Source organism: Marmota flaviventris, chromosome 2, assembly GCF_047511675.1.
Source record: "Marmota flaviventris isolate mMarFla1 chromosome 2, mMarFla1.hap1, whole genome shotgun sequence".
Classification (NCBI taxonomy): Eukaryota; Metazoa; Chordata; class Mammalia; order Rodentia; family Sciuridae; genus Marmota; species Marmota flaviventris.
The window spans coordinates 14,096,450-14,343,973 of record NC_092499.1 but is presented as its reverse complement, the minus strand read 5'-3'; the positions used below and the strand labels follow the sequence as shown (position 1 = coordinate 14,343,973).

Below are 247,524 nucleotides of genomic sequence, written 5' to 3'. Positions count from 1 at the left end.
AATAAATGGAAATAAGCAAAAGGTTAATAAATGGTATCCAGCGGAGGATACAGAGTGAGTGGGTGGGAGCTGTGATTTTTAAATGGGATGGTCAGAGATGGCCTCATCACACTGATAGTTGGCAAAGTCTTGATAGAGCCATGAGGATATATATGGCCATGAGGACATGTGTGGGGGAAGGGAGTTACAGGCAGGGTGGACAGCAAGTGCAGAGGCCGTGGGGTTGGAGAATGTTTGGTGGGCTGGAGAAACAGCAGAGGCCAGAGAGGCTGGAGTAGAGAGAAGAGGAGGAGAGGGAGGGAAGCTGCTGATGAGCTCAGAGGTGGGGGTAGGAGTTGCAGTTCATCTGTGCCCTATGGGCTTTGTTGTAGAGATTGTGGCTTTTACCCTGGTGAAAAGGTGGGGCATCCAGACAGGGCATTTAACAGAAGAGCATTGTGACCTGCCTTACAGGAGCAGTACTGTGGTTGCAGTATTGAGAATACTGCTAGCAGGTCAGGAGACAGATGGTGCTGGTTGGACGGGGGAAGTGAAGGTATTGGACTCTGAACACTGTATCTGAGGATGAAGCTGTCACCTCCATGCCTGAGGAGGCCTGAGGTCATCATCACCATCCCCTCCAACTATGGGTTCCTTTCTCAGGCCCTCCATAGACCCGGGGCTCATGAAGAACAGATTCTGAGGAAGCTTGTTAGAAAAGGGATGGGAGGAGAGAGGATCAGAAGATGTTTTCTGATGTGACCAGCACAACTTTCAGTTCCTCTGAGATGATGAAAGTTGAACTGATGGCCTCAGACACTAAGGACAGCCCAGGGTACAGGGAAATGGAATGGCTGAGTTTCCACAGGAGACCGATTGGTGCCCTCTCCCTTTGCTTCCACCAAGAGAGCACCGGAAGGAAAGGAAGGGCAGGGCATCTCCATGGGAAGTACTCCCCTCCCGACTCCAGCTTAGAAGTGCATCTCACCAGATGTTGTCCTGGAATGTTCTCCGTCTCTGGCCCAGGAGAGAAGTTCCTGTGCAGTCTTCTTGGGTCAGGGGTCACCGAGAGGCCTTGCTCACCATCTGACATCTGCTGTTAACCCACAGCATTGCCTGTTTCCCTCTGTAGTGGCACTCCTAAGGACAGGCAGCAGGGGCCAAAGCCTACACAGCCTCAGTTGCCACAGTGCAAGGTAGATCATCAGTGTCCCCCTCTCCTCCGTCGCTAAGTTGTCCCCATGAGGGCACGTGCTGCCTGGGCAGTGACTCCCCGTTCCTCTGTCTCAGCTACAGCAGCAGAAGCATGCTAAGACACTGACAGAGTGCAATAAATGTGAGTGGCCATTCTGCAGCTGTGTCCCCTGCACCTGGTGCAGAGCCTGGCATGATGAGTGAATGAGGCCAAGAGTGCCAAGGTCTAGACTCAGTCTCCAAGTGCCTTTCTTTAGTATTTAAGACAACAAATACATGTGACTTGCTGTGGTTCAGATGTGGTTTAAATGTACCTGCCTCAGGTTCATGTGTCGGGTACTTGGTCCCTGGTGTGGCATGCTGAGAGGGGAGGAGGCCTTTAAGAGGTGGAGACTGGTGGGAGTCCTTAGATCATTGCTCGGTGGCCTCCTGCAGGGATTAAGGTAGTTCTCTGGGACCCTGAGCTTTTGTGAGTGTGAGAAAATTGTTTTCAGAACTATCCCACCCCTGAAGCTCTCTGGCTTCCTGTCTAGCCATCTTTCCCTCTCACACATGCTCATGTCGTATACCACGAGGTTCTCATCACAGCCGGGCTGATGTGGGTGTCATGCTTTTGAATCTTCAGAACTGTAAGCTAAATAAACCTCTTTTCTTTATAAAGGTAGCCTGCCTCTGGTTTTTCATTATAGTTATGAAAAATGCACTAAGCTATGACCACATTCCAGGCTTCCACCTCACTTCCACCCATTTGCTTGAGTGCCCAGGTTGTTGGGTATAGGCTTGGAGGCAGAAGCTGACAAACATTGTCAGTCTGACCCAACATAGACCTCATGCCTCCTCAGACATGGAGGTGACAGCTTCATCCTCAGATACAGTGTTCAGAGTCCAATACCTTCACTTCCCCGGTCCAACCAGCACCATCTGTCTCCTGACCTGCGGGCAGTATTCTCAATACTGCAACCACAGTACTGCTCCTGTAAGGCAGGTCACAATGCTCTTCTGTTAAATGTCCTGTCTGGATGCCCCACCTTCTGGACCTTTGCTATGTGGAGCCTAAGAGGTGGACCCTGTGATCTCTGGGTTGATTTCCACCTCTGCAATGTTTTGGTCCTTGCCCACCACCAGTGCTACTCTGACAGTTGCCACAACAACCTTAGAGAGAGACTAGTGATCTGTGAAGAGAAATCTCAGAATGGTTTTTCAGGTAATAATTTCCTGCAGGTGGCACTCAGGTAAATTCGGGAGTAGGAAGCCATTCATATTAATAATAGTAATTAAGCCAGCATCTTATTCTCCAGGAATTCAGGTATTACAGGTTTGACAAGGAAGCAAAAATCCCAGCCTAGAGGCCAAATCCACTGCTGAGGCCCAGCAGCTCCTGGCAGGAAAGAGGCCAAATAGAGGAGACTTCAGGAGAGATCCGTGGGGAAGGATGGGTTGCCAGCAGCAGTGGAGATGGGCTGTAGGTCCAGGCCAAAGGTCAGTGCTAATGGCTAGTCGATGTGTTCTAGAAACCTCCCAACCCCCTAAGCCTCATCTTTCCAGAGCCTGGACACAGCGAGAATAGGAAGTAAGCAGAGGGCAGAGGGCAGAGGGCTAGACAGAAAGAGGAAGACTGTGGGTGGGGTGGAGTGGAGGGAGCTCATAGGGAGGAGACACTGGCCTCTGCCCTTCTCTGGGCCTGGTCTGGTCTGGAAGACTCTTCCCCCAGATACCCACACGGTCCCTCCTCCCTTCCTTGAGGTTGCTCCCCAAAGTCATGTCCTCAGACCTCCCCTGTCCATCCTATCTAAACTCCTTCCACACTGTACCCTGACAACATGCCCCTACTCTGTCATGGGTTTCTTGTCACCACCTGTGCTGTATGGATTCACACACACACACACACACACACACACGAACAGACTCTCCCTGAGGGCAGGGGTTTTGTGTGGTCTTGTTCACTGCTGCATCCCCAGCCGGGAGGACAGTGCCTGGCACACAGTAAGTGCTCAGTAAACATTTGGAGAGTGACTGAGTAGAGGCAGGCAGTGGGCCAGCGGGACAGGCGCTCAGGTCTGAGCATCCCAGGGGACACCCCCACAGGGAAGTGGGAATCCACTCACTGCTTTGGGCTTAAGGGGGAGTTGAAAACCTGGAAATGGGAAGAGACGAGGGGCTTCAGTATGCTGCAGAGAAAGCAGCTACTTTTCATCCTCCACGGTGCCCTGCTGGGGCCACAGCCCTGTCAACTGACTGCCGAAGCCAGGGAGACGCTTTGTTGCCCTGAGAAGTGTGACCCCTCAGCAGCTGGTACTGTGGGCCTGCTGCAGCATCCCTGCAGGGAGCCTGGAAACCGTACCAGAGCTTGCAGGCCTGGGGTGTGAGTAATGAGGCCACCTTGCTTTGGCTGGGTTTTAATTATGTAATATTTGATGCATACAGAAATATATATAATTAATTATTAAAACAATAAGGTGAGCACCAATACACTTCTGATTACCCCAGAATCGGCTACTTGTTACTGTACCCTTGCTTTGTTTTTAAACCAGTTATATCATTAACCGTGCTTACAGCCTCTTGTAATACGCATGTCACATGGAACCCCATGCAAGGCACTGCTTGGTTTCGCTTGCTTTTGAGCTTCCTGAAATGGTGTCAGGTTCTGTCGCTTGCTTTTTCGCTCATTCTGTTCCTGAGTGTGTCCTGTTGGTGCACACAGCCGCTCCTCCTGTCCTCTGGTGTGTAATACTCCCTGCCATGGCAATGTCCCGCCGGGTGGCCCATCCTGCGGCTTTATCAAACCCCAATGCCTGGTGTGCTTCCATGAACAAGGCTGCTGTTCATAAAAGCCACATGGTTGCCACTGTTTTGAGCAAGGTTTCTGAGGATGAATTCAAGATGGTTCTGTGTCCCTCCCCTTACAATACCCCAGGGTTTCCCTGACTTTCTTCACAAGGGCCACCGAAAGCTGCCTGGAAGCCTGGTTTCCACTGTAGGGACAAACCAGTGGGGAACTTGCAGGGTGATGTCATTGCAGGCACCAGAGCTGGTATTCTGAATTCACCACCTATTGTCAACTGCCAGGGGTAGCTAGATGCAGAAAGCTGTGGCCACTCAGGAAGGACCCCAGCATGGCATGACCCACATGTGGGAACCCTGATTGGAGGGTGGCTTTTAGCTTTGAAAGTCTAGAAGTGTGTTGGTGCTCCAGGGTACTATGTCTACACCGCTTGAAACCCATGCCAACCCCCTTGTACACTGAAAACCACCCCCAGTTTTCAGATCCAGGAGACCCTGCTTCCAGCATCATGATACATGCAAAGCCCAAATCATTTGTGCTTAGTGGGTACGAACTTGTAACCAGAGAGGAGAAAGCATCAAGAAGGTTGCCATCCTGTCTCTTGCTAAGCCCAGCTCTCCAGTGGGGAGAGTGTCCAAGTGTTGCAGTCTGTGTCCCCTCCCAGGATGAAGCTGGACCAGCTCTGTGAGGTTTTCTCTCTCTTCTCCATTCAGGCCAATCTTCCTTTGGCTTTGGATTCCATAGCAATCAAATTGATTCTGGAAGCTTTGTGAGTGTTTTTCTCATACTCAGCATTCTGAGGACACTTTCCTGGTCTATCTGCTCCCAGAAAGCAGAGAGTGAGCTTATGACAAAACACCTACCTATGTGTGTAAAGGAACATCAAAGTAGAGGTCAAAAACTACTCAGATGTGGGGGAGAAGGTTGTACTGCCAAAAAGGAGGAGACTGCTCCTAAGAGGGACCCCAGACTGATCTCTGAGTTTCCTAGCAGCCCAGACATGGAAGAAAATACATGGAGTGTTTGATTGAAATGATTCAGCTGGGCTGGGGGTATGGCTCAGTGGTGGAGTGTGTGCTTGGCACGCACGAAGCCCTGGGTTTGATCCCCAGTATGAGTGCGCACACACACACACATATGATGTTGGTTCACACATCAGGAGTTTTAAAGCGAACTCAGGAACCAGGGAAACACAGGGGCCATGTTGTCCCTTGGGAGTTGTATTAGCAAACAGTTTTGAAGTTTTCACTCCAAACACTTTACCTACCACTAAAAGGAGTCTCACTGACACGGAAGCTGCTTCTGTTAGGAATTTCAAGATCTCCCCCTGCTCACGGCCACTAGCATGCAAGGTTTCCACAGTTCAGTGGAACATTTCTTGATCATCTACTATGTGCCAGATACAGGCTCTGTAGACCAAGACTGTATGGAGTATGCCTCCATCCCTCAAGCCACTCCCTGCCTGTAGGGGAAAGGGACCAAGTGAGCAACAGCTCTGCAGTTACCCAAGAGGAGCACTAAGACAGAAGTCTTCCTAGAAGAGGCAACCCCTAAGTCTTGAAAAAGGACTTCAGGTCTGGTCTCACCAGTTCTCACCATTTAACAGAGTGGTCCTGAGTTCTTAAAAAACAAAACAACAACAAAAAACCCTGGACTTTAAAAATAGAGTCTCACTGTTCAGTCACATCCAGCCCCAGCTCACCCTATCAGATGAGAATAACTCCACAGCTTGGTCAGTTTTTCTGCAAACTGTTGTTCAAAACAGTTGCAATGGAGATATATATATATATATGACCTCACAAAGCACAGAGCTTTGGATTGTTTAATTACCCCACACACATACACACACACATCAAATACTTGAAACACTAAAAAACAATGCTGATTACGCAGACCTTTTCCTGGAGACTAGGAAGGTGTCTCATTCCGTGTGTGTGTGTGTGTGTGTGTGTGTGTGTGTTTGGGGGGGGTCATCATTTGATAAGGAAGTTTAGGTCAAGCACTGCTCACCAATGAGGTATCTGCCAGTCTCCTCATTGGTACAATGAGGGTGCTAGTCTAGATTGCCCTGGGCTCCTGCCCTAGTTTCTCTCCTATCAGGGTGAGAGCTGATAGGATGTGAGGAGACTGAGGTTATCCATTATTGTTATGTGGGTTCTCCCACCAAGCACCATTCCTCGTCTGAGCTCTGGGCAGCACACTGTGTGTACGTGTGTCTGAGACCTGGATTTGATTTTTATCTCTGTAACCGACTTGCTGTGTGACCTTGTGAAAGTCATAATCCTTCTCTGGAGTCAATTAGTTCCCAGGTTAAAAGTGAGGAGTTGGCGATTATCAGCCCACAGTAAGGTCCAGCGTGAAAAATTCGCCCACTGAGAAGCAGGAGAAAAGTCGTTGAAATACAACATTAAAGTAAGTGGGTAGTTAAGTGTGATCTGCCAGATATTAAAGAAAGAAAAGGGGGGGAATGAAGGCGCCGGCTATTTCCCAGCAGCACAACAGTCACAGGTCAGCGGAGGAAACCAGCACTTTTGCCGCAGCTGGCTGAAAGGCAGTCTCCGTTCTTTGTCAGAAACCAAATTTCCCCCTACGGGGCCCGTTGATGAAGAGAGATGCCTTCAAGACCTGCAGACCTGCTCCAGGTGCCCATCTGCCTCCAGCCCCCGTGCCCGCTCTGCAGCTTCCCAGCTTCAAGGGAGTGGGCGGACCCAGCGCACAGCCAATGGGAGAGCCTGCTGATGAGGTCATGGAGTTCCTCGGCACACCATTGGCGGCTCCTCCGCGGGACTCGGCGCCGGGGCGGAGTGGCGGCGCTGGTGGCGGCCCGAGAGGACAGCCCGGGCCAGGAGCGGGTCTTCGCTTTCTCCCAGCGGTTTTTTTTTTTTTTTTCACCCTGGGAACAGCAAGCGACGCGATGAATCAGACCCGGTCTCTTCCTTCAGAGAGAAATGAAAATGTCCAGAACAAGGAGCTCTCACCCACCGGAGAGGCAGGGTGGATGATCTGGGGCAGCCCTCATTGGGTGAAAGCGGAGGATAGGTTTATTTTGCTTTGTTTTAATCCAAACATTGATTAAGGACACTGAGTCAACCTCTACTGGTTGATCAATCACCTTTGACTTCCCCATGGAGACCCTCGCCCCCATAATGGGAACACCCAACCCCAGCTTTGTTTTACAGAGGCCCAAGTGACTTGACCAGGTTGTGTGGCCAGGCAGTGGGGCAAGGGGAACAACAGAACTGAGCTCAGGCCTCTCTGCAACCTCTGGGGACTCACACTCATGACTTTGGATCACAGCCCCAGACTCCCCACAGCATAGCAGTAGTCAACATGGGGCCCTGTTGTCTCCTGTGATGGGCTTTTAATAAATCAGTTTCATTTTCAAAAACTGTCCAGAATAGTCTGTGGTCAGCAGAAAGAAGCTGACAGCACTGTCTATTCTGGGACATTGTTTTCTGATGAGTTCCAGGGGAAGGAGTGGTTTGAATGTTTCTTGCTGAGGGCATGACATCGGCCCTCACCCCACCCAAATGTCTTTTGAAAGGCGTGTCTACCTGCGACAGCCTCTCTTTTGCTGCAGTCCAAGGCCCAGAGGAAATACAGTCCTAAGTACTGTGTGCAGACTGGGTGACTGGCTGGCCAGGGAAAGCAGGTAGCAGAAGGCGCAGCGTGAGATGGCCCTATTACAGGAAGCTGAGTGGCCATTTGTTATGCTTTATAGCCTCCTGGGATCTCGATCTTTCCTGCGTGTGAGAGTCCCCCACCTCATGAGACAGAAGCCTCCTCCTGCAGAAACTGAAAGTGCCAGGTGCTTGCTGTGTCCGACTCCCCGAAAACACATAGCCTCAGTGTGGCCAGGCCCACGCCCTCAGAGACCAGGTGTAGGAGTGGGGCAGCCATTCTACTCTAGAGACGTCCCAGGTCTCAGCTGTTTTGGAAGCTGCATGGGGGGCAGGCCGTGCACCTGCGTGTTCCTGCCCAGCTGGGGTGGCAGCACTTTGTCTCCTTGCCAGTCCTGAAGGCAAGTCCTGCCTCTGTTGCCTGCCACTGGGCCTCTCAGTATGGGCCCCTCCTTCCAGAGACTGTGAGCCCCTGTGTCTTTTCACCTGAATCAGCTGGGGGTAAAGTTTTGTGGCTTGTAGCAGACTGGACTGATGGAGGAGGATTCCTATAGTAGAAACAAGGACCAGTTGGGCAGAAGAGGGTACAGGCGCCCCTGTAGAGGGATGGCATCAGGCTAAGGCATGGGCCGAGGGTGGAGAAGAGCAGGCGAGGTTCGGCCACTGCAGCAAGGTTTTCCTTCAGACCAAGTCACAAGTTGGCAGCGGGAAGTGAGTCACACCACTGGGTCAGGCGGGGGCATCCTGCCGCTTAGCTACTTGCAGGAGTTAGAGGGTCATGGGAACTGTGAACAGCTGCAGGCTTCCTTGCAAGTCAGACTTCTTTCCTTTTGCTACTTTCTGAGCATTTTACTCAAGAAACTCGGGGGTTTCTATCCTGTCAGTGGAAAAGGGAGGTTACTTTAGGGAAGACAGAAGTCAGGTTTTTCTGGTTTGATTACAAAGCCTCAGGGTGCTTCTCTCACTTAGAAAACTGTCCTTCATCTCTCAGTGTTTTAACTAGGGCTAAAAACCTTCTTTCAATGAAAGATGGAGCTTAAAGTACCCCTGCCCCCCCCAACATAGCTCTTACATTCAGGCCTCCAGTGGCCATGAGGAACTGCAGAGGGACTGGCCCTCCCATCTCTGCGACCTTGGAATGGACTCTCCGGAAGCTGCTGTTTTCCCATGGGGGGAAGCTCTGCCTGGGGATCAGGATTCCTGGGAGCCCTAGGGACGGAGGAAGAGGCCACGAGATGGTGGGAAGCAAGCTGGGGCAGGGCGGGCCCAACAGTCCACTGTCCCCCGCACAGTGCCAGCAGCCCAGGGATGGCCACCTTTCTGCCGGGGGTCGTACAGGCTCCTACACCTCAGCCTTGTCAGGCCTGCCTCGTGTGAACCTGAGGACAGGAGTAAGCCAGCTCGGGAGACTGGGCTGCAGCTCTGTCACCTCCTCCTTAGCCATCGACCTCACATAGTGCTGTGTGGACACCTGTGCATGTGGACAAGCCCAGGAGGCATCTGCCCGCACACAGAGCCTGAGAGCACCATCTGGAAAGACAGGGAAGCAGGACGAAGCTCTCCTATAGCACTTTCCATCCTGGGTGCACAGACCAGGCCTGTCCCTCGAACATCCTACAGGGCATCCCCTTTGTCCATAACCCCCTCATTCACCCCAGCCGTGGACCCCGGGACCCCATGGGGCTGCCTTCATCTCCCTGCCACCCCAGGATGCCAGTGACCAGGGGCTAGGCCTTAGCTCCAGTCCCTAGAGCTGCTCAGTGGGCTTGTCTTCTGAGAGCCCCCAGGGAAGGAGCAAGGTGAGGTTTCTAGCTTTTTCCTTTAGTCATTTTTCTTATCCTTTGTGTTTTTCCTGGAACAAGTGCCCACGATCCCTCCCCTGCTGGAGGCTTTGGGGATACGTTTACTTCTCCAGACAGACTGGGTCTTGGTCCCTTTAACTTCCTCATGTCACAGGCACGTGGTTGGCACGCCATCCAGCTTTTGAATGAAGGAGCATTTACTGAATGGAAGGTCTTGCTGAGAGGTCACCCGCCTCCTACAACGTTTGGGTACTAGGCTTGAATTGTGTGACTGAAAAAAGTTTATTGAGATATAAATCAGCTCACAGTTCCCCGTGTGGAGTGGACAATTCAAAAGTTGTCAGTATACAGGACCAAAAAACAAACAAAAAAGTTGTCAGTATGTTCACAGAGTTGTGCAACCATCACCAGAGTCAAAGTTAGAGCATTCAGTCACCCCCATAGTCATTAACAGTTGCTCCCTTCCCCCCAACCCCCTAGGCCTAGGAATTTTTGTTACTATGGATTTGCCTATTCCAAACATATAAAATGGATTTTTTTCCCACCGGCTTCTTTGACTTAATGTTTTCAAGGTTCCTCCATGTTGTAGCATGCATCAGAACTTGATTCTATTTTATGGCCAAATAATAAAATATTCCATTGTATGGATACCGCATGGGCTCCTCCATTCCTCAGTTGATAGATACTGGGTTATTTCCATTTTTTTTCGGTGATACTGATGCTGGGCATGGAGGGGGCTTTTGACCAGATGGCAATGGAAATGCAGTTGAGTCAGGGAAGACTTTTACCAGGGCTTGCATTTAGGAAGGGAGGGACAGCTCTGACCTGGTTGGGAAAAGTATAAACGGCAGCCATACCCCAGAGAAAAACCCCAACATGGTGCCTAAGGACCTCTTCTTCCTACCTTCTTCTTTTCTGCAGTGGCGCGCAAAGTTCCCGCCCGTGTGAACTCTCCCGCCGGCGCCAATTTCAAATCTCGCTGGCGGGGAACCTTAGCCCCAATGAGAACTAATTCCTGGGCTCCGGAGCTGATATCTGAAAGAACTTGTCAATAAACGGGTTGCCTGCCATTTATCTAAGCCCTACCATCTCCCCCTTAGTTCTATATAAGCACACAGCTTTCTGCAATAAAATTGGAATTCTCCCGGCGAAGTGTCTTTGCGTGGGGAATTCTTTCATGACCAGACTCAGGCTGGCATCCCGGGTGAAATAAGGAAGCGCGTTGCATTGGTGACTTGCAGGAGTGGGATTGTCGGTGGCTTTAGGTGTACTCGCCTCCAGCATTTCGCCCTGTGCTAAAGATAAGCTCCTGCAGCTGTTCAGGGGGAACACATACAGGGCACCCTGACCTCACTGATGCAAATCCCGCACTGGCTGAGGGTGGCACACACCAAGTCTCCTGGTGGCTACTCTCAGGCAAGAGTCCAGGCACACAGGTACACTGCCCTCTGTCCCTATGCAGTCCCTGTCTCCACGTTGCCCTGTACATTTGTATACAAGTTTTTGTGTAAACATCAGCATCATGTTGGTTAGGCACATACTCAGGAGTAGGCTAGCAGGGTCTCACGGTGACTCTACGTTTAACCTTTGGAGGACTTAGCAAACAGTCTTCCCCAACAGCAGCACCATTTCACATTCTCCCCAGCACTATATGAGAGAGGCTTCCCGTTCCCCGCTTTGTAGGAAAAGCAGTTCTTCCTCCTCTGCTGTCACAGCACAACAGCCCACACCAGAGACTTCTGGGACCTCAGAGTGGGTGGGATTCCCCCCAGCAAAAAGCACATGATTAATTCCGAGGTGGCCTCCAGCCGGGTCTCCTCTATTACAGTTCAGTTTGGACACTACTCACCTGGACATAGTATCAGATCCCACATGTTGTGGGCTCAGTCCCCAAGACCGCCTCCCACCCAGACACCAGTGCCAAGTCCCAAGTAATTTGACCTGTGTTTCAAACAACCAGCTACAAATCAGGGTTCCACAAGGCTGCCTCAGATTCCATTCATTTGTAGACTGGCTCTTAGAACTCGGGGAAACACATTTACTGGTTCATTTTAGGGGTATGACCAAGGACTTAGATGAAGAGGTGCACAGGACCAGGTATGTCACAGCCTCCATGAGGAAGCTCCAAGTTCAGCTGTCCGCAAGTTCCAGGAAGAACATCTTTTTGGCACTTCAGCCATCAATCAACTCATCAGCATACAAAAAGACACTTAACACTTGGAGGAGTTCAAGAATTTTCGGTGTTGTTTGCCAGGAAACTGGGATGAAGATCAAATATATATTTCGTAATATCACACTCCCATCTTCTATGTTCGCTATGTGAAGTGGTATTTCATTGTGGGTTTGGTTTTCAATTTCTTTTTTTTTTTAAAGCTTTCTTATTAAGCTTTATTAAAATATAGTTAGAGTTGTTACCACATGCTATTATTGTAGTTGTACACATTGTTGGAGTATTCAAATTGCTCTTGAAAAAAACTTTTTTTTAACTGAGCTAGGCTTGATTTTCATTTTCTTGATGACTAATGATTTGGAGCAATTTTTCATGTGTCTGTTGGCCATTTGCCTGTCTTTGGATAATTCTGACTCTTTTGCTCATTTTTTATTTTTATTTATTTGTACCAGAGATTAAACTCAGGGGCGCTTTACCACTGAGCCACATCCCCAACCCTTTTTTATATTTTATTTAGAGACAGGGTCTCACTGAGTTGTTGGAGCCTTGCTAAATTGCTGAGGCTGGCTTTGAATTCATGATCCTCCTGCCTTAGGCTTCTGGGCTGATGGGATTACAGATGTGCGTCACCACACCTGCTCTCTGCACATTTTTAAATTGGGTTATTTATTATTATTATTATTGAGTTATAAGAGTTCTTTGTATTTTCTAAATACAAATCCCTTATTGGATATGTTATTTGCAAATATCCCCTCCCCATTCTGTGGAATATCTTTTTACCTTTTTGATAGTGTCTTGAAGTGAAGATGTTAATCTTTCTTTTAAGAGAGAGAGAGAGAATTTTTTTAATATTTATTTTTTAGTTTTCAGTGGACACAACATCTTTATTTTATTTTTATGTGGTGCTGAGGATCGAACCTAGCGCCCCGCGCATGCCAGGTGAGCGCGCTACCGCTTGAGCCACATCCCCAGCCCCAGATGTTAATTTTAATGGAGTTCAATTTATCTAATATTTTTCTTATGTCACCTATGCTTTTGGGTCTGACTTAAGAAACCACTACCTAATCCAAGGTCATGAAGATTCATGCCTATGTGTTCTAAGAAATCTGTAGTCTGGATTTTTATGATTAGGTCTGTGGTCCATTTGGAAATAATTTTCTGTGATTGGTGTGAGGTAAGGATCCAAATTCTTTTTTTTTTTTTTTTTTTTGCATGTCGATATCCAGTTCTTCCAGCACATTTATTAAAAAGACTACTCATTCCCTTATTGCATAATCTCAATGTCTTTGTCAAAAATCAACAGATGTGCTCTTCTCTGAGTTTCTCCATGATGTGTAGAACGGCTGTTTCTCAGGCTGTACCTACACCTTTGTTTCTCCTGTTTTGTAGCTTGCCATAAGCTAATCCATTTTGAGTTTAAGAGCTGAGGTGGAATGACTCCATACCTTGTTTTGCATAAGTAAGCAACTACCATCTTCCTGGCATAACCATAAGGCACAAACGGATAAACTAATGGTGCAATTGAGAATGGCCACTGGATATGTGTGAATTCATGAGATTTAATCAGAAGCACCTGGATGCAGAGGTGTATCAAACTCATATCAGAGTTGACAAGCTTATCAAGCACACCAGACTACCCAGTGATGCACCCCCTCACTCGAGACTTATAAAAGGAGGGGCACCCAGAGACTGGATATGGTAGCACCCCAACCCTAACACCTGGTCACTCCTCATGAGCCTTGCCTGGGAAAATCAGCCCAGTGATGAACCTCTGGATCTCCGGCCTCAGACTTCAGTAGACTGCCGATTTTCCCGACTGTGAAACCGTGCAAGTCCCACTCCAAGCTGACACTGTGCTTTCTGGACTTTGGCCTAGAATAAGCTGCTGCACTTTGACAGCTCTGAGCCCTGAACAAATTCCTGGGCCTGTTCTAATCTTATCTGACCACCTTTAGGGACCCTCTGCTTAGGCGTCTGCTCTCAGCCCAGTCTCTCAACCCCTGTGGCTGCCTTAACTCTTTCTTAGCCTTTCATTGACACGATAAATAATTGTGTCAAATGTGATGTGTGACTTCAGCATTTTAAATATTAGAAATTAAGACTGGAATAAAAAATTCTGACATTGTCAAAAGACACAACATATTTTGTCTGTTAACAACAGAGCTTGCTCATGACAGTTGATCATAACTTTTGGATTATTTCTAAACTCTGGATCTGTATAGCTATGCTTATGTCAGTATCACATTGTCATGATGGTTGTAGCTTTGGAAAAACTTTTGAAGTTGGGAAAGTGAGTTCTTAATATAGTTTTTCTCCTCCTCCTCCGTCTTTTTTTTTTTTTTTTTTTTTTTGGTACTAGGGATTGAACCCAGGGGTGCTGAGTCACATCTCTAGCCCTTTTAATTAAAAAAAAATTGGAGGGGGGGGCAGGGCATGGACAGGGTTTCGATAAGTTTCTTAGGGTCTTGCTAAGTTGCTGAGGCTGTCTTTGAACTGGCAATCCTCCTGCCCCAACCTCCCGAGTTTTGGGGATTACAGGAGTGTACCATATTTTTCTTCTTTTATATGATTATTTTGACTATTTGGGGTCCCTTACATTTCTGAATAAAACTTTGGATTGGTGTTTTAATTTTTGCAAACCTTGGAAGCTGTAATTTTGATTGGGACTGAGATGAGTCTGTCAATCAGTTTGAGAACTGTTGCCATTTTAGGAATATTAGGTCTCATTCTGCCTGCTTCTCTTTGTTCCTTAGCTGCAGAGCCATGTTTGAAAGAGGCCAGAAGCCAGATTTATTGGGTCCCAGAGGCTCCTGAGGCATTTGGTTTCTGCAGTCAGAGATCTTTGATTCTTCTCTCAGAGACTCTTGGGAATCAGGGCTCAGCTTCCTGCAGGATCATCTCCTGCATGAAAGCCAGAATTCCTGGACCACAGTCTGGCTCCAGTTTCCCAGCACCACCCTGAAAGACTTGACCAGAAACTGCTCCAGTGGAGGGCTCAAAAACTTTACCACATTAACTAAGCCTGTAAGACGGGTCTGCTTTTACACTTACAGGCGCCCATGCCAGAGCCTCACCCTTCCTTCCCCAAAACATCCCCTTTGTCCTTAAAGAACTGCCTTTTAACACGACAAAATGTCTGAAGATAATACCTGAAGTCATTATGTGAGTGGGATTGTAGTAAATGATTTTTATGTCCATTAGAGTTGGAAATTTTAAAGAACATGACCAGCACTCAGGGATACTGAGGAAACTGTCCAGAACCCAGACCAGGAGAGAGATGCTGGCCTTGGGGCTGCGTGTACTGCGAATAGAAGCAAGGGTGCCGTGAACACCCACAGTGGGGAGACCTCTCTCTGCTTTCTTGGTCAGATTAACAGAGATCTTAGAATCTCCTTCTCTTCATATTTAGAATAGGGCACAGGGGGACCTGCTCAGGAGCACCTGTGGACGGATTCAGTTCCACAAGGCCTGTGTGCCTCTAAAGGCCTGAGAGCCTGCACACAGCACTCCAACTGAACTTGGCACAGTCCACCAAAGCACCCTGTGGGGCATCTGGGTTAAAATGCTAATCCTGGGCCATCTTGTCTAACCATTTAGTGGGCTCAGTGTGGACTCCAGTACCAGTTGTTCAGGAATGTTCTACATGTGTTTAATGAAAAAAATGATGTGCAGATCTGTTCTCTCACATAGCTGTTCCTCCTCTCCAGGTTGTGTAACCAAGAACTGGCTGCTATTTGCTGGTGGAACTCAGCTCATGTTGTCTTTCAAAAAGTCATTAGGAAATATTCCAGTCATGTGGAAAGGTATTAGGAATACTGTGATAAACACCTGCGTGTTTTCACTAAGCTCAAGAAATAAGACACCAGGAAAATAGTTGGGGCTTCCAGTGTAAATCCCTCCTTAAAGAGCCCCAAACTCTAAATCAGAGTTTTGCAATTTGCTCATGTGAATCACTGGCAATTCAAGGTGATACAAAATTAAACACAGATTTCTGTGTTTGATCTGGTAAGATATTGAATAGTTGTTATAACATCACTAATAATTATTATCACTCTGACTATATTTGTTGCACCCAAAATGGGTCACCATGAGTAATTTGGGAAGCCCTGCATATTGAGCTGAGGACTATTTTTTTTTCCCTTTTTATTTTTGGTACCGGGGATTAAATCCAGGGGTGGTCTACCACTGAGCTACATCCCCAGTCCTTTTCATTTTTTACTTTGAGGCAGGGTCTTGCTAAGTCACCCAGACTGGCCTTGAACTTGTGATCCTCTTGCCACAGCCTCTGGAGAAGCTGGGATCACAGGTGTGTGCCATTGCTCCAGGCTGAGCTGAGGCCCCCTGCACCCCTTCCTCATCCTAGTGAACCACACTGGAGCGGGAAGGAGGTGCAGCTGTGAGGTTGGCTGAGGTCAACTGCATCCGTTCTGCATGTCATGCTGGTTCTTCCAGCTCAGGCCCTGCCTCTAAGCTGCTTCTATTAGTGACCTCAGACTGTCCCTCAATTATCACAATCTATTCATAGCTACTATAATTTTAGAGTACTCAAATATATTATGTAAACTTCACACCATAGAGACTTACCCCAAGCCATTTTTCCAGTCTCTTGGAGTCTGAGGGCCTGCAGAAAGTGACCAAAGGGCAGCCATAATATTATCCTTACTTTACAGATAAGGAAATGGGCCCGAAGATTTGACTTCCAGTGGCCTGAACTCATGTAATATTGGGTGGGGCGGGGTGGGGGGCGGGAATTGAACTTGCTGAAAAGGTGAAATTTTAAGACAGAGTTTCCCCCAGACCTTCCTCCACAGGCTGATTGCTACTTCTTGCCAGGCTGGCCCAGACATTGTTTCTTAGTCACTCGTGGCTTAGCCAAACTGACCAGTGGGGGGACTGGGGGTGGCCCCAGGCTGTGTCCTGTGATTTCTTAACGTTCACATCAGTACCAGCTGCAGCCTCAGAATATCACTGGGCACAATTTGGAAAGTACTGATTGGTGGTTTTGCTCAGCTGTATCACCTGTGACTATGCACGTTTGATAGGATAAATGGTCAGTATTTTCTAGAAACATCCATGGATGCTCGGCATACATTATCTTGACTCAATCTGAGTACATGGCTCAGCGTCTTTTGTGACCTAACATTTTAAAGTAGATGAGTAATAAGGGTAGCAGCAAGTCAGAGCCACCCCTCTGTGGTGACCAGTGGCCCGAGCTTAGCTCCTTCTCCCCACACCTCTACTTGGCAATTCGGTCCATGGCCTGGGGTATTGCCCGGTTTAACCCTGCGGATTACTTCTTTATAAATAGCCAAGCACATGTCTGGGTTAGCTGTAAACCTGTGGGGCTGGCTCTGAGACTTCTGAATCACATCTGCCTCAGTCAGAGCCGAAGCACACTCAGGAGTCCTCGCCACGTCATCCTGGGTATGACAATTGCCCCTTCCTCTGGGCCATGGCCCCTTGAGTTGTGCAAGAGCCCACAGTTCCCTGGCAATCCTTTGTGGTGAAAGAAACTTCACCTGGGGCAGGAGATTTGAGGGCCCACAAAGAGACAGGAGAATGTGAACAGAGTGCAGAGCAAGGACTCCGGAGGCAGGAGGGTGGCTATGATCTATAAGAAGTCAGAGCCTGGTGAGGTGACCCCAGCTACTCGGGAGGCTGAGGCAGGAGGATCACAAGTTCAAGGCCAGCCTCTGCCACGTAGTGAGACCCTGTTACTAAATAAAAAATAGAAAGGGTTGGGGATATAGCTCAGTGGTACTCCATCCCCACTGAGAAAAGAAACCCAGAGCTGAGTGCCAGCAGGATGGCAGGAAGTTGAGAGTGGGCCCCGGATGCTACTGAGAAAACATGCCCTTGCTCTTTTCTATTCATGCAGTTTAAACAGAGCTCTAGAGAAACATCCTGCAGTTTCAAACCTGATGCAAAACATAAACAAATAAGTACAGGTCCCGCTGCAGGGAGCCCAGACTCACCCAGAAAGCAGGCAGAGCCTTACACCTGGCCACCTGGGGCCTCCAGTTTTGCTGCAGGACGCATTTCTTTCATTTCCCAAATCTTCTTTTAGTTGATGGAGCTCAGGATGAAATGTCTCCAGAAAAGATCCCGGCACTGGCCCTGAGTGTGCCACTCAGATGGGAAGGAGAAGCAGCTGCCCTGGGGAGAACTGGGAGATGGCCCTGTATTGTCCCTGGCTGTTGAGAGCTGTCCCTGTGTTGCATTCATTTGCATGTGATGTAAAGCTGTATCCCCAAGAGAAGTAAAAAATACATCTTTGACAAATGTGATGCATTGCCAAGGAGAAAAACAGCAAAGAGAGTGTGGTGGAGGGGACACCCAGCAATGGGGTCAGGGTCCCTCAAGGCCCAAGTCAGGGCTGGAGAGAGATGGGGACGGGGTGCATACATTTCCCTGCAGTTGCTGCAACAAGTTACCACGAACCTAGTGGCTAAAAACAACATCATTTATGCCTTTTGATTTTAAAATCTATTTTAAAAATAGATTTATTGGAGATATCATTTATATACCATTCAATTCACCGGTTCTTAGTATATTCACAGACATGTACAATTATCATCACAGCTAATGTATAATGTTTTTGTCACCAAAACAACAAAAACCCCCTGTATTCTGTAGTCATCACCCCCATTCTCCCAAACCCCCAATCCTAAGCAACCATGAAATCTGGTTTCTGAGGGGACTGAGGACAGTGGCATGCTTCCCTCTGAGTGACAGACAACTCTGCCCTAGGAGCTGAGTGCTTGGAGGGGTGAAGGGGCAGTACCTTGGGTCTCCTTGGCCTGTCTCTGGCACATGCATGGAACTTGGCCCTAGGGGTCGGGGCGAGGCAATCAGGGCCCAGTGTTCTCAGTGCCCTGTGCCATCCCTGGAGGGGTGCTGGGGGTAAGAAGGGAGCTTCTAACTCCTATCTGTACTGGCCCAGAAGCTTCGGCAATAGGTACGGGTCCTTGGGGTGGTGGTGGTGGCTACACCTGTGTCCCGCCTCTCCTGGAGGACAGTCCTCTGACTATGTGCCGGGCAGAGGGAGCCTAGGTTCCACCCAGGCTGTGTCATCTGGGGCGGAGTCTTCTGAACTGGGGAGTCAGAGTCCAGTCAGCCTCACTGGTCCAAGTCAGGTGGCAGCAGGTCTTCTTCCTGAGGGTCCTTGGGGGAGGATTCATTTCCTTGCCCCTTCCAACTTGCAGACACCATATTGTCCTTAGGCTTGGGGTCCCTTCCACCATCTTCACAGCTAGGAGTGTCTGCTCTGAGCTCCTGCCTCCCTCTTGTAAGGACCCATGTGACTACGTCAGTCCACCTGGATAATCAATCGCGCATGGCCTTCTGCCTTGACAGCCTTTCCTTAATCCCAGCTGCAATGTCCTCTCTCCGAACAAAGTGGAATGTCCACAGGTTCTGGGATTTCAATGTGGACATCTTTGGGGACATTATTCCATCTGGGACAGGAAGCAGAGAGACAGTGGTGGCCTCTAGCCGAAAGGCAGGCACTTCATACTGACGCCCTGTTGCACATTCCCAGGCCCAGCCAGGAGCAGCACAGGACGTGGTGACAGGTGAGGCTCCCTGAGCTGACTGTCCCGCCCCAACACTCACCCTGTCCTGCCTGAGCACATCCTCATGGCACTGCCAGCAGACTCTGGCCCAGGTCCTCTCTCTGGGCCAATGGAAAAACCACCATTGCTCATTAAACACTGGCAGATATGGTTGTGCTAGGAGGGTCACACATCATCTGGAATCCATGTAACTACTCATGAAGGAATCGTGTTTGCATTTTAGAGATGAAGAAACTACATCACACAGTTGGAGGAGTAAGGACCTGTGGGGCTTTTAAGATGTATCTATAAATTCTTTCATACTCCTCTCTTCAAAAAATGGAACCTTGCCAGGTGCAGTGGTGCACACCTATAATCCCAGAGACTCAGGAGGCTGAGGCAGGAGGATCAAACGTTGGAGGTCAGCCCGAGCAACCTAGCCAACTCTGTCTCAAAATAAAATGAAAAGGGCTGGGAATGCAGCTCAGTGGTAGAGCATTCCTGGGTTTAATACCCAGTACCAAAAAATAAATGGTTAAGTAAAAATAAAAGATGGAGCCTAAGTTTCCTCCCCTTAAGTGTGGTTATAATTGGTCGGTGGCTTCTAGATGATGTAATGGGTACAGGTTATGGTCTCTGAGGTCTAAGATTCAGATGAGCATTCAAAGGATGGCAGCCCTGGCCAACATCTCCATCTCGACAGCAGGCCGTGAGACTCTGGGCTGGAAATGCCACAGGAAAGCAGGGAGCTGGCACTCCAAACCTCAATTCTTGTGTTCTGACCAAAGAAGATTTAAAGTCTGACACCAAAAGTCATGCAAGAGAACTTTGTTAGGAGTGAAAGTGAGGTGAAAATAAATAAAGTGAGGCTTAAGCAAAAAGCACTCTCAAGGGAGAGAGTGGGCCTTCTCCAAACAGAGAATGACAAAGGAGAAAATGCTGTCCCCAAGTTTATTACTGTTTGATGTTGACCAGGAGACCTGGGGACCACCTTCTCTACTCTTTGCCATTCAGATGGTCAACTCTTCCTTCACATCAGGCGGTGGTTTTTGACCTTAGTAGGTCCTCTCTGGAACTGTCATGGTGGCTGTCCTATTTAGGGGAGGGGGGATTCATTCAAGTCAGTCTCATGTTAATGGGGGCACTGGGGTCAATCGCTGGTCAGAAGTTACCTTAGTGCGCCTGCGCCACTAAAAGAACCTTCCTTCCCAGACAATTGGAGACACTTCTAGCCATAACTCGTAGCTTTATGTCAACATCAAGGGACCCTGTCAAGAGCTAGTCCCATTAATCGTTTTCTCTTGACATATTTCCCATTTAGCTCCTTTAGCTTCTATTTATTTTCTAAATTAACTACCACCCTTTGTTTTCTCGCCTATTTTGAAAGTAGTTTAAAGAAGGACCCTAAATTGAGTTAAAGAACACTTGTGACCTTGCCGGCATCTCACTGCTCATTGCTCGCTACCACCTAACAGAACCACCTGGGTAAGCTGCTCCCGAATCCATGACCCACAGGAATTGTGAAATAATAAATGCCTCTCATTTTAAATCACCAAGTTTTGGGGGGGGGGGGGTTATGCAGCAATACATTACTAACACAGTCTCTGAGTCTGTGCTATTCCATCAACTAATGAGGCCTCCAGAATAAATTAGTGACTGTTTCTTAGGGAGCCTGAGAGAGGCTGGCCTTGAGGGATCTGTGGCAAGCTTCAGAGGACAACGTGTGAGGGCTACGTGGCCATTGGGGGAAAGAAGGAGGGTGGCCTGAGGAATGAAGATCAGGTGGGTGGGATTCACCACAGAGCCCGGGAGCAGGCCACCAAGAGCTGTGGCAATGAAGGCCCAGTGTTCCCTCTCGTCTGCTCCGCTCAGGACCTTTTCTCCAGGGATGCAGGGAGAGTGATGGGGGAAAACTAGAGGAGCCCATCAGAGCATGCCCTAAGGGGTGGCTTCCCTCTCCTCTGAGGTGCTCTCCAGAGCATAGCAGACAAGCGTCCTCCTCGAGCCCCACCTTCAGTCAGCCACCGCCATCTTGATTCAAGCACAATGAACTCCAGTCTTCTAAGATGTAAAATGACTGATGTGTATTTTTTTTATTTTAACCAACTTAATTCCAAAACAACAACAACAACATACTTCCCCAAGAAATCCCCCACAAATCCAGGTCAGATATCAGGTGTTTGTACGTGGACAAGTTTATTCTTTCCTTAAAGCTCAAACAGTACATCTTTACACACACAGAAGTTGGTAAAAAGTAAGCCCTTACTGCTTTGTTAAGAATAAAGCCCATATATAAAGCTCTCTGGCCAAATTCTCCAAAGAAGAAAATATCACATTTCTAAAATACATTCACTTTTTTTAATATTTATTTTTTTGGTGTAGATGGACACAACACAATGCCTTTATTTTTATGTGGTGCTGAGGATCAAACCTGGGTCCTGTCCATGCTAGGTGAGTGCTCTATCGCTGAGCCACAATCCCAGCCCCCTACATTTACTTTTTCATTCATGGGTGTTTTAAAGCCCACATGAAACTCATGCGGACTTGCTTGAACCAGAAGTAAACTAACTTCAAGTCCACAAAGGGAAAAAGTACATGCCTCTTTATAACGGTTGAAGCCAAGTAGCTGTGGAATTCTGGACATTTTCAATAAATAGAATATAAAAATTTATTATTTATCAGGGATAGTTTACTTTTAAACAAAGGCCATATCAATTATCATTATAATAAAGCATTTCAAGGACATTAAAATAAGTGCATATCTACAGCAACAAAAGAAACATATTACACGTAGTTCTCCTAAATAACCTCAGAAGAGGGGAAAAGTTCGTTATAATTTAATACTTCATGATTCTAGCCCTGTTAGAATCAATCTACTTTAAAAATCTTTCATAAAGCATATAAATATGGAATTCAGGAAAGCAGGTAAAGGAAAGCTACTACTTACTAAATGTTGGAGGTATCAAGCAAAACATGTCATTGCCTTGGGGAGGGGGGAGTTAATAGAGATAATGGCAGATGGCACATAAGAGGAAGATACAAAATAGACCGATCCTTGATGTGAGAACAATTTTATTCCTTATATTGTAAGAATGTCTCATATTCTTCTAGAAAGGATTCGAAAAAAAGCCCATGCAAATAAAAATAAGATTCATGACCATGGAGTGACTTTGTCAAGGTTGGCCCTGAAGGGCTTTCAAAGGGGTCAAAGACCTGTTCTAACTGCCATCTAAAATAATGGAGCCCTGTCAATGGACTCACAGAAATGCACTTTGTAACACTGCTTTTAAAAATAAAAACTGGGGGAGGGTGGAGAGAGGAAGGGGGGAGGCGGGTAAGAACCTCACCACACCAGGCAGAGAGCTGGGACATCAATGAAAGGCCAATGCAAGCGACTTCTGCCAACAGGAGCATCTACCCCACTGACGAGCAGAGGCACATTCTAACAGGAGAACCTGCGCCAGAGGCGGCCCTGTGTCCCAGTACGTAGAGGCTCCTTTCATATTTTGGGAACCTTTAATTAGCTCCTGCTTATCAGGCAACTAACAGAACCAGCAACCAAAAGGCTATAAAAACACCTTCAGCTCTAGCCCTTGGAAATCAGAAACAAAGTTTTGGTTAGAAATAAACATGCACCCACACGATTGAAGATTTTACAAAGGGCGCTGGGTACAGATCTTTTCTCTATAAATACATTCATTCTGGGTGGAATTCTTCAGCTGACAAGTCACTTGGACCGCTATGAGGGTGATGTAACTGGTCAGAAAATGGTTTAAAGTAGGTAATTTGGTGGGTACACATGGGCAATTGCTGCTGAGGGTTTAGGGGCTCTGGCGACTCATCTCAATACTGTTACCTGGTAACATGGAAAGCTGCAAGGTCAGCACAGCTTCTCTTCAGTGGGAGGCAGGGTTATCAGTGTGTGTTACATTATTGTAATTTACTTGTTGATGCTGATGGCGGTCAGTTGGCAAAACCAGGTACAATCATTTCCCAACAATGGGTGGAGTTTGAACACCAACGCTAGGTGATGTCCCAATACCTGTTCCTCTAAAGGACAATCGAAACATTGTTTCCCAGCCTTCTCACCTAGCATTTGATGTACACTAGAACCCCAGTCTCCCTGAACTAAGTGCTGTAGGAGGAGCTACGCATGCTGGTCATTTTGGCACCTTCGTGTGCTCTGGGAACAGATTTGCTCCCTTCTCCAAGGGCGCTCCCAACCTGGATTCCTTCCCCACAGGTGCTAGCATTGCTTCTCAGGCATTGACCTGAATGAAATGCTTCTGCCCATGTTGGAGGACCATTAAGTGAGTGACAGTAACCAATCTAGTTGCCTTAGTAAGGGAGAGCCAAAGTCATGACTGTTCCATTTAAAAAGCAAACGCCCCTCCCCCTTTGCCATCATAAACACAAAAAGAAAATATTTTCAGATTAAGACAATGGGAAAAACAACTTATGCATTGGGGAGAACTATGAGAGAAACCAAACCAAACCAGACAATGTTACATTTACGAAGCCTTTTAAGTAAGGTTGACATTGAAAACCAAATTTAAAATGTTTATGTCTTCTAAAATAACACATGGTTAATTCCAAGTTTTAGGAAGTTCTAGAACAAACGGTGCCCTTCAAAGTGGTGAGACAGCAGCCCCGGCTTTCCCAAAAGTCTTCAGGAAGAGGCTGCACAGCACCTGCTGGTGAGGTCACCAGGAAGGAGCCCTGCTTCGCAGGAAACGGCTCTAGGCCAGTGCTGAGGCCCCTCAACTCTAAGACTCAGATGTGCTAAAACACTGCTGGCTGTGATTTAATCTGGCTTTCCGGGTAGCCCCCCCAAATAAATGGATCTGACTCAAATAACAAGCTGTGTGCAATGGAGTATTTCAAACCCACACCTAGACCTACAATATACACTATTAATTTTTACTAATACCATTTGATTATAATAAATATGAAAGATCACTCTCATTTTAGACCTACTTTAGTCTCAGTTTCTACTTTCAAATGCTAGCCAATATTTGCTTACAGAACCAGGGAAAAATACTTACTAAATTAAATTGCTATATAATAGAAAGTCTGCAACCTTAAGTATCAACTCTATGTTCTGTTCATGCTTGAGATCAATGCACATGATTGAGTTTTTTCCTTTTTTTTTTTTTGAGAGAGAGACACACAGAGAGAATTTTTTAAAAAAAATATTTATTTTTTAGTTTTCAGCGGACACAACTTCTTTGTTTGTATGTGGTGCTGAGGATCGAACCCGGGCTGCTCGCATGCCAGGCGAGCGCGCTACCGCTTGAGCCACATCCCCAGCCCCTCCTCTTCTTTAATTGGTCCTTCAGTATGCTGGTGAGGTAGGGAAGCTCAGGTATAATTCTCTCCATTTTGCAGATGAAAAAAGAGAGGCACAGAGAGGCTGAGTGATTTGCTGAGTCAGCAGATCTGCAGTCATTCCAGAAATATAGTGTAAACTGCCTTTCAACCTCCTTTTTGCAATATCATGTTTTTGAAAAATGGAAATTTCATCTAAAATGGTTCCTGGAATCTATAGCTCATAAACAAACCACTAATTTCCAATGTTTAAATACCTATAATGTTAGCGGACACCTATGTCTTACTCCTATTGTGTGAAACCCACCTATGTAAGATATGGTTTGAGCCAGGTGTGGTGGCACATGCCTGTAATCCCAGAAACATGGGAGGCAGAGGCAGGAGGAGTGCATGCTTGAGGTCAGCCTCAGCAACTTAACAATCCCCTGTCTCAAAGATATAAAATAAGTGCTGAGGATGTGGCTCAGCTGTAAAGCACCCCTGGGTTCAATCCCTGGTACCAAAAAAAAAAAAAAAAGATACGATGTGAAAATACTTTCAATGTGGAGTACTAAATTTAAGGGAAAAACAGCCTATTACATTTGCATACTGCTAATATGGTAGGTGTCTCATGCAGCATGGAGTACTGTTCATTTAGAGTTTGTGACGTGAGAGGCAGACATGAGAGTTTTATTTTCTCCATTGTTAAAAAATATTTATCTTTAGGCCTGGGGTTGTGGCTCAGCGGTAGAGCGCTTGCCTAGCATGTGCGAGGCACTGGGTTTGATCCTCAGCACCACATAAAAATAAATAAATAAAATAAAGGTATCGTGTCCAATACTAAAAGAATATTTAAAAAATATTTATTCTTTAAACAAAAGTACATTTCAGTAAGCCTCTGTTGGGAGGAAAATTATCAAGCCTGCAAAGCAAGTCCAATCAATGAAAGGAAGCCCAGAATGTCAGCACAGGACTAAATATGCTTGTCATTCTGTAATCCTGGAACTCTGGAACGTCATCACCTGTTACAGCTAGACCAGGTCTGTAGGAAACCAAGGTGATATTATGAGACTGAATTATTATCTCTTTTTTTTTTCTTTCTTTTTCTTTTAGACAAAGCCTCACAAACTCGATTCTCCTGTTCCAACCTCCCCAGTCACTGGGATTACAGTCATGCGTCACCATGTCTGACTACCCCATTTCTTTTGTTTAAAAACAAACTAATGTGGATTTCTCATACCGTTTGGTTGACTGCTCATTTGTACCAGAGAGCACTTCAGCACAGGTGGGGCTCACTGGGAGGGCAGACGGTAAATTTAAGGAATGGGTTTTGTTAATTAGACGTTGTGAGGTCCCAAATTTGTGTCTACACTCCAGCTCATGGATATGCACGTTTCACAAAACTGAACTACTACTTATGTAACTAGAACCAGAATAATATTTTTCCTCCAAATTAAGGTATGTATTTAGATAGACTATTAATGTAACTTAATTTTAAGTAATTATAGTGCAAGGAGCCTGATTTGAAGCTTGAAGACTTGACATTATAATTTATAACTTAATAATTTCTAAATAAACTCTTACTACAACTGCTATAACCAAACATTCAAAATATTTAATGTGAAACCAGCACAAAAACTAATTTTTTAAATGCCTAAATAATAAAGATTACATGTTAACTCCAATAGTCCCCAATATTTGTTCCTTTTAGGTTTCATAATATACATATGACTCAAATAATGACAATTTAAAATTTAATTAGAACTTTTAATAATTAAAGTTTTTTTGCTCAATGTATTCACCATTAGAAAAAATGCTTTCTGGGTTTTTAGGTGAGCAGGGTTTGGTTATCCTGACATCAGATTTAGAAGCAAGGATAATGAAATTAAAAAAAAAAATCTGGACTAGTTTTACAGTATAGACTTTACTCAAATACCAAAAAGATATATCAAAATCAAAGATATACATATACTGACTTAACTACAATGCATCTTTAACTTCCCAGCCCCCAAAAGATCTATGACTAACAGTGCAACAAAATACTTATCTGAGTTCCTACAATTTTAGGTGCACTTTGTTTAAACATATTAAGGAAAAAATTTCAACCACTAGCTACTATTAAAAAATGCCTTTAAAACGTGGTATTCAAAAATTATAAAAAGTACTGATTTTATTGTACTGTAGTATACATCCTCCAGATTAAGGTTTTATGTAAAGCAATTTGCAGTTTGAAACAATTCTATTTACATTTGCTATAAAAGCAGTCTGAAGTTTTCAAAGCCTAATTATTTTTCTCCAGGATAATTCTTCTTTGCTTTTGCCAGGAATAAAGGCAGTTATTTGAGATAGAGCTATCCATCAATCACTGAATAAAAAGATTTATTCTTGTGTTGATAAAACTTATGTGTTCAATGCATATGCATAAAAACTATTCAGGAAAAAAGATACTTTAAATCTATCTTGAAGAGACAATATAGCCTCTGACTTAAGTAAAATGGAGAAATCATGAGTAGGATTAATTCTATGGTATTTCAAAGGTACTGTTTGATTAAAAGATAACTGCTACAAACGACTTCATGAATAAATAAAATATTTCAGTTAGCTGAGCAGAGGGGCCTGCTCCTGAGAGGATGTTAATCTAAGTGGGATAAGAGAGATTTTAGAAAAGCCTCACCAAAGAAAAGTGTGTCTAAAACAAGCCCCAGTGGTCCTGTTAGGACAATGCAACCAAAAGGAAGGGATTAACCTTTAGATCACAGCCGAAAAAAGAAGCTGGATGTGGGCACCATCAGAACACACCCTCAACATTGGGGAAAAAAATGGCCCAAAGGAGGTTCCTTCTGTGAAGCTGGAACCTCGGTGTTATTTGCAAGAAACAAAATTATTTTGTACCCAAGAACTTCATTCCTGCTTGAAACAGACTTTCCATCATGATATCAAGCATGCTTCACATGCAATTGCTGCCAAAGAATGGGGGCTGGAACAGCAGGACGATAGAAATGACTTCCTCAGAAGAACCGCATTCTTTCTAGCTAGTGGTTCTTTTTCGTGCATACGGTTTTTAGAAAGTTAAGATGACATTCATGTACCATGAAGTTTATCATCTCACTCTGGGTATGGTGGAAAGCACAGTGGTCCCAGCTACTTGGGGGGCTGAGGCAGGAGGATCACTTGGGCCCAGGAACTCAAGGACAGCCTGGGCAACACAGCACCACCCCATGTCAAACAAACAAACACACATTTTAAGTGTACTAGTGGTTTTTCAGTATGTAATTCCAGACATTTGAATCACCCCCAAACCCTGTCACCTGTATTCAGTAAGCAGTCATTCCCCATTTCCCTCTCCTAGCAGCCTGTAGAAACCACAAGTCTTTTCTTTCTCTATGGGTTCACCTGTTCTGGACACTTCATATGAATGGGATGATGCCTTCTGTGTCCAGCTTCTTTCAGTTTAGCTAGAGTTCTTGAGCCCTTCCCAAAGGGCCGTAATTCCAAGGACTCCAAACAAAGGTGCTCGGGTGGTTGATCTGGTGCATTCTAGTATCATGCAGTTTCCAGGTATGATGGCTGTCTCTAGTTCTATCCCTGTCTTTGATCATATGAAAACAGACTGTAATCAGAAGAAAAGACTCTCTGGAATCTGTCTTTGGAGTACAAAAACGATCCACTGGACAAAGTTTTTGAAGTGGGAAAGAATATCAAAGAGGAGGAATAAAATTCTTGATTTGACTATGTGTTTTCATAGTGATATGTATCTAGGTTGTATTTTCTCTTGGTAACTGTGATGTTATTCTGGAAGACTGTGGACATTGATGGAAAACCAGAAGTATGCTGATTCTTCACTAGATCTCCACATTAGCACTCACAGAAAGACCTGATTTCCCATAACTTAGTTCCTAGAGTTTTAACTCAAATTGTACAATAACTGTGCTTCAAAGAGAGTTTTTCATGTGTTTCTCTTGTCTATATGATGCTGTGACTCACAGATATGGATTAGCATGTTTTAGATTTCAAAAGGTCAGACAAGGATAGATGTATTGTGGGTAATCTGTGAACTGGGTGAATCTATCACATTTTTAAAAAGAATAAAAATGCTGATATGAAGTTTGAAGACAGAATCATGTAGAAGGTCTCTGTCCTTCTCACAACCCCACAGGAAAAGTCTGTGTTTAGTTACTACAAAGTACAACTCAGAAATTATTAGTCTTTCTATAAACAGTTGGCAATAAGTTCCAAGGAGACAGAGATCTGACCTTACCTTATTGCCTGTGTCTAGAACAAAATCTGGCATGAAGCAGGTGTGCAAAACTGTTCAATGAAGGAACAAATGTATGGCATGGGAGAGGGGCTTGGGGGCCTCTGATATGACTTGTGACAACCAGGCTATTTCTGCCAGAAGCCACCCTGGGGAAATGAAAATGATGACCGAAAGAGACTGCTTTGTGCTTTGGTACAATTAGAGTAGCCTGTGACTGGGCCAGCCGTCCCCCTGGAAACAACTGAAAGCAAAATCAAACAGAAAACATCTTTCACAGGCAAGGAGCAAACCAATGCAGGCAGAAGCGCTGGGAAGCTCCCCGAGGGCAGCCCAGCCCAGACTTCTACTTCTCTGAAGGCACTGCTAGCTCCCAGCACGAGAAGGACACCTGGCAGACAGCAGCAACCCTGCTTGGTAAAGAGAGAAAAGTTGGAGCGTGGCTGTGAAAGTAGCTAGGATGTGACAGGCCAAGACCCACAGAGGAAAAGACCTCGAGGAAGTCAACTTTAAAGCCCTGCTCCGATATCCAATCCGAAACCTATGTGCCCAAGGTGGGACCCCGAGAAACCCAGCAAAAACAGCAGCTGGGAGGCTGAAGAGCTGGGCAGAGGGATTAGCAGCTCTTGGCACTCAGGAGACCAAGGGGAGAATTCAGGGCCACTAAGGTGAAGTGGCTCTGATAAAATAATGCAGATCTTCAGTTGGGAACCCAAAGAGGCCACATGCTAGGTAGGAACAAGGAAACTAAAATATGCAAAAGCCCTGATAAAGTCAGAGTCTTCAAGAGGATGCGGTGATCGGCCTGAATTTTGTCTGCCTGATGGAGAAAACAACCTTCCAGGGAAGATATGACCATGCACGGCCTCTGCCATCTTCAATGCAAGACACGTGGTGGGCAGCCAGACTTGGCCAGCATGCCGAGGAATCAGGGAGAGACTAAAACCAAGAGAAACTGGAGGGAACAGAAACGAGCCACTGGCTGTAGTTCAGACTTTGGGCTTTTCAGAAAAACATATTTGATCATATTTTATAATATGTTCAAGAAACTAGAGGAAAAAACTGCAAATTCAGTAGAGACTTGGAGTGTATGAAAGTATCAATAAATACAGAGAACAAGTGAGACAGGTCAGTCAGATTTATTGGATTTTTTTTTTGAGGCATAGAGGGAAATAATGATGGAAAACACAGGAAATGCTAAGATAATCTGAAACATGGTGAAAAGGTTTGGGGTAATCTTAAGAAAGAGAACAGAAAACAGATTGAAAAAAATATTTAAGAACTACTAATTAAGAATTTCCATTTATGTCCATCAACAGTAGAATAGATAAGTAAATGTGATGAACTCATCTGATGGAGTATTACACAGCAATAAAAGAATAGACTACTGTTGCTAGTAGGTGCAACACAGATATATTTCATGAACATCATGTGGATCTGATAAAACCAGAAACAGACCTTATAGGAAAGTCAAGAACATAGCCGGAATCAGAAGAGTTTAAGTACCGACCGGGAGCCTCCTCTGGAACTTCATGATGGTGACATGAATGCATATACATGTGAAAACTCATTGAGCCGGACACTTACGACCTGTGAACTTCACGTTATGTGCATTGAAAACTTAAAAAGCATGATCACTACCTACATGTAGTCTTAGTATTCCACTTGGACAGGTCCTGTTGACCATGTCAATAGAGAAACAGAAAAGAGAAATTAGCCCGTAGGCTACTTGGAAGAAAAGGACCACCTTATAAAACCTAAAGAGACATGTTAAATAACTTCCTTCTCTGTCTCAATCCAGTCTTTATTTAAGTGATCTTAACTATAACCTAGAAATCTTAGGCAGTACATGGACACAGTAAGAAGCAGTGAGTAAAATATCAGGGCAGGGATACAGGAATGAAGATGGACTTAGAGTTGGAAAAGAGAAAAACAACAAGAGAAACAGCACACACACCGAGCAAGGAACCAACAGGCAGAGAAGTCAGCCGGAGGCTGTGGGGAGGAACGGGCTCCTTCCTCTGAGGCTGGGCTATATTTTTAATAACCACCCACACAGAACAGAAGGAAAACAACGTTTTCATCTTATCTTCCACTGGTCTTCTAGTAAGACAAATGCTTGTCTTTATGTACAGCTGTGGAAGAAGAGCTATATAGATCATTGAAGTTTAGATTATTTTCAACAAGTTTCAATTTCATATCGTATGGACACGTAAGATTTTTGACAGAAGTACACCAGCTGTACATTTAAATGCCAATCTTAGAAATTCCTCTACTTATATGTTTATGTAGTTGAGTCTCTTTAAATAAAAATTCATGCCAGTGCATGAATTTTAGAGATATTTTTCAAAACTTTAATACTAAAGCACTTTTTGTGAGATACAGTGTTTTTTTATTTCCCTTATTATTCAATAAAAGATTGGGCATTTCTGTACATTTAATTATTCCTTTTACACACACTTATAATCTTAGCAAGTCAGATAGTAGTGGAGTCCCTTCAATAAACTATTATGAATAATCCAGTACCCACCACAGCCATAGGTCCTTAATGAGAATAACTGTCACATATTCATTCCAGAATAGCACAGCACATTTTACATCACCAGCCCCTTATGAAGTTAAAAATAAAACTGTAGTTAAAATGTCAAGTGCCTCAACCTAACTGGATTTTAAAACAAACAAGAGGAACACTGATTTTTCCAATCTATCTACAAGGAGAAGTGTCAGAAAATAAAGCCACAGTATTCCACTCATACAACTTCAGTTTTCTTACTCAGTCATGGAATTTCTTTCTTTGTTCTTTGTTTTCATCATCATCATCATCTTCTCTCTCATTTTTAATATAGGAAGACTTCAAAACAACTAAAAAGATAAAAATTGCTTACTGTGCGAATGGACAATAATAACTGGATTTTTTAAAGCAAAGACGTTTTATAAAATCAGACAAAATATACAAAGGAAAAGAACAATGGAAACAAAAGTGTCACACAATGGGAAAGAATAATGGAATAATGGTCAATATCCCCCAGACTCCTGTGCTGTGGAGACTAGCTGCTGTATTAAATACAAATTTTACTCATTTGAAATAATTAATGCTTTACAATTGGCCAAGCAGCATTCTAACTAGGAAAATATTACAAAATGTTCTTCCCCCTCTCCCAGCAGAAATGTACTAAGAATATTAAGTCGGATGAAGAACTGCCAAGAATCTTGTTTTTTAACTTAAGTCTCCTGAATGCAAAGTGTTAGCTTGGTGCGCATGGTCAGAAGTGATGGAGGACAGGAAATGGCCTGCAATCAACAGCACCTATTGTGCCTTAGTGCAGAGACTTTGACACATCTGGGAGTTTCTTAACTCTTTCAGTCTCATAGGAGAGTGTGAAAATAGTGGCACCTTACTTCACAAATTCATGAAGCAGGATGACAGCAGCCTTGGGTAGGAGAAGCAGCATTTGGAGGGAGAGCTGGGCAGACAAAGAAGAGGGCTCAGAAGTGCCGCAGTCTGGCTGGGCACAATCAGGAGCCACTTGTCAAAAGAAACTAACTTTATTTTTAGAACCACACACGCCAAACAAAACAGCCTCTCAGGAAAAACCCTCAGAGCCTCAACTGCCACCACCGGCTTTCCACAAGCCTCTCTCTCCCCCACAAGCTTCTCTCCACCTCCCACAATCCTCCTGCTCTTGAAGCCGATTGGCTGGGTCACGTGGGTGGAGCCAAAAAAGTCCCCCAATGAGCAGCTCTGTGGTCTTAAAGGGCAGGGAAACAGCCCAATGAGCATCACTGCAGAGGAGCCAATCAGCTAGATGTTGCTGGGGCCGCTGTGAGCCAATCATCAGCCGGCAGCTGGAAGTTTGCTGGGGCCCCTTCGGCTGTGGCTCTCAACACAGAAGAACTATCCAGAAAGCCCCAAGGTAAGTGATCTGAAGGTAGGAATGAAATGAGACTCATCAGAAGTTCTTAAGACAATGCTCCCTTGAAAACACGCTTTTCTCCCTGCAGAAACAAGATTTAAAGAACAACTCAGAAGGAAAATATTCTCTCTAAAGAATGTCTCGGTTTAGAGAGAAGTTACTTCACAAGACAGTGAATAAAACCTTTATGATGCTGTAGCTGCTATTTTCTTTGGGCCCATTATTCTTAAAACTATTTGACACATACTTCCTCTGTTTATCTTGTCTTTTCCGTTTCATTCTTGAGTTTTACAATGACTCATTTAAATTCCAAATTTCATTAGAGCTTACCACATTCATTTTTGTGCCAGACCAAGTGACAATGGATATTCTAGTGAAAGCTTTGTGAATTTTAAAGTATGATTCATTTTACTTTGTACATGTGGGGTGTAATTAAGTAAAGGCCAGAAAAATTGGGGTGTGAAGGTGTAAGAGACCAAATATCATCATTTTAAGATCTTTCATTGTTGGGCTGGGCTGTGGCTCAGTGGTAGTGCTTGCCTAGCATGTGTGATCCTCAGCACCTCATATAAATAAATAAAAATAAGGGTCCATTGACAACTAAAAAATATTTTAAAAACTCTGTTGTTAAAATGATATTTCATTGTTGTGATAATTCATCTATAAGACAATTATTTTGACATAATGTAAGTGGTACATGAAAATTTAACTTGCTTAGATTTTAAGGAATATGAGAAGTGTTCCCACATACATCTGTCTACTCATGCTATTGGTCACTGAGAGAACATGTAAAGTCATCAGGTGGTCTAAGAGAGAGAGCCAATAATTTGGAATAATTTAGCAATTTTCAACATTGTAAGGTACTTTGTTCTTAGTAAGTATGATAATAGCAAGTTGGAGGCCTGGTGAATAAGTAAATAATAAATTGTATACTTTTAATAATGTATCTGAGTACATACTTCAAAAAACAAAGTGAGTATAGAGTGAGTAACCAAGAGAATTTCCTCATTTGAAAAGGAAAACAACAACAACAAACCAATCATCTATCCTGGTAGGATTCTTTAAAATAATTTATAATTAAAATATAGTCGTTTACATACTTATTCAAGAAATTAGCAGTAATCTAAAAGAAAAAATTAAAAGGCAGTTTTTTTTTTAAATAAATGAACAGCAATTCCCAATCAGGTTGAAATTAATTTGGAAGACTGATGTTCTATCCCAGTAGATCAGTGGGTTTCTTATTTCTTATCAGTGGGTTTCTTATTATATATTCTATCCCAGTAGATCAGAGGGCTTGGGAGAATTAGTGAATTTCAAAATAGCCAATTTAACTCATTTAGCCACAGGTCTGGCATGATAATTACAAGGAACTGATCTTAATTTCTTTCCTCCATTACCTACCTTCCTTTCCTTACTTGCCTCCCAATGAATTAGACGTATAGTTACAAAATATCTGACTTAGGATGTATGCTGGCCTAAGTCATATACAACACAACAGTAGTGAAGAAGGCAAGAGATGACTGGTTCTATCCTCCCAGTTAATGTCATAAAGAAAATTTAATATATATTTGGTTTTTTTAGATCTTCTGCTTAACTCCTAGTATCACAAAAGAGTCCTTCACTGTATACTTTTATATAAAATATTTTTTACCTTTGAATTTTGATGTTACCAAAGGAGAGCTTAGTGACTTGTGCTTCTTGGAATGCCATATTTTGGGTACTGATAAGTCAGGGGAGGATGTCACTACCTGATGAGAGCACACGCTGTGTGTTTTCCAAGGTCTTTTCCAAAGCCCTTCTGGATGATTGAGGAAAGCTCTTCAGCTAATGGAGAGCCACATCCTTTCTCCCTCCTCCTACTCTGCCCACCTTTGCTGGTCTCAGGGTCAGTCAAGTCCTCCAGGAGAAGTTGTAGAGAGAAGAAATGAGAGGAAAATGTGTCCATTCCAACATTTGCAGGGAGTCAACCACATCATCAGTCTTGGGGTGTGCTGTTGAACCATTTTTCTGGATCATTTTCTTTTGTAAACATAGTCCCTTTAGTTTCTGTTTCAACTCATATTTTCTACCAGGATTCATAGTTTAAAAGATGACTTGAAGAGCTAACTTACACATTTCCAAATATAAGTATACCCAAGGTCAAAATAAACAAACATTTAAAAAAATTATAAATATGTACTGATGGCATCACATTTTATAAATTAGCTATAGTTTGTTAATAATTCACACAAAATTTCCCATCATTACTAGGAATGACTGAAAGAAGTACAAAGACTTTCATTGACTCCTTGAGAATTATGAAGTCATTTGCGCCAGTGTAAAGTATAATAAAGTTATTCCCCAAAACCATCATGGACAAAAATGTGAACAGGATAATACAATTTTTTGAAAATATTTTAATATTTGCCATTTTTGTTGCCTGTGCTATTAGTATACACATTGATTCAGTAATAAATATGCTACCAATACAGAGAGTGCAATATTTTTAGTATTTATAACTGGTTGAAATTAATGCTGCTATTACCTCAGGAAAGGGATAAATAAATATCATGCCCAAATTCCAAACCCATGATCAAGAGATTATCATTAACAAAAACTATAAAATAAACATGTTGGGCATTATCTTTTTAAGCATGATTTCTGTAAACATAGCAAAGATCACTTTTCTCAGTCCTGGCATTTTATGTGATGGCTTTAAAAGAAAACATAATGTACAAATCCTGTCACTTAATTTTTTTTGCATAGGGAATGAATTAATTCTATTTTAAAATGCAGCAATCTTAATGAAATGTCTTCATCGCATAGCACTTGTTTTCTGTATGAATTCAGAACTTTTGAGCAATAAAAGTGCTCTGCATAAGTTTATAAAATGCTTTCTGGATTTAAAATTCAACAGAAAAATTTCAAAACAAGTCATAGGTATGATTCTAAAATATTATGTACATAATATTTGACTACAGGAGGGAATACCTCACTGTAGCACAACACAGTGTACACATACGAAGCACAGTGTTGAGTAAAATTTCCCTTTAGTTTTCCCTCAGATTGGTGCATAAGTGGCTAATGACACATTATACAAAGCACCCCATTCTACTTGTTGCATACAAAGCAGAAGAGGGATGTGAGGACAAATTTAAAGTAGATAATGGAAAAAAACCCAGCAAACATACAGTACATATGCTTTCAACAGTGCACTTTATAAAACAGATTGATTTATTCACACTCTTCTATAAAGTGCAATATTACTTAAAACAAAGGGACATGTACCTTAATATTTTGCAATGATCTTTCAAATTAATTACCAGGAAAAGGCAGTGCAAAATTAAAAACATACACAGCTTAGCATGCATCTCATGTGCTCCCAAACACAAGGCTTGGGACCTTGAGTTCTAATAACTTCTTTTTTTTTTAACTTTTTAGAAAAAGATGAATAGCAAGTTATTATCATATATAACCATAAAATAAAAACAATAAGTTAAAATTCTCTCTCAAGAAATAAGTATATGCCACACACAAAATTCATTACAGAATCTTTTTCTGAAAACAGACCTCTTGCTCTGCTAAATCACTATCCAAAGGGTACAAATCTCTTAAAAACCCACCTTGTCCATCAGGCCTAGTGAAAGGCGTAAAGTCTTGCTGGCAGACATCAGAGAACCTGTGACTGACGTTGTAGGCAGCGTCATCTAACAAGGACCTAATAAAGGTACAGAAACCTTTGCCCTTTCAAGAATCATCCTGCTGGTATCATGCTAGGTTGTTAAGGGTATCACAAATGCTCCATTCACAGTGACATTCCCTGTTCAGTGCTCTTGTTCAAGGATAACCAAACAGTTTTCCTGAAAAAATTCACTAGGAGCAGATTCCAATGAGACCAACGGGACAAATTCTTTAAAGCACAGACCACCACCTCAGGATCATGCTGAGGGACAGCAAGGTGCCACGGCCACGGAGGACATTCCTACCATGCACATGTCGGTCTCTCAGTCCGAGAACTGGAAGAGGCTCTCTGGGTTAGTGCTATCAGCAGGGTTGCTGGGCTGCAGGGTCTTGGTGGGTGTGGTTTTGCCATGGGAATGGGAGGAGGAAGAATGGCAGCTCTCGCTGGAGCTGCTGCGGGTCTCTGTACTGGTGCTGGTCTTTTTCATTTTCCTTCTCTTAGCCAATGGGGCCTTATCGACATTCTGAAGGCAAAATCCTTCTCTCTTGTATTTGTTAAAGGCCTAGGGGAGAAAAACAGGGAAGGTAAAAATATTGACATTTTTGAAATGGATGGAACTAGAGCATAGCATACTAAGTGAAATACGCCAATCCTCCCAAAACCCAAGGCCAGTTGTCCTCTCTGATAAATGGAGGCTAACCCCAAACAAGGGAGGGTGGGAAGGGGAAGAATAGAAGTCCTTTGGATTAGACAAAGGGGATGAAGGGAAGGGAGGAGGGAGGAGAATAGGAAGGACAGTAAGGAAGGAATCGGACATAACTTTCCCAGCCTCCTATCTGAATACACGACCTGGGTAACTCCACATCATGACAGCCATGATAGGATCCTCATTAGAATAAGTGACACTCTGTGTATGTATAATATGCCAGAATACATTCTACTGTCAGGTATAACTAAAAAGAACAAAAGAAAAAAGTATTGACATTTTTGCAGTAAATACAACTTATAGCAGAGGACAACTTCCTGTGGCAACCATAGCTCTAAGGCTGTTCTGGGAACAAAACTTTTATACCCAAACCTGCTGCAGGGAAGAGAAGCTCATGGGAAAAGAATTCTGAGTTTGCATCACACCAGCCAGGCTGTCCAGGAGTCAGGATTTCATTTGTTTGTTTATTTTGTGGCACTGGGGTTCGAACCCAGGACCTTGTGCATGCCAGGCAAGGCGCTCTATCCCTGAGCTACACCTCCGCTCATTTAATAAATCTTTTTAAGAAGTTAGTGTTACATCTCAGTGAGAAACCGCTGACTAACTGGAAAGTCTTGAAGAACATCAGTCATCTGAAGCAACAATCCTTTCTGTTACTTTTACTGGTTTCATGTCTAAGATTGAAAATTCCAGCCACAAAATTCCAACATAGAGCAGATTCAATCCATTGTAGGTCCTTGCTCTGTACACCCAGTGCAACGTCTCTTGGGCTTATTTTGGTCACTTAATATACACAGAGAATCGTAGCTCTGCAAATCCCACCCCAGCTTCTTCCTCACAGCAGCCTGTCTTGATCCTTCTTAGCTCAAGTGTGGGCAGTGGTGCAGGCACCTTGACAAACTCACATCATGGTCATCACTGAGAAGACCTGGATCACATGGCCTAAATTCCTTTTTTTAAAAAATATTTATTTATTTTTAGTTGTAGTTGGACACAATACCTTTATTCCATTCATTTATTTTTATGTGGGCTGAGGATTGAACCCAAGGCCCCATGCATGCTAGGCGAGTGCTCTACTGCTGAGCCTCAATCCCAGTCCAGATGGCCTAAATTCTTGCAGCTACTTTCCAACATTTTCTGGTTTGTTACTTTTTAAATTTTATTATTATTATTTTCAGTGCCAGGGATTGAACCCAAGGCCTCACACATGTTAAGCAAGTGCTCTACCACTGAGGTACATACCCAGCCCCTATTTTTCTTTTCTTTTTTTTGGTAGTACTAGGGATTGAACCCAGGGCTCTCACAGCTAGGCAGGTGCTCTACCACTAAGCTACATCCCCAGCCCTTTTTATTTTGAGATAGGGTTTTGCTAATTTATGCAGGCTGGCTCTGAACTTTTGGTTTTCTTGCCTTAGACTCTCAAATAGCTAGGCTTACAGGTGTACACTACCATGTCCAGCTATGACTTTTAAAATCAAATCCTGGTGCTGATGGCTCAACATAATTCTGTTAGAGAAAAATTTTAAATCTCTCTACCCCATTATTTCTTAGGCTAATTATCTTGATATAATTGTATTTGCTTGACACAAGGGTACATAATGTGGTTATCATCATGTAGTGTCAGCTTTTTAAGGATACAGTCTATATTTATGCAATTAACTCACTTCAAATCCCTCAGTCCTAGACTATGACATGCACTAATGGGTGGGTTGTTGAATGAATAGACTTTTCTTATGTCTTAGTTCCTAACATTTAGTTATGGTTTAAAAACATGATTTTGTTTTGGGGAAAAACTTTTTTATTATGTATGCTTGTTTAAGTTGTTTTCATTACTTATTAAAATCTTTCAACTATTCAAACATCAGATTACTGTCTCCTCTTACAAACTCATTCTAAACACCAAATAAGTACTTTGTATACTTTTTTTTTAATAAAATATTTTTTAGATGTTAATGGACCTTTATTTAATTAATTTATTTATATGTGGTGCTGAGAATTGAACCCAGTGCCTCACACATTCTAGGAGAGTGAAGCAGTTTATAAAAATTAAAAGGTGAATATATTGTAAATGTGTTAACAGACAGCATGTCTCTGAGACTACCAAATAAGAACATGTGGTTATGGGTCAGGGGTTTTGGCTCAGTGGCAGAGCACTTGCCTAACATGTGTGAGGCACTGGGCTCACTCCTCAGTATCACATAAAAAATAAATAAATAAAGTTATTGTGTCCATCTGCAACTAAAAATGTTAAAAAAAAGAAATGTGGTTACAATCCCTTTTCAAACCGCCTGCCACGTGCATAGTGCAGAGCCTCACATGGAAGGTTGCTTTCACACAGGTGTGCACGGCAGCTCCCGAAGATCCCAGAATGTCTGGAGTCATCAGAGGATTCGAGGACAGCTGACTGCCATCTTGAAGCCATTCATTGTATCTCAAGCCAGACATTTTAAGTCTTTTATTTGGATCAACGGTGAGAAGTCCTGTGGGAATAAATAATGTATTTTAAGGTTTGCCATTTTAAACCTGGTTTAAAAATCTATCTCAGACATAAATTTCAATTATGTTCACATGACATGAAGATTTCAATGAGGCTTCAACTTCCTACAAAGATAATTACTTCTTTTAAAAAATATCTTTATTTTTATTTTATTTATATGTGGTGCTGAGGATCGAACCCAGGGCTTCACACATGGTAGGCGAGCACTCTACCTCTGAGCCACAACCACAGCCCATACTTTTTTTTTTTGTACTGAAGGTTGAATCCAGGGGTGCTTAACCACTGAACCACATCCGCAGTCATTTTTATTTATTTTGAGACAGGTCTCATGAAGTTACTTAGGGCTTTGCTTAGTTGCTGAGGCTGGCTTTGAACTTGTGATCCTCCTGCCTCAGCCATTCGAGTCACTGGGATTGCAAGCATTCACCACTGTACCCAGCAGATAATTATATATTTTATACACACACACACACACACACACACACACACATATATATATATATATATATATACACACACACATATATATATACAAATATATTTAGATCTTCTAGTGGACACTGGATGATAATGCCACAGTCGCCTATTTCTAGGAGGCTGTAGGCTAATGAGCTTTTCAATCAGAAAATAAACCCCCCAAACAAAGACTCCCACTGGTGACTTGGTAAGCTCCAATGAGAACAGAACACCTAGATCTACTTCACTCATGTCCAGACCTTTACCAGCATCTGCTACAAGTCAGGGAGGGAGGAAGGCTCTCCTGAGACATGGACTGGAGACTCAAGGGTGACTAAAGACAGGGACAGGAGGGAGCCAGTCTAACAGGAGGGTACTAGTAGCAAAACACACCGGGATAGGGCTGGCAGGCCCGGGAGAAGGGCTCATCTGTGGAGAGCAGGTATCCTGGAAGGATCCCAGGAGTCGAGTCCTGTGGAATGAGAGTGGGCAGGAGGAAGAGGGTGCTCTATATGGAAAGAAATGGAGAAATCTGAGTTTCCCACAGTGGCAGAGCTGTGGTAACCGGGAAACAGGGGAAGCAGGGCCAGGTGATGGAGGCCTTGAGGTCTCAACGCCAGGCTAAGGAGTGAGACCTGCAGCTGATGGAGAGTCCCTGATCACATTTGTCACTCAGTCAACAGATGGACAGGTCAAACGAGAGGAAGTGAGTCCAAATGAAGGGATGCTGCTGGACTCTAAGTCACTTGGCTGGGAGTGGGAAGGATGGCAGCCCAGAGGTGGCTGAACCTGAGCACCAGGGGACAGGCTGCAGAAGGCAAGGAAGGTGCAGGCAGCCAGGTGACAGGTTTCTGTTTCAGTGACTTGGCTCCTGGGTGGAGCCACTGTCCTGAAGGAGGAAAATGGGAGAAGAAATATGTTTGGGGAAAGGACAGTGGAAAAGTACATCTAAGTTCTTCGACTGAGATGCAGTGGGAGCCATATATTAGTCCATGCTGGAAATGTCGAGATCATTGAGGGACAGTGTCTGGGAAGAAGATGACAGGCTGAAAGGTGCAGCCTGGTAAACCCCAGAGAACACCTATGGGCTCCGTGAGTAATTAACAAACATGTTATGTGTGTGTAAGGGGCACAACTCCGCTTCAGTCACTATGCACCCTGCAGAACACCAAGCGTCATGAGATTCTTACCTTGGATCAAATCTTTAGCCTCTTGGGATACATTCTTCCAGGCTTCTCCTTCAAAGGAGAAATCTCCCTTTTTAATTTTCTTCATGATTTCGACTGCGCTGGTGCACGTCAAACTTCTGTCATGAGACTGGAATGGAACCTGCCCTGACAACATTGTATACTATCATGGAAGAAAAGTAACAAAGCAGAATGACTGTCGCAGCCCCTCCAGTAATCCTACTGCCAACTTAATTAGCACAACTCACCAGCTTTTACAACTAGCATTATTTGGTTTAAAAGACCACATGACTTCCATCACTGAGGTTACCCCACATTCCAAAGACTTGTAAACAAAGTGGCATGAATTTTTATGATATTCAAATATAAAACCACTTTATTACTTCAAAGTACCCCTTTATCCAAGGGGCATAGACTTATAATTTTAGTTGATTATCCAGTAATCGATTTCTGTTAAGATTAATTTTCTGTCTACAAATGATGTGGTGCAAAACAGAGACATAACTATACAGAAATACATATCAAGAATTGCATGTGTATGCAGAAATAATCTCTGTGTCTGTATACATGTATTATGTATGTCCATAAACATATGCATACACATAAATACATTGTAAGAGCACACACACAAGGAAGAATCAGAGAAAAAAAAAGCAAATGCAGTGAAATCCTAGATGTTCATAGTATTTTTCTCTCACGTCCTCTACTTTTGAAATTTTCAAAATAAAATTTTTTGGGAACAAAGTAAAAAAACAAAAAAACAAAAACTAACGTCTCCAGAATAAAATATTTAGGGGAAATATGTTTTAAATGGAATTATGTGCTATATCACTGGTTTGTTATATATCCTGTCCTATATCTCCTAAATACTTTGTGTTAAAGAACTAAATTCATATGTTGAAGTCCCAACCCTCAATGCCACTGTACTTGGAGAGGGAGTTTTTTGGAGGTAGTTAAAGTGAAATTAAATTATATGATAGTGTCCTGATCAAACAGGATTAGTGTCTTTAAAAGAACAGATACCAGAGAGAGCTCTGTGGAACCGTGTACCAGCCAAAGGCTTTGATGAGCACATGGTGAGCAGGTAGCTGTTTGTGACCCAAAGGGGGGTCCTTACCAGACGCCAACTCTACTGGTACCTCAATCTTAGATTACCCAGGCTCTAGAACCATAGAAAATAAATCTGCTGTTTAAGTCATCCAGTTTGTGGTATTCTGTGATAGCACAAACATTAATATGCTGTGTAACCTCTATTTTAATTAAGCCCTACACATTCAGACTGGGATTATACTTCCACAGCATATACTGGGTTGTAATCAAAGCCAGATGAGGGCTGGGGTGTGGCTCAGCGGTAGAGCGCTCACCTAGCATGTGTGAGGCCCTGGGTTTGATCCTCAATACCACATAAAAACAAGTAAATATAAATAAAATAAAGGCATTGTGTCCAATTACACCTAAAAAATAATTTAAAAAAAGCCAGATGATACTATAGGATATATTTTCTTGGAGTACTTATTTTACTCAGGGTAAAATAGTTTCTTTTCTTAACAAAATACCCACATTTACATCTATTAGATGGAAAATGCAAAAGGGCCATACATTTCTAAGGTACATCAGAAGACTTCAAATAAATTTTGTGCTTGCTGTGGGATAATTCAGGCTTTGTATTCTAGATGTCTGGAGATATTCATTTATGCAAAGCTTTCTCTCTTTTTTTGACAGTTTAAAGAAGGTGTTAATTTTTTTCACTTTCATCTTGTATCTTTAAAAAGCAAGACTTTTTAAAATTATAACCACAGTGCCGTTATCACACTTAAAAAAATTAGCAGTCATTTCTTTGTGTGTTCAAAATCTCATTGTGTTATACATATTGTGGGTATATATATATATATATATTTTAATAACATCTGTATGAATTACTTTTAGAATTTGAATTCAATACACAGAATTTTGATTTTGCTTGAATCAGGATTCAAGTAAAATGTAAACATTATTGCTCAAGTGTCTTTTAATCTGTAGGTTCCCAAGTTATCTTTTCTTATAATTTACTTGCTTGAGATGTGGGCTGCTGAATGTTCTCATATGCAGATGTTAACACACAATAAGCGGGGAGGGAACAACAGAAGCTCATTGGATTAGACAAAGGGGAATGAAGGGAATGGAAGGGGAATAGGAATAGGAAAGTCAGTAGAATGAGTCTGACATAACTTTCCTATGCTCGTATATGAATACATAACTAGTGAAATTCCATATCATGTACAACTGCAGAATGGGATCCTGATTAGAATTTGAGTAATTAACAAACAAAAGTATTGAGAATACTTTTTTTAGGTTATACTCCATGTATGTATGTCAAAATATACTCTGTCATGTATATCTAAAAAGAACAAATAAAAAAAGATTGTAACACCTCAAAACTAATAAATAAAAATCAAGCAAGTTGGATATGACTAAAAGTACAACCCTATAATCTCATTTCTGAGACATTAACACCCCCAATCCAAAGACTATGAAAATTATATGAATAAACATATCCACTCAAGATTATTTATAACAGCTCATCAGAGTCAATCGGTACCAACAATATTCCCTCATGAGAACATCAGTAAGCCTTCCCAGGAAAATAAAGATCAAGATCAAATTTAGTATCATGTTAGATGTAGGCATGATACACACTGTAGTTACACTCAATTATAACTGAAAAACACGGATATTATAAGAAATGGAAACTACAAAAAAAAGGTGGTTTCTAAATTGCCCACAGTCTGGACATTTTGACTGTCCTCTGCTATCACTTACCCTGTTTTATATCCTATTTTTCTTAAAATTTGATAATCCCATCTAGGGGGGCAGCACTGCTTCCATCCATGCCCTATGGAAAGTTGCTTTCATAGAAATAACACTTGGGCTCTAAGATACCTCTCTGCACATCTAAGACTCTTAAACCTTAAGAGTTTGCTGGTCACAACTGGCCTAGATTTAATGGAAGTCTCTTTTTCCAATGGAAAAGAAAAGTGATACTAGAAATCAAAAGCTCTTTTTTATTTTCATCAATTTTTTAAAGACATTGCTGCTAATGAACATGCCATCAATTTAAGTCCATAAAACTCTTCAAACCTATAGTAGATTTGTTTTTACAATTGTTTATAGTTGTTTATTTGAAAACTTTTTTAGTTGTAGATGGACATAATACCTTTATTTATTTTTATGTGGTGCTGAGGATTGAATCCAGTGCCTCCCACGTGCCAGGCAAGTGCTCTACCACTGAGCCATAACCTCAGCCCTAGAGTTACTTATTTTTACTAAAAATAACCTTATTCATAAGTACATTAGTTTGACAATGATAAATGATGATTTAAAAGTGCTCAGATGAAAACCAAATAAAGCTTAAAATAAAGAAGAACCATCCTGTAGGGACAAGTGGCTGCCATTGGGGGAGAACAACTGACACCAAAATAAACCCCAGATGGAGGACAGATTGAGGCATAAAAATAAAACAGAGTAATGCTGGAGGAAATTTAGGAGACTACTTTTAAAATCTTGGGATGAGGGCAGGGATGGAGTGACAGCCTGACATCAAAGCCACACACCACATAGGGAAAGGCTGACACATCAGGAAAAAACTTCTCTATTTATAAACTTCTCTAAAAACAAAATCAGAATTCCATATTACTATAAACAAAGTTTTCTTTTAAAAAATATTTCTAGTTGTAGATGGACACAATACCTTTATTTATTTTTTTTATGTGGTGCTGAGGATTAAACCTGGTGCCTCATATGTGCTAGGTAAGAGCTCTACCACTGAGCTGCAGCCCCAGCGTATAAACAAAGATTTCAAACAAAGGGTAAACTAGAAAAATATATCCAATATTGATGGCAGACAAAGGATTAAAATCCTTAACAGACCTTTAAGATTAAGTAGAAAAAAATCTCCCCATAGACCAATGGGCAAAGCTCATAAGGAACAATTTATAACTGAGAAAATACAAATGTCCAAAAACATGAAAATATGCTGAGAGTGAATATTCATCAAAGAAATACATGCTAATTATAAGAACAGTAGGGACTAATTTAAGATTGATATGGACAGCATTCAATGTTCTCTCATACAGTTGATGGGAACATAACTTGGTGAATCTTCTAACAGGGAATCTAGGCATCCATGTTGAAATAAAGATGCACCTACCGTCCCCTAGGAATCTGTCCTAAGGAAATAATGAGAAAAATGCAAACATAATGTGCAAAATATTTACTTGTGTAGTTTATAATTAGTGAAAAAATGGAAAATGCTAACAGATAATTATTAAAGAAATATTTAAAAGAAATTTCACAGACTCGAACTACATGTATAATATAATCCCATTTGTTAAAAAGTCCATACACAGGGATTGTAGCTCAGGGGTAGAGTGCTTGGCTTGACATGTGTGAGGCACTGGGTTTGAGTCTCAGTGCCACATAAAAATAAATGAATAAAATAAAGGTCTAACAATAACTAAAAAAATATTTTAAAAATTCCATACACATACACATATAAAAACATACAAGATACACTGCAGCTGGGGGACATGTGCAGCGGGGGACTGAGGGCGAAGGAAGCTTGCTCAACATCATCTTTGAGTGGAAAGGTTATGAGCAACTTTCACTTTGTTTCTTGCATCTTTCTGTAATATCTCAAAATTTCCCTCTAAGATCATGTACTATGCACTACATGCAGAAAAAGTAAAGCTATTTTGAGGCAAAAAAAATTCTGAGATTTTTTTTCCCGCTTAATGTTTATTTTCTGATTACATCTTCTAGGCACATTTGGTGAAAAGCATGCTCACCACAATTGCTATAAATTACCACAAATATTTCTAGTTTGATCTATTAATTTGTTAACTTATCCTAAATGATTTTCTTTAATTACATTTTTAGTCTGAAGTCTCACATAAGCTCTTGAAGTGTTTTTGTATTAAAGAGTCACTCTGCTACTTTCACATTATATCCAATATGTCTTATAAAAATACATTCATGCTTCTTTTAAAAAATAACATAACTCATTCATATGAAATAGGTAACTTAAATATTTTAAAATAAACCCAGTTCCAACATTTTCTCTAGTGTAAGTTTTAAGAAAGGGACATATTCTTTGATAGGCCTTCTAATTGGCCATTTTTCTTTTTTATGAATTCAAGAAAAACAACAGAGAGAGAAAATTACAGAGGACACCTAAGAATTGACCAGGTTTAGTGGCTCTTCTATGACACTCACCAAGATGACACCCAAGCTCCACAGGTCACAGGACTCATCGTAGCCATTGTGATTCAAGAGCTCCGGGGCTGCGTAATGAAGGGTGAAGCACGGGGTCTTCAGGGGCTGATTGTCAGGCGGCTTGAGGCGAGCAAACCCGAAATCGATAACTTTAATTTCCAAATTATCATTTTCATCAGTGAACAATAAATTCTGTAAGATACCAATACTTCAGTTGGTTTCTTATTGAAATGTCAGAGGATCTGTGATCCCATTCATGGAGCACATCATGCACAAGGAGAGGGCTCACAGGGAGGGTTTTGGGGCTGCATATCAATGTATATTTTATACTTTTCCATTTTACAATGTTGGGTGAGGCATTTTTCGACTGCACATGTCTCTTTTCCTTTGGCTTGAGTCTGCCTGCCACTTCCTCTACAACCCCCCTTCCAGCCCACCTACGAACCCCCTCCTCCTCCTCTAGAGACACCACCCTAGCCCTTTACCCAACCGAAGTTAGAGCTTTTCATGTTTTCTCCCAGCCTGGCTTGCTTTCCCTTCCTGGCACTTATCATCTCTGTATTTTTAGTTTAATATTCTGATATACTAGACCATACTTTCATAACGGTGGGGACTCTGTCCACTTCTATGACTGTGTCCCTAGTTTTAGTGTAGGTGCTTTGGTAAGTACAGGCATTCCTCATTTGATTGTGCATCATGTTATTGCTCTTTGCAGATAACACATTTGTGTGTGTATATGTGTGTGTCTGTGTTTTGGGGATTTTTTTTTTTTTTTTTTTTTTGCACAGTACTGGGGATTGAACCCAGGTGCCCTCTACCACAGAGCTATGTCCCTGGCCCTTTAAAAATTTTTAAATTTTGAGACAGGATCTTACCAAGGTGTCTAGGCTGGCCTGGCACTTGCAATCCTCCTGCCTCAGCCTCCTGAGTAGGTGGGATTACAGGTGTGCACTTCTGTGCCTAACTCAGATAAGGCATTTTAAACAAATTAAAGATCTGTGGCAGCCCTGGGTTGAGCAAGTCTCCCGGCACTGTTTTCCCAACAATGTGTGCTCACTCTGTGTCGGGACAAGGAGGAGATTTTGACTTTCAAGTCTTGTTATTTAAGAAATAGATTTTATAAGGCTACAGCTGTCATAGGTGTGATTCTTATGATTGACCTGGGCAAGGCAGACTGAAAACCTTCTGGAAAGGATTCACCATTCCAGATTCCACTAGGAGCATGCATGATTCCTGGGGGGAGGACAAAATGTGAACAGAACAGGAGTTGGAAGAAGTTGATTCCAAATACTTGTACTCTGAGGGGCTCAAGACTTTATGTGGAGGAAGTAACTGAAGATGAGGTGGAAATGTCAAGGAACCAGAATAGGAAGTGGAGCCTGCAGATGTGATTAAACCACTGCCCTCTCACGACACAACTTGGACACATAAGGAGTTGCTTCCTATGGGTGAGCGAAAAAGGTTTTTTTGAGATGGAATTTACTCCTGGAAAGACACTGTGAACACTGTTGAAATGACAACAAAGGGTTTAGAATAAGAAATAAACTTGGTTGATAAAGAGTGGAAAGGTTTGAGAAGATTGACTCCAATTTCAAAATTAGTTCTATTGTGGGTAAAATGCTGCCAAGCAGATCCCACACTACCAAGAAATATTTCATGAGAGGAAGAGTTAATCAAGACATCTAACTTCATTGTTGACTTATTCAAGAAACGGCCACAGAGAGCCCAACCTGATCAGCAGCAGTTATCAGCATCCAGGGAAGACCCTCCACCAGCAAAACTTTAGGATTCACTGAAGTCTTAGAAGGTAGTTAGAATCTTTTAGCAATAAAATATTTTAAAATCAAGGTATGAACCATGTTTTTTCAGACACAGTGCTATTGTACACTTTATATAGTGTAGAATAAAAATAATATGCACTGGGGAAAAAAAACCCTGTGATATGCTTTACTGCAATATTCACTTTATTGGGGTAGCCTGCAACCCAAACTGCAGTATCTCTGAGGTATGCCTATATTTTTCACTGAATAAAGGCATAAATAAAACAGTTATATAATATCTAGTATAGTCTATTAAAGAAAACATGGTAGAGGTAGGTATTATGCTTCAGAAACATTTTCTCCAAAACTGTTAATATTTAAACATATTTGAATGTTCAGATATGCCTCAAATATTCAGAAAACATGGTTATTTTGATCATTAATTTACCAAGGACATCTAGATTGTTACTTTACTACTTTGGTGCTTGCTACATGCTTAATAAACGTTAGCTGTTCTAATGTGCAATCATTTAAATCAGCACATCAGGCTAAGTGAGTGAATCGGACTATCCTGTCTTTAGATATCCTAACAAAATCTGCTACGCCTTTATACTGGTTCAATTCTTCCCAGTGCTAGAATATCATTTGCTCTGTTAATGCTATTCCAGCTGAAATAAAAGACACGACAGAAAGTTTCATTGATACAAAGAAGAAAAACCTTTTAAGCCTTTCACTTAGAAGCTGAAAATGAGCCAAGTGGGAGGAAACAAAAAACCATTAAAAGTTCTCCTAAATTTTCTATCATACAATGCTTGACCTTTAGTTTGTGACAAGTGAAGCCACAGCTGGGTGTGTGAATGTCTGCTTGGAGAAGTCTCCCGGTAAATCAAACTGGAGCCCCCTTGTAGTGCCAGGCATGTGCTGCCCAGAGCAGTGAGTGCACTGGCCCTCTGAACTATGCCTGCTTGCCAAGCCTTTGGAAACGACTTAGGTTTATTTCGTATTAAGACTGACAAAGGACCCCCTCCATTTTAGTTTTAGAAGTGGAGAAAATGAGGGCATGTGGCGTTCACTTTAATTTGGTGACTCTGAACCATTCCTCCTATTCCTGAGCTTGTAGAAATGGAGCACTCTGCTCACCTCCCCCACAGCACAAAACAGAGGCTTTGAGACAGCTCTGCGTGGGGTGTGTGCAGGTGAGCGTGTGTGTGTGTGTGTGTGTGTGTGTGTGTGTGCGTGTGCATGATCAGGAAGCCGCCAATGCCCTTTCAGCCTCATTTCAAGTTCTGCCTGAAACTATGTGACAGATACAACTTTTTTTTAATCTAAGAAGATGGGGCCAGTTTGAAAAACACAAAGCAGCCTACTAAGAATGTCAGCCAGCTTCTAAATTTATCTGATTATCTCTCACCCAGAACTTAGGATTTTGCCTAGGCAGAAACGGATGCTCCATCACCATCGACCAAAAGCTATATAATCAGATCTTCAAATGCCAAAAACATTGGAAAGGGATTACACTTTTGGTTTGGAAATAATATATTTTGCCATTTAAGAGTCCAAGTGAAAGCTATATGATTGTGAAGATGTTAGTTCAAAGGTACATTTTCATTTCTTAAAAATCTAGTTATGGTTTAAGACTATAACTGTTATAGAATGTCCTCAATAATCTGACAATTTTTTTTCATTCCAAATGAAAAAAAAAGGCTTATCACAAATAAGAAAATTAAGTATCTTTTTATCAAGGAAGTAGGAAGGCAACTTTAAATTGTGCTGCAGAGGACAGTTGCCTCATTTCAGACTCATGAGATGACAGATGGCCAGTTATCAAAGAATAAAACATGTGAAAATGAATTCTATACAGTCATGGAACAGATCTTCTTTTCCATTAAAAAAACTACATGCTTGTTCCTTGTCTATCAAGAAAACATTTAAGTGGTGTGCTTTCACATTTAAAAATAGACAGCTAATCTCCAATGTACAGAGCACCATATTTTCTGTGGGCGTTGTGTAAGGAAAGAGGGAGCCAGGAGGAGGGAAGCAGAGGGGAGCAGAGTGGCAAGTTCATCAAACACCGTGCACTTCGGATTAATTACTAGTAATGGGGATAACTAATAGGAAGTACACAGAAGTTAAACACTTTACAGGCATGATCAATTACAGTCATCCCTCCAGGTTACTGAGTTTTATAACTTCAGGCTCAATCATCCATGGATTAAAAACTTAAAACTGCAGCTGTACTGAGCATGGACAGCCTTTTCTTGTCATGATCCCCTAAACAATTTCATATAACTATTTAAATTGTACTTACATTGCATTGGTGTTATAAACCTTCTAGAGGGGAATTAAGGTACAGGGAGGCTGTGTGTAGGTTATATGTAGATAATACACAAGGGACATTCTTACAAGGGACTTGAGCGTCCCTGGGAGTTCTGGGACTGACCAGTCCTCCACAGAACTAGAAGGATGACTGGATATTTGAATATACAGATTCCCATTTTTAAAATATCCTCTTTCTCTAATGATGAAAGATACTTAAATAAAAAGCAAAAACTGTGTCTTTAGAGAAATATTCTTTTGTTAACAAAAAAGAAACATCAAATACACTAATATCTTAAATATACTTAAAAATGCATTATAATCACATGGGATCTAAAATAAAGTTCTATTTTAGAGAAGCAATATGTATAATTGTGCACACGGCAAGGGATGATTCACTGTTATCTTTTTATAAATTACTGGGTTTTGTTTTTCAATTTTCATTATTATTTTGTTGATTTTCAAAAATGAGTTTTATATACTAAAAAGGGATTACTCTGAGTAAGAACCTTGTTTATTAACCTTTCAAAAGAAGAAATATATTAAAAGCTGCTTCTTGTGCATTGCTACACAGTTCTATAAATATTATAGTCTGAGGACAAAAAGCCCATACAAAGATGGCAAAACTTATTAAACCAATATAATGCTTTATGTTTAAGTATGTTGAATAAGATTATGTACATTCTTATTCAGGAACTAATCAGTTTGATTACAAACATGAGAAATAAGTTTTCAAAATACGTCATTAAAAAAACTCTCCAAAATGGAATACATATATGAAGGGATATTATTTTCTGCTACAAAAATTTTCCACTGCTATTTTTAGCCTACAACTGTTGCAAAAAGCATTTTTTCCATAAAAGGTTCTCACACTTACAAATATAACCTCAAGATGATCAGCTGGCCTCAAACGAAACAAACAACCCAAAAAATCCCATAAAACCAAAACATCAAAAAGGACAAATTTATTTTAGACTGACATAGAAAAGAGCCACCCACACCCTGTGATATTTTCAAGTATCTACTTAGCACCTCTGGGGAAACAAATAAATCCCCCAAATTCCACAACCACTTGGGGGGTTTTAATAGTGATGTCAGGTGGATTGTAAAAGAGATCACACTGTTTTATACCTCGGGCTTCAGATCCCGGTGCACCACCCCGACGTCGTGCATGTGGCTGACAGCCGACACAAGCTTCCGCATGATGTAGCTGGCTTCCGTCTCACTAAAGTGCTTCTTCTTCTTTATGCGTTCAAACAGTTCTCCCCCATTCAGAAGTTCCATCACCAGAAAAGTATGAAGCTACAAAAGAAAACAGAATAATGTGGGGTGACTTAATGGAAAGGAGAAGTCTATCATTGTATAAAACATTTATTGATTATTATCCATTATCAGTAAGTATAAAGAATCCCTTATTTAAACAATCACCAGCAAGCAATCTTTGAATTTTAAGGAAAAGAGCTGAGGGGTAATGTGGCTTTTTTAGAATTTTATTTTGGTAATGGAAAATTTCAAGTACTGCAGGGAAATCTTCATATATCCTCTCCTTGACTAATTCTTTCATTTGAATTCCATTCCAACCCAAGTAATGACAGTAATCTGAAGTGATCTGTTAAAAATAATCTAGAAGATTATCAACTAGGTGTGGGCAACTGTGCACATGAAGCCTGGCACGCCCATGTAATGACAAATCTACCTCTTAAAAAAGGTATTGTTTGATAATGTTAGGACACAAAAGATTAGTTTCAAGGTTCCTAGTTATACTTGTATTACAAGTATCCATCCCCATTGTGTATGTTTTTTAAAGTAATTGCTTTTGATCCCCATAGCAACATCTTAATTAACTACTTTATAAGTTATACATTTACTATGCTCTGCATATATTTCAATAAGAAGAGAGGAAGGACTTATATCAGCTCTCAAATGAACACAAATGGTTTAGAAAAAAAAAGGTCAAAATTAAGATTCAGGTGGTTTGCATAATAGCACTAATATCACTCAATTAATGCTGCTGGAATTAGAAACTCATAAAAATTGCTCCATAAAAGTTATATTATCCTGAGCATAATAGAAAACTTAGAGTATGTAAAGCACAGATCATAAAATGAACTGTACTGTCACAGTCAAAGGTTGAAGACCCAACCTCACTGCCACCCATCAATTAAAAAGAAGACCATCTGGGTATGGGGGTGGTCTAGGCACTCATGTCATCATCATGGGGAAATCCAAGGTATAGTTCTACAACTACACATTAGAATGATAATGTATTTATGCTAGTACATACAGGATTATGAAATGATTTATATTCTAATAATTCTTGAATATAAAAACAGCAAATAATCAACTTCTGACATAAATAATTAGGGATATTCCTGAGATCCAACATCAGTCTGAAGTCAGAGAGCAAATGACTGGGATATAGTTTGGGCACAGAAGCAAAACCACAGAGGGAGATTTCTAGGTCATCCATATATCCGTTCATTGACATATCTACATCAGCAGGTTGTCCAATCTGTAGACTCTCCTCTTTGTGGTACTGGGGACTAAACCCAAGGCTATGCCCTTGCCCAGGCACTCTAGCCCTGAGCTGCATTCCCAGCCCTTTTATAAATTTTATTTTGAGACAGGGTCTCACTAACCTGCTCAGGTGACCTTGAACTTATGACCTCCTACTCAGTATCCTCAGTGGCTGAGATTACGGTGTGCCCTCATGCCTGACTCATAGTCTCTTCTTGAACAGCTCTAGTGGACAGGGGACTCACTACCTTCACTAGAAATGCATAGCTCAATGATGTGGGAGGCAGTGGAGATGCAGGGAGAGCAGTTCCTCGAGGCCTTGCTTCCAAGGGCTGCCTTTTCTGATTATGAGTACCAAAAAGGAGTAGAGGATAATGCCACCTTTGGGTGCTCATTGCCTAATGTAAACAACAGCCTGTTTCTGCCTTCCCTCCGGCAGCAGAGCGGAATAACTGCTTGCTGGCCTCAGACCCAGCCTTGCCGCTTACAGACTATGAGGCCTGTTAGTGAACTGGGAGTCTCTGTGTGCTCACCTCATGGAGTATGGTGACGACTGACTCAGATGACATACGTAGAACACCTCGTGTGGTACCTGGACCACATGAAATATGTGATTATAAATGGCAGCAATTATTACAGTTTGATAATACAGCTGCTGCTGCCCGAGCTCATTGGGAGGTATCATTCTTTCCCAGGTTCCTGTGGTAGAAACCTGGGTTCCCCCTATTCTAGTCATGATGTCACAGAATCACATCAAGGAGAGCCCAGAACTGGTGATCAGGTTCTGCCTTCTGGATTTTCGCCGACCTGTCATAGGATTTTGGCACAAGTCTCATGACCTTAGAACCTCAGTTCCTTCATTTGTAAAATTAGGGCAAACCACATTTGCAACTGATTTCAGCTGCTGTGCCTCCATGTTGTCCTGAGCAGGACTGTGTCATTTCACCTGGTATCAGGGGGAAAGAATACTGAAATGGGGCAATTTCCAGTCGTGAATTGGCAGTGGGAAGGCTGAGAGGTGACATGAACCCAATTCAGTGGTCCCATTTCCCAGCTTCCTGTTGGACAGCAAGACTGGGAGTGAAAAACAGGGCAGCATGATCTAGGCTGGGGCAAGCAGAATTTGCCCCCTGGAGCAGCGAGCTGAGGGGAGCAGCTTTGCCCTTCTGCTCGTGTGCCCTTTAGCTTGCAGAACGTGTGCTCAAGACTCTATGCTGTGCTATAGAAGTGACAAGAGGGCTGAAGGCTCAAAACTCCTGAGTACTGAGAAGTGTGCATGATGGTGTGCCTGCGACAGTGCCCTGAGCTGCTGCCCTGTCCTCCTTCCCCAGCACAGGTGGTGCTGGCAGAGTGAGGAAAGCAACACAGCAGGATGAAGTGCTTTGGGGTGAGTAAGAGCGTGTGTGGGGCGGTTTCTCTGCCCTTCCTAGTGCCCAGGTGATGTTCCACACCAATAAAACTGGTGAGAAATGGAGCACTGTATATAAACAAGGACACAGAGGAAGAAAAAGCCACATAAATACCTGATCATGAAAAACCTCATGCAGCTTCACAATATTGGGGTGTCCTTCACAGAGCTTCAGAGCGGTTATTTCTTTCTGAGTGTTGGCTTCCATTCTGCAAGATGAAATAGTTAGCATCTATATAATTCTTCAAGAAAGTTTTTATGTCCGTATTGCTCCAGCCCCAATTTTTGTTTTTATTTACAGTGCACTCAGAATACACATGTCCAAGAATGAGATTTAATAAAGTTTCCATGAAAGTAATGAATCATACCTCCCACCAGAAAAGTATGACATTTTTCTGGAGAAAATTATGCTCTTTGAGTCAGAAAAGAGCTAGTCATACAAATAAATAGATGCCCTACTTGCCTAACAATTTAGTAATAAGAATAGACAGTCCTGAGGGTAATAATCAGTGACTGAAACAACTAGCTGGCTGTTGAAACTACCAGTACCATACAATTTCAGAGAAAAGTACTTTAAACATACAACTAATAGAAATAGCAATAGCTGCTGAGATCATTAAGCACGACTGATTAAATGTATCACTGTCATAGAAAAGTTTCCCTATATGAATCTCAAAAGCATATCAGATAATGACTCATGTTTAAAATGAATTATTTATCAGAAAATATCTATTAGAACTATAAGTATAATGGGTCAACCAATGAGCCACATAGTTAAGACTGTGGGTATAGAAAGTTAATATATCATTGATTCCTTTTCTATAAAAACCTCTTAATTTTCAGAATCCCCTGACGAGGATCAACACACATGAAAGACAGCTAGAAACGGTCATACCTTTTGCTGATTATTTTGACTGCAAATGCTTGGTTACTTTTTTTGTGCACGCACTTTCTACAAATGGAAAAACTTCCTTCTCCCAATGGTTTGTCCTTCAGATCTAGGTCATAGTGTTGATAGAATGGAGAGTCCTGATGAGAAACCAACATCATTTAACTTAAGAAAAGGTTAAACATACACAAGGGAAAAGTAAAACCGTAGAGCCATATAAAATCATTAACATTCATAGATCTGAATGGAACACTTTTATAATCTAAAATTCATTTTACTTTAGCTTGTTTCTACTTTTATCTATTGCATTTACTTAATATCCATAATTTTCTAGGGCAAATATTGCTTTCTATTGATTCATTCATTTTCTCAATTGTCCTCAGTTGATTAGAAAATCTATTACAATGACTGCACTTGAGAACACTGAACAATGTTGACATCTGAGCAGTCACAGAAGCAAGCACCCTGGAGCAGCCACACGCACCTTCACCATGGCACTTCTGGCGACATTCGCCACGCCAGGACGCTCGACTCCCAGGTGAAACTGAAGAGGATCTATGACAGCTGCATTGCGCTTGAACAGGATAGAAGGAGCGACAAAGGAATAGCCCTAGAAAAGGGAAGGGGAGGTCAAGGAGAAGGACTTACAATTTGCAGGTTAGTGGAGAATAGCTCACTATGTTTTCCTTTAAAAATACTCAAATATTGAGATGAATCTAATTTTATTGCAATCCTAAATGCAGGGTTTTTTCAATTCACTAGGAAAATGCTTTTCAGAAGGAGACAATGCCATCTTCTGGTAAAATTAAGCCAATTCAAAAAAGGTAGAAAAAGACTTCCTCACTATCCCACCCCCAAATCTGACTCAGATCTGTAATTTTTTTGCATTTGCTGATAAAAGTTTGCTAACGCAACTAACTTCTCAAGAAAGATACATCAAGGCATTAAACAATAGTACCAGTACTACGGTGTTTCAAACTAGAAAAATAACAAGATTCCTTAAAATTGGTTTCTAATTCAGCAATTATTTGACTCCTGTTTACTCAGAATAACTAAGTTTAAAATTGAATTTTGGAAGAGACCAAATCCAATGTCAGAATGATGTGATGAGTTAGAAGTGATGTAATGATGGGCAATTAACCTGCTCTTTTCAGGTTAATTGCTGTAACACTGACTAGTTCATCAACAAATGTCTACTAAGGGCTCGGTCAACTGGTGGACAGTGACAGGGAATGAGCAGGACACATTCTGGATGTCCACAAGCATGAGCATGAACAGAAGTCAGAGGAGGAAGCTATGGTGCCGATTAACAGGCCGAGAATTTTATCCTAAGTCTGATTCAGAACATTTTCTAAACACAAAGTCTCTTCAAAGAGTTGGAAAGTAGTTCAGATCATTCACTGAAAATGAAGAATCAAACAACACTGTGAACCAAAGACTATTTTATACAAATAGAGGGATAGATAAGGTATTATGATTTTTATAAAAAAGTCTGAACAAAAATCTCATTTCAGGTAAAAAAAATAACCTTTACTTATATAAAAAACAAACACATAAGCAATATCTGCTCTTGAGCAAACCATAATATTCAGTTAGTAATGTGAAATATCTCTGTTCTTAATAATTCTGACTAGATTAGAGAGCCCTGATTTTTAGATGTCAACAAAAGTACTTTAATATGGGGAAACAGGTCTTTTCCTCCAAAGCACCCAGGGCCAGCGTACAGGTGCACACCGTGAGATTACCTGGAACAGCCGCTCAGAGCTCTGGGGCAGGGCTGCCGGGGAATAGGTTGGGTCCATTTCTGTGAACTCTTCGGCAAAGTTACTCACATCTAATTCATCTCGGATGACTGGCTTAAATGGTGCGGGCACTTTTTTGGCAGCTAAGTCATCCCAGTTGATTTTCTAAAGAAGAGAAAAAAAATTGGTACAAAGTAGAAATCAACAGAGTCAAAATAGATTTTTCTATGAATAATAAAAATTTTAGGATTTTAATTAATAGGGAGAGGCTTAAAGTTAGAGGTTTCAAATCAGTAATTTTTAAAAAATTGTTTTTTTTTCAAGGAAGAGGCCATTTTCTGACTGTTGCTGCTTGTGGTCCCGGGCAAGGCGGTGTCTGCGTGAGCATGCTGCCCTCATCTGGAGCCCCACAGTGTCCTCGCAGGCCACCAAGACACCCTGCTTTGCCCTGGGAGACACCAGAAAAATAACTTGTCTTGAGCCTTCTGAGAAAGGAATTAAGCCCCAAGAAACAAAAAAAATGAACAGAAAACAATGCATTAAAGGGCTTTAAAATGTTCTGTTTATATTAACTCTAAAGGAATACTCCTGTCCCCTAGGCTTCTTTTCCTCCAGATTAAAAATAAGTTATTTTTTAAAGGCATGGACAGAAGTTTATTTAGGAAGTACATATCAAACGTGTGCTTATAAGTTTAAGTGATGCTATAATATTTGTGGAACCACTCTGTTCTCCTTTGACTGGTATTCAAGCATTTTGGATACTGCCTCTCATCTGAGTTCCCTTTCTACCCATGTCACACACTGGCTAGATGATGTGGGTTTTTTAAAAAATATTTTTATTTTGTTTAATTGTAGGTGGGCACAATATCTTTATTTTATCTACTTATTTTTATGTGGTGCTGAGGATCGAACCCAGGGCCTCCCAAGCCCGTGCAAGGCAAGCACTCTGCCGCCGAGCCACAACCCTAGCCCCTAAATGATGTGTTTTATATTATTCAAATTCAAATCCCTGCTCTGTTTCTTTATGCTCCTTCTGTCACTTAAAACACCTCAGATAATATGTACTGAATTCTATAGATTCTCCTTTTACCATATTTTTTTTCAAATCTCAGATGTCACTATTGATATTAAGGTAAACCATTATTTTAAGTAATTAAGAAAAAAGCATTATAGATTAGAATAGTAAGATGATGTTTACTACAAGATGCATACTGACTTTATGATGATAAAATGTGAAACCTGCACTTCCTGGTTGTAAAACTCATTAGGTTTAATCAACCACATAAAATGTCTTTTTGTTATGCTTCCTAAAGAGGCAGTGAAAATGAAATCATTAAATTACAGATCTTCTGGTGTTCAGCTAGAACAGGTTTTAGAGCTTGATTAGTTCATCCTTCTTATATAATCCGGAAGGAAACCGAGGCCCAGAAATAAGAACTAACCCTTTCATATTTCAACAGTTGGTGGAAGAGTCAGGATCTGAAAGCAGCCTCTTGGCCTTCTGGTTCATATTCTTTCTTCTATGGCTGTAATGTTTCCCACTATAAGCATGCAATTTGTGCTGGCTATTATACATACATTAAGAAACACTTCTAAAGTAAAGGTATAATTTAAAGAAATACATTGTTAGCAGGAGAATGCTTAACATGTATAAAACTGAATGATATCATGAGCCACTCCTGTTCCATTTCTGGAAAAAAGACCATTTAGATGATTACACGTAGAGTTCTGGTCTTTCCAAAAGCATTCCTACCATTTAAAAAGTCAAAGCAATTAAGTAATCTAAAATTACTATTCCAAGCTATCAAAAAAAAGAGAGAGAAATTCTTCTAATATGAAAGATAATTGCAATATTCACAAATATAGAAACAATGGTGAAAAAGATCCTAGGAAAATATGATTAGGAATATTTTGTTTGAGTAGTTTCTTGAATTTTATTTTATTGTTAATTCCGAGCCAAATTTATGAACACGATATTTGAAATAGCTTTTCAAAGAGTAATCTTTCCCAGTCTTGTGAATTCATGTGAACTTATGAAATGCATATAATGAGAAGTTCACTTCATTCTAAATGTATTTCTCACTATGCTACTGAACTTCTGTAAGGTGTACAATAAATGATTACAGTAAGAGATTGAAGTAATCATACTCTTTTCTGAGCACAGAAGTACAGAGATAGTGTAATTTTCAGTGAATATTTGTTTTTCTCCATTTAAAAAGCAATGAAGAACAATATGAAAGCTTACTTGACAGAATAGTTCTTTTCCTTGCTTTGGTATGCTCTTTTCATTTGTTTTGATGATAATAATATAAAAGCGCTTACAGAATAAAAATATCTTGAATGGTCCTTTTAGACTGTAAATATTTAGGTTATACGTGTTGATATAATGAAATTACTTAAAAGCCATAAACTCAGAGTTTTAGAAATCAGGGCATGTCATCCAGGTTTGACCACTTAGACTGAAATAACTAGCCAGCCCAGTCAATTTAACTTTTTTCCCCAGTTACTTAATATTTTGATGTTTTCCTGTAATCAACTGAACAAACTACACTGAGCAGATGTGTCCGTCCTCTGTAGAATGGCCTTGTTATGCTGTATTTTTTTTTTTTTTAAGAAAGTCACAGGGACAAAGAATATAAATGAGTAACTCTATATGTTGTAAATGTGTAAAGTTTTGGATTTTTTAAGATTTTTCCAATGAACAGAGGAAGAGAGAAAGTCATCACGTAAAGGTGAAAAAACACAGCGGCAGTAATAGCTCATGAACTGAGAAAGAAACAAGAAATATAACAAGTGTCCTTAGTACATATGCCAGAATCCCAAGGTCATAAATGGAAACCACTATTTAGAAATTCTAACCCATCAGTATGGAGAAAACTAATTGCTATTATAATCTGTCCCACTCCCATTGCCCCTGGGGAGGAAAAGACCATTTAGAGTTATTCAAGTAGTATTCTAGTCCTTTCTAAAGGGTCTTTGTCATCTTTTTATTTTTAAGGTACAATGTAGTGAGATTAGGCAGAAAGACCCCTCAAGAGGACTGAGTTCACTCCTTCCATCAAGAATGCCAAGCACCCTGAAAATAGTAGGGGCGTGAGTTCATCCATCTGCTCAGTAAACTTCACCTGAAAGAAGAGATGTTCCTTGATTTCATCTGCATCCCGAGGACCACATCCCAATCTCTTCTTGGGATCTTTCATCAGAAGACGCTGAATCAGGTCTTTAGCTAACGCGCTCATCTCCTGTGGATATGGAGGCTCACTTTTCAATATCCTCCTGTAGGCAAATGAAACTTGCTGTTAAACAACCAGAGGATGGAGTCACAGTGATGACTTTTTTTTAGCAAAAACAAGTATGGTGAAACACACTTTGAAACTCAACTACATGAGAGAGAAAGACATTTTGAGATGAATCAATAGTATCTCAGTAAAGCTGAAGAAATATTTCAAACTGAGATATCATAAAGTCAAATTTCTGAAACTCACAGATGTTTTTCAATATAAGTCAATCCTGAGGGAAGGCTACAAATCCAAATACATTACTGGGGAAGATAAAAAAGAGGGTGAGGGTGTGGACTAGAACAGAACACACACACACACACACACACACACACACACACACGTCGGGCTCTCTGAATAAGGACTTTACAATAGAAAGAACTCAACAAAGTCAGGCAAGTGAACACAGCAGCATCCAGATTCAAAAGGAAAAAAGATAACCGTCATTATCCCCACCTCCCTGAGTGCCAGTCACTGTGAGGGCCACTGGGAATCGAGAGGGCAGCTGAGCAAGATGGGTGAGGCAGAGCCACCCAGACATGGGTCAGTTCTGATATGTGAAAATGGGCCTGGGGTGGCAGCTTTTCATGGGGCGCGAGCGAGTGCATGCTTCAATATTTGCTGCTGTAAAGCAAACAGGGCCTTTAGGAAGGAGGAGCTCAGAGAGTGAAGTCTATTATGGAAAATTAAAAAAAAAAAGAGGAAACCAAGTTTCTTGATGAGAAATTTATTCTGGTCACAAAAGAAATCAATCCAATCCAAGTGTACCTTTTCCCCTCATAGAAGCAAGATCAATCATTTAATGAGAAAAATAAGGGAAGAGCTTGATTGAAATTAAAACCTCCACAGAGAATGCATGAAGATGTAGTTACTCCATTATCTACGCACACAGGATTCTCCTGTTGTGCATGTTAACAACTATCATGGGACAAAACCAGGTAACACACGAGAGTGGAAGAACACGGACTATGAGGCCAAACGGATCCACACTGGCTCTGTTCCTTACTGGTTGTGTGACCTTGAGAAAGGTAATTATCTGTGCAACTCAGTTTTCTAAACTGTAAAATGGGAAGAAACAACAGTACCTGCCTAAAATGGGTAGTATGAGTTGACATGCCTAACACCACCCGGCACACAGCAAATGCTTGAAACACGTGAGCTACTAACTGTTCCATTCCCCCACTCTAAGGCAACAATAAAGAAAAAAAGACACAGAAGCTGTATCGAGTAGCTACTGAGAATCATTAAATGATAACAGAACTACAATTTTGGTGGGGTGGGTACTAAGGATTGGATGCAGGGGCACTTTACCACTGAGCCACATCCCCAGTCCTTTTTATATTTTGAGATAGGGTCTTGCTAAATTGCTTAGGGCCTTGCTAAACTGGCCTTGAACTTGCAATCCTCCTGCCTCAGCCTCCCACGCTGCTGGGATTACAGTGTGCGTCACCATGCCAAGCCAGAACTATAATTTTGACAAAAACTTACAACAGAGTTGTTAATATCAATTAATTCTAGATAGGGAAGAGGGGTGGGAGGGAAAGGGAGGGGGAAGGGGATTAGTTAGGATGGTGGAATGGGATGGTCATCAATACAAAGTACATGTATAAAGACTTGAATTGGGTGTCAAAATACACAGAGATACGAAAAATTGTGGTATATACATGAATTAAGAATTATAATGCAAAAAAAGTACATGTATAATGGCATAAATTGACCTAAACATACTTTAATACAGAGATATGAAAAATTGTGCTCTATATGTATGATAAGGATTATAATGTTTTCCACTGTTATTGTGTATTTAAAAAAATAATAAAATCAACAACAACAACAAAAATAAGCTAATTCTACTTCTAGCCCTCCATTCTGAGAACACAAGGAAATGTTGGTAGAACAAGAAAGAAATAATTTCCTTTCCCCAATTCTTTCATACACTCCCACTGTACACTGGAGGGTTTTCAGCAGTAGCAGAGATGGTCCTCGCCTTAGATCAGGCTCGGGTGTATATGAAAAAGAAATTGGAAATTCTTTCACAGGGAAGAACAAAAAGAGCCTCTCCCATTTTCTCCTTCACTGTACTTTTTGAAGGACAGAATTCCTTGTGTAAAGGAGCAGCTATAGATAAATGTTCCATTGGTGATATTGGCTATTTCTGCATCTATTGCTTCTTAAACCTCAGGAAGGCTGCACTCCGCTCTGGGAGGCTATTCTGAACCTGGCACCAGAAAAAGCAAGAGCCAGTCCTGTGAAGGAAGATACAACAGAGAGATGTCCTTGGTGGACCCTTGGTGGGTCCTCTCTCAAGAGGAGGTGCACCTGAAAACAGGGATGGCTCTGCTGAGATGCCAGGCCTGGAAAGAGGAGCATACCGAGACCACGGCTCGGGTCAGGAGCTTGTTCTGGGCACAGGAACAGTAGTAGTGGACAGCCTGTGCTGGGTGCAGAGGCTGATATGGTATGATATGAGCTAGCCTCATCAGTCAACCTTGGCCTACCAGAAGGCAGGAAGTAAGGTCGAGCCGCTCCCTCCCGGCCTGTCCAGCACACGTGAACTCAATCTGCATATGTACTTTGAGCCTCTCTTGCTGTCTCTTCTCCTTTAAAATCCTTGCTTGCCCTCAGAGATGTTGAAGACAGAATTTTTGCAAACAATAAGTTCCTTCTATCTTCCTTCAAAACTGGCTTCAAATAAAATCTATTTTACTAGCAATTTGACTCCAAATATTTCTGGAGTGCCAAGTGTTGTAGTCTGGCCTCTACATGAGGCTGACATTGGTGCTACCTGGTAACAAAAACGTGCTTCTGTGTGTTGCTCTTCTATCCACAGTGGGCCTTGGAAGCCACGCACATGGGCAGCCAGTAGACAAGAGCTGCCGAGCCGAGCTTCCCATGCTGGGTTGGTCCTCGCCCACCACATGGTCCCATCACTACTGGCTTAGAGGGTCCTGTGGTCTGGGAAGCATTGCCAAGGTGTCTGGAAGGGCATACACTGATTCCTGCCCTGTGTCCTTCTACAAAGCTGAGTTACACTGGTGTCAGATTCCAGTCTATTGTGACATGCGATTGAGCATGCTGATCTGAGCCCCAGGCTGCTGATGGCTGTGCAGAGTGGGCATGCAGGGGCGGGCTGACCGTGCAGGGTCTTGTGGGACATGTGTCCCTCAACACTGGAGTATCTGCAGCAAGGAGGCATTTCTTGGCCATTGCTGCCACTTCACTTCCTTCAATGGGGCTTGATTTCCAACTTGGTAATAACCCCAAATTATTCATTTTCTTGCTTCCAGATGAATCTGGGAAACTCCAGAAATGAACTGCAATTATGTAGGCCTAAATAAATCTTAGAGCCTCCTGTAAAATTAGAACAGGCTCTGAGTTGATGGATAACACTCAACATTTTATGTTATCATTTAATACAACGATCTCATTAAAAGCTGCTACTATTATTCCTGTTTATAGAGGAGAAAATATTCCTTTCTAAAAAGCAGTAAATATAAATATTGCAGGAAGGTATTTTAGAACATGCATGACTTTAATATTGATTTGCAGAAATAAGCATGTGACACAGCTAAGAAAATTCTGAAAAAGAAAACTGGGGCTGATGTGCCTAACTACTTATTAAAATGCATTGTAAAGCAAAATTGTGAAAGTGAGGTGGCAAAGTAAGTCAACAGCCAAATAAGTGAACAGAAGAGACTTCTTGAAAGCACCGAGGCATTTATGAAGACAGCATTGTTCATAAAAAGTGACCAGCCCCATAGGAAAGGCTGCGTGATTCAACAAACTCTTTGAGGATAGAGCTACATGGGAAATAAACACACCAGGGCAAGACCCCTGCCTTGCACCATGATCCCAAATAAACTCCAAATAGACTGACAAATTACAAGAAAAATTCAAAATTAAATAAAATTATAAAGTCCATAAGAATATAAAAATGAATATAAAATTCCTTCCTATTTGTGAGAGTTCTTTTATCTGAAAACCGCTGTGATAAAAGAAATTTACAACTGACTAGCAAGAAGAACTTATGAGATGTGGGTTAAGAACACCAAGGTTAAAAATCAACTCTGTGATGAGAGAGAGAGAGAGACGGGCAGACGGACAATGAGCCAGGATGGTAAAATATTCATGGTTCCACCTCGCAGGGAGTGTGTGGGCCTCCACTGTTAACAAAAGTCCAAAACTTTTCATAATAAATGTTTTAGAAAAAGAGAACCTATGGAACTCTGTATGTAGGTTTCATTAAAATAGACCACAAAGAACGGCCTCTGGAAGACAGCACCACTGGCTGTGGGCACAGCTGTCACCTGCTAAGCTCTTCGCCCAAGGGTTGCGCTTTTGGAGAGGCGATCCTAGCCATTCTGCCTAAGTTAACCGTCCCCCCACCTTCTTTTGCTCCATTTTCTTTTTCTTCGTGGCATTTATAGCACATTATCTACTTGGGTGCCTCTTGTCACTCCCGACTAAAATGCAAGCTCCCGGGGAGTAAGGATTCCCGGTGTTTATTCCCTGCTTCATTCACAGGGCCTAGAACGCGGCTTAGCCTAGAGCACGTCTGTTTTCCATTCGCTACACCTTGTTCCCTCTGGCCCTTCCTTCCTCAGTTCAATAAGATGCCTGCAAACAACTCTATCATTTATTAGCAGAGAGCACGGGTTCTTGGGGTGGGTTCTTTCTCTTTTCCTCCATTTAGAAGTTTGCCAGGGTGGCTGGGGAGGTAGCTCAGTGGAGAGCGCATGTGTGAGGCCCATTCACCAACCTTCCTATTGCACAACTTGATGCTGCTGGCTCTCCCTTTCTGGTTCCCATGTGGTCCAAGATTTACAGAATTACTTATACGCCAGTCTGGATAAGCAAGAGCTTTCAGCAAACTTCACTTACTTTAAAGTTTTTGCCCAATACTAGAGAAATACGTGTGGGGTGTTCACTCAGTAGTATGTTACACAGGCACTGGAAACTCATGTTTACAAAGAGTCTGTAACTATAGAGGGCTTATGAGATAATTCAAGCAAAAACTGAGAAACACAAAACCATGTTTCCAGTATGAACACATCACACCAGTGAAAGAAGGACTCTACAAAACATGAGCAGTAGGTTGTCTCTGGGTACTATTGTCAGTTTTCCCTTTACTCATGTTTTGAGTTGTTATGAACATTACTTTTAGAATAGGAACAATAAAATAAAGCTTCATTTGTAAGATCACAGATCCAGAACAGAACACAGCAAGGCAGGGAGACAAGGGAGTCTAGAACCTTCTACTGGAGCACCCCCCACCCCAGTGCCGCTGTGTGCTCCTGCCACCATCTGAAAGCCATCCTGTTCCCCCCGCAGCTTCAGCCCACACTGCTCCTCCATTATGATGCCTCCCTGACAACCCGGTCCCCAAGGAACCACACTCCTTCAAACTTTGCGACATCCTTACCACTCACACTTTTCAAAGCTCCCTGCTATCATGAATTTTCATGTATTTCTTTCATATCTTCCCACATACTATATAAGTTTGCTTAGAACAAGGAGTAAGTCCTTATGTTTTTCTTCCTCCTTAGGAGTAAAAATCTACTTAAATACTCCACTGATTAGAGCAATCACGCCCCTTGTGTGGGCCATTATTTAACAGCCCTTTATCTAAAATAACATCTGCTGGACTAGGGAAAAAACAGCAGCAGGAAGCAAGTGTTCCCGGTGGGACAGCACCAAGCAACCTTCCAGTCACCTTGCACTTGACCCTGGTCCAGTCTCACAGCAGCTGCCCCCCATTTCCGCCTCTGTACAACAGCAGGTGCTGCTCCTGTTCATCCGGGTGTAAGGACTCCAGGCTGTAATGTGGTGGCTCTCAGCACAGAGACTGGTACGTAGTGGACTCTGGTGATGGTGCTATGGGTGCAGTTCCACAGGAGTGGGCCTTCCTCAAGTCACCGGATGGCCTGCCCCAAGGGACTGGGTCCCAGGTCATCACTTCTCTTGGGGTCTTAGGAGTTCTTCCTTGGTCCCCATAACCTGTTTCCCCTGGCCACACCAGCTGGGTCATTAGAACAGTAAAATTAGATTCTGCGGCCAGTTCCTTTATGTTGCTTTTGTGGAATTTGTGACTGTGATTAAAAGTCTCGCCCAGCAACTCCAGGGAGAGCCCAGGGCATGTCTATATGAGCTAGAAATATAGACACACACTGCATGGTGATGTTTCTATCAACCAGGCCACGCACATACAACAGTGATGCCGCAGACTACACTGCCCAGTGCTGGGGAGCCGTCTTGGTTTGTCTTGAGCACTCTGATGCTCACGCAGTGACCGCTGAAAGATGCGCTTCTCAGAACATGATGCCATCATTAAGTGTGCGTGGCTGTGCTCCCCGTCACTCTCCTGCCCAGCACACTGCCCAGATCTCCTACCCCCACCATGTAGGAAGCCACGGGACAGGCACCCACTCCTGCCACTGCCCAAGGAGAAAACTGCTGCTCCTTACAGGGCCAAAGACACATGTATGATCTGGAAGACTGTACTTAAAGGCTTCCTTTTCCTTTCATCTTATAGCATCTTCTTCCTAGAAGTGGTAGATACCACCCAGAATTGCGCTTCCTCCCAGTGGCCAAGGCTTCCTTAGGACGCCATGCTGGTGTGCCTGGGTTCCTCTCAGATTCTCAAACAGGCAGGTTATGGGTAACTTATTGAGAATCAAGGTGACCTTAAAAAAATCCTGATAAAATGGCTGGGGCTGTAGCTCAGTGGTAGAGCACTTGCCTCACATGTGTGTGGCCCTGGGTTCCATCCTCAGTACCACATAAAAATAAATCAATAAAAATAAAGATAATGTGTCCATCTACTACTCAAAAAAAAATTTTTAAAAATGCTGATAAAAGATTTTATCATAAATCTTCAGAAAATAAAAGGCCAAGGAAATAAATTTGATCTCATCTTAAAACAGGACAGAAAACAATGATACCTGTAATTATTCTAAACTGTAACTCCAAATCCAGATATCTATGAACAGGAAAATACATAAAAATGGAAATGAGTAAATTTAAGGTGATAACTGACAAATCAACATGCATAAAATATAAAAAAACAACAGAATTACTGTCTTAATTTTATGTCCTAAAGAAGTTAGAAACTCATATGAAATCAATATATTAATTAACTAAAAAAAAAAGACTACTTAGGAGAACAATAATAAAATTACCCTAACCTGGTTTGGCACTCCTTTTCATAAAAGAGCCAATGGTAGATAAGACTTCAAAGATGGCCTTAATGACCACTTTGTTCTTGTATTCATAGCCCCCTCAGTGTGTGCTGGCCTCAGGGTCTTTATTATACAGTAAAGAGGACAGAATGTCTTGTTCATGATCAGGTTATAAAACAGTCTATCATTCAGCAGATTCGTCTCTATCTTCCCAACATGCATGGTTTGATGCTGCCATGGAGAGAGGCCCACAGGGTAGGGAACAGAGGGTGTTCTCCAGCCAACAGTCAGCAAAGAACTGAGGCCCTCAGGCCAAACACTCACAGTGAAATGAATGTTGCCAACACCCACAGGAACTTGGAAGGAGATCATTTCTCAGGTGAGCCTTGAGATAATCATAGCCCAGCCAAGACTCTGCAGCCTGGGAGACATTTAAGTAGAGGACCTAGCTCAGGCGTGCTCAGATTTCTGGTCACAGACACTCTAAGAAATATATGTTATAATTTTTTTTTTTAAACAGCTTTCATTTCAGTTTCTCAGAAACAGCTTTTTTTTTTTAAACAGCAACTCCTTAATTTTTTTTTTTTTTGAGAGAGAGAGAGAGAATTTTAATATTTATTTTTTAGTTCTTGGCAGACACAACATCTTTGTTCGTATGTGGTGCTGAGGATCGAACCCGGGCCGCACGCATGCCAGGTGAGCGCGCTACCGCTTGAGCCACATCCCCGGCCCGTATGTTATAATTTTTAAGTCACTAAGTTTTAGAGTAACTGGTTACTTGGCAATGGATAATGGAAAACTAACAGGAAGCCATGCAGCAGATATTTTATTTGATGCAAGCTGTACGGTTTCTATGGCAGTTATGCAACACTACTACTGTAGCACAAAAGCTGCCAGAGCAAACACACAAATGAACGAACATGGCTCTGTTCTAATAAAACTTTATTGATGGTGAACACTGAATGAATTTCACATAATTTTCACGTGTCATAAAATACTATTTTTCTTTTGATTTTTTTCTATCATTTAAGAATGTAAAAATCATTCTTAGCTCAGAGGACACAAACAAAACAAAATAACTCCAGATAGGCAATAGAAGGAAGCTGGCCTGCAGGCTGTAGTCTGCTGACATTCACCCAGACAGTACTAACGAGAGCTCTTCTAATACTACTTTGATCATCCACCAGTATCAGCAGTGGATTGTCCCAGGACTCTCATGAACACCAAAATCTGAGGATGCTCAAGCTCCTATATAAAATCATAGAATTTGCATATAACCTATGCCATGCTCCCACACATTATAAATCACCTCTAGGTTACTGAAAATATCTAATAAAAAGTCGACGCTGTGAAGACAGTTGTCATACTGCACTGTTTAGGGAAAGACAAGAAAAAAATTCTGCATACAATCTGTACTGACACCACGACTGCAGGCCTAATTGCGTGGTAAGAGAACCAGATGTGAGATGGACAATGTTCAAACAATGAATGCCAGAGACAGACGAGAACTGTGAAGTGGCAGGAAGTGACAGCAGGGCAGGCCCACACATCACTTCATTTGCGTAGCACTTGATGTGCAGCCAATTCCCCTGACAAGGTAGGTGGGTCTTTCCCCTGCAGCTGCAGCCCATTCCTAGAACTTCTACCCAGAAAGGCAAGAAAAGCTAGCGGAAGACACCCAGGTAAGAAAAGCCCATGCTACACACACGAGTAAAACACGAAACACTGCACAGAAAAGCTGAGGAGCAACCATTCAAGTCCACAATACCGACAAGTTCATATCTGTCCAAAAGGGTACCAGAATGCAAGGAACCAGAAATTATTTCAAATGAACACTTAAAGGAACTGAAGAGTTCCATCCTAAATAATGATCTTCAAATACCTATAACAATGTGGAAAATGAGAATTCCTCACATCTTTGAGAGGACAGGACCAGGATTAACAAGCAGTGATTAGAGAAAGATAATTTCAGCTTATTGCAAAGGCGAAAAACTCCACCAGCTAGACTGCCCCACAGCACACAGGTTTCCTTAAAAACGTCTCAGAGCAGGGCTGTGCGAGCCAGGGGTCTCACGGAGGAAAAGGGTCTAACTGAAGGGAGAAAGCTGGACTCTCTTGAAGTTCTTACTATATTTTATAAACCAGCAAAACATTTTTATTCTGATTTTAGGCCACCTGTAGATAATAATGGCAAGTAGTTTACATAGATAATACATTTTTTGAAGCATCTCAAATAAAAAACATAGTAAGTATGCCGTGTTCAGGGAAAATGATAATAATTAAAGAATGGAAGAATTCAATAATGAAAAAGTCTTAGCTAAGCAAGATATCTGAAGACAAGATAATGATACATTTATCCAAATGATTCATATTTTAAGAAGACTATGAAAGAGTTTATGCCAGGAAAGATAATCAGAATGATTATCTCGAAAGGAAAAGGTAGTGTAGTATAATTCAGTTGCCACATTGTTTGTATATTCCAGTCACAAAAAAGTCCCCCATAGGATCACAGGTTAACAACCAAGCTTTAAACAAATTATTAACATGATAAAGCAGATAATTAACTGATTAAAAGGAAGAAATTCTATTTAAATGTTTGAAAAATCTATTTTTTAAAGGTTTAGATAATTTGATTCAGGTGTTCTTTCTTTTCTCCAAACCAGAATGTCAATCAGTTGATATGAAGGGAATAAAAGCCATCTAAATTCTAACATCACTTAGTTCAGAATATTACTGCCATTATGAGAAATATACTTCTCTCTAGGCCTACAGTGGAAAAGAAGATTATAAAAAAGAAGCTGTACTTGTATGTGACTCAGGAAGACAGGACTGGTCAGAGGAGCCTCTAATGTTCCCACGCTAAGGCCACCCTTTGCACCTGCCACGTGGTATGACTTTGCAATGGCATACAAATTCTTCAGGTCAATGGCCAAGGTTTTCTCTCATTTTGAGGTATTTTCAAACTGCCAAATTTCTTTTAAATTTTTTAAAAATTTTAAAGGTATTTCTGCTCACTTAACTTTGATGTTAAGTAATCTGAAATACTGAGAAATTATTTACCTCCTACCCTTTTCTAGAAAAGGCACACCTTAATTTTGAAAAATAGTTTCATTTAAGTACAACTGATAAATAGTAAACTTCCCCCACATAGTGTACCATTTGATAAGCTCTGACCTTTGTCTAGACCTGAGAAACCATTGTCACAATCAGGATAATGAACATGCCCATTACCTTCCAAAGTTTTCTCATGCTCCTCTGTGATCTTTCCTGCTCTCCTTCACCCCAGTTCACAGGTAACCTCTAATCTGCTTTCTGTTACTATAGACTATATTCTATATTTCTAGTTTCTTTCAATTAGCATAATTATTTTGAGATTCATCCATGTTGTGTGTTAACAGGTCATACGTTTTTATTGCCAAGTAATACTCCACTTGTATGGATAAACCACAACTTGTCTATTAACTGTGTACTTGCTGACAGACCTTTGGCTTATTTCCAATTTTTGGTTATTACAAATAAAGTTGCTGTAAACATCTATGTTCAAGTTTCTGTACAGACATTTTGTAGCAAAGGATAATTCCTTTGGTAATTACTTAATAGTAGAATGGATGGATCACTTAGTAGGTTGTGTTCAACTTTAAGAAACTGCCTGTTTTCCAAAGTCCTACCATTGTACATCTCTTGCAGTATGCGACAGTCCCAGTTCCTCCATTTCTTTACCAGCACCAGGAGTGGTCAGTCTCTCTATCTGTAATTGCTGGAGTGTGCAGTAGCGTTTCACTGTACTTTTAATTTACATTTCCCTAGAGACTAATGTTGATCAGTTTCTCCCGTGTTTACTTGCCACCCACAGATCTTCTTGGTGAAATGTCTGTTCACAGCCTTTGCCTATTTTATATAAGAAAGTGGTTGTTTGCTTCCTTGAGTTTTCATATTTCTTTCCGTATTCTGGATAGAAGTCCTTTATCAGATGTATGACTTAAAATTTTATCCCACTCGGTGGCTTGTCTTTTCATTCTCCTAACAGTTTTGAAGAAAAGTATTTAATTTTGATGAAGCAATCAATGTTTCTTTTATGGACCATTCTTTTGTGTCATACCAAAGAAATATTTACTTAATCCAAAGTCACAGAGATTTTTTCCTCCATGTTTTCTTCCAGAAGTTTTACAGTTGTGGGTCTTACATGTAGATCTACGATCTATTTGGAGTAAGTTTTTTTAATATGGTTTGGAGTATTTATTGAAGTTCATTCTTCTCCATCTGGGTAACCAATGGAAAGCACCATTTGTTGGAAAAACTATTTTTTTTTTCCTGTGCCGAAGTGACTAGGCACCTCTGTCAAAAGTCAGTTGGCTGTATGTGGATGGTTCTCTTCCTGGACTCTCTACTGAGTTCCATTTACCATTTGTCTATCCTGATACCAACATCACAGTGTCTTATATTTATGCTAAGTCTTGAAATCTATCTTGTTCTGTTTTTTTTTTTTTTCCCCAAGGGTGATTTGGCTACTTTAGGTCCTCTGTTTTAATGCGAATATTTAGAATCAGGCCGTCAATTTCTACCAAAAGGCGGGGGGGCACTGAGGTTGTAGCTCAGTGGTAGAGCACTTACCTAGTATGTGTGAAGCACTGGGTTCAATCCTCAGTACCACATATAAATAAATAAAAATAAAGGTCGATTGACAACCAAAAAATATAAAAGGACTGCTGGTCTTGTAATTTTGTAATTGTACTGAATCTACAAGTCCATTTGGAGAAAAATAACATTTTTACCTATACTGAGTAGTTCCCTCGTGTGTGTTCGTTAGTGCTTGACTGGATACTTCGTAAATCTCTGGACTTCTCTATGTGCAGTTTTTTTCTCCTCGGACACTATGGCCTGCAAACTCCAGCTGCGTCGGTCTCCCTGGACTCTCAATTCCATCTCGACTCTCCCGAGGGTTTCCTCTGCCTGCCTTGCAGCCTGGGAACTCTCTCAAGACAATTAGCTAGGGCACTCTTAGGGATCACCTCATTTTTTTTCCATCTCTCAGGGATCACTGTCCTTCATTGCCAGATGTGCAATGTCCTCAAAACTGTTGTTTCACATATTTTGCCCATTGTTAAAATTGTTTCAGGCAGGATGATAAACTGTTCCCTGTCATTCCATCTTCATTGGAAGTAGAATCTCAAGTGGAATCTCTTAATTTTTAATGTCAAATCTGTTCTCAATATTATAAAATTCAAGAAAAGCAGGACAAAAAAACACAACTAGTAATTAGCATAATGTTTATCACTTTTCATTCATTTGTTCATTATCCTGTTTAATTCCACAAATATTTACTGAATTCTATACATAAGTAATGAGGATAAAAATCAGATATGCCACTTGCTCTCAGTGTACTTTCTATGTAGTAGGTCAGACAGACACTAATCAAACAATTACAAACAAAAATACAACTGTAATATCGGCTGAGAATGAACAGAACAAAATGATGCTATCAGAACCTAAGAGAGGGCAGTTCTGTGGTATTCTTTCTACTGAGCAGATGTCCCTCAGCTGAAAAAATATCATCATTGTTTCTTTACATTAAAGTCACAGAGAAATTACATTTATACAGTGGAAAATAGACTCATCAACCCATTAAGTATAAAATTTCAATTCTGCAAATATTGCAATGAAATTGACAAAGACGCATTAAGATAGGTTATATTTGATATCTATAATCTACAGCTTATATATTACATTAATATTATATGACATTACATTATAATTACATGCTTCATGTCATATAATCATATTATATACTATACATGATATTTAAATCTTTATAGGTGTTCCATATCTGAGATTATGGGTTAAATTTCTCAAAGTATGATGTACCTAGAGGTATAAGACAATATGCTAAATATGATTTGAGGTCATAAAAATTATTACACTATCCTTATGAGACTTAAGATCCAACTCTGCATATTAGATATAAAGAAATAAGAAGGCTATATATCTATATCCTCATATTGAATATAAATGAAAATTTAGCACTTAAACATTATTTTGTTTATCCCTAGTAAAAATGTTTTTTCATTAGCCTAACTACAGAAATTTGATCAGCTCCTTTGAGAAAATAATAAATGTGTTCTATATGAAATCTTACCTAGATATTTCAGCCTGGGAATTTTTTTCTCCATCCACAGTGAAAGGAGATGCTCCAGTTAGTAATTCATACATTAGAACACCTAAACTCCACCAGTCAACTGCCTATAAAACAAAAAATTTTATAGAATTATCAACTACAATATATTTTCTATGAAAAAAAAACAAATAAAACAATGTATCTGAAAAATATTTTTAACAAAAAGATTTAGTACATAACTTTCTGGGCAAGAAATATTAAGTTTGCATGTGCAAAAAAACATTTAGAGAACAAATACTCAGGTATCCTCAATGCAGAAAATGTTTTAGTTATTTCCTAAACTAGTTACAGCTTTACTTTAACAATTAAAAAAATCTAATGTGAAATAAATTTTTAAAATTTTAAGTAGGTAAAATATTTGGACTTATGATAGGGAAAAAGCACTAATCTACATTTTTATTAAGAATTTTGTTACAAAGAGTCTCATGAAATTCCTTAGAACAGAGGATAAAAAATGTTTTAATCTCATCCAGTGGTGTTATTTTTTTAATGACCTCCTAAATCAAATTATCTTAGGATCTATCACATAAATGTGACAGTCTTCACTGATACAAAGATTTAAAATAATAAAAATAAAATGTATTCTAAATTGGAAACCTATTTATGAATGTATTTATCTGAATTGAGAGAAGAGTGAATTATACATGGCTTAAAGAATTTTGATATATTCAATCAGTTCTTTTATAATTAAGCAGATCAAAATTTTAGTTAACTGTTGAATATATGAGCTCACACCAATGAAAGATATTAACTGGATGTTAAAATTTTGAACTATCTGCTTCTAAATCCCAGGTCAAAGTTTCAGAGAAGTGACACAAAGATTATGAGCCTAGAGCTATTTTTAAAGAAAATACAGAATACTGACATAAAACAGGTCTGGGCGGCTGAAGTCATGAGAGGAAAAGTATTTCCTGAATGTTCCTTTTCTATATCAGACATGGTGATGAGCATTTTGCATATAACACCTCACTTAATTAACTCTAAGATGTCAGCATGTTCTATGTTTGAAGAAGAATATCTATTAAGTCGCTGTGTTCTGGACCTTAAGTATGCAGAAATTCTAAAAGTAATACAAGGTTTTCTTGTGTGCAAATTGGCTCTATTAGGTTTAGGTGATAATTTTCATTTTTAATTTCTACTAAATTCCCCAATGGCTTCCAAGAACACCATGAGCAAGGCACAGCAGCAACGAGCTCCTCTAGCCATACGAGTCACTCCCCAGCCACCTGAGCCAGGGCCCTGCGAAAGTTCTGCTGCTGGATGTGAAACCACACTCTTCTGCTGACACAGAAGGCAGTCCGACTTCCAGCCACGTTCCTAAAACCAATGCCACTCAAACCTGAAGGTGACTTTATGAATATGTGACCAGTCATTTTTCTAGAAAAGAAACCAAAGATTCCTGCTAGATTATTTGGATTGCACATGTGGCACTCTGACTGAGGGGGTGGGGAAGATACAGAACAAAAAAGACAGAATTTCTTATTTGGGTAGAGTTATTAATGAAGCAAAAGTGTTAAAAAAGACTGAACAACATTTTTACACATTAATACAGGAAGGATGAAAAATGACCTAGGCTTTATAACACAATTACTTAGAAAGCTTCTTCTATGATCTTCATTTTGTATATAAAAAAGTATGTGAAGTGAAGAGGCCAAAAAATTGAGCTTTTTAGAGTGTTAGGAAAACAAAGAGACTATAGTGAATGTAGGATTTTTCCTTCTTCCAAGAGTTGTTAAAATATTTATTTCTGTTGGAGAGAGAATCAACAAAGTCATCAGTATCTCTCTATAAAGTTAAAAGCAGAAATTGGGAAAATATGGTGATCCCTTTTTAATGACCTCAACAACCCATAGAGAGCAAATACTAACTAGCAATGGTACACACAACTAGTTTCTGTATGTTTTTCTAGAAGAAATTAATCATGCCAATAAAGCACTTCTCATATAAAGCAGCATGACTCTTAGGAAGCATGGACACAGTTTATGCATTCCATGACACTTCTTCATTGTACTGTGGTTCAGATGTGTCCTAAAAGATCGAGGTCCTACGCAACAGAAAAAGAATCATTTTTTTTAAAAAAACAGGAGTCATAGTTATTGCTTTGGTTAAGCTGTAGGCTCTTTTAATGGAATATGAAGAATTAGTTTCAAGGTCTCAACTTTTTAATAAGAGTGTTACTTAAAAACCAAAGAATTTTCACCAATAAAACCTTTAACAAGTAAAATCTAGAATGTTTTAACCTTTCTATTATCTTCTTCCTCTAAAGCACTAGAATTTATATTGTGTTTGGTATACAAAGCAAATTGGAAAAACAGGAGGAAGTAAGATAACACCAGAAAAAGGGCTCTGTTGAAAGGACAGCACTGAAGTTATTAACCGGGATTCTCACTGAACATTTTATGGAAATATAGAGAGAAGTATCAAAAACAGAACATACCTTGTCGTGTCCCGAATCGCCCCCTCTGACAATATCTGGTGCCATGTATTCAATAGTTCCGCAAAAGGAATATGCTCTTTCAGTCTTGAACAAATAAACAAACAAAAAAGGGATGTGATTTCAAGGCAGCATGATAAATATCCAAAGGAGAAAGATAATAATAGCGTCATGTTGATACACTGCAGCAGCAAAGCAGGGGTAGTGTCTGCCTGACAGGCCCCCTTCTCAGGACAAACCATCTCCCATATAGCGTGAGACCTGCATAGATGTCCTCTCAGACTTCTCTTGCTGAAACTCCACCATCAACCACCCATCCATCCACCCATCCACCCATTCATCCATGAATACATTCATTCACGCTGCTTCATTTTTTTTTTTTTTTTTTTGAGTGACTGTTTTGGCTTTGGTTTCTTTAACCCTCCTCTCTTTGGCACTGCAAACAGTCCCAGTAGGGGAACAGGAAATAGAGAGCTCTTTCCTAGAGTGACTAGCTCCACACAGGGAAGACCAAAAACACACTGGGAAACCTGAAGGAGGAAAGAAGACCAAATGCTCAGGAAGGGGAAGAGAGAACCCAAAGATGAAACTAGCGGGGAAAAAATAGTTTTTCTACCTGATCCTCTTGCACAGGTTTGGCACTGTGAACAATATGAATATATATCTCTAAGTGATGATAAACAAAATCATCTCTAAAATAAAGATTGTCTCTTAAAGGTAGTTGTTTCACTTTTATAGAAATTTAAAAATTCAAAAGAACTACTATATCAGGCCTGAAAGTTAATTATAATAACTTAAGTAATTTTGAAAGTAATAGAATAAATATTAATGTTGTTATGCATGCATAAAAGGAAATAATATACAATCATATGGCTGTATCTAAAAAGCTTTACTCTTCTTCAACCAGCAAGGTTTCAAAGCTCACATAGACAATGACTATGAGGCATTCACACACCATGATCAAAAAATTTATGTCAAATCAATTTTATTTAGCTTTAGTCTTTCCAGTGGTTTGCCACACAAACCTGAAGTGATGAGGCCGAGGGATAATACTGTGTGCTATGTGATTTATATGAACTATTCAATAACTATTCTCCCCCCCTCAAACTGTCTTATAAAAAGATGAGTTTTGAACTTCTCAGAAGGTGATATGCAATTAATCAACAAATATATGAAAAATGTTCATCATCTCTAGCAATTAGAAAAATGCAAATCAAAACTACTCTAAGATTTCATCTCATTCCAGTCAGAATGGCAGCTATTATGAAGACAAACAATAGTAAGTGTTGGCGAGGATGAGGGGGAAAAGGTACATTCATACACTGCTCGTGGGACTGCAAAATGGTGCAGCCAATATGGAAAGCAGTATAAAGATTCCTTGGAAAACTGGGAATGGAACCACTATTTGACCCAGCTATCCCACTCCTCAGTCTATACCCAAAGGACTTAAAAACAGCATACTACAGGGACACAGCCACAACAATGTATAGCAGCACAATTCACAATAGCTAAACTGTGGAACCAACCTAAATGCCCTTCAGTAGATGAATGGATAAAGAAAATGTGGAATATATATACATAATGGAATATTACTCAGCAATGAAAGAGAATAAAATCATGGCATTTGCAGGTAAATGGATGAAGTTGGAGAATAAAATGCTAAGTGAAGTTAGCCAATCCCAAAAAACCAAATGCTGAATGTTTTCTGTGATAATAAGGAGGGTGATTCATAGTGGGATTGGGAGGTGGTGCAGGGGAAGATTTGTCAAACTGTAGATAGGGCAAAGGGGAAGGAGGGGGAGAGAAGGGGCAAGGGGATAAAGAAAGATGGTGGAATAAGATGGATATCACTACCCTAAGTACATGTATGAAAAAGACACAAATGGTGTGAATGTACTTTGTATACAAGCAGATAGATGAAAGATTGTGCTCTACATATGTTATATGAATTATAATGCATTCTGCTGTCATATGTAACAAATTAGAATAAAAAATTTTTAAAAAGATGAGTTTTGAGGTGTTATCTTTCAAGATTTTTATTTATATAGAAGACTAATGTTTTTAGCAAATGTAAATTTTCAATTCCATTTATAGATAGCTTCAAAAATATTTAAAAAATTATGCATACTTCTTTCTTAGTATGAAGCAAGAATTAAATTTTTTAAGACTGAAGACTTGGGGCTGGGGATGTGGCTCAAGCGGTAGTGTGCTTGCCTGGCACGCGTGCGGCCCGGGTTCGATCCTCAGCACCACATACAAAACAAAGATGTTGTATCCGCCGATAACTAAAAAATAAATATTAAAATTCTCTCTCAAAAAAAAAAAAAAAAAAGACTGAAGACTTACTATAAAGTTACAAACTGTTTTGGTGGCTGACTCAGGGAGAGGCAAACAAATGGAATTCAAGGAAGAGCCAAGAAACAGACTTAGGGTGTGCCTGTGAACTTGGTGACGTGACCGCATTTCACATGGTCAGAGAAAGGGTTGACTGACCCCTCAATGAACAGTTAAAAAGAGACTGGGCTATCTCTATGAAAAATAAGATTTCCACCTATGTTATACCCTAAACATAAGACCTAGAAGTATAAAACTGCTAGAAGAAACTTCATAACATTAAATTTGGCAAAGATTTCTTGGATATGACACCCAAAGCACAGTCAACAAAAGCAAAAATAGACAAAAAAATCAAAGTTACGAAAACGAATGAAAAGGCAACCTAGAGAATGGGAGAAAATATTTCCACGTTATATGTATATATGAATATATGATAAGAAGAAATACCCAGGATAAATAAAGAACTCCTAAAAACAATCTGATTAAAAAAATGGGTTTCTCCAAAGATAATTATACAAATGGGTAACAGGATATGAAAAAATGCTCAACTTCATTAATCATTAAAGATACACAAATCAAAATACAATGTGATATTAGGATGACCACTGTGACAAAATAACAAGTGTTGGCAAGGAAATGGAAAACCTGGAAACCTTGTGCACTGTTGACGGAAATTCAAAATCCAAAACAGTTTGTAACTTTATGGAAAACAGCAGGAGGTGCCTCAAAAAATTAAAAAAGACCATCAATTCCACTTTGGGATATTTATCCAAAAGAATTCAAAGCAGGACTTTGCTGCTGCATTGTTTATTTGTTTGTTTTTGCTGCTGCATTATTTATAGCAACCCCAATGGGGTTGAACAAACAAAATGTGGTATATAAATACCATGGACTATTTAAAGGAAGCCCTCTCACATGCTACAACATGGATTAATCCTGAAGTCGTTATCCTAAGTGACATAAATCAGTCAAAAAAGATAAATACTGCATGATTCCACTTACACGAGGTCTCTAAAATCAAATCAAATCAGACTCACAGAAACGGAAAATAGAATGGTGGCTGCCAAAGGCTGGGGTAGGAGGAAGATGCTGAGTTGTGTTCTGGGCATGGAGTTTCAGTTGTGCATAATGAAACTGTTCTATGATTTGCTGCACAAAATGGACAGCATCAATACTACTGAACTGAACATATAAAAGAGGGTAAGATGGTAATCTTTGCTGTCTCTTTTGCCACAATTAAAAATTAAAAAGATCCAAAATATGTAAATTCTAACAGAAAAGATCAATAGACTTATTATGTCAAAATGTCAAATCTGATACTGGCAAATAAAAGCAACATTAAACAAAGATAAAGACAAGTGAAAGATTTGAAAAACAAATTTACAAAATATATAATTTTGAAGGATGAATGTCAAGAATATGTAAAGTACTCCAACAAATCAGTAACACGAGAAAAAAATACAAATCTGTAATGGAGAAGGACACAGAAACAATCTTAAGTGTACCTCAGTAGAAAAATGGATAAATAAACTGGATAACTCATATAAAAGAATATTATACAGCACCAAAATAAACTGTTTCAAATTGGATAAATTTGAAAAATAATTCAAATTAAAAAAACAACTTGTGGGGCTGGGGTTGTGGCTCAGTGGTAGAGCACTTTCCCAGCACATCTGAGGCACTGGGTTTCATCCTCAGTACTACATAAAAATAAATAAATAAAATAAAAATATTATGTCCATTTATAACTAAAAAAAAGAGTTAAAAAATCAACTTGCAATAGGATATGCCATTCACATGTGTTTTTCAAACAATATAATAGTATATATTATTTATGGACCCATACTTGTGAGGTAAGGGTACTAAAACAAGATCAAGTTCAATCTACCACTCTCTCTTCATCTGCTCCTCTGCAGCTAAACATGGTTGGACAAAAAACATAATTAGGTTGCCCAATCTCACTTTAAATTCACAATCAACCTCATGTCTTTAATGCTCCACCTCATGTCTTTAATGCTGAGCAGCAGAAATACTTATTTCCTGATTCCATTATTTTACATCTTCTCTCTCGTCAAACTTCCAATGTGTCCACCTCTTCCTTACTCTCCATGGGATAACAGAAGCGATCACTAATAAAGACTTTTCATCAGCTCCCTGACTACTTAGCCTTCACTCACAACTCTCCACTGGCTTCTTATTTTGCAGAGAAGCCGCAGTCCTTCGATGGTCTTCAATGCCCTCTATGCTCTGCACAAACCTTGTTTCATATAATCACCTCTGTGTCCTTATTCCCTGCTACTCTGACCCTCACTCAGCCTGCACACCCACACTGGCCTCCTCATTTTCCACACACACTCCAGACAAGATCCCACCCGAGGGCCTTAACACTGGCTGATTCTCCTACCTAGAAATCTCTTTCCTCAGGTGTCTACCTGGCTCACCCCTCACTTCCTTCATGCCCTTACTCAACTGGAACGTTCTTTTTTTTTTTTTGAGAGAGAGAGAGAGAGAGAGAGAGAGAGAGAGAGAGAGAGAGAGAGAGAGAGAATTTTTTAATATTTATTTTTTAGTTTTCGGCAGACATAATATTTTTATTTGACTGTGGTGCTGAGGATCGAACCCGGGCCACACGCATGCCAGGAGAGCGCGCTACCACTTGAGCCACATCTCCAGCCCAACTGGCACGTTCTTGATAAGGCACTTCCTAACCACCTGATTTCAAAGCGCAACCTACTGTGCTTGTCTCCTTGCAACTTATTACTAACATACTACATACATGTTTTACTTACTTACTCATTATTGTCTGCTTTCCTGTGTAGAAGGGGAATTTTTGTCAGTTTGGCTCATTATTAGATCCCAACACCACCCAGAACAGTGCCTGGATCACGGCAGACATCCACTCAATACATCCTAAGAAGTGGGAAAAACTATTTCCAAGAGTTCATAACTGAAAATGTGAATAATGAGTATACAGATTAAGTAATAAATTTTATTTATTCTTTTCTTTTTTGTGGCACTTGGGATTTAAACCAGGAATTACTGAGTTACGTACTCAGTCTGTTTTTTAAATTTCATTTTGAGACAGAGTCTTGTTAAGTTTCCAAGGCTGTCCTCAAACTTGTAATCCTTCTGCCTTGGCTTCTGGAGTCACTGGGATTATAGGGCATAGGTCGCTACGGTTAGCTATACTACTTTTTATTTTATTATACTTTAAATATTTTATAATACAAAAATGTAAAATTAATTTTAATATAAAAATATAAACATTTATTAATCATACGATCATGTTATTACAGAAAGTCCCTGACCCTCAGCACTGTTTTAAATCATTTTCCTTTTTCAGAAAACAAAAAATAATCTGACACACACCTGCCCTGGATGCAAGGGACCAATGGGCCCTCTAGTGGAGACTGGCAGTAACACACAGGCAGGCTCAGGCAGGCCCCCACTGCTGGTCAGCCACAAGGCAGTACTCTCACTGGGGTGCTTGGTTTGTATTCACCAGGATAAAAACCCAAAAAGAAAAAAGAAATAGAAAGAAACCACGCTACTAAATATAGTTTTCAAGTAAATAAAACATTCAACATTATTTAAACGAATGGGGTATATAATACTGAGAAGTTTCTGTGAAAAGAATCCCAATTCACAAATTGTCACTGTTTGCTCTGTGATGCTGGACACTGAATGTGCTCTAAAAATAGTAATATGTATATACCTTACCAGAACCAAGTCTCTGCCAGAAGAAAGTTACAAAGAGACCCGTGAAGCCACTTCAAACCTCCCCTCTCCCAGTCCTGTGGAGGGGAACAAAGGTCTGCTGATATCTAGGGGGAGAACTTCACAAACAATGGCTGAGGATAATGTGTAGGTATCTGAATATTTTGTGATACTGTTTTGAGCTGAAAAAAATTGGGGGCATAGGAAAATATTTTGGTTTCTAAGTCTCCTACTTTCCTAACACCTTCAACCCAATGTTCACCTTAAAATAAATTATGCTAGAGTCACTGACCTTGACAAGTGATTGACAGGGCTTACTAACAGAGACCTAACAGGTTTTCAGAAACACATGAGAGATAGAAGGTGGGGGGAAAAAGACTACATATACTGCAAGTTAATTAGGAAAGGAGAGGGAACCACAGGCTGCCTCAGAGAAGGGTCGCCTGGTTTCCAGCGCAGTCTTTCTCTATGAATCCCGGCTCTAACCTAGGTATCCTGAGACATGTACATCATGATAGCAGAAAGCCTGCCAACAGCATTATTAACCAGACAGTTAGTTAATCAGAGAAAACTAATTTAAAACTTTCTTATAAACAGGAAAATACAGGAAGAATAATTTAAGATTCTACATGGTACATTTTGATTTTGTTCAAAGTAATCTGAAATCATACTAGTATTTCTTACAAGTAGAATTAATATTTATATGGTATTTTACATTTAAAAAATACTTCCATAAGAATTAATTATAATGGTATAACAATTTCATAAATTAGATCAGTATTATTTTACAGATACAGAAATTAGACTCTGGGGTTAATGACCAAGTTGTCCAATGTCACACTGTTAGGAATGGAGAATGGAAAAAGACCCTTTGAGATTACTATGTTGTTCTTGCCATTAAATGTCCCTTACATAGAATTAATCAATAAGTAACAGTATCTAAACTGAGCAAGATTAGATTTTCTTCTATTTCTGGAAAGAGAATATTCATAAATCCGTAGGCCCTTTTCCCCATAAGTGTAGGTTCTAGGGAAATAGGCTATCAACAACTTAGCTACCGTGGTTTTAAATGCAGGGAACATTAGTTTCTTGACTAAAACTGGAGTTTTGTTTATCGACTTGGGGATTCATGTTAATGACCTGTTATAAAAATTTTCAAACATTCAATGCTAAATTATGAAAATGCAGAATGTATAAATCATATTTAAATATAGAGTAATAAACGCAAATGCCTCATTTTTGACATTTTTTCATTATTTTATTATAAATAAGAAATGACACAATTTTGCCAAAGCTATCTTCATCCTTTTTTTAACTGCCTTTTAAGTCTTCAATGTTAGAAACAGATATCCAACACCAAGCAAGTTGTCTGCCTGACAGTAAGAATTCAACAATGTTTGCTAAACAGTACTTTCAAAAAATATATACATACATACATATATATGGCTTGGTGTAGCACCGTGGTAGAGTGGTTGCCTAGGAGTCATAAGGCCCTGGGTTCGAAACCTAGTACCTTAAAAAATAATCCCTCAGAGGACATATGCATAGCTTCCCAATATTTAAAAGTGTCTTCTTTTATTCTCAGATTTTCAAAGGATTTATCAAATTTTATGATCAAGAAAAGAACATACCAGTAACAGTATCAAATTGTACAAAGTGTATATCATTATCATATTAAAGATATTTAAGGCTTCTAAAATAAATTTACTATATCCTGTATATAATAGGTTAGCAAAGTATTATCTAGAAATAATTATAAGAATATTTGACAAATACCTCTAGAATATAGGCTCACAAGGACAAGGAATTCGTTAGGTTTACCATTGTACTTCCAGGGTCTAGAACAGTCCTGGCACAAAACAATACTCCTAAATATCCTTCAGATTATTAAAATAATGAACATAGAGATGATTATTGTACCATGTGAAGAAATATGAGACACACAAAAAGTAAATTCCTAAAAACAAAAACAAACATATTCTCCAGAACAAATGAGGCCAGGATTTATATTCTCCAAAACTGTGACATACTGGAGGAGAAGAGAACCAAGCTGGGAAGGGCAGCCTGGGGAGGGGTGCTGAGTGAGGAGCCTGTGAGGAGTCCCTGCACACCCCAGAGGCCTGCGGGGGGGCCTGTGCCCAGAGCAGAGGTCAGGGTGGCCTTGTGTACTTGGGAATCGGCAGCACCAGGCAGAGAGCGCCGCTGAACAGGGAGAGTGGCTGGGACTGAGCTGTGAGAAAGGGCCTCAGAAGACAGCGACATGAATGCTAACCTAAGAGGGACGAGATTCAGGGCCTTGGCTCGCCAGGCAGAGGCGAGACACAATCTCCAGTTGGACACTATGAGGCAATCAAGAAAGATGAGGAAGAAAAATACTAAAATGGAGGTCACAGCAGCGCTGGCCAGGACAATTTCAGTCAACTAGTAGGGGCTGCAAGCCAAAGAGGGGTAGATTAAGGAGTGAGTGACATGTGTTAGCGGAGACAGTGTACAAATATCGACAGAGAACAACAGGACAATGGCTACAAGGGATTCTGAGATTCATCTTTTCTTTTTCTATCACTCCATTCATCCATCTCTCTCTCTCCACTTAAAATTTTTAAGATTGTGGAAGCAGCATAAAAGAAAGAACCTAAGTGGAAGAGTTAGAAAAGCCATTTTGAGAGAGAGATTCAAGTTGGAAATCTATGAGGCAGAGTAGGGAAAAAGGGAGGGAGAAACTCATTAAAAGTGAGTTGGGCTGACACTTGAAACCAGAAGGAATGTTAGCTAATCAAAACAGAAATGGTTTCATGGGAACTGGCTTAAGGTAGAAAGGGTCTAGGCAGGGAAAACTGCCCACCAGGTGCTAGGGGATTCAGAAGCAAAGGGTGATTAGATCAAGTTTGGGGAATGCAGAAAAGGAAAATCCCTGCTGATCCCTGATAGTTAAAGCTGAAGCCTAGAATGACAATGTGTCCTCTAGGCTCAGAAGAAGTATGAGCTGGAAGCTTTCAGCAGCTGGAAAACTTAATAGTTTCATAAAACAGAGCTAAGTTGTATTCAGTGAAGAAATGAACCTATCGATAACTTCTCTGTGTCAGCTTGAACCCCAATGGTTCATGTTAGCCCCAAACAATTAAGGTCTCAAATTACAGTATCTGATTGGAACTTTCTTCATTCTTTTGACAGGTGGCTGTTGACATGACCAGCAGAAAACACAAGAGCCTTCTCTCTTGAGGAATGACCTGGCTGTTTTCGTCACTATCATTTCTGACTAACTGCATTACTGTAGTAAGACCTAACAACTCTGATCAGCTTTGCTTTTTTCAGTCTTGTTTTGGGTTCTAATGTTTTAGAACATTTCTGAGTGATTAGCCACACAGGTCTATAAATATCGATGCCTTTCATTATTGTATTCTCAGTACCTGGCCTAACATATACCACATAGAAGACCCTCAATAAATATCGATGGAGTCAATGACCAAGTGAATGAAGGTTCCAGGGAGAGAAAAAAGTGACCACCCAGTGTCCCTGCGCAGAGGGAGTATCACACGCTACATGCCAAGGACCCTTTTGACAGGCACTGGAGCTGTAGATTCCTTCTGGGAATAATGTTCTGAAACATACACCTCTACAGAAAAAGCCAGTTATTCTGAAATACAAATGTAAGCTAGGAAAACATTGTGACATCATCATAGACATGCTGCTATGGTACAGTCCCCTCTAGCTAAGTCACAGAGTTCTGGTGGGACTGGTTCACTTTTGAAATTTCCATCTGAGAGAATCTGTGATTTTTTTGTTCTAGGAATCTTCTGTACCCCCATCTGGGAAACCACTGTGCTCAGAGACAAGAGGTAGAAAGAGGCCTGGGCTCTGCTCTGGGTGTGTCCCTTTTCATTTTCTCCATTATTTTCCTTAAGGTGTCTTCACCTCAGCTGGACATGTTGTCCCTGAACCCAGAGTCTGTCGGTCTGACCTTTTCAGTCTTCTCTGAGGTGAGGAAGTAAATGGGGTGGAGATGGAATCCGGGGTTACCTCTGTTTCATGCAGACTCCTGACGCATCCTCCTGGGCCCTACTTTACCTGCACTTCTAGTTTGAGGGGTATCTGGAGCCCCCAATTCCTAAGCATTTCTGGGGAGTCAGAAGTGCCAAGGAGCCTGCTCTTAGGCCTCTCACTTTAGTGGCTTAATCCAGATGTTCTGTGGATGTACCAAGATGTGGTTGCTAATATCTTCTCTCCCTTTTGAGTGTATTTATTCCTATCTTACCCTTTTTATTTTGCTTTAGTAGGGTTTATTGAGGGAGCAATAGCAAACATAATCTGGTATATTTTATGAGGCTACAACTAAAATTTTTATAAGAGTAAAAATGTTATAAAAATAAAACTTGAAAGTAAATTCCTCAAAATTTACCTAATTTATAACTATGATTTTTCTATCAAAGATAATTTATTGTTATTACCACAGCTTCATGAAGGCAGAGATCATCTGCATTTTATGTATCACTAAAATGTCTAATACAGTAGAGGTGATCAATAAATTGATTAAGTAAACTGAATAAATACAGATATAATACAAAAATTGGGATCTTTAGTTTTTATGATTTCACCACTTATCTCACTCACTCAGAGCTGCTATAGCAATATTTCAAAAAGCAATCAGAAATATATATACAGATTAATTATCCTTCATCTAAAATGCTCAGGACCAGAAGTATTTCAGGTTTCAGATTTCGTTTTTCCACATATTTATGCACATACATATGTATTTATGATACCTTGAGAAATTCATTTGTTTCATGTATATTATATATGTTTCATATATAATTACCTTCAGGCTATATGTATAGCTATATGTATATTACATACGATGTTTTAATAGTTTTGTGCATGAAACAAAGTTCATGCGCACTAAAGCTCAGAAAGCCAAGGTGTCTCTCTTGCGGCCATCCATGCATGTAGACCATTGGTGACTGTCTGGCACCATCACTGCTCCTAGGAATTTTCATGTGACCAACAAACAATCATGTTCTTATATTTGTTCACACATAAGTACTAAATAGTAAAAAATACAACATGGCTTTAATACTGTGGAAAACCACGAGTTCAGGGTTACTAAGCAGCAATGGCACTGTCGCCGGAACCTGTGTCATCCACTAAGCAGTGGCGGCTTCAGTGTCCACCTGTGATGCTGGGTTTTGGTTAAAAGATTACTGTGGACTTTATTTTATTTCTTGGTGAGAAGAAACATCAGAAGCAGGAAGCAGGTTGTCAGGGGAAGAGGAAGCATTTAAAAATGTTCCTGCAGGGTCTTCTGCCTCACTGGCAACGATCTGTCTTAGAAGCCTCGCTGCTGTTCGTGTTCTGCTGGGAATCCGTGCTGCTTGTCCCCCAGTAAGACCTCTGTGCTCTCTCACCATGCTGTCCAAAAGCACTTTTGCTGCAATGTTAACGTCGTCTCCATTGTCACTATTACCCTAATCATCTTTTTTTTTTTTGGGTACTTGTGATTGAACTCAGGGGTACTCAACCACTGAGCCACATCCCCAGCCCTGTTTTGTATTTTATTTGATGACAGGGTCTCACTGAGTTGCTTAGTGCCTCATCATTGCTGAGGCTGGCTTTGAACTTGTGATCCTCCTGCCTCAGCCTCCTGAGCCGTGGGACCATGATCATCTTGATTCAGACCTATTTAAACTATTTTACATCTGTCAATGAACAACTAGAGCTTTGTTACTGATGTTAAAAACTTATTTGATATTTCTTTCAGCTTACTGTCAGACTCTAAAGAAACTTTTTTTTTTTCAAGTGTAAGGAATTCAGAGAGCTTGTTTTTCTCACTTAACAGATGGAATCCTCAAAGTCGCCACCTTGTTCATCATCATCATTGAACCCAGTCACAGGCCAGGAGCTGTGCCAGGCATGCCCACCTATGTCTGCCGTCACCATGTTCCAAGTGTTGGCAACAGCACACACAGCGCCTTCATGCTCAGCTCCTGCTGAAAACTTCCACACTCACCAGCTGTTCCCTGCTGCCAGCATGCTGTTTACGAAAATGTTTTATATTTATTCTTTAGTCACTTAAGGAAGCTCTGGTCACATGGCTAAATTAATCAAGCCACATTTAAGGAAAGTACTTGGCATAAACATTATTTGTGAGCAGTTCAGCAGAAGATGAGCACACGAGATCTTGCAGTCTTCACCCGGTCCAGCTTCCCTGCAATGAGCACGAACAGCTGGCACAAAACAGGAAACCAACACAAAGAGGTCCCTCATGCCCAGGCCTTTCTGTTAGCATAATAACAGGCCAGCAAGACACTCCCTCTTTAAAACCTTGGTTCACCACACCATGTTGACACTATGTGTACCTGCTTCAGTAGAAGGTCCTGGCACAGTTATTATCTCCTCGGTCCTTAATTCCTTTGGGGCTGTCTCATCAGCTGTGCCAGTGACTCTCTGGGCAGTGACACCCAAACAGTGATGTTTCCTCAGGATTTCAGACTTGTTCTGGCATCAGATTTTCCTCTGCGATGACCTTGGCAAGCTTGTCTGTGAATTTCTCTGCTGCTTTGTGATAAGAAGATGCTTCATCACCACAAATCTTTAAAAATTTAATGCCGTATCTCAAATTTCTGCAACTAGCCTGTTGAAGTTCATGATAACCTCAGTTCTCAGTCCGTGGGGATAGGTCTTTGTTTCATGACCATTAAAGGGCACTTGATCACTGTGATGCTAAAGGAACCACTCAATACACAATCGAGACCTTCATATTTGCCTTCAGGTGGTGTGCAGCGGCCACTGCAACACCGTGTTCTTTGGTAAGACATTTTGCTCTTGCATTGCTCTGCAGTTTCTCTAACAGCTTGACTTTCTCTGCTAGAGATAAACAAATGCTTCCTCTTTTTCTTATCATTGTTACCCATACAAGTGTCCACAGACCTTTTTGACATTTTCAACAATATCTTTATATCACAGAGCACAGAATACAAAAAATAAAAATTAAAAAAAAAACAGTTGGATAATGCATGTAGGTATGGATGCCACGTGGGCATTGCGGGGCACCTGTCCTCAGCACATGGGGCCCGCACATGTGCCATGTTATCCTCTGTGGATGGTGGATATGTGTGAAAAGATATATCACACCTGAAGGAGGCTGAGATGGTCTTGTGTTCCTTGGGGACACTGAATAAACTGCACTGTGTGTCTGTGTTTTGACTGTGACCTATCACACCAGGTCAGGAATTTCTTCCCTTCTGGCATCAGTGGGTGCTCAGACAGTTTTGGATTTTGGATTTTCAGATTAGGGATGCTCAACCTGAACCTAATATAGGAGACAAGAATGGTGTATTGTATAAAACAAAGTCCTACATTACAAATATTTTATTATGATTTTGCATTCTATACAAATAATTTCCTGAATAGAAACACAATCAGCATTCAAATTCACTTAGTTATCCTGAGTGATCAGTAGTGTAAAAATAAAATTTTTATTATGACTGCTATCAAATAATATTTAATATCAATGAATAGGTATATATTAGCTACTACATATTGGTTCATTTTGAGCAAAAACCCATCAAGATTATCAAAGAATGAATTCTAGTACAACCTTGTCATTCTTATCAATTGAATTCAAAGGGACATCACAGCATGTCCCGCTTGGTAATCATAATGTAAGTAGTATGTGCTTTGTTTTGTGATTATTTGTTGGCCACCATCTAAGCCATAATTCTTCAAAACGCCAAATGGCTAATATTTTAGTTAGTTTACAGATTTTATGGGGAAAGGTATACATTGTTTTTCTTAAACTGAAGAATTCTGATGCATTCAACAAAGGTTTACAGCAAATCTAACAGGATGGTTTGACAGTAATTTTAAACGAAAAATCTTTATAGTCACTCATTCCTTTGAACAAAGCTGCATGGAGCCCTTAATCCATAGGGTACTGTCATATTAAATGTTTATTCTATAGCTAATTTTCATCCTTGTTTACATTCTGCTATTACTAACTTCAAATTAAAATATAATACTCACTTCATCAGCCACAAACTCCTTACTCAGACCAAAATCTGTCAGCACCACATGGCCATTAGAATCAAGTAGAATATTTTCAAGCTTAATGTCACGGTATATAATCCCCAACTGTAAAAACAAACAAACATGCATTTTAAAATAATTTCCAAAAAATTAATTAGGACAGTCTTTCTTATCTACATTAAAAAAAAAAAAGGCATTTCCCTCCTCAGATCCTGTGGCTCCTAATGACCATCAGGTCAAATGTAAATGCTCCTTGTCAGGGCCATCTGCTCAGTTCCCCAGGACTCTGCAACCCCATCTCCAGTCTCTTTGTAGAGAGGACCTCCTCCTGTTGGGCCAGCTTCTTAGGACCTCGCTGTAGACTCTTGCTTCTTCCTGTCCCTGAAGATGATCTTCAGGGGCCTTCTTAGCCAATCCTTGTTCATTATTTCCTAATGGCTTCAGAAAGCTTTCCCACTAGCCTGGTCCCTCACTGGTCATTTCCTTCTTTTTCATCATATACCACCTATGTTTATATTGTACTTACCTATAAGGGAATAATATTTTCTAGGCATTTCCTATTTGTCTTGATAAACTTATACTCTAACTCAACTTTTCACTTTTTTTGTTTATTTCTCCGGTATCCAGAACAATGCTATGTGTCAAATAGATAATTAATAAAGACTTGTTGAACAACAGACTCTTAAACATGAAGGTTAAAGATCATAGGTTAATTTTAGTTTATCTTTAGTTCTAAATGTGGAAAACAAATCAATTAAATAACATTTACAGAGTCATGCATTGCTTAATGACAGGGAGTTTCATTAGGAGGTCCTGGGATTGTGCAGACATTGTAGGGTACTTACATGAGGCTACACAGTAGAGCCTACTCTACACCTAGACTAAGGAACAGCCTGCTGCTCCTGGGCCACGATGCACAAAACAACACAAAATCAAAATGATCTTAAGAGAAAATGATTATATGGTAAACACAAGATGTATGAAGCTGATGCCAGTATAACACAGCATACTGTCTTACAGAAAAACCTTTTTTTAAACAAGCAAGACTACATTCTCAACAGTCATTTATTATCATTACCAAGTATTATTGTCCTATACTTAATTGTATGTCATACTTTTATGCAACTGGCATGCTGCCATTTGTTTCCACCAGCACCACTGTAGACACTTGAGTAACAAGGTGCATTATGACAGTGATGATGTCACCAAGTAATAGGGACTTTCAGCTCCACTAGGATCTTATGGAACCACTTTGCATGTATTGTCTGTTATTGAAATGTTATGTGGTGCATTCTCTATTCTGTTTTGCATGTAAGTTTTATAGTAAAACAATTCAAGTATTACATAGAAATATCTACCTAAGTTATGAAGAGGTGTTTGATCTACATGAATGTTGCATTTCATGTTTGTAGTTAGTCAGCCTGGATGAAATATTTTTAAACTTAGAAATCTTGCTTTTCTCAACACTAAGTATCTGAAAAAGCAGACTCTTCCTTAATAGCTCTCAAAAGTGAAATCAAAATTACACAAAGAAGAACACTAGGCAATTTTCCTCCAGTATCTTCAGTGTTTTATGTGAAAGATAGGAAGGAAAACATCTGGTGTCTATACTGAGCATATATTTAACTTAAGCATTATTCACATCTAACAACAGTAGTATGGTTTTTTTTAAACAACTTCTTTGGAAGAGAGTTTTAGGAACAAATAATTTACTATCTTTTTTACTTCATCACTTTCAAGTAAACTCCCATTTTTGTCTCTTTCTATGAAATCCAGGGTTAGTATCTATATCAAAATTAATTAGGGGCTGGGGTTGAGGCTCAGTGGTAGAGCGCTTGCTTAGCACACGTGAGGCACTGGGTTCAAACCTCAGCATCACATAAAAATGAAATAAAGATATTATGTCCACCTACAACTAAAAAATAAATATTAAAAAAATTAATTAATACTGTTAGCTTTGTGTTATATGAGTTTTCTTAAAGTATTAAGATAAAGATAAAATAAGCTGAGTTCTGATTTGCTTCATATTACTTCATCCCATGTCAACTATATTTAGATTCAATATTCATTATGTTTCTATTTCCATGTTTCTTGCTACTGCTAAATAGTAAAATGAATGTTTGTGGATTTTCCTTTAATAAACAGAATGAACAGAATTAAAGTTCTGCATAAATTAAAAACTGAATTTCCTATCTTATTCACTGGGGCTTGGTGCTATGTTTATGCTGGTATTTATAATAAATCTGCCATCACTTTTACATTATTAAATATGACATTTAAAAAATAAATCTCAAAGATCTTTGAAGCCTATTCCTGGGTTTGATTTGTTTCTTATGCAAAAATGTGTTAACTACTTTAAATCACACAAAAAATAATAAGCATAAAGCTTGTCACCATACTGAAAATCCTACCAAAGGAAGTGTCAATGTCTGTCCACAACCTCAGTGGACCCCCCTTCCCTGCTCTGCAGGCTGCCCCCTGCACGTTCCCATGTGTTCCCCACTCTTCTCATGATTCCTGCCTGGACTGCCTTCTTCCACCTGTCCGGTCTGGGTTCTCTTCTGGCCTGGGTGCTCCCTTCCTTGACCCTAGGCCTTCCAGAATCGCTTCTCTCAGCCTCTCCTCTATCCACGGCCTCTGTCTTGCTGCTTGGATGTGCCAACCCCTTTAAACTTCCTCCTCCTCCTCACCTTTTCCCTTCCGTTCTCTCTTCCTTCCACGCTCTATGATCAGTACTTCAGTCTCTGCTTATCCTATGCTAGGGCAGGGCTTGAATATGACAAGACAAAGAAGAGCAGCTTCATGATGTACCTGTACTGCCATAATTCAATGGCTCGAGTCACACTGTGTCTTGGGGTCTCCACAGCCTCAGGAAAAATTACTTCCTAGACCTGAGGAAAAACACACAAGCCCCGGCTACATAATGACTATTTGCTTCTACAATAATGCTTCCTTATAAAAAAAAAATTAAGTCAAAACTTCATGGATCAAGATGAATGGCATCTGTAGTAACATACAAAAAGTTCAAGTTGATTTGTGTAAGTTCAAACATGGTCATGGACACAAATTCCATTTAAAGGATTTAGTAACAGTTCATGCTACATGTAGGCAATGGAGGAGGAGAGCAGGGCGGGGCGGGAGAGTGGGTGTCAGGGACAAAACAAATGGAAAAGAAAGCAGCGTGAGGGGGGCGAGAGCTATTCTCCAACCCCTGCAGGAAATACACCCTGATAGGGACAGCAGAGACGCGATGGAGGAAGTCACAACTGAGGGAGTACAGATTATGACTTGTGGCTTCATTTCATTGGTCATTTTAAGAATTAAAAGCATTTTTCTAATGATACTTGTAATAAATAAAACATTAAGGTTTTATTCATGGGGAAAGTAAAGAAATCATTCAGGTTCTTCCTTCCTGATCTGCCTCCCAGCAACTATGATAGCAAAGGAGATTTTTTTAAAAAAGGGAACTATGAGAAAAGCGGTAACATTCTGGAAGTACGCTCTCAACAACCTCCATGACAGTGACATGTGAAAACACTAGCTGCATCAGGACCTCAATCAATAGGTTGTTCAAGAGGAAGCTCCGGAGATGAAGCATCTTACCTTATGCAGATGTTCGAGGGCAAGTACAATCTCTCCAACATAGATCTGCACCTCATGCTCTGTGAAACGCTCTCTTTGAGAAAGATGAGTAAAAAGTTCTCCACCATTTATATAATCTAAAAATGAAATATATTTTTTCTTTCTTTCACTTGTATTCATAAATGAAAGGAAGTATTTCCTTTTAATTACTCCGGATTAACCATAAGGCATTGATTTTAATAGACTAGTTTTTGTAAAACTCTTAAGTGTACAGTATACTGTTTTATTTAGATTATATTACTAAATTCATATAGTAATACCATTTCATAAAATAATGATAAATCAAATCAACTTGAAAAAAGCATTGCCATTAAAACTATTACATAAAATCATATATATTTCAATACGTTTCCCAAATACAGCATATCAGAAACCTCTTCCATCACTGTACAATGGATATATAACTTACTGTGAAGTGCCAAACACCAGCCCTACGGCAACCAAAGCAAAAAACAAAACACAAAATCCTAGCCTTGTCAGCTGTGATGGTTGCCAGCCAGCTGTGCACAGATTCCTACTTTCCAGAATTGCCAATGCACACTTTCAAAATGCGTATTAGGCAGCAGGTAGTCTTCCTATTGCTCCTTCCAGCCCCATAGTCAAAGTAATACAATGTGGCTGAATCAAAGCACCCAGAACCAGAAGATTCCATTTCCCTTTCAGTTTGCCCTACTCATCCCAAGGGGAATAATAAAAGATAAATGGTTACATTAAGAAATTAATAAGGGGACTAATTAAAAAAACTATGTTGGTAATTGGTTCTAATAAGACATTTGTTGAAAAACTGATAAATAAATGTTTATTATTTTAGGTAATAACTATGGGTTAATGCTAGAAATAATTCAAAATCATACAGGATAATAAACCTTCTGCAAAAAAACTTTAAACTATAGTTTCATCAGAGACTAACTATTGCTACATTAAGATACATTTGTGTGTGAGAAAAAACATTTAGAAAAGTCACTAATTAGCTTAAGCATTTCTCCTGAAAAATCTGAAAAGCTTGTATCCCAGTATATTCACTATCAAGTTTACAACAATTTGATAAAAGACAAAGCAAATTCTTCATAAACTCATATTTCTGAAAATCTTATCCATTCCAGAAAGCAGATGCAATAGAATTACAGAATGCTAACTGCTAATTGTTTTGCAATACTTTTTCAAAGCCCATGTCAGCATTTTCCATCTAAGGTGTCTGTATTTTGCCAAGGGGTTTTAATTATATCTGAACACAAAGCTAATTAATAAAAAGGTGTAAAAGAACATAACATTCCTGTAAACTAACAATGAATTTTGTTTCCTTTTAAGTACTTATTTACTTAAACCTGATACTGGTGTCGATGCATAAATGGTTTTCCTCCTCAGTCATGGCACCCATCTACCCACTACCAAACTCCTACGCAGCCTGAATGTTCAATCATTTTATCTTTTAGGACCATTCCAGCAGAGTTGATCACTTCCTCATAAGTTATCATCATACTTATTAAAGACTTTCACCACGTAATTATCTTGCTGGGACACAGAAAGTGCTTTCTATTCCATTTACTGGGGAAACTGAGAAAAAGTAACCATAAATGGAAACAGACCGATAGATAACAACATCAAGTACCGGACTTCTTACCTTTGGAAGATTAACCTTGGAGCCCAAAATAAAATCCTGAGGTAAGTAATGCTGTTTTCTAGGTATGTGCTATTTACTTTTACAAGCTGTTAGCAAACTCTACTCAGGGGTCCAGGCTGTAACAGTGGTGAAGTGGATGCCAAGGCTGCCAAAGAGGTGTAACAGCGGAAGCTATGGTACCTGGAGGGTCATCAGGGGTAAGTGCTATAATTAATGGCAGAAATGTGAGAAGCTAGTGGGAACCTCTTTAAGGTAAGCACTTGGTACTGTCTTCATAATTCTGTGGTGTATCTCATTATGGTTTTAATTTGCCACTTTCCTGAATAAAAAGATTACTTAGCATTTTTATATGCCTTATTGAACATTTCCATATCTTCTGTTGTGAAGTGCCTGTTTTGTTTGTTTGTTGGGGTGTGTGTATATGTGTGCGTGTGTATTTGTGTATGCATGTTTGCATGCATACTTCTGTGCCTATTTCAGTTTTCTTTTCTCTTTGAGATATAGTTCACATACCGTGAAATTCACCCACTTTAAGTGTAAAACTCCATGGTGTTTAATTTATTGAGTCGTGCTACCGTCACCATAATCAATGGTAGAACATTTTTATCACCCACTGCACCCCAGAAACTTCAATTCATCTATGTCTTCTTTACTTGTTTGTGATTTTGGTTTTATGTCTAAGAAATCATTGTCAAAACCAATGTTACAAAAAATTGCTGCAATGTTTTCTTCTAAGAATTTTATAGTTTTAGCTCTTTAGTCTTTGATCATTTTGAGTTAACTTGTTTATGTTGGGAGGTCTGGGTCTAATTTTCCATTTGCAAGAAGCTTTCCAGTTGTTCCAGCATCATTAATTGAAAAGACTGCTCTTTCCCATTGTCACTCTTGATGAAAAATCAATTAACTGTCAAAGTGAGGATTTCTGGACTCTTCTTTCTACCCCACTGTTCTATATTGATCTATACATCTGTTCTTACACCAGCACCACTTTCTCCATTACTACAGCTTTTCAGTGAACTTTGAAATAGGAAATAAGTTTTCCAACTTTATTCTCCTTTTTCAAAACTGTTTTTTCAAAACATCTACAAACATATAAACTGAATTTCTGAAGAAGGTTGCATTAAATCTATGAATTGATATAGGAAGTATTGCCATCCTAACAATAGTGTCTTTCAATGCATAAAGATGGGATGTCTTTCCATTTATTCAGATCTTCTTTCAACCTTCCAACAATGTGTTATGCTTTATAATTTTGTTATATTTATTCACAAACATTTTGTTCTTTTTGATTTTAAAGTAAATGGAAGTGTTTTCTTAATTTCGTTTTCAGATTGTTCAATGTAAGTATACAGAAATTCAATTTTTGTTTGTTGATCTTATGTATTCTGCAATGTAAGTTTTCTTCCTTCCCTTTTGTGACTTCTTCTAGCCTACAATGTAAGTGGTAAAAGTGAATATTCTATCTCTGTTCCTGATTTTAGGAGGGAAGCATTTGGTTTCTCATCATTAAGTATTATGTTAGCTGTGGATTTTTCATGGATGCCTTTACCAGATTGAGGAAGTTCACTTCTATTCTTACTTTGTTGAGTGTTTTTTATCATGAAGGAATGTTGAATTTTGTCAAGTGTTTTTTCTATGCCTACTGAGAGAATTATATGGTTTTGTTCTTTATTCTACTGATAGGTATATTAAACTGATTGATTTTTGTTTATTAAACCAACCTTGCATTCCTGGGATAAATTTTACTTGGCCATAATATATCATCTTTATTATACAAGTTGCAAGACTCAGTTTGACATAATTTTGTTGAGGATTTTTCCATTTATATTCTTAAGAGATTTTGGTGTGAAGTTTTCTTTTATTTTGTCTGGTTTGGGTATTGAGGTAATACTGTCTTCATAGGACAATCTGGGAAGTATTCTCTCCTTTTCTTTTTTTTGGAAGAGTTTGTGAAGAACTGGTATTGTTCTTTAAATGTTGGGTAACATTCACCAGTGAAGCTGTTTGGGCCCTGGCTTTTTTCTTTATTTTTATATATATATATATATATTTGTAATTGGACACAATACCTTTATTTTATTTTTATGTGGTACTGAGAATCAAATCCAGCACCCCGCAAGTGCAAGTACAGGCGAGCGCTGTACCTCTAAGCCACAACTCCAGCCCCCCTGGCTTTTCTTTGTATGTAGTTTTTATTATAAGAAGTAGTAGTAGTATTGGATTAGTAGTAGAGTAGTAGTAATAGTAATGATAATAATAGCAGTTCAACATCTTGTCATAGGCCTACTCAGAATTTATATTTCTTCTTGAGTTCATATCCTTATAGGAATTTCCTTATATCACATAATTTATCTAACATGAAATGCCACTGGGCTGGGGCTGGGGCTGGGGCTCAGCTGTAACGTGCTTGCCTGGCATGTGTGAAGCACTGGGTTTGGTTCTCAGCACCACATATAAATAAATAAAATAAAGGTTTATCAACAATTAAACAAAGAAAAAGAAAAAGAAATGCCATGATAAAAACAACTTAACTGAATGTTGTTAGAGTTGTTCATGGTATTCTCTTACAATCCTTTTTAATTCTATAAGGTCAGCAGGAATGTCCCTTCTTTCAAGATTTTACCAACTTGAATCTTTTTTTTCTTGGTCAGTCTGGCTAAAGGTTTGTGAATTTGCTGATCTCCCTGAAGAAATCACCTTTTGGTTTCACTGATTTTCTCTATTGTTTTCACAGTCTTTGACTTATTTTCTCCTAATTTTTATCATTTCCCTCCTTCTGTTTGATGTGGGCTTAGTTTGCTCTTCTTTTTGTAGTGTTTTAAAGTAAAATATTGGTTTACTGATTTGGGATCTTTCTTTTTAAAAATTGAGGCAACTGTAGATATAAATTTCCCAATAAGCACTTCTTTAACAGCATCCCAAAAGTTTGGGTATTTACTGTCTTCATTTTCTCTCATCAAAATATTTTATGATTTACTTCTTCTTTGGTACGTTGCTTATTTAGGGGTATGCTGTTTAAGTTGCACATAATTGTGGATATACCAAATTTCCTTTTGTTATTTATTTCTAATCCTATTATGTTTGGTCAGAGAATGTACTCTTTATGATTTTAGTCTTCTTGCATTTATTAACTTTTTAAAATGGTCTGGCATATGTCCCATCTTAGAGAACATCCCATGTGCACTTGAGAACAATATGTATTCTGCTGTTGTTGTTTACCAAGTTCTATAGATGTCTGTTATGTCTAGGTGGTTTTAGTATTGATCAACTCTTCTCTTTCCTTGTTGACCTTTCTCCTAATTGTACTTAAACATTATTGAAAATGGTATATTATTGTTAAATTATCCATTTCTTTCTCCATTCCTTTCATATTTTGGGGTTTATGTTGTTAGGTTAGCATACATTTACAATCTTCCTGATTTGTCCTTTTATCATTATGAAATGTCTCCTTTTAATGAATAATGGCATTTTTAAAAATATCTGTTAAGTCTGATGTTTCTTGTAGTTGCTGTTTAAAGATTTACGTTTTGCCATCCTTTTCCCTCTAAATAATTTGGGTATTTGAATCTATAGTTTGTCTCCTGTAAATAGTACATAGTTTAACCTTATTCTCCCCAGTCTGACAATTTGACTTTTGATTAGAATAGTTAGCCATTCACATTTTATGTTACTGTTAATCCAATAGCTGAATTTATGTTTACCATTTTATTTATTTTTTGTTTTTTTATATATCTTTTTGTTCCTCTATTCTTCCTTTCTTCCTTTTTTTAAAATTTGGTGACTGTTTTCTAATGTAACATTTTAATTCAAGTAGCAAATTTTCTTTTTTTAAATTCATTTTTGTGGTTGTAGATGAACAGCATGCCTTTATTTTGTTTATTTTTATGTGATGCTAAGGCTCGAACCTAGTGCCTCACCCATGCTAGGCAAGATCTCTGCCACTGAGCTATAGCCCCTGCCCTCATATAGTGAATTTTCACTTCATTTTCTTGAGTTATTTTTTAGCGGTTGCTCTATAGCTTACTATATAATATTAACTTAGAAACAGTATAACATTTATACTAACTTAATTCCAATAATATATGGGAAATTACTCCTATGTAGCTCTACTCTCTTTCTCCTTTTTGATCTATTAATGTTAGACACAGTACAGCTACAGTTGGTCTTCTTATCTGTGGATTCCATATCCATAGGTTTAACCAATTGCAAACTGAAAATGTTCAGAAAAAAATATGAATGATTTTATTTTTGTCACCATTCCCTAAACAATACAGCATAACAATTATTTTCCTAGCATTTGTCTTGTACAATCTAGAGACCATTAAAAGTATATAGGAGGGTGTGCATAGTTTACATGCAAATAGTATAAGAGGCTGCTCTTCTGCATGTTGTCCTTGGCAAATTACTTTTTCCTCCTTCCTTTGCTTTTCTGCAAGATTGTTGCCCTCCCCATTCCTTTTTTTATGTCCCTCTCTTTTGCCCTGCATTCTAAACTCTAGGATGTTAACTGCTAAATAACCTACAACCAAGAACCAAGAACATCTGGTGACCTTGGCGATGCCTCTCTGCAGCCTTGAGTTTAGTGCATCAACTAACACAAACCATATCAACTGCTGTGAAGTTTAACTTGCAGAAAATCTCTATAATGTTAGACACATCTCAACTGTAAACAGTTGGCCTTCTGTGTCTGTGGCTTCCACATCCACTAATTCAACCAACAGCATATTGAAAATAGTAAGCAAAAATGTATTTATTTGTAAATTACAGGAACTACCCCAGGAGGTTGAGGTCAAGGTAGGTTTCTGTGTTCCAGTCAGAAAAAAATAAAAGAGGAGACACAAGCTATAAATGATGAAGACCCCGCTCAGCACACAGCCTTCTTGCCCACTGTCTCAATGTATCTTCTCCCCCTCCCCATAAAAGCCCCTTTGCCTCTGAGTTCCCCAGGGTGAAGCTTTGAGGTTGACAGCGCCTCCATCTTCCAAGATGCTGGTCTTTGAATAAACCTGATTCCTTCAACTCCTCTCCCACATACTGGCCTTTAAATGGTGAGCAGCTGGGACCTTAATCCAGTAGCCAAATCACACCATTTTATACAGGGATGTGGACATTTTTTTGTTCTGGTCTGTGAAGGTAATAGAATCAACAACCCATGGATACCAAGGGTACATATGTTGAAAGCCCGGCGATACCGCTATCATTATTACTTTATGTAATTTTGTCTGTCAAAGAAGTTGAAAAAAGAGAGCAAGTACATATTTATAGTTTGCTATGTGGGTCTTCCTAGTTACCATTTTGATTCTCCTCTCTTTGGGGGGGATTCAGTTATGATCTGATTTAAACTTTCTACCCCAGCCTGTTTTTATTATTTTTTCCACATTTAATAACTTTGGCTATTTTGGTGAAGTCTATTTTATCTGCAGTGTGCCTCCAATACTGCTCCTCAGAAAGCAGAGTCCTGGGCTTTCCCTATCTTTTCTGACTGGTGAGGCCGTCTGCCTCTGCAGCACCACAGCCAGCTACTAGGCCCCACTGACTGCTGGCTGACTGCTCTGCTGTTTCCAATAACATTTGGAGGCATAAATTACTCCACACTCTGATCCTATAAATTCAGGGCCCTTTACAAGAAAAGTCAGAGGCCAGTGCTCCAGGTTTGTTCTGACCCTCGGAGGGTTCTCCCTAGGTGTCCACTTCTAATAACCTACCTTGTGCTTTAATAGAGCTACCCGCCTCCTCTCAGTTGCTCACCCGCCAGAATCTTTTTTTTCCCCCCAAAAGTACTTGTAGGTTTGGATTTTCCAGAAACTCTATTTTACATATAGTTAGTTCTTTTGGCGAGAGCTTCAGATCTCTGTTCTTCTGAACTGCTGTTCCCCTTATAGATTAAAAAAAAAAAAAATCTACAAGCCACCGCTCTGGAGTTAAGGGTGAGGACCGAGGCCCACTTCTTTTGGAGTGACAGTCCTGTTTTATTAGGAGACTACTGGGTGAGGACAGTTGCTTTTGGCCATCTCTACCAGCCTGCCCCACCACTATGGAGCCCCCATCCTGCGAGTGGAGTGGGCAGGGATGGGGAGCGCTCCACAACCTCGGCTCGCCAAGCCACAGACAGAGAGCCTGCCCTGGGGTGGGGAATGCGGGAGGGAGAGGCTCCCCCAACCTCCCAGCCTCACTTGTCAGAAAGATAGGCAGTATGACTAATGGTGGGTAAGAAATGCTGGTGGCCTGTCTCTTCTAAGAGATCCTGGATCCTGGACAGGGACCTGTGGGAAGGAGTCCCACTTCAGGCCACGGCACTTCATGCCTCAAGTGCCATCTACTGGATGCTCTTACTCAAATTTAGAGTTTATTAGATTTTTTTCTTTAATAAACATTTCTTTTTTGGCTGTATTCCTACCCTTAAACTTCTAGAGACACTTAATGGTTGGTTGTTCCAACAGCTTTCATTAGTTGAGGTTGTTTTCCTTCAGAGGTGTCTACAGAGCTCTTCATGCTGCCAATCTAGGAGTACAACCTCTGGTTTTCCTTTTTTCATTATTAATTTGAAGACATTCTTATATATTTTAAATACAAATCCTTTGTTGGGTATGTAAATGGCAAATATTATCTCTGACTTTGTGACTTACATTTTAATTTTCTTAAACATTTCTCTTGATGAGCAGAAATTGTTTAATTTTGATTAAAATTAATCCCTGACCCGTTAGTGTTTTGAGGAATTTCTGCTTATCCCAAAGTCAAAGATTTCCCCTGATTTATTCTAAAAGCTTTATACTGTTAGCCTGTATATATAAGGTCTTTCCATTTCAAATTATTTTTTGTGTTCAGGGTACAGTAAGGGATGGGATTCACTTTTTTCCATACTAGCCAGTGTTTACATATTTAGTTGTTCCAGAACAATCTAATGAAGAAATTTGTTTCACCTCTGAAATTGCTTTGGCCTATATGCCAAAAACCAACTGACCACATAAATGTGAGTCTGTACCTAGAGTTTCTGTTATACTCTATTGATCCATGTCATACCATACTGTACTACTGTCTTGATTTGTGCAACATGCAGTAGGTTTTGAAATCAGATTGTTTAAGTCTTCCCAATTCCATCATCTTTATTGTTTTATTGTAGAGTAAGCTCTTCAATCTCTATATTTAAAAAAGAATTGGATTTTGATTTGGACAATTTTACTTTTATAGTTCCTTAGGGGGAGAACTGACTGCTTTAGGCAGCTTTCTGTTACTGGAACAAATCTCTGAAATAACTGACTTATAAGGAGGAAAGGTTTATTTTGGCCCATGGTCATTTGACCCTGTTGCCCTTGGGCCTACAGTGAGGCAGCATATCATGGCAGGGGACATGCAATGGAGCAAGCTGTTCACTTAATGGTGGCAGAAAGTGAAAGAGAAGAAGAGGGGATGGTGGTGAATGTGCTAAGGGGTCCCAGTATCCCACTTTAAGCACACGCCCTAATGATCTATAACCTTCCCTAGGTCTCACTTCTTATTTTTACCACCTTCAGCTTTAATAACTAATATGGATATCATATTAGTTATTATCCATAAGCTGAGAACTAATTCTTTAACCCACAGGCTTTGGAGATATTTAAGAACCACACAATAGCACTAACACTTTAACAATATTGAGTTTTGTCTTTCTCCAATAAGCTGGTTTTCTTTAATTTCTCTCAGTAATGCATTCTAATATACAGAGTAAATTTATTCCTAAGTATTCTATGTTTTTTAAAAACTATACTGTAAAGAATACTTTAAAAGTTGACTTTCTAGTTATGTGATGTTAGATCAAAATACAATTGCACCTTTTTGGTTTTTATTTTGAAACAATTATAAGTTTACAGAAAAACTGTAAGTATAGTACATAGAATTTTTTTCATAAACCATTTAAGTCACCAGCTAGACAACCCATCATTCATATATACCTACAGTTGTATTTCAAACCACAATACAATCATTACAAAGTAAGAAATAAACATGAAAATAGCATTATCATCTAGGGCTGGGGTTGAGGCTCAGTAGTAGAGTGCCTGCCTTTCATGTATGAGGTGCTGGGTTCAATCTTTCATGTCACATAAAAATATAATAATAAAATAAAATTATTGTATCCATCTACAACTAAAAAATATTTTTTAAAATACAGCATTATCATCTAATCCTCAGTCCTAAATTCAAGTCTCTCAAGTTGTTCACTTATTTCCTTATAGAAAATGATCCAATTCAGAACTAAATGTTAACATTAGTTGACATATTTCTTTAAATGGTGAAATTTCTCCGTCTGTCTTTGACTTTCATGATCTTTACACTTTTGAAGACTTCTCACAATCTGAGTGTGTCTTCTTATGGCCACCATCGTATTCAGGTGTGCAACTCTGGGAGGAGAATTATGAAAGTATCACCGTGACCTTGGTGCAGCACTCTCTCAGGCAGTATGTGACTTCACTTCATCCTATTATCAATGATTGACTTGGGCCATTTGACGAAGGTGGTGTCTCCTTGGTTCTTCCACCATCAAGAGTACATATTTCACTTTGTGATTAAAAAGTAATTTGGGAGAGGCAGTTTGAAATTATGTAACCGTTCCAAGCATCATCAAACATTCAATTTATTTATTTATATCTAAATGAATTCATGGTTTCCTATTTTATTCAATTGGCTGAACTGTACTACCATCATTTATTTTTATCCTGGGTCTGTGCATTTACAGCTAAGGCATGGCCCTGCTGTAATTCTGATAAAAATCTTTTGGTATTTGCCGAGTCCATGTACCCTGGGAGGAATCTAACTCCAACCTCCATCTCCCTGGAGGTGAGGAGCTGCTGAATCTTCCAGCTGTTCCTTTGTGTGTCTACTGAGACTGTCCTTCCACACATTCATCAATTCCTTCCTTGGAGGTCCCCCTTCTCCACAATCTGCAACTACTCCGTCACCCCTTACTCCAACTTCTGACACTTCATCCAGTAGGACTGCCACTTCAGGACTATAATTTTTACTTATTTTGCCTATTCTTGGAGAGAAATATTTTCATCTTTAGAAAGGAAGGTAATGCAGTGGTTAAGAACACAGGTCTTGACAGCGGAAAACCTAGAGGGCAGTCCTCGCTATACCCTTCACCAACGGAGGACTGGGCGAGTTACTTAATCCCTCTGAATCTAAATCCATACTTAGGCAGAGAGATCAAGTCTCTGACCTCTTCAGCTGCGCGGGCATAGGGAGTAGTAAACTGTCTAAATGCTGTTTGCTCAGGATCACTAGGCAATGTTGAGCTGACGTGGATCTGGGGCAAACAGTCTGGGCCTCTCAGAACACACACCGAGCCCGGATCGGCTGAATTCAAGCTCCCATTCGCCTGCTTCTCGCAGACAAACTGCTGTGACTCAGCACTAAACGATCCCGCTGAAACAACTGGTCGGCTCTTCTGAACCTACGGAGGTTAATGCCAACCGAGCCTTCATAGGCAGTGGCCACAGGATTGAAACGGGGCTTGGGAGAGCCAGTCAGGACCCACCCATTGCATTGGTCACCCGGCAAAGGGAACGAACTGTCACCATTTGAATGGGATACCACCATAGTAGAGAACTGACGTCACCAGAATGCGGCGGAGGAGATAACTCCATTGAAACCGGCGGCGACAGGTGTGTAACCCCCTAGCCTTCCCTCTCCACACAGCGGGGAAACCTTAAGGGCCCCTCCCAGCTCTCCCGTAAGGGCCCCTCCCAGCTCTCCCGTAAGCGCGATAGCCAGACCAAGGGAATCAGGAGTGGCACGGGACCCGCGGCGCGGAACTCCCGGCTACCGCTCCCACCAGTGCTGACAACTGAGGTCTCTTGCACCAGCTACCGGGGACGTGGCTACCAGAGGGCAAGCAAAATTCGCTGAGGGTTCTCAGCCCCAAGCTCTACAAACTTAGGGTCTGAGGGAATGGCAAACAGGGAGAGTGTGCCCAGTCGTTCATGAAAATAGGGCTCCCGAGAGCAGCAGACCTGGCGTGTAGCCAGTATTGTGGTGAGCGTCACCGGTGACCGGGGCCTGGCTTGAGGAAAAGTGGGGAAGTGACTAGACACAAGAGAAGGCCCTAGGCACTCAGGATTGGAGACCCGCCCAGTCTGGGAGGAGGAGCTGCTGCACAGTGATTAGTTCCCGCGTATTGAGAGGAGAAGCTTGGCCCGGTGGGAACAGCTCCACCTACTGGAAGAGAAGTTAATCAAACTCTAAGACTGCATTTATTAATTTTTTAAATTTTTTTTTAATTTGGGTTTTTTTTTCATTTTCATTTTTTTGTTGTTTTTTAATTTTTTTTATTATTTTTTTAATTTTAAATTTTTTTCTTTTCTATTTTTTTTCTTTTGTCTTTTCATTTCTTTTCAATTTCCTTATTCCCCCTTCCTTGAATTCTACCTGCTTACTCTCATTCTCTTTAGTGACTTCTTCCCTTCCCTTCTAATACCTTTCCTCCCAAGCATCAAATAAATTTATAGGAGTAAACAGTAACTCAGCAAACAGAACAAGAAGTAACATGAGCAGCATGAAAAAGCAAGGAAGAAAAGGAGTACAAACAATGAAGGACAGCCTAAATATTCAGGAGGACCTAGAGGCATCAGAAAAATGGTCAAATAAAGAACTCAAGGAATACCTTAGACAGATGGAATGGAACCTTAAAGAGGATATGAGACAGAAAATTCAAACAGTGAAAGAACACATTAAAAATGAATTACATAAACAGATAAAAGAAGAAATTAAGCATCTTTATCAGGAGATAGAGATTATTAAAAAAATCAAACAATAATTCTAGAAATGAAGGAAACTATAAACCAAATTAAAAACTCAAATGAGAGTATCACTAACAGAGTGGAGCAAGTAGAAACCAGAACGTCAGATAATGAAGACAAAATATATAATCTTGAAAAGAGTCTAGCCAACTCAGAAAGGCTGGTAAAAAATCACGAGAAAAACATCCAAGAGATATGGGATAACATAAAAAAAACAAACTTAAGAGTCATCGGGATAGAGGAAGGTATAGAGGTTCAAACCAAGGGAATGAGCAACCTGCTGAATGAAATAATTATAGAAAACTTTCCAGAAATAAAAAAGGAAACGGATATACAAATTGTACATGCATACAGGACACCGAGCATACAAAATCACAGTAGACCAACGCCAAGACACATTGTTATGAAGATATCCAATATACAGAACAAAGAGAAAATATTAAAAGCTACAAGAGAAAGGAGGCAGATTACATTCAGGGGTAAACCAATAAGGTTAACAACGGATTTTTCATCACAGACGCTGAAAGCGAGAAGATCCTGGAACAACGTATTTCAAACACTGAAAGACAATGGATGCCAACCAAGAATTTTGTATCCAGCAAAATTAGCTTCAGGTACGACAACGAAATAAAAATCTTTCATTATAAACAAAAGTTAAAAGAATTTGCAGCCAGAAAATCAGCATTGCAAAGCATCTTGAGCAAAACACTACACGAGGAAGAAATGAAAAACAATAACCAAAACCATCAGTGGGAAGTGCCTCAGTAAAGACAGAGGGCGGGGGGAAAGCTAATCATGGAGAAACAAACTAAATTAAAAAAAAAAATCAAACATGGCTAGAAGTACAAACCATCTATCAATAGTAACTCTAATCGTTAATGGCCTAAACTCTCCAATAAAGCGACATAGGCTGGTAACGTGGATTAAAAAAACAAATCCAACAATATGCTGCCTCCAGGAGACACATCTGATTGGAAAAGACATACACAGGCTGAAGGTGAAAGGTTGGGAAAAAATATACCACGCACACGGTCCTTGTAAGCAAGCAGGGGTGGCCATCCTCATATCGAATAAAATCGACTTCAAGACTAAGTTAATCAAAAGGGATAAGGAAGGACATTATATACTGTTATACATTCACCAACAAGACATAACAATTATCAATATTTATGCACCAAATAATGGTGCTGCGACATTCATTAAACAAATTCTCCTCAAGTTCAAGAATCAAATAGACCACAACACAATAATTATGGGTGACTTCAACACACCTCTCTCACCATTGGACAGATCCTCCAAACAAAAGTTGAATAAAGAAACTATAGAACTCAATATCACAATCAATAACCTAGACTTAACTGACATATATAGAATATATCAACCATCATCAAGAGGATATACTTTTTTCTCAGCAGCACATGGATCCTTCTCAAAAATAGACCATATATTATGCCATAGGGCAACCCTCAGTAAATATAAAGGGGTGGAGATAATACCATGCATTTTATCTGATCATAATGGAATGAAACTGGAAATCAATGATAAAAGAAGGAAGGAAAAATCCTACATCACATGGAAAATGAACAATATGTTACTGAATGATCAATGGGTTACAGAAGACATAAAGGAGGAAATCAAAAAATTCTTAGAGATAAATGAAAATATAGACACAACATATCGGAATCTATGGGACACAATGAAAGCAGTTTTAAGAGGGAAATTCATCACCTGGAGGTCATTCCTCAAAAAAAGAAAAAACCAACAAATAAATGAGCTCACACTTCATCTCAAAGCCCTAGAAAAGGAAGAGCAAAACAACAGCAAATGTAGCAGAAGGCAAGAAATAATTAAAATCAGAGCGGAAATCAACGAAATGGAAACAAAAGAAACTATTGAAAAAATTGACAAAACTAAAAGTTGGTTCTTCGAAAAAATAAATAAGATCAACAGACCCTTAGCCATGCTAATGAAGAGAAGAAGAGAGAGAACTCAAATTACTAACATACAGGATGAAAAAGGCAACATCACAACAGATACTACAGAAATACAGAAGATAATTAGGAATTATTTTGAAAACCTATATTCCAATAAAATAGAAGATAGTGAAGACATTGATAAATTTCTTAAGTCATATGTTTTGCCCAGACTGAGTCACGAGGATACACACAATTTGAACAGACCAATATCAATGGATGAAATAGAAGAAGCAATCAAAAGACTACCAACCAAGAAAAGCCCAGGACCGGATGGGTATACAGCGGAGTTTTACAAAACCTTTAAAGAAGAATTAATACCAATACTTTTCAAGTTATTTCAGGAAATAGAAAAAGAGGGAGCTCTTCCAAATTCATTCTATGAGGCCAACATCACCCTGATTCCGAAACCAAAGACACCTCAAAGAAAGAAAACTATAGACCAATATCTCTAATGAACCTAGATGCAAAAATCCTCAATAAAATTCTGGCGAATCAGATACAAAAACACATCAAAAAAATTGTGCACCATGATCAAGTAGGATTCATCCCTGGGATGCAAGGATGGTTCAATATACGGAAATCAATAAATGTTATTCACCACATCAATAGACTTAAAAATAAGAACCATATGATCATCTCGATAGACGCAGAAAAAGCATTCGACAAAGTACAGCATCCCTTTATGTTCAAAACATTAGAAAAACTAGGGATAACAGGAACTTACCTCAACATTGTAAAAGCTATCTATGCTAAGCCTCAGGCTAGCATCATTCTGAAAGGAGAAAAATTGAAGGCATTCCCTCTAAAATCTGGAACAAGACAGGGATGCCCTCTATCACCACTTCTATTCAATATAGTTCTCGAAACACTGGCCAGAGCAATTAGACAGATGAAAGAAATTAAAGGCATAAAAATAGGGAAAGAAGAACTTAAATTATCACTATTTGCAGGTGACATGATTCTATACCTAGCAGACCCAAAAGGGTCTACAAAAAAACTACTAGAACTAATAAATGAATTCAGCAAAGTGGCAGGATATAAAATCAACATGCATAAATCAAAGACATTTCTGTATATCAGCGACAAAACTTCTGAAACGGAAATGAGGAAAAACACTCCATTCACAATATCCTCAAAAAAAATAAAATACTTGGGAATCAACCTAACAAAAGAGGTGAAAGATGTATACAATGAAAACTACAGAACCCTAAAGAGAGAAATAGAAGAAGATCTTAGAAGATGGAAAAATATACCCTGTTCATGGATAGGCAGAACTAACATCATCAAAATGGCGATATTACCAAAAGTTCTCTATAGGTTTAATGCAATGCCAATCAAAATCCCAACGGCATTTCTTGTAGAAATAGAGAAAGCAATCATGAAATTCATATGGAAAAATAAAAGACCCAGAATAGCAAAAGCAACTCTAAGCAGGAAGTGTGAATCAGGTGGTATAGCGATACCAGATTTCAAACTATATTACAGAGCAATAGTAACAAAAACAGCATGGTACCGGTACCAAAACAGGCGGGTGGACCAATGGTACAGAATAGAGGACACAGAGACTAATCCACAAAGTTACAACTATCTTATATTTGATAAAGGGGCTAAAAGCATGCAATGGAGGAAGTATAGCATCTTCAACAAATGGTGCTGGGAAAACTGGAAATCCATATGCAACAAAATGAAACTGAATCCCCTTCTCTCGCCATGCACAAAAGTTAACTCAAAATGGATCAAGGAGCTTGATATCAAATCAGAGACTCTGCATCTGATAGAAGAAAAAGTTGGCTCCAATCTACACATTGTGGGGTTGGGCTCCAAATTCCTTAATAGGACACCCATAGCACAAGAGTTAATAACAAGAATCAACAAATGGGACTTACTTAAACTAAAAAGGTTTTTCTCAGCAAGAGAAACAATAAGAGAGGTAAATAGGGAGCCTACATCATGGGAACAAATTTTTACTCCTCACACTTCAGATAGAGCCCTAATATCCAGAGTATACAAAGAACTCAAAAAATTAAACAATAAGATAACAAATAACCCAATCAACAAATGGGCCAAGGACCTGAACAGACACTTCTCAGAGGAGGACATACAATCAATCAACAAGTACATGAAAAAATGCTCACCATCTCTAGCAGCCAGAGAAATGCAAATAAAAACCACCCTAAGATACCATCTCACTCCAGTAAGATTGGCAGCCATTATGAAGCCAAACAACAACAAGTGCTGGCGAGGATGTGGGGAAAAGGGTACTCTTGTACATTGCTGGTGGGACTGCAAATTGGTGCGGCCAATTTGGAAAGCAGTATGGAGATTCCTGGGAAAGCTGGGAATGGAACCACCATTTGACCCAGCTATTGCCCTCCTCGGACTATTCCCTGAAGACCTTAAAAGAGCGTACTACAGGCATACTGCCACATCGATGTTCATAGCAGCACAATTCACAATAGCTAGACTGTGGAACCAACCCAGATGCCCTTCAATAGATGAATGGATAAAAAAAAGTGACATTTATACACAATGGAGTATTACGCAGCACTAAAAAATGACAAAATCATGGAATTTGCAGGGAAATGGATGGCATTAGAGCAGATTATGCTAAGTGAAGCTAGCCAATCCCTAAAAAACAAATGCCAAATCTCTTCTTTGATATAATGAGAGCAACTAAGAACAGAGCAGGGAGGAAGAGCAGGAGGAAAAGATTAACATTAAACAGAGACATGAGGTGGGAGGGAAAGTCAGAGAAAAGGGAAATTGCATGGAAATGGAAGGAGACCCTCATTGTTATACAAAATTACATATAAGAGGTTATGAGGGGAATGGAAAAAAAACAAGGAGAGAAATGAATTACAGTAGATGGGGTAGAGAGAGAAGATGGGAGGGGAGGGGAGGGGGGATAGTAGAGGATAGGAAAGGTAGTAGAATACAACAGTTACTAATATGGCATTATGTAAAAATGTGGATGTGTAACCGATGTGATTCTGCAATCTGTATTTGGGGTAAAAATGGGAGTTCATAACCCACTTGGAATTTAATGTATGAAATATGATATGTCAAGAGTTTTGTAATGTTTTGAACAACCAATAAAAAAAATCTAAAAAAAAAATAAAAAAATAAATCCATACTTAAAGAACAGTGCATCTTCCTAGGGTTTGTTCATCCCATTCAACAACCATCTGAGTACTTATTAAATAAGTCATTCTTCGAGGCACCATGCACACAGCAGTGAACAAAACAGGCAAAAATCTCACTAGTGAAGCTATTGGGAGAAGACAGAATCATAAAACCCCGACAGCATTGGAAGGTCATGATTACTATGGAAAGACAACCCAAATAGAAGCGGGTAGAGAACACCAGGGTGGAGATGAGGATGGTTTCTAAATGAGAGTGGTCACTACAGGTCGCACCAAGGTGACTTCTGAGCAAATAACGTTAGGTAAACACAGGAGCTAAGCAGATATTTTGGGGAAGAAGGTTCCAGGCAGAAGTTAACAACTAGTGCAGAGCCTTGAGGCAGGAGCAGAGTTGGTATATTCAGGGATCAGAGGGGAAGCCAGATGGCTATGACAGAACAAGGAAGGACAGCAGCAGTCAAGGTCACCGAGATAACTGAATTAGGGCCAAAGGGAGGGCTGGAAAGGGCCTGACAGGCCATTATTCGGTCTGTTCTATGTGCCATCACTGCACGACTTACTGTGGTCTATGTGAACACAGGCAATGTAACACAGAGGCCCTGGCCACTGCCAGGATTTCATTACCTAGTCTGAAATGGAAACCTGGAGAGAAGGCTGATATGACATGACTCTTTAAAAAAAAATTTTTTTTTTTGACTAGTAAAAAAAATTTTTTTTAACATAACTCGTTTTAATCGTATCAATGGCTGCGGCTTCTGGGTTGAGAACCATAAGGGTGGAAGCGGTCACTGCAATAAGCAAGGTGAGAGAGGGCAGTGGCTAGGAGGAAGTGACAGCAGCGGTGAAGGCAAGGGCAGCCTTGCCTGAGCAACTGGAGGGGGAGCTGGTTCCCCCAAGATGGGAAAGGTCTGCAAGGCATGATGGGGGTTCACTGCTAGATATAAGGAATGCACAGTGTCTGACAAATATTAACAGCTCAAAGCACAATAGTTGTCATTGTCATCATTATCATCATCTTGAGTTACCCATGTTAAGAGTGGTAGGACAACTCTATAGGGACCCTCCTAGGAAGGAGGAAAGATTTCTGTGGCTAATTTCATAATATTAAGAGGAGGTTCCATGAACCAGCCTGAAAGAGATTCATGTAAATTCCTTGAAATTATGTGGAATTGTTTTGAGTACATGCAAGCATATGTGCATTCTTTTGAGAGCATTCACAGGTTTTATAAAATTCTCCAAGGATGGGCTGGGACACAGCTAAGTTAGAGCATTTGTTTAGCATGTGTGAGACCCTAGGTTCAATACCTAGAACCATATAAAAAATAACAACATTAAATTAAAAACTCTTAGTGTTTTTATTAGTGTATTATAGTTATATGTACTACTGGGGTTTGACATAATTATACATGCATAGAATATAATTGCTCCACTTCAGTTCCTAGTGCTTCCTTTTCCCTCCCCTCCTCCCTCCTCCCTCCTGCTGTTCCCCTTCCTCTACTTTACTAGTCTTCCTTCTCTTTTATTGATAGTTTCTTTTTAACCGTGCTTTACAGATACACATAAAGGTGAACTTCACGGTGGCATAATCATATGTGTACATGCACAATTTGATCCATTTTATTCCACTGTTCTTCCCTTTTCCCACCCCACCTCCCTCCTGCCTCTATCCTCTTCCTTTACTCCACTATCTCCCTTCTAGGAATTCCCTGCTCCCACCATTTTCCTTATTTTGCTCGAGCTTCCACATATGAGAAAAAACATCCAACCTCTGACTTTCTGAGTCGGCTTATTTCACTTAACATGATGCTCTCTAGTTCCATCCACCTATCAGAAAATGACATAATTTCATTCTTCTTTATGGTTGAATAAAATTCCACTGTGTATATACGGTGATGGGCATCTGGGATGGTTCTATAACTTGGCTGGTGTGGCTTGCACTTCAATAAACATTGATATGCCTGTGTTACTACAGTATGCTCATCTTAATTCTTTTGAATAAATACCAAAGAGTGGGATAGCTGGCTCATATGGTGGTTCTGTTCCTAGTCTTTTGCAGAAACCCCATATTGTTTTCCAAAGTGGGTGTTCTAATTTGCAGTACTACCAACAATGTATGAGTATGTCCTTCCCTGACATCCTTGCCAGCATCATTATTACTGTCTGTATTCTTAATGATTGCCATTCTAATGGAGTGAGATGAAATCTCTACGTAGTTTTGATTTGCAATTCCCTGATTGCTAAGGATGTTGAACATTTTTTCATATATTTGTTGGCTATTTATTTATTTGGTATTTATTGTTTTGAGTTCTTTATATATTCTGGATATTAATCCTCCTGTCAGAGGAGTTGCTCGCAAAGATTTTCTCCCATTAATGTAAGTTCTCTCTTCATACTCTTTGTTTCCTTTGCTGTGTAGAAGTTTTTAAACTTGATACCACTCCTTATTGATTTTTGGTTTTATTTCTTGAGCTTTAGGGGTCTGGTTAAGAAAGACGGTACTTGTGCCAATAAATTAGGAGTGTTGAGTCTATATTTTCTTCTAGAAGTTGCAAAGTTTCTAGTCTAATTCCTAGGTCTTTGACTCACTTTAATTTGACTTTTGTGCAGGATTAAAGAGATCTGGTTTCAATCTTCTACATAGGGATATCCAGTTTTCCCAGCACCATTTGTTAAAAAGGCTATCTTTTCTCTAATATGTTTTTAGCATATTTGTTGTGTATCAGATGACTATGTGGACCTGTCTCTGTGTCTTCTGTTCTATTCCATAGGTCTTCATGTCTGTTCTGATGCCAATACCACACAGTTTTTGTTACTGTAGCTCTGTAGTACAATTTGAGATCAGGTATCCAGCATCACTCTTCTTGTTCAGGATTGCTTTGGCTATTCTGGGTCTTTTATTCTTCCAAATGAATTTTAGGATTTTTTTCCTAGTTCTGTTAGAAATGTCATTGGTATTTTGATGGGGATTGTGCTGAATCTGTATGATGTTTTTGGTAGTATGGCCATTTTGACAATATTAATTCTGCCTATCTAAGAACATGGAAGGCTTTCCATCTTCTAAGATCTACTTCAATTTCTTTCTTCTGTGTTTTATAGCTTTCATTGTAGAGGTCTTTTACATCCATAGTTAGATTTATTCCCAAGTTGTTTTTGTTTGTTTTGCAGATATTGTGAATGGGACAGTTTTTCTGATTTCTTTCTCAGCAGATTCATTAGGAAAGCGATATGCTACATACAACAAGCTCAAGGCCAACATCATACTGAATGGAGAAAAACTGAAAACATTTCCTCTAAAATCAGGAAAAAAAACCAAGAATGTTCACTCTTACCACTCATATTCAACACAGTTCTTAAAAATCTAGCTAATCAGACAAGAAAAGGAAATTAAAGAGATATAATAGGAAGTCAAATTATCTCTCCTTGCTGATGTACTACCTTATATCTAGAAGACCCAAAAAACTCCACCAGAAGATTTCTAGAGCTGATAAGCAAATTCAGCTAAGGAGCAGGATACAAGATCAACATACATTAAAAAAATTCTTAAATAAGATTCTCCAAGGAATTTTAGCCAAACCAAGTGCAAAGAGCACCTTAAATACAGCAGAACTCTGAATGAAAAGCTCCTAGTGAGTTGACTATAGATCAGCGAGTGTTGACTGATGGCACGTGGGGACATCTGTGAGTAAGAAGAGCACCATGGCTCTTTCCTAAGTGTCACACAGACATGGGATCGTCCCCAGCGCTGACACCCAGGGTCCCACGTTTCTGAGTGTTGAGATCACTCCTCCCTGTTTTCACCCCTGCTTGGCACAGCTCCCTAGAGCTTCTCTGGAGTTAGACAGGGGAGGTTTGAAGCTGAAGAAAAGTGAGGTGCAGCGAGGGCTTTTCATCTTCAACAAGCTCTGACAACTGAGGATGCGCTGAAGCTGTGTCTCTGGAGTCTTTACACCTATTTGTTTATCAGGAGACAAAGCAACTGTAGGGGACGGTCAGGGCTCGCCCTGGAAACTCAGAACAACTTCATCAGGCAACGACCGAACCAAGCCAAAACATGGAAAAGACTGTCTTGAACATTATTAAATCTGAGTTTAATTTTGAAGTTTTATTCTCTCAAAGGAAGCAACAGAAATAGAAATACAGGCAAATTCTGGGCCAGAATCACTAGTGACTTCAAAATGGTTAGTGACACCCTGAGCTGGTCAAGCCTCACTGACATTAAGAGGATGAGTCTTCTCTGCTTTGTAACTCAAGAAAGCACCCCCCCCCACGCCACCATGACTCCTGCCCCTTTCCAGCTGAGCCCAAATTACTCTGTTCACATAAAACATGTATTAAAAAGCTCAGGCTGAATAATCTGAGTGAAAACTGCCTACAGTTAGAGTATTTAAGGTACAACCTGCCTAGTGGGTTCTTGACCCATGCCAGCTCACATATCCTGAAAAACTTATCTGACAGAATTAGGGGCCAGTTACATTTCTGGAAATTCTTTCTCAAGTTTTGGGCAATTCTCCCATAAGTTGTAAGCTTATTCATTTCTTTTAATTTTTTTAAGCCAATGCTGTTTTTACTCTTCTCGTTATAGAAAAACTGTCAGGAATAGGATGAGCTTGCTTCATTTTTATTGATATTTCTTCAGCTTTTTGCCTTTGTGGGAATATAACAAAAATGGACTGAGTAGCATTGTCAATCACCCCTCTGGCTACTGATGGTTTTTTGTTTTTAGCACCAGGGATTGAACTCAGGGGCACTCAACCACTGAGCCACATCCCCAGCCCTATTTTGTATTTTATTTAGAGACAGGGTCTCACTGAGTTGCTTAGTGCTTCACTATTGTTGAAGCTGACTTTGAAGTGGTGATCCTCCTGCCTCAGCCTCCTGAGCCCCTGGGATTATTACAGGCATGTGCCACTGTGCCTGGCTTACTGATTTTTATATATATATAAAAGTAGCATCTTGGGGCTGGGGATGTGGCTCAAGCGGTAGTGCGCTCACCTGGCATGCATGTGGCCCGGGTTCGATCCTCAGCACCACATACAAACAAGTGTTGTGTCCGCCGAAAAACTAAAAAATAAATATTAAAAAATTTCTCTCTTTCTCTCTCTCTCAAAAAAAAAAATAAAAGTAACATCTTAATAACCCCAGAAAGTCAAAGAAAGTGGGAAAGGACTATTGAAAGAGAAGAATCTAGTAATATTATCAAGGGTTTGGGCTGCCCTCCTTTAAAATCTGAATCTTAACATATATTGACCTCTGCTTCTGAAACTAGACAAATGATAATAATAACTACAGATACTGGGCACTTATTCTGTGCCTGTTCTATTTAGGTATAATAAATTTGACCCTCATAAACAATGCTGTGAAGTAGGAATGCTAATGGTAACCTGGGTATGGTGGTGCAGGCCTATAATGCTAGCAACTTGGGAGGCAGAAAAGAGGATCACAAGTTTAAGACCAGCCTGGGCAACTTAGCAAGACCCTGTCTCAGAAAATTTTAGAAAGGGTTGGGGATGTAGCTCAATGAAAAAGTGTCCACAGGTTCAATTACTAATACCAAAAAAAAAAAAGAAACCATAATAGTATAATCCTCAGAGGAAATATAACAATTGCTAGAGATAAAAGTAAAACTTGGAGAAGTTAAATAAATGATCCAGAGTTGCACAGTTTATTAACTGGAGAAGTAAGGGCAATGACTTGAAGCATCTGCTCCACAGACGGTGCTTTCACAGGCCTCTTCCAGCTGCTCTTGTCCCTTCTGATGTGACTTCACTGCTGCTTATCAGAACAGCCTCGTCAGGCAGTTGGTCTTGCTAATTAGTGTCAGAAAACATGCCTTCAAAGCAATAATTATGTCCTTTGACTCTTTAAACCACTTACAGCCAACACAGAAGATGTTTTAAATATATATTTGGTCACATAATTTCATTATCTTAGGGGTTTTTCCCAATTAAAGTTTTGAAGGCTCATCAGACTACCGCAGACCTTGAGAGCAGATGTCTGATTGGATCCATACTGAGTTGTTGTTTTAATGGCTAGAGTAAACAATTAGTTTAAATCTTTCTGAGAATGTGCCAAACTAAAATTATGGTGGACCGATTTTATAGCATGGAACTTAAGCAATTTAGGTTGTGCAGCAGGGCAACCCGGCTGGTTTCTTAAGAAAAGGACTTGTCCTTGTTGGCAGAAATGTCTGCAACCTTGCAGAAATCTCCTTAATTTTTACCAAGTTATTTTAACCTACCTGCCCATTAAAGCAGACGAATCTGAATTTGTCAATGAAGAGCTACAATCACGGTTCTGGCCAAAAATTAGAACCTCAAATTGTCTATAGACCAAATATCATCAAATGTTGAGTTATAAAAAAAGGTATATATGAAAGACAATACAGTACTCTATCTACCCTTCTCAACATGCTATTGTGGCTTTGAACAAAGGCAGAGCAGAAGAATACCACAAACTTGGACAACACTGTTTTGGAAAAAACTATACACTGTTATCTTGTTCCAAAGGCTTCTAGCAGGAAGCCTCAAGAGTGATATGAAAGGGCTCTATTTAGGAAGCTTGGTGAAAGCTGTCCACCACATCATACAGTGGCTCCTAAAGGAAGCCCTATTAAGACCGTTTCTCCTAGGTCACAATGCTTCACTTGGGGACTTTAAAAATAAAATAATTTATCTTGATATCAAATTCAGAGAAAACTGCAAATTTCAGTGTAAGGAATCTCCATATACTCATTAGGAAAGTTCACCAATTGTTTCCATTTTGCTTCTTTTGCTTTAGAATTCTCTTCCTGTCTGTTTTTATACATGGCACAAAAATTTCCTGACCCACATTGGAGATATCATGCTCCTCTACTCCTATGTACCTCAATGTGCATCTCCCAGGACATGCTCTCACACTCCCACGGTGATTTAATATCAGAACCTTCAACTATGATAAAAATACTATTACCTAATATATTCCTATTCAAATTTTATCATTTGCCTAATAACATTCTTTGCAGCTACTTTTATTCAGTCCAGGATCTAGTTAAAGATCATATATAATGCCTTAGAAATGACTGTCTGAAACTTTCTTTCCTTCTTTCTTGATCTTGACACTCTGAAGAGGAGAGGCTTGCTATTTTGTGGACCAACCTTCAATTTGGATTTTATATGGTGTTTCCTCATGATTAGACACAGATTCCTGGCTAATACCAGTGCAATGATTTTACCCTTCTTAGAACAAATCAGGACGGTCCTCTCCTCAACTCTGGTGTTACTGATCACCTCCTTAGTGCAAAGTCATGAGTGGAGTTTGCCAGGATTCTCCACACCATAAAGTATGTTTTCTTTTGTAATTAATTGGCAAACTGTGGGGTGATCAATTGAGACTATGTAAAAAAAAATCCTGCTCCTCAACAAAGCATTCCTCCCTCTTTCTGACAGGAGTGATGGTTGTTGAACTCCATCACCCCGTCTCTCATTGGCTTTCTTCCAACAAGAGAAGAGCTTTCCCTTCGCCCCGTTTATTGTTCTTTCCTACTTTCTAGCACAACAAGATGTTCTAGTTTCATCTTGTACTCTTCTAGGCTTTATTTTAATACAGCCATCACGGATAGATCATTATCACTTTACATAGCTCACTCCACATAACCAGACAACCGCAGGGAAATGGGACAGCAAAGGGCCGGGAGATTAAGTGCTGTGTCTAGGATGCTGCAGCCAGGAAACGCTGAGACCCAGGGGTGAGCTCAGTTAGCACTCGAGTAAAGAAGAGGAAATAAAAAGGCAGGTTTGCAGAGGAGCAGTAGATTATTTAGCTTGGCTGGAACTTGCGTATCAGAGCACAATAATGGGAGTGGGGCTGGGAAAGACAGGCCGAGACTGGGCCAGACTGTTCTAAAAGCCTGACTATGGAGTTGAGACTATCTCTTCAAGTAAATAGGAGTCACTGGGAGATTTTAAGCAGTGGTGTGTCCCAATTATGGCTGTGTGGGAAGAAAACTAATTAGTAATATCTTTAAAGGATGGACTGGAAGGGATTGAGAGGGGTGAAACAAAAAGACATTTCAACTGTTTATCATTTTCTGCTATTAAAAATAAAACTGCTTCTCCTGACACACACAGGAAATCAATTCCTGTGGCCTGAACTGTGTGCTGAAGTGAAACCACGTGGTTCTTCTACATACCAACCGTGGGGCCGTGGCACCTTTCACAGAGATGACAATCTATCCCCTTAAGGAGTGGATGAGATGGGTTTGAAAAATGCCACGAGTGCTGCCTGATAACAAATAAAAACTGAAGAATCTAAAAATTACATTAAGAAATATTTGCCAGCTCTCATCTCAAACAGCTCCATGGTTCTAGATACAGGAATATAGGATTTTCTGGCCTATAGATAAAATTAGAATAAGATAAGAAAATAATGCCACAAGAAATACCCTGGTATATACATCTTGTCTACTTGGGCAGGTACAGATTGGTAGGACACATTCCTAAAACTGAATTAGTGAGACACAAAATACCTTGTATATTAAACTTTTATAACTGCTATCAATTTGGGGGGGGTAGGGGTGTACCAGGGATTAAACTCAAGGGCACTCGGCCACTGAGCCACATTCCTAGACCTTTTTGTATTTTTATTTAGAGACAGGGTCTCACTGAATTGCTTAGTGCCTGCCTCCCTTTTGCTGAGGCTGGCTTTGAACCCGTGATCCTCCTGCCTCAGCCTCCTGAGTCGCTAGGATTATAAGCTTGTGCCACCACACCTGGCTTGCTATCAATTTTTGATAAGCACTGTGTTCAAAAAGGTTGAGGCCATTTATATTCCACACCAACAGTGAATGGATGCCTTTTAAAAATGTCTAACTCTTGTTATTAACAATATCTTTAATTTTTGTTAATCTAACAGGCAATGCCAAGATACAGAGAATTTTAAGGTTCAAAAGAAAGGAGAGCAGAAGAAAATCTGAGGGTCTTCTGCAGCTCGACTGGATATATTTTCAGTGAAGTAGGACAAATCATCTCTGCCAGACAGGAAGAGAGTGATGGGGCTGAGGGTTCAAGAAGGAAGAAAGGTAGGAAAGTTCATATGCGGTTCATGAGAGAAAAGTAAAACATTTTGCTAACCTTCCAGGAGGTTCTGTTAAGATTGTCAGCATGGATTTCATGCCAGACCCAAGAGACACATTTTATTGATCTATAAGGAAAGCTTAGCAACCTGGAATTGGAAATAGAGATCAGAGGTGATCCAAGTGACAGCAGTGTCAGGTGAGGAGGGAGAATTGGAGGGTGAGCAATTCCAGGGTACCAGCAAGGCAGGTTCCAGGTTTGCAAGGATGACAGGAACCAGAAGGCAGTGGGGAGAGGAACAGGAAGGCAGGGTTCAAGGGGGATTAAAGACTGCCTGAGGAGTGCAAGAAACGGGGAGAAGGAAGGTCGTGGCCAGAGAAGACATCTGACGTTAAGGTCTCCAGGTATGGATGGTTTGACCATGGCCCAATGTGTAGCTATTCTTACTTGGGAACGGCTAATGTGAAGTAACAGGTCAAGATGTCTGACTTGGAGTTGAACTGGTTATCACTACTGCTCCTAGGACTGTGGGGGGTGATGGAGGGAAACTGGAGGAAAAGAAAACCAAGTCTGATGAGCAAGTCATTGGAAAGGCACCTGTGTGTGTCCTAGGAGTCAGTAAATGACAGGACCGAGAGGAGTGGAGAGAAAAAAGTTCTCAGGAAAACCAAAACTCCATTGACAAGTAACTACTGAAAATGACATTTAGCCACCATCACTTTGTTGAGTTCCAGGAGCAGAATGGGAAGACAGGTGGTCTTCCATGAAAGGGACTGCTGGGGAAGAAACACCGTTCAAGGACAGAAGTTTTACTTAGGACAAAAGGACAATAAAGTGTGCTTGTTAAGATTCAGGACCTGTGCACACAGGGTTACTCATGGAGCTCACGGAAAGGGTTAGAAGACGACGAGGGACAGGGGATGTGCAAGTAGGAAAGATCCTAATAAATCAATATATTAAAAAAATATCCAAAACTTCTAAAACATTAAGTGCATACAAAATGAAGCTTTATAGTGAGTTCACTGTCAGATTCATACCTATCTAATTACATATTTTATATTTTACTCTAAAAGCTGATTTAAATATATTTTGATAGAAAGTCTAGTTGAAGTTTGGCACCGATGAGACAGACCTTAAAGTCTCAGGGCAGTTTTCCCACTTGCAGACACAGAGTCTAACATTAGCAAATATAAGGCACTCGTGTTCAATGCGAGAAATGAATAAACATGTAATAGCCCAATCACTGGCTGCTATAGCTGCAAAGGAGTCTTAGGGTAGATAGTTCATCTCAAGTTTTAGCATTGATTAAAAAGTACAAATAAGATGTTGTAACTGCTAAAAACTGCAACTGAAATGGGCCAATGGGGAGCAGAAAGAAAGTAGGGAAAGGTAAAAGGGAAGCTGTAGTGACGTGGTAAGAAAATCTTTCTTAACAGACATGTACTGGCATTCTGATCCCTTCTCCTAAGAAAGTTCAGGATAAATCTTGAGACTTAGACTGTTTATAACTGAAGAACAAAAGAGGGCCATGAACAGTCCATCTTTTAGACAATAATTAGACAGGGACAGAGTGCTTGCCTAGCAGGCAGGCCCTGAGTTCAACCTCCCGCACCACCAAAACCAAAAACAATAATTAGAAATAAATTGGAAATAAACCTGTATATAGGCTCTGAAGCTGTCAAATTTCATCAATTGTGACTCTTCTAAAAAATAGTGACCAATTTATAATTATACTGAGATTTATTTGCAATCCATAACAGTGGAAAACTCATATGATCCTGGTATTGACAGTTGGTTCCTTGATTAAACTAAAGGGAATTTCTTTGTTATATGAATATGATTAAATCTCAATTATTTTGAATTTGTTAAATTGTATTTTACAGATAGAATGACTCACATTCTATAGCTGCAAATTATTAATAGAAATGATTTTAATTTCCATGTGATATTGTCACGAGGACTAAATGAGCTATCGAGGATAAAGGCTGGAGCAGAAATACAATAGACACTTATTCCATGGTAACTAATGGCTATTGTTATTATTTATACACATCAATTCTAACTTATAGAATAGAAAAATACTGTCAACTTTAATTATTACAACTTAAATATAAAAATCTGATTTATAATACCCAGACCTATCTGTCAATATAAGCAGAATTTCAAGGCTTATAAATGCTTAACATATATTTCTATAAAGTATTACTTGAGTCTAATTAGTTTTAGTTAATGCTAAAGGGAAATTTTCTTAAGTAACTGATTTTTTTGGTGCAAAATTTAAATTTTCAAAAAATTTGTTTTTTATACAAGGGCAATTAATTTGCTCTTACAGACCCTTGTGTTCTGGTATTTGGGGTGTCAGATGAAGAATTCCGATACTGTGTCTCAGAACAAAAATAACAGAAATCACACAAATACAATGAAAAAGTCAAAAGCACAAAAACTCTTCCATTTTAAAACACACTACTATTCTCCCTAAATCCTGCATGTCACATCTTCCCTCTCTTCTTTCTTTGGTGGCCAACTTCTATTAAGGGAGGTCTATGTGGAGGACATTCCTTTCTTACCCAATGTTCACTTCAGAACGCTGCTTAACAAATTACCTCAGACCTAGTGGCATAGACAACATAAATTTATTATTTTACCATTTGGGTCATTAGAAGTCTAATATGGACATCACTGGGCTAAAATCAAGCTGTTGGTGGGTTGCGTTTCTTCTAAAGGCTCTCTCTGGGGACATCTGTGTCCTTGCCTTTTCCAGCTTCTAGACAGAGGTTGCCCACATTCCTTGGCTCAGGGCCCCCTTCTCCACCTTCAAAGCCAGCAATGGCAGTCGAATCCTCCTCACATGGCATCTCCTGCTTCCCTCTTCTACCTGTGAGATGGTTACAATGGGCCCGCTCAGGTAATTCAGGATAATCCTCATATTTTACAGAGTCTCTCTTCCATCTATACCTTTTGCCAAGTAATATCTATACCTTTTGTCATGTAATCCAACACAGTCACAGGTTCTGGGGATGAGGCTGTGGGCATCTTTGGGGCCATTACTCTGCCTGCCACTGCGTCCATTCACTCCTTAATACACTACAGTACAACTTCACCTTCACTACACCACTGTAGCCTATGGTTAAAAATAACTCATGTTTCTAAAATCTGTGAATTTTACATTACTTAAATTCTACTGAACATTTCAGCTGCACTTTTGCAAATCATGGAAAGAATATTTCCAAAAGAACAAAGAGAGACTGACACAAGAACTGCCCTGAGGGATCAGCACTGAGCCTCTCAAAATTGCTGGGATTAGACCACTGAATTTTGGGGTAGTCTGTTATGCAGAAAAGGCTAATTAATATCGTAGTAACTTATAGATCATTCTTAGAACTACTAAGTGACCTGTTCAAGATCATATGGGAAGTGACAAAGCCACAATTTAAATCCAAGTCCATTTGATTGCAAAAACTGAAGCCCCGTCTGATCTGACCTCACCACCAGGACTCTGTGGCATTCACCTTGGCCTTGTGGGTAGTTAGGTTTCTAATGCTCCACACATCTTCCTGTCTTCAGACTGACACACATGTTGGATGCATCACTGGGCCTTAATATTCTTCCCCATCTTCTCCTTTTGCTCAGTTATGGATTATTCTTGCTCTTAGTCATAGGTGAAACTTTTTTCAAGAAGGTCTTCTCTGATAAACCAGATTAAATTTAGGACTTTTCATTATACACTGTCATTAGTACCCTTTGTGTTTCCTTTCCAGTGCTTATTTCAATGGTAATTACTTAATGGTGTACTAATTTGTTAATGTCTGTTTCCATTTTAAACTCAGAGGCCCCAAGGACAAGGATTTGGTGTAGGTTGTTTGCTACTAGATGCAAACACCTGGCACACAGTACTCAGGCAAATATTTGTGGAAGGAATAAAGAGTTTAAAATTGTCTATACCTTGATACAGTTCACATATTATATTAAAGGAGGCAATATCCCAAAGAGAAAACCTACATGATAAAGAATCTGAAGCCAGGTATTGTTGTGCAGAGGGATCCATCATTTATTCCTCCATAGTTGAGTTTCGTTGAGTTTCTAAGTGTAAGGCCCACAGACTGTGGGAAAAAGGCCTTCATCAAAAGTCTGAGAGAAGCTTATGTCTAAAGAAGTAACAAGTTAGAATGTTTAAGACTTCCCAGTGAGCAGTAATTTTAGTATTATGACACAGTCATATGTTCTTTTAGAAAGTAATTCGAAATTGTAATGTTATAATGCCAGATTGATTTTATTTCCAGTGCTGGGGACTGAATCCAGGACTGTTCTATCACTGAACTCCATTCCCAGCCTTTACTTCCTTCCCTCCTTTCTTTCTTTCTTTTTTTTTTTTTTTTAAGTTGCCCAGGAAGTAGCTAGGATTACAGGAATGTGCCACTATGCCCAGCCCTTTAAAAGAAGTATGTGTATAAGTAGGTATGTATGTATATATTTTTTTCTATGCCACCGTAAGGATGTTCTTTTAATTCTGGCCACGTTTCTGCCACATGAGAGACACAATTTATATCTCATTTTAATAGTAACTAATTGTATTCAGATATTCAACAACAGCAAATAGATTTTATTTTTTGTTATATGGTACCTTCCCTTGGATTCAGAATAGCATGCTGTGTGTGTATGTGTATACGGTAGAGACTGAAGGAGGAAGAAGAAGCCTTTAAACAAGTAAATTTGTTTAAAAAATGACTTAATGCTGAGATTTTAAACAGAAGGTCTCCATAAAATTTCTGAAGATTCTAGCAGTTCCCTCAGACAAAATTATTTGTAGAATTCTGACAATGTCTTACAGGTAAAAGGATACCTGCTTTCAGTCAAAATTACTACTTCCTAAACAGAGACTATTTATTAGATTGGTGCATTTCAAAACAAAAAGATCAAGTGTTCAAAGGCACAACTTTCTGGACCTGCACTATTAACATCGCTGGTGAGAAGCCCTGTATTAGAGCATCAGGAAACACACTCCTCTTACTGAACAGGAAAGGCACTGTGACTTCATCAGAGTTTCAGCTCACGTCCTCTGCGCACATCTTGAAATCTCTCTACTGTGCTTTAGTCCACTTGCTTCTACAAGCAGATGGAGAGACTGAACTCCACCGTGATGGTGCGTTCCATAAGGCTTGATATGTTACAGAACTGGAGAAACAGCCTCTGCTGCACTATTTTCCACTGAGGATGCAAAAGAAGAACCAGTGCCAGGGAGTGCTCCTCAGGCTGTCTCACTCCTGCAATCTTTTCATGAGAGCCCGCTCGTGGGAGGGGAAGTGGCAGAACTGATAGAAGAACTGCTTTCAAGGAAAGAGTGTCTATTCTGCTTTCACTCTCCAAATACCTACCTGTTTCCAGTCCCAACTTTCACTGATGTCTGTCTATCTTCCAACCTTTCCATTTCCAGTTCCCTTACTTAGAACTTCTGTCACGGTTCTTAATGGTGGTGACACCTTCCTTCATTGAAATCCTTTCAAAGCTCTGAGAGTATCTATCTACCAACTTGTGAATTTTTCATATTTACTTAAAAGCTAGGAAGTTCCTTCAGTTACTGTCTGTTCTGTCATTCTAGCAACTGCAATAGAGCATGAACATTCTGTTACCATCTCAGCAAGTATTGTCACCCTTGCAATTTCTGAGATGAAACTAATACTCAAAAGTGAAACTTTAATGTTTTACATACCTCTTAATTCCTGCTGAAAGAATGACTCATGATAATAGAACTGTCGGCAAGACTGAGGTGGCATTCATTATGGAGAACAATCCTTGGCATCACCTTTATAAATAACTTTGTGACTTGCTTCTTTAATGTCTTATGAATTCTCCTGATTAATCTGACAGTTTAATGCAGTCACAGATCAGCTAGTGTTTTGACAAAATCAACAGACTAGAGAACACCAGAAGAGAAGGTTTTTTACAGATTATTTTCCATACACAACTCCTTCCCACTGTTGTTGAAATAAATATGAGTTTCACATGAGACAGAAGAGATAAAAATATTTTTACATCTCTTGTTGTGACCATACACAAGTACCAAAAACCTTGTAAAGAAGATATGTCTTTATGCTTTAAGATTTGGGAAGACAAAGAAACAGATCAAAACGGCAGCACCCTCAAGTCAGAGGTATTTTTTACCGAACAGTGTTAGGGAAACTAAGCAGCTATTTTTTAAAAAGATTTAATTGGATCCTTAATTCATGTTGCACAAAGAAAAAAATCCATCTGGATTAAAGGCCTCCATGCAAAACATAAAACCATTTAAGTATTAAGAAGAAGGAGAAAAAAACCCAGTGAGTTCCTTTATAAAAATCAGAGGTGGTCTTTTAACTACAACACAAAATCCAAAGCCAAAAAAAAATCCATAATCAATAAAAATAGTTTAAAAAATACATTCCACAATACAATTTTTTTTTGTGTGTGTGTGGTGCTGGGGATTGAACCTACAGCCTTGTACATGTGAGAAAGAACTCGACCAACTGAGCTATATCCCCAGCCTATACATTTAAATTTTTGCATGGTTAAAAACATAATGAACAAAGCCAAAAAATAAGTGGAAAACGAGTAAATATTTACAATGCATACCAAAATGGTTACTCTTTCTAGGGGCTCTTAGAAATTGAGAAGAAAAAAATGGGTAAAGGGTACAAATAGGCAATATAAAAAGAGGCTCAGCAAGGGTGGGGGTGGGGCAATTGGGTGGGGGGTGAGATAGAAAAGCAAATGAACTCTACAATGAGACAACTGCTCACCTAAGAGGCACATATCTGAAGTTTGATGACACACTCAGAGGAGGCTCTCTCACACAGTGCTAGGGGGATTGTAAAACAGCACAACTTTGCAGGGTGCACAGGTGCATACCTGTAATCCCAGCTCCTTAGGAGGCAGAGGCAGGAGGATACCAAGTTTGAGGGCAGTCTGGGCAACTTAGCAAGACCCTGGATCAAAATAAAAAATAAGGGCTGGGGAGGTAGGTCAGTGGTAGAGCACTTGCTTATTAGCATGTGTGAGGCCCTGGGTTCAATCCCTAGTTTTGCAAAAAACAAAAAAACAGAACTCAAGAAAGAACTTTATGAATTGATACGGAGTTCATATTTTCTGTTGTATTATAAACATGTTCTATTATATTAAGATTATAAAGTGTCAAAACATCACACAGAATATTTTCTAAGGACAAAAATGTAACATTGTAATGAAAGGATCAGGCTATAATTTATGTAGTCTAATTCTTGTATTAATAACTATGAATAACTAGAAATCAGTTTTCTTCTAATTTGATATTATATATAATACACAATTTCATCTAAGGTATATTCCAGCCCAAAATGTTTAACTTCAATCTGTCAAGACTTTAGATTTAACTTCCCAATTATTAGAATTCAGCAGAAGCAAGAATAAGCTAGAAGACACTACAAGGACACAACCAAGTAAATATCCCTGGATTACACAAACTAGCTGCCCAGGCACTGTAGCTCCAGCACTTGAAAGGATGAGGTAGGAGGGTCACAAGAGCCCATGCGTTTGAGACCAGTCTGGGCAAAATCAGTGAGACCCCATCTCAAAAAACCAAACCAAACCAACCAACAAACCAATCAAACAAAAAAACAATAGTAAAGGGCAATTCTGTGACCATTAGTGAAGTCGGAATGTGGACTTGGTGGCAGATGACCACAGATTCTTTGCAGTTCCCCTCATCAAGACGTGGACCTAGGCGGGTGGTGCTGGCAGGGAGGCTGTGTGAGCTCCAGGACTTGGCCTCGGGAAGTCTTGCAGCCTCCACCTTTGCCCTCTTGGCAGTCTTCATGGCTGCCCTCAGATTGCCAGGCTGTCAGGAAGCTGCTCTACTGTCCTGGAGGGTGAGGGGCCATGAGGAGAGGTGAGGTGGCTCAGCCAAGAGCCACCACCAACGGCCAGGCATGAACATAAAGGCACTGTAGCCCGTGCAGCCCAGCTGACTCTGATCACTACCTGAGTGGGCCCAGACCAAACCGCCAGGGCCACCCTGTCCAGCCAAGCCACAGAATCATGAGAAATAAATCACTGAGCAACTAAATTTTAGGTGATTCATTATACCACCATAAATAATGTTTTATAACTGGGGATTGAAGGAAATGAAAATTTATTTGCTGCAAAAGGTAGACATCATTAACTGAAAAAAAACTAGTTATAAATTTTAAAACACTAGTTATAAATTCTCATTTTGATAAACCATGTATGCAAAAAGGTACACAGACAAAAATATCTAGGATATACATTAAGTAGTAACAAAGGTGTATACTCAGATGCTCAAGTTATGACAGTGTTCTGTGCCAATAAACCCAAGGTAAATTGAATATATCATTATGTGGAAAATGCAATTAGTATGTCTAATGCTTGAAACATCCTGAGTTGGCAACACAGTGTGCTGTAGAGTCTGGCTTGGTGACCTCTGTGATCATGAGACTGACCACTGCCTAGCATCAAGAGAGAGAATCAAACCACATATCACTAGACCAAGAAAAGATCAAAATTCAAAATCTGAATAAGATTTGACTGGATGAATACTGCTCTCGCACCATCCTAAAGTTGAAAAATGGCAAGTCAAACCATCTTAAGTCAGGAACTATTGTAATAAGGTAAACTCTGGGTAATGAAAATATATTTTTATATTCTTATTTTTTCTTTTCTGTATCTTCCGGATGTATATGTATTATCTTTGTAATAACAGAATATTCTTTAAAATATCATTCTTTTTAAAAAAGATCTATAATGTTTATTTGGTCATCAGACAAAGGTCAGCAGGGTCCCTGAAGAGACTACTAATTTCCTACTATCACCTCACAAAGAAGCTGAATGAAGTCAGTGATCAATAGTATCAGTTATCAATAGACAACAGGCTGCACGTATCTCCCCAACGCTCTTCTACTGAAGCCCCAAATCCTCGGTACCTCAGGATGTAACTGGATATGAAGTTACAATGAGGCCTCTAGGGAGGCATCATCACAGGAAGAGAAAACTGGGACCCAAAATGAGACACCGGGGTATGCATGCCAAGAGAGATGGCCATGTAAAGAGACAGCAGGGAGCAGCCCTCTACAAAACAAGGAACAGGCCTCAGAGGACACCAACCCTGCTGACACCTCCATCCTGGACATCAGCCTCCAGAACTGTGAACAAATAAATCTCTGCTGTCTAAGCCACCCAGTCTGTGACATTCTGTTATGTCAGAGACTAAGTGTTATAGCTGAATATTTGAAAAATTGACCTAATGTGTGTCAGAGCACTACAAATAATTACTAAACCATAAAAATAGTCTTTAAAAGTTCTGTTCTAAATTTCTGAAAGGTTTTCATCTTTAAAATTGAACAACTACTTTAAACATGTACAAAAAGAAACTGGTAAGTGAATCTATTAGGACAGGGCCTGCTTTCTAATGCACTGCCAGGTTAGGGAACAAACACGTCACCTAGTCCGTATTCCACTCTTGACCGGCACAGAAACAGGTCTCCTTGTTTTGTTTTATATCTGTTTCTTTATGGGTCACTGACAAAGAGCAAAAATAATGAAAAGCTAACAGCTAAAAAGCAAAATGATTAAGGACTATTGCTTCTTAATCAGATACAAAGTATTTCATCTCCTTTTAAATTAAAAACATGATTTACAAAAATGACACTATTCAGAATACATAATAAAAAACATGGTGAGTACAGTTACCATATCAGAATAAAATAAGAAGGGAGAGAGGAAAGGCAAAAGAGAGAGGAAGGAGGAGGGCGAGAGGCAGACTGGGGTGCAGCCGCAGGGCAGGGTCACAGCTCCTGGGCTTACAGCTCCTGGCTCGTGTGACCTTCACATGATTTAAAGAGGGAAGGTCAAATGAGACAGTCATTTCTTAAACAGCCCTCAGTGACCTCCTAAGCCTTCCTTGGGTGAAGAACTCAAATAAACTCAGGCCCAAATTCAAGCACAGGTATTTATTTCTATTTATTTTCCATGTGAATATCTGTTTTCATTCTGTATTTTTCACTGTGAAAAATATTTAAAGCTACTGTATTAAAATGTTCTATCCCTTACAACACTGTTACTGACACTAAAAAAATACATAACAAAAAAACCAGTCAATAACATACAGTATAGATACACACACAAGGCAGGCTGAGGGCCGTGTGTTGACTCACTGGAACAATAGGCAGGTATAACATTAACAGGGACTGTGACAGGACAGGAGAGATTGTGCACAGAGAAGATTCAGGGTTGTTAGTTGATGGTAAGCATTCCACAGGGAGCCTGAAGTATAACTTCATGGCTGAAAAAGCGAATGCAAATTTAGGCATCATCAATAAAAGTATACTTTCCAAAATGAGAACATTTAATATAATTGCTAAATTTATATAAAACCCTGTTTGCAACCACTAATAATAGAAGAACAGAGACTGTACTATTTAGCCACAAGAAGACAGTCTTTGGAAGAAGTCAGGTCTGAGTCCCAACCTTAATTTTCAACCTTACACAAAATATGTAACTTCAGGGAATGCACCTTCTAGAACTCTGATGTGCATACTGAGGGGATCCTGTGGTGTTGTGAGAGTCACTGGCACCATGAACAATTCCTGTTACAGTGGACATCCAATAGACACTCAAGAAATAGCTAAAGTTTCCAGAGAAAGAAACTATGTGAAATTCCAACCTCACCACAGTTCTAGGAGGATGTGAACACATCAGAGGACCAAGTGGCAATAGTCAATGATGGCAAAGCACAACGCTAGAAGCACTACCATATTTCCTTTTTGCTTTTAGTAGGAACAGAAAACAGTGCAGCTTTTCTGCAGAGCAGCCTGGCAACGTGTGCTGAGGACTTTTCCAAAGATCATCCACAAAGGTCCAGTTGGGAAAGGAAGACTCAGAACGTGCCGGTGGGAAGTGGGCGTGGCAGGTGGGTGGCTGCTCCCTTTATCTGCAGGCTTTCCACTAGAAAATGCAAAGCATCTCTAGGAACAGAAGTTTTCCCTTTCTTTTTAAAATTTCTTTCCTATTATTGTTCCATCAGTGTCCTCCTGACAGCCCCAATCTAGGGCTGAAATCAAGGCCCACTTTGCAACTCAGCTCCTCGAAGGGAACAGAAGCACACTGGCCAGGATGGCTCCTCCTAACGACACCACTGTTTCTTAAGATTATAATGCAACTTGGGTTTTAAGCGTCTAAACTTCTTCCCATTGGGAAGTCTCAAATCCAGAGTCATCTGTGATGTCCCCCAAAAGAAGAGCGACAGTGAACACACATCATTTCTTCTAAGTCTGAAGTGCTGCCCTTTGTGCAGGTTCTAACTCAAGGCCTGAGGAGAACGTTCTCATGAGAAGTGTGACAGCTGACACTTACCTAAAATGAGATGAAGCTTGGTTTCTGTCTGGAAAGCATAGTGCAGAGTCACCAAGAACGGCGACTGCCTGATGTGCTCCAGGACTTGCCGTTCTGTCCTCGTGTGTTCTGTGGTTTTGGCCTTCTGAACAATGGTTGCCTTTTTCAAAACTTTCATGGCATACAGCTTTCCAGCATCGTGGCCGCTTATTTTACGCACTAGAAATACTTTTCCATAAGCTGAAAATGAAAAGAAAAAAAAAAGGAATTAAAATGCATTATAGGCAGACTGGTAATTTATGAACATTTTTATTTAATGCACAAAAAATACTCTTTAAAAGAAAAGTATACTTGTTACTATTTCAAACAGATCTTTAGAATTCTTCAATTTCATACCTAATAAACTTCTAGGTCTAGCACTCAGTATTACATATCCAGCCACAGCTGACAAAGTTATGCTTTTATACTTTAAATGTTATTCTCTCTCCTCAATATTTTTAGCTGTAGGAAACTGTTATTATGGTCAGCTAACCACAATCCAATTCTGGAACAACTAGGGCATTTTAGACAAAAGATAAAATCTCTAAGTAATATATGTGTGTGTGTGTGTGTATACACACTCTATATGTACATATACATATATGTATTTGTTACTGATGTAGACAAAGGATGACAGCTCTTAATAGAATCTTATACACACACAAATCAAAGGCCCTCAAATATTCCTGCTCACTGACCCAAAAAAACCCACAAAAAACCCCCCCAAAAAACAACCTAAAGGAACATAATCTGATGTTATAAACAAAGAAGATCTCTAGAACTAACAAACATAAAAGGCCCTAAATTACAAGCAATATAAAGAGAAGCCCCTTCATATCTCTGGGCAGAAATTCATGGCTTACTGGGTCAACCAGGCCACTTTCCTAAGTAAGGGATCTTTCAGGCACAGTAAATGTGTGGTGCCACTCCTCCAGTGCAGGGGGCTAGGGCCTTGCTGGGCAGAGCAGGTTTCTGCATTTATTTGCCTAGACAATAGGGGGAGGGGAGGGAGTCAGGGAAGGAAGAGGGAGGAGGAAGGACAAGTAAACTACAACAAACCTGTGGGAGAGAAGAGGGAAATCCCCAATCGCCCCCCCTCCCCAGTTAATCCTGTGAAAAATGGAATGGTTGAGCCCAGTTGTGACCCAGAGCACTGCTTCCACACCCTCTCGGTCCAAACTTCCAAAACTCTATTGCCATCTACCCACTGGAACAAGAGAACTTTACGAGAAGTGCTCTGGTCCTCTGTAAGCCACGCAGTTCAATGCTTCAGGAACTAGATTAGCGCTGACACATGATACACCATGGATCAAGCGCTAGACGGACTAATCCCAAGGAGAAGCAGAACCAGGACTTGTTAGGGATGTGACTGTGCCAAATTCTGCACTAAACCCTTTCCACATATTGAATGGCTTAATCCTCGCCACAGTCATTGAAGCTGGTACCTTTAATAATTCTAATTCACAGATGAGAAAATGGATTCAGAATAGCTAACGAACTGGCCAAAAGACATGGGCAAGGAGTGGCAGAGCTGACTGAGAGCAAGCAGTGTGATTCCAGGGACTACCCTCCTAACCCTAGTGAATAAAAAATAATTCCTCGTGAGTGCTAGGAACCTGGATTTTAATAAAACCAGTATCATAAACATACTGCACACAGTTTGGAACAGAGAGAAAGTTGACAAAGGCTTGTGCCTTTTCTCATTGTAAATATATATGATAATTGTAGATTGAGACTTCAGAAAGGTGGAAGTGAACAAAATAGGAAATGACAACTTTTAGAACCTAGCAAATCAATTTAAGTATGAAAGTGAAAAAAGTATCTCTATCCAGATGCAAAGAAAGAAAGCTGGAAAATACTCTCATGATGTGTACTATACTTCTCAAAAAAGGAAGCCACTACATAATCTAGAGAGAAAGCAAAGTCCTCTAAGCGGCTGTGGAGCTATGTGAGGTACCACTGGACCTCCCAGAGTCCAGTCTCCAGAGCTACAGTACTCAGAACTCACAGAGTCCATCCACCCTCTCAAACATGGCTGCTCTGTGTCTTCCACCCTTCACATTGTTCTTCAGCACAGGTGTTGTCATGTGACTGACTGACTGCTGGGTGTCAGCACCTAACAACAGAGTACTCAGCAGCCAGTTTAGATATATAGTAACTCATTCCATTCTTAGACCATCCGTAAAGGTGGTGGGACAATGACATCCATCTCAAAGATGAAGAAACTAAAGTGAGGAAGATGGGCCCACTTGCCCAAGATGGCACCTGCCATTGAGCCTGCCTCCTTAGTGCCTCTCTTGGCTGAGCTCCAACTGCTTCCCTTAAGTGAATGACTTTATCAGCAATAAATAAGGAGCCAGACACTGCAGGAAAGTCACAGTCCAGGTGAGGTATTCTAGCAGTGGGATGGACACACTAGTGACACTTTTAGGACAAGAAAGTTTTGCAAAGTAGCCTCATCTTATTGACGGGGGCTCTGAATGTTACAAAGTGTTCTTCATATTGAGGCCTATTTTAAATCCTCATCTGTTTGTCCTCCCCCACACTCTGAACTTACAAAAAAAAAAAAAAGAATACTGACCCTTCTTCCATAAGATCATTTAAAAGTGTTTTTAAAAACTATCATGTCATCTCCTTACTCCTTATGCCAATCTCAAAGTAATAAGATTTTGAAACCTCTTGCTATTAGGAGGTTCACTGATGTGTTCTATGGGTGCATAAATTTTCTTTGCATTGAATTCTTCCCTACTCCTTTGAAAATTCTATTTTATTCCAAATAAGCATGAGGTAGTATAGACTGTTAGTGACAATTTTTCAAACAATACAAAATCATCCTATTGCCATGTGTTTCAGTAAGCTTTTCTATCGCTTTGACCAAAAGACCTGAGAAGAACAATGTAGAGGATGAAAAGTTTATTTGAGGCTCATGGTCTTAGTCCACAGATGGCAATTTCATTGCTCTGGGCCCATGGTGAGGCAGAACATCAGGGCAGAAGAGCATGGTGAAGGAAAGCATCTCCGGACTTGGCCATCAGGAAGCAGAGAGAGCTCTGTTCATCAGGGACAAAACATATATCCCAGAGGTATGCTCACAGTAACCTACCTCCTCCAACCACACCCCATATGCCTACAGTCACTACCTAGTTAATCCATTCAAGTCAATTAATGCAGTGATTAGGTTAAGGTTTTCATAACCCCAGCATTTGACCTCTTAACTTCCTTACTTCTCATAGTTGAGCTTTTAGGGGACATTCAAATCTAAACTATAACACCATGTTTCACTCCACAAAGTCTAACTCCACAAAGTCTATAGTTATCCTCCTTGCCATTTGATGATGTCCAGAAGTTTCCCAATAATTTAAATTAAAGACCACATCTCCATTCAACACAATTATATTCATCTATCAGAAAATTTCAGGGGTGGGGGAGGGATAGTGAAATTCCCAATTCCTCAGTTTTTATTTTAAGAACTGCCATGATTAACACTAAAGCTACAGTACTGCTGTCACAACGCAACTGTGAGTGAATGCTTATGTCAATAAAATTCAGATGCCTTAAAACATTCCCAACAACCAGTATTTCACACAAGATACTTGGGAAGCAGGCTGCATAGCTAAAACATAGTGGCCTCCAAACAGACTTGTTTCTGAAGCACCCATAAGGCTGCTTATCATACTGCCAAGGGGAAGAAAACACAGCAATCATTGAAGAGGCCTTGAAGAACATTCCTCATCTGTTTAAGCTTATTTGCAGGTTGGAGTAGAGAGAGAAAGTGAAACAGTCCTACTGAACAATGCCAGCCTTTCCAGAACTGCCTACATGTCTTGTAATATTGTAAGAGACCACCAAAACTGGAATTGGTGGCAATATTATTTCATTTAATTCCTTTTTGTTTGCACCTAGTTGACTGACTGCTTTAAGTGCAGTCAACTACTAGCTTTTGTTCATTACATGTATGCTGATGTTATTACATAATCCAATATTGAAAACATGTTTTAGAAACTGCAAAGGCTACTGATGGTGAAAATTCTTTTGGCCAAGAATAAGATAAACAGCATTTCCTGCTTGGATGGATCCCCAACAGAGATGCCTGGAAGCACATCTGGGTTTGCTACTTGGGGTGAAGAGACTGGCTTCGTCCCTTAGTGTGACTCTAATTTCTGCATCCACATGCAATGGTATCAAATGCTGTACTAGAAATCTTCACAGAGGGCTGGGGTTGTAGCTCAGCGGTAGAGTGCTCACCTCCCATGTGGAAGGCACTGGGTTTGATCCTCAGCACAACATAAAAATAAAATAAAGGTTATTGTGTCCATTTACAACTAAAAAAATATTTAAAAAAAAAGAAATCTTCACAGAAGTCTTGTCTATTGCTGTGACGGTAACCAACTTCATTAGAACTGGGGCATTTTCAAGATACTTGGTCCAGAGCAAAAGAGGATATGGAATTCACTAGTGTTGCAGCTCTTGACTGAACTTGAGTAGAGTTCTACTTATTTTGAGATTGAGAGAAAGTACATTCTAAGAAAAAAAATAACAGAAAGGATCACTTCCTATCTTAGCTTAAAAGACATCTGTGACCCTGAATAAGATAAATCTTTCAATTCAAGGCCTTACAGACACCATTTTGGATGCTGTCAAAAACCTTTTATCCAAGTAGCCATTTCAGAATATATAATTATATCAAGGAAACTATATAAATTTCCCCAGACACTGTAGATATGCAAGTTACTCTGTTCAAACTGAAGTGTGGATTTGTGATTCTGTTCTTCTTGGTGAAAACTGTAGAATATTGACAATCTTTGCTGATGACCCTAGTGGTTTGGAGTAATGTGGAGAGATTTCTGGTTTCCTGGAGTAGTACTCTTCTTGGTTTGCTTTTTCAAATGTGGGACTCTTATTCCACTTTTCATGATTATCATTATGAATTAACTTTTTAGCAGTTTTTGCCATTATAACAGCTAAAACTCATTAAAATAAAGCCAGACATTTGTGCTGCCATGCCAAATAACAAGACCAAATTTCAACTTCTTTTTTAAGCCAAGCAAAAACAGTCTTTTGCTGAAATTTACTTTGAGTACAATTAAGCTAATCTCTTCCATTTTGTTCCAAAAATTTAAATCAAAAATGTTCCGGAAGTAGCTTTTAACATTTGCATTAAAATGATAATGAGGTCAATTTGTTAAAAACTATTTTTACAAACTGCCTATAAAAGCAATCAATTTACAATGTAAGATAATTAAACACATGTAAAACTTCATAATTATACATGTTTACCTTCATTATTCTGGAACAAGCAGTCGTGGTCCAAAAAGGTGAAGAAACATTGTTCAGAAGGCCCTGGTATACATCCTTAAGAATGCTCAAGCTGGGTGCAGTGGTGCATGCCTGTAATCCCAGAGGCTCAGGAGGCTGAGACAGGAGGATCGTGAGTTCAAAGCCAGCCTCAGCAAAAAAAAAAAAGTGAGGCACTAAGCAACTCAGTGAGATCCTGTCTCTAAATAAAAAAAAAAAAAAAATACAAAGTAGGGCTAGGGATGGGCTCAGTGGTAAAGTGCCCCTGAGTTCAATTCCTGGTACCCCACCTCCCACAAAAAAATAAAAAGTGCTCAACTTATATACAGTGCTCTCACTAGGATCCAAATGGCACATCCATCCTGAGACCACTGCTTTCTGTCATTTAAACTTTTATTAATGCTGCTTTAAAATGTATACCGTGTGTGTGTGTGTGTGTGCGCGTGCGTGCGTGAGTACGTATACTGCTTACTAGTTACATCATACTCTGGATTCATATCAAATTTATGACATAAACTATTTCACTTGACATAAACTACTGCTTTAAAGGGGGAAAAAAAGCCAGCAAAAATCACTCCCCTTCCCTCTGAAACACCCTGGCTGCACACGGAAGGCCTCCAGTGAGCTAGTGCACCACGTGCTCCTGCCCTCTTGCTTTGCACTAGTCACTGATACTTATTGTCCTCCAGGCTTATGCTTCTTGTATGAGTTATTCTTATTACATAATGTAATTAGACATTACATAAGCCAATAAAATGTGAATGTGAAAGAAAAGAGAATAATGAGGTTGAATGCTTTGAAAGGATTAGATAAAAGCAAGACACTTAAAAGAAAGGAACTGTTGAAAAATTAGGTGTGGGTGAAACAACTATAAAAGGCTAAGGGGGAAAATTTTGGAAATCTTTCTACTCAGATTGCTTCAAATGTGTCTAGTTCTCACTCTACTGAAAAGAATCTGAAACTGTTAATTTTAAAGGGTGCCTTACAAGTGTGGTTTGTGTAAAACAACCATTGTTAATGAATGTATTCTCGAAGTCTTAAGCCTACATCCAAAGATTGGCAAGGAATGTATATTTGTACATTAAGTTAAAAAAAACATTCTAAAAATACATATCTATCCTTTTTGAAATGATTCTCACTTGAATCCACTTTCTTTGATTAACCTCAAGTATCTATTGTGTCACTTGAGAGAATTTCTACTAACTACAGCTGAATGCACCCTTCTCGACCTTCCAGATGATCAGCATCTTATTAAACAGTACCATACTCATCCATCTTTCTAGCTATGAGTCCCAGCTTGCTCTCATTTTCAATCTGATAAACATGTCTTTTGTGCTGTCATCTAACTTGATAAAAAAAAATACACACCTTCTAGTTCAAAAAACCTGTTTTCCTATTGTTCTCATGATAAAGAGCATCCTTAACCTAAGTTTCTCAATTACCTGGCTTCTTCCTCTCTTTCCATGTCCCCACCATATCCTCAGCTAACTCCTTCAGACCTCTGTTCTGACATCCTTTCCTGACTTCCCAAGTAGGATAATTCTCCCTGTTTTAGGCTCTTATACCTCTGGACTCCTCTATCATAGAAATAATCAGGAATGATATTTTATATTTATTTGTGGGATTGTTTTATCATCTAACTTACAATAGGCTATGAATTTCACAAAATCATTGACTGTGTCTGATTTTACTCACTTTGTATCATTAGCAAGTAATTCTGGAGCTGGAGCCTGGTAAAAACTCAATGTTGAAGGCATGAAAAAAAAAAAAAAAAAAAAAACAAGCAGGCTAAGAAACAAGTAAAGATTAAGGAAAGAGCTGTATGCAGTAATTCCCTCCTCTCAGCCCATGATTTTGACCTAAGGTCGAAGCTGGGTCTTTAGTAAAAGAATCTAGCAATTCAGATCCACAGTGTTGAGCCACAGGTGGCTCGTTCTCTTTTGGGGAGGAACAATGGACTGGCATGAAGAAATCCCTTTTAATTTTGGTATTTAATCTGTCTTGGCTATCTTCCCTGGTTAAAGTGAACTTAGGAAACCTAGCTACCACCATTTTAGAACAGGAAAATATCTTAACATAGTGACATCTATATACAGCCACTGCTTTGTAATCTGCCATAACTGTGTAAGAACTATTTATAATGCCTGGCCACATCCCTTCCTCTCATGTAATTTAACTTGGGGAAGGATGTTCATCTTCCCCACACGTGAAGGGCCCTAGCTCCCAGCTGACAACTGACCTGCCTGCCCACAGAACCTCATTAACCCCACAACAGAAATGCCAGATATGGAACCAAGCAAGAAATATACTCTGGGTACTCTAAATTTCACTTGCTATGTCGTTAAAAATTGGCATCCTTGTTGGATAGTTTCAAGCCTGCCTCACCTACAAGTGAGGTGACACTGGAGTATCAATGCCCAGAAAACCGCCACCGAGCAGGTTTATTTTAGCATTATAGCAGCACAGTCTGTATAAAAAAACAAACACACAGAGTTCCATGTGAAACTGACCATAATATTATACGTCTGAAGACTCAGTGAAACATCTGACTACACTTCATAATCGAAAAGAACACTTATTGTGATTCTGGGAAATTCTCTAAAATTTACCCTCTGTTAAGCCAGATCAACTAAAGCACCTCACCTGGACAAATGCAGTAGCAAAGTTCTACTCAGAAAGACTTTAAGGAAATTGAAGTTTAATTTCTGTGTGTCACCTTTTAAAGAAACTATATAAAAAAGAAAATTATGTGTTTTTAAGAATATCTGGTTTTGGATCAAAGATAATATCCTCATGATATTATTTAATGCCCACGATACAGCAGCTATTCAAGAACTTCCAAGCTTATTAAAAGTCTCTATACAACTCATGCTTTTTTCAAACAATGGGATGAGATCCATTGGTAGATGATTTAGTGGGCCCAACAAGCATTTTCAAAAACATTTAAATAGAATTGAATACACTAAACGTTTTCACTAAACCTCTGTTTCCTCTTTCTACACACATACACATACATATGTATACATGAACATGAACAAATTAAGCACATGGGAGGAAGAAATAGGGGGCAATACAGAACAATGATGAAAAATAGAGAGTTGGGTTGTATCTCAGTGGTAGAGGTTTTGCCTAGCACACACATGGCTTGGGTCCAACCCTCAAAGTGCTACAAAACAATCAAACAAACTCTGGTATCAGATTGCATGGGTTTAAATCCTAGATATGTTATTTACTAACTCTGTGACCTTGGGCAAAATATTTAATATATCTACATCTAAATTTTCTTATTGGGGATAGTAATAGTTTCTACATGATATGGTTTGAGAATCAAATAAGTTAACATAAGCATCTAGAATGGGGCCTGGCCAATGACAAATACTAATTAAATATTAGTGAAAAAAATGTGCATTTGTGGGCTGGGATTGTAGCTCAGTGGTAGAGCGCTTGCCAACCATATGTGAGACACTGGGTTCGATTCTCAGCACCACATATGAATAAAATAAACTTGTATTTATAAATATACCTACACTGAGTTGCAATAAAAAACCTAATTCTTGCTATGGGTAATAGTCAAAAGTGCTTGAAAGCCACCATTCTAGATGAGTTTACACAGCCCTCACAAACAAATTATACAGGCTAAAGAGTTTTCTCTCTTGCCTAAACTCTTGGTAACCTAGAGTTAAATTCAAGACTCAATTACAATTACATCTACCTCACCCAGATGTCTGTAAGACCTACTGCACCTCCCTTCAATCTGGATTCCTTCCTTCTTTCCTTCTTTACCTCCCTCTTTCTCTTTCCTTTCCCTCCCTCCCTCTCTGCTTTCCAATTCTCTTTTTTTGCTATCTTTGAAGACTCCCTTAATCTGTTTTTGAAATATGTCAGCTTCAAAACACATTAAAAATAAAATGCACATGATTTTACCTATTTATCAAACAGAGGCAGTGATTCCTAAATTATAAAAGAAATATTAATTGCACACTAGGGCTAGGGATGTAACTCAGTGGTAGAGCATTTGCGTAGCCTGCATCATTGGATTGATCCCTAATACCACTACCAAAACCAAAAATCCTTTAATTGCACCCTTGTATCTATGAAAAGTATTTTCATATTTTAACAATATTTCAATAATTTTCAAGTAAAAATGAAGAATTTATACTATTTAATATATTTAAAGTTATTGTCAGGATTTGTAAAATCATAAAAATAAAATTTCTAAGTTTTTAAAAAAAAGAAGTCTCAATTACTTATCCCTGAAAGTTTGGAGATGTCTTTTTGGTCATCACTGGTAGACTGAGGATTTTATACCCTCTTAAAAAGAAAGAGACTTATTTCATAAATATTTATATAGGTATGCATGTACAAACATACCTATTTATATAATACATAAATATAAGTGAACATAAATATGTGTACACACATATATAGTAATTTATTCAAACATATGCATACATATATACATATTATATGTGTACATACACTACCAGTCTGGAGTGATCCATCACATCCTGTGGAAATAAGGCCACAAATACATTGTTTACATAAATGCATACACACAAATATAAACAAATATATATTTCTAGATAAACATAGACAACAAAATATATTGATACATAACTATATAAATATATAAAAATATAAATAAGTAAAAAGCATGATTAAAGATAGTTTTTAGAAAAAACTATGAACTCACAAGATGCTTGATTAAATAAACTGATGCCAAAAGTAAAGACACATAAAAGCACAGGAAATTACAGGCAATAATTTTTCCGAAGGAGGCTGAGGTAGTCCATTTGTTTTAGACAAAAACACTCATATCCTCTTTAGATAAGAGATGCATAATAAAAGTGCCATTATTCTAGATTTAATTCAATTTTGTTTTTTAAATTAACCAGAACCATCCTGACTCACTTGCTTAATCGTTTTAACGGTCAAAAACAATTATATGTCGAATCAGGAACACAAATGAGTACATTTTCTCATGGATGGTGACAGCTTCTGAACAAAGACTTGACATGTAAGAAGGTTAAAACAAAAACAGTTAAGGAACTAACTACCCATCAGTTCCATTTACACATACTGCATTAGCTAGAATAATTAAAGACAAATTTCACAGTACTCTTTCTTCTAGTACTTTTTAAGTTTCAGAGAAAGCTGAGACTATACATTAATCAGCTTGCAGTTATGTGTGTGTATGCTGCTGTGGCTGACTACCGAATACCTCCACATGGGGGACCTGTAAGATTCACAGGCTGTTTGTTACCCTTGGTCCCAAGCGACTTGAAAAACAAACAGTTATGGTTCAGCCAAGAAGAGAAAAGTTGCAAAGAAACCATGTCTTACTGTGAGGTCTAAACTGAGGAGATAATTATCCACAGATGCTTATTTAAAAAAAAATACACACAAAAAAAGGAATCAAAGAAGACCAAGACGCACATTCATAAATCATTCTACATCTTAATAAACCAGTTATTTGCCAAACTAGACGGTCATGTCTTCACTGCATCAGTCCGTGACCACCTAAGCGGATGCTGGTAGTGCTAGTACCCTGCCCGAGCCCTTCTCCAGACTGGTGCGCCTACACCCCAGCTGCCAAGAGGGCCAATGGCCCACGGCGGCTTCCTTCCCTGGAAAAGGGCCTAAAGTAGATGGGATCCACCTCCCCTGGAAGGTTAGATGCCACCATTCCCTACCTTACCTCCACCCAAGCAGCCTGTGGCCAGTGACTATATAAATATATAACAAATATTTTTATTAAATATTTTATCCAAAAAAATATATATATTTTTGGACACAAAAGTCCTGCTTCCTGACTCTTGCCCCAAACTTCCATGGATTCAGGCTGAAGCTAACCCCAGCTCAGACCACTCCGGCTTTGGCTCTTCCCCTGCCTATCCCACCTCCCTTCCTCTCATTCTCCTGCAGTCAGCCACATGAATCCAAATCCCTGCCCTCTGATTCTGGCAAATATGACCTAATACAACAACAATAACAAATAAAAATTATATTTATACTTGGGAGACAATATCAATACCTTCATACAGAATCATCTTTTGAATATGATATAAACAACACAAATATTTAACTTCTAGAATTTATAGAAACATTGTAGGTTTACATTGAAGCAAGTGGGTATACACAGATGTAAAATCATAAATTTTCTGAATGACAATTTTGACAATTTAATGAATGTATGCTTTCAAATGTACTTTTTAAATAGGAATACTTTCCAAACAAAAGAGTAAAATGACAAATGATGACTAAGTCTTCATATTATTTAAAAGTCTTTTACATGACTCAGCCAAAGTTTTTTCCCATCATCTCACCAAAAAGTGGCAGTGTTTAAATTGCCTAGGACAATTTCTAGCACCCTCTAGTGGAAAATTACTCAGAAGAAAGAAATCTGAAAAGTCTATTATGTAGTTTCTGGTCTTATGCCTAGATCTTTGATCCATTTTAGGCTGATGTTTGTACAGGGTGAGAGGCAGGGATGTACTTGCATTCTTCAGCATACAGACATCCAGCTTTCCCAGCACCATGTGCTAATTAGGATGACTTCTCAATGTATGTGTTTGGCACCTAGGTCAAGAACTGGATGATTATAGCTGTATGGGATTCTGCCTGTCTTCTATTCCATTGATCTGTGTGTTGTTTTTTATGTCAGTGCCATACTGGTTTGGTTACTATGACTCTACACTATAATTTGAAGCTGGTCATTGTGATACTTGCAGCATTCCTCAGCATTCTGGATTGCTTTGGCTATTTTAGGTCTTTCATTCTTCCCTATGTGCCAATATAGGCACAAGCAATCATCTATTGATAGGATTCCAATAGAAAGTAATATCAAGAATTGATAAATGAGATGGTATCAATTAAAAATCTTCTGCACAGCAAAGGAAACAGCATGAAAAGATGCCTGCAGAACAGAAGAAAGTCTTTGCCAACTATTCTTCTGACAGAGGATTAGTATCCAAAGTAAATAAAGAACTCAAAAAACTCAACACCAAAAAAAACAAATAACCCATTCAATAAATGGGCTAATGAACTGAATACACACTTCTTAGAAGAAGTACAAATGGCTGATAATTATATGAAAAAATGTTCAACATCTTTAGCCATTGGGGAAATCCAAATCTAAACTACTCTAAGAATCCAATAAATGCTGGTAAGAATGTGAGGGAAAAGGGAACTCTTACACACTGTTGGTGATGATGTAAATTAGTACAACTACTAAGGAAAACAATATGGAGGTTCCTCAAAAAGCAAAAAATAGAACTATAAGATGACCTGACCATAACACTTCTTGGTATTTATCTAAGAATTAAAGTTGGCATTTTTTTAAAACTTTTTTTTAGTTCTAACTGAGCAAAATACCTTTATTATTGTTTTTTAATGTGGTGCTGAGGATCGAACCCAGTGCCTTACAAGTACAGGGCAAGAGCTCTACCCCTGAGCTACAATTGCAGCCCCAAAGTTGGCATTCTTTAGAGTTATGCAACCCATTTTGATCACATCACAATTCACAGTGGCCAAGTTATGGAATCAGCCTAGGTATCCATCAACAAATGACCAGATAAAGAAAATATGATACTCATACACAATGGAGTCTTATTTGGCCACAAAGAAGAATGAAATCATGTTGTTTGCAGGAAAATGGATGGAACTGGAAAGTATCATGTTAGGCAAATAAGCCAAACTCAAAGTTATTTATCAAATGATTTCTCTCATATGTGGAAGCTAAAGGGGTAAAAAAGGACATCATAAAAGCAAAAAGAAGACTATTAGGGTAGAGGAAAGAGATCAGAGAGGGGAAGGGCAAGGGGAGGTACTGGGAGGGAAACTGAATTATGTTATATGCATGTATAAATATGCCATATTTTGTGGGTTTCATCATGGCATATTTATACACCAATATAAAAATCTGCTGAAAAAAAAGATTTATTAAACAAACAAAAAAGACTACCCTGCTAGGAGTTTTTTTTTTTTTTTAATACCAAAGTCTGAGACCAATGTGTAAAGACACACCACAGACTACATTACAAGGAAGACACTCAAGGCAGAAACAAGCAGCCCAGGAAGAATCTCTACTCGATAAATCAGCATTTCCACAGAAAAACTTGCAAGATCTGTTGTTGATTAGATGAAAAAAATCCATGTAAGTAAAAAGTGAGCTTCTTAAGAGAACCCAGGGACCAAGATAGGCACAGACGATACTGCTTCTTAGACACTCCTGTAGGCGCAGCAGTTTAGAGTTCTACACTTGCCAGCCCTCAGTCCAAGTTTATAAACTCAGAAGTAATTCTACATTAATGAAGACCATACTTCAACTTTCAATTCGTGAGTTTATATGTAATGTGTCTTTTTAAAAATACTCACTAGTCTATCCCCACCACCCGAAACAGCAAGAGCCTCCCAATAAACACATGTGAATAATGAATTCTGAGAGAAATGGGAATGAATTGAAAGGTCTTACACAGAAAAGTGACATATGAAATCTGCACTTCAGAAAGACTGCTCTAGTTGTGGTGCAGATAATGGTTAGCAAGGTCCAGCCTGAAAGCAGGAAGACCTCTGGTGGTCATTGTTCCCAGTGCTAGACTTATTTTAGGCTTTACAATTAAACATTGATGAAGAAATGATACTCAGTTCTACAGTAAGCTAATTTGAGAGCTCAGTAATGTACTATATCAGCTCTTTTAGAAGCTGGGTTACTTTCCCTTTCAGCTTCCATAAAAATAGCTAAAATGTATATTTTAGCTTTTTCGCCAATGTGACCAAAAGACCTAACAAGAACAATTAGAGGAAGAAAAGTTTAGTTTGGAACGCATAGTTTCAGAGGTCTCAGTCCATAGATGGCTGACTCTATTCCTCAGGGCCAAGATGAGGCAGAACCTTATGGTGGAAGTGTGTGGTCGAGGAAAGTCGCTCAGGACATGATAATCAGGAAGCACAGCGTTCTCTCACCAAGGACAAAATATATACCCCAAAGGCATGCCCCTAGTGACTCACCTCCTCCAGCCACATGTTACCTGCCTAAAGCTAAGACCCAGTTAATCCTCATCAGAGATGAATGCGCTGATTAGGTTCAGGCTCTGATAACCCAATCATTTCACCTTTAAGCTTTCTTGCACTGTCTCACATATGAGCTTTTGGGGGACACCTCATATCTAAATCACAACAGTATAGTATTTACTATGTGTCAAGAAATCTAAACATTTTATTATTCATTTTATGCAAACCTTACAGTAAGACTATTTACCTACAATACACTAAGATTGTTCCAAACCTAAAATGGTTGAGTACTTAAGAGAAAAAAAACAAAGAATAAGAAATATAATCTTTTAATTTGATGTTACTTTTAAGGTAACAGTCAATCAACTTCTTAAAAATGCTAATAAAATTTCAACTACCAATCCCTCATTTAAATGATTTTTTTCAGTTTTTATTAGAAATATCACATTAGTTGAAATTACTCCCAGAAATGCTAGCAAAGTAAGTAACTATATGAAATAACTAGCAATCTCTCCTTAGAAGTTGTAAATAATTGTGTTTTTCCAATTTATATCACACCTTTACTATGGAGTTCCCTATTGAATAAATAGCCAGATAGATGGTTATCTAGCAACTGGCATTTCCTATCCATTATCTCATTGATCTTGTAACTACATTGAGAGATGGGTATTACTAACTTACATTGAAAGGGACCTGGGCTCACAGCATTCATATGATTTCCTCAGGGAACTCAGATAGGCAGTGATAGTGTCAGGATACAAACATGGTATTCTAAGTCACCCCCTACCCTCAAGGCTTCCACAACCAGAAGGCATCAAAATGGTGTATAAGCCAACCTGACTGCATCCTCGACAGTCTCATGGCAAAACTTGTGTTTTTCTTTTTTATTATGGTAAGTCAAGATCACATCAAATCCCCAAAATACATGATCATGTATTATCAATAAAGAAAATTCAGAGAAAAAGTAGTCTTTTAGCTGAGATCCTCAAGCTCTGCTTCATTATCAGAATTACTGATAATACTGGGTAGATTTTAAAACTTTCCTATGGAATAAAGAGCTGTATAAGAATATTTCAATCAATGACAGATTGCAAATATGATGGTGGTCCTGTAAGGTTATAATGGAGCTGAAACATTCGTACCCTCTGGTATTTTTATATTCTATGTTTAGGCACACTTATATATGCAAATACCACTGTATTGCCTCTGCCCACAGTATTCGGTACAGCAACACGTTGTTCCAGTTTGTAGCCTGGGAGCTAAGCTACACCTTTAGCCTGAGTGTGGAGTGAGCCAGCCCATCTAGGTTTATCTAAGTACACTCTATGATGTTCACACTATGACTAAATCATCTAGGGACACATTTCTTAGAACATAACCCTGCTAACAAGTGGCATGACTATACTTGGACAGACATCGCAAAGAAAACCAAATGGTCATAAGGAAGGCAGACAGGAAAAGAAATAAATTAAAATCATTATTCCCACAAATACTTCCACATGAAAGAAAGAATTCTAAAAGATGAACCAAAGATATTTCTTGGACTTTGGAGTATCGATCTGAGAAATAATATGAGAGGCAGAATCAGAAGTGATATCTTTGTTAAACTATTTGGCCACATCCTGTGCTGGGCTGTGGGAAGCGGGCAGGGCAAGAGGGCTGCAGAAACACACAGATCATCTTGAGGAGTTTACAATGTGGAAGAAAGCTGAAGGGAAATTCAGAGGACAACTCGGTGCTGAAATCTCTACAAAGGACTCTTAAGCAACGATTCCGAGAATGAAGCAATCTGGTAAGGATTTAGACAGCTGGAAAAAGAAAGAATACTTGAGATGGGGGAAAATGATAAAAACACAGGTCAGAGCAGAGTACAGATAATGGTAGGGAATACAAGAAAATAAACTGACTAGAAAGGAGGCGGGCTAGCAGGGGGGCTGAGGAAAAAACATAGAAACTAAAAGCTAAGCAAGAATTTGGACTTGAATATGTAACTGGAAAAAAGACACTATAAGTTCTTAGGGGAATTGTACAGTAATGTATTTAGTAAGTTGCATATTGTTTGTAATAGAACATAGTTCAAAATGTACAAAACAGAGGAGAGAACCTGCAAAAAACAGACCAGCTAAGATATCCCTTTCAATAACCCATGCATAAGGTAAAGTGAGCAATGGCACTAGGAACACAGGAGCACAGATGAATCCAAGGGCCATTTTTACAGAAAACTTATACAACTTCATGAGAAACTGGACATAAAGCAATTAAAATAGAGAAAAGCCAAAAATTATTTCAAAGTTCCAAGCTGAGTAAAGAGACCAACAGATTATTAATGGACTAAAGGAAACAAGAAAAAAGCTGAAAAGAGAGAGCACTATCTGAATAAATGAGATGTTGACGGATATTATAGACATTTAAGATTTAAATAAAAAATCTTTCATCTCTCATATTCAAATAGTCCACAAAGTCTTCAAAATATCTGATGAACAGCATTTTTTTTCTTAGTTCAGAATATACAAAATTAACTCATCAGAAAAGTTTTTAGTTTCACTTCCAAAGAAAACCTTACATGACACATAAAGACATCTGATGAGGCTTTTCTATTATTCTAAGTAGCGCTGGAAAAAAATTATCTTAAAAAGGTAATGAAACTGAAAGATTAGTGGTGAATTTTTTGAATAAAACTGAGATTTTATTATATTCATAATAAAAGTTTCCACCTACTCCATTTAGTCATCAAAACTGATTTAAAATTCAGGAATATCTATAAATGACATTTCTTAGTGATTCCATCTTCTCATAAAAGCTACACATTGCCAGCTGAGGTGAAGGAAAAGCGGCATCCATGGCTGACGACAGACCCACTATGGCTAAGTGGACATGCAAAGGTGAACCATCACAACTAAGCTGTTGGCACACTGTGTTAGTCAGCTTGTCATCGCTGTGACCAAAAAACCTGACAAGAACAACTTAGATAAGGAAAATTTTATTTGGGACTCGTGATTTCAAAGGTTCAGTCCATGATTAGCCCACTCTGTTATTGCGGCAGAATGTCACGGCCTAAGGGTGTGACAGAGGACAGAGGCTCAGCTGAGGGTAGGCAGAAAGCTGAGAGAGAAGAGTAGCAGCCAGGGGACCAAGATATACTCCCCAAGAGCAGGCCCCCAGTGACCCACTTCCTCTAATCTTGCTTCACCTGCCTGCAGTTAACACACCTACAGCAGCCCTTTCAAACTATTAATCCATCAATGAATTGATCCATTAATTAGGGTACAGCCCTCATAATCTAAACACCTCTCAACATGCTAGACTGTCTCACATATGAGCTTTTAGGAGACACCTCATATCCAAACCACAAACCACACTCACCTTTGATAAAATGCCTTAAAGGCCTATAATCAAACCACTCAAAGGAAAGGCAGACTATTAAATGTGCTGAAAGAAATACACACAAGGTTTGATTTTATTTGATAATAAAAATTTCTTCCCTCGTACTTACATGTTTTTGGAATCTAGGTTATACTAGCCTCAAAAATGAGATGGAAGAAATAATCTCCCTTATTCTGTTCTCTGGAAAAGTTTGAAGAATAAAATTACCCATGACTTTAATGTTGGTAGAACTCATTCTTAAACTCTACCAATGGTTTCCTAGTGGGGAGAGCTTTAATAACTGATCAAATTATTTCACAGTGATAGTACTATTTGAGCTTTTTGTTCCTTTTTCAAGTAGCTTGAAAATTTACACATATTAAAATTCATGTGCATGTAGTTTATTAGCATTTTTATTGCTGTGACCAAAACACCTGACAAAAACAACTTAGAAGAGGAAAGGTTTATCTGGGGCTCACAGATTCAGCGGTCTCAGTCCATGGATGGTCAACGCAATTGCTCTGGGCCCAAGGTGAGGCAGCACAACATGGGTGAAGGTGCCAGTGAAGAAAGCTGCTTAGCTCATGGCAGAGTCAGGAAGGAGAGGGGGTGGGAAGAAAGAGGACACAAGAAGAACAAAACTTCTAGGGCACACCCCAACCCCCAGTGACCCACCTCTTACAGCTACACCCTACCTGCCAACAATTATCACCCAGTCAATCCATTCAAACTAGGTTGGAATGATCAGGCTATAGCTTTCATAATCTAATCACTTTACTTCTGACTATTCCTGTATTAACAGGAGCTTTTGGGGGACACCTCATATCCAAACCATACCACATGTTAAAGCTGGTATCTCAGAGCACTAATTCCTATCACTCCCCCCAAATTTTATGTTATTTTATCCAATATTTCAGTTTTCCTATTTAATCCCACAAATTAGATGTTATGACTATGGTTTCACATTGTTAATACCATTTACATTACTCTTCATCAAAACTTTTGGTATCTCAGAAACCTCCCTGGTACCACTTTTCTTCTCCCGGAAAGTACATCTTCTAGAAAGTTTTCTAGTGTGGACTTACTGGTGGAAAATACACTCAGTTTTTGTGTATCTGACAATGTCTACTTTGTCCTCACTTATGGGAGTAGTTTTGCTGGGTATACATTTCCAGATTGACAGTTATTTCTCTGAGTATTTTATAGATATTATTCCACTATTCTACAGCTTCCATGGCTGTTACTGAAAAGTCAACAGTTACGATCGTTGTCAACATAATTACTGTTCTTCTACAAATAAATCTTTACCTTTCTGGCTTCTTTTTAGGTATTTCTACATCTGTCACACTCAAAAGTTTCTCTCTGATGTATCTACATAAGAATTTATTTTTACTTGTCTACCCAGGATTTGATATGCTTAATAAATCAGTGAATTCATATGTTGATTACACTAATTAATGAATGCTCAGCTATTATCCCTTTGAATAGTGCCTCTCCTCATTTTGTTAGCTCCTTTTGGAACTCTGATTAGACAAATGTTGTCTTCTCTACCATCTATGTTTTAACTTCTCTTTTATATATATCTTTCATCCTATATTCTGCATATTTTCCTCAAGTCTATCTTCCAATTTGCTAATTCTCTCTTTAGCTATACTTCTGTATTAGTGAACCATCCTTTGTGTTTATAATTTGAATTATTTTATGTTCACTTCCAGAAGTAGTGTTGGCTATTCAAGTAGTACTGGGTTGATCTGTGCAGTGAACAGACCTTATTTTTAAATCTGTCTAGTTTGTTTTAGCATGTCTTATTCTTAATAGTACTATCAAATCTCTTCGAGATGTTGCTTAAAGGATATAAAGTCTCAATTAGAGTGGAGGGAAGAAGTTTTAGTCATCTACTGCACTGTATGGTAATGATGGTCAATTATAATCTAGTATATGATTCAAGTTTTCTAAAAGAATAGATTTGCATTATTACCATTTAAAAAAAGGTAAGTTGGTGAGGTAATGAATACATTAGTTAATTAGCTTGAGTAAATCTTTATTTAATATATACATAAATGAAAACATACTATAGTCCAGAAATAAACACAATTATGTCAATTTTTTAAAGTTAATAAAAATAAACATATAAACATTTCCATCATATTTCATATCAAATAAGTCCAATTATCTCTTTGGGTCTAATTCTGGTTTATTTATATCTCTTTTACCCATAATGCCTTGGTTTTGAATGTTAGCAAATTTTTGATAGTAAGGTGATACCTATAAAACTCTGATACTTCTTTAAGGTCTAGGTAAGAATAACTTCTCCAAAGAGAATTCATATTTGCTTTTGTTATACACCTGGGAACAATACCAATGCAGAACTACTACCTTAAGCTAAATCCATACTTTCTTGAGTTTTTTGTTTTGCTTTGTTTTTATATTCAAGCTGTCGAGCTGCATAGTATGGGACTTATGGTTGTAAATGCTCAGGAAAGGCTTTTACTTGTCTGTTTTCCTTCACCCAGAACAAATGCTGAGGTAGAAAAGTTTCCTCAACATTGCCAACTGGGGATTCCCCTCACTCCCATCATTAGTTTTTTCTCTCCCCCTGGTATTGGGGATTGAACCCATGGCCTTGCACACTCTAAGCAAGTGCTTTACCACTGAGCTACATTTCCAGTTCTTTTTATTTGGAGGCAGGATCTTGCTAAGTTGCCCAGGCTAGCCTCAAAGTTGCAATCCTCCTGCCTCAGTCTTCTAATTAGCTGTAATTATAGGCATATGCCACCACACTTGGCTTTCATTTAGTTTTTTAATGAACAATAGTCATCTCTACTTCTTAGGAGCCTTAGATGCTATCTCCCGTACCAAGCATGAAAATGGTAGATCTATAAAACTACTCACAAATGAACAGCATATTTCCCCAGCACAATTCCTGCCTTTAGTAAATGTCTCTAGATTCTTACTTCCATTTTCTCTTTTGAGTCTAAGAATTTTCCTTATTCCTGCCAGTTGATCTATGCGTTGATCTATGCAGTGAGTCGACTTTTTTTTTTTTTTTCCTTTCTTTAAAGGTATTTTATCTAGCACTTTAGGGGTATGATAATCAAATGGGTTTTCCAAGATATCTAAGCTGTCATCTAATCAGAAAGTGAAACTAAACCATTTTAAAATTTCTACTTCTGAATTTGGAATATACTGCCATAATAATAAATCAAGAAATAGAATTGGTTTCATTGTGCTTGATACATGCTATAAAATTCAATTCCGAAAATTGGTTAATATTACATTTTCACAATGTATTTGAGAAAATTTGATACCCTATTTTGCTACAAAGAAGTTACCTACTACCATTGACTAAACGCTGTGTGGCTTTAACCATATCTAGAATAAAACAAGACTTCAGTCTGAGTTTTTAAAACTTATTTTTAAGACACTGCTTTAAATCTATTTTTTTAATAAAATAATTAATTAATCAAAAGCAGCAGTAAAACTGTGTAAACAGTAGTTTCATTTGGTTAATTTTGATGATGTTTTTACTAAGTTTTGCTTTTGGTAAAATACCATAAGAATTGACAACATTTCTAACACCTCAATATGGAAAATAATGTAAGTTCTAATTTCCAGAATATACAAAGACAAAGTAAACACTAAAAAGAAAAACAGTAATTTGCTTTCAAAATTCAAGGTGTTAGGGTCTGTAAACAAGTCAAGATGGTGCCTGGCATTTTGCCAGAGTGGTTTATGAAGTAACACCAGCGAGCCATTAAGTGTGGAGATTCCTTATTGGTTGACTGCTGTATCTAGTTTATGGTAATTAAGATAAGCTGTGTGGAATGTATATATACCCCTCCTGTCCTACAATAAATGGCTCCCACTCCTGCTGTATCAATCTACACAAGTTGCTCGTCACCCCCTGGTTAGTTTGCTGTAGCCGGACTGCGGCACAAGGATCTTTATAGAAATCTTGTCCCTATATGGGATAAGAGTACTCATTCTTTCATTCAATATCCACTGAGTGACTACTATGTATGAGGCATTACTCTTGAAAATTTACCCATTAAGAAAATTTCTGTTTGTACAAATCCTTTTTTCCTGGTGATTTATATTACTCAATTAGTGAAAAATTCCATTGGAAAAAGTATACCAAGATGAGTGGATTTTTATGTTGCCTTGGCAGCCAATTGTGCCTTCCATCTAAAGAACTAGGAGCTATCCCAAGCAAGGTTTTCCCCAGAATGCCCAGGAGAACACAAGACTGGGCTCTGAACACTAGCAAATGCTTAGGTAGGCATAAACAAGACATGGGTCAAAGTCCACATGGCATCTGCCAGTATAAACAAGTTTCTCATGTAAGGGACTCCTTGATCAGGGGTTGGACAACGAGGCATTAGACTGTGTACCAGGCAAAAGAAGTCTCCTGTGAAAGGCACACTCAGCTCCCTTCATTTCCCGTTAGGGTTGCTAACTGCTCTTGACTAGAATCCCAATTTAGCTGGGAGGTTCCCAAAATACCAAAACCCCACAAACTCTCCAGGCAATATAGATCATAATTTATTACATAAGCAAAAATTTTTTTGTCACAGATTTCTTACTGTCTCACCAATTGTTAAGACAAACCTGTGGTAAAAAGATGAGATGAACCATCTCGTATCATGAATTACTTAAAACTGGGATGAATTTGAGGGGGAATTTATATAATCTTGAACTCAAAATATTTAAAATATGCACAACTCCTTGTAAAACCCCTGGAAATGGAAAGTTAGTAAGCTAACCTGACAGTTTAACATTTAAGCAGGACAAGTAGTATTCATGAATTGTATTCTTAAGATTTCACCTAAGCCTTCTCATATCCAGTAAGTACTGAGAAGGATGTGGAAAAACTAGAATCCTTATATATTACTGGTAATAATGTAAAATGATGCAGCTCCTTTGGTTACCATTTGAGCCAGCAATTTACTCATTGTTATATATCCACAAAAATGAAAACACGTTCGCACAAAACACTGCATAAGAATGTTCATAGCAGATTTATAAATAACAGCTAAAAAGTGGAAATACACAAATGTTCATCAACTGATGATTGGAAAAACAAAATATGGTATATTCAGACAATAAAAAATCTATCCATAAAAGGAATGCAGCACCGATACCTGCTACAGCACTATGAACCTAATATGTTATGTAACAGAAATAGCATACACTGCATGATTCCACTTAAAGGAAATGTCCAGAAGAGGCAAAAATACACATACCACATACCGACAGTAGATTCATACTTATTTAGTAGTAGGGATAATAGTGATCTTTGAAGTAACTGCCAAAGGGTTCAAAACTGTTATAAAACTGATTTTGGTGATGTCTGTGCAATTCTGTGAATAGAAAGCCACTGAATCAAACACTTTAAATGGATAAACTATATGATATGTGGATTTAACCTCAATAAAGTTGTTAAAAAACAAAACAAAAACTCATGCAAATAAAACACATTCTGTGCATTTAAATTGGCAGGTAAAGCTTTTGACAAGTTATCACAAACACTATTCTTAAGGGAAACGAGAAACCATGGTTCTGTAACTCTCTTTCCCCTGGGAGAAGATGCTGGCTTTGAAAATAGAAAACAAAGGTAGAGATGAAAGACATTATTTTGTCATTATTTGAAATCATTACTTCTTAGGTCTATGGTATGGTGGGGCTACTTGGTTTTTTGGTTGTTATTGTTGCTTTGTTGTTTTTTGCAGTACTAGGGTTTGAACCCAGACTTTATCCCAACTAGGCAAGCTCTCTACCACTGAGCTACGTCCTAGGCCTTTTTAAAGGTTTCATTTTGAGGCAGGGTCTCACTAAGTTGTCCAGGCAGGCTGCAAACCTGGGATCCTCTGCCCAGCCTTTCAAATAGCTGGGATTATAGGTGTGCACCACCACTGCTGTATGGTTGCTTTACATTTGTTTAATTTTGTTTTTTAAATCCACCTTTATGAATGATCCAAAGGTCAGAATGCCCTAGAAAAATCTCCAAGTTGACAGTTACGCTAAACTCTTTCTAACAAGGTGCTTATTATAGGGTTCATTCACGGTAGCTGTAAAGCTGACTCTACATAATATGCTAACTATTCAGGAGGTTCACGAAGACCGAGGATGGCAAAACCCTAGCCATGAAAGCTCATTACTAAGTAACTGAAAGGCAGGTGAATTTAAACCTGTGCATGGGAGGCTAGAGCAGTGGCTGGGACTGACAGTGGAAGCCTAGGAAAAAGACTTTTTTTCCTGCTGCAAGGTTTGGCATTTTGGAAGGTATAGACCATACCCTCAAAGGACAACTGCAGTCCACCTATCAGGGCCTGGGGATCTAACAAGGTACAGAAGTCCCTGAGAGGGTGAAGCTAATCTTATTTTTTTTTAATGATCTATTCATGGAATACTTTATTTAAAGACTTTCAACTAATTATAAGTCCATACATAGTGAATATTATGTCTTTCTGATGAACAAACCTTTTTTTATTTATATATAACAGCAGAATGCATTACAATTCTCATTACACATATACAGCACAATTTTTCATATTTCTGGTTGTATACAGAGTATATTCATACCAATTAGTGTCTTCCTACCTGTATTTTGGATAATAATGATCCTGACATTCCACCATCATTAATAACCCCATGCCCCCTCTCTTCCCCCAAAACCACTCTGCCCTATCTAGAGTTTGTCTATTCCTCCCATGCTCCCTCTCCCTAGCCCACTATGAATCAGTCTCCTTATTTCAAACAAAACATTTGGCATTTGGTTTTTGGGGATTGGCTAACTTCACTTAGCATTATCTTCTGTAACTCCATCCATTTACCTGCAAATGCCATGATTTTATTCTCTTTTATTGCTGAGTAGTATTCCATTGTGTATATATGCAACATTTTTTTAATCCATTCATCTATTGAAAGGCATCTAGGTTGGTTCCAGAGTTTAGCTATTGTGAATTGTGCTGCTATAAACATTGATGTGGCTGTGTCCCTGTAGTATGCTGTTTTTAAGTCCTTTGGGTATAGACCGAGGAGAGGGATAGCTGGGTCAAACAGAGGTTCCATTCCCAATTTTCCAAGGAATCTCCATACTGCTTTCCATATTGGCTGCATCAATTTGCAGTCCCACGGGCAGTGTATGAGTGTACCTTTTCCCCCACATCCTCACCAACACTTATTGTTGTCTGTCTTCATAATAGCTGCCATTCTGATTGGAGTGAGATGAAATCTTAGAGTGTTTTTGATTTGCATTTCTCTAATTGTTAGTGATGATGAACATTCCTTCAACGAGAGAATATATTTTCTTCTCAGTAGCACATGGATCCTTCTCTAAAACAGACCATATACTATGCCCCAAAGCAACTCTTAGCAAATATAAAAAAGTAGAGATACTACCCTGCATTCTATCAGATAACAAAATTAGAAATCAATGATAAAATAAGAAATAAAATCCAATCCAAAACCTGGAGACTAAATAATATGCTACTGAATGAACAATGGGTTACAGAAGACATCAAGGAAGATATTAAAAAATTTTTAGAGGTGAAGCTAATCTTCAGTGGGGAAGAAAAATGGTCTGTTCTCTTAGGACCCCTGACTCTGTCCAGGTGTACAGCCCTAGGCCTGCTAAGGATAGAAACAAATAATTAAGAGCCTCCTCTTCAATTCTACTGAAGGAAGAAAAAAGAAAATAGCCAGCTCCCACAGCAGTCGCAATGGCAGAGCTGAAGGGAAAGATTACATGCAGACATGATCAGCTACATAGCTGAGGGCCCAGGGCACAATGAAAATATGCCTGGCCTGGCCCATGAATTACTAAGAAGTCAAAATAGCAACTGCAGGGCATTACTGCAGGGCTCTTCAAGAAATGGCCACCAGAGATATGAAAAATTATGCTCTATCTATGTGATATGAATTGGAATTCATTCCGTTGTCATATATAACAAACTAAAAAAAGTAATTTACTCTAATGTTTATTTGTTGCATCGTGAATTCTTTATCAATAGTTAACATTTTTTCTCATAAATCTGGGAAGTACATATATGTCTATATTCTGTTAATTACTTATATAATTGTTATAGTTCTTTGTTAGATTTGATATAGTACCTCTCTTTTTATATAGTACCATAAACATACTTTTAAATTTGCAGTCCCTATTTTTCTATAATAAATATTGCAAAATCAAAAAAAGAGATGGCGATCTCTTCAACCACACAGACTGGTTAGCTCCAAGGCCAGCCCTGATTCCCGAGTAGCAGAGCAGAGGTAGGCATGAGCACATGTAAAGCAGAAACTCAACATTACCACCCAGAGATCACCACTGCTACCATTTTGGTTTTTATCCCAAGATTTTCCTACATATATAAATATACACAGACATTTATTCACAGAGTTATTTAATTATGGAAATTGGATATTGTGTATTCTCTGTGGTAGCCTATTTTTCAACTTATGACTTTTTGGAGAGCTTTCCAAAATGTAAATAAATACAGACAATTTCAATCCTATTATATAGCTGACAGGTCCATGTTCCATTTATCCAAACCCTTACTGTTGGGTTTCTGAAGGGATTTTGGTTTTTCATTACTACAAATGATGTTCGTTGAGTATCAGTAACACTTAGTGAAGACTAAATGAGTCAATCAATATAAAGCATTTCAGAGAATAGCTGGTTGTCTAAAAGTGTTAGTGTGATCTTTGTGAGGTTGAACTAATTTATATTCACACAGCAAGGGAAAATATTCTTTAATTCTTAGAATTTTTGCCTTTTTATTTCTTTTGTGAGTGATCTGTTTGTAATCCTCTTCCTATTGGATTCCACAAGCTTCTAAAATTTTCATTGACTTTTGCACTGGGGATATCAATTCTGGTCATAGGGATAACAAGTGTTCTTTTTCCTTACTTAAGAAAAAAAGGAATAAACTTACAACTTACCTCCAGTTCCTAGAACCTTCAGGAGCTCAAAATTTTCAATCCCAACCTTCTCTGCATGTCCTGTTAAATTAGCTAAAAAGAAAGATAGAGAAAGAGAAATAATTAAGGGGCTCACAACAGGACAGGTCCCATGGGGCTTCTGATGTACCAGTAAAGTTCTATTTCTTGGCCTGGGTGATTAAACCACCGAGCACTTTATAATTTACTTGTTAAGCGGCATAGCTACATTTTGTGCAATTTTATGTTTCACATTACAATAAAACTTTTTAAAAATTTTAACTAGATAACGGTACCAAAAGTTAACATAAAGTATTAAAAGACTCACTATGGACCAATATAATCTGAAAATAAACAAAAATTCTAACATATATACTAAAAAGAAAATTTGATAGATTTAGAAGATATATTTATTGATTCAGCAAATATTTACTGAGCATCAAATGCCATCCTTAGCTCTAGGTTGGGTCCATTTCTGCCACTAAGAATATGTCACTGTCACCTGCACACATGGCGTCTCAGCCACCTCACCTCTGAAGAGCAAGCACTGGCTAGGCGCAAACTAAGATCCCTCTACCTCTAACGTTCTAGGACTATGTTTAAAAATATAAATTCTCCAAAAACATATTCTATCCTCCACAAACTTTATAATGAGCACTTTCCACTGAATTCTGGTCCTATCGATGAGAGGTTAAAAGGTGCTGTGTTTGGGGAAGTACAGGGAGCAGAGTACTCTGGGAGTCAATATGGAAATGGCTGGCTTTTACAAAGTTAAATACTAACCTAAGTGCTAAATGTCACAGATTCTGTACCACACGTCTTCAAGATTGAGATAATGCATTTGTCAACTTATTTGAGTACAAGATTCCTATTGTGGCAATGTTATAAATATTATCTGAACTAGCATTCTATGGAAATGGTGAAGAATGGAGCCAGGGTTGGGGATGTAGCTCAGTGGCAGAATGCTTGCCTAGCATGTGCAAGGCCTGGGTTCAATTCTCTGCACCACAAACACACACACACACACATACAAAGACGTGAACCAAATCCCAATTCTACCACTTAAAAGTTGTGTGGCTTTAAACAAGTTACTTCTCCGTGTCTCAGTTGAGGATAATAAAAATATCTATTCCCAAAGAGCACTGATGTTTGAAATTTACTTTGAAAAGCACTTAAAAATTAAAATGGACTGATAAATATAGGTATGAATAGACATGTCATAAAGTAAATATCACAAAAATTTGATTGCTGAATCTAGATAAGAGTATTCAACAGACAATTCTTTCAAATTCTCTGTGTATTTTTTAATGTCTATATTAAAATGACAAAAAAATAAATAAGACCTACCTCACAGGGTTTTGATGAGGATCAAATAAATTAAACTCACACAGTGCTTGATGCGTGTTCATAAGCAGTAGTGTGTCACAAATTATTGCTTTGAAACTGACTGCAACTTTAAGAGAATTAGACTTAACCCAAACTTTTAGAATTAAATATTAGGGGAGGCAGATGATGATGATGGTTTTAGCTGCTGAGTTGTGTGAATTCTGTATCCACAATGGAAATTCATTTCTTGTCAGATGTGTAGTTTGCAAATATTTCCTCCCATTCTATATGTCGTCTCATCACTCGGTTGACGTTTTAGTTGATACAACTGCATTGGTCAACTTTTCCTTTTGTTGCCTGCCCATCTGGGAATGTAGCCAAAAACCCTTTGCCCAGGCCAATGTCCTGAAAAGCTTCTGTTTTCTTCTAGTAGCTTCATGGTTTTCAGTCTTAACATTTAAGTCTTTGATCCATTTTGAGTTGATATTCGTAACTGATGAGAGTCAGAAGTACAACCATTGTTTATGGTATTATTAGTTGTGATATATTGTTTTGGGCTTATAAAGTCTACAACAGTTGTTTATATGATATGATTTGCAAAGAAATTAAGAAGAAAGGGGAAGAGAGAGTCTCTTCTATTGTTCACATATTTGCCATATTTGATGATCACACTTTTCGGGGATCCAAAATTTCATCTGTCATTACTCCCCCTTAACCTTGAAGAACTTCCTTTGACATTTCTTATGGTATAGGTGATAAATTCTCTGATATTTCTTTCATCTGAAAAAATCTTTATTCATCTTCATTAAAATTTTTATTGATATGTAATTTATACGCTGGAAAATTCACCCTTTTAAAGTGTACAATTCAGTGGTGTTTAATATATTCACAAGGTTGTGCTATCATCACTGCTAATCCCAGAATCACTGCTGTTCTTGAAGGTGTATTTTTTGATAGACAATTCTGGTTTAACAGGCTTTTTCTTTTCTTCTAGGACTTGACCCGTGTTCATCTGCTCTGGGCCTCCATGGAGCCTGAGGTAGAGTCAGCGATTAGCTGGCTCCTTAGTTTGAAATGCGTCCTTCTCTCATTGCTCTTTACTTTGGCTTTCAACAGTCTCCCAATGATGTATCTTAACACAGATTTCTTTGGGTTCATTCTGCCTGGTATTCTTTGAGTATCTCTTATTTGTAAATTTCTCTTCTTGATCAATTCTGGGAAATTCTGGCCTTAATTTTTCAAATATTTTTTCTATCCCATTCTCTTTCCACATTCTTTCTTCAAGTTCACTTGCTTTTTCTTTTGCATTTTTATTCAACTGTTGAATCAATTCAGTGAAATTTTATATTTCATGCATTATTTTTCATTTCCAGAACTTCCATTTAGTTCTTTTCATTGGTTTTATTTGTCTGATTTTCCTATATTTTTCCTTCTGAGAGAGTATCATTTTATTTTGTTAAGAATACTGTAAAAGCATCTTAAAAATTCTTATCTGCTATTTCCAGTATCACATTCACCCTGGGAGAAGCCTTATTTGATTTTCTTTCCTCTTGGGATATGTTCCATTTTCATGACTATTAACATGTAGGGTAATTTTGGATTATATCCTGAATAGTGTAAATGTTACTTGTGAAGAGCCCAATTATCTTTCTCCAGTGAGTGTCACTTCTTTTGTTTTAGTAGACAAATACCTTGATGTGGCTTGACTTGAATTTTAAACTTTGTTTCTAGGGAGGCAGCTCCAGTTCCAACTGAGATTTCTTACCTTTAGCTGAGTTACTTGGAGTCTGCCATGTTCATGCTTAGTTCAAAGGTTAGTCAGAGATGTGGTGCACCAAATCTGAGGATGTCCTCCTCTCCCTCCTCTTCCTCTGGGATTCTACTATCGTCACTTGTTAGGATTCCCTGGTTTCATTTTCTAGTTTCCCTAACCAGAAGACTGCTATTTTTCCACTTGAGTCCCCACAGCGTGGAACATACTTAACCTGATCAGTGTAAAAGCAAAGCTACTTCTTGAAAGCGTCCCTCCTTCCCTCCTCCAACAGAGCTATTTGCTTCTGTTTATTCTCAAATGCTTTCAGATATCAGCATTCGAGAATAAACAGGACATCAGAGATTAGGATTTCAATGGGCAGACTGGCCATTCTCTTGCACTTCTCCCTTCCAGGTATCAGCAGTTAGCTAATAAGCAGGTTTAGGGTTGCCTTGAGACCTGGGGCAATGGTTTTATCTTTGTGTCACCTCCTCCCTCAAATTTATTATGTTGAAATCCTAATCTCTAATGTGCTGATATTTGTTTTTGAATTAGGCTTTTATACCTGTTTTCTCAAAAGGCACCCTTGAGTAGTGGGTTTTATTCTAATATTACAAGAAGCAAAAGTCTTCTTGCAGTTAACATTATAACAGTAATTTCTCCTTCAACCTCTACCTGCACAAGTTAATTTAAAAGAATAAAATCAAATAAAAACCGTGATATGACATAGATCCATCTCAGAGATCTTGAATTTAACATCCATATGATTCTTTCTTTTGCATTATATCCACTAGGCAAAGTAAGTGGCCATACATATGGAAGTAATTCAGTAAGAAGATCAATCATATATAGGCACAGGAGTGTTTAATTGTAAATATTTTTTCATTGTATCAATGACAAAATAATGAAAGCAAATGGGCCAGGGCTGTGGCTCAGTGGCAGAGCTTGTGCTTATTAGCATGTGAAAAGCCCTACCTAGGTTCCATCTTCAGCACACACAAAAAAGCAAATGAAAAACACATATTCAAGCATGTGAATCTAGGTGTCTAAACAGTTCTCATTTCTATGCTATTATTTTGTCATTATGATTAAAGCCTTTGAACATGAAAGTCTAAAAATAAACAATATTTCTCTTAATTAAATTGTTAACCTAAGAACAAGAGCTCCAACTTTCCAGCAACAACACTAACATTTATTAGAACAAGTCTTAAAATATTTACACATTTTATTTCACCCCAGAGGTGATATAAACATCACCAATTGCAGAAAAATCTTCTGCGCTGAGAGTCACTCACATGCCTTAGTAAGTTTGAAGTAGGTTAATCAGAAGACTTACTGCTACCTTCATGCCTGGGGCCATGCTATCAAAACAACCTGTACTCTTGGGAGAGAATTAAGAATGGCCATTGTTTTTCTTTATACCCAGAAGGACATGATGGTACCTTACTGTGGCTGTAGGAGAAAAAGAACTTTGCTTCTGATCCTATGCCAGGCATACCTCTGCTTGACCCCCTTTCTAATTTTCCCAAAGGTGAGACAGTTACAAATCTAACCATTCAGAAGTCCAAAACTCTGAAGGCCCACCCAGTAGTAGGCGAGCCACTGTGTCAAAAGATCAGCCTTGGGCTGGGCTGTAGCTCAGTGGTAGAGCACTTGCCTAGCATGTGTGAGGCACTGGGTTCAATTCTCAGTATCACAGATAAATAAAATAAAGACCCATTGACAACTAAAAAAACAGATCAGCCTCCACAAAAGTATTTGGTTTTGGCCTCAAATTTCGGTTGTGATTTGATCTCTGAGGCAGACTGGCTATTCTCTTGCACTTCTCCCTTCCAGGATGCAGCAGTTAGCTAAGCAGGTTTAGGGTTGCCTTGAGACCTGGGGCTATGGTTTTAATCTTTGTGTCACCTCCTCCCTCAAACTCATTATGTTGAAATCCTATTCTCTAATGTGCTGATATTGGGAAATAGGGCCTTTGGAGGCAGTGGGGTCAGAAGATGGAGTCCTCACATGGGTTAGTGCCCTTATGAAAACTATGAGACAGAAGAAAGCAAGCTTCCTTTCTTGCTCTGCCTTCCACCATGGGAGGACACAATGAGAAGACAGCCATCTCCAAATCAGGAAGCAGACCTTCACCAGAGACGGTAGCTACCAGCACTTTGAACTTGTATTTGCCAGCCTCCAGAACTGTGAGAAACACATTGTTGTTTACACCACTCAGTCTGGGGTATTTTTGCTATAGAAGCCTGAACTAAGACACCTGGGGTTCACTCAATACTTTGTTCTCCCTTCTAGCCTTCTAAGCCACATGCTTGAACATGCTGGTCTGGTCCCCAGACTGGGATTAGATGGGGTTGAGAGGGACATAGGAAGCCTCACTGAGGCCTCAGCCTAAACAACTTGTATCAATAAATCTTTCATAAAGTGGAGTCCCGCGCGGGTGTGCTGGGAGCACGCTCCACTCCTCCCAGGTAGCACTCTGATTCCACTTGCTCCTGTCATTGCAGACAGACCCCTTGTGGCTCCTAAGGGGACAGATCAGACTGGCTGACAGAGCAGGGTTTCTGCACTTCTGGCTGTAACACACAATGGCACTAAACCTCATCATCAGCCTCTAAAACCTAAAGAGAGGATTAATTCCTTCCCATAGAAATAATGCCACAAGAAAACCCTTCACAAAACAAAACCAAAGAATATTAATAAACTTAAAAAACCTAACCCTGGAGCTGATCAGCTGGCATGCGGCAGCACGACCACACCAGTTGGTTACAGGTGGCTTTGACTCTGAGCCACATCACATGAGTTGTTAACTATTAATAACCTGGACCAACACAATACTTGGATCTTTTCAAAGTCTACTTTAAGCCTAGCTCTTTTATTAATCAGATTAGTCACCTCTTGTCAAAAGCTTTTATCATTTTTTTACAGTAAAGAATTATTGAGTTTAATCATTTAGAAAAGAAAGATACAAACAAGTTTTCATGCTTTCACAAAGCAATTATAATCAATTTTTCTTCTTATTAAAATATGAGGAGCTGGCAATGTGGCCCTGTGGCCCAGTGGTAGAGTGCTTTCCTGGGGTGGGGGAGGCAGAGGATAGGGAGGGAGGGAGAAAAGGAAGGAAGGAAAACATTGGAATCAGCCCACTAAAAAGCTTTCCACTTATTGATGAGACTTGTTTTCCTATAATGCATATTCCCTGGTTAGGTGATCACTTTTTTAATATTTATTTTTTTAGTTGTAGGTGGACACAATATATTTATTTCATTTTTTTAATGTGGTGCTGAGGATTGAACCCAATGCCTCACGCGTGCTAGCCAAGCACTCATCCACTGAGCCACAACCCCAGTCCCAAGTGATCACTTTTAAAACTGAATTTAATCCTTTCATAAGAAATCAACTTTTTTTTACATGTCAAAACTCAAATGAATTTTCAATATTAAAATGATTCACTTTAAAGACAGTCTGAACTATTAACAGTTTTTAAAGGAGAATATCATAAAATAGATATACAATAATTGGTTCCTTACACAGTGATTGAACTTCAACCCCTCCCGTATTTAATAAATAAATAATAATCTGTCTATATGCACTGTGACAAAATTTGACTAATTTTCCAATTTTTACTCTAGCAATATATGTTTAAAAATTTAACATAATACCTATTTTAAGTGTATCATTCACTGTTATTAAATGCACTCACAGGAGCTGGCCTTGTGGCTCAGTGGTAGAGCACTTGCCAAGCATGTATGAGGCACCTGGGATCTATTCTCAGCACCACATATAAATAAATAAATTAATTAATAATGGTATTGTATCCATCTACAATTTAAAAACTTTTTTGGGGGGGGGGATACTGGGAATTGAACTGGGGGATACTGGGAATTGAACTCAGGGGCACTCGAACACTGAGCCACATCCCCAGCCCTATTTTGTATTTTATTTAGAGACAGGGTCTCACTGAGTTGCTTAGCACCTCGCTTTTGCTGAGGGTGGCTTTGAATTCATGATCCTCCTGCCTCAGACACCAGAGCCACTGGGATTCCAGGCTTGAACCACTGCACCCGGCTAAAAAAATCTTTTTTTAAATACACTCATGATGTGCAACCATCTCTACCAGTTATCCCTGCAACTTTTCATGTAAGACTAAAACTCTCTCCACTGAACACTTCCCAATCCCTGGCAACCAATTCCACTTTGTGTCTCCATGATTTTGACTCAGATACGGATCTCACTGAAGAGGAATCCGGCTGACTTACTCTACTTGGCATACAGCCCTTAAGTTTCATTCGCACTGAAGCACGTGTAAGAATCCTCTTCATTTTTAAAGCAGAATAATATTCCATTCTATGGATCTGCCACTTTTGTTTATCCATTCATCTGTCAAGGGACACCTGGGTTGCTTCCATGCTTTAACATTGTGAATAATGCTGTTATGCACGGGGTGTACAGATATCTCCATTCTTATGGCAACTGAAATCCTATGGGAAGTGGAATTGTTGGATCAAATGGTCATTCTAGTTTTAATTTTTGGAGAAAATTTCATAGATGTGTTTTTTACATTCTTACCAACACCTGTTATTTTCTATTTTTTTTTTTTTTTATGTTAGCCCTCCTGAGGTACTGAGTAGTCTAACTTTAAAAACAGTACATTTAGGCTAAAAGGATAATTGGTATTTGTCCAAGATTTAAATAACTTTGTTACAGTTTTTTTTTCATTATAAAATAATCCAGGTTCTTTTTTAACAAAAAGATACTACAGACAGGCCTGAAGTAGACCTTGAAAATCCCTCATAACCGCAACACTAGATGATAACTTATTGTTAGCCTTTGGCATATTCTTGGCATATTTCAACCATGAACCTATGACTGATAAATGACTTCTTAATCCAGCTTTCTAGATAATTATATTGCCAAATGTAATTTGTAATGCATATTATCTATGATCATTTTTTTTAAGTTGTGAAATGTTTAACTTGGAACTTCCCACTCTTAGAGAGGAAAACAATCAGTGAAAACACATTTTTTCAATTCTGTTGCCATAGTTTCTGCTAAGCTGCACAAATGTAATTGCACAGACCATGTGCTGAAATCATTTGATTAGATCCAATGATTCACTTATGTTAAAGCTAAGAAAAGATTTAATTTAAAAGCACATTTATAATTAAAGTTGAATAGAGAATGATGCTTTAAGCCATTTCAAATTTGCTTCTTAGTAGTGATTAAGGTACTCCTAAACCAGATTTTCTTTAATAAATTAATCTTTTATTAAACTTGACTATGTTAGAAATGTAATTTAATAAACAAGTTTATGGAGTCTGTGGGCATGAATATCATCATCATCTAAAGCTGGTCAGAAAAGTTCACTGAGAATACACATCCTTGTGCACTCATTTAATAAATATTTATGAATGCCTACTAAAGGCTAGGCCCTAGGTTAGGTGTGAGGTCTTGCTCGAAGTGCAGGATCTATACTGGTAAAAATGAGAGGATGGCTGGAGAATTCTAGGCCAGAAGACTAGCTGGAGCAAATGTATAGGTGGGAATAACTATTTTCTTAGTAGAAAATAATAAGAGAACTGTTCTAATTCACTCTATTATGTAATGTGAGAAAAAGTAAAAGCATAACATAAAATAGATACATGGAACTAGCTGATTCAAAACCTGCAGTGCCAGACTGATGACTCTGAACTGAATCTGTAAGTAATAATAGCTCTTGATATGATAAAAGCATGTTTTAGAAAAATTACTCTGGCAGTAGTGTGCTAGGAGGATAGAAGAAAAGAAAGAAAAACTAATGCTAAAAGATGATGATGTTATTGCAGACAAAGGTGCCATAAACATACACTGGAGAAGAGATAGACTATTCAACAAATAGTGCTGGGAAAACTAGAAATCCTTATGTAGTAGAATGAAATTTAATCTCTGTATCCTACCTTGTACAAAACTCAACTCAAAGTGGATCAAGGACCTGGACATTAGACCAGAGACTTTGTGCCTGCTAGAAGAAAATGTAGGCCCACCTCTTCATCATGTCAGCTTAGGAACAAACTTCCTCAACAAGACTCCAAAAGTGCAAGAAGTAAAATCAAGAATCAATAAATGGGATGGTATCCAACTAAAAAGCCTCTTCACAGCAAAAGAAACAATCAAGAATGTGAGCAGAGCACCTACAGAAAGGGAGAAAATCTTTGCCACCTGCATCTCAGAACATTAAATCTCCAAGATATATAAAGAACTCAAAAAAAACTTAACACTAAAAAACCAAATAACCCAATCAATAAATGGGTAAAGGAACTAAACAGGCACTCCACTGAAGAAGAAATACAATGGTCAAAAAAAATATGAAAAAAAATGTTCAATACCTCTAGCAAATAGAGAAATGCAAATTAAAACTACACTGAGATTTCATGTCACCATAGTCAGAATGGCAATTAGCAAGAATACAAGTAACAATAAATGTTGGTGAGGATGTGGGGAAAATGTTCACTCATACATCGCGGTGGAAATACAAATTGGTACAACCATTCTGGAAAGCAGTATGGAGATTCCTCAGAAAACTTGGAACAGAACCACCATTTGACCAAGTTATCCCACCCCTCGGCATTTACTCAAAGGACTTAAAATCACTGTACTATAGTGACATGGTTACGTTAATGTATATAGCAGCTCAATTTACAATAACTAAGTTATGGAACCACCTAGGTGCCCTTCAACAGATGAACAGATAAAGAAAATGTGGTATACATACACAATGGAATATTACTCAGCCATAAATAAGAATGAAATTGTGGCATTTGCAGGTAAATGGATGGGCCTGGAGACTGTCATGCTAAGTGAAATGGTCTCTCTTAAAAAAAAAAAGAAAGAAATGGTCTCTCTTATATGTGGAGGTTAGTACACAACAAACATGGTAAAGAAGAGAAGTTCAGTAGATTAGACAAAGGGGAATGAAGGGAAGGGAGGGTGGATGGGAATAGGAAAGAGAGTAGAATGAATCGGACATCACTTTCCAATATTCATCTATGAATACGTGACCATGTAACTCCACATCATGTACAACCAGAAGTCTGGGATCCTAATTAGAATGAGTCATACTCCATGTATGTATAATGTGTCAAAGTACACTCCACTGTCATGTGTGTTGAAAAGAATTTTAAAAAATGGTGGAGCCTTAGGGAGGTGACTTGGCCATGAGGGCAGAGCTCTTACAGATGGAATTAGTGGCCTTATAAAAGAGTTTAAGGGTTGAACACAATGGCACACACCTAAAATCCCAGCTACTCCTGTGAGGCAAGAGGGTTGCAAGTTTGAAGTCAACCTCACCAATTTAATGAGACCTTGTCTCAAAATAAAAATAAGAAGTGCTAGAGCTGTAGCTCAATGGTTGAGTGCCCTGGTCTTAATTTCCAGTATAGAAAGAAAGGGAGGAAGGGAGGGAGAGAGGAGGAACGAAGGAAGGAAGGAAGGACAGGACAGAAAGGTAAGCTTGCGGGAGCCCCAGGCCCTTCCACTGTGTGAGGACATAGCTAGAAGGGGCAATCTATGAAACAGACAGCTCTCACCAGACACCAGATCTGCTGGTGCCTTGATCTTGAACTTACCAACCTCCAGAACTGTGAGGACTAAATTTCTGTTGTTTATAAATTAACCAGCCTAAAGTATTTTGTTATGGTAGACCAAACGGACTAAGGCTGTCCCATATTTAAAGTACAAGAAATGCAGGTCTGGTGAATGAACAGTACTATAGTCAGAACAAGGAAGTGAAAAGGGGAAGTTTAGGGTTGCAACACTGCCATGAGGTGAAGGCCAGTCATCCCAGCTGGATGCGTGCAGGCAGCACTAGATGCGGAACTGAAGTTCTGCAGAGACTACACAAAGAGAAAAGTGAGTCTTGACTTCTACCTGGAGTAAAAAAGCAAGAAGAAAACTGAGTCAGAGAATCAGTCATTAGAAAACTCACTGTACACTAAATCCAATCAAAGACAGAATATCAAAAAACAACATAAGTATTGATGGAGTAAAACATAATAGAAAGATGGAAGTGGATGAAGACGGCAGCACCCTAGGGCAGTTCAGTCAACAGAACCATTAATAGTGGAAGGATAAGAGCAAAAGATTCTTTTTTTACAGGGTTGGGTACTGGGGATCAAACTCAGGAGCACTCAACCACTGAGCCACATCCCCAGCCCTATTCTGTATTTAATTTAGAGATAGGATCTGAATTGCTTATCACCTCGCTTTTGCTGAGGCTGGCTTTGAACTTGTGATCCTCCTGCCTCAGCCTCCTGATCCCCTGGGATTAAAGGTGTGCACCACCATACCTGGTGCAAAAGCCAGCTTCTAAGAGTATAATCTATATTTTTAAAGTTTAAAAGGTGGGGGGGGCCATTAAAAAAAATAAAACAAATAGTAAAAACAGAAAAAAGTGAGTTATTTCTATGATGATTTATCTTTAAACATACAGTGGTATGACTGTTAAATAGGATAGTGACCACAGAAACGACCTCCTGCAACCCTTTTAAATTCTGAAGTCAAATATCATGGGTGGGACCAAGGTATTCATGGCCATACTCTGGGGAGCAAGAAAAATTGTCCCAGGATCAAAACAACAAACTAGCTGGAAAAACCACTGAATTTTCCATGAAAATACAACCTCATGGAGCTATAGTATCTTCAATCATCAAACTCTTCAATAACACTATAGCCCAAATCACATCCAGCCTTTTAAAGACAATCTGAAACCCCTTTGTGTCAATGCCAGTGTAATGGGCATCCAACTGCTCACAATAAAAGTTAAACTCAACCTAAAAGCCTATCAATAAACAAAGCTTGAGCCTCAAGTCCACACAGGAAGGCCAGAATATGAGGGTAGGGGTGAAAAAAGAGAATACCACCCTCAAAGAATATAGACAAGGGATGGGGACATAAAAGAGGAACTAAGAGGCAGTAGGAAAGAATCAGATGAAACTTTTTTTTCCAACTTAGAAAGGAGATGGAAGGAAAGCCCGTGAGTAGAGGGGACACGGGAGCAGGTCCTCCTGGCAGTGATAAATAATGGGATCCAGGGCAGAAAGGGTGGGAGAGGAGAAATAAAGGGTAGAGAGACAGATGAGGATATGCAAAGGTGTCAGAAGCAGGGGACAGAATGACTAAACACAGCCTTGTCGGAGGACAGAACAGCCTCTAAAGGAAGCACTAAAGAAGCAGCGCATTGAAGCAATAGAGTGCTTCACCCTCAGCTTGGCTACAGTATGCCACAGAGGATGAAACCAAACCACACAGACTCACCTTAGGAGATACAAACTACTGTAAGCAGAGGAGAAGCACCTGAGATATCTTAATCAAAAAAAATTTAAATGTCTAAACAAGGGACAACAAAAGACAGGCTAGAGAAACAGTAAAACTAAAACAACAACAAACCACTCCAAATTGTCAACATGTTCCTAGCAGTGTCCAGGGGGACAACCTAAACAGTCAACTGAAATGTCAGGTCCCCCGGGAAGGAGCACCCCTGTGATAGAGAAGTCTGTAACACGCTCTCAGGCCACAATTCATTAGGTATATGAACAGTCAGTCACCCATCTCCTTTTTTTCTGATTCCAGGTAACATTTGAGTCTATCATTCTTTTGATTATAATGATAACTCTAGGCATAAAATCAGGGCATGAAGAGAAAATGCAAACAGTATCATGACCCAATACTGAATGAATCCTATTTGCCTCTATCCAGGATCATTTAATTAACAGTAATGTATAAATGACACTGCAGTAAGTATACTGTGACTGCGTGAATGATTTTCTGATGTTTTTCATTTTGAAAAAGGGAGAAGAATTACAAAAAGCAAGAGAGATTCAGTTGTGAATGCAACAGGAAGTACAGAAATCTACCGCTTGTTGCAGCCTAACTGAACTAAGAAGCCATAGCTCCCTATAAATGTCTGATCTACAAAACACTGTCAATCTCTAAAATTTAAACTTTGTTCATTCAAAATCCTATGCAATTTTCAGGTACTTAAACTTCTTCTGTCTGTGTAATATCGGTTCATCAACAAACAAAAATCAAAAAAGGAGAAAAGGGAAACAAAGCCCAAAAACATGTTAATAAAGAAAAGTTCCCATTTTTGGTGAAGAAAGGAGTTTCAGTCCTGGTCCTTTTTTCCCCATTCCTCAATCATTAGTTTCACCTTCCCCTTTCCAACAGCTTCAGTATTAAAGAAATCTCAGTATTAGTCTCTAACTTCCGAGTTCTGGTACAAAAAGATGAGGACACCACAGATGGTCCCACTTCCAACGTCTGGCATAGACTTGCCAACTTTACAATGGTCTAAAAGTGATGATTCAGTAGAAAGGGTACCCAGAATCTTGAGTTTGGATCTTTTCCCCAGGCTGGTGACACAGGGCACGATACTGTCTCCTGGCGTAGGACAGCAGCAGCCAGCATCAGTTCCTGGTCAGCCTGCAACCATGAAGAAATGACCTCTGCAGCACGCCGTGCTGCTGAGCTGCGAAGTTCAGCAGGTTAGGCGCAGAGTGCGCTTTCAAACGCGCAATGGTTAAGCAACATTGTCAGCTTAAACATGGGTCCAGCAGGACTCACCCCTTAGTCAGTGAGGAGCATCTGTAGGAGGTTTTCCAGAGAAACGGAACCAAAAGGGCATCTCTCTCTCTCTCTCTCTCTCTCTCTCTCTCTCTCTCTCTCTCACACACACACACACACACACACCTTTTAAAAAAAAAAAAAAAAAAAACCTAAAAGAAACTGGCTCATGTGATTATGGAGACCTATGGTCCAAAATCTGCAAGGCGAGCTGGTGGGCTGAAGGTAAATGATGGTTAATGCTTCCAGTCTGAGGCTGGCAAACTAGAGACCCAAGAAAGCTCTTGCTCAAGTCCGAGCAAGATGTTGCAAATGAAACCTGAAGGCAGTGCTGCAGAATTCTTTTTTGCTTGTGGGTAACCAGTCTTTTTGTTCTCTTGAGGCTTTCATCTGATTGCATGAGGCCCACCCACATGGCGGAGGGCAGTCTGCCTTATTTGACCTTTATGGACTTCAATGTTAATCTTACCGCCCCCCCAAAAAAAATCCTCACAGAAACATCCAAAATATTTGTTTGACCAAATATCCATTGATTCAGCCAAGTTGACACACAAAATCAACCATCACAAGGCCATCCCTTGTTCACCTTGCATATCTCCTTTAAATGATATATAATCTCCAAAAAAAGACAATAACAAGGTCATAATATAATATACAACTCTCCTGTGTAAAATTCAGGAACCCTTCCTCCAGAAGAGGAGGCAGAGTCCTTAGATGATGATCACTCTTCTCCTTGTTATCTAGTACTTAAATACTATGACACAAACTTAGTACATCTGAGTTTGATAAGGAAATAAGAGAGGGTAGAGCACAAAAATCCTGTTTATATGTATTAACATACACACAAATACATTCATAACGAAATAAGGAAATACCCATGATACTCATTGCTGTAACTGGTTATATGGTCCTAATTAGTACTTATAAACAAACAACTTTCTTCCATTGCCCATTCTGTATGCCTTTTGCCTTCAGCTGGCTCCGCCGATGGTTGTGATCTCCTGGCGAGGTGACTCAAACCTTTGCTCCCTAAAGGTCTGGACCCCGAGGAGTCCTGCCTGAACTGGGGAGTTGTAATTTTCCATTGGCTTTAATCACAGGTTACAGTAATGTTAAGAGACAATTAAAGGAATACTCACAGACTCCAAACACACGCTTCCTATCTTTACTGTACTACTTTCTTGTACCACAACTATATAAGTAGTAGTAAGCCCAAAGTGGCCAGGAGGCAGACTTAACTTCCAGTTGAATAGGGTCATGGCTATTTTTCCTGGTGAAAGCCTTTGGAACTATGCTAAGCCAGCAGAGTATAAAGTTGTAACAGGAAGCAAATGGGATATTAGGGGTAACAGTGATCAGCGCCACTCTAACTTCCACCACTGGATTCCTGGACTTGAGAGGCCTGGCTCAGGGAAAAACAGTATCATTAACTGGACGCTGAATCAGAACACATGCCCGCTTCTGGAGAACCACACTCATCCCTGGAAGGGACCGGCACCTAAATAGCGCTATAATTGAGTTTTCAAAAGGCTATTCTAAAAAAAAAAAAAAAAAAGACAACAGCTTCAAGATGGGAGAAAGCATGGTGGGCCCAGCAATGTCCATGGCACAGGCCCACTACCATACTTAAGTTGCTGTGAAGCAAGTTCACTGATCCTGAGTGATGTGTGGAAGACAACAGTGGATGAGGCGTTTGGTACGTCCTCGGTTGGCAGCTGGACAGAAGGCTAACCCTATCAGAGTGTCTATTACAGCAAGAAGGAAACACTGCCCTTTCCGTGAAGTTAGGGGTGAGCAGCCCTTTCCCTCTCCAGGCAGTGGTCCATATCGAGACTCAGTGTTGGTCTCTACTATTGGCAGACTGGGCACCTGGCCCAGGCTATTGACAAGTGAAGCCCACGCTGTTGAACTAATGTAACTCTACCCTTGGCCATGCTGTTCATGACCCCACTGAACCATGAGAAGGGTGCCTAGGCAAGGAGGCTGACCGCTATCCACTGAACAGCTTATCCTATCCACTTGATTATCAATATCCTCTCCGTCAAGGTCACCCTTCAGTGAGCAATGACATGGGACAAAAATATCTTCCTGTTTTTTCCCAATTTAGAGACCCCTGCACATATTTTTTTTTCTCAGATTTCCAATTTCCAACCGTGTTCCTTCCAGGTCTCTGACCATCCAACCAAACTATCGGCTGTATTTCATAAATCAGCACATAATCTCACATCTGGTCATTTCTCCATCTAAGCAAAGTGAACAATAAAGGGCAATACTCCAGGCCCTACCCACAGGAGGACATCCTTCCTCCACCCTTCAGGGGTCTCAGAGAGGGCTGGAATGCCACAGGTGTTCACCTGCACGTGGTGCCAGCATATTGTACAGTACCAGTATGAACTAGACCCCAGTTTCTTCCTCCTCTGTCAACAGATCATAAGGAACTCCCACGAGACCTTAGGTGCAGGCTGGGAGAGACGGCAGTGGGCAGGAGTGAGGCAAGGGGCATCTGGGCCACTTCTTCAAGGAACTTTGCCTCCAGGGCCTGCTTGCCTGACCCCATACATACTGCTTCCATCTGATGACAGAGTGCAGGTACATGTGCCTAACTTTATGGAGGGAAATTTACTTTCGGTTGACCAATTTAAATATTAATCTCATCCAAAAAGACTCACAGAAATACCCAGAATAGCGTTTAACCAAATATGTGGACACCCTAGTTTCAGAAAAGTAAGAAAACCATAATAGATGCATGCGTATGTGTGCGTATGTGCATGTGTGCATGTGTGTATGTGCAAGTGTGAGCAGTAATAAGAGAAAAAAACAAATGGAGAGAATGTTAAAAATCAGGAATTATGAACACAGGTTCTTCAGATTATGAATTAATCAAAAGGTATGTGGATACAAGTTGTCTATTATTTTTGCCATTTGGGATTTTTAAATCATTTTAAGATAAAATTTAAAAAACTAATTGGCAAAAAGAAAAAAGCTAAATGACCAGTGTGCACTGAAGTCATGTTTAGAGGCACAAAAGATCTGTGGCTTTTTTTATGGCGACATAATTGTGCTGGTCCCCTGGTCATAAAATCAGAAGCAATGTTTGAGCGCGTGTTGGGGGACAGGTTACACAGGTGTGCATGAAATGAGAACGGGGGACAGTGTGTGCTGTGTAGCTCCAGTGCTTCTAAGCCCTCCAACAGCACTCCTTGGCTTTTATCTGGTAAGTTGCAGAATTGGGGCTGAGCACCGTGTGGTTGAGAGAACAGCTGAGGCTGACACAGGGGAGGAAGGACAGAAGCAGACAGGCGGATCCAGTTTCTGTGGTCCCCAGTTTTCTCAGCATTAGATTACATAACTCACTGGGAGTTAAAAGTAACACTTTTTAAAAGCAAAATTATTCTTGAAAAATGAATTGGCAGTAGCCCTATGAAAATTTATAGCTGTAAGCACAAATTATTACAAACTGATATGGGATTCAAGGCTGCTACCTTTAAGTGCCAATAGAAATCAAACTGGCACTATTAGCAACATGTCGTCTGGAAAATAGAAAAAGGGAAGGGTGTTCACGAAGTACTTTCTGACAACAGAACTGCAGTGGAAAATGAGGATTTAACTTGGGAGGAACAAAGAGCTGCTACAGTTTCCTACATCAAATTGAAATCTGACCTTGGAAACATTATCTTGGACTATTAAAGTACTTCATATCTTACATGAAAAGTGTGGTTCAAAATATATAAACAAACATAAAAATAATATCAGTAGCAGTATGGAAGGTGGGATATACGCCTTGCTGTAATTGTTTCATTCTTTATTATTCCCAAGCTACCTAATTTTCCTTGCCAAAAGACTGATTCACGACATCTACTGCAAAAGAAGTGGGGGTACGGAATGATACGGGCTGCGGGGGGCAAGGCCGCCTGTGCCTTCTCTCTCCATCCAGGCTTGAAGCACACCTGCCTTTAACTTATGTGTCAGACAGTTAATGATTTATAAACTAGCACTACAGAATCTTGCTTTTAAAAATAGTCTTTTAAAAAATATTAACACTATCCTTTTGGATTTACTGTTTTGTTCCCTAAAATCTCTTTTTTTTTTTTTTGCAGGGGGCAGGGCGGTTTACTGGAGATTGAGCTCAGGGGCACTCCATCACTGAGCCACATTCTCAGCCCTATTTTATATTTTCTATTTAGAGACAGGGTCTCACTGAGTTGCTTAGTGTCTCGCTTTTGCTGAGGCTGGCTTTGAACTTGAGATCCTCCTGCCTCAGCCTCCTGAGCCCCTGGGATTACAGGCATGCGCCACCTTGCCCAGCTGCTAAAATACCATTTCTTTACATTTTGGCAAATATTAAGTCCAGTCATTTAACATGGCCAAGAAATGAAGTATGTAGACTACAGATTTTTCTCTTAAAGTTGCATAGTTTACAATAATTACAAAGTTCCAAATAAACTGGCTATAATAAGAGTGCTTATTTTCCACTGGCCATTTTCATTTGGAAACCCTGTATATATTTCTCATACTTTTTAAAATTTATAACATTTATATTTACCAAATCTACACACACATACACACAGCTTCATGTAAAATAGCATGTTATCAAATTACATGCTATTAAAGGCCATAAAAATTTGCAACATTTAAGAATAATGCATTAATAAATAATGTTTTATAAAAATAAAGAACAAGTTGTTTTCTAGATGATGTGTATGATGTATTGTTTTTATGTGTGTATATTATAAAACTAGTCTTAGGGGGCTGGGGTTGTAATTCAGTGGTAGAGCACTTGCCTAGCATGTGTGAGGCACTGGGTTCAATTCTCAGCACTATAAATAAATAAATAAATAAATGTCCATCAACAATTACAACTATTCGACATTATTATGGCTGTATGTATATAGGTGACTGTATGACCAATGTGATTCTGCAACCTGTACAATCAGAAAAATGAGAAATTATACCCCATTTGATTCAAATGTATGAATTGTCAAGATCATTGTACTGTCATGTGTAACTAACAAAAAAAATTTTTAAAAAAACAATTACAACTATAAAAAAAAAAGAAAACTAGCCTTGGTTTCATATTGATATTTTAAAAGATGAGGTTTTTTTAGAAGCATTAGCTTTGACAAGTTATATCAAGTACATATACTAAACGTACATTAAACAATAACTAAACATTAAGAAAATCCTTATTGAATCTGAAATTTTATTCTTTCTAATATTCATGTTTTAAAAATACTTTCAGGTTTTTATATAGCTCTATTGCGTTTCTACTGAGGTGTAGTTTACATACAGTAAAATTTCCTCCTTGTGGGATACAGTTCTGTTAATTTTGACAAATACATACATTTCTCTTTTTTTAGTATGTATTTTTTAATTTTTAAACTTTATTTATTCTAATTTGTTATATATGACACTAGAATGCAATTCAATTCATATTACACAAATAAAGCACAATTTTCAGTCTCTGGTTGTACACAAAGTAGAGTCACACCATTCGTATTTTTATACATGTACTTAGGGTAATGAAGTCTGTCTCATCCCATCATCTTTCCTACCCCATACCCCTTTCCTTCTCCTTGCCCTATCTAAAGTTCGTCTATTCCTCCCATACTCCCCCGACATCCCCATTATGGATTAGCATCCTGATATCAGAGAAAACATTTGGCATTTGGGTTTTGGGGATTGGCTAACTTCACTTAGCATTATATTCTCCAACTCCATCCATTTACCTGCAGATGCCATGACTTTATTCTCTTTTAAAGCTGAATAGTATTCCACTGTAATACATATATTTCTTGCACAACATTTTGAAAGTTGATCTTGTCTTTTATCCCTAGTGTCTTATGATCTCATGGTTATTTATTGATTTTCATTATGAACTTTAATGATTACACTGCAATTATTGAGAATAACAATAGCTAATATTTCTCTTTGTCCTTAGTGAATAACGCATTAAAGAATTCACTTTTTCTTCTTTCCCTACTCTCAGGACCTCGTGGGCCATTATCATTCTGCCCTTACCTGTTATATCCACCTGTGAAGGCTCTGCTGTCACCATGTCAATTCTTTTCTGGTTTATCTTCCACACTGAAGCTGGGGGTCTTTCTAAGGTATAGAAGTGATTACCTTAGTCCTCTGCTTAAAATCTTTCATGGGCTCTCCCATGCATACTTTTCCAAGTCAAACACGAATTCCTCACTGAGCTGCCCCCTGCCTTTTCCCTCCTTCCCACAACCTGCAGGTTCACACTCAGTGCACATCCCAGACATGCCACCTTGTCCGTGGTGTTGGTGCTTTCATATGCTCCTCCTGCAGACCCCACTGTCCACCAGCTGCCCGAATTTCCCCAGCCTTCAGTCACTCTCTGTACTCTTCAGTACTCTCTGACCTCAGACCTTTCTAGTAGGGCTTGCACCTTGGACTTGGTCACTTGTCCAAGTGTCTCCCCAGGACCCTGAGGTGTTTGGGATCAGGGCTGTGTCTGCTCCAGTCCTGCCACTGCCTGGCACAATATCAGACGCAGGTAAATACACAGGATGTTTGTTCAATTAGCAGACTGTGTAGTCACTGTAGAACATGATGACTACATAACACATTAGCACAGTCATGGATGTCAGAATTCCTTATATGACAACAAGTACTAGGGTCATTGCCTCAATCTCAAGCTCCCAGTAAGGTTTGGGGTCCCTGAGAGTGTGGAAGCTGGCTTGAACCGAAAGGTCAGAGGCAGCAGGGGAAAATGAGGATAGATTTGATGGTTTAATTCTAACAGGGAAGGGGAAAAAAAAAGGACCCAGAAAAAGAATGTGAGGCTAGGATGATAGAGAGATTATGAAGCTCCTTTTTATCTTTTGTGATGAGGGGATCAAACCTAGGGCCTCCCGCCTGGTCGCTGCTGCTCTAAGAACACCCTGCCTTTTGAAATCTTCACTGAAGTTTATAAGGCTTTCTCTATAACTTTTGCATTTGTCTTTCACAGAAGTCAATCAAGCACCCAGATGGGATCTGGATTGCTGAGTGCAGAAATGAGACAGTGGCGGAGTAGCTGCAAAGGTTCTGAGAAGGCTAGTCCTCCTAGTAGTTAAAGGAAATCTTGACAGATTAGTAAGGAGAGACCATTGGGCTTGTAGAGACCAAGGCACTGTGGGATTTGAGTCCATTTAGTCTAGATCATAAGGCAAGTCCCTCCTAACAACTAGGGTACATATACAACAAGAAAGACTTGTAAATGAACACAGAAAAATGAAATTAGAACCCAGGCACAGCGGCACATGTCTGTAATTCCAGCTACTCAGGAGGCTGAGGCAGGAGGATCACTTGGGCCCAAGAGTTCACAGCCAGCCTGGACAACATATCAAGATTCCCTCTCAATCAATCAGTCAATCAATATATATGGCATTTAATATATCTACTGAATATCCAAGCTTAGCAACACAGCACACTGCAGGGTTGATGGTATCCCCCTGTGACAGGGGCTGGAAGCTGTGGCTCTTGGCTGCTGTTCAGCATCAAAAAAGAGGACTGGCCTGCCTATCACTAGCCCAGGGAAAGATTATAACTCAAAATCTGAGTATAGTTCCATATCACTTTCATATCATTATAAAGTCAGAAAATCAAAGTCAAACCATCACAAGGAAGGAACCATCTGGACATCCCAGGGCACTTTTTCCTCGAGTACAAAACACATATTGCATTTATTTTGTCATGTCTTTAGTCTCATTTCATCTGGGAGAGTTTCTGAATTTTTGTCTTTTATGATTGACATTTTTGCAGAGTAGAAGCCATTGTTTCTGAATGCTCAAATAAAATCTTCTTGTTTACATTTCCTCATGGTTCAGGTTGTGCAAGGCCAGGACTGAAGTAGCATGCGCTTCTCCTGGTGTCACAACCAGCAGCGTACCATGTCAGTCGGTCCCTCACTGAGCCTGTTAGTCTTGACCACCCAATCCTGGTGCTTTTCAGGTTCTCCACTGAATACTACTGATTTTCCCCTTGTAATAAGCCACCTGCGGGGACACTTTATAGGGCCATTAAAATGTCTTGTTCTTCATCAAAATCTCCCAGGAAACTTAGCTTCCACTGATGATCCTTACCTGAACTAAATGGTTATTACAAAAGAGTAATTTTTTGCAAGTTTATCAGTCAACACTGTACTTGGAGAAGAGTCTTCCCTGTCCCCACCTATCTATTAGACTACTCGTAGATTACTATTTTTGTTTTCAACAGTTTAAAATTTATCTATATGCTTGCTTTTTTTTTTTTTGGGGGGGGGGGTTACCAGGGATTAAACTCAGGGACACGCAACCATTGAGCCACATCCCTAGTTCTTTTTAAAATTTTATTTAAAGACAGGGTCTCACTGAATTGCTTAGCGCCTCACTGTTGCTGAGGCTGGCTTTGAACTTGTGATCCTCCTGCTTCAGCCTTCTGAGCCACTGGGACTACAGGCATGCGCCATCATGTCTGGCACTTAATTATTTTGATATATAAATTTTCCCACTTTTGGTCAGTGAAAGCATCTTCAAGCTGGTTTCTGTATCCTGAAATGCACCCTTTCTTTTCTTTTCTCTTGTTTTCTTGAACATTTACTTTATTATTCTTATAAGTAGGCTTCATTCTTTTTTATTGGAAAATGATATTAGAAACCAAAACCTAGCCACTGGGTACGTTCATGGCTACTGGGGTACCTTGCCTTTGAGGCAATTTCATGAACAGAGCTGGGAAAAGTGTATTTAGGTTATGTATTTGTATATATTTGAGCTGTTTTATGTTTATTTAAACTGCTGTACACACATTTATGCTGCACATGGATTTCCACTGTATCTGCATCTGTGTATGTACTTCAAGATACTGCCTCATTCAGTTGGCTACACCATTATCTTACAATTTCCTCATGTAAAAAAAAATATATATGGATGTAAAATTATTTGACCTTACACTTGTTTACTGGTTTAATAAGTCATCCTAAACAAACCAATAAGCATATGGACAACTCACCCAGAACAAATAAGAACATGAAGATTACAACAGTAATAACGATCTATGTGAATGATGAGACCCAAATACTATATCAAACCAATGCACTGTGAGGGATATCAATAACATCCATGTTCCAGCTAGTATAAAAACCAACCATGTCATCCATCACCAGGCCACTTGCCATCAATCTGTCCACCTCCCTCTCTCTTCCTAGGAAATGCAAGAATGTCAGCAACTGGAGGAAGGACACTTGGTGGCAGTTCAAGCAGAGAAAAAGAGTGAGAACTTGAGGATTCAGGCTTAAATGCTTTCCTATCACTTTTTTACACTGGAAATAAATGCTTGAATTTGAAAACGTTTTTGTGGTCTGCATGGCTTCTGAGTTCTGTTTCTGTATGGCATAGCTCATGGAACCAGATTTTTTTCTGTGACCTCAAGTAAAACTGAAATTGAAATTGAAACTGAAACTGGGAACAAGCATGGACTCAGCCTCAGGCTGTATGCATATGAATGCAACATAAATTACAAATATTCACACATTCAATGTAATTGAAGGTTTACATATGGTCTTCTCTGTGTCTCATCCTCACTTTAGTCTCAACTCTACACATAAACATGACCAAGTGCTTCCTGGCAGAATTCACTGTCGGGGAGATTCCTCAGGAAAACCACCCATGGGCACTCTCTCAGTTCTTAGAAGCTCAAAACTTTTCCTATGGCTGTAATCCTCAAGCCACTGGCTACATATAATCCTGGGTTTGTACTTTCTTTCCTAAAGTTTCTTAAAAAAAAAAAAATGCTGCTCCAGTGGCTTTGGGAAAATCTGATAACAACTAATTGTCCTGCCATGGACAATCTATTTACATCTTTTTGCCTGAAGTCCCAAAGATTTTTAAAAATCTTTGATCTAATAATATTACTAATACTAAAGTAGCACTAATAATGGCTATTACTGGGATATGTCTCAGAGTTGATCACTATATTATCACTTTTTTTGGTGGTGAGGGGGTACTGGGGATTGCACCCAGGGGTGCTTTACCACTAAGCTACATTCTCGGTCCTTTTCATTTTGAGACAAGTTCTGAATATGTTTCTAAGGGTCTCCCTAAGTTGCTGAGGCTGGCCTTGAATTTGCAATCCTCCTACCTCAGCCTCCAGAGTCACTGGAATTACAGGTGTGTCCTGGCTTCATTATCACTATTGATTTTCCCCAGAACTCAACAGACTACTTCAATGTGTAGACTCAAGTCTTCTTTATTCTTGTAATTACATTTCTTATATAGTTTATTTTTCTTCTTTAATGACTCCTGCTGTACAAACGTTACATCTGCTTTGCCTTTCTCCATTTCAAACAATTTCTTTCTGAAAATTCATTTTTCTTTCTGTACCTAATTTTTTTAAAAAAATGGTTTCCCTGCTTTTCTTCAATGCCCTCATAACATTTTGTTTGAATCTATTCTTATCTATTCTTCCTTGGGGACTTTATAAATATAGTCATCATTTCTGATATAACTCTATCTTTTCCATCTTTTTTTCAGAATCTAATTCTCCTCCACCTATTTCTTTTAGTTTTTAAAATCTGATTCATACTCCATACACACACACACCCTCCTAATGCTTGTCTGAGGGTATTCAGTTTGGAGTATTGTATTCCTGTTTTTCTCCTGCATAATGATTTAATTGGGAGGGTGTAATATTTTGATTTTTCATTTTGTTTTCTTCTTACAGTAGTTTTGTATTGTTTTTCTATTTCTAACATTTAGTGTACAAGGTTTCAAGCATAAAAGGGTTGTCCCTATAAAAGGTTACTGAGGCTTCCTTGGTTTAGGGGACGATGGGGAAGAACTGGTGTGTGATTCTTCCTGTTTCTACAAGATCTGTAATTTTTCCTTTTACTCCTTTCCCTTTACTGACCACATCTGCAAGGTGCCCACCCCTCTGCTAGAAGCAGCACTTCCTCATGCCTTGGGCTGTCACTTTGGGTCCTCTTCACTTTCAAGCCCTTTTCCTTAGCTGAAGTTGTCCACTAAACAAATCCCAGGTGAGAATCCAGTACTTTGGTACATACTGTTGACACTTTCTCCTTCTTGGCGGGGGGGGGGGGGTTCCCGCTCCTACGTTTTGGGTCTTTCTCTCTCTCCCTCTCTCTCTGTGTTTTTCAAGGTTTTTCTCAAGACTCCCGTTCCCTACTCATGCACTGCAGGCCTGCTGCAGCTGCAGCTCTATGGAATGTGCTGCTGTTTATCTACTCACCAGACTATGTGAGGTTATCTACTGTGAAGACTGTGGCACTCCGTGACCCTCAGTAATAAGGCAAGGACATTATGGGTTTTATTTGACTTTCTTGTCGATATTATGTTGTGGGGCGAAGCACTGTACACATGGAGATTTGGAATCAGGCAACTGTCCAGACCTAGAAAACCTGTCCTTGCTCACTGCTGAAGTATCATTTATGATACTCAAAAAAAACATCAAAAATCCTCAAGACAAATTGGAAGTTGCAGGTTGATCTAGGAGTCTCTTAAAAGTTACCCAAAAGTTTAACACCCTCCAATCCCATCTCCATCAAGCAGAATACTTTCCTTTTTTCCTCCAAAAAAATGTGGACTCTTTTGCAGCTCCACACTGTTAAGAAGAAATTCCAGGAGATTTCAAATTAGACTTTCCTCACAGGAGGTTTTAGCACTAAGAATCATCTAAATTACACTGCAGTAACAGAACCCAAGATCGCAGAGGCTTTAAACCACAGGCTACTTCTCCTTGCCCACTGCAGCTGATCTACAGGCTCTGTTCATGTCCTCCTCCTAGGACACAGGAGCACAGAGAACAACCGCCCACAGTACTAGTACTATCAGTTGCTAAAACATAGGGATAAAAGCTTTTTTTTTTTTTTTTTTTGGTCCTGGGTAATTGAACCGAGTAGAAATAAAAGCTTTTAATGGAGTCAATGACAATCAAATGTACCAGCCCTGAAGCATCCTGTGTCATCTCCACTCAATTTCATTGACCTGAACTAGTCACATGACTACTCAACTAAATAAACCTATCTTATATCTAAAGAACCAGAAATCCTTTCCATAGAAGATATAGCTTAAAGCTAAAATATTCCTAAATATTTCTCTTAATACCAATATGGAAATATAATGCTTAGTATATGAAAGCTACACTGACTTAACATTAAAGTCAAAGAAAACATATTCTAATGAAATGCAAATTATCCGCAGTAAGTCCTATAAAATACATGTAATATTTTAGTTGGCCAAATAAAGCAATCTAAAATGCTTTAGAGCTCCCAGAAAACAAAGTTAGCTATTGCCAACTTTAAATTACAGAACACGACTGTAACCATACACACTTATGAAGTAAATGTGCATGATGTTTAATGAAGGGAACCACTAACACAAACATACATAGGTTTATATTTATACAGAGATGTTTATCTATATGTAGGTTAGAAGCCACTAATTGTCTGTTTACTTAGCATAAATACAACAGAAGTAATATCTAAAGCGGCACTAAACACAAAGGAAGATAATTATTTAATTTTATATTTTAAATAGATCTTAATTTGAACTACATATCTGGAAAGTAAAGAGGCCAAGTTTTAAAATATCTATAATAGCCAGAAAATAGTATGTTGATAGGCATAAATATTTTTTAAAAATCCAGGACATCCATGGCAAAAAATAATAATAATAATAAAAATAGCTAACCACAGAAAAAGATCTACTCTTTATGTTGTATGCTTATAAAAATAAATTTTAAAGAAATATTACAGGGCTGGAATTGTGGCTCAGGGGAAGAACACTTGCCTCGCATGTTATGAGGCACTGGGTTAGATCCTTAAAGCTTAAATAAATGAATTTAAAAAATTAAGGTATCGTGTCCATCTACAAGTAAAAAATATTTTAAAAAAGAAATATTATAATAAAAAATTGAGCCCCTATAGAGTAGTCATTGGAAATGTCCTAAAAAATTCCATTTTGCTTCCCATTATTTGCTTTTTATTGCCTTCCATTTTTGACAACTTTAAAAATGTAGATGAAAATAGTAGCTTTTAACCAGACATTTGCACTATATTAAGGTGTCTTTATGATATTAAAACTGATCAAAAATAATAGAAGAATCAAATGGTATTAAGATGCTGCAAAGAAAGGACTGTAAACAGGCAACAGTTAAGGAAAGAATATATCTACAAAAATATCATCTTAATTGTAACCCAGGGTATACTTTAAAATATTCATTCCACAGATGTTTAGCAAGCTCCAATTACCTGCAGGCACTGTGTAAGCCACCTAGAACAGCAAGGACTTAAAGTCCCAATGCGAGGCACAGGAAAGAACCCAAATTCCTTTTACGAGGCATGCATTCTCTGATGAGTTACTTAACCTCTCTGTACATATGTATTGTCATCTGTAAAATGAGACAACAGTATGCCCTCTTATGTGGTGAGAGGGAAAAGGCACACTTACACATTGCTGGTGGAAATGCAAATTGGTATAATCACTCTGGAAAGCAGTAAGGAGATTCCTTAGAAAACTTGGAATGGAACCATCATTTGACCCAGCTATCCAAAGGACTTAAAATCAGCATACTACAGTGACGCAGCCACATCAATGTTTATACCAGCTCAATTCAAAACAACTAAACTGTGGAACCAACCTGGATGTCCTTCAGTATATGAATGGATAAAGAAACTGTGGTATATATGAACAATGGAATATTACTCAGCCTTAAAGAAGAATGAAATGATGGCATTTGCAGGTAAACTGATGGTGCTGGAGAATATCATGCTAAGTAAAATAAGCCAATTCCTCCCAAAAAACAGAGGCCAAATGTTTTCTCTGATATGTGGATGCTGATCCATAATGAGGGAGGGTGGAAGAATTTTGGATTGGGAAAAGGGGAGTGAGGGGAGGGGGCATGGGGGTGGAAAAGATGGTGGAATGAGACGAACACAATTACCCTGTGTACATGTTCAGTTGCTTGAATGGTGAGACTCTGCACCGTGTACAGCGAGAGAAATGAGAAGCTGTGCTCCATTTGTATACAGTGAGTTGAGATGCATTCTGTGTCATGTAGAACTCATTAGAACAAATTTTTAAAAAGTAATGAGATGAAACAAAAAAAAATAGTATGACCACTTTAAGATTTGTTGTGGGGACAAAAAGAGTTGAAATTCTTAGGAAGTTCAGCATCTGGCGTAAACCAGATGTAAGGGTCAAGTAAAATAATGTGTCTGCACCACTTAGAATGGAGCTAAGATTACTTAGTGAGTGTGCAATATGTTAATTGTTGTTATAATTTGCAGAAAGGAGTAATTTATTGGCTTTCAACTTCAAGAAGGTAAGATTTTTCTATACAATAAACAAGAAACAGAAACACATTCAATAGCCCTGAAGACATCAACAATCCTACTCCACAATACACGAGGGCAGAAGACATCTAAAGAATGGTGAAGGACTGAGCTGAGGGGGAAAGGGCCAACCTAAGTGCCTGGAGAGGACAATGTTCCAATGAGCAGGCTGAACGGCCACCCGGGAAGCCCAGCAAGGCTCAAGGTATGAGTAACCACAGAAGCCACGGGACCAGGAGGAGGGAGGGAGGGGTGGAAATGGGGGAAATATCTAGAAACCCTTTAGGAAGTTATATTTCCCAGATCCCCTAATGCAAAGGATCAGTAATTTCAGGAGCAAAATAATTGAAGTTGTGGTAACCAGGCTTACAGAGGGGCAAGGATGAGGGAAAGGAGGAGGACACAGAAGGAAGTATAAATCCACACAATCCCTGCTGGCTCCAAAAACACAACCAGACTGATGTTCCCCAAGGAGAAGTCTGCAGGACCTTCTCTCGGGAAACAGAACATCTCCAGGTCAAAGACTTGCTGATGGTGACAGGGGATTCACAGTGAAAAATGCTACAGGTGTGTAAGCCTCCAATTATACCAAGCCGAGCTTTCAAAAGTAATACTGAAGATATTCTAATATTTGAAAAAATTTTTCCAGTGTTCAAAAAGGAACACTTTCTCAGTCATCTGCTAGGTTTCTGTTCTCGTGACTAAAAGGCTCAAGGGTCACTCCAGTTGAACTGGACTGACTGGGCTGCACAAAATAACCACACAAGAGACACAAATACCTTTTTCTTTGGGGTCACTGTGATGGCTCCTCTGACCTTAATATCTGGGCATGGTGATACACACCTGTAATCACAGTCTCTCGGGAGGCTGAGGCAGGAAGATCACAAGTTCAAAGCCAGCCTCAACTTCTTAGCAAGGCCCTAAATAATTCAGCAAGACCCTTTCTCTAAATAAAACATAAAAAGGGTTGGGATATGGCTCAGTGGTTAAGCACCCCTGGGTTCAACCTCTAGTACTCCCTCCCTGCAAAAAAAAAAAAAAAAAAAGATTGGGATAATTTAACTTCAGAGAGGAAAAAGTTTATACAAGGACGAAAAAAGAAGCAAAGAATACTTGGCTCAGCAATCAATATATACATAGAATTTAATATTTAATGTGGATTCAACCAATATTATAATACAACTTCATTAGGTAGATAGGCAAGAAAATAAAAGAGGTATAAAACTGAGGTCTCAAGAGGTTTAAAATGTCACTTAAAATTAGTAAGACAGTATAAGAAGAAAGTAGAAACTGGGAATGGAAAAGTAGGAAAGGGTCAGGAACTCCGGGTTTCATCTGGTCGGTTTTGATATAAACCCTATGGTGCTACTTGACTAGGTCTCTGTGTGTATTATTTTGGCAAATTTTTAAAGAATTAAACTAAGTAGCAGATACTTAAAGACGATCCACTTACCATTTTAACCATGTTTTCCCTTGTCTAGAAAGGTTAGAAAACCACATACTCAGTTTTAAGGATGAGCACATGATACTTTGTGACCAAAAACCAGATACAGAGAAAAGTCTGCTAAAGATTTCAAATCTTAAATACAAAGGAAACACCTCATGAACAGAAAGGGTCTTCCTTGTTTCCGTGTTTCTGTCTGATGTAGACAGTGAACAATGAGGAAAAGGTCACAACACACCAAGACTGCCAGGGCAAAAAGAGGGTGAGCCCAGGTGTGGTGGTGCACACCTGTATTCCCAGGGACCAGGGAGGCTGAGGCCCGAGGTCCCAAATTTGAGGCTAGTCTCAGCCAAGTCAACAAGACCCTGCCTCAAAATAAAAACAGAAAGGGTTAGAGGATGGAGCTCATTAATAAAGCACACCTGGATTAAATCCCCAGTACCAAAGAGAGAGCGCACACGTGCACCTAGATTATTCAGGGCATGAGCTGCTAGACTCCAGCCTTCCTGTGATGTGGACATTTTAAAATCCTATTTATTTAAGCTACTGTATTGACTGAGTTTTCTATTATTTGCAGTCAAAAACAGTTACTAAAATAGGCCCTAGGATACAAAGATAAAGCAATGGTTCCTCCTCCAAAAGTTCATTATATACTCAAGTCAACGCTACCAATGAAAAACCGTAATACTCCAAAAAGAATGCACTACTGCCACACGCGAGGCCTGGGGAATCGAGAGGCGGAGGGATGCGCTGAGTGGAGCGTCACTGCAGGCGCCAGTGGTCCTCCGCCGTGGATGGACCTGCAGAGCGGAGCGAGCTTTCACAGAAACATGCATGCCACCCAGGGAAAGGCACAGGCCAACCACAAGGGAAACCCAGAGCATTCCAGCAAAAGCAAAGGACTTCTGAGTTGACCAAGATTACCGTCCAAAATTCACCAACACCACACAACACAAAACTCCCATAGGAAGACAAATCCACAGAGGAGAACAGGGAAAAGACACAAATAAGCAATGTGTAAAACAAGCTAAAAGGCCAATAAACATGAAAAACGCAAGCTCGTTAGTAATCAGGGAAACGTAATTTTAAGAATCACAAGATCGGGCTGAGCGCTTGCCTAGCACATGCAGGGTCCTGGTTCCTCAGCACCACATAAAAATGAAATAAAACAAAATAAAGGTATTTGTTCATCTACAACTGAAAATAAATTTTTTTTAAAAAACCCACAAGATCACAGTAAGATTCACATCTACCAGCCTGGAAAAGATTTTGTTTAAATCTGACAATAAAAAGCATTGGACAAAATGAAGATCAATTAGATTACTTATATGCTGTGTTTAACAGTATAAGTTAATAAAACTTTTTTGAGAAAAAAAAAAAAAACAGTACTGTCCAGTCCTTTTGAAGTTGTATATTCCCCCATGACCACTAGAGGATTTGATTTCTAAGTATGTGTCTTACAGAAACTCTTATATATGCATCAGAAGGGAGAAAATATATAAATATTCACAGCAATATTGTTTAAGTAAGAAAAGCAACTCAAATATCCACTGACAGTAAAAGAAATGAATTATAGTCTTCATACATGAAACAACGTGAAGGCATAGTAATGACTTTGTAAATCAGTACTATAAAATACACCTACATGAAACTAAGTGAATAAATCAAGAACATAAGACTATGCTACATGCAACATAAAGAATTCCTTTTTATCAAAAACAATTCAATAGAAAATCCATTTAAAAAAAAAATAAGCAGAAACTACATGAATAGACAGTTTCACAAAAGGGGAAGGCCAAATGGTCAATAAAGGTATTAAAACTAGCAGTATTTAGGGAAATACTAATTCAGAAAGAGAAATTATTCTATCAAATCACTAACATTTTAAAGTCCTTATAATACCAAGAGTTAGCAAATAAAGTAAAATGAACTCCTGTGTCCTGCTGGAGGGGGCGGGAGCTCTTACAACTGCTCTGGAAAGCAATCTGGCAACACTGACTAGAGTCAAAGGTGTGCAGACCCACAATTTAGTGAACATAGTCCTAGGCTCATACCATAGGGAAATGCTCACATATACGTATGTGGAGATACATCCCAGGCCACAGTCACCATCAACACACAACAGTGAAAACCTAAATGTCCATCAGCAGGACAACAGATAAAGAAATTATGGTGCAGTCATGCAATGAAATACTGTAGAGCAGTGAAAATTAATAAATAATTAAGTTGCCGATGCACACACTGACAGTTCTCACAATGTTAGCAAGGAAAGACATTTATAATATGCATAATAAATATATGTATGTACTTGATGAGTATAACACCATTTATGTGAAGAGAAAAACATGCAGAATGCTATGATATACTATAATTTGTATAATAATGTTGTCAAAGTATAAAAATATTAAAAAATTAAATTCAGGATAATGGTTACTGCTGGAAAAGAACAGAAAGGAAAATGAGTCCAGGGAGGATGCTATTGTTTGGATCTTAAAGGTCCCCAAAGGCCCAGACGTTGAAGGCTTCGTCACCAGCCTGAGATGTTACTGGAAGGTAAAGGACCCTCTAGGAGAAAAGCCTCCTGGAAGGAAGTTAGGTAATAGGGGGTGTAGCCTGAAAAGGGACATCACATCTCCAGCCCCTTCTGCCTTTTCTCTTTCTTTTCCTAACTACCATGAAGAACGCAAGCCTCCTCACTACACTCCCACCATGATGTACAGTCCTACCACAGGCCCAACGCAACAGGGCCAAATGACCATGCTTTGAAACCTCTGAAACCATGTGCCCAAATAAACCTTTCCTCCTGATAAGTTGATTTTATCAGGTATTTTATCACAGTGACAAAAAGCTAACATAAAAGGATATGTAGGTTGTAACTAAATTAATGATACTAAGCTTAGATAATGCTAGTTGGTACATTTATGGGTATATATTCTCTGCATCTATCAGAAAAGATCCATGCTCTAAAAATTGATCTCTGAAAAACAAAAACTAAAATAACAATTCATAAGAATACAAAAAAAAAAAAAATGTTTCCTTTCTTGGCATGCTTCCCTCACTCCCAACACCTTTGCCCTTCACACCATCACTATCTGAAAACGGACAGATTGTCAGATAAGCAAATAATAAGTAAATAAAGGTATGGTCCTCACAGGCAGGGCAAAAAAATCACTCCTGGAAAAAGTGTTAGGTCAGAGCATGGTTTCTGGAGTCAAAACATCTAGATTCATAGTTCTGTCACCTGAAATACTAGTGGATTTGAACGCAACCTTAGTTTTGCCCTCTGAAACATATAGTAAGAGAACTTACAGCACAAGGTAGCTCACTAATTAATGAGAATCCACAGGCAAAGCACCTGAATGAATTATATAGTAGTACTAATAGTGATTGTTACCAAGTGATAGTAACCAAGGGATAGTATCATGCCCTGGTTCAAAAGATCCAAGTGGTTTGTTCACAATCTTTGGAATAGCTTAAATACTAGGGTCCAAGTGTCTTCTCAGAGATGATGTCCATCTGCGAGAACAATGTTTCCAAAGAAATTACTTCACAATTCTAGTTTAACGTGGCTTACTTCTTTTGAAGAAGAAAAAACTTAGAATATACAACAGAACAGTTAAACAATTATCAAATTAGTAAACTAAAGGAGATTCTCTTTCAATTAAAAAATTATTAAAAAGAATGTCTATGTCATATGGCAAACAAATATCAGCTGCCTATCTATTCTATATCTTTTATTTTTCCTTCATTTCAGAACACAGGAAACTAAGAACTCTATTTTCTGAACGAATCATGTATGGAGACAAATTTACCTTCTGATTTATATATGAGCAAAATCAATGGGATACATCACTAACATCTGCTATTTATAATAATACCTTTCTATAAGAAATTCTGAAGAAAGCCAATTTTTGAAGTCCTGGGAAGGATAATGTAGTTGCATACTAACCTCTTATTTAATCTCCTAAAATCTTATCTGATTTTTGTGTCCAAGAATCATGGCCAACAAAACAAAATGGAGTATTATAAATAATAAATGGGTTAAGAAATAACCCTCCCTTTTCAAAATGTCTGTTTATATTATGAAAATCTGGAGAGAAAAAAATTCTAGCAACAGAAATAATTATTATTATGTAAACAGTCTGATTTTACATTTATTCAGTTTCCTTAAAGATATACAACCATATTTTCAAATTTTTTATTTCAGAATAAAATAAAAATCACAGATCAGATCTTTTCAGGATGCTAAAAAGCAGTAATAATTGAGCAGATTACAGGATTTTTGGCACACCTACATCCAACGTCCGTCAATTAGGTAAATTCAGATTGTATATTTAAGAACCAAAATTCAGGACTGAGATTATAGTTCAGCAGAACACTTACCTAGCATGTACAAGGTTCTAGGTTCAAATCCCAGAAACACACACACACACACACACAAAAAAAAAAATTTTGTCTTTTCTGTAAGTATGTGAAATTTTAGTCATGTGACACATTTAAGACATTTTAGATAGCAAAAGGATAGGAAGTCACTTATACATTAAAATGATTTATTAAAAACAGAAATTTTGCAGAAACCTTTTCAAAAGAAGGAAAAAAAGGAAAGAAAGAAGATTTCAGAGTTTTAATTATTTAACAATATTAGAGGAAAGAAAAGGTATATGTAAAGGTCATCTTAATTTTCAAAAATTAATATTATAAATGATGTAGGAGAAAGAGGTAATCTTATTACCTTAAACTTTGGTATTATTATAATAAAAACCTGATCATTATGCAAATTTGTACCTATTTATACTTCTCTTAAAACTGAAGATCAATCTGATCCAAAAATATCCATACTATTCATGGCTGATGGAGGTGACATTCATCAGCTGTCTCTATTCTCCTTTAAGTCAATTAATCCACTTAGTGGGTATCTACCATGTATCACTAAAAAGAAGAATCCATGGTTGCCATTCAGAGACATTCACAATCTGATAGGTAGGGGAGACAAATAAATACAATATAACATGATAAAAGTAATTAGAAAAAGGTAAAATAGAAGACAGAGCAGCAAATATCTGAACATGGACACTAGAAAATTATCAGAAAAGTCTCCAAAGAAGAGAAGTTATGGTTTGAGCAGAGCCTTAAAAGTAGAGAGAAGCTTCTGGGTTTTAGGGACAATGAAGGTTACCTCGTTTCAAATCTCCCTCCCACCCTTAAGACAAAAAACACCACCACTATAAAACCAATGAAGAGAGCAAATAAAACCACATATGACTATGCCCTCAACAGTATTAGGTGACAGGGGATGCTACACCTTCAAATTACCTGTCATAGAAAAACAGAACAAATCCCAACAGAGAACCCCCAACCCCAACAAGTGTGAAGGTTGAGAGACAGGAAGGGATCCTTAGAGGACTCTGAAAATGAGTAAAGGGGCACAGAGCACTGAGACAAAGCAACATAACACCTTTCTCTAAAAGAGTCCAATAAAAAATATAAAATATTAAAAACAGGACAGGCATCCCAGCAGCTCAGGAGGCTGAAGCAGGAGGATCTTGAGTTCAAAGCCAGTCTCAGCAATGGCAGGTGCTAAGCAACACAGTGAGACCCTGTCTCTAAATAAAATACAAAATAGGGCTGCGGATGTAGCTCAAGGGTTGAGTGCCCCTGAGTCCAATCTCCAGTCCTACCCCCACCCAAAAAAAAACAGGTCAGGGCTGGGGCTGTAGCTCAGGGTCAGAATACTTGCCTAGCATGTGTGAGGCACTGGGTTCAATCCTTAGCACTGCATAAAAAATAAACAAATAAGATAAAGGCCCGCTGACCGTGTTCAACTACAAAAAAAATTTTAAAGAAAAGTTTAAAAAACAGGTCAGAACTTGGTGCTCTAAAGCACCAACCAAGCAGCAAAGAGAGTTAGCCTGAAGAAGCAGCATCCAACGGCGAACAGAGAAGAGTGGGTGCCCTTGAAAACATGGCAGGGAAGAGAAAGAAGGAAGGAAGAGGGGAAAACTGAGGATCAACAGCAACAAAAGAGAAACAAGAAACACCATCCCCCAACCTCCCCAGTGCCATCCATGAAAAAATCTGCACAGAGGAAGGTGCCCCCACGGCGCCCAGAAAAGTGGACCACACGGAGCACCAAGAAGAATGGACCATGTGCCCACAGAGCAGACCACGTGCAAAGACGTGTATTAGGAAATGCTCATCAAGCTTTCCAGCAGCTGATGAGATCCTCCCCCTAAAAAAAAACAATGAAAAAGACCACAAAGCTGAAGAAAACAGTAATACCACTGTCCTCCAAATTGAACTTAAAACCTTCAAAAAGCATTCAAGATTTTATATATATATATATGAATCCTGAACCAAAAATACAAAAAATAAGAACAGAAATGAGCAAATAAACAAAAATGGTAGAAATGAAACAAGGGTTCATGGAACTCAGAAGAGAAACGGAAGAAAAAGTACACACAGACGTACTCCGCACAGTCGCGGCGCCACAGGGAAGGGCAAAGAGAGGAACCAACGCGCAAAGGGAAGAGCCATGCGAGCTCGCCTGGCACATGGGCACTGTGGTCACCCAGGCAGGAACACCAGATCACCCAGGACTCGGAAGGACGAGCTAGCTAAAGCCCCCTGATGTCATCGGCCAAGGTGGGGAGGAGGTGGAGTCAAGGAGGCAGAGAGCAGGGTCTGACTCAGATGAACTCAGTACGGGAATCCCAAAGACAAGCGGAATCAACCAGGACCAACAGGAGCCTACGTCTGTCTCTATCTTCAGCCTCAGCGATGCCCGTAACCTGCAGAGAAGCTGCGCCCCACTGCCCCAGGGTTCCCAGAAGCTGAGGGAGGTAATCCAACAGGAGGCAGGGGAGCTGAAGCCGGCCCTGCTCCACGCCCACACTACTATAAAGCAGACTGGCAAGGACGTGTGGGAGCTGGAGCGGGGCCTAGTGCCATCACCAAGCTTGAGACATAAAGGAAACTGGCTGCTGCTTCGCTTCGGCCCTCCAATATCACTCAAAATGTTTCTCGCAGCCAGTGCTAAAGTCTAGAAGAAAGTTTTAGGAAACATACTCCAGTTGAGCTCAGCAGACACCATACAAACCATCACAAAAGGCATACAGCTATGCTACCCTATGATTAAATCCTGGGCCTGATTTTTTATTAGCTTAATTTGACTAATTGCCACAGTTTCTTTCCAAATGCTGTCATGGAAGCCCTCTTTTCACAGGATGCATTGATAACTAGCTAACTTGTTGTTTTCACCGTTTCAAAAGCTAAAAGAGGTCAGTCAACTCAGAGCCACATAATCACCAATGTCCTCACACCACTCTATTACTGGAGTTATTGCATAACCCAACCCTTTACCTTCCATTCAATATTCTAATCCCCTAAAGGTATGAGTCTTAGTACCTGGGCTGCCACACATGTCAGGGTTTATCAGCATCTACTGCCACCAACAATGGGGTCCATACTACAGTTTCACCAATGAGTAATACGTTCCAATATCCCATCCAAGGATACACTTTCTAGAGCCACTTTTGGCATTACCTGTCACAGCCAGACACATGTGCAAGTGGTTTTTGTGGAAGGTAATCCCAGTGAGAAGGATAGAGGAGAGGTTGAGAGTAAAAATAGGGAATAAGGAAAAACCAAAACAGGAATGCCTTATCAACCCAATCTAATCTGGACCTTCTGAAGAACTTATGGAATTTTCCACCCTTGAATCAATACAGAGAAGAGTTTATTACCAGTTCCCATACCCCATTAGTTGATGGTTGCCCCAGTGGGACGTTAACCCCTAGTGCTTCTGGGATGTTACATTTGTACTTACTGAGCCTACTCCCTACAGAGTCCTAAGCTTTGGAGCAGGAATCAAAGTTCCAGGGCAGAAAGTGGAAAATGTGCAGCTTGTGTGCTTGAAGGTAGATGCATCAACCTGAAATGAGTGGACACCAACACAGAACTATTTGTCGCCGCTTCAGCTGAACTCCAGGCAGACAGGACAAAAGGTTGTACACCAGAGGTATCAGCTGTAGTAGCCATCAAACAGATGTGTTGTGAGAATTAAATAAGACACGTGAAATGCTTGGCAGAGACACACAAGGCTCAACAAATGAGAGCAATTATCATTAGGTTCCACGCTGAACAAAGACTGTGGTAATGGCAACAGTGAGCAAGGAACAAATAAAGGAGATATTTTACAGTTGCAGCTGACACAATTGGCAGAGCCAGTTAGTAAGCCCGGGGAACGTGAGAGAGGAAAAGTCTAGGATGTTTCTAGCTGGTCCTAGCAAGATGGGAAATGACAATGTCACTAAATAAAACCAGGAGAGCTGGAGGAAAAACTTGAGTGACTAAGGTTACCTGTGGATGGCCAGATGTTTTGTGTCCAGTGGGCTGTTGGGAGTGTCTGATGAGTAATGCAAAAAAAGAGATCTAAGCTGAAGACACAGACTTGGATGATAAATGAAGCCATGATAACACCCTGACCTCTCAAGAAGCGCAGAAATGGAGGACAGATCCTTCCACGAGAAGCAGAGAGACAGTAGGCAGCAGAAAGAGAGGGGCAGTCAGCAAGAGGGAAGAACCAGGGAGCAGAGCAGAGTCTGTCACTAGGAAAGGGAGGCCAAGACCACACTGGGCACCAGCTGCTGGCTCTAAAGAAGCAGAGTTATATTCAACTGAGACTTTTCACCAGACTAAGAAACAGAGAGACAGGAACTTTGGTGAGTTACTAACCATTTGGGGGCAGTGGCTGCAACAGAAGCCTGATGCCAAAGCACATCAAAGACTGGGCAGAGATGGAGAGGCAGAAAGAGCTGTGTCAACCGTGTCTTCAACCCCCAGAGGAAAGACGATGACAACCACCACAGAGGGCTTAGTGTTATCATTATTCTTTACAGGAGGACTCAACTGTGTCTGTGGGAAGGAGAGCTTGGGGATCAGGGAAAGGGGAGAGATGAGTGAAGTCTGAGGAAGTAGAAGATTTAAAAATCAGTGCAGAATACAGCCTGACAACCTGACTTGAATCTATTTATTTTATATGCTCAGATTTGTTTTTAATATACCAACTAGAAAACATGTATTTAGCATCTCATTTCCTGGGACCAACCTAATAAGGTTATAAAATAGTTTTTCTTATACAACCTTGCCTTTTCTTATTCCACACTACAAAACATAAGCTTCTCAGACTAATTTAGTTACAGTCAAAAGGTGACAATTGTATGCAGTGAGAAAAAAAAAAAAAATCTTTTTCTGCTATTTTTTTCTTCCTTTTTGTCAGGGGGAAAATTATTTATAAAGCAAATTATTAGATATGCTGCAGTTTAGCTTAGGTGGTATCCAGTATAGTGCTGACAGCACATACATTACTCTGAACTAAAAACCCTAATTCCTGTCCAGAGGGTCCAATTAGCCCAATTCTAGTGAAGGCAGGAGAAGTGGAAAATAAGCTAAAGAGCTGGCACATTAGGTCCCTTTTTACTGCCAGGTGGTAAGCTGCTCTGAAGCTGTTTAGAGTTGTGGTTGGGCCTCAAAACCATGCCTCTGAACAGCATTCTGCTGGAGGCAGAACAAAGTTATATTTATTATCTGTGTACTTTAAAACAATGCTGCCCACTTTCATTGCTGGAGTCACTTACCTTGAAGACACACTGTACTTCTGGTGTATAAAACAGCAGTGTTTACTTCTCCAAGTGATTTTGGAATTACATGACTGAGCCAATATGAAAACTGAGTCAATAAGAACACAAATGCTTATAAAGTGGTTACAAACAGCCTTTTTTTCCAATACATGCACCAAATAAATTTAATTTAGAAGAACTGAACTAAATATAAAACACTTCAAAAATAAGAAACAGAACATTAAGCTTACTAAGAATTTTGGCATGATCCAGAGTACATGTTCAGGGAAATGACCTCTGCAGAAAGCACAGGAGCATTTCCATTGCTGGGCCTGAAAACCTTCTTCTGGAAGCTGTTCCACAACATTAGACAAATTTTTCTTGTACATTATGTAAGCTTTGTGTCTACTTTCTGGGTGATTTTCCTGTATCTAGGAATTTTTTTTAAAAGATCAGAATAACAATTCTTTTAAAACAGTGAAGCTATTTTTCTTGAATAAAGAATTGCCTTTTCTTCATAACTCCCAGAAAAGAAAAAAAATCATGCCTTCAAAACTCCACATCCTCCTGCCACCAAATGCACCTGCGTATTCTCATCCTGCACAACCCTGTCACAAGGACCTCAGCATCATCACCTCTCCCCTGTGCACAGGGGTCCGTGGACTGTGTCCCCACCTCCAGCCCTAGCACCTCTCCTAGGCTCCCACAACAGCACAACTCCCCAGGTGGTCTCCAGCTTTTCTCCTGGCTCCTCCCTCTCTGTGTCCTTTCTTGGCCACTCCTTTTCTATCCATTCTCTACATCTTGGGGGTTTTCTGGGCTCAGGTCTAAGTCTTCTTCCTTTCTTCGATCTCTTCTAAGGTGTTCTCATCTACTACCTTGACTTGAAGTGTCTTTACATGCCAATGATGCCAGGATTCTTATCCCGCCCAGACCTCTTTTTGGAGCTCCTGGCTCATATTCATCTGCATGAGCACTTGGTATGAGTGGGACCTCAGGACAGTCTGCTTGGGTTTTAAAACCAATTCTTCTACTTACTTTCTGGGTAAGTAGAAGTTTTCAGTTTCCCCATGTATAAAATTAGAATAAGAAGAAAGTAATCACCACACAGGGTTTTGATGGCTCCACAGAAGGCTCCACTCATCCCTCACACCCTGTGAGGCCACCCAGTTAGGCTCCCTCACAGAACCCGTACATCTTCAGTATCACCACTGCAATTGTAGAGCTAGTTATGTGATTGTGTATTTAATGTCTCTCTCAAGTATTATTCAGTGATGATAAAAGCCAGGTTTAATGTATTCCCTACTAAACATAGCATTTAGGAGGGTGTGAAACACACAGTAGGAATTCAATGATAATTGGCAGATAAATAAAACTGTGACTATTGTACCCAATTTATACATAGCAAAATTAGGTCCAAGTTATGAGTTTCATTTGTGTGTGGCCGCATTAGATTTATTCTATTCTGGCCCTAATTATGATGTTTCCTTATAAACAAATGACATAAGTATAAAGGAAAAGCAAGCATAAGATCATGAGAGTGGGTTTGTTCAAATACACTGTTAAAATTCAGTGTTCATGACCGCCCCCCCCCCCCGCCACAGCACCATATTTAGAAACAAAGTACATCCTTATTACCTATTTTAAATAATTTTTCCCTTTCGAAAAACACCTACTCCTACTTCAGATTATTGATTTGGTTAGAGTACAGAGGGCTTCAGTTGACTGAACTTTCCAGCTAAAGATGGGATATTCCACCTTGCAGGAAACTGCATAGTGCAAAGAGAGCCCTCTATCCATCTCCACCTTTTTGCCTCTAGAGTTATTTTAAGTATGCCTCTACTTTATTGATCTATCATATTTTTTCAAACATCAAAAGTGCTACTAATTAATTAGAGGACTCACTTTTCTCTCTTTAGAAGAAATGTAAAAATAGCATGAACATTATGATAAAGATTCTACTTAAGAATCAAAACACTGAATAGAAAGTAAAAAGCATTCTCATGTTTTCTATATTACTTTATGTACACATATGTTTAAATATAAATGTACTTACTTTCATATTTAATAAATCCTTGCCTTGGTCTAGAAAAGATCGAAGGCAAATTTCTAAGATTAATTAAGAAACCAGAAAATTAAGAAAAAGAACACAGGAAGAGATTCAAGACACATACCCTGGGCTGGGGTTGTGGCTTAGTGGCACAGTGCTTGCCTAGCATGTGTGAGGCACTGGGTTCCATCCTTAGCACCACATAAAAATAAAAAAAAAAATAAAATAAAGGTATTTTGTCCATCTACAACTAGAAATATTAAAAAAAAAAATACATGCCCAATCACACGTTTACATGCTATGAGCCTGAGACTGGATGCTTTCATGCCACCAATTTGATAAAGTAGGTATTCCCAGGGATCTACTGCAGAGTGTTCCTATGAAAAATAGAAGTGGTCAGCAGCAACACAGCAAGGATGCTTCCTTAGAGAAACAGCACAGTCCTACCCCAGAAGAACACTCATTGCCCTTCCCTATCAAAATAGTTGTTTAAATGACTGACTGCCTCCCATTATATTAGTCATCCATGCCTGAAGCAAAATTATCCCTTGGCTCATTCAATCTTAAGCAACAGGTACTCGTTTCCTATTGCTGCTATAGAAGATGAACATAAACTTGATGATTTATTAACAACACAAATTTGTTTCTTACAGTTCTGGAAATCAGAAGTCTGAAACTGGGTCTAATGGAGCTAAAATCAGGGTGACAGCAGAGCTGTGTTCCTTTGAGATTGGGGGAAAAATCTGTTCTCAGCTTCTAAAAGCTTCCTGCATTCCTCGGCTCATGGCCCCTTCCAGCAATGGCATTACTCCATCTGTTTCCTCATGGTGACATTCCACCCCCCTTCCCCCTGCTTCTTTCCCCTTCTCCCCTCACCCTTCTACCTTCCTATGTGATTACACTGGACTCCCTTGGATAATCCAGGCTATTCTCCCCATCTGCAAATGCACTTCTGTCATGGAATATTTAACATATTCCATGGGGTCCAGGTTTAGGATGTGGGCATCTTTGGCAGGAGGAGAGGGGTCATTATTCATCCTACCTCAGAAAATTTCATTTACCTCTTTGTAGCAACTTAAATTATAAGAATGGTGTGTCAGAAAAATCTCCTTAACAGTAAGAAGCACAAATGGAAAACAGAATCAAAAGTGTTTTTAAAAATATAAGCGCAAATAACAGAATTATTTTAAGTATTAAGTTCGCTTTCTATATTCCAAATAATTTGATATACAAAAATATTATTTACACAATAAATAATTTTGCTCCTTTTTTATGCTTTCTTTACTTTGAGGAGAGTAGACAGAACTTGTGCTTTGAGTTTAGTTTTTGTTTTGGTCAAGAACACACTGATTATATAACAAAACTTGAGTGTGAAATAACTGCAATACCAAGTACTGCACTAAAACTTGGGACCTCTACCTCCATATTATCCTGCAGTACAGAAGAATGTCTTTTTTAAATATATTTTTTTGTTGTTGTTGATAGATCTTTATTTTTTTATTTATACGTGGTGCTGAGAATCGAACCCAGTGCCTCACACATACCAGGCAAGTGCACTACCACTGAATCCCAGCACCAGCCCCTGGAAGAATGTCTTAGAGAATTTTTTTTTTTTAAGTGAGATCATTTACTCACAAATCTAGGAATGTGTGAAGTTCAGAGAATCCAATTGACTTTCAGAGAAAGGAACTACACCTGAACTAAAAGGGACACTGCTAAAAACAAACACAAGGAAGACAAGAATCTATTTTGGACCCTAGTCACTCAAACAAGATAAATGCAGGAGTTCACACATTTGATATATGCAGACTGGAAGTCATGACAGAGCTCAAAGGCAGTAACTGGGACAATCTCCCCTCTCCCCCCGCATTTGAGGATCAACATCTCTTTTTTTTTTTTTATTAGTTGTTCAAAACAATACAATGATCTTGACATATCGTACATTTGATTCAAATAGGGTATGAATTCTCATTTTTCCACGTGTACAGATTGCAGGATCTCGTATCAGTGTTTTTAACTGTGAAGCTTCAACCAACGTGTGATGTTATCAGACTTTCCCTAGAAGAGCTGTCACCAAGTGTCAGTTTCTTATTAAAGGGAAAAATTGCTCCCGCCAATCAAATCACCTTGGTCTCCAGAAGCTTGGGTTCCAAGATACTCTCTTTTTCTCTTTGGTGATCAGAGCAACTGAGCTCTTACTGCAGACTCATCATACTGTATTGATCTTTGTTTTCTTCCCCCAACCTTGTGGGAGCTTTTGGAGGGCAAGGCTGGGCTCCTCTCTCCATGAAAGCATTGGTCTAACAAATGGCCTTCAGGACTCTACCTAGGTCATATGTGTCCTGGGGGAGTTGAAATCCTTGGGTGCAATATTAACCTTACTTGATCCTGTTTATTGACCTGAAATCTCAATGCAATATCTTATATATTTTATGTGATTGATAAATAGATGATAAACAGATGGGTTCCTGCAACTAGACTTATCACCGAGGTCTTGCCCCCACAAATACATCCAGAATGGAAAGGAAGAAGTAATCCAAGAGATTCATTTGAATCTCCTTGACATAAAGGCTCAGATGCCATTCTTTGCCCAAATAAATCATTTTCTCAATCTCTGAAATTCATGATAGAAAATTAAAAGGAAATTTTGGGGGGGGGTCTAGGGAATCAGCTAGGGTACTGTCAATAACCTATTCATATTTTTAACTTTCTCAATGTATCTATAAAACTAAAGACAGAGCACAAGTTCTGTCTACTTGCCTCAAAGTAAAGAAATCATAAAAAAGGAACAAGTACTATAAAAACATATACATCCACAAAAATATATTTGTGTGTGTTTAGTGTAAAAAGGAGAGCTGCATCATACTCACAGATAACTGAGACTGTCACTGAAATCTGAATATCTTTAACTATACATGATGGTTGTATTTCTAAAGAACTAACTACAGGGCTGGGGCTGTAGCTCAGTGGCAGAGTGCTTGCCTTACATGTGTGTCACTGGGCTCGACCCTCAGCACCACATAAAAATAAACAAATAAAATAAAGACATGCTGTCCATCTACAACTACAAAAAAATTAAAAAGAAAAAAGAACTAACTACAAGTTAAATCCTTATAAATAGGGCCATATTCAAAAAGCAGCAGGGAACTGTTGTTTATCAGTGCGTTTCTACATGAATTCTTCAGTAAAACAGAATGGTCTTTAAAAGTAAATCATAGCTCCTGACTTTCTTCTACTCCATAAATATCCTTAGAACACCAGCTTTCACTAGGTCCAACACCTTTACTTTCTAGATAAGAAAACCTGGGCTCAGAAAGATTCAAATTCCCACAGTAAGTTAGAGCAGAATCAGTAGTTTTGGCCCATCCCCTGACCTCGGTTAAAAGACCTTCAATATGGATGCCAGAAACCAAACAGGTAAGAAGGAAAAGGAAGGGGTGGGGCAAGGGGAAGGAAAGAAAACTAAAAATATCTTTTATGAATACAGTCACAGAAATCCTCAACAACATGCTAACAAAAATATAAAAAGGATTATATACCAGGCCCACAAAGGATTTACCCCAAGAATTCAAGGTTAGCTTAACATTCAAAAATTAATCCATGTAATAAATCACACCAACAAAACAAAAAAAAAATAAAAACACACAATCATCTCAACAGATGCATGTGACAAAGTCCAAAACCCTTTCATGACAAAATACCAAACAAACTAGAAATAGAAAGGCACTCTCTCAATCTGATAAAGGGCATCTATGGAAATCCCACAGCTATCCTTATACTTGGTGATGGAAGACTAGTGCTCTGCCCCAGGGTCAGGGATAAAACAAGGATGTCTATTCTTGACAATGCTACTGAACACAGTTTTTAAGGTGCTAGCCAGGGCAATTAAACAAAGAAAGTAAACAAAAGCATACAGATTAGAAAGGAAGAAGTGAAACCACCTCTATTCTCAGATATGATCTTGTAAATTAAAAAAAAAAACCTAAGGCATCCACTAAAAAACTACTAAGCTAATAAAGGTTGCAGGACACAAGGATCTCTAGACATTTGCAAAGAATAATCCGAAAAAGGAATTAAAGACAATAATTTCTTTTACAATAGCATCACTTGGGAATAAATTTAACTAAATAGTACAAACTCTGAAAATGACAGAACATCATTTAAAGACATGAAAGAAGACCTCAATAAAAGATATTCCTGTGCAGCAATCAGGAAACTTAACACTGCTAAGACGGCAACACTCCCAAAATTGATCTATGAGTTCAATGCAATCCCTGTCAGAACTTCACCCAGCTAGCTTCTTTGCAGAAACTGAAAAGCTGATTCTGAAATTCATATGGAAAATCAATGGACCCAGTATAACAATCTTGAAAAAGAAAGACCAAGTTTGCCAAGCATGGTATAATTTTGGCTATTGGGAGGCAGAGGCAAAAGAATTGCAAGTTTAAGGCCAGGCTGGGCAATTTAGCAAGACCATGTCCCAAAGTAAAATTTTAAATTGGAATAAGGGGTGGTGGTGGCTGGGGATGTAGCTCAGTGGTAGAGCACTTGTCTAGCATGTTTGAAGCCCTAGGTTCCATTGAAAGTACTACCTCCCAACACACACACACACAAAGAACAACAAAGTTGGAAGTCATACATTCTTATTTCAAACATACTTGGTAAGACACAGTAGTGTGGTACTTGCTTAAGGAAGGACAAACAGATCAATAGAACAGAATTGAGAATCTAAAATAAACAAACCATACATCTATGGTTAATTGATTTTCAACAAGGGTGCCAATACAATTAAATGGGAGAAAGAATAGTCTTTTCAACAAATGGTGATGTGACAACTGAATATCCACAGGCAAAACAATGGATCTGGACATTACCTCACACCATGTACAGAAATTTACTCAAAATTCATCATAGCTCTAATTCATAGATCTAAAATCATAAAAGAGCTTAAGTTATAAAACTCTTAGAGGAAAACAGAAGCACAAGTTCTTATGACCTTGTTTTAGATAATGATTTTTTAAACACACACAAGAAAAAAAATGGAGGAAAAACAGAAAAATTAGATTCCATCAAATTAAGACTTTCACACTTCTCAGGACACCATCAAAAAAATGAAAGGTCAACTTATTTTATAAAAGAAAATATTTGCACTCATATAGGTGACAAGGTACTTGCATCTAGAATAAAGAAAGCTCAATAATAAAATAAGACAAATTAGCCAATTTTTAAAAAATGAGCAAAGGATTGGAATAAATATTTCTCCAAAAAATATACAAATGGTCAGTAAGTGCATGAAAGGATGTCAACATCATTAGAAAAATGAAACATCAAAACCATAATGAGAGGCTGGGGGTGGCTCAGTAGTGGAGCACTCACCTAGCACATGTGAGGCCCTGCGTTCAATAAATCAGCACCACATTAAAATAAAGGTATTGTGTCCAACTACAAGTAAAAAATGAATATTAATAAAAACATAAGGAAATACTGCTTCACCCCTCCTACAACAACAAAAAGCAAAAAGAAAATAATAAACATTGGCTGGGCTATGGAGAAATTGAGGCCTTCATACATTGCTGGAGGGAACATAAAATGGTACAGTCACTTGGTAAAACAGTCCTCAGGTGATCCAGCAATTTTATACTGTGGGTAATACACAAGAGAAATAAAGACACAAGTCCACACAAAAATTTGTCTACAAACGTGAGGAGCAACATTATTCACATAGCCAAAAGGGAAACAACCCAAATGTCAATTAACTGAGGAATGAATTTTAAAATATGATACATCTAAAACAAAAAAATACAATCTATCAATAAAATAATGGGGATGAATTTTGAAAACACAATATTTAACAAAAGAAGATAGTTACGAAAGACCACAATTGTATAATTCTACTATAATAAAATTCATAATAGGCAAATATATAGAAACAGAAAATACATTAGTTGTTGCCTAGGGCTGGGGCTGGGTAGTGGGAATGGAGAGTGACAGGTAGGAGGTTTTTTTTTAGGTAATGGAAGTGTTCTAAAATTAGATTGTAGCAATCATTATATATCTCTAACTTTACTAAAATACACTGAATTGTACACTTAAAACAGAAAAGTATACCATACGGTATACAGACGACATCCCAATAGAACCATTTAACAAAAAAGACACCATGGCTTTCGCCTTGCTTTTTCCCTCCTAGATAGCTTGTTCTGGGAGAAACTAGTTGCCATGTCATAAGGACACTCAAGCCACCCAATGGAGAGGCCCATGTGACAAGGAGCTGAAACAGCCTGACAAAAACATGTGAGTGAGCCCTCTTAGAAGGGGACAACCAGCCCCAGACAAGTCTTCAGTTGAATGCAGTCCTGGTCAACATCGTGACTATCACCTCATGAGTGTTGCTGAGTCAGAACCTTCAAGCTAAGGAACTCTCAAATTCATGACCCAAAGAAATCATGTTGCTTTAAACCTTTAGGATTTACAGTAGTTCATTATAACCCAATAGACAACCCTCCTGTCAGCCCTCTCCTGAGTGTTAAGGCTGTCTCTCCTAATGACAAGCAACTAAGGAAATGTCTTCCCAGCAACATTCTCTCTTCAGAGAGTTTAGTTTGCCCCATCCACATCACTACAGTTGCTATCACCTTAGCAGAACATGATCCCTTCCCCTGACCTTAGTTCAATGAACCAAATGTGGACACCTGACCAAAGCCAAGACAATACTGTCCTTCCCTGACATTTTTATAAGCTTAGAAAAGGGCTAGTGTCTTTCTAGCACCTAAAGATGTAAGATGTAAAACTTGGGAACTGTCAGCAGCATCCTTCCATGTGGGAGAAGCTGGACTGCCAAGGAGAAGGACATATATCACATATACATAAGCAGAGATTCAGAGACGACAGACAATCTACACCTCTGCTTCCATCAATGCCTGATGCAGCTGATGTCCTTCCACATCAGGGAGACCACATATGTCTTGTAACTCTAGTATCTAAAACAGCATCCAGAACGTAAGCAATAAAATACTTACTGCATAAATGAGTAAGATAACCCAACGCTCTGATTGTTTAAAAGTCTCAATTGCTCTTTGGCAACTTTATACTGTGCACATCCCACTATTATTATACTATGACAAAGAACATTTTCTTAGTCATTTTTGGTACTGATACTATCTAGGCTAAAAGACAGAAAGTGCTCAAGAAATTGCCATTTAACTCAATCCTATACTCTGCATTCTTTAGCTTTTATTGTCACTATCATCATTTATCAGCCACCTAACATCTGCAAGGCACTGGGAATATAATATACTATTAGATGTTTTCCTTATTTTCATCCATTTGATGAATTCATTCAACAAATATGAGTAACTACTATATGCCAGGGGCTACAAATAGATCAAAGACATGTATCTTACCCATGGACCTTATAGTCTAATGCATATAAGTAAATGAATTATTATAAGGATCACTTATGCTCTGTTAGAGAAAAAGAAATACAGAAAAAGATAACATCCAGGCAATGTGGCATAGGCTAATCATCAAATGAGTGATTTTCTTTCCAGTATACACAGAGTTAATACGGACACCTTACAATAAGATATTGTTGTGCAGTGATTCCTGGGTTTCCATTCAACCAACATTTCCTGAGTGCCCACTTATTGTAAGTTAAGCAAAGTGCTTAGCATTTTTCCAACTATGTTTCATTCAATCCTCTCATTTTGTAGATGAAAGAAGTGAGTCTGAAATAAATGAAGCGACTTGCCCAATCTACACAGCTAGTAAGTGGCAGAGCTGGGATTTATTATGTTTTCCAATTCCATGCCCAGGTGTGCTATGCTATTTAATCTACATAACTGCAGCAATTCCCATGTCCTTACACTGACTTTTATTGATTTTTAATTCATCCTAAAGCACACAGGGTAGTGTCTTGCACAAAAAAGGCAATCGTCAACAACCGACCTGATATGACTATGCACTTGTCCACAATTTGAGAAGGGACCACATCAGATCAAATTACTTTGGTGACTATTATAGCATCCTGCGCTAAAAGGAGCACAGTTGGCTCAAGATGAGTGACTCTTTCAAGTTTTATTTTAACAGTGGTTTTGACCACTATGTCCGGTCAGTTGTTCCGGTGTTCAGCAATAAATCAAAATGACTGCTCATTTCCTTTGACAGTTAACAACACTAATGAATTCAGTATAACCTCATCAACCAGCAGAAAAAAATTTCTAAAATGCAAACTTGCTGATGATTCACATAGTTAGTGGAGAAAGGGAAATAAAGCAGTACTCATTGTTTTCTACAAAACTAGCATTGTTTGCAAAATCCAGAAATTGAGCAGTTGGTTGACTACTAATAACAAGCAAGTTGCTCCTTGGACGGTCATAGAGCAAAAGCTCATTGTTGCATCATGGTCAATGGATGAGGAGCACATGACTTCAAGTATTTTTTGCTGTACGGTATGATTCTGTACATATAAAGCAGTGAATCATTATGTAAGATAAGGAAAAATTCACACAGAAATTTCTAGACACTGAGCCTGGTGCAAATCAGATATTAACACCAAACATATATGTATTAAGTAAATGACCTAATAGCCCTTTGAAAACATCAGTGGTCCATAAAATCAAAAGAGAAAAACCAAGCCAACAGAAACTATAAAGGTTATGTTAGGAACTCAAAAATATTATAGAGTGACTGGTTCAAGATATATAACAGATTGACAATGTCCAAAACCACAATGTTTAAAAATGTTGAATTAGGAAAGCATGAAATTGATCCAGGCCCAGTGGCCACACCTGTAATCCCAGCAAGTCAGGAGGCTGAGGCAGGAAGATCATGAGTTCAAAGCCAGTCTCAGCAACAGTCAGGCACTAAGCAACTCAGTTGAGACCCTGTCTCTAAACAAAATACAAAATAGGGCTGAGGATGTGGCATGTGGCATAGTGGTTGAGTGCCCCTGAGTGGTAGCCAGGAGGAGGAGGAGGAGGAGGAGGAGGAGGAGGAGGAGGAGGAGAAAGAAGCAAGCAAGCATTAATTTGACATCTCTTATGTTAAGTGACCACAATGGCATCCAATGGAATACTAATCAGCAATATCATCAGAAATAACAATAATTAAAAGAACTGTGCAACAGAGCCACCTTTATGATCTGTTCAAAACAGAAATAAAGTGTACTAGGTGTACCCCTGAAAACTGCCATTTAAGCTTTGTGTCTACATAATAAAAGAATATTTCAATATGAAAAGAAGCAGTGACAAAAAATCCTAAATGCTCACAATAATATGTAATAATAAAGACCACAGACTGTTAAAATGTATTATCTGTTCAGAAATGAAAATGTATCTCCAATAGGAGATTGAGCTCTACAAACACAATTGTACCCAAACTGTACTGATTGGTCCAGATAAGCATTTTCCAAAATCATAAACCTGGACTTACACAATGAAAAAGTAATTTAACAAGTATAAGACTCAGAACAACTCCAGTGATCACAAACATTAGAATGTGGGATCAAAGCCTGCTCCTTAGTCCCTTTCACCCAGAGCTTTACAGAGCCTGCATCTCAAGAGACCTTTGAAAGAAACTCAAGGCCAAGTATAGTATTTCACGACAATTGCAAATAAAAGCACTCAATCCCAGGAGCCGGCGAAGCCTCTTTATCTACCCAGTCTAGACTGGCTAAAGCGGAGACACCCCCCTGGGTTTCTGTGTCACAGGACCGCAGTTCTCACCGGACGGTTCCTAACCCCGAGCCGGGACCACCTCAAGGGGCGTGGAGAAGTGAGTCACGCTCCAAACCCAGGCGCCGCTCACCTCGCGCAGAGGAAAGCGCACCTTTCGTCCTAGACAGGATGCAGTGACAGATGTGTCACCTGAGCGGGAAGGGGGGCGCGAAAGCATCCTCGGGGACCAGTGCCGCAGGCAGCGGTCCACAGCCTCCAGGGACCCGCCGCCCCGCGTCCGCCGCCGCCTCCCGGGCTCGGGAAAACTTTCGGCCGCCTCCCCAGGGCGCGCGCCCACCTCCCAGGACCTCCCGAGACCCCCGGCTCCCGCCCCGTCAGCGAGTCCCGCCCCCGGCCCGCGCGGGCCCCCGCCAGTCCCCCGGGGCGCGACCCCGCGCCGGGCCCGGCCGGCAGAGGGCGGGGTCGCTCACCGGTCCGCAGCTCGTGCTTGACAGTTAGGAGCTGCTCGCCGCTGTCGCCGCCGTCCCCGCTGGTGCCCGCGGCGGCGCCGCCGCTGCCGCCCTCCTCCATCTTCTCCCTTTTTCCGATCCCGCGGGTCGCTCTGAGGGGAACCCGGGAGACAGCGGACGCCCGTCCCCGCACAGCCCTTGCTGCAGCCCCAGGAGCCGGGGTGCGGCGGCTCCACAACTCGGACGCGAAGACGAGTCTCTTTCCCGCTCTGGCCGCACGGCAGGCTCCTCCGCCTCCTCCCCCTACGGCGGGCACCGCTAGTACCGCGCAACCAAGCCGCCCCCTGCTCCACCGCCTCCTCCTTCAGGCCGCTCCGCCCACAGCCAACAAGGTAGAGGAGCCATTCGAGCTGTCACCGCTTATTGGGCGCAAGGCGCGCGCGTCTGCCAGCGCCGGCTTCTATTGGGCATCCTGCTCTGACGTTTCACTAGACGCCCCGCCCCGCTCCTCGAATTGTTGTTGCTTGGCGGGGAGGCAGGAGAGGGAGAAGCGCGGCCACTCGGATTGGTGAGACCCTAGATTCTGCCCCGCCCGCTGCCTGTGGTGCGCACGCGCAGTCAACACCTTCCCTTCCCTGACCTCCTAGAACAGTCACACCCCTTGTTCCCCAGCTTCGATCTGTTAGTAAACAGTGTCTAGTAGTCAGGAGGCGCTCGGGGTCTGTGATTGGCTACTGCTGAAAGAGGCGGGGAGGGATGATTGGAGCGTATGGTCCGCCAATCACCGTGGACAGAGGAGGGACCTGAAGAGAATCGCTTGTCACCCACGTGTTTGCAGAAAAACCACAGGGTCCCAGGCTACGATCCGCAGGTGTGTGACTGCCTGGACGAATGCGTATACAAAGGTGTTTCTCGTTCTAGTGAACCCTAAACAAGTTAAGCAAATTTTATACTTAAATGCAAGTGGTTCTTGGTACAAAAATTTACAGTCCAGTTCCCCCTGAGAAATTTTGAAAAAAATTTTTTTATAATTTTACCGGACCCTTCCCGGGCGCCAAAAGGACACAGAGATTAATAAAATAGAGTTCAATTCCTTCCCCTAAGCAGCCTTCAATAGAACGTGAGAAACCGACAATCTGTGTATATACACAGGAAACCATAAAGCAGAATTTGAAATAAAACAATCGTACAGTACAAAACGTTACAGAATCGCACAGATGGCAGTAATTATTCTCAAAGGAGGGGCTGGGAAAGACTTTTAGGGCAAGTTGGTGTTTAAGATAACCAACTGCCAGCAGCAGACGTTTCACACAGAAAGGGTAACTGTGAGCCTAGGCCTGAAGTAGAGAAAGCGAGAGTAGGTGAAGTGATTGATAAGGCTAGATGGAAGTACGATGTAAGAGAAACAGCTGGAAAGGTAAGGCAATGGAGAATCTTCAGTTCTATGCCAAACTGCAGGTTTTGTTTAGTACACAATGGGAAACCTCAAATAGCGGTTATAATATCAAAACTGTTCTCATGAGACCTAGCTTTGATTATAGTGAAATGGGTGGACTTAAGGAAAGAGGAGAGAGACTGCAGAGAAAGGATATTGTTGCGAGGTTAGAATTAAAAGGGCCCTTAGGGAAGGGAGGGGGCATAAGGTTAGAAATGATGGTGGAATGTGATGGATATTACTATCCAAAGTACATATATGAATTGGTTTGAATATACTTTGTATACAACCAGAGATATGAAAAATTGTGCTCTATATGTGTAATAAGAATTGTAATGCATTCTGCTGTCATATACAAATTTTAAAAATTAATTTTAAAAGGGGTGCCTAATTTCTGATAGTAGACATGAGAATTGAAAAAGGAGAGGCATAAAGACGTATACTTGAACATAATTCACATAAAAGTCACCTTTTAAACTAAGTGTGGATTAGATCGGAAGCCAGCACATCTTTTGTTAAGCGCCATACAGCAAATATTTTAAACTTTGTGGGTCATATGTCTTCATTCATAACTGCTTGATTCTGCCTTGTAGCTGGAAAGCCATATGCATGTTTACTAAATAAACGTAATATTAATTAATAATAAACATATTATTAATAAACTAATAAACCTATGGCTGTGTTTCAATAAGACTTTTTTATGGACATTGAAATTTGAACTTCATATAATTGTCCCATGTCTTTTAACTCATTTTTAACCACTTAAAAATTTTAAAATCATACTTAGCTCATGTGCCATTAAAAAAAATAAAACAGGCAGTGGGGCCTATAGGCCATAGTTGGCAGACTCCTACAGAAGATTGCCAGGGAAAAGAAAGCAGAGAGATCTTGGGCTCCTCAGATTGTGTCACAGCTCCCTGAGTTGACTTTCCTGGGACATTTACCACATCGCACTTCATGCACCATGACTGTCTACTTGTGCTATTTGGAGCCAGGCAATGACTGTGTGCAATTGTTCATTTATTTGCTCACTCAACCACTTTACGCCAATCATATGCCAAATACTGTGATAGGTGTTATGGACACAATGAGAGCAAAACAGACTCAATTTTTATACTTATAAAGCCCGCAGTCTAAGGACAGAAATACATATTAAATAATTACATGAAGAAAAGTAAATTTTCCATTATGACCATGCCATAAAGGAAAACTATAACATACTACAAAGACTATATCAGGAATGCCTAATTTAGGGTTGGGGTTACTGGAAAACCTTAGTAAGGAAGTATTATTTCAGCTGAGTCTTTAAAGATGTGAGGATTAACCAGGATGTGGCACAAAGGGGCCTGAATTCTCACCGATCTCATTTCCTCTTCCTGCACAAACAGGAAGACCCCCGCTTTATTTTCCCCCCTTTTTCTACTTTGCCTACTTTTTCAGTTGGGTTATGATTATATGACCCTGATCTGGCCAGTGGGTTGTGGGCAGACATGAGGTATGCCATTTTCAGGTGGAGCCAGAAAACTCCATGCGTGATCACCCACACTCTCTTCTATTTACACAGCAACCGAAAAGGCTACATTTTGGGTGTGAGGGTGCCACAGTTTAGAAGAACCCTAAACTCCTGAGTTTCCACTTGAAGAAGAACCACCTGACCCGCTTCAGACTGTGGGACCTGAGTCTTTTCAGGTATAAACTTTGAGATGTTAGGATGGTTTGCTACCAAAGCATCCTCTAGCCTACACCGTTGATTTCACGGATGAATTGTTGAGGGAAAGGAAGATTTTAGGGAGATGTCTTGATACAGGCAAAGAGCATTTTGCATTTGAGAGATTTAGAGAAAGCCAATGGAGCCTTAATACAGTAAGCAAGGGATGAGATGAGACAGATAGGTGGAGACCAATACTTGAGTGTATGGTTGGTCTTATTAATATGTGTGGAAAGCAATGGAAGGAGTTTAAACAGGGGAGTAACATAATTGAAGTAATATTTCCAAAAGGTCACTGTGGTGAGTGTGTGATGACTGAACAGGAGCAGCAAGAGATGATATCGGGATACCAGTTAGGAGACCATCCCTGTAGTCTGGGATAAAGATGAGTGTGGTTGCAGTAGAGAGAGAGAGAAACAGAAACAGAACTTCTGGGGATATATTTTGGACTTCGGAAAGGACTGCATTTGATGGGTGATGAGAAAAAAGGTGTCTGAAATGATACCAGAGTTTCTAGCATGAGTGACTAGGAGAATGGAGGAAGATAATAGAACAATTTCATGAGAAGGGCAGATTAAAGGAAGAGCATCCAGAGTGATATCAGGAGTTTAATTTGAGACATCCATGACCAATATTAATTATATAGAGGTCTGCATCTGGAGCTCTGAAGAAAGACCTAGGATAGAGATATAAATTCAGGAATCACTTGCATGTAGATGGCATTTGAGACCAGAGTTATGAAGCAGATTACCTGGGGAGAAACTGAAGCAGGAAGAGAAGAAGAGCCCGGGACTGAAGCCTTAAGAATTTCAACATTGAGAAATTGGATTGAGAAGGTGGAGCCTGAGATGAAGCAGGAAAGCTTGGAGAATTTTTTTTTTCCCCCAAATTTCAGAAGCCAAAGTTTTGCAGGAAGTAGGGAGTGGTCAGTTGTGTCAAATGTCCTGAGAGGTCATTTTAGATAGGGTCTGGAAAGATCCAACAGATTTGCCAACATGGTGCCCTGGGTGATAGGTGTGTGTAGACATCTTTGTTTCAAGAAGTTTGCCTCGAAGGAAAGTTAAGAAGGTCCTAACTGGAGGGATCCAGGAAGTTTCCTGGTTTTGCTATTTTTATTTTGCTTTTCATTTCAAGTAGTTTTAAAATTACAGAAGAGTTACAAAACTTAATAAGCATAGTAAAGCAGATTTTTTTAAAAAAAGCCCTGTGAGCACCAAGTGTGCACATATATAGGAGGAATTTCTTCACAGATGCAAGCATTGTGTTGAGCAATAGGGAGATGGAAAGAGATTGGAAGGTAGTGGAAACAGTTTGGAATAGCCACTGGGGAAATAAGTATAGTGAGCCAGCTTGGATAATTGCTACTACCTCTGGGGGCTCAAGTGAAGTTAGAAAGCCCGAATCAGGATTGGTAAGTACCTTTCTCTAGCAACTTAGGTTTTCCCCTGGGGGCTGGAGATTAGCAGCTGGGCAACCACCTGGTTGAAACGAATGACCCTGAGGCCCAAGTGGGCTGAGCAGGCATTGAATCTAAAAGGAAAGGCTAGCCTGGGGGAAGAGATGGAGGCCAGAAGCCTGTGAAAGGGGGTGAGGGCAGAGAGACGGAAAGAAGGGAAAGGGAAAGTGTAATTTAATTAACCTGGGGTGGGGTGTAGACTTTGTTTTTTTTTTTTTTTTAAGCTCCCAAATGAGTGTAAGGGACAGCCAAGCTTACAATGCCCGACTCTGTTGTACAGCCATCAGAGCAGTGGATGGTAAATAAGAGCCAGTTGGAATTTTGAAAAACCAGAAACCTCTCAGAGGCAGCGACAGTGCTAGATAAGGTAAGAAGAAAAATTATAGACCTGAGACCAAAACACCAAATAAAACAGATGGGTGGCGATTTAACCAATGAGTGGTGTGAGGGGATGTGTGGCATCAAGGGAGGAAAATGATGGGGGATGAGACAGTGAACCAAGGTTTAGATGTCACAACTAGAACTGAGGAAGTCATCACTTCCCCCCAGCCCTGAGCCATGGACAAGTAGAGGCAACAGGCCTGGGAAAAGGAGGTTGTCCAGGGGGAAAACCAGGTTTCTGGTAAGACTGAGGAGAGTAAAAAAGAAAAAGAAAAAAAAAAAAAAAACTGAAAATATGTTTGTTCCTCTCAGAAACTGACTTCCTCTAGCTCGTGTCGGAGTAGGAGTCTCTGCTCAGCCCCTTGGGTTGTGGTCTGTGGCTGTGACCCCTTCTCTGTAGTCTTGCTGATCCTTGACTGCAGCCCCTTCTTTGGGGTTGGGGCTGAGCAGAGCAGGAGAGGCCTGGATGGCTGGGAGCCACTCAGACTTGAGAAATCTCATCTTTCAGGCAATGTGAGCTCCTCACCTTTGGATGTACAAGACCTGGGAAACGCCAGAGGCCCAGCACACCATTCCCTCCCCCTTTAAGTAGCTCTGTTAGACATTCAATGTATATTCAAACAAGAAAGAACACTTTTCAAAAACTCAAACACTGCAGTATCAATATCTTGATACTATTTTGAGGCTGTCAGAACCTTCGCTGTGTGACATGGATTCATTAAGTTTCAGGGACTTGCTGCAGCATGTGGAGACCAACACAGTTAAGGGGTGTCAAGTTCACCCTTGGTGAAGACATCTATCCACTGTGAGCGTTTTCATGCTCCCACTACGCTGATGTCAGGATGTTGGGAAGGTGCACGGCACCTGAGTTCGCAGACGTGAAGGAAAGCTGTCCAGGAAGCAGTTTTCTCACTCTGCCTTCTGCTACCTCAGAGAGTACCTGCAATCCGTGGAAACCTTTCAAAGGTGGCAGGTCGTGAGCGCGAGGCTGCATCAGGAGACTCCAGTATGAAAACTGGCTCCACCTCTGCGAACCTGGGACAACCAGGGCACCAGGAGGTCATAGAGGTGCACATCACTCATAAAGCATACCCCGGGAAGGCAGTAAAGACATCTCGCCCTTCCTTTCACCTCCTTTGAAATCTTTAGAAGCAACACAAAAAGCAAAGCTTAAAAAGAAAAGCCCCATTTTTTAATGAAACAAGGAAACTCTCAGAACCTCAAACCACAAACCATGAAATATGCCTACCAGATACTGTAAAACTGGTAAAATGCCGAGAGCAGACAGGCACTGCCGAGAGCCTCGAGCAGGAAATGTATTTCCTTAGATGTTATTGTCACAGTCAGTCATCAGGAACCAAATCATTGATTCTTGGTTTGGGGTGGTGTTTCCCAAGGGGGCTTGTATGCCGCAAGAGGAGGTGGTGCCTGGACAGTTGATCAGATATATTAAGCGACAATTTTTTTAAAAAAGTGATTCTTTTTAGTTTAGCTGTCCTTTAATTTGATTACATCAAGAGGAAAGTCTGTTTGATGCCAGTAACCTTTAGCTTTTCTCCAATTTGTAAGGATCTTTATTTCTAGCAAGAAAAATATAGACCTCAGACTTAGCTCCCAGCAGACAATGTATCCAGCTAGAACATTCTATTGTTTTGTGTTCTTTGCATTTATTTTAACAGTTACTTTCTATTTATGGCAAGTGTTACTGATTTTCCATTTATGACATAATATACTTCCTTTTCAAATAAATGAAAATTGGAAGTTGATATAAAGAACATTCGTTTTAATAGGGGTGATATGTGGATAAGGCAAAAATTATAGACATGATACTCAGATGACTTAGTTTAAAGCTCCAAAGGGCTTCACAAGAGAAACAGGTAGTGTTTCTTTAAAGAATCCATATGATAACAGGGAAGATCAAAATCAGGAAGAAACGCGACAGGCAGTTATTTATTTCTTTGGTCTGTGTCCTGGCCCCCAAGCCAAGCTCTTCTTCAGATGTAAGGGTGAGGCCATTGCTATACCAGAACCCAGAGAGCCTTGGGCTTTGTGAGGGACCTGGGTAACCCCTCAGTGCCAGTGCCTGAGAATCTGAGGCATTCTTTCCTGGAGAGAAACAGAGTTGGAAGTACACCTAAGTAAAGGTGTTGCTGCCTCTACCTTTTCCTGTGCTATTTAACAAATAATTCTCCATTGCATCAGAGAAATTACAAAGCTATCTCTTTCTGAAATTAAAAAAAACTCAAAGAGAAGGGGTACAAATAAGGAATTCTAGAAAAACAAAAGAAGAAAGAAACCAAGTGGCACAACTCGTGAGAAAGAGAGGAAGCCACTTTAGACTCTACTGAAACCAGAATAAACAAGTGAAAACACAACAGAACAGTATGTAAAAGAACACAGAAATAAAAACAACTACAAAAGTCAGTAGTTAAGGAGAATAAACAACATGATCCAATATGCATCTGAGTTGGGATTCCTGAAGAAGCCTCAGAACAGATCAGTAGGAGAGACCTAAGTGAGACTAGAGGCAAGCTGTGGTGTGGCTCAGGACTGTTCTGCCAAGGGGTCCCTGAAGCGTAAAGGCTGTTGACAGACCTACCTGAGCATGAATGAACTCAGGGTTTCACATGCTTGGGGAAAGTTCTTTATCTGAAATCAGCCAACCAAGAGAGAAACCAGAATATAGAAATCATGAGGAGGGAGGAAGATTCCAAGAAAATACTGAAGGTAGGTTTTGATTTGTTTTAAATATAGAACGAGGACAAAAGAGCTGTGGGACTTATGGTTTTTAAAAATGTACACATTAAGAGCTCTTAGACTGTAAGAATAATTACATACTAAACAAAAATTGAGAAGTGAGGAGAAAGGGCAGTGGAAGGACTTCTAAGCATATACATTTACCCATCTTTACTGGCTGGGAAATAATTCCACTCTTAAAAATGAAATGCCCAAGCTGGGTGCAGTGGCACATGCCTATGACCCCAGCAGGAGGATGGCAAGTTCAAAGCCAGCCTCAGCAACTTACTGAGGCCCTAAGCAACTTAGCTAGACCCTGTCTCTAAATAAAACATAAAACAGCTAGGGATTAAGCTAGTGGTTAAGCACCCCTGGGTTCAATCCCCAGTGCCAAAAAGAATGAAAGAAATGCATGAACTGCAACATTTTTAAGCAAATGTGATGCCAACTTCTTGATGATATCCGTAGTAGTTTTTCTTTAAAGGAAATATTTTAAGAATTTTTGTGGCATAGAAACATTCAACTGAGGTACAGTGATTTTTTTTCATTTTCCTTCAGTTTCTTTTTTTATGTATCATTAAACTTAATTTTACTTAAAAATAATTGAGTAAAACCCCACCATCATTGATTGATCTTCCTGCTCTGTTTCTACGCGCAGGGATCCATTCAGATGATATATTCCAAATGTGGACCACTGTTGCCAGGAAGTGAGATTTGGTGCACTTCAAACAACTTCCTCTTTGTACTTTTCTGTGCTTTTATATCAAAATGCATCCTCTATAAAAATAAGAGTCACTTTTCTTGAGTAATGTGGTAGAATGATAAGATGGCCCTCATTAGCTTTGTCTTCAGGTGTTATCCTTACATTAAGTGGCAAGAAGGATTTTGGAGATATGATCAAGTTACTAATTATTTAACTTGAAGATTGGAAGATTTTCTGAGTAGGCCTAACTTTATCACAACAGTTAAGAGTTGTTTCCAATTGATAGCAGTAAAAGAATCCCCAGAGATCTGAAGCACAAAAAAGTCTTCAATTCCAGAGCCTGCTGCTGGCTTAGAAAATGGGAGGGGCCACACAGAAAGACCCTGAGAGCGGCCTCCAGGAGCCAGGAGCAACCCCTTGCCAATGATCAGCAAGACAACAAGGACCTCCGCCCTACAGCAGTGAGCACCCAAATTTACCCAAACATCTGAATGTGTCTGGAGGAGGCTCTTCTCCAGAGCCTTCAGGTAAGAGCCCCGCCTGTCAACCACCTTGATATCAGCTTCGTGAGATTGTGAGCAGAGGTTGAGCCGTGAGAAGTCCTAACTCACAGAACTGGGAAGTCATAAATGAGTGTTGTGCCAGGTGCGGTGGCGCACATCTGTAATCCCAGCAGCTTGGGATACTGAGGCAAGAGGATTTCGAGTTCAAAGCCAGCCTCAGCAATATAAGATAGGGCTGGGGACAGCGCTCAGTGGCCGAATGCTCCTAGGTTCAATCCCTGGTACCAAAAACAATAAAAAATAAAATAAATGAGTGTTGTTTTAAGATGCTTAGTTGATACACAGCAATAGAAAATGCAAAATGAGGCAAAATCAGTGGCAGAGCGCTTGCTTGTGTGAGGCACTGAGTTCAATCCTTAGCACCACATAAAAATAAATAAAATAAAAGCATTCTGTCCATCCATAACTATCAAAAAAAAATTTAGAAACTAAAATGAATAGTAATATCACCCTCATTCCCAAGCCACCTCAAGCAGTTCCTCATTCTTTATGAATCTGCAGAGCACAGGAATTCCAAATGCTCTGTGGGAAATGGATCATTTTCTGCAGTGGCTGGAAGACTGAAATTTGGTCACAGACACCTGTGGAGACTTTGAATCAGATGATGCCTTTTATATTACTTGATTAGAAACAACAGAAGAAAGGTTTTGAATTGATAAATAGACAAGTTGTGTTATTAGAATTAGAGATGAAGAGGAGAGGGTTGGGAAGGGTGGTCAGGGTGGGAGGAAACCAACAGGACAAGCGACCAGGGTGCAGACAGCTAAAAACACTGCCCCACCTCACCTTGTTCCTCAGAAGCAGTCAGGTTATTTCTTAGATATTTCTTCTGATGTTATCTCTGTCAGCAAAAGTAACCGAAATGGGAGCAGAACTCAACAGATCAGCAAGCAGTCTGTAGTAAGCCGCAGCGGATGGCACATTTTCAGGGGAGAAAATGGTAATTGGGTACAGGAGGGGTCTGTTTTTTATAGGTCTTAGTGAGAGTTAATCATAGCAGAATGCTTAGTGTGACTTAGTGGTTGGAGACTGGGGCGGGCTGGTTGGTCAGTCAGGGAACTAGTTGTACAAGTTAAAAAACAGTTGTAAAAGCTTGAAACTCATTGTTACTGGGATGAAAGACCAGAGCCCAGGGCCCATTGTTTGCCCTCCTCTTCTCCCCTCGGGGTCACACTGTCCTCCTTTTCTTCCTGGGGACTGTCATTCCCCTTTTCTTGGGGGATGTTATTTTCCATATTCTTCAATCTCTATACCTTTAAATAATACACTTTTATTGCTATTTGTTGATTAATCTTGTGCCTTATCTATATTTCCTCTTCCATGATAAATGAGGATGTAGTTCATCTTCACTGGCAACTCCTCTTTTTTACAGTAATGTGACTTCTTTGTTTCTCAGTAAGTTACCTCTGTGACACTGATGTACCTTCATTTCTTATTCCATCAATTAAGGTCAGGATCTCTAGATTCCTTACTTTTTTAAGGTGGCAGTATCCTTCTCTTCCTTCAGACCCTCTCCCAACTTCTGCCCTATATAATTTTCAGGATAAGGACGTTGCATTCAGTGCCTCACACAGGCTAGGCATAATTAACTCTTCCACATGCTGATCTTAGATAGAGAGAGAGAGAGAGAGAGAGAGAGAGAGAGAGACTCAAGTAGCATTTACAGTGCTGTGACTATGAGCATTGCTCTCTTTCAGTGAATTTTCTGTCTTTCTTTTATCTTGTTGCATTTTTTCTTAATTGGAGCTCATTTTACTCACACTCCTTCGGCCTGTTGGGTTTTCTGTTGAGTTTTTTAGTCCCTCCTTGGAGGCCCACCCTCTTCCTGTGGCATAGCTGTCCCCGGTGGGCTTTACCTTCCTGGCTTTCCCGGGTCAGTTCCAGGCCTGCTAAGGATCAATCTTTCTACTTCTTAGGTGAGACCTTTGCTTTGCTGCAACACATTTTCAAATACCTTCCTAAGAACTGATATGTGAGGTGTTAATTTTCTGAGACCTATTTGTCCCCAAATAGGTCTTTATTCTGCATTCACCCTCGGCTGATACTTTGGTTGAGTGTGAAATTCTAGATTAAAAGTCATGTTCCCAGATTTCTGATTGCATCACGCAGTGGACTGCCTCCTGAAATCTAGCGCTGCTGGTGGGGAGTCCAATGCCTGCTTTATTTTCACTCCTTTATACATAATAACCTTTTTTTAATTGAATTTTTAAAATTGTTCCCTTTACCTGTGATGATCTAAAGAACCAGATTAGGTAACTCAGTGGGTCTTTTTCCCAACTCGATGTTTTCCACTCCTTAGGTCCTTCATCCACATGTGCAGCATCCGTAGTAGGTAATTCTTTTGTATGTCTTTCTTTGCCCTCCATTTTGGAATCAACTCTCAGTTGGATGTTGGACCTCCTGTACTTATTCTCTGTCTTTTATATTTTTTTTTCTTACATTTAAAAAAATGTCCTCATCTTTTGAACCAACTTTCAGGAAGAATACTGCAATTTAAACCTTTCAAACTTTCCACTGATTCTTTTATAATATAATAGTCATATTTTTTTTTTTAGTTACTAAGAGTTCTTGTATTTGTTTTGCATACATCTCATTTCTTCTTTTTTAAATATTTTTTTTCAGTTGTAGTTGGACACAATACGTTTATTTTATTTTATTTATTTTTATGTGGTGCTGAGGATCGAACCCAGCACCTCACACGTGCTAGGCGAGCACTCTACCGTTGAGCCACAACCCCAGCCCCTCATTTCTTCTTTTATGCATGAAATACTTTCATGAGTCTTTCTGAAGATATTAGTGGGAGCGTTTTGGTTTGCTTTGCTTTGCCTTGGGTTCTCTTCCTCAAAATAACTCTGTCCTTCAGGGTTGTTGATTTTTTTCTATTTCAGTTGTTCTCTTTTATTGTGGAGCTTTTCCTGATATGCTTAGAGATTCTTTAATTGTCCATTCATATTTAAAAACCAGAGCCAAATAGGGTGTTCCGGGCACCTGGCAGGGCTTGTTAACTGGAAGCCTTCAAGGCGTGGGGAGTACTGAATATTAGAATGTACTGATTTCCTCCCTTTGGAGATGTTATTTTGTTGTTTTTGTTTTAAAGGTGCACTCTGACAGTATCTCTCCTTGGTTCAGGTATGTGTGTTGGGGAGTGTGAAAAGGTGGGGTTGTTTCAGCAGACTTTTTTTGTGTGGGTGGTACCAGGGATGGAACTCAGGGGCACTTGACCACAGACCTGTTTTGCATTTTATTTGGAAACGGGGTCTCACTGAGTTGCTTAGCCCCTCACTTTTGCTGAAGCTGGCTTTGAACCACGATCCTCCTTCCTCAGCCTCCGGAGCTGCTGGGATTACAGGTGTGCTCCATGGTGTCTGGCTTCCACAGCCTTTTGACAGATCCCCCTTTCCAGCCCTGTGTCCCACACCCTCTGCACATAGAACATTGTCATATCCTGGCTTCTCTGAGGTTCCGTTAGGAAGATCAGCCACCTCCCACACTGCATTCCTTCACGAGTGCTCCAGACAATGGTCCCCAAACCTCCTGCCATCCCTAGGATTACTGTACCCCCGAGGGGTTTGTGTACCCCACTTGGGAAGCCATCCATTCAGACTCTGGCCTTTGGCTAATGGGGACTCCAACCCACTCTAATCCCAAGGGGGAGGTTCCTGCCACTTACCACAACATCTAACAACTGCATGGTGAAGGGCTGATAAGAAAGCTGGGCCTGTTTTCTAACAGACATCAGAGAGTTGCTCACTTTAAGTGCTTACAGCTCTTAGGATCATCTTCCTTCCTTCAAAGCTTTCAAACTTAAATATTTATGTAGACAGAGAGATAAAGTGAAGAGGCAGGCTGCGTGGTGGCGGGGTGGAGGGAGGGGTATGCCTCAGTCCAAGTGACAGTCACTGCTCGGCCACGTCCAGGTGCTGCCACCCAGAAATGCTGGCCTACCAGAGTGGCCTGATCTTCTGATTTTCTGAAACTCTGATTATTAAGTAATGATTTAAAAGTTGGCAAATAGTTCAAGTTCAACTGTGGCTATAGGCCAGCTGCAGCTATCAGTTTGCTGCCTCTGGAGTTTGTCTGTGGGAGAGAAAATCTGAGCGAGGTTGTGGGAGGAATGGGAAGAGAAACCACTGCAGGGCTGCCCAGCCGGGCACAGACCTGGCTAAGACCAACCAGGCCATGAGTCTTCCTCAGCCCGCCTCTAGGAGGAGGATCTGCTCATTGCCTACTCCTCTCAATGTTCTCAACTCTGCTGTCTTTCTTGGCTCTTAAGCCAGCTCGCATCTCTTGTTTTTTTGCTCAAGAAATCTGCCCCCCTCTCAAGCACTGATGAGGACTACACAGGTATCAAAAGAAAATCGGAAAATCCGAGAGGTGGTCTAGTGCTTACATAGCAGCTTTGTGATGTTTGCACACTCTATTGACAAGGAGAATGTTTCTGGGTGGGTTTGGCAGAAGACTGGGCGTGGAAAACACAGTCCCCACCATCGCTGTCTGAGGCGCTCACTGCATCGCAGCTGTTAGCCACAGGCCTGCCTGGAAATTGGGAAAGGAACCAGAAATCATTTTACATCATTGAGCCTAAGCTTCTGCATCTCTAAAACTGGGATAATAAAAATAGCTGTTTGTACTTCAGAGTATTGTTCCGAGAATGGAGTGAGATAATGTGCAAGGTGTTGGTATTGTTATTACAAATCAGCCTGGGTTGGAGAAATTAAGAATGCATTTGAATTGCACAAAGTTGGGGGAGGAAACAAAACTAAAAAAAATATCCCAAGGACACTCCATGATGAAATTTCCAGTCATTTCAGGGTTGATGTCATTCCATCTGATGCAATGGATCTCTTTTTTATTTTGTGTAATTAAACCAATTTGAATAACAAGACACTTGAATTAGCAAGGCATATCAGAAAAGGTGGTGAGACCCTCATAAGTCCGGTTCCTTTATCTAAGTGATGATGGGGACAGCCCTTCTGGAAGAAAGACATGGGTTCTCCTTAGTTTTCAGGGACTCTGTTCAGGTGCTGGTCTGCTCCCAGAGAATCCCCTTTGCTCTTCACTTCTTTTTGGGAAACCGACAGAGGACTGTGGTGTCCGGGCCACATGAAGTTCTGATCCAATGCAGCTATATCAGAGCAGAGCAGGCACTCCTAAAACTCCTTTGGATGGGAGAATTGACTCCACAGAGATGACTGCTTTGTTGTTCTGTTTCATTCTTACTGTGTGCGTTTCATAAGGAATGGCACACAGATCCATGTACAAATAGATTCACAGAAGCAATTTTTGTAAGAGCAAACAACTTGAAGATGACATATATGCTCAACAATAGATGAATGGTTAAATAAACCATGTTTTGATGTTGAAGGATTATGCAGCCATTAGAAGTGTATTTACACAGCGGTTACCCCTGGGAACTGGTACCACTGCAGATGTCATTCTGCGGGCCTGCACAAAGGCAGATAGGGAACATCTACTGCCTCATTTATAAGGCAGATAATACCACACAGGAGCATGACTTAAATAATGTAGCCCAGCAGTTCCAGGGTGGCAAGTCTCTGGCACCCAGGTTTGTAGCTGTCAGAGGTGGAGCGACTCACATCAGGCAGGCCCTCTGACAACCTTCCAGAGGAGACAGATCCACAGACCCTGCATAAACCATGCACACTTGCATCTGGGAAACCCCAGAAGTCACCAGTGCACGTTTTCTGAGGAGGCTACTGCTCTATCATCAGCTGTGCCATCCCGAGTGAGAAAAAAAGATTATTTTATCAGAAAAAACTTCTTAAATGTAGGGATAAAAGTAGTACTGGGCTGGCGCCCCTCCAACAGTAGACATAGCTGCACAGGCAGGTAAAAGCTTTCCAGTTCATCCCAGGTGACTGACCACACCTCTCTGGTGTCAGGGATTGAGTGTAAGCCCAGGGCATTGATGGAGCCTCGGCAGCACCAGCAGAGTCCACGGTGTCTGATTGGACAGCGGTGGTCCCCAGCAGGCACAGACTTGTGCAGGTGTGAAGCATGACCACCCACCCACCCCCCATCCAGAAATCATCAAGGGAGATTTTAAGAAGGTGGGGAAAAGTACTAGGGAAACTGATGATTCTGTCTTTGCCTATAGGAAGTGGAGACTTGAAATCCAGGTTATATGTAAATGGAGGAAACTGAGGCACAGAGAATTTTGTTTTGTTTGTTTGCTTTATTTTGTCTTTTTTTTTTTAATCACTTGCCCAAGCTGTTTAATTGACAGGACTGTGATTCTAACCCAGATCTTCCTTACTTCTGCTTGTTCTATTGAGCCATGAACCCTTTCAGGAAAAATATCCAAGGAATGTCAGTAATCCCATCAGACAGAGAGAGAAACACACCAGGAAAATTGGCAGATTAAAGTCAGAATAATATTTTGGTCTGTGTTGTGGAGGTCTTTGTACTAATTTGGACAATAGTGACATGATCAGGGGTCAGCAAACCGTAGCCTGCAGGCCAGCTCTGCTCACTGTCTGGTTTTGTTCTGAGTTAAGAATGGTTTCATAAATGAATATTTGCAAACAATCAATCTGATGATAGGGGACTCTAAATTTGAATTCCACTTAAGGCAACTTTTATCTCATGAAAAGGAATTCCATTCTTATTAGTAGAACTATGTAACAAAACATTATATTCAATTATTATATTTTGTTAAAAAATATTTTTTTAATTGTAGTTGGACACAATACCTTTAATTAGTTAATTAATTAATTTGTTTTATGTGCTGAGAATCAAACCCAGGGCCTCGCACGTGCTAGGTGTATGCTCTACTGCTGAGCCAGAACCCCAGCCCCTATTATATTTTTATTTCATCAATAAAAATTTGAGAAAATTTGGTTTGTCTCTTGTTACATAGTATTGTTATGGTTTAGATGTGGTGTTCCCCCAAAAGCTCACATGTGAGACACTGCAAGAAGGTTTGGAGGAGAAATGATTGGGTTATAGCCTTAGCCTAACTAGTGAATAATCCTTGATGGGATTAACCGAAGTGGTAGGATGTGGGAATTGGGGTGTGGCTATGGGGTATATATTTTGTATCGGGTGAATAGAATCTCTCTCTCTCTGGGCCTGGGGATGTGGCTCAAGCGGAGGCGTGCTTGTCTGGCATGCGCGCAGCCCTGGGTTCATCCTCAGCACCACGTACAAATAAAGATGTTGTGTCCGCCGAAAAAGAAAAAAGAAAAAGATTCTCTCTCTCTCTCTCTCTCTCTGCTTCCTGATCACCATGCGAGCTGTTCCCTCTGCCTCACCCTTCCTCCATGATGTTCTGCCATGTTATACCAAGGAATGGAGCCGGCCTTCTATGGACTAAGATTTCTTAAACTATGAGCCCCTAAATAAAATTTTCCTCCTCTGTGGTTGTTTTGTTTGGGTCTTTTAGTCACAGCAGTGAAAAAGCTGACTAAAACAATTATCTATATCATATCCTTGGTTTTGTCTCTTGGCCTACAAAGCCTAAATATTTACTATCTTGTCCTTTACAGAAAAACATTGCCTAGCCCTGGAAAACAGTGATAGAAAAAAGTCAAGTATGATTTTTTAAATAACATACTCTTGACAATAAAAATTTGGGGCATACATGTACTATATGTACATAATTATTTAATATATATTGTGTGCTACACTATCAATGTGTATAAGCAATATAGTTAGGGCTATGAATATAAACAGGGCTATACAATCAAATTGCCTGAGTTCAAATCTTTGAACAGTCAGTCACTAGCTTTAAGACACTGGGCAAATGTCCTAAACCCCATACCTCAGTTTCTTCATTAGAAAAATGGAGATAAAAATGGTATGCATTTAATTGGATTGTGTGGGAATTAAATTAGTTAATATATATAAATTGCTTAATACATAGTAAGTGCTAAGAAAGAATAATAGGGGCTGAGAGTATAGCTCAGTTGGTGGAGTGCTTGTCTCACATGCACAAGGCTCTGGGTTCAATCCCTAGCACCATCAAAAAAAAAAAAAAAAGAACATTAGTATATTTCTTTTTGCTTTCTTTTTTGGGGTGTGGGGTTTGGGGGGAGTCTGTGAACCCAGGGAACTTTACCACTGTCCTATACCCACAGCCATTTAAAAAAAATTTTGAGACAGGGTTTCACTAAGTTTCCCAGGCTGGCTTCAAATTTACAATCCTCTTGCCTCAGCCTCCTGAAGAGCAGGGATTTTAGGTGTGTGTCCCTGCACCTGGCCAATATTATCATCTTTTAATTCAGTTCTTGCCATCAAGGAAGCTGTCAGCATTAGCGGAAGCGGTCAATCTGCTCTTCTCCAGTCTCTGCCAAGCCCTTTCTAGGTTCCAGGTCGAGGGCCATAGGGGTCATAAAGATAATCACAAACAGAGACTGCCCTTAGGCAGCTCGCGGCTGGGAGGGAGGAGCTTTGAAAAGAAGAGTGTGCAGAGGTGTTGCCAGTTTAGGACTTGCTGGAGGAGAGTAGGGGCAAATGTTCAAACCCACTGAGAACTGAGGATCAGGGATGGTGATGTTGGGGGAAGGACTGAAAATGAATAGGCACGGTCAGGGCATGGAGTCAGCATTTCAGGCAGAGGGATCTGCAAGAACATGAAGACACAGCCCTGGGCCTCCTAGGGACTGCAAATTCCCAGAGCCCAGAGCAAAACGACTGGGAGGGAGAGAGTCACCAGCCAGACCACAGAGTCCTGTGCGCCAGTTCTTGGTGCCAGGATGACCCGCTGGAGCCGGGAAATCACTGGTGGCTTTGAAACAAGGCAATGCCAGGATGAGATCTTTTTTTTTTTCCCCCCAGCAAGATCTGATCACATACTGAAGTAACTCTTTTCTCTTTAATAACACAAGCCAGCCTCCCAAACAGACCCTGATTAAAGTGTCTTTCTGGTGCAATAAAACTTGGCAAGCCTTAAAAACTAAGCTCTTTTGTTTTAATTATTTTTAAATATTTTTTGGCAATTTTGAATCGATGTCACTAGAAGCTATTTGAATGGTACACTAATGAGCAATTTGATTGAGTTCCCTTCAGCACTGGATTTAATAACCTTGTCCTACATTTGCTGTCAGGGGGCTTGGATGTCTGCTTTTATCCTGAAAATGAAAACTTGTGGTTTTGGAACCTAATTTTGGATGGGAGTTTGCAGTGGTGGAAAAGGAGAGTATTTTCCCCGCAGTGGGTTTGGACCTTGGAGTTCGGTCCTCCCTCCGTCCTCTCTCTCATTCATTTACTGAATCGGTTGGTTGGCCTCTCTGTGAACAAGCGGATGTCTCTTTTTGAAAACTTTACTTTGATCTCTACAACTAAGATTAAAGTAACCGGTCCTTAGATAAAAAGATAACCCCGTACCCTGGAGGATGTGGCAGCCCCAAAGAATTTTGCTATGCTACAGTTTTTAGGTTCTGGTTTTGATCTTCAAAGTCACATATATTTTCTGAAGAAAAACTACATTTACTATAGGGAAGTAATAAATATGAGGGGGGAAATGACCTTTTATCCAACCATCAAGAGACATCCTCTGTCTCCCAAAATATTTTGGAATATTTTCTTCCAGTACAGTTGCCCTTTTGTATCTTCAGGGGATTGGTTCCAGGACCCCTTTTGGAGAACACAATCCAAATTCTCAAGTCCCTCTTGTACAATAGCATAGCATCTGCATCTAACCTGTGCACATTCCTCCTTGTGCACATTCATCTCTAAATTATTTATAATGCCTAATATAATGTAGCTGCTATGTAAATAGATGTCAATCTCTTCAAGTTCAGTACAGATACAAATTTTCCTTTCAAATATTTCCAAAGCACAGTTGGTTGAATCCAAGGCTGTAGAACCTGCAGAAAGGGACAACTGTATTTTTATTCTTTTTTAAAAAATTATTTCTAATATACCTGGGAATCCCACTAAACACAATATCATAGCCGGCCTTTTTTGGCTTAACATTGTATTATAGGCATTTTCCTATGTTAGCAAAATCTCTTAGTAAGCATGATTGTAATGACTGCTTTAATTTCTGATGCTTTCTATAACTTAGATAGACACTCATTTCCTAACCACCATCAATAATAAACTTTTATTTTTCTTTAGAATATTTCATCATTACAAACAACACTGAAGTGTAGAGTTTCCTGCCAAAATATATTTTGGTCACATTTCAGATTATTGGACTAGAATAGATTGAGAGAAGTTTGAATGGGTTTTCGATGGCTTTTTAAAAATGTTGGTAAACATAGATATATAGATACACATACATAAATAGATATTTTAACCACTTGTGAGCTCATAAGCACTTAATACAATCACTTTATTGTATAACCATCAATACTGTTTCCAAAATATTTCATCATCTTCAGCATAAACTCTGTACTCACTCCCATTTCCCCCCTCTTGCCCCTGGAAACCTCTATTCAACTTTAGATCTCTGTAAATTTGCCTATTCTTCATAGGGACACCATAGAAGGAGAATCACAATATTCTTCCTTCTGTTTTTGGCTTATCTCATTTAGCATATTGTCTTACAGGTCCATCCATGGAGTAGCATGTATCAAATTTTCATTCCTTGTTGTGACTGAATATCTGATGGTATGTATTATTCAACACATTCTGTTTTTCTCTTAATCTGTTGATGGGCATTTGGGTGGTTTCCACTTTCTGACTCCCATGAACAATGCTACAGTGAACATTGGTGTACAAGTTTCTGTTTGGAGACCTGATCTGCTTTCCATTCTTTTGGATATATACCTAAGAGAAGAATTGCTGGATCATATGATAGTTCTATGTCTAACTTTTTGAAGGAACTCACACCATTCTATAGAGACCAGAATTGGACATTATAGATGAAATTTGGATGTTATACACATAAAAATGACTGAAAAGAAATCCTATCAGTAGACATGCTTTCAAAACCCTAGGTCCTCCATCGAGATTTTGGCAAAAAATGTCTTAAGTTAAAACAAATGCTTGTATCATTTTATTTTATCTAAAATAGATACTTATGGTCATTTTTAATGTTTTTTTTTTTTCCATTTTAACCAACATTTTGTTAAACAGCCGGTCTCAAACCAGGCTTCAGTTAGAAAAATGACACAAGTACCAAAATGGAGTCTTGTGAAAGTGCTTTAAGGAAAACGTTCAGCACTTATGTGGAGGCCTTGGGAGTGCACCCTGCGGTGTTCAGTTCTGAGAAATAGAGGAAACAGGGAAAGTAGCTCCATTTTCATTTATCTGTTCAAAAATATTTATTAAGAAAGTGTCGGGCTGGGGCTGAAGCTCAGTGGTAGAACGCTTACCTCACCCTTGGGAGGCACTGAGTTGGATCCTCAGCACCACATAAAAATAAATAAGTAAAGAAGAAATTGTGTCCGTTAAAAATGTATATTATGTTTAAAAGAAAGGAAGTGCCATGGTGGGTAAAGCCCTGTTCCACACATGAATGAGTGTTATCCAAGCCAAGGGGAATCAGGAGGCACATCCAAGGCTGTGTAGTGTTCATTTCCAGACGACTTGAGAGTGAGTAATTCCACTCAAAGACTGGGACAATTCTGGAGGGCCATGGGCTGAGGACCAACTTTCTGAAGGTTGAGGGATTTCAGCCTGAGAATTGGTTTCCTTGTGCTGTTATAAGAAATTGTTATATTCCCTGGAAGTTGTAAGTCTGCAACGGGGTCTTATGGGTTTGAATCAAGGTGTCAGCAGGGGGCTGTCCCTCTGTAGAGGCTTCAGAGGAAATCTGTCCCCTTGCCCTTTCTCCAAAGACCACTCCCCAGCCTCTGCTTCCTCATCACATCTCTCTTCTCTGACCCTCCTGCTTCCATCTTATAAGGACCCTGGGGGTGACATTGGGCCCACCCAGAAACTCAAGGATCATCTCCCCATCTCAAGATCTTTAACCTCCGAAGTCCCTTTTTCCATGCGATGTGACATAATTACAGGTTACAGGGGTTAGGACAGGGACATCTTTAGGGAGACCATTACATTGCCTGCCACACTGGGTAAGTTCTGGAAAAGCAGAGAAGGAAATTGTGATCGAAAGAGAGTGTTGAGAATATGTGTCCACTTGACTGCCAGCAGGCAAGCACACTTTCTTATCTGGAAGGAATTCCAAGATAAAATGTGAGCCAGATCCGTCTCTTCCCTGAAAGAGGTGCACGAGCCAATGTGGCGATATGGTGTTCCCACTCTTCGTTTTAACTGAATTATTTCACTTTTACTTAGTTACTCTTGGACTTGTGTTTAGGGACCTAATTAGCTACAGTCACATGAAGCCAGTCATTGTGGTTACTGCAGGGACATTGTTAAGATGATTTCCACTTCACTGCACCCTTCACAAGGTGAAGTTCCTCTTAGGCCTCAATACCAGGAATACCATCCATTCTATTGAGCATGGCGATTCCTGTAATCAGATATTTCCCAACCCTTTCTGTGATCTGTGAGGTCGAGGCCAGCCCTAAGATGTCTGTCTGTGGGTCCACCCCTCATCCCTTCAGGTGAACTTTGTTGGGCATGTAGGTTTTACATCTTTTTTTTTTCAATATTTTTTTAGTTGTAGATGGACACAATACCTTTATTTTTATGTAGTGCTGAGGATCGAACCCAGTGCCTCACATGCACAAGTCTTGCGCTCTACCATTGAGCCACAATCCCACTCAAGGTTTTGCATCTTTAGTTCAGAAAGATCTTCAGGCATCGCGTGCCCCACCCCCACTTTCAACACAATATAGATGATGTCGGGTACAGTCTAGGGGAGGGACCCATGTTCGTGGACCTGCCCTAAGCACGTTTATATCTCCACCACATCAGAGGATGTGGTTTACCTCACACTTAGAGAACAAAAAAAGGAAAGATCCAGAAAAGAACAAGTCTCCAGGCCCTGACCCAGATATCCTACTGTAGGCAAGCAAGCAGAGAAAAAGCAAAAGAATATATTATTTGGAGATCCTTCCTGGGGAATAGAGATGTCTGATGCTTTCATGGCAACTTGACAGCAGAGATGACAGCAATGATGTTTCTTTCAATTAATTAAAAAAAAAAAGTGTAAGAAACATGTGTTCCTGAGTTGGGGCCTCGGAGGCTCTGCCTCCAGATCTTTCCATGGCTCACCACTACAGCATCATTCAGGGTTCAGCTCAGCCATCACTTCTTAGAGTCACTAGTCACTTTTGTGACCCTTCAAATCTAGCACAGGGGCTGGGGTTTGTGGCTCAGTGGCAGAGCACTTGCCTCTCATGTACTAGACCCTGGGTTTGATCCTCAGCACCACATAAAAATAAATAAATAAAATAACTACAACTAAAAAAATTATTTTTTAAAAATCAAGCGCAGCCTCCTTCCACCCACACCATGTCCACCACTCTGTCTCATGACCATGCTTTACTGTCTGCAGAGCACGGACCACTATCTAAAATGATCTCTGCTTGTTCGCTGCCTGTCATCTTCCCCCTACTGAAATGCAATTTCCACAGTCATAAGGAGCTTCCCTGCACTGCTCTTTGCAATCTCCCCATGCTCAGCATGCTCTCTGGCACAGAGGATGGCTGCCCGTGCCCACTGCTGGATGGGTGAGGGGTGCTGCCCGGGCCAAGGCACCAACCCCTGAATGCCCATATCTATTCAGTTCCAAGCATTAAGTGTCCCTCTCTTCCCATCCCTTATCCGCTCCAACCCCCACCTCTAGCACTACCGATCAGCCCTCAGACGATTCTGATAATGACTCCTCTGTCTGCCCTACTCTCTGTCCCATCCTGCCACCTGGCATTCCTCCGGAATCTGCCTTGCTGCTTCCCTGTCCGCCTTACCTTCTGTGACACTCGACTCAAACCCATAGGCTGATTCCCAGGATGACAGAGAAGGGGGCACCCCGCCCCCCATGGCGGGAATACATTGGAATGAGTGTGGGAGCAAGGACACAAACTGGGAACAGAGAAATGCTTTCTCCCACTCCTTTGTCTGACTCTGTACTTATAATATTTAATTCTCTGTGTGTCAAATATTGTTAAGGGAGATCTGAGATTTTGTGCTTATTGGGGGAATTTTGGAAGTTTTTAAAAGTTAAGGATTTAAAAGCTGAGTGGTTTTAAAGTTAAGAGATCCATCAGTTGCTCCCTCTTTTTAACAGGTCCTGAGAGCTCACTGTTGGTGCCTTCACCCTTCTGACCCACGCCTTGGGAAACTGCTGCTCTCATTAAGGGCTAGCTCGAAGGCCTCTCCTGGGCCACCTTCCCCTTCCCTGGCACTCTCTATGCCCCATAGTACTATGCCCCATAGTACTATGCCCACAACTCGAATGGGTCAATATTTTGTACTTATTTGGATCATCCATCAGATCAGGTAGCCTTTGAGGGCAAGACTCTGAATAAACACTTTTTAATAAATAAAGAATCTAGACCTCACTGAGTTCCCCTGAACCATGGGAATGAGCTGGGCATGGTGGTGCACACCTGTAATCCCAGAAACCTGAGAGGTGTAAACAGGAGGATTGCAAATTCAAAGCCAGCTTTAACAACTTAGTGAGGCCCTGTCTCAGAAAATAAAAGGCTGGGAATGTGGCTCAGTGGTTAAGCACCCCTGAGTTCAATCCCTCTATCACCCCCGACAAAAGGGAATGATTTCAGGGTCCAAATCAGGGCCGCACCTACAGGTATCTGCAGTTCAGGAGACCCACCTTTGAAAGGCAGAGGCCCAGAGAGATCTAGCAGTTTGCTAAAACATAGATGTACACCGTTCTTGTCATCCGATCTCCTCTCTACAAACTGAAAAAGTCCAGCCTCAAAGAAGTTCAAGGGACTTGTCCAATGTCTTATTCATCTGTGCCTTGGATCAGACATTGCTTATGAAATCATCTTGTCCATTCAAAAATCTTTATTGAAAACCCGCTGTGTGCCAGAAGCCCTCGTCTGCAGGGGAGGCAGCTCCCGAACCAGTCACCAGAGAGCCACGGAAGGAGCTTCTAACCCAGCTTGGGGGGGGCGGTGGTCAAGACAAGGCACCTTGGAACTGTGACAGCTGAGCAGAGTCCCCAAGGATAAGGAGGAATTAGGCAGGCGAAGGGCCAGAGGAAGATGTTCCAGGGGAGAAGGCAAGCCGGAAGCTGGGAGCACAGGCCCTGCTGGGATTGCAAGTAATTGCTGAGAATTCAGTTTTTATGCCAAGCACTGTTGCCAGCTCTGGGGTTACAATGACACAGAACACAGGGATCTGATCTCAAGAAATTACAGTAAGTTACATGGAACGTGAAATTCTAGGCATTTTGAGTGTGGGGCTCAGCTTTACCTTGGGGATAGGGGTGGGATCTAATAAGACAGTTTGAACAGGGTTCCATTCACTTATCCCCTTCCCTTCTGGGGACACCTCAGTCCTCCTTGATAAGTCCCACAACTCCAGGGATTCTGTTCAGTCCTCTGGGACAGTGTTAGTGACTCTGTCCCTGACAGACAAAATCAAAAAGACTGGTGGATGGCCTAGAGGCTTGTGTCCTTTGCTGTCATGAATGTGCTATGTCATTAACAGAATGGACACCTTTGTGTCTTCCCACAATATCAGAATTTGTTGAATAACAATAAATTCATTTTCATCATTTGTTTTTTTTTATTTTTTTTATTTTTGGCACCAGGGATGGAACTCAGGAGCTCTTCATCACTGAGCCACAACCCCAGCCTTATTTTGTATTTTATTTAGAGACAATGTCTCAATGAGTTGGTTAGTGCCTCACCATTGCCGAGGCTGGCTTTGAACTCACGATCCTCCTGGTCTCAGCCTTCCAAGCCGCTGGGATTATAGGCGTGCGCCACCGTGCCTAACTCACTTTCATCATTTGTAAAGCATCAAATGCTCATGGATTGTTTGGTAGCCATAACCCTGGGATCACAGATTCTTGTATTTCAATCCTAATTACAAATATCTATAACACTCAAGTCATAGACCATACTTCACCCAATAATATATTCATAAATATCATACTTTACAGAATTATATATATGTATATATCCACACGTATACATACATATGTGTATATATATATACTCTCCATTACAGAAAGGCTGAGAAGGCTTAAGTCGGCCATAGGGTTTCAGGAGGCTGAACTGGAAGCAAAGGCTGAAAACAGATATAAATGCAAAAGAGTCAGATAAGATCAGCTCAGATGACCATCCAGCCAAAGAATTCATCCAGGGCACAGAGCTGTGAGAACATGGGACTTATTCCAGGCCAGGGTCCTGATGGCAGGTAATTTCTAAGTAGGCCACTTTAAGAAGGGAGATCAAGCTGAACTAAAGCCTGGGGACAGTGAGTCAGAAGTCTGTCACCTGTGGACCTTGTGATGAGTTCACTGAACGGTCTGATGCTGTAACCAGTCTTGTGGTGCTCCTTCTTTGTGGTTTCAGGTGAGGGTGACATCTGGTGAGGCTGATACGCTCCTGGGCCTTGTTCTTCTTATAGGGGTTTGACAGCCCTTTCAGGCCCCGGGAAAGAGTCAGGTCCCTGCACCCTCATGGGCACCTCTGCACACAGAGTCATCCTTCAGGGGCAGGGACATTCTAGCAAGAAGCATCTTTCCTGAGGGACCTTGTCTTCCCAAGCAAGGCCCGCCTGCTCCTGTTCCAAAGCCACCTTTGTCTCTCAAAGCTGTCCTTGTGGGGAGGGAGGGGGAATAGGACTCTACTCTGGTACATAAATAACAATTAAATAAATGCCAGAGGACTTGATCAATAAACACTAGATGCTGATTATCGTGGACTTTGAAGGAACTGTCCCTTCCGCAGCCCTCACCCCTTCTTTAAACTGCCCCTTCTCCATTCTTTCCATGTTTCTCTTAGAAATACCACCTTTCCCTTCTGTCCACATGGGGCAGGAAGTTCCTTCCTGGGGCCTTTCTGGGACCTGCAGCTAAGAAACTCAATGACCTTCTGATGATGGAAATATCAAATGTATAACTCAGGGCCTGGTGGCAGCTCTGTCATGAAGGAAAGGGTGCCCAGGCAAAGAGAAAAGGCCACAACCAAATCCACAGAGTGGAAGGAAACGGGAGGGTCAGTGAGGAGCTGATGGGGTGAGTCCTTGGTTCCCATCGTGTCTGACTTTCCAGGGTTTCTGGCCACAAAATTCTCTCTTGGTTTAAGCTACTGTTTGTGCCTTAATTTAGTCCCTTAAAACGGGGGTGACCAAGTGATTTATTATCCAAGCCAGGACATTTAAGAACAAAAGGATCACTATTAATAATTACTTGGGGACAATAAATATAACCTGGGATAGTCCTGAATAAAGCAGGACCTCTATCCACCCACCAATACAAGGATGAAGACAGTCTGTCCGGTGTCAAGGGGCAACAAGTGGGCCTTGAAGATGCAGGGAATACCTGATTGTGTGGTTATGTTAGCTGTCAGTTGCAGAAGCATGTGCCCTCCTAGCACTTCCTCACTGCCTGATCATGTTCTCACTAACGCCTCCAGAGTGAAGAAAGTGTCTTGTTCCAAACTGGCTCCAAAATTGTATCATGTTCTTATGGGCACAGTAGTTTGGATCTGGAATGTTCCCCAAAGGTCCATGTGTTAAGATTTAGTCCCACTATTGAGAGGTGGTAGGACTTTGAGCAGGTGTGGCCTACTGGGAAGTCCTGAGGTAATTGAGACCGTGCCCTTAAAGGGGACTATGGGACTCTGGTCCCCTCCTCTTGCTCTTGCTTCCTGGCCATAAAGCGAGCTGATTTCTCTACTACACATTCCCCACCATTGCCATCCAACACCCTCCCCCGCAAACACACACACACAGAAGCCCAAAGCAATGGATCTATCCAATTTTAGACTGGAACCTCTAGAATTATGAGTTAAAGAAACTTTTTCTCATTTAAGTTAATTACCTTGGTTATTTTGTTTTAGAAATGGAAAACTAACAAAAATATGGTACTAAGAGTAAGTTGTTGACTATAGCTATGGTGTGTGTGTGTGTGTGTGTGTGTGTGTGCGCGCGCGCACGTGTGGTTAAACCCAGGCCATTGCAAATGCTAGGCAGTATTTTACTACTGAACTATACCCCTAGTCCTTTAATTTTTTTTTTCCCAGACAGGGTCTTGATAAGTTGCCAAGGCTGGTCTTGAACTTGGGATCCTTCTGCTTCATCCTCCCAAGTAACTGGTTTACACCGCTGTGCCTGGTGACTATAGCTATTCTTGGTGATGTGAAGGAAACTTTGGAATGGGCTTACAAGAGGAGTTTGGAAAAAATTGAAGGCACATACTACAGAAACTTAAAATGCTATAAATGAAACTTAAAGACTGTTCTGGTAAAGGCTCAGCATACCTGAATGTTGACAGAAATGTAGACAACAAAGACTATGCTGATGGGGTTTCTCCTGGGAAGTGGATTAGAAGCCATCCTTATTAGGCCCAGATTGGGGGAGTGGTGATTAGCTGTGTTTGTCCATGCCCTGATGGTTTGTGAGAGGCCAAGCTTAAAGGTGATAACACTAGTTTGGTGAGAGAATGAAAGCAACTCAGCATTTACTATGGCTTGGGTATTGTCGGCTGCTTTTAACCAAATTGACAGTGAGAATTAGGGACAAAAAGGAGAGCAAAAAGATTTGGAAAGCAGGACCTCTATCCACCCACCAATACAAGGATGAAGACAGTCTGTCCAGTGTCAAGGGGCAACAAGTGGGCCTTGAAGATGCAGGGAATACCTGATTGTGTAGTTAGTTAGCTGGCATCTGCAGAAACATGTGCCCTCCTAGCCCTCCTCACTTTCTGTCTCCTCACTGTGTACTTTGGTGAGAACGGAGTTCTATGTAAAGGTGTGGCCAAAGTGGGTGCAGTTGCTAAAGAGATTAGCACCTATAAAAAGAAGCCAAGTGCTTTGCATTGGGACAATGGATAAGATGCCTGCAGGTCTTCTCAGAAATCTGCAGGGCCACCCCACCCATCACTGACTCAGAGATGTAGAGATATGAATGGGTTTCAAAGACTTCAGGGCAGAATAGCTCCACAAAAGAGCCCTAGGGTGCCCAGCATGCCCAGCACTGCCCTGGGATTTGCTTGCATGTTGAGTCAGTGACCTGTTCCAAGCCCACTAAAGCCATGGTTCAAGTGTGCTCAGGTGCAGCTCTCAGTGGAGGCAGACTTTGTGCCATCCACGTGATGGTGATTTTTCAGGCATGCAGAATGCAAGAGTTATGGGGTCATGGTGTCTTCCACCAAGACTTAAAGGGAAAGTCTGGAAGGCCAGGCAGTTTGTGACAGGGTCCAAGTCCCTGAAGGTAGTTCCCAATGTGGGAAGCTGTAGAATTAAAGATGAAGCTTAATTGAAAACCCCCTGGAAGGTAGAGGTGGCAGCAGCATGCAACATCTGCCAAGGAAAGTTGCAGGCAGTGAGCAGATCCAGCCTGAGAGAGTGGCCATGTGAGCTGCAAACGGCAAAACCACGGGGGGTGGGGGCTGCGCAGGCCCACGCTCTGCCACAACATGCCCCAGATGTTGAACATGGAGCTGTAGGATTTAACATTGGCCCTGCTAGGTTTTGGTCCTGACTATTTTCCTGTTCCTTTATCTGGGAATAGGAATGTTTACCCTGAGCCTGTCCCAACCCTGTATCTTGAAAATGGGCAACTTTCCTTTTAATTTTCAAAGGGGCTTACAGTTGAGTTTTCCTTGAGTCTTGCAGGAAAATCTAGACTCAGGCTTTTGAACAATGCTGGAACTGTTGACTTTGGGGCTCTCAGGGATGGATTGGACATCTTTTGTATCATAATGCTCTAGTGTGTAAGGGGAATGTCCCTCGAGGGTCCATGTGAGGAAACCTTGATCTCCCGGGGTAGCACTGTTGGTCAGTGGTAAAACCTATAGGAGGTAGGGCCTACGGGGAGCTCCTTAGGTCATTGGGGTGAGCCCTTGAAGGGGATTGTGGCCCTTCCTCCTGACCATGCCTTCCTCCCCATGGCTACCTTGCACACCCATCAGAGGCCCAGAGCAACAGATCTGCCTGATCATAGCCTTGAACTGTGAGCTAAATAAACCTGTTCTCATATAAGTTAATCATCTCAGGTGTCTTCTTTATAATGTTGAAATGCTAACACATGGTGGGGGGTGGAGGGGGTGGATCCAGGACATTAGGAAGTAGGCTGGTTCCGCTCCTAGCTGCAGATCTCAGTAAGGAGGACATCCTCTCCCTCTAGACCTCAGTTTCCTCAACCCAAAGAGGAAGGAGAGATAGTGCCTGTTGAATGATGACACTGTCCCCATACACTCTGCTTACTTATTCAGGTTCTACTCTCTCCTGAGCCACATTTTCCTGCTGATGTTTTGGGAAATTTTCCTTCCCCATTTACTTTGACAGTAAGCGTGACTCCTTATCTGACCTGAGGTTGGCAAGAAGTCACTGTAAGTTGGGCAGTGTTTGGTCGTTAAGGGCAGAGAAGGCCCTTGTCCCCTGCTCTGGAGAAGTCCTGTCATAGTTAGCAAATGAAGAGCCGCTGGCAGGATCTCATTCCTGTCAAGAAAGAGCATCCACTGGTGGCCTTGTGTGGCAGGATTCAGCCCCCTTTTGGTACTGCCTGAGAGTCATTCAGGTCAGCTCTCAGGTTGGATGGGCAGAAGGAAACGCTGAGGAGGAAGCTCAGGAGGAGAGGCCAGGCTGTCCACTGAATACTGACCTCAGAATCCCTGAAATGGACACAGGGTGGGGCCGGCTCCATCCTCCAGGGTAACTTAGAGTGAGCTGTCAGGGACTTTTCAGGGTGCATCCCAGAGGCTCATCCTCAGGTGTAAATCCATCAATGACTCTGGCCTCTCCAAACATCCTAGCCTCTTGGTCTTCCACCCTTTTCCCTCAGTGAACGGTGGAGGAGTCTGGCCAGGGTGAACTTTGACATGCAAAGGGCTATTGCTGTAAGGAGTGTTGGAGGTGGGAAGACATCTATAAAGCCACCCTGGCATTTCCTGGTCCATCTGTCCACTCCCAAAGTGTCTACACCCTTTCCTGTACCTGGAAATAATATAAAAAGTTCTGGCAGCTGGGCAAGGTTCACAGCCCGCCTGGGCAATTCCAGTTTGCATGTCTGGGGCACAATATGGTTAGTATAGAGGCCAAAGGCATGTAGGTCCTGACATGGAGGCCACTCTGACTACAGACCCTTGCTTCTTCCAGGGGAGTCACTGGAATGACCCCAACCTGGAATGAAGGACCCCATCTCCTGCACCCAGTCCTCGACCCAGGCTCTCTGCCTCAACCAGGCTGCATTTTCTGGGACTTGGCCTTTATTCTCTTCTGCTCTGGCACCCCACTTACCTTTGGCTGCCCATCAGTCCCCCTTGCAGTTACAACTGTGTCTTCTGACCTCCTGTCCCCAGATATTGACCACATCTTCCATATCAGACTGTGGTATTGGGACAGGCCAGTCTTTGCATTCCTGTACTCCTTGCTCATTCCTATTTCTACTTACCTGGAGCCCTCTTCCCTTTCAAGTCTAGTCTATCCTTCCAGACTCTTCCTTGAAGCCTTTGCTGATGACTTCATTCTTCTCCGTAGGACTAATAGCTGATCTCATGCTGACATATTCTTGACTACTGCACTGGCCTGTGAACAGCCCCTCCAGTTACTGATTGACAAGACAGAAACTACCTTCTGCTTATTCATATCTCCATTCCCCCAAATGCTTGGACTGGTACCCAGCATTCACATTTGGGTAGACAGAGAGCACAATAGTAGCAACGGATTATCAAAATGTGGTAGTCACACAACAGAATATTATTCAGCCATGAAAATGAGTAAAGACTGAGACGTGCTATCACATGGATGAACTCCAAACATGACGTTAAGTAGAAAATGCCCATCACAAAAGGTCACATACCGTCTGATTCCATTTGTATGAAATGTGCAGCATAAACAAATCCATAGAGAAAGATAGGAGATCCGCGGTCACCAGAGACTGGGGGAGGAGGAGAAGGGAGTGACTACCTAGTAGGTACGGGGTTTCCATGTAGGGTGACGAAAATTTCTGGAACTAGATAGTGCTGATGGTCGCAAAACATTGTGACACACTTCATGCCACTGAATTTACACTGTAAAAGTAAATTTCACGTTATGTGTATTTTGCCACAATTTAAAACAAAACCAACAGCCTAGGTGAAAACAGGACCTCAGAGGCAGGCAGGGGTGGCCGAGCCGACAGAAGCCCTCTGGGAGCCTGTGGTTCAGAGGGGGGGGCTATGGAATTTCTTCAGGCCTGGAACGAGAAGTCAAGTCTTTACTGCCTGAGCTAGGGCCGCCCTCTGGCCATGCGGGCATGAGTGTAAAGGATATGTAACTTTGTCAAAGGGTCCAATGAACAAACCCTGTTCACCTGGAGCCTGGCATGGGAGGTTGAAGGCACCAGCAGGTCTCTAGGCCTCTCCTAACCATGAGAAACCACAAGAAGCAGAGCCATCTTATCCCCGGTTGAGTCAGCCTCCCTGAGAAATCCCCCCAAAACATTTGGCCCTGAAAACAGACCATATGCACTGCTTTTCTTCTCAGCAGCAGCAGAGCAGATCCATTCCTTGTCAGTCCTGTCTTCAAGAACTGCTTTCCATAATGCCAAGAAAGCAAGTAATTATTGCTTAGAAACTAGTCCACCCATGCCCAGAGAGCTTCCAAGAGATGTGGCTGGGATACAGTTTCCTGAGGCCCAAGGAGGGAGGGAGAGGAGGAGGGGTGGGCCTCAGGATGGCTGGAGGCTGCAGCTGTACCTGCAACCTGTGACCTGCATTTGACGTCTCACCTCTGCACACATGAGAGCAAATGGCTATCAGATGCACTCCATGTTCTTTCTTTTGTAAGGGAGATTGTTTTCCCCTCTAATGAGAATCAAGCTACTTTAAAAAAAAAAAATACACACAATTCAATCAATTTCTTTTGTGGATTTCAAGAGATGCTTTATTCAGTTCAGAAATGTGGCAACAGCTGGGGAAGCTATTCCCAAGGCAAAGAACAAAGACTCCCAATTATTTATAGTGTGGGATGGGAGAGAAAAAGATGGAAGGGAAGAAGACAATGGGAACAGGAGGGAGAAAAAAGATCGGTTGAGGGAACTAGGTTGACGCAAACTCCCCACATTTTTCCTCAAATATTGAGGCCTCTCAGCATCTCTTCAGTGGTCCTTTCCCCTGGTCCATTCCTTCCTCCCCAGCTTGTCATCCAGGCTCACGTTTCCCCAAAACCCACCCTCTACCTTTAAAATCTAGAAATGTTACAACTGCTCACAGCCTCCGTCCGAACCTCTGATCTGCAACGTCACAACGCACGAGAGATTTCGCTTCTTTGCAAGAAAACAACTTACTGACCAGAGGCAGGTATTGGGTCCCTTCACCCCGACCCAAGTCCCATCCTAAGAATGTCACCTGTGGCGTCTGGGGATGATGGTGTAAGGAACAGGAATGGCAGGAATTTCAGAGGCTGTTGTAAGCAGGTGGCAGGAATTCTTGAGATAAGGGGGTCTTGGTTGTGGCCTCAACTTACAGAGCAGAAGTGGTCACCTGCTGCTTTTGTTGAAAACTGCAGTGTGAGACTCTTTCGTCAGGTGACTCCTTCTGGGACAGAGTTGGTGAACACGCTCAGGTCCCTGTCCACCTGAGCAGCCCCCTGGCTCACTTCTCTGAATTCTTCACCCACCAAGATTGCAGCTTGTACCTGCAGCCTGGGGCTAGGTCCAGAGACAACTCAGTTTACCTGTAGGGACTTCTCCTTGATCCTTCCCAGGGGAACCAGTTGGCCCACTGGGAGGCTATGGGCCACTCATGGTCAGACTGATCTCACTAAAGAATGTTGGGTAAATGCAGGGCTGGCCCAGGCATGCTGCCCGAGGAACTCTCTCCAAGATGAACGCATTCAATTTCTAACTTCTGTGTCAGCTTTACAAAATAGCCTTAAATCCATGGAGACAGAAAGTAGTTTAGTGGTTGCCTAAGGCCAGGGGTAAGGGGCTCGGAGGGTAAACAAGGAGCAAGTGCTCATGGGTAGAATAGTTCTCTGGGGGGGGGTTGATGAAAATGTTCTAAAATTGACTGTGGGGATAGTTGCACAACTCTGTGAATAGACTTTAAAAACATTGTATATTTAATTTAAACATTGTATATTATATTTAAAAACCTTAAATAGATCAACTGTATATTTTTGGGAATTATAGCTCAATAAAGCTATTATTTTTTTAAAAGCCTCATCTTCCCCTTCAAAAACAACTCAACATTGACAGTGCCCAGAGGACAGGCTTATAATTTTCTTGTTTTTGCAGGGCTGGAGATCAAGCTTCGGGCCTTAGTGCATCCTCAGTGCTGTGCTACTGAGCTACACTCTGAGCCCCAGAGAGGCTTATAGACAGCCTGACCCCACCTTTACCTTCACCCCATCTCTATTCTCAGCATTCAAGGACCAGTTCAAAGACACTTCCTGCAAATGTCTTTAATTATTCATCTGGTTCTTGATGCTTGGTAGGGTGTCACTTGTATCTAGTGTTTGCTACAAAGTGTTTAACATTCAGCTCTCAGGAAGAAAAAGGGAGAAAAGGAGCCCAGGTTTGTAGCCTTGGTCCTAGTATTTCCACCAGGGCCAGTGTCAAGTTACTAACCTTGACCTTGACCACAGAGTCGGGAGATGCCAATGGGGCTCTGCTCTAGGTAACATTCCTGCCACCTAGATGTAAATGACTTCAAGAGCCTAGGTATTAGCACAACATGGAAGATAATTAGGAAGGAATGGGTTTGGAGTGTGCCTTCCCTTGGTTGTGAAATCCAATTTACTGAACTCTAAGTTTATGTGACTGAATTTCTAATAGTGGCTGTATTCAACCGCTGGCTCACAAACTTCCCAAAAATGTAACTATCGGCTTCTGCAAGTTTGTGCAAGCCAGGCCTCGTGCTCACCTGTCTCATCCTGACCACCACTGTATGCCTGGCCTCTGGACGGAGATAGGCCATTTCTTAGAAAGCAGCCTGGACACCCTACCAGGGTAGGGACAGTGTCCATCTTGTTGACTGCTGAGTCACCCACATGACCCAGTGGCCAGCATGCACTCAGTACCTTCAGACCACACTTGCCCGAGACACTGAGAGCATAGCAGCAGTTGATGAGTGCTTGCAGTAACGGGCTCTATCAATGCTGGCTAACTGGACAGCAGAGAACAGTGGAGTAAGAGAAAATGTGATGCCAATCAGTCTTGAACTTCACTGCAGTTAAATCAAAGTAACAGATACGCTCTCCGCATTTGGGGGACAGTGTGAGAGGGAAGTGAAAGAAGACAGAAGAAGAACGGTTCTGCCTGCAACAGAAGTCACTTGAGAAGCATTAAGGCAGACACTGGCCTAGCTGCTGACCTACCAAAGAGAAAAACAAATGAAGGAGGGAGGCAACATGTTGTGAGGCCAGTATTTCCAAACCTTTTCAACAAATGCCCTTCTCTGATAAGCATTAAAATGTCTGTCCAGGGCTGAGGGCGTAGTTCTGTGGTAGAACATGTGCCCAGCCTGTGCAAGGCCCTGGGTTCCATCCCCTGCACCATAAAAACAGCAAACAAAACCTCCCTTTTTCCTCAGAGATTCTGATCATGATCTGTCCCCCACCATTACCTTGGAGTGAGAGTCACTTGCATTCAGAAGCTCAAGGTCTCCTCACGCATCCAGGGAATGTGCAGTTTTATTTGTGAAAACAAAGCATTGTTGAGTTGGGCTGAGCATCATGGTGTGAAAGACTGAGCCCAAGGCTGGCAGGCAGCACACCTGGCCTGCAGGTAGCACACCTGGCCTCCAGGTAGCACACCTGGCCTCCAGCTCTGCACCTGCCACTTAGTATACTGTGCCACTTTTGTGGCCCTTGTCTGGTTCTTTGTTTTCTCACCTTTAACTTCCTCACCTTTAACAAGAAATTAGATGCATTTGAAGTTTCCTCTCAGCTCTAACGTTCTATGAGCCCAAGTTCATTTTCTCATCCTGACCCAGATTTAAAGATATTGTACTTAAAATAATACAAAATTCGAAAGTGATCAGTTATCTCCTCCGCTTGGAAATGTCATCGTTGGCAGTGCCTTGGTGGGTGTGGAGGGCTATTTTGGGGCCCGGGTGTTCAGAAGAGGAGGAAGAGAGGGTGGAGAGAGAACCAATTCGGTAACCTCCTCCTGGCTCCTGAGGCCAAGGCTATGCCTGTCTTGAAGGCCTGGTGCAGACTGCTGTGACTGGTGGAGGGTGGCAGGACGGTGACAAGAATAGCAGCTGCTTTCATTTACTGAGTGCCTGCTCGAGGCTTTGGACTTGACAGGATTTTCAAAACAGTTTCTCCAGGTGTGCAGTTTGATGGTCACCAACGCATTTGTGAGCAGAGAAGGATCTCGCCCAAGTTAGCGTAGCTCAACGGGGCCAGATGTGGACATGTGGGCTTCTTCCATTAGGCCAGTGGTTGGACCCTGTGGCCTGCAGACCAGCACCAGCATCCCCAGAGTGGGGGTGGGGGGGAGTACAGGTTCTTGGGCCTAACCCTAGGCCTGGTAATCAGCTCTTGGAGGGGCCCAGCAATTTGGGTTTTAACAAACTCTCCTAAGATGGGTTCTTCCCTCCTTCCTCCCATTTTCTTTTTCTTTTTTCTTTCTTTTACTGTAGTAAGAATACTTAACATAAGATCTACTCTCTTCACAAATTTTTTTTTTTTTTTAATACCAGAAACTGAACTCAGGGGCACTCAACCACTGAGCTACATTCCCAATCCAATTTTATATTTTATTTAGAGACAGGGTCCCACTGAGTTGCTGAGCACCTCTCTAAGTTGCTGAGGCTGGCTTTGAACTCACGATCCTCCTGTCTCAGCCTCCCAAGCTGCTGGGATCACAGGCATGCGTCACCACACCGGGCTCTCTCATGAATTTCTACGTCTATAGAACAGCACTGTTGACGACAGGTACAGTGCGTGCAGAGGGTCTCGAGGGTGTTTTCATCTCACTGAACTGAAACTGGTGCCCATCAATGAGTAAACTGCCCATTTCTCCCACCCCAGCCCCTGGAAACCACCACTGTGCTCTTGGATTCTAGGAATTCCGCTGTTTTAGACACCCTATGCAGGGGGAGTCAGGCGGTATTCATCTTCTGGGTCTGGCTTGTTTCACTCATCTGAGAGCCTCCTGTAGGATGCCGGGCTGCCTCTTGACCAGAGCGGGTCGGCAGCCATACTGATGCCCTCAAAGGGATACAGCTGTCCACGTGATGCTGAGGACCCTCCACTCCTTTGCTAGGGGATGTCCCAAATGCCACCCAAATCACAGCATTGGCTTGTCAAGGCATTCTTGAGTCAGGACAAAAATCAACCATCAGAGAGACTTTTTGGATTTGACTTTCTGGCTCTATTAAAATGAACCATCCTCCAGATTTCTGGGCCTCTCTGATGCTTTTAGAGTCCTCAGGGAGAGGATGGATGGATTCCAGAAGAACACACTAGAAGCAAATTTCATTACTCTTGTGGAGCTTCCTTTTGTTTTATGTGCCATAGTGGACTTGCCTCATGTGAGGAAGAGCACATCAGAGCATTTCGACTTCTGCATGTTATTTCCCACTGGAAGCATTGCTCACCCCGGCGCCCTCTCTCTGAGGCCGGGCACAAGAGCCAAAAGGAAGGTAGCCAGGTAGCCAGCTTTCCATACTGTATCAAATGCCTGAGATAATCAACTTACAAAGTGAGAAGGTTCATTTTGGCTCACAGTCTTGGAGGTCAGTCCATGGTTGGTTGACCCTGTTGCTTTAAGTACTGTGGTGAGACAGCACACAGGGAGAAAGAAGCATTCTCATGGTGGGAATGGGAAAGAGAAAGAGAGAGAGGGAAGGAGAGAGAAAGATATGGTCCCAGAATCCCCTTTAAGGGCATGTCCCCAGTGACCTAAGATCTCCCTCTAGGCCCCACTTTTTAAAGTTCCCACCACCTCCCACTTGGGGGACATTCTAGGTTCATAGTATAGCAATGGCATTGGGAGTGGAAGGTAGGCGTGGCTTGCCGGGGAGCAGGGGCCTCCCCTGGAAGCCCTTCTGTGTGGGATTGGGGGATCTAGGAAATTTGAAGGTGCCATCCTGGGGATGAGCAGGGGCTATGGCCCTTGCTCCTTGATCTAGAAGCTGTACAGACACCCCCATGTTCCCCTCTGGCAGAAGGAAAGCCTCAGGGACCCGCTCCTACAGGCTGCCTGGCGGAGCTGCTACCAGTCCCTTCCGTCCACGGGCTCCATGCCATTCCCAGAGCAGACGAAGTTGCTGGAGAAAATCCTCACGGCACACAGGCTGGCCTGGTTTCAAATTCCCAGCCTCGGGCTGCAAATGGGCCAGCAGCCCTGCCTTGCGAGCCTACCCCTGCTCCTTTTGGCTTGCTTTGCTGTGTTCCAGTACAAGTGTTCCAGCCTTTCCTCCCTCCTCCTCTCCCCCATCTCCATCCCAGCTCTGCTGATGACCATGCCACATGCCTGGCTGCAAAAACAGAAGCCAACAGATGGGGACTCCCTCTTCTTGCCAAAACCAACCATGCACACCTTCCCACCCCTACTCTGCAGCAGACCTCTGTGTTCTCTCCCGCTGGAGTAAGAGTCCCCGCTTCCCAAAGGCTGACTGCTCAACTTTTGGTTGTGATCCCACTCCTTATCTATCCCAGAGTCCCACCTACTCTTTCCCTACCCCCCCCCCATTTATGTCTCTTTCTCCTACATGGCAAACTTCTACTCTCTCCTGTGTCGCTGCCCTTACCTTACAGCCCTTCTCTGCCCTCTCATCATCAGGCCACTCACCACCGTCTCCCTCAGCCCCCGCCCACCTGCAGCTCACCCTCATTTCTAGGCACATCCGCATGGGTGTTTTTCTCTGCCTCACTCCCCAGTCCCCCCTCTACCTACTCCATCCAGTTTCACTCCTTCCCTCTGCACAGCAGTAGCTGGCCCCCGGGGGCCCTTTCGTCCCCCTGGGACATTTGCAAAGTCTTGGCAAGGGGAATGGTGCTGCTGGCATCTAGTGGGCAGAGCCAGGGACTCC

At 40.2% G+C, this 247,524-nt stretch overlaps 1 protein-coding gene and 1 long non-coding RNA gene across 6 annotated transcripts; one reads left to right on the top strand and one right to left on the bottom strand.

Annotated features, from left to right (window-relative positions):
- Window positions 1-21,272: 21,272 nt before the first annotated feature.
- Window positions 21,273-209,905, bottom strand: Rps6ka5 (ribosomal protein S6 kinase A5). 5 transcript variants are annotated; one of them, XM_027931659.2, is made up of 18 exons: window positions 209,571-209,904; window positions 158,306-158,377; window positions 131,678-131,896; window positions 93,701-93,816; window positions 90,095-90,202; window positions 76,031-76,114; window positions 73,555-73,658; window positions 60,091-60,241; window positions 56,969-57,130; window positions 55,708-55,833; window positions 55,230-55,363; window positions 54,450-54,543; window positions 51,541-51,711; window positions 46,334-46,525; window positions 41,087-41,246; window positions 39,260-39,423; window positions 34,228-36,799; window positions 21,273-25,449 (listed from the first exon to the last, which is right to left on the bottom strand). In XM_027931659.2, the coding sequence occupies exons 1-17, from the start codon at window positions 209,668-209,670 to the stop codon at window positions 36,560-36,562; spliced, it is 2,397 nt and encodes a 798-aa protein (XP_027787460.1). In that variant the 5' UTR covers window positions 209,671-209,904; the 3' UTR covers window positions 21,273-25,449; window positions 34,228-36,559. The 5 variants fall into 5 exon arrangements, with proteins under 5 accessions (XP_027787460.1, XP_071463702.1, XP_071463703.1 ...); XM_071607600.1 differs by lacking the exon at window positions 21,273-25,449 and adding an exon at window positions 37,087-37,190 and having other exon boundaries at window positions 36,712-36,799; window positions 209,571-209,905; XM_071607601.1 differs by lacking the exons at window positions 21,273-25,449; window positions 158,306-158,377; window positions 209,571-209,904 and adding an exon at window positions 136,973-137,265 and having other exon boundaries at window positions 34,953-36,799.
- LOC114089728 (uncharacterized) lies at window positions 32,490-46,539 on the top strand. Its single transcript, XR_003582223.2, has 3 exons — window positions 32,490-32,576; window positions 39,282-39,413; window positions 46,258-46,539. It is a non-coding gene; the product is annotated as an uncharacterized lncRNA (long non-coding RNA).
- Window positions 209,906-247,524: the final 37,619 nt, after the last annotated feature.

What these genes read in the sequence shown, in the direction of transcription:
- Rps6ka5 (XM_027931659.2), bottom strand. Translation starts at nt 209,670, where the DNA reads ATGGAGGAGGGCGGCAGCGGCGGCGCCGCCGCGGGCACCAGCGGGGAC. An exon ending in CAAGCACGAGCTGCGGACCG is followed by an intron (nt 158,378 to 209,570) that starts GTGAGCGACCCC and finishes CTTTCTTTTTAG; the next exon opens with CTAATTTAACAGGACATGCA. An exon ending in CAAGCTTCATCTCATTTTAG is followed by an intron (nt 93,817 to 131,677) that starts GTAAGTGTCAGC and finishes TTTCATTTTTAG; the next exon opens with ATTATATAAATGGTGGAGAA.